The sequence below is a fragment of the Perna viridis genome, chromosome 7 (genome assembly GCF_037379345.1).
Source record: "Perna viridis isolate PV_CMFRI_1.1 ecotype Kerala chromosome 7, ASM3737934v1, whole genome shotgun sequence".
Taxonomy (NCBI): domain Eukaryota; kingdom Metazoa; phylum Mollusca; class Bivalvia; order Mytilida; family Mytilidae; genus Perna; species Perna viridis.
Genome location: NC_142451.1, coordinates 852,286 through 1,133,357, shown reverse-complemented (window position 1 = coordinate 1,133,357; position 281,072 = coordinate 852,286). Strand labels below are relative to the sequence as shown.

The 281,072-nt window shown below is 33.3% G+C and overlaps 8 protein-coding genes and 2 pseudogenes across 16 annotated transcripts; 7 read left to right on the top strand and 3 right to left on the bottom strand.

The window, feature by feature from the left end:
- The first annotated feature begins 5,592 nt into the window (after window positions 1-5,592).
- Window positions 5,593-49,967, top strand: LOC148610883 (uncharacterized). The gene is made up of 45 exons (XM_088590736.1): window positions 5,593-5,689; window positions 7,086-7,247; window positions 7,557-7,811; window positions 11,627-11,691; window positions 12,331-12,520; window positions 13,151-13,374; window positions 13,833-13,961; window positions 14,352-14,372; window positions 14,919-15,016; window positions 15,938-16,007; window positions 16,290-16,431; window positions 16,562-16,664; window positions 17,186-17,203; window positions 19,499-19,564; window positions 19,976-20,251; window positions 21,117-21,513; window positions 21,963-22,100; window positions 22,498-22,562; window positions 23,720-23,878; window positions 24,347-24,455; window positions 26,035-27,744; window positions 27,987-28,279; window positions 28,728-28,874; window positions 29,125-29,139; window positions 30,368-30,496; window positions 32,417-32,618; window positions 33,054-33,196; window positions 34,552-34,769; window positions 36,162-36,314; window positions 36,689-36,773; window positions 37,077-37,229; window positions 37,707-37,902; window positions 38,563-38,645; window positions 38,983-39,104; window positions 40,289-40,861; window positions 41,150-41,286; window positions 42,299-42,359; window positions 42,584-42,649; window positions 43,006-43,111; window positions 43,561-43,824; window positions 44,862-44,957; window positions 45,330-45,437; window positions 45,761-45,928; window positions 46,929-46,987; window positions 47,182-49,967. Exons 2-40 carry the CDS (start codon window positions 7,108-7,110, stop codon window positions 43,759-43,761), a joined length of 7,458 nt encoding a protein of 2,485 aa, XP_088446862.1. The 5' UTR covers window positions 5,593-5,689; window positions 7,086-7,107; the 3' UTR covers window positions 43,762-43,824; window positions 44,862-44,957; window positions 45,330-45,437; window positions 45,761-45,928; window positions 46,929-46,987; window positions 47,182-49,967.
- A 1,750-nt stretch (window positions 49,968-51,717) lies between these two features.
- Window positions 51,718-63,536, top strand: LOC148610882 (putative gamma-glutamylcyclotransferase CG2811). Of its 4 annotated transcripts, none has more exons than XM_088590734.1 (3): window positions 51,718-51,778; window positions 52,262-52,450; window positions 62,868-63,536. In XM_088590734.1, the coding sequence occupies exons 2-3, from the start codon at window positions 52,268-52,270 to the stop codon at window positions 63,204-63,206; spliced, it is 522 nt and encodes a 173-aa protein (XP_088446860.1). In that variant the 5' UTR covers window positions 51,718-51,778; window positions 52,262-52,267; the 3' UTR covers window positions 63,207-63,536. The 4 variants fall into 4 exon arrangements, with proteins under 4 accessions (XP_088446860.1, XP_088446858.1, XP_088446859.1 ...); XM_088590732.1 differs by having other exon boundaries at window positions 51,776-51,883; XM_088590733.1 differs by lacking the exon at window positions 51,718-51,778 and adding an exon at window positions 51,997-52,116.
- Window positions 63,537-79,427: 15,891 nt separating this feature from the next.
- On the bottom strand, window positions 79,428-79,964 carry LOC148610881 (uncharacterized). The gene has a single exon (XM_088595196.1). It carries the CDS (start codon window positions 79,962-79,964, stop codon window positions 79,428-79,430), a length of 537 nt encoding a protein of 178 aa, XP_088451322.1.
- A 4,934-nt stretch (window positions 79,965-84,898) lies between these two features.
- Window positions 84,899-90,573, top strand: LOC148610880 (heat shock cognate 71 kDa protein). Its single transcript, XM_088590730.1, has 7 exons — window positions 84,899-84,956; window positions 86,882-87,090; window positions 87,299-87,504; window positions 87,922-88,074; window positions 88,314-88,869; window positions 89,029-89,430; window positions 89,754-90,573. The coding sequence occupies exons 2-7, from the start codon at window positions 86,886-86,888 to the stop codon at window positions 90,197-90,199; spliced, it is 1,968 nt and encodes a 655-aa protein (XP_088446856.1). The 5' UTR covers window positions 84,899-84,956; window positions 86,882-86,885; the 3' UTR covers window positions 90,200-90,573.
- Window positions 90,574-108,242: 17,669 nt separating this feature from the next.
- On the bottom strand, window positions 108,243-167,523 carry LOC148610879 (vacuolar protein sorting-associated protein 16 homolog). 3 transcript variants are annotated; one of them, XM_088590728.1, is made up of 23 exons: window positions 147,987-148,141; window positions 135,884-135,975; window positions 132,513-132,613; window positions 132,072-132,200; window positions 131,275-131,419; window positions 128,231-128,349; window positions 127,383-127,502; window positions 126,552-126,607; window positions 125,161-125,235; window positions 124,397-124,491; window positions 122,259-122,335; window positions 120,484-120,609; window positions 118,992-119,119; window positions 118,633-118,777; window positions 118,252-118,386; window positions 117,206-117,314; window positions 115,899-115,996; window positions 114,111-114,191; window positions 112,915-112,938; window positions 110,875-111,122; window positions 110,429-110,525; window positions 109,710-109,813; window positions 108,243-108,548 (listed from the first exon to the last, which is right to left on the bottom strand). In XM_088590728.1, exons 1-23 carry the CDS (start codon window positions 148,028-148,030, stop codon window positions 108,404-108,406), a joined length of 2,493 nt encoding a protein of 830 aa, XP_088446854.1. In that variant the 5' UTR covers window positions 148,031-148,141; the 3' UTR covers window positions 108,243-108,403. The 3 variants fall into 3 exon arrangements, with proteins under 3 accessions (XP_088446854.1, XP_088446855.1, XP_088446853.1); XM_088590729.1 differs by lacking the exons at window positions 112,915-112,938; window positions 147,987-148,141 and adding an exon at window positions 167,354-167,523 and having other exon boundaries at window positions 114,087-114,191; XM_088590727.1 differs by lacking the exon at window positions 112,915-112,938 and having other exon boundaries at window positions 114,087-114,191.
- A 151-nt stretch (window positions 167,524-167,674) lies between these two features.
- Window positions 167,675-260,388, bottom strand: LOC148610875 (uncharacterized). Of its 3 annotated transcripts, none has more exons than XM_088590725.1 (22): window positions 260,108-260,388; window positions 237,372-237,446; window positions 236,915-237,086; window positions 234,643-234,948; window positions 230,531-230,585; window positions 229,136-229,200; window positions 228,573-228,626; window positions 228,056-228,133; window positions 218,613-218,882; window positions 217,014-217,286; window positions 214,645-214,842; window positions 210,994-211,041; window positions 208,687-208,907; window positions 203,723-203,816; window positions 203,303-203,348; window positions 200,420-200,616; window positions 191,521-191,690; window positions 181,910-181,991; window positions 178,441-178,466; window positions 177,524-177,692; window positions 174,338-174,492; window positions 167,675-170,410 (listed from the first exon to the last, which is right to left on the bottom strand). In XM_088590725.1, exons 2-22 carry the CDS (start codon window positions 237,411-237,413, stop codon window positions 170,351-170,353), a joined length of 2,781 nt encoding a protein of 926 aa, XP_088446851.1. In that variant the 5' UTR covers window positions 237,414-237,446; window positions 260,108-260,388; the 3' UTR covers window positions 167,675-170,350. The 3 variants fall into 3 exon arrangements, with proteins under 3 accessions (XP_088446851.1, XP_088446850.1, XP_088446852.1); XM_088590724.1 differs by lacking the exon at window positions 260,108-260,388 and adding an exon at window positions 243,915-244,049; XM_088590726.1 differs by lacking the exon at window positions 260,108-260,388 and adding an exon at window positions 243,915-244,049 and having other exon boundaries at window positions 177,524-177,690; window positions 178,448-178,466.
- LOC148610878 (uncharacterized) lies at window positions 184,055-188,873 on the top strand (annotated as a pseudogene).
- LOC148610877 (uncharacterized) lies at window positions 223,139-224,555 on the top strand (annotated as a pseudogene).
- LOC148610876 (uncharacterized) lies at window positions 247,141-253,554 on the top strand. The gene is made up of 7 exons (XM_088590723.1): window positions 247,141-247,371; window positions 248,386-248,435; window positions 248,897-249,005; window positions 249,338-249,402; window positions 249,981-250,037; window positions 251,111-251,167; window positions 251,614-253,554. Exons 1-7 carry the CDS (start codon window positions 247,271-247,273, stop codon window positions 252,141-252,143), a joined length of 969 nt encoding a protein of 322 aa, XP_088446849.1. The 5' UTR covers window positions 247,141-247,270; the 3' UTR covers window positions 252,144-253,554.
- A 5,056-nt stretch (window positions 260,389-265,444) lies between the features above and the next one.
- Window positions 265,445-278,517, top strand: LOC148610874 (uncharacterized). Of its 2 annotated transcripts, XM_088590721.1 has the most exons (9): window positions 265,445-265,574; window positions 268,553-268,656; window positions 269,098-269,263; window positions 269,944-270,237; window positions 270,868-270,922; window positions 271,598-271,656; window positions 273,207-273,263; window positions 275,610-275,669; window positions 276,999-278,517. In XM_088590721.1, the coding sequence occupies exons 2-9, from the start codon at window positions 268,618-268,620 to the stop codon at window positions 278,216-278,218; spliced, it is 1,950 nt and encodes a 649-aa protein (XP_088446847.1). In that variant the 5' UTR covers window positions 265,445-265,574; window positions 268,553-268,617; the 3' UTR covers window positions 278,219-278,517. The 2 variants fall into 2 exon arrangements, with proteins under 2 accessions (XP_088446847.1, XP_088446848.1); XM_088590722.1 differs by lacking the exon at window positions 275,610-275,669.
- Window positions 278,518-281,072: the final 2,555 nt, after the last annotated feature.

Below are 281,072 nucleotides of genomic sequence, written 5' to 3'. Positions count from 1 at the left end.
TATTAGTCATAATGTAACACGAACACATATGTCTTGAAATGTCTTAAAAAATTATTAATGTTTACATAAGAGTGGAAAATAATAAATCTTATATTTTACCCGAAAAAAATCTAGAATCCAAGTCCCCGTGATCTGCAAAAATTCGACCGACAAAATATATCAGATGTCTTTGTCCTCGAATGAAGATTGCTAAAATTACGAATGAAAAGGTGGAGCAAAATCGTTTACACCTGAGTTATTTTTGCAGTAAAATGGTAAGTCAGAAACCATTGGCGGTATAAATGAAAACTACGTATGACTAATAAATACACTTCCACTCTTTTTGCAATTATTAGTTTTTTTTAACTTAAACATTACTGAGGGTTTGCAGATCCGCGTCACAGAAGTAGAAATCGATGAATTTAATTGGTCTACTTACAAAACATGCAACGACGGAAACGTCAAAAGAACAAAATAAATAAATAAAATCGTACGTCACAAAAGAACCAAAGAGAACATGCAGGAAAACAAACAGCATGAGGCTCAATAAAAATCGGTGGATGAACTCAGTCCCCTAGAATGGTAAGCAGGTCTGCTTCTTGCCGTAAAACTTCTGAAATGATTTAAATTTCTGGACATTTCCTTGTCCAACAGCTTTTGTGAATACAGGTCAAGATAAGAAGTAGACTTCATCGTGTCTGTGATGTCCTTGACATTGAGATCAGCAATAAATTGTGCACAATTGGTGCCCATCTGAATGCCTACTTCTGTTGAAACACTCACTTACGAAGCTGTACAAATATCCTTACAACTAATAAGTTCAACGTATTATGATGTTCGCTGCGGGGCCAACTGCAGCCTGCCCTGTGGAATGAGGGTTTCCTCGTCGTTCATTGGAGACCAATGAGTGACCTTAGGCTGGCATTTTCATCCCGGTGTAGTTGTTGTCTCTTTGACATATACACTATGCCTATTCTCGTTATATAAATGATGTCACCATCAGTAAACATATACTCAGAAGGAAGATTTTCTTGGCTTATGACATGTTACGTTTCCGTCCTTTGTAACTTGAAACATGAAGCAGCTTTGACTTAAAAAAATGTTAATCATTCTTTTACCTGATGTGGAAAGCAATGTGAGATGTGGGAAGCAGTGTGAGATGTGGGAAGCAGTGTGAGATGTGGAAGATCGAAAGTTTTTATGTTAAAACACAGAGAAAGATATTTGATCCAAAGTTCTTAAGATTTTTTTTTGGTTGAAATTCACATCTGATGAACCTCACTTCCTTTAAACGTATAGCATGTACAACTTCGGGTTTTTTTTTCAGAGTTGTTAAGATGGAAGTACTTATCATGGAAGAGATTTGTTAATGCACTTATCATACCCAGCATGAAACAGTCTTTGTGTGAATACTTGAAAAGATTTGAGTACTAAGAGCAAAGAAGGGAGATCACACTCTTTACCTTTCGTGGAAAAAAAAAAACACGAAAGGAATAAGATGACACGGGTTTGTATGATTATAATTTTGTCTATCGAAAGTGTTGCATCTGTATACGTTGGTACCTTCATCGATCTATCAATGAAATGATTCAGGATTCAGACGCTTTGAAAAGGGGGGTGCCAGTCGGGGCTTCTCAGAAAAGGTGGGCGGGGTACTAGGACATTATTTGTCATTTTTCAATTATAAAAGGCTATTGCAGAACCTCGAGATTGAGGACTTCAAGGCTAAACCACCTGACTGTTCTTGCAAAACCTCTCCATTCAAATATGGTCCTTCTGATTACGTCGTTACGGGAGATTTAACCATCATCGAAAACGAATTTCTGCGTAATATCCTTTCTAAAGGTCCCAAGTACCGTGAACAACCCTCCATAAATTGGAATTATAACTTTAAAGTTCTTATGGATGCCGTCGAGGACTATGCAAGAAATGGATAAAACGAGAATAGGACGACATTGATTCTCTGTCAGAGTGGTTAAAGGCCGTGAGGTCTTTAATTATGAAACGAATGAAAGTTTTAAGTAGATCAATGAGTGCCAATGCTACATCAGTTGTTAAAGACTCCGATGTAGCAAAAACATTGTCTACTATACATGACAAATATGTTGTCGTACCAGCAGACAAAGCCCAAAACAACATTTTTTTTGTCTGCAAAACGTTTTACATCCAATGTTTATCATCAGAGGTAGACGTAGAAAATAATAGCAGTGATAAGATCTATACTGCTACCACACTCTCCAAAGAAGAGACTGTGGAAAACCATAAATCTGTGCTATCCTCTTTTGGTCTCTCTACCAAGGACGATGATTGTGATTTACCATCTATATACTGGATTCCTAAACTCCAAAAGAATCCATACAGACAACGTTTCATAGCTGGATCTGCAAAATGTACCACCAAACCTCTTTCAAAACTTTTAACTTCTATACTCGCAACTGTCAAAGAGGGTCTGCAGTCCTACCACAACACTTGTTACTCCCGTAGGGGTATTACTTCAATGTGAATCCTGAAAAAAATCGAAAGATCGTTTGGAAACAATTAGTTCAAGACTATTATCTGAATATAATAGAAGTAAAACCTATGAGTTTTCAACACTGTATACTCCTATTCCCCATACTCAGTTAAAATCCCGACTTAAAAACATTATACAAAGATGGTACACCTAGATACAAATATATAGTTCTTGGTAGAGATTCCTCATACTTTGTAAGAAATAATTCAAAATCATCTTCCAAATATACAGAGGAAGACGTTTACAAAATGCTGGAATTTTTAATCGACAACATATTTGTCCAGTGTGGTAAACGTGTTTTTCAACAAACGGTCGCATTCCAATGGGAACAAATTGTGCTCCTTTACTTGCTGACCTATTCCTTCACTCTTATGAGGCTGACTTTATAGCTGATCTGGTCAGAAAGGAAGAATATCGTTTGGCTAGATTCTTCAATCTAAGTTTCCGCTATATAGATGACGTATTATCTTTAAACAATCCTAATTTCGGGGATTTGATACATTGCATCTACCCAAAAGAACTTGAGATAAGGGATACTACAGACACTGTGAAGTCAGCCTCATATCTTGACCTAAATTTAGAAATCGATGGTAAAGGAAGACTATTGACCAAACTTTACGACAAACGTGGTGACTTTTCATTCAGAATTGTCAACTTTCCTTTCATATGTGGCAGCATCCCTTCAGCACCTGCGTATGGAGTGTTCATATCACAACTCATACGTTATGCCAGAGCTTGCCGAAACTACGCAGACTTTTCGCATCGCGCTAGAACTCTAACAAATAGGCTTCTGGAACAGGGTTATGTTGCTACAAGATTGAAGTCATCACTACATAAGTTTTATGGTCGTCATCATGAACTCGTGGATCGTTATGGTGTATCCATCTGCACCATGAAAACTGATTTATTGAACGGGTCATAGTTTTCCTTTTCTCGTTTGTCTACCCCGGACTTTTTATGAGCAACTCGGCGGGTGTTTCTAGAAAAGTAGAGGACGCTTACCCTACCGGTGACCTGGTCGATGCTCCCAGTTTTTAGTGGAGTCCGAGTTGCTCATTTGCTTTTGTTACTTTGTATGTATGATTTTAGTTACTTTATGTTCTTTGTTGTGTATGTCTGTTTTCCATGTCTGGTCTTTGTCCCTGGATTACATTCTTTTTATTACCGCTATAACCTTGGTTCCCTTGATTACCCTTTCTTTGTCCTTCTTCTTTTCTGGTATAGTTCTCTATTGCATCTATTAGAATTTCGAAGTTAAAATTCCAATAAATTTATGTATCGGTTCACAATATTTATGACCTTGGCTATTATACATTTCGATGACCGGTATTTTAGGATATTCAAATACTTAGTAAACCTTATAATGTGACGACAAGAATATACCAAAATGGAAATTTGTGGAAGGAGCAGTCAGTTTTGTTTTATAGCTCACCAGGCCCATGAGGCGTCCGTTAAGCCATGTTGGAGTTACTACCCTTTTTTTTTGACGTATTTTTGCTATATTTAACGTTATATATTACTTCCCAAATTTTCTGCTGTGAAACTACTGGCCAGAATACAATGAAAGTTGATAAATTAGTTCTTTAGGTGTGAATGTTGTGATTTTTTATTCATGAAAATCACCGTATCTTTATTCTGATATAACCCAAGTTGAAAAAAGATAGAATTTATACATGACTTGTTACGCACTGAGGGTCTATAAAACTAATCACCATGTGTTTTAACACGTTAAAAAGCTTTAATTAATAATCAACAGTATAAGGTTGCAGACCACCAATTCAACCAATGAGCATTTGGAACGTAGGCAAAAATAGTCCTACGCAGAAATTACCCTTGTTCCTCATAGTGCTGTGAAAAAAGTTCTCATCTTATTTAAAAATTTTAAACAGTTTATGAAAGGAAAAACATTTCTGTACATTTTATGGGTGCATTTTGCTTCTTGTGATGTGAAGCCTAATCTCCATAATGATTCCTAATTAAACCCCTATCTTGTGAAAACACTTCCGGTGACCAGTACTGCACTGCAAGTCTGTTAACCCCACATGCCATTCTTAGGACTGTGAGCTGATATATGTAGAATCATGCTGATATATAGTCCTCTGCAGGTTAAAGTTAAGATAAAGTCCAGAGAAGCCACTGAATATTGTGAAATTAGCATAGAAGCCTATGGGAAGTGGAATTAGTGGTTTCTAGCCTATAACAATGTCATTGACAGGGTGTGATTTTCCAAATCATCATCAAGTCACTAACTGTGTTACCTTTGAACATTGAATATCACTGTCGGGTATGATTTTCCAAATTTCAGGACCATGAACAGGTTTTGGTTTGACCACCATAACCAGCACATATATTAAGCCTCATCTTAATTGTATAAAATCCTTTCCTTAATGGAAATGTGTTACCAGGGAGTGTATATTAGAATGATATAAAGTCCCTGGTGTTAACCAACACAGAATAAGTTCACACAATCTAGGATTGAAGAAGATAGATATGAAAAGATTGATATAGAAAAAGGTATTGTAAATTGTGTAAAAATCAAAATGTTGAAGACAAAAATTACTTTCTATTTGTATGTCCGACATATACCAACGAGAGACTCGTATTATTTAACGAAGGCGAGAGACATTGTGTAAACTTTCAAAATCTCGATAAACAGCTAGGTCGATTAATATGATCACTTTCTTGTGAAGATGAACATATGTGCAAAACGTTATCATTATATTAAAAAATGTTTGGATTTAAGAGAAAAAAATGCTTTGTCCAATAGTCATCATCATTATTTTGTAAAATCATATTAAACGCTCGTCGTATGATCTTTGACAGCAAAGGAACGTTAGAAAACTGAAAGAAGAAATACATGTATAATGTATTTATTTATTTCATTTATTATTATTATTATAATTATTATTATTATTATTATTATTATTATTATTATTATTATTATATTCTTTATTAACATATGATTAATTTTGTGCATTGTTATAACATTGTACGCTCTTACAAGTGTCCATGATTTAGAGTAACCCCGGGGTCGGTTATCAATCCAACGCGCTCGTATACTATTTCATTAATTTAGCTTGTTGTAGCGACCTCTGTAGAAACTGTTATTTCCGGTTAAAAACTTGGCGGTCCAAAAGAAATATTTGAAAACTAAATTAAGGCAAATGATATTGTTAGAGACTACGATTCGCTTGTGTGGTAAGAATGATCAGTGATTAACCTTATTTCCTAATTAATGCATGGTGTGAATTGGCCAAACATAGCTCTTTTTGGTACATATGCACCACTGTGCGATGTGTTTTTACAGGCATTCTTTCCAATCTTGGTTGAATTAAAATTGTTGTTTTTGTTTCGATTTGCTCTCCTACCTGCAAATTGGTGTCAAACTGTGATTTCCCATAAACATGTCCATTGTTGGCACATGTTAGTCAAAACTAAAGCTCGCACAGCAAATGTATAAACAATATGAAGAGGGAATCAAGATTTAATTTAGCAGCGAAAACTTAGCTTGTAGGTCTGTATCGCAAACAAATTTAAGGGCCTATGAGCTAGATTTAATTTCATGAGCATCAGTCTTAACAGAATTCACAGAGTAATTTTAAGCTTGGATTAGTTGAATGCCTTGAACTGGCAATGAGTTTGTCTGGAGCCACATGGATGCTAACTTTTGAACAAAGATGTACATTAATGGGGCAGTGTTGCTGATTGGTTAAGGCACTGGACTTTTATTGACTTTTGAACTGACATGTGTCCAGGTTTCCAGGCACCTACCCTAGCCCTGGGATTTCATCAAATTTTATACCTGGAATAATGAGCATTACACCCCAACAAGCCTGACAACTATACCATAAGTTCATATAAGCCAAATAGTCACAAATCTTGCCATCAGTAAATAAGCTTTTCAGAGCTTGAAATCAGTATTTTAAAAGAGGGTCATATACAAATGTGCATTTTTATAATATTACTCATGGTTTTAACTGACCTGTTCTTAAACATTTGTCTTAAAATCTGGTAAATCAAAACTATGTAGTGCTGTGTATTTAAGTAACCTTACCTAAAAATTATTCTACACTGTGCATGTGCATCAAATTACTAAAATGTAAATATTTAAATATTTGATAATCTATTAAGACTTAAATTGGGCTTTTCTAATTGTCATTATTTATTAGCTAATTAACATCTGTGATCTTGATGGTAGTTTTGTCCTGGGGACATCTGTTAAAAATGCATTCAAATTTTTTTACATTACTTTTTATTCTGTCATTTAGTTTACACATTCTATTGTACAACTGGTCTTGGTTTCTTCTAATGTGCAAAGGTATACAGTATGCATGCAATTTGATTATCTATTTATCAGCAGTGCTTAGAGATTACTGCTACATGCTGATGTGAGGTATAAAGTAATTTAAAATAAAAAATAAATAAACATGCATATTTCTATTTACTGTTTTATGTTTCAGCCATTAATTTAAATTGGTGATCATGTTTATGGAAGTTTGCTGAAAATTAATTTTAGGCATTTGGTGTGAAGGAATGAACAAGAATAAGCAGAATATCATTGACATCACTGATAAATATGGTATTTGTCTTACAGTAAAAAGATGATTCCATAGAATATGATGGATAGTAGAGAGAGTATCGGGATAGAAGATTTATCTGCTGTGGCAGAGGAAGGGCAGACAACTAATATTGACAATGAATATTCATTTACAAGAAATAAGCCACTGGCCATGTCCACTGTAGCTAGGGAAAATAAGTATGTATTTAGTAACTTAAGGTGCTGTAGTAAGATAAGTGTAACAGTGTTAGTCTGAAGTTATATTTGTGCAAAGTGGATTGTAGTGTATTGACATGTAGCCTATGTCTTTCTTACCTTATAATTATATCTGCATCTGTTGAAATCTATGAACAATGTTTGAGTTTATTAACATTTGGAATTAAGAAACTTCAGACAGAATTTACCTGGTTATATATCTGTACTTAAGAAAAAGTCCTGATGTGCATGTCCATTTATATTCATACCATTTCTGATAACACTCAACCATGACATTCCAATAATCTGCAGGAGCCAGAAAAGAACTGATGAAGATGTTAAAAGTGGATCATTTCTAAGTAACAATTCTTTGTCAACACCTCCAGGAGGAGGGGGGATTGGCCAGGGGACACATCAGCTGAGGTTATCATTTAGTGCTATAGACCAATCTAACCTTCAGATAAAACCTAGAGATGTAACTGGAAGTAGATCTGATGAACTATTACAGAAAAGTGATGACAGTTTATTGTCCCAGAATCCCTGGGATCCACCCCCATATGGTATAGGGTAAGGATTACTTAGTTAATCTGGGACCCACTTCCCTATGGAAAAGGGTGAGCGGATCACTGTTTTTGTCCAAGACACCTTGGAATCCACCTTTTTATGGAATAGGGTAAACAGGGTTAGAAACTTGCTAAGTTGTAAAATCCCCCAAAGAAGAAAACATATGGTTTTTGATAGAAAATTGCAGTAATTTATGATAAAATGAAGTCATTTTGTTCAATATTAGGTTTTTGTATTAGGGTGACCCGAGTTCAGAACTACAAGGTAAGGGTTAATATACTTGAAAAAATTGGAGATATATAGTGATCAATCTATTCATCCCCAGTTATCAACCCAAAATCTTTAAACTGCTGAATGAAATTCAATCCCATGATGGCATTGTGAACATCCTATTGTGCATTTCTATCTGAATGACTTCAGGGATTTACAGGGCTCACGCTACTGGGCGATTCGGGGATTTGGACCAGAGTTATCTCTCTTCCAATAACCATTCAAACAAAAATGGAGCCCATTCGAGAAAATAAATTGTAAAAATTGTAAGAATTATCGATTACAAGCAAGTATTTTAATTAGCTTTTTGTTTCAAACATTTACTTAAGTAAAGATATGGAATGAACATTATTCACTTCAGCTTATAATAATTCATGTTTTACCGTTCACATTTCGTTACGAAACGTGCAAATTTGTTGTGTACTCCAGCAATGCTAGAGGTTGTCTGGCAAGCTATTTTCTGACCTGGTGCCATCCTGACGTTGGAGTATGGAGGAATGGAATTCCAACCTCTTATGTTGTAGGAGTAATTTGTTGTGCAGGTTCTGTGGACTTAAGTTAAATTTATCTCCATTGTTAATTTCGGTAGAAAACCTGAAGCATTTCTTTTGACCTTCATGTTTTATAACAGAACAATTAATGCTCCATTTCCATGGTTTTAGCTAGATTTTGAGGGCTTTAGTCACTTTTTCGTAGAGCACGAACGACATATTATGGGCAGCAGAATTTTGTAAATAGTCAATAGTATCATAAACTAAAGACATAAACACTCTTAATATATTCATTTTAAGTTTACAGATACAGGCATAACAATAATTATAATAAATGTTACAACAAAATAACTATTATTTTTTATAAGAAAACGTGTTACTTAATAAAATAAAATAGTTACTATTAGAAAAATAGTAAAATAGAAATTTCTTTTACATCATGACAAAGCTTTGATGCATTCAGTCTAAAAATAGCTACTATTTGACATTAGCTACTATTATGGTATGACCTGACACTCAACTAAGCCCTCTTCAACCTAAAACTCCTCGAATCAGAAGGATGGAGACAGATCTTTAGAAGAGAATGCTATTGACTGATGAAACCTTGAGCCTGTTCCTAAGATAGGTCTTGATCAGATAGTACCTACTAAATCCCCTCTCAGTCACCAGAAGATAACGCAGAAACTACACAGATAGAAAGGAGGTTGACCACATTGGCATAGTCAACTGTAGAATGTTGCACTTTGTAAGCGGTTGCTGCATGATATCTTACTGCTGGGTGGTAATGTTTTAGTGACCTTTGACCCCAGATCATGAGTAGAATTGAAGACGTTCATGATCATTGTGATTTTGTTTCAAGAAGAAAAGAGAATATTTATCTTTGATTAATACTTCCTAACTGTCCGCTATTGCGTTAAAATTAATTGAAATCCATGAGATGACCAGTCACACGTCGGAGACTTTGTTTTTGGGTGCATTTAAATTTCTAAAAATAGACAGCTATATATGTTGCAAGGTTCATGAAGGGTTTGTTTTTATATGGGAGTAAAATTGGTCGGTATCCATCTAAATATGTTTAACATCACCAGAAGATGGTAAAATTTAAATTGAATATTTCGGATAACAGATATCCTTCCTCAGCATAAAACTCATAAAACTATATGAGCATAAAACTCACAAAGTTCAAGATCAAAACAGATTCAGAAGCTGAATCGCGTACGCTGTGGGTGATTGTACCTTTATCAAAGGCTCACATAAGCAACTGATGAGGAGCCTGGATGAAAATAACAAAGAGGGTCTTTTTATCGAAGTTACAATTAACTGTGGAAAACAATTTAAAAAAATAAAAAGTCCAAATATAGTAGTACGGCGTATTGATGTATGGCAAGTAATGCTGTACCAGCCTTAAATCCAAGACCTAAAAATGAATTATTTTTTCTTGTTAATTCCATCTGGAGAAGTTGTTTGCAATTTCTTCATCCAAAAGCTTTCTTGAGATACTCTTTTACATTTTGACCAGTTTTTATTATGTTCTATGATGGTCACAACAATGTTGTGGAGATCCTCCGGGGTATATATATAAAAAAGTTTCATTTTAAACGTACTTAAAAGCAGAAATGTCTCAAGTCAACTCGAGGCTTTTTTTTGATGGTCGAAAACAACCGACTCGGCGACTGAAGTTGAGAGAGAATTGGATTACCTTTTGTGGTCCTAATGATCAAACAATTGATAAATTGTTGTTATTTTAAAGGATTATTAACGATGCACATATCAGGGATGCCAGGTTAACAACAATAGAATGTATTTCACACCTGGTTGACCAGGTAATTAGCAAGCATGGGGTCATGAACTTGTCAGAGCATAAGGCCAGGTGAAATTATGTAACTTTCGATTGACAGTTTTTAACAACATTTTTATTTAAGGTGACAAAAATTTATCTGAAATACTTTTTGAATGGATTTTTTTTTTTACACTTTTCAAATTAAGTGACAAAATGATGAGCGCTAGCTAAATCACTACATTTCAACAGAACATTTCGTAAGCTTGAGACGAGTTCATACCGACCGCTACAATATGTGTCAGTAAAGTTTCAGTCTTGATTTGTCAGTAATAAAATTTTTACGTGATTATTGATACTCTTGATCAACTTATATCAACAGACTGGATATTTTGAACAAAATCATTATGGATTAAATAGGATTAGGAAAGAAAAAACGGAACAAAATTCCAATAGAATGTCACTGCCTGAAAGTTTCTACTCCAGTGCTGCTAAAAAAGACTAAATCAAAAGGACAATGCAATGCAAAAACATTTGATTTGCTCAATCATATATTAATTTTGCTGTAATAAATTTGGTAAGGGGTAGAGGTATAGATTGGAAATTCAATTTCAAGAATAGATGATACAGTCAATCATTCAGTCAGTAGGCCAATTTCATTTTGTCCAAAATATTTAGATACTTACATATGTAGCTTAACGAAAAAGTAATATTTATCTCAATAAAAGAAAATGAATGTATGAAAATGCTTGCTGATATTATGTGCATGTAAGTAGCATAAACACATAATTTTAAAAAGCATTAGTAAATTATGCACGACCGTGTTCACTTCTCCCTGTTCATCCCCACTTCTCCCTGGTGTGTCTCTCAAAGAGAAGTCACTTCTCCCTGTTTTTCTCAAGTAGCTTGAGCCCTGGATTTAATGATTCATAATGCAAAACATTGACTTTCCTGAATGGGGGGTTGGGGGGGGGGGGCTTACTTCTAAAACTGTGAATGGAATTCAATGTGAAATTTTCACATAGTTTTTATCACATTATACAATTGTGTACCTCTTGTTTTGTATTTTTAATTGAATGACTTGTATGGTTTCATGATTCCTATTGGTATTGATAAGAATATGCCTTTCTCATTAGTTAACACAACTTTTTGTATTATTACTTGATGTGACTTAGTAAACTGCTCGATATTTGTAACAACCTATTATTTATTTGATACACATATTATTAGGTTAGCTATTTTAAGTGTACTGAATGTAGCTATGTTCTACTTATTTTTAGATCTGAGTATGCAGCCAGCACTAGAGACTCTTCCTTGGGATTGATACAAGTTGATGCTATGAGTGGTTAGTAGTACAAAAATAGTGTTGAGAGTTCTTTTTTCATAAAAGTTTATTTAATATGGCATAAAAAGTGAAAGGATTTTAATAAATTAGAAAAAAAAAATAGTTAGTTAAAATGAATGTATAAATAATATATAATACTAGTGGAATGTATACTCTTTGTGGTCTTTAACTAAGGGGAAATGATTCACTGTATGTATCGAATTCACTGTATTTTTGGTGATGCTTTAGTTCACTACCTTAGAGCCACTAATGATGTGATGCTATTTAAAAAAAAATTCTTAGTGTAAGTGTTAGGGCTAAAATTATTTTAATGGCTCGGAGAGAAAAAAATATATATTAAATGTTTTATCTCAAATGCATTGATACATGAAATCTTAACTTTCATTCATTTCTGTTATTTCCTTATGTACATAAGTGGGTTTGTAAAACATGAAGGACAACGACATGGAATTAGAGAAAAGCCTATAACATACATCTCTTAAAACATAGTGTGATATGTATTATCAAGCATACTAAAAAGTATCCAATATCACAATACATATGCTTTGTGAAAACAATGTGTCTTTATACCACTGTAAATACTTTTCATTGACATTTGTACATGAACCTTAAAAAATTCCATGTTCGTATGTATTGTAGATTTGAATGGCAGTGAATTTAATTTGTTCATGCCTGGTATGGACAAGACAAAGGGTGATACTAGATCTGTACAGGGCTCCAGTAGTAATGAGAGTAAGACTGGTACTCTTTTACAAAGTGCCTCCAATGCTAGCAGCTTACAAAGCTCATCTCAGGGTGGAATGGGAGACAGCCAGACAGCTTTCTTTAGGTAATGATAAATTGAATGGTATAACTTCACATGTTGTGAAACTTTTTTTTTGTAGGCTCACAATTTTCCTGGTTATAACAGGTCTTTCAAGTCACAATTTCAAATTCAAAATTTTCTGTTGTGTTCACAAATTCATAATCTACATTCATAGCTTTGTTCTTAACTACAAAGATACCAAATTCTTGAATTATTTTTTTAGTACTGTAAATGTATTTATCTTTTCATGGTGTACTAATTTTCGCTATATTTGGGGTGACCAGAACAGCATGAAAAATGGTATCAGTGAAATTGAGTTTTAAGGCTTATTAACTATAATAATTTTTTTATTTTTTTATACCACAAAAATAAATATGCACTGATATGTTCATTACAGAGCATGTGTGAATATTAGCCCTGCAAAAATTAATACTTTAACAAAGTTCCTCAGTTTAGCAATATAAGGAATCTATAAAGTGAAGGTTACAAATCTTAGTATTGGGTACACATGTAAGTAAATCTTGCATGTTTAATGGCTTTTACAGATGTTTTAACACTGGTATCTTTAATGATTGTAAATAATAAATATGTTTATCACTTACTGTTCAGCAATGTACATTTACTGATTCATAGTCATTTGCCTGTACCTTGTAGACATGATATTGACACAGTGAAGAAGAAACCGTCAGAGAAACCTGCACCTATCCCAGAAGGTCCTGTAAGGCAATCTCTTGTCTTCAAAGAAATGTTCAGTGGGCAGCAGGATGGTGATGTTACGCTACCTGAGGTCAATATTGATGACGAACTGAAGGAACTTGATGACGATTTTGGTGATTTTGATGACACAGGTGTTGAAGATTTGGAACCTGATCCAAAAGGTTGTTAATTGACAGGCCATTATAAACTACTGAGTTTTATTCCTTATTAATTGAAATTATACCAAGATTTTCACTTTATCTTATCATTAGAAGAGGCTTTGAATTGTTCATACAATTTGAATATGTCATAGAAGCAATTATTTTACCTTGGCTATAAAGCTGCGTTTTACTGGAAAAGCTCTCAAGAAAATGACAACACAGTCATTCTAATAATGATGCAACATTTTAACAATGTCATAAAATGAAATCTGTTTTAAACAATAAAATTTATTTTTCTTAAGAAAAGCCAACTGAATCTGATTAAAAATGTTTTATTTTTTTTGGTGTATCAGAGATCAGAGAGACAGTGAGACAACTAAAGGAGACAATCTATACAGTTGGTTTTTTTGAAATTCCTGGACCCCAACATTTGTTGTTAACACTTCAAATTTAATGTCATTTAATTATTTTTTCTCCAGGACTCACTCCAGACAATGATGTCTTAGATTCTATTTACCTGAAAATTATGTCTAAGAAAGGTGATGGGGCAGAGACGACACAATCAAACAAGATGTTTCCAAGTCTCAGTAAAGTAACACTGTTTGATGGTAGGTGATAATGAAGATACCATCTTCATATTTTCTCGTGATGTCAGGTGTAACTTGCCTATTCTACTGTATTTCATAGTATGAAAAATCAGTATTATAGTTAGTTTTTTTTTTTAATCAAATGAAAAAAGATTAACTACTGTGGTAAAACTCTAATAGCTTTGTCACTTTCTTCTGATATTTTATTTTTAGAAGTTGATTGAAATGATTCTCATTTACTTTAAAAATTTATCTTTATTTCTACAGAAACAAAACTAAATGGTTTACTCCTTATTTTGTCTAGAATAGTTTGTACAGTGTTATCTGATGTTAGCATAATAAAGTCAAAATAATGACAAATTGATATACAGTTAAAATTATATAACATGATTAACATATTTTATTACAAAGGAAGAGTAATGACTCCTACAGGTAAGTCTGAGGTTTACATGTTAATAGATTTTTAACATTGTTAGTAGCATGTTGTTATAACAAAAATTGTTCCAATAATTATTTTATGTCAAATATTGTTTTTGCTTGTTACATATGTCTAATGGATGTGAAATTATAGAATGATATTTAAATTTTCATTTGTGTTGTATGATTATGAATTAACATAATTTTAAATGACTTCAGAATATAGCATTTTGAAAAGAAATTATGTGACACAATAGTTCAGTAAGGGTTGTCATGGTAATGGGCAATAGCACTAAATAATTTGTGGGTTAGGGTTTTGTCACCAGTTTGCCAACTTTTGATCGGATTTTGTTACTTTCATTTATGAAAGTTAATTTATTGTGTATTTGTTGGCTGACTATTGGAGTTTTATATTTTGGTGCTATATTATCAAAAATGTTTATGAAGAAAATGTTGTTATTTGATGCAGTGAATCACAATTCATCAAACATCTAAAATTGGTGAAATATGTTACAGAATGAACACAACTATGTTTCAGTCCAAAGTTTAAATGTTTTACAGATGTGGGTAGCAGTGAAGATTTGAGAAACATGGATGGTAAACAGACAGGACAAAGCAGTGAGATAGATACTGAAGATGAACTAGAAATGGCCAGGAAGGTGAGTAGATAGAGAGGATTGGTCAACAAACAAGTAAGATGTAATTGGTCGAGGTGAGCCAAATGCTAGAAATCAGTTTTATTCATCAAATATGGCGACGTTGTTGAACTTTTTGTTTACAAAACTTGACTTAAAAAAACAGATGAATCCAGAAAACGAGGATGGCCCCAGCATTAGCAATAAAGGAAGCATGAAAGGCACATTGCTAAGAAGGACCATCAAGAACTGCTGGTTAAGTGAATATTCTTGGCTATCATTTGATGATACAATCAATTGATGAAATGTAAATTTTGAACCATCAGTAAATGGTGTAATCCTTTTGGACTTGATTGTTCTAATAAAATGACAATGATCAGTGTAAAATCCACATCATTCTAGTGGTAACCACAGACTGGATTTATAAAAATAAAGTCTGAGGTATTTACCAAAACTGTTCATGAAAAGTTTGACAAAATGAAACCAACAGCTAAAGCAATGATTGGTACTGTAACAAGGACATTGCTGACAGAAAGTTTGAAAAAACTGATTGATCAACAAGTAAATAAAAGATAAAATTTTAATTTGTTTATGAGATCAAAATTTTTTAACACAATTTATAAAAAATGTAACCCCCCCCATTTCCCCCCCCCCAAAAAAAAAGTATTTGACCTCAAATTCAGCACCAGAGAGTCATAATGACCCTTTCATCTCAAAAAGTTAAAAAAAAACATTGGTAGGATAAACTAGAAATGGCCAGAAGGTGAGTGTATACAGAGGATGAGCTAGAAATGGCCAGGAAGGTTAGTAGATATTTAGAATGAACTAGAAATGGCTAGGAGCGTGAGACAGATTTCAGATATCTGAAAATAATGTCATTTCGATTCTGTGGTATAGATTTTGTGAAGGGATTTACAATTGAATTGTTTTGTTCTTCTATTCCAGTCCATGGGCTTAGAGAGAGAAGTAGGAGCAGGCCAGTGTTCTGACAGTCAGGCTTCCATTCCTAGACCAGGTTTGTGTTACTTTTTACTGTTATCATGTGAAGCTGGTTTAGCACAGTTGAAAAGTAGTTGCTTGCACATGATTAATCTTGATAAATGAAATCTATGTCAAGTTAATGATGAATTATGTTTCATTGTTTCTACATTGGCTACATAAACTTGATTTATATACAGACATGTACTATATATGCTACTGATACTGGAATATTGAGATTTATAATTCAAGTTTCTTATGGTCAATATATTAGAACTCATCAATTTAGCATTTAGTAACAACTGTTTTTCTATGATAGGTGTGGAAGGGACCAGTCAGCAGGAGCCAACAGGGACCAAGTTATCTATCGGTATGAGACAATCAGCTGAAGGAGACGTAGTTACCTCCCCTATTCCTGGTGATGGTGGTGGTGGCGGTGATGGAAGCAGTGGGTCAGAAGAGTAAGATCATTTCCTCAGAATACTAGACTTATAAACTAGATAAAAAGAGCTACAATCTCGTATCAACTTATTTCAAATGTCAGTTAAAAACTTCACATATTACTTGTAAAATAGATACTTGTTTTTATAGAGGAGATGTGAGACAATCAACAGAAGCAAAGAGTTTCCTTGATGCCTTCAGATCAAACTTTAAACCAGTTATGCCACCACCTTCTAGAAGTTTGGATATTGAGGTAGAAATAACATTCATTTTGTTTTTATGGCTTACAAGAATTTGTTGCTGTTATAATGGAATTATGATGTATTTTTTTATTTTGTCGTCTTGAAATTGGATTTGTATGATAGTGTTTTTAATTCTGATTGTAACTAAAACAATATAATTTCCTAGCACAGATAATTTTTTAGCAAATTAAATCATTCAAATTAGCTTGGATACTTAAATTATGTAATTAAATACCGTGAAAGTACTTTAATTTGTGGATACCAATTTTAGCACGCAAGTTTCTGGATTCTTAAATTTGTGGTTTTGAGGTTTTCAGTATACACATCAATAGGATTCTCCTTTTGGATGGGAACCAAATTTTGTGAGTGGGCCTACCCATGAAAACCACAAGAATTGGTACCCCATGAATAATTGTACTATCACAGTAGATAACAAAATCTCGTAAACATTTAAGTCATTTGAATATTTGGTAGTTTTAAGTTATTGTTTATGTGAAATGCAGAATAATGATTTGTTAACATATTTTATCAGAAGTTCATTGTATCTTCAGTAAGTAGTTCTGTGTGTGTTAGTATTAGATATACTCCATGCTAGTTCTGTATTACAGTTACCATTACACATATAGGATATGGTTACACTAATATCCTCTTTCTTAGCCAGTCTGTTTTACAAACAGGGTAAATTGGTCTTTTTTGTCTATAACAAAACCAGAAGCATCTGTATAATAGCAGTTTAGACTGATATTAAGATAACTTATTGAATTTTGTACATGTGTATGTATTGCCAGCTGTAAATTAGTTCTTTAGTTAATTTCATTGAAATGTGATTATGATATGTGTACACTGTATTGATTAGGCCAAAACAATAAAGTTTTGTTTCCTGGTACTTAAAAGAACAAAATAGGGTAGGTAGAAAGGGAAATTACTTAAATTTTTTAAAAATATTTTACATTTATTTAATGGGGAGACAATTTAGACTTTAACTGTGCTTAAGCCAAAATGGTAATAAAATGTTTAGGTAGCCACCAAATAATAGGGTAGGTATGGCAGCAGGAAACAGACAATTTCCTCATTTTGGCCTTAAGGTACAGTCAAACCTCGGTAGCTTGAACTCCAAGGGACCATTGAAATGTGTTCGAGAAATTGAAGTTCAATTTTTCCTTATTTTTTTCGTTGTTGGTCCAAGTTCGACTTTATCGTTAAAAATTGCTTACTTCCTACGAAGTTGTGCTAGTTCATGGATCTTTTTCATTCACTGTCGGAAGATTATGTGGATTTGTGGACATGAAAAATGCTGTGTTTACTTTTAAAAAAACATTAAGAATTCGAGTTCCTTGGTCAATAATTTGTTTTCATCCGATTTTCTTTCATGCTTTCCATCATACTGACTTCAGAACATTCTCGAACTTTAATCAGTATTATGTTAAGATAAAAGCTTCCTAATTAGTGATGATTTAAATTATTACCTGTAATTAACTAAAATGACACTGATTAATGATAGGGTTTCAGTTTTTCACTCCTTTTATTACCCTCAGCTGACAAAATGGTTGACGAGTTCGAGTTATTGAGGGTTATTCTCTAAGATTTATTACAGAACGGACAGACTAATCAGTTTGAGTTTTCGAGAAATCCAAGGTTATTTGTATTGATTATATAGGAGAAAATTTTGGTACTTTGAATTGTGTTCAAGAAATCCTGGGTGTTTGAGCCATCCAAGTTTCAGCGAGCGAAGTTCGATTGTATTTTTTTACTCCCGTACCATATAAATGATACTAGTCTCTGGTGATGTGATCCTTTCTATTACCACCATTTTTCTGTACAGTTATATTTACTGGGTGGTTGAACATACAATAATAGGTGATTGGTACATATATACATTCAGTGAGGTTCACAATAGAATCAGGTAAATAAAGAAAATGGTTATAAGTCAAAAATCTTTGTCAACTTTCTAATAAACCAAATATTTTACAGGTCGCATTTATGGTGAAAATACCAATTACAGTTGTAAGATTGGTTGAGAAAGTAATAAAATTAGTCCAACAGTTAGTTGAGTTCTATTGAAAAATACACTACAGGTGTATCTTCTTTTGGTTTCAAAATCATTCTTTAGACATTAACATTTCATAACATTGTATTTACATCATTAAGAAAGTTGACCTTTGGACTCTTTGTGTGATTGTTTGGTGAGCCTTTACAGATTTAATGAATTATTCTTTACTCTATTCTGTTTTGTGTAAAAATCTTAGAATTTTCTCACAAATATCATAATAATTAAAAACTGTACAAGAAGAAATAATAATAAGATAATTGATTGGAAAGAGTGAATAACCAAAATATTATCATGAGTGCCGAAGAACGCCTAGATTTAACGAGTGTGTGGAACTTGTTCCGCTCACGAGTTAAATCTTAATGCGTTCTTGGCACGAGTGACCATATTTTGGTTAATCACGATTGATTTTCCTATTTATTATATAGATTTTTGCATTATTCATTTTTATTTTCAACATAAATTTAAAAATTTTGTTAATGGCAGATTGATATTCGTGTTGTGACGTTTTGGCGGGAAAAGGCGTGAGAGTGAAATTACCGAATTTTTTCACTATGTGAATTATCAAAATTTATTACACTGGGAATATTCGATAAAACACTGCTATCTATATAATAAGTGTTGTTCCACAAATTATTAATTGGCATGGTAGCTTTCTTGTTTATATTCTTTATTTACATGCCATATCCTACATTTGTATACCTAGCTTTCTGTTGCTTGGCACATATTTAATGAAAAAAATACATTAAAAAATATGTAACTATCATCAAAACCTATTCTATGTCTATTTTATTACAGGAGGAGAGAGTGAAACCAATGGGAGATGATTTACTCACAGAAAAAGGGATGGACAGATATTCACAGGTAACTTCATAGGCCATCAACTTGTCATAATAAATTAGAAATGAGTACACTTGTACATCATATGCCCTTTCTATTTCCCTTTCTTATTAACTAGATGTAGCTTATGATATTTATTAAAAACAAATATAAAGATGTTGTTTTGCCATAAAAATTTAAACATTAATTTAGTCAGCCACAATAACATGGATTTTACTGGATGTTCTTACATTGGATATTTTTATGTTAAAATTATTGGTATTATTGAAGTTTGACAAAATTCTAGAAAATTGAAAATTTTGCTATTTACATGTATTTACAAATCTTGTTTTTGTAATATAGATATTTAACTGCAGGGTAATGACGGAGAGAATATCTTGTATGGTAATGCTGGAGATAATGTCTTCTTTTTGTAATAAAGATATATAATTGCAGGGTAATGTTGGAGAGAATGAGTCTTTACTTCAGTCCAGGTACCTTGCTCCTACACCAATGTTTAATGCTAGTGATAATGGATCCCAATTACAGTGGACTGCAGATTTCCCTTCAGACCTTGGGAACAGACTTGAGGCTTCTGGACAGCAACAATGGAATAATGAATCTGACCATGGAAATAGGCTAGAGGCTTCTGGACAGCAAGAATGGAACAATGAATCTGACCCTGGAAACAGGCTGGAAGCTTCTGGCTTTAATGCAGAGGATGCTTTCTCTGTAAGTGCAGAAGTTTATAAGAAAAAAGTCAAATTTAATAAGTATCACTCTGGTTTGTATGCTTTTAGTTTTTTTTTAATTTTGTTTGCTCTAAAATATATACTAAGTCAATTTGTGGTTTTCTACATTTTTGTTTCAAGTCCTACTTATTATTTTCTCTGGTATCTTGTCAGTGAGATCAAGGAAATTTAATATTAGTGGGAAAAGATAATTTCACCATCAAAGAAACTTAGTATTTAGCAAAGAACAACTGAGACACAAATGCTGTACACCTGTATACTTATTTATTAAATTTGAGGGTGTCAGTTCAATTCGGGGCTTATTTATTTTACATTTAAAAGAACACTTTCTTAAACATGTATTTGACTTATTTATGAAGATTTACTTTCAAGGCTTTTTCTTACTTCTGAATGAAGCAAAAAATAATTGCTAGTGAAATAGGTTGTATTACAGTAATATCCATAAACCCAATGATTAACACATGAAAATAAAAGTAAAGAGCATCTCCATCAAAACACTTGTGAAATCACTTTTCATGACCGTAGCTGACATCCATGACAATTTGTTAGACTAGTGGTTAGATTATCTGTGATGCACTTTCAATGACCGTAGCTGACATCCATAACAATTTGTTAGTACTAGTGATTAGTTTATCTGTGATGTATCTCTTTGCAAATATGAAAGAAATGTAAAATTTGGTGTAAAAACAAAACAAAAACAAAAACATCAAAATTAAGAAGTCCCTTGCTTATATTATTTATTGTGAGGGTTTATACATTGATTTTTTTAAATGACATAATGAAGTCTCAAAGGTCATATTTTTAGGTAAATTTTACCTCATGCTTGGATATATCATTAAATTCAGGGTCAACTAGATGACAATCCATTTGGTGAGGTGAGGAATTCATTTGGATCATTTGGTGCAAGCCCTCCCCAAGTAAGGCAAAGTCAGGGTTTAGGAGCCAGCCCTAGTCCTCCATTTACTGACCATAGTTTTGGAATAGGAGCTAGTCAGAGCCCTCAGCTTCTTTCTCAAAGTCATGGAGCCAGTCCTGGACGTTCATGGCACAGTCAGGAGTCCACTACAGCTGGAGATGTAACAGTGGAACCACCAATTAGCCCTCGGACAAGTATTGGTAGTAGAGGTCAAGCCAGCACCAGTCCTCCCAACTACAACCAACCCAAGTTCTCACTGGCATCACCTCAGCCAAGTCAGTTCCTTAGAAACAGTCAGAAATCATTACCAGAAACAAAGCAGGAAGGTGATTTCACAGTCTTATTAGTATTAACATTTCTAGATCTACTTTCTCGGACTTATGTAGGATTAAATTTATAAATAATTGGCAAGCATGATTAACTAAGTGTGTCAATTTTGAATGTAAATGAATATTCCAGATTAAAAAATGTATTTACACAATTAGTATCAGAAAATAAGTGTAGAGTAAACCTACCGTGAAGAAAATAAAAGTTTTAGAGCAAGAGAAAACTGTAGAATAAGTCTTTTCATCAAGAAAACTGTTTTGGACTGAATATAAGCTGCAAGAAATTTAATTCATATCCCGAAACACGAAAGGAAGATGGTTATCATTATTTAAATTTCTTCCCTGCTACAAAAATAGATTGAACCTAAAAACTCCATTTTTATGAAAGAAATGATTATAAATACTGTGATTTAATGGCATTAAAGTGAAATTTGATTTTCATTAAACAGAAAAGACTGGTGCAGATCTTGCCTTTGTGAGCTCTTTATCTGTAGAAGCTGCTGAACAGAAGGCAATGGTTGATGAAATGGTGGCCCAGGGAAATCTAAGAGCTGATTTTACCATTAATGAAGATTTTGTTGCTGCAGGTACGATATACACAAATGTATAACATTTAGAAAAAGTAGTGCCTGAATAGCCCCCTCTTTGTAAAAAGAAGGCATTACTCTCCAACTTCACTAGTGGGTGGTTATTTGGAATCATCTTAACTTCAGATTATGTCACAATTATGACTCCCAATGAATGGATTTACAAATCAACGAATAGGTGGTATATTGGAATCATCTTGTGTATCTGTCGTTCCATCCGACTAAAATTTGTTGCAGTTATCTGAACTCTCAATTAATGGAGTGATTTCAAATTTGGTGTGTGGTTTTATTTTGATGGGGCATATATTTTTCGCTTATACTATTTAGGGTATTGATATAATTTGACATATTGTTGTGGTAATTGATCTTATACTGATTAGATTTAAATTGTTTACAGACAAAGCCAAGGACATGTTAGACATGGATGAACAGGAGTTTGAGAAAGAGAATGTATTCAGAGAGGTAATGTATTATGTTTACTTCAAAATATGGACATAATTACTGTATTGTATTTTTCGGACTATGAATTGATATTTATTTCAGCAAAATGTCAGCTTCGACTTATTGTCCACTTTGACTTATATAAGGATTTTTCAAGAAAGAAGTTCTTTGCAAATCAAACCAGTGATCGATTGAACTGAGAAAAAAAAAATAATCGATCAGTGTTGCTATCCATTTATGAATGAATACGACGATGTTATATTAAGTCATCCCTAAGTGTTATTCTTCAAAACGGTTAAAATATATTAACAAACTCTTGAAAATATGTTAATGAAATCTTCAATCAGATCATTCCATGCTATTCTTCTCTGTATCATCCCAATTTTAGTATATGTATTGCTGATGAGTACTGGATGTTTTCAGAGTTATCAGTCCTTTTATATGCAAATTTATACCCATTTAAGGTATGTCATAACACATTCGTATGTGGCGCAAATTATGATTAATAGTTATCTAATTGGCAAATTGCCACCAGATTTGAAGGTATAAATTTTTTGTAGTATTGAATACCTGATTATTTTGTTCATTAATTACCTGTCTTAATTATGACCGATTATCCAGACTAATTTTACACCGGGGTGCGCACCCTTGACATGTTTACGATCTTAGGGTTTGAATATCAGAGCAATTGACATGGAATTAAATTAAACTAATAAAACAAATTTACAAAATACACTTTATTAGAAATGCTAACAAACAACAATATCATTTAAAGTTACTTCGCTTGAATAATATGATTTGAAAAACTTCTGCTGACACCTACTATGGTATGTAAACATTGATGATCTAAGATGCATGTCTGACACTTGAATTATCTGGCAAAATTTGACTGTGTTTTTCGTCGTTTTAAGTCAAATTTCGGCAATTCAACTTATACATAGAAAAATACGGTATATTTCAAAATGCTTGCATTTTTCATTTCAACAACATCTATGCAAACATCTTGCTGTCTATTTAGATACATTATCCATGTCAATGAATAGGTAGAGTCTTATACATGTAGGATTCCCTATAGAAGCTCTATTTGTCATTGACATCATATATTAACATTGTAAAAGATTAAAATCTTTAGCAAAGTAAGCAATTTTACACTTTATTTTTTTATTTGGTTTATGTAGGATGAAAAAATGGAAGATGGTAATGTTTTTGGTGAGAGTGATTCTTGGTCATACCGTAGCAGGATGACTGTTGCTGACGATGACTGTAGAATATCTGTTGGGCAGTTCATGAAGAGTCGTTCAGGCCAACTTGGGTCGCTAGACGGTGATGGTCCTAGGGTAAGATTTCAGTATTGTCCAAAAAATTACTGTAGGAGATAATAAATATTAGCTTTAACAACTGTTTTTTTTTTGTTTTACTTTATTAGGTGTATGTTTAGTAGATGTGTTTGTGTAGACTACATGTATATACCTTTGACCTATAGAAAAAAAACTTTTATATGTAAAGATGTGGTCTTATTGCAACATTTTATATCTATTATAATCTGTCATTTTAACATTCAATTAATTCCATTATAAATTTTATGAGAACATTGAATACTTTTTTAAATACTGAACACAACAAGCCTTCAACAACAGAACTTAAAACCTTAAAAATTTGTTTTTTTTTGGGGGGGGGGGGGTTATTAAAGTTATTGTTATAAGATGCTTTTGTTGACTTCAGTAATTCATTATATGGATGTTTATATTTGTTTAAGGTTTTGGCACATTGTTAAGTAACTGAGAAGCTGTTTTTTTATTATTCAGCCTGACTTCGGAATGGAAGTAAAGACTCCCCCTAAAGACAGGAATCCATATCCTTTGATAGAGACAACAGTTGTCAATACTCCACAATCTGTCAGTATTGATGAAGATGGTAAGATTTTACAATTAATAATGAAAAAAAACCTATATAACTAAGATGTATGCTATGTAGGAATGGCAAAAGATATGAAGGTTAATACTCAGGTACTCAGTTATGATACTTGTGAGTACTTGAGTTCATGGACAAAACTTCAACATTTGATGAAAGATACTGACTTTTGTTGTGAGATGATATTTCTGCATTGCCTTTTTTATATAAGTTAAACTATGATGACATCAGCCTACATCTTAATTTAAGGCATATAAATTATCTGAGAACTCATATTCAGACCCATCGAAACCTGCCGGACCGTCGGACCTGTCCGGTAAAATTGTCCCGGGTCCGGTAAATACACGTTGCTTGTCGGCCCGGGTGTCCGATGTTTTTTTCTTACGTTAAAGAAGATTTTCTCAAAACTGAAGTGGTTTTTGTGAATAATAAAACTAGAACGTTTTAATAATTACGTGAATTAGTCTACAGTCTAGCGAGATAGTCAATCAATTTGATTGTAAACAATAATATGTAACTTCCGGTTCATGCGCTACACGTCATTTCGTCCTTTGATATATCGTCCCTTCCGTTGTCTCGCTACTCGTTTACATGTGAAACATGCGGTCATTATATTGTCAAAATAATAATGAAAAAAATAATAAAGTGTATTTCTTTTACATCGAAATTGATAAAGATTAATAATTGAACATCTAATAAAACAAATTTTCATTTGAAATTTTGTTGGGTCGAACTTATTTATGGGTCGAATTTCAATTAGACAGGAAGACTGATTTCCGATTTTTAGGAACCAGATTAATTTACATAAAATAAATAATGGTGACAAATTAACAAATTCAAGAGCCCATACCCAGTAGTTTTAAAATCAGCTTGATAATAAAATGTACTTGGAGATTCCCACCCCCCATCAAAAATGTTAGCGTGTCGATAAATTGTTCAGAGTTTTTTCGGTCAGACAAATTGTTGTTCGGTCAGACAAGTCATCACCTTGTGTCTGACCGAATGTCAGATGTGCTTAAAAAAATTTCGATGGGTCTGCATATTCAAAGACGGCAACCTTGGCATTTGCATCGCTTTACCTTGAACAATAAACGTCTGACCACTGCTTCTACAAATAGCCTTTCATAACAGTTGTTTATGTACCAAAAATGGAGACATGGACACAATCTGTATCATATGTTTCAGGATAATTAGCAGTTTTAATTATAAATTAGAGAATAATGAATGATGATAAACTTTAAGGCTTCTGATGTTCCATGTAAGCGTTGATCTGTGTACAAACACCTTTACAATAAGTATCTAATCTATTGAGTGAACTGTTTTTACTTTGTTTATTGATATTAATTAGTATTACATAGGGATATTTTGTACAATTGGAAGTTAATTGGTGAATTGCATCAAGATGTTTAAAATGCAGACAATGATATGAGTACTTAATTTGTACTTGAGTACTCTAGTATTCGTTGCCATCCCTAATTGATAGTCATGATAGCTTATTATACTTGTTTTATTTGCTACATTTACTTGTTTTTTCCCTCATTAAGGTTTTGTATTGGTAGTGAAACCTACTTGTATATTTCAGCAACTCTTCAAATGAGTGATCTTTCAAGGTTTATGGCCTCAGTCTCCATGTCAAAAGATCCCAAGGAAATTGCTAATATGGTGATGGCATGGTCCCAGAAACAGGCAACACTTAAACCATCAAAATTGCCTGTCAAAAGAGGAACAAATCTGAAGTTTAGAGAGAGAAATTTGTCATCAGAGGACATGAGTCTGTCTGAAATACCTGAGCACAAAGACTCTGTGGAAGTTGCTAAATTAAGTACTAATGATAATGGGAGAAATTATAGAGACTTTAAAGAGAATTCAGTAGAATCTTTTTCTATGGAGAGTAAAACTAAACCAGATGGAGAAGAATCAGACACAGAAGATAATGAACCTAAGTATACCAGCCATCAAACTCCTCCTAGGTCAAGGTCAGATAAACTTGATAAGATGACTCCACCAAGGACACAACTGGAGGACTTTGATGGATATTCACCTAGACTAAGTATTTCCAGAACTAAGTGTCAATCTCCAGGTAGTAACCATGACAGTATAAGGAGATCAATGGAGAAAATGAATAGTTATACTGATCAAATGTCTTCTTATCCTCAGAAAGATGAAAGAACACCAGTGACATCGACCAATCAAAATGCTATGTTCACTCTAGGTGGAGATGATATATTGTACGAGGCTAGAAGTCCAAGGACAAGTAATTCTGGATGGGCAGGGCACCATATTCCTGATGGGACTGAATATAGTAAGTCTTCAGAGCTTCACCATACAAGGTCACGTCAGGAGTTAGAGGGTACAGAGGATATACAGTTAGTAGATTCCAGAGGTTTTGATGCCATTTCTGAGAAACCCTCTCAACCTAAACCTCAACTGGACCAAAAACAGACCAGACATTCAGACTTTGATCCAAGAAAACACCATGCTATGCTAAAAGCTCAGGCAAATAAGCACAAACATAGTCGTTCTGCTGAGGGTATTACAATGAATGGCAGATTACAGAACTTAACTTCAACACCTGTGAAGGATTATCTAGGCCTTGACACTGAGCCTGAATTACAGAAAGGGAACAGTCATGACTTTAATATGAAAGCTTTGGAAAGTAGTGCCATTTCTAACATTAATCGCACTGATTTTTCCCACACTGTGCCTCAGTCTATTTATTCACAACAAGTTTTTTACAAACAACCTCCAGATTCTCAGACAATGAATGGCTATTCTAGTGATCCTGGTGATAAATGTTCTCAAAATAAAATGGACAGTCCTGGACGGGAACATTCAACAGCTACTAATCAAAATGATAAAACATCTGATGATGTCTTAATGCCCCCACCACAAATTCCAAGTTTTCGCCATAATTTGTTACCACAAAAGCAACAGCCAGACAAACCAACACTTCTGACATCTGAATCAATGTTATCTACTGACTTTGCTAAGGAGTATCTTGTTCGGGAGAATCCATCAAAACTTGTTGGCAGAAATGTTCATCCTAAACCACTAGAACATCCAATAGATTCTGATGGCATGATGCCTCATAGGGATTCAGATATACCATTACCTACGCATTACGACTGGACTGAAGATAATGCCAATATCTCAACACGTTTGCCGGTTTATCAGAGTACTCCTTATAACAATAGAGATACTACCATTATAACTCCCAGCAGTATGCACACCATGATGTCAACAGGAATGATGAATGAACTCCAGGCAGAGAACTTAACTGTTTTAGATGACGGTAAGAGATGATTTAAAGGGATGTTAAATTTCTAAGATATATATATATTTGTATGTTTTTCTATCAATTTTTGTGAATACTCTTGTGAAAACTTTGAACTTCTGTTATTTTTTTTTAAACATTTTGCATATTAGTGTGTGCTCTTTTTTAAGTTTGATGTGTCAGTATTTTGATGATGATATTATAAATTTTGATTTGATGTACATTGTTCAAACTTGTGATTTTTTTCAATTTAATTGTAGAGTGTAATGCCACCAAGTCTTCTCCCAAAAGGGATAACCAACATGTTAGAACCCCACCAAGGCTTACAGCAGTTACTGCCCCTAGAATCCTCCACTTTAGTGAAGTATGTTGTGTAGGAATATCAACAGAGAAGAAACTTGAGTTGACAAATCCTACCAATAGTTGGTTAGAATGTTATTTACAAGTCCAGGAATGGACAGTGGATGGACGAGAGATGAATGTGATGAATTATCTCCCCTTTGAGATGAAGAGAAAAGTCATTATTGAGCCAAGAACATCAGAGACTGTCACTGTAAGTCAGATGTGAGGAATGTTATTTTTATGTTATATTTGTATACCATATGTATAAAAAGTTTGTAATACTCTGCTTTCAGTGATATGTTGGATTTTTGTTTTTGTTTTAATAATTGGGTATGTTTTACAAGATTTGTATGTTTATTTTTCTTAGTTTTGCTGACATAAAAATTTTAAACAGCTTTTAAACTAATTATATTTAAGGCTATTACGTTAAAATTATAGGACACTGGGGGAGGCAATTTTCGCAAGGGGACTCACACAGCATTGTTATGCTTAGTCTATATTCATTTATTTGTCAAGAGTTCTGACAACCACCCTTGTATAAAATTTAAGAAGTGTGTTCCCTCCCTCTGTACCTCATGTGTTTTAATGGAAGATGTCTTATGTATTTATTTCAGCTGTTGTTTTACATAGACAAGATTTTGTTTGATATTATCTTGCAGGTTATCTTTATACCTAAAATGGCAGGAGCATATGTAGCCCAGTTAAATGTCACATCAAGTTTGTTTCTACAAGATAACAGTGTCCGTACTGAAAAGATACCTACAGTAGTTACACTTCAGGCCATTGCTGAAGATCCTCAAATACAGGTATTTATTTTGTTTTGTGTTACATGTAGGGGAAGGTGTACAAATGTTAGGCTATGGAAATGTTTTAGAAGCTTTTAAGCACTCTTTAAAATTTTTTAAATTTTTGCACAGTAAGGTTCAAGGTATCATTCGGATGCCTGTAAAGCATAGAAAGCTTTATTTTCACTTTTGTCGGATTTTTGTTACATATAGTTAAATGTTGAATACACTGATAGATTAGAAACAGCAACTTTTTGTTTTATGTGTCTAGTTTCTCATAAACAAGGTAAGATGTAAATATTTTCATTTAAGACATGACAGTTCATATGATTTTCATGTGAGCTGTCATGTCATGTGATCACAGAGTGTACTTTTTATATCACTTACCCCCCTTTTCTCTTAGATTTGTACCATGTCTAGAGGTGTGTGCTTTGTAGCTTTATATTTATATATGTATATAGACAGAAATGGTACATTTCTTATTTGGTCATTGTTGATCAGTTTTACTTTAGATTTCATATTAGATTTCATTTTAGGTTTCATATTGAAATAGTTGTACTCTGTTCAGAAATATAAACAAAATATTGTGTCCATTGTCTCCTTCATTAAATCTAATCTGCAATCTGATTCTGTTCCTTGCTTCCCTCAATAAACAACATTCAGTCTGTTTTGTACAAAATTTTCTGACATTCTAATTTTTTTTACCCAGCCTCACGAAGTTGTGCAGTATTATGTGATACCCTCTGAAAAGTGGTATGTCTCTCTGATGGTTTCCAGAAGATACTTAAGAATGGATTAATTAATTGTTTTGAAACTATGTTCATTTTTTTGTAACATAAAATACATGTTAAGTTTAATTTTCAGCAAAATCCAAAATATAGTTTTCGAGTTTGACCATTTTGAAAATTGTGCTGTCCCTTTTTTCACCATTACCTGGTGGAGTATCACTTAATGTTTCATTAATGCCCTGTTTTTCTTAAATCTCCTTCTGAGAATAACTGATTAATTTTAGATAATTTTTTTATATAGTTGACCACTGAAAATCTTTGTGATTAATTCACAGTCGGTTGGAGTGTAAACCACAATATAATTAACTATACTAGCATTAGGGATATTATTAATTTGATACAGTATTTATTTATGATTAGATACACTTATCTTGTATGTAGTTTTATTATACATGTAGGAGATTTCTTATTAGGTAACTGTATATCAAATTATCCACTAATATGGAAGGGAAAATAAATAGCTCTTTGTCAATTTTCTGGGCTCAATGGAAAGCTCAACCATAATAAAGCTACCACTTTGTTTAAAAATGTTAAATATTAATTGTTGTATTAAGGCATTCTTTATCATTATTATGTTATAATTATATTATAATTTTGATAATTCATGGAGAAAAAAAATCATGTAAAAAATTTTTAAAAAATATCAATAGTAAAATGTTACTATTCACCCATAGAATGACAATTTGAACCTTTAATTTGAATGACCTTTGAACTTGAATCCTGCAGGTTAGAACAGATAGTAACAATAAGTGTATGAACTTTGGAGAGGTCGCTTGGGGATCATGCCATGAGATGTCATTACAGATCATCAACAGAGGACAAGCTACAATACCATTACGTCTTTCTATTTTACTGGTATGTAGGATTGTTTTTATACTCCTATTCAACAAATTGATGGTAGATTGGAATCACTTTTCATCTGTCCATCATTTGTCACAATTATCTCATATATAGATGGGGCATTTGTTGTAAGCAGTTTTGGTCCAATATCAACTTCCTGTTTTGTGGGACTTTACAATTTTTTAATTTGTCACTAAATGGAATGACAAAGAAAATTTTAATCACAAAAATTTCAGCTCCACTTTTATGAATTGGTTTCAAATTTTGTTTGGTGCTTTATATAGATGGGGCACACATTGTAAGCAATTTTGAATACTGTCCAATATCACCTTTCTGTACCAGTGGAGGTTTGCTTAGCATGACAATTTGTGAAACTCAATTTTATCATGGTATTCAATGTTTTCTGTTGGTTTGGGTTGCCAGTTTGTCTGTCTGTCTGTGTTCCCACAGGATCTGGTTCGTGGGAAACTTTTTTACTGTGTGGCTAAGTATGAATTTACATCTTTTATGGTTATGCTGTATAAAATGATTGTCAGTGTTGTCATGTCTGTTGGTCTTGTCATGTCTGTTGGTTTTGTCATGTCTGTTGGTCTTGTCATGTCTGTTGGTTTTGTCATGTCTGTTGGTCTTGTCATGTCTGTTGGTTTTGTCATGTCTGTTGGTCTTGTCATGTCTGTTGGTTTTGTCATTTCTGTTGGTCTTGTCATGTCTGTTGGTCTTTTGTTGGTTTACTTTTTTCTTGATCTTGTTTTTCAATACCTATTATGGCAATTATGCAACTTAACATATTTGGTAATTTTCAGTTAAAACCATGACTTGAGTATATGTACATTACAGTAGGAATTTCTTCAATGGATTAATGACTGAATAAAACCAAGAAAAACAAAATAAGGAGTCTCTGATTGTTTTTATTACCCCTTTTCATACCTCAATTCTGCTTTATGAAATATGTATTTTACTTTAGAGTGATTTTTTAAATTTATATTTTGCTGATAAGGCCAGTTTTTGGAGCCCCTCATGATCCTTGAGATCATATTTATCTCTTGTCGCTTTAATTTTGCCAGTTTCCACTAATTTTTGTGGTGACCTTTGACAGAATTTCATACTGTGGTTATTTCAGGCTTCCATGTTGACACCAGATGTTTGTAGCATATATTATTCATTTATTGTTCACATATTTTATGAATTAAAGTTAAAATTCTTAATTTGATGTTGTGTACTTTGTGTTTTTTTTTAAATATGACACTGAAGAAACTTAGAGAACTATGAGGGTATAGTGTTCAGGTACATGTAATAAACTGAGAGAACTATGAGGGTACAGTGTTCAGGTAATAAACTGAGAGAACTATGAGGGTACAGTGTTCAGGTAATAAACTGAGAGAACTATGAGGGTATGGTGTTCAGGTAATAAACTGAGAGAACTATGAGGGTACAGTGTTCAGGTAATAAACTGAGAGAACTATGAGGGTACAGTGTTCAGGTAATAAACTGAGAGAACTATGAGGGTACGGTGTTCAGGTAATAAACTGAGAGAACTATGAGGGTACGGTGTTCAGGTAATAAACTGAGAGAACTATGAGGGTACGGTGTTCAGGTAATAAACTGAGAGAACTATGAGGGTACGGTGTTCAGGTAATAAACTTATAGAACTATGTGGGTACAGTGTTCAGGTAATAAACTTAGAGAACTATGAGGGTACAGTGTTCAGGTAATAAACTTATAGAACTATGAGGGTACAGTGTTCAGGTAATGTTAAAATGAATAATATGTATTTATGTCAAAAAAATATTTCATTTGATACTTGTTTTCATTTTGGTATATATTGTATGTAAACATTGATACTTTAATACTAATGAATAGGATAAAACTAAGTAAGTAGTTCCAGTATTTTAGAAATAGGACTTTGTTATAACTTTAGTTTTATGTTTCTGATAGAGTCAAGGATCTTGGCATGCCTTTTCCTTTGACACAAAGCTGGCTGATATCTCAGTGATTTCTCGTAGTAATAGACCACAGTCAGCATCTATCGGAAGGACAGTTATGCCACTATCAGTACCAGGGAGAAATGCTGACTCTGATCCAACAGTTTATGACATCAAAATTTACTGTAGGCCTCCAGAGAAGCAATACAATAGAGGTACAATCCAGACATATAATGTATTTTACTCTCAGGGACTTGTTAATTCTCTCTTGCTTGTATATTGTGATATGTACAATTATTATAACCAATGTTTTATATTCTTTTGTAATTGCATTGTTCAGTCATTGGGTGTCTTGTTAATAAAGCTATATGTATTTGTAAATGAGATGTGTATATTATTTTTGGGAGTATGTGTTCTAAGGTGTCATTGTTCATGGTTTTGCTAAGAAATTAAACCTGGCATAGAGGCTTTTTCATTGCTAAATTTTTTTGTGTGTGTCTACGATATCTTTAAAATAGTTCACTAAAACATTTTAAAAAAAATTAGATCTGTTGCTCATGGTGTGATGCAATCCATGAATTAAATACCTTCCCAGTAGTAACTGTTTAGATATTTATGCTTCAGGTTTTATTTGATTTTCTATTTATAAGCTATGTCTCAGTACCCTCCAACAGAAATGTTTGCCAGAGTGGAAGTTGAAGTAGACACACCCTCACACCTACCCCTAATCAGCTCTATAGATCTACATTCTGTAGTGGGTGTGGCCAAACTCCACCTCTCTAGACAGTTGGAGGTAAGTATTTCTTAATATAGGGTATGGCTTATATTGTGGGTGTGACCAAACTTTATCTCTCTAGGCAGTTTGAGGTAAGTATTTCTTATTGTAGGGTGTGGCTTATGTTGTGGGTTAGCTAAACTCCACCTGTCGAGGCAGTTAGAGGTAAGACTATCTTATTTAAAGGCGAGCTTGTGTAGTGGGCATGCCATACTGCATCAATTTAGACATTTAGACATTGGGATAACCTAAAGGATGTTGTTTATTTACTAAGCCACAGGAAAGGTAGATACTGATGGAATGGGTATTGGGAATGTCCTGCACTGAGTTATTTACTATTTTAGGTATTATAGCTCTGCCATACTTAGAATTAAATAACACCTCTTTGTGCTAAGTGCTGTACACTTGACGATAAGTTTACAGATAAAATAGGCTGGATACACTGGATATTTTTTTTATAAAAGAGAGTGGAGTGATGCACTGTGAACATTGAAGTAGTTACTATGGCTGTTGAGGTGGTTTTAAAAGACAAACTTAAATTCTTTAATGTTTCTTATATTTGTGAAAAAGGCTAATCACAATAATTAAGACTATATTTTGATGGATAGGAATTTACTTGATATCACCAAAAAATGACAACAATACATTAATCAAGTAGAAATGGTAGAGTGTACCCATATAATGTTGACTGTAAATCCATATATTGCGATGAATAACAACCTAAAATACCCAACCTGGCTAACTTTGAAACAGTTTAGTTTGTATGTTTAAAAAGTCTTATTTTTATCTGTAAGAATTTTAAGTTCCAGATTTTTAGGAGCTCAATTTACTGTATAAGTACATTTATTTGTGGACATAAATTGTCATGGTGTGTCAATATTTTGTGGACATAAATTGTCATGGTATGTCATCATTTTGTGGACATAAATTGTCATGTTTTGTGGACAAAAATTGTTATGTTGTGTCAACAATTTGTGGACATAAATTATCATGGTGTGTCAACATTTTGTGGACATAAATTGTCATGGTGTGTCATGTTTTGTGGACATAAATTGTCATGTTGTGTCAACAATTTGTGGACATAAATTGTCATGGTGTGTCAACATTTTGTGGACATAAATTATCATGTGTCAACAATTTGTGGACATGAATTGTCATGGTGTGTCAACTTTTTGTGGATTTATGGAGTGTAAAATTCATTGATTTCTTTTGTAAGTTTTCCATGAAAATTTCTCTTTTTTGGGGGGGGAATAGAATTTGTGGTTTGACTAAACTACGCATACCACAAATATTGAAACTATGAAAAAAAATATCATCAGCAGTATATCTTTAGATTGTTTTTGATCATTCTATCATCAGTGGTATCTTTACAGCAACTTCAGTTCAAGACCCATGTAAACCAGAAATCTGGTCAGACCTTTAATCTTAGGAATGCTGGAAACATCAACATGGAATGTTTGTTGGGTGTTATAGAGTACCAGGAATACTTCACTGTTAATCCAGCACAGTTTACCATACCACCAGGACAGGAGAGACCTGTTACTGTGTCATTCAATCCTGTCAGAGGGTTTACTGTTCCTTCATTTGAAACGTAAGTTTTCTTTTATTACCCCTGGGAAGTGATCAAGCTGGTTGTCAGCTGTGGACACAACTCCTCAGAAACCGCTGAACAGAATTTGACCAAATTTTGTAGGATTGTTTGTCACCATGTGTAGTCGATCATACGTAACCGCTATTTTGATTCGACAGTTTTTATGGGAGTTATGGGACTTTGTTTATTTTTCATGTTGCTTTTTTTTGCGGATTTTTTTGTTGTTGTATGAAGAATTATTAACCTAACTTAATTTGATTCATTAAGATACCTTAACGTTGAATCGCCACATGGACTTATGAAAACACATGAAGGGGACATATGGCTACTTGTAGCATTCTTGTTCCTTTTTAAAACATTTTTGTATTATATATAATATTGGATTCACCCTGTCTGTCCACATTTTTGGTAAGTACAACTCTTCCATAACTGCGTAAGGGATTTTGATGAAATTTTGTAGGAAGATTGGGCATCATATGTAGATGTGCATGAAGGAATATAATTACTATTGGAGCACTCAAAAGGGAGGAAATCCAACTTAAGTGTTTTAAATGCTAAAACCTTGTAAGTGCAACTTCTCCTTAACTGCTCAAGGGATTTTAATGAAATTTTATAGGAAGGTTGGTCATCTTATGAAGATGTGCACTAAGAAATTGAATAACTGTCTGAGGACTCCAAAAGGAGATGGTCCAACTTAAGATTCATGTGTGCAAGTCATCCTAACCTGCTCCAGGGATTTAGTTGAAATTTATAGAAAGGTGGAGCATCATATGTAGATGTGCACGAAGGAATATAATTACTATCTGTAATGGAGATAATTAAGAGAAGTACAGTAAACTACATTTGAAGCAGGGGTTTTCTCTTCGTCAGCTTGCTCACATTATTTCCAGTTTCCATCTAAAGTACTTCTGTGGTTTCTTATATGGTTTCTCAGAGTGTTGCAGGGGTATCACCTAGTGAGCTTTGGTGAAGGGTTTTCTACTTTAAGATAGTTAGGATTTAAATGTCATGAAAGAAGTTGAAAATTTTGCTTTTCTGGGATTAAAAGAAAGGCAAATATACTTAATGAATAGACTTAATAAGTAGACTTAATGAGTAGACTCAATGAACATATATGAATGAAATAATGATTGGAGTTAAGTGTTCAGTGATTATGTATTTGTATTTTATCTGTAAGATCCAACAGCAAGCGTATAGCAAAGAAAAGACTTTCCTCTGTTATTAGACTGCATTCTACCTGGAAAGTAGTTAACAAAATGTAGGTCGCTCAGATGCTTTACATATATATTTATTATACCATTCTTCTCAAATTTCCTCTCATTACTTTAAGGATAAACTTTTGAAGAAATATTTGGAACTACAATGATTATATTCAATTTTTTTTTCTTCCAGAATTTTGTTGATGAGAATTTTGCCACAAGGTCCAGATTATGATCTGCCAATCCGAGCTGAGGTCCAGAAAGAGGCTGTTGTTCATAGAGGGCCAGTGTTGCTAGGAGACAGACAGTTTATTGACTTTGGTGGTGTTGCTATGGGTAAATCTTTGTAAGTTAAGTAGAAAAATACCATATATATATGTGATTTCCTGTAAAATATAAAGAAGTAAAACAGTTTAATAAGTTTAAAAGATGTATTTTGTTACATGGTCTGACATTAAATGTGGTCCTATTGCCCAGTAAAACTGTCATTCAGAACCATACTTTTCCAAATGACAACCAACTTCAGATCCACCTAGTTTAAAAACTGGACAAGTAGAATTTCCATTCACTTACTTGCCATAGGGACAAGGTTATCAAAATCTTAACGTCATACCTGATATTAAATTTTAAAGTCATAATTTATATTAAATCTTTGATGAAAGTTTATTGACAATTAACTCAGAGTAGGAGTTGACTACAGATTTACTTGCTTTGTTTCAGGGTAAAGAGATATACACTGAAGAATGTAACCTCATCACAGCTGAAGTTATCATTGGAGATCAGATCTGATACTGACAGCTTCCAGGTATATAGAGGTTTAAATTAGACCATTCAAAATTATTAACTGATAAGGCAGACACTGCATCATAAAGTGTAGCAAAACATTCTTTGGGTTTACAATAAACATGAAAACTGAATTTTCTGATGCATTGCTTATTAGTTGTTACAAACAGACTGATTTCAGACATGTCTGTTCCTTGACTATTAATGGTAAATTTGTTTCTGACTCTTTCAGTAATTGATTATTGATGTTAAGTGATTTGAAACATGACTGTTTCGATGTTGAAGTGATTCCATGTAACTGTAACTAAATTACTATGTATTGTAGTTATTGTGGAATGACAGAAGATCATACACACGAGAGTTACTGGTAAATGGAGGAGATAAATTTCTTGTCAATGTAGAATATCGCCCGTCAGCTGTAAGGCAACATCATGGCAAGCTGGTGGTAAAACCTGTTGGCATGGCTGTTAAATACTCTGTAATTATTATATTTCTTAGTGTGTATGGTAGTTAATATAATGGTTCAAATCTTCTCCAGGAAGGAGTGATTTGTAACTTGTGAGCTTAAGGGAGCATATGAAAATCTGAATTTCACCTAAGAAAGTGGAGAAAGGATATAAGCCAAGCCTTATATAATGGAGAAATGGTTTCTCCTATGAAAAATATTTGGGGGGATGGCTCTCATGAAATTTCAGTAAACACTTGATGGTTAGAAAGTCATATGCATACATGTATTTAATCACTAAGTGTTATCAGTGTTAACCACATATCAGATTTTGTTGATGAAGTAGACTATCTTTGTGGTTGTCTATTGTTTAGGTGTCATTAGCTAGTATAATGTATTTGAATTGGCATTGAAATGTTCACTTATTTAACATCCCAAGAATGTAGCAAAAATTATCTTTTGAAATGGCTTGATGATAAAGTTGACAAGACCATATTGTTATTTTTATAGATTCCATTAGAAGGATATGGAGGTACCAATCTATTGGTTATGGAAGGTGCCAGTATAATTGAGGGCAACAGTGTTACAGATCAGAAATATTTACTGAATTTCTCTGGTATAGAGCCTAACAAATGTCAGATACAGAAAATCTCACTGAGAAACGTTGGTTCAAGAGCTGCTTATGTCAAAGGTTTATGCTTCACAGGTAGGAACTCAGAAACATTGCCTCTAGAGTTTATAAGTGTCAACAAGTTTGTATAATAGTTTTACTTAGCAAGTCTAAACTAATACTAATACTTGCATAGTAAGGTTCAACATTTTTGGGTTCAATCATTTTGCCTGATTCTTGCAAAGATTTGTACATAATTATACCCCATCTCAACAAGTGGGTGGTATATTGGAATCACCTTGTCTGTCATTCCATCCATCCGTCTGAATTTCATCGCTATTACTTCGGCTCTCTGTGGATGGATTGATTTCAAATTTTGTGTGTGACTTTATAAAGATGATGCATACAGTGTTAGTGATTTTGAGTGCTGTCTAAACATCAACTTCTCATTTTGTAGGACTTTGCCATTTTTCACTGTATGGAATGATAGATAAAATTTTTATCACAAAATTCTTGGCTCCTATTGATGGATTCGTTTCAAATTTGGTTTATTTCTTCATATGGAAGGGGTAATAATGGTTCTTTATATGGATGAGTTATACATGGTGATGTTCGATATCAACTTCCTGTATGAGTAGCACAACAACACATGCAATTTCCTGTTTTACTATGATATATGATATTATGTGTTGCATATTAATTATTTTGTATTGATTTCAATTGGGCAAAATATTCTATTCTATTTTTTATGTACAGATCCAAGCTGTAAACACCTAGTCAGACCTCCAAGGGTTCTTATAGAACCTAATGAAATGGTGATTAAAGCAAAAGGAGCCAGTGTAAGTAGCATTATAGATGTATTATATCTTGATCATGTAATGTGTCAGATGCTTGTTAGACTAAAACAGAAGTAATGTGGACATTAACATTGATAGGAGTAAAAATGTACTGTAAGAGAGAATTTTGTCAGTAGCTTGGCAGCTGAATATTAGTTAGTTGTCTGAGATTAAGAAATTAACTAAGTTCATAATGCAGGGAAATGTCACATCACAAATACAATGAAGCAACATCTGATGGTTAATATTTCATCCTGTCTGCTCCATTAAATTTAAGTACAACTCCAAAATGTGAATCAGCTTTTGTAAGACATTACTGGATCTTAACTACTTTTTTCAGTGTATAACAGTTGTGTTTAACCCAACAGAGAGAGAATGTGCCCTGTGTAGTGAGGGGAGAGAAATAGTAGCAGTTGTTGGGTTTCTCTGCGGTGATGAAGTTAGTCGACAGAGGATGAGAAGGTTTGTAGTACACATGGTCGGCTTTCTCTTTGGTGATGAAGTTAGTCGACAGAGGATTAGAAGGTTTGTAGTGCACATGGTCTGCTTTCTCTTTGGTGATGAAGTTAGTAGTCAGAGGATGAAAAGATTTGTAGTACACATGGTCGGCTTTCTCTTCACTGATGAAGTTAGTTGACTGACAATGAGAAGGTTTGTAGTACACATGATTGGCTTTCTCTTTGGTGATGAAGTTAGTCGACAGAGGATGAGAAGGTTTGTAGTGCACGTGGACGGCTTTCTTTTTGGTGATGAAGTTAGTTGACAGAGGATGAAACGGTTTGTAGTACACATTGTCGGCTTTCTCTTTGGTGATGAAGTTAGTCGACAGAGGATGAGAAGGTTTGTAGTACACGTGGTTGACTTTCTCTTTGGTGATGAAGTTAATCGACAGAGAATGAGAAGGTTTGTAGTACATATGGTTGACTTTCTCTTTGGTGATGAAGTTAGTCGACAGAGAATGAGAAGGTTTGTAGTGCCCATGGTCGGCTTTCTCTTTGGTGATGAAGTTAGTCGACAGAAGATGAGATGGTTTGTAGTACACATGGTTGGCTTTCTCTTCACTGATGAAGTTAGTCGACAGAGGATGAGAAGGTTTGTAGTACACATGGTTGGCTTTCTCTTTGGTGATGAAGTTAGTCGACAGAGAATGAGAAGGTTTGTAGTACACATGGTTGACTTTCTCATTGGTGATGAAGTTAGTCGACAGAGGATGAGAAGGTTTGTAGTGCCCATGGTCGGCTTTCTCTTTGGTGATGAAGTTAGTAGTCAGAGGATGAGAAGGTTTGTAGTACACATGGTTGGCTTTCTCTTTGGTTATGAAGTTAGTTGACAGAGGATGAGAAGGTTTGTAGTACACACGCTTGAATGGGAAAGATTCTTTTCAACTGAGGTTGTGTTTATTTTAACTTCTCTGGCTTCTTTGACAAATATCAAAGAAAAAAATATAAAAAATAAGGATAAAGCTACATGTATCACTGGTTTGATGTAAGAGTTGGGACAAGGAATGTGAATATGTACAGTCACATATATTATCCAGTTAGTACATGTAAAGATGTTTTATCAGTATGAAAAAGTAGCTGTTGTTAGCTTGCTTCTGTTATGTATAAATTCTTATGTAACCTTTAATTTATATAATCTCTTTTTAGGGTCATTCGTCAGAGTAAAGGTCATAAGAGTAAAATTCAAAGGTCCATATGTGACGAAAATATTTTACATTGTACGAACTTTAACCTGCCATTTATGGATGAAGACATGGTACCTGACCTGCCTTCTGTTATCTCAGATGTTGGTCCATCAAAAGACATTGATCTGTTCTATAGAAGCATGTCCAAGGTCAGTCTGACCTTGGTAGCCTCAGCTGCTCAATCTGGTGTCTATTCAAATCATGGAAGTAACTTTACAACAACCATTCAGAATGGTGGTGATTATGGAACTCCACAAAATAGTCGCTGTAATTTAGCATCTTCAGTTCCTGTAGACTATTTGTCTGACCATTTGTCATCTAAAAATACAAAAGGAATAGTGACACATGATCAACCTTATAATTTACCTCCTAGGATTCCTCAGTCTTCCATACCAAGTCAGGCAGCAGACAGACTTTACAATACTGCTGGGACCATTAGAATGTCTTCCATGCCATCTAGTCACCTAGCAACCAGCATGCCCTCTGGTTCCCATGTGAATGACATATCAGTAGTACCAGTAAAACATACAGACAAGTAATTGATAAATTAGCAATATTTGATTCCAGTAAACAGTTGTATACAAACTTAAGAACTTAAAAAAATAATTTAATGTTAATTAGAGTGTATAACATTTGGTAGTTAGTGAGATGAATGATCCAGTTGTGTTCTACATGGTTTACAACCATGAACCATTTACATTCTTAATAGCTCGGAAAAAAATTTTTAAGTACATTCAGCACTGCAGTAAAAAATATATATAATTTCATGCAAAATCAATTTTCTAAACACCATTTTTATTAACAATTATTTGATTTTTTATAGCGGCAGAGAATCTGTTTCCAACACAATGCCTGGGCCTTTGATAGGGCCTTTATTTACACAGTCCTTGATGCTAGACAAGGATAAATCAGACTGGGCTCTAAAACCCGAACAACTCATACTGCATGCTCCTTCTAAAGGTAAAGTATACTAATACTGTTTTGTTATACAATTTTTTATATGACTGCAAACAATTTGCTGATGTAGAATGTTATGGTGCAGTTGTAGTCTGGGGACGCTTCTTTTCTATGCGATAGTTGTGGTTGACCAATTGTTCTGAAATTTTAATATGATTTTACTGACCCTTAAAGGATGGTTCCTATTTAATTTGGACTTACTGTTATTACCTACTGTTTGAAAACAAGGGTTCAAAAAAGGTAAAAATAAGTGTTTTATTAAAACCCATGTAGAATGTTTGTTTTTTTTTTCCCCAATTTTAAATAATCTTTTTTTATTGTGTTCCTTATTTAATTCTGGTAAATAAATGTATTCAGCAGATTGTATGTGTTGACGACTGTTTTCAAGTTATAGTGGGTCAAAGTCAGGCTATGACAAGACTTTTTAATTTTTGGTCCAATTTCGAAATATGTTATCATTTGATTTATCATAAAAATCCCTGCTTGCATTTTTCAATCAGATTTCAGATGTCTATTAGTTATAAGGGGTCAAAGGGGCCACATTTTTTATTTTTGGCTTGATATTGAAAATTTTAAAATTATTTCAAAATTTTGTGCAATATAGTTTCCAAACCATTTGATTTGTCCATAATAAATTGTGCTTATGCTTATATGTGTCAAAAGATAATATTGTGTCCACACTTCCCAACTGTTCATAGTTTGACCACTGCAGTCGTATCATGCTGTGCTTGTCGACTTCTTAATAAGTTTGAATTGGTTCAGTAATATTGATCTACATGTATGAGTGGTCAACATCAAAGTTCAGATGAATACAGAATTTATTTGTTACAAGTACATACACATATTTGTTAAGTTGCCTTTTAAAATATTCTTCCTATGGGTATAAAAAGGCTTTAAAATTACTGAATAAGTGATACAGTATTCTTTCTCACAAGACACCAACTATGTGATGATATATTCATTGCTGGTATGCTGTATTCTTATCCCTTTATTTATATAAATTTACTTATTTTAGTTGATGACCGACCTGAAGTTTCAAAGTTCCAGATCATTAACTTCTTGAACAAGGAAATGAGGTTAGTTAATTTTCACATCAATGGTTTGTTTCTACCCTTGTAGTATTGTATAATTATTTTGAAGGCATGAGATGTTAGGGTAACACTAAAGGTTTTGCAATCAGATATAACGTGTTAAATGAAATGTTTAACAAAAATGGGGGCAACAGTTGAGCCTGAGCTGTGAATGATAACCATGCTTGAAGCTTCCTAAATAAATGTCTTATGGTTAACTGTTTTTACAGGTTTAAGATGTCATGGCTTGGACAATGGGTAAAAATTACACCTGAAACAGTAACTGTTCAACCAAAGTAAGTCTTATTTGTCTAAAGCTTGGTTTAAAAGTATTTCTTATTTGTTCCTTGACCTTTTGAATTGGCTTATTATTTTCAATGATGAAGAAGTTCGGTGTATTCATTTTACTAAATTAATCAACAGAGCAAACTGTTTATACTGAATATTGAAACTTGAATAGATGACTATACAAATTGAAATTTTGAATAGTTATTTTGTAGTTAATTGTTTAAAATTATGGTGCAACTAATCCATGGTTATTCTAGGAAATTGTTTTTGATAAAGTACCTGTATGAATCAGTTCTATCATAGTTTCCTAGTTATTCATTAGTTATACCATGTAACAGTTCTATATAATACTGTATCATTAAAGGAGTACAACATCAATATGTATCAGTCCCAGTGCAAGAGTTTTCCAGAATATGGAGACATTACCATGGCGAGGAACTGTTCATGTGTCATGTGGAGAGCAGTATAAGGTACAATGATCCTTTTAATCTTGAAATACAGAATCAACTGCACATAGCAAAACATTACAAGATAATATATGATATATTGACTCAGTCAGTTATCATAACTCAGTTTAGAAAACTAATATTATTGCAGGGGAGATAATATACTAGTTCAGTATTTGACTTCCACTTTTTGTGCTTTAATTCCTTTTAAGCAAATAAGGAAGCAATACCATTTTTAGTGGAGTCCGTGTTGCTCATTTGCTTTTGTTACTTTTTATGTATGATTTTAGTTACTTTATGTTCTTTGTTGTGTAAGTCTGTTTTCCATGTCTGGTCTTTGTCCCTGGATTGCATTCTTTTGATTACTGCTATAACCTTGGTTCCCTTGATTACTCTTTTAATGGATGATAATTTATTTTTTTGAAGTCTGTAAATTGGAAAGAAATGATATTTGTAGATTTTTTTACTGTTAGACTCTACAGGTTCAGATAAGAACTGATATACAAACAGAAGAAGATGCTGCAAACAGAAATCTGGCTCCATTGTACAAACAGGTGTCGTCTGCTACATCAATCTGTATCCCTGCTGAGAATCGAGGGGTTCAGGTCAACACATCACAGGTCAACTTTCCACCAACCAAAGTAGGAGACATGTCTGAGACCTATGTAGACTAAACTAATGTGGCCAGTGAAAACCTGAGGTGGACAATCTCCATATTTGCTCCTCCCTATGTGAAGGTACTCATTAAGATATGGCCTTTGTTACCATGAGGACATGTTATCACAGTGCTATAGTTAACCCAGATTTGACATCATATGAGCAATTCTATGGATGATTCTGGAAAAGTAGATGATGCTTACCCTATTGGTGCACCATGTTGCTCATTTGTTTCTTTTATTATTGGGTGTATTTTTTAGATAATTTGTTTTACTTTTTGTGTTTTTGTGTTTTATTTGTCTTGTCTTTGTCCCTGGATCAAGAATTTCCTGTTCCTGGTTCTTATAATGGTCTCCTTGCTGTTACTATACTTTAATATTCCTTGATTCTGAGGTAGGCATTTAAGTGTATTATCTTGTGTAAAGTTGTGATTGGTAAGAAATGGTGGTCAGCATTCAACCTTGATTTCACAATTCAAAAATAATTTTAAAAAATATAGGGTTAACCATGTGTAATTTAATTGAACAGAATTTTAAAAATTCTTCCAAACATTTTTTTAAACACATAGTCATTTAACCCTTACAATGCTGCACAGTAAATACAACATTGGGCTGCCACTGCTGCATTTTCTAATATTTTTATGCTCAAACTGTACACCTAATTTTAAGCTTTTATAACTTTTTTTATCATTGGGCAAACAAAAAAAGTTGTCTATAGATTGGAAGTTATAATAATTTTACTTTAATTTGGACTTATATTGAATCCATCAAATTCATTAAAATATATTTGGATAAAGTCTGCGTCTTTATTGTCCACTATTTTGCTTCACATTTCATTGATTCACCTTCAACTTTATGCTTTTTCTGCAAAATTTTCCCAAACATATTACCTAGATTTTAAACACAGAGATGATATTGATATGCTTTAATGATATCAGGTAAAATATAGAGGTCTCTAGAGTGATTTAAACTCTATGGCTGACTGTCAAAATTTAGTAGTGAAAAATTACTTATGTTGCGAGTAGTAGCGACAGCCAAACATTTCGTCAAGACATAAGGGTTAAAAGATGTAGGTCATTTTGTTATTAACATTTTTTTTTATAATTTTCTATTTGTAGGGGGCAGATAACTCCAAAGATGTATTTAGAGCTACCTATAAAGTGTTTTCATTTTCTGAGAAGTACGGACATCTTGAGGGGAACCAGTCAACCCAGGTAAACAACTATAAATAACTGTACATAGATACAACAATAACAATAACAATAACAGTAACAGATTATCACTGAAGTTGTTTATCAAAAATATTACATATTAAACATATGAACACAGTAATCACAATTTTGTGCGAGTTTTGCCATGAATTGAAAAGTCTTACATACATGTATTTCAGACATGACTTTCTTCCGCTTTTTCAAATCCTGATTTTTCCATTATGGTTCTTTTTCTTTTACTGTATATATACTTCTAATTTTGTCAATGTCCTCTTTGTTTGTTGACCTCGTATTAAAACCATGTCTGATTGTTTTATACCCCATACTGTGTATTTACTGTGTATTAGATTAGACATGTTTTGATTTATATTTCAGATTTGTGTTCAGTTCATGCCACGGTCACAAGGAGCATTTTCTCAGTATTGGGAGGTTCAGTCTAGAGGCAGTACCTCCAACAGTGTTAGAATAGAACTCAAGGGAGAGGTTTGCATGCTTTCTTAACATTTGTGTAATTTGTAGAAAAATACTTAAAATTATTTCTATACGTATAAGAATAATATTTCATCTTTAATTTAGTTTGATAAAAAGTTTTCTATTTCTTTCGAGAACATGGTCTGATTTCATAAAGAATCTGAAATTGAGTTTTCATAAATCCTTCCTCAACTCAAATTTCGACAAATCAAATTGCTTGAATTTGAAGATTTGAGGAAAAACTCAGAGATTTTTTTTATGAAACTGGCTCTTGATGATATAAATTCTTCATACTGTATTTTACCCTCTGTAATCACACAAGCATTCCTTTCCAGGGTTTTGATGAAGAGAAAAAAACAAAGGAATCAGAGACTAGGAAGAGAACTGATGCTTTGTTTACTCTGGAGAATGAGCAGGAAACACAAGAATTCCTTCCATGTGATATTGGACATGTTCAAATGATCAAAGTTCAGCTCAAAAATAGGTCAAGTGCTCCACAAATAGTAAGTGGTAATCTGCTACACTAATATTGTTATTGCATTGCCACCTTTATCATAAAAGTCTTATCAAGATAAGATATGTACCTATTCTTAGGTTCATTAAAATGTTGAATTAGATATGATAAGGTACTGTTCAGGTTAATGGTGTTTAGGGATTCAGTAGTGTTGACCCTCATTCTTAGTTTTTATGCTGGGCAAATTGTCAAAAAAATGAGTGAAGTGGAAAATATGAATGATACACTTTAGTTACAATTAATGTCACTTGGTATTTGAAAATTCTAAGTATTGATTGTAATCTATCATGGTCTTATCATATTAATATTTTGATTAAAAATTTCAAAGAAAATGGCTGTGTTAAAGTATCTTGGAAGTTTTATGTCTACTGAACTCTAAAAGTATACAACTCTGTTATTTTCCACATTTTAATTATTTTTGTACTGTATGGTCCAACTTGAAAAGTGTAAACAATCCAATGTATTGTTTGAAAAAGTGAGATGGATGCCAATGACTGATTTCTTTATATATATAATCAATTAACACCTGAGTACAGTACTTGTATGTTTTTATTAAATTTGTTCACCAAATAACTTCTAGAAGTACTAGACAGTGTGACAGTAACATATTATTTGTGCCATGAGGCAGAATGGAATATTTCAAATGATCATAATCATTATATCATTTTTTGTTTTTTGTTTTTTAATAACATGAAAACAAAAATCATAAATTGTACATTGATTGAGAGTTTCAAAAAGCATATTTAGAAAATTATTTTAGTAATGCTACTGCTGATATCTGATATTTCATTTTGTGTAGTTAATATTTTTGTCATTTTTTTAAGTCACTTTTATTTATTCTTTATGTTGTATACTATGTACATATATATATACAGGACCATAATGTAAACTGGTTCATGGTCTAAATATGCTGTTTAAATGAAGGAGATTGACATTACTGTAGAATGAACTATGGAATGGCTATGTTAACAATCCTGATTTATTTTTAGGTTGAAGTTGTTCCACCACAGCTTCCTTTTGTAGTTAAACACTCCAGTTTTACTCTGAAGTAAGTCCACAAATTCACTTTACATTGAAAGATTATATTTGCTAATTCTATTACTTAATTGATGAAAGGTAAAGTTAGGAGATGTAGAGTATATTTCTTTGTATTCACTTTTCCTTCCGTGAACTTAAATTTGTTACAACTGAAGTTCTAAATGTTTATTCATGTTACAATGGCTTGTTTCTTTTACCTTTTAGACCTCGAAGTTTCCTGAGATTTCCCATAGAGTTCAGACCTAGTGGATATGGCATTTATGATGGACTTGTAATATTTAAAGCCGATGTGGGGAGCAGTGTTAGCTGTAAAGTCAGAGGAGTCTGTCAGAAGCTGTAATGAAAACAATATTCAGCTTAAAAAGAACAACCCAGATTAAAATGAATGATTAAAACCTGATGATACACAACAAAGAAGCACTAGTTGTGTAACTAACAGCATGATTTCCTAGGATGAAAAACTTGTAAAATTGTAACCTGGAATGAATGGCCCGAAATGATTAATAAAACCAAGAATATGAATAACGAGTTCATAGTGAGAAACACGATTAAAGAAGTACATGGATGGTTGAAAATTAAAAAGGAATGAAAATTGATTGAAAAAAATACTGTTTGTAATTTTGGCTTCCAAGTGGTTTTGAGTTTTATTCAAAGACTCAGAAGACTTTTGTAGCAATATATAGAAATATGTGATTATTATCTCAAAAGATTGTGAAATAAATGGTTTAGGTTTTTTCCTGTTAGAGCGAGGAGTTTCAAGTAGTAAGGAATATTTTTTAAAAAGTGTCTCTGTGGAGATGACACTATTGTAAGATCTTGTTATTTTACCACAAAAATCAGTCTTCACGAATCATGAAATATATATTTACTACTACCACTCATCCCCTTCATGTTACTTCTATCTATTTCATCCATTATATTATAATGGAGTTATATTTTTGATGACTTAAGAGAAATGTGATATTTTTGTATGTAAAACTGTGATATGAAATTTGGTGCTGAAACAAAATGCCTTATTTCACATGTAATTGATTGTCTGACTATTTATTTTTAAGGTATTGTGTTGTGTATTATTGTGTTTCTTTCTGTAAACGTAAACAACAACTGTGTATTGACATTTGTTTATATTCATTTTGCGTGTTAACTATAAGTAATACATTACATTTGACAAGAATTGATTTTAGAAATTTTTTTTTTTTTTACTTTGATGAGGAGCGGTGAAATGAAATCATTATCAGGTTTTATTAAAATTAATTGAAATACAGTAGATCTGAATCATTTAGGATTAAGTATGAGATGAGCTGAGATTGAAGATTACAGATGATATATTTCTTTATTTTTTTTTTTGCAGTAGAGTTATTGGTTGATAGACCATCTATAGATAAATAAAAGAATGACAATTAATGACTGTTTTTTTTTGTTTTTGTTTTTTTAAATTCACATCCCCAGAGTCATTCAAAATCTGCCAGATGTGCAATTTATTGGTTTTATATAAATTATCTCCTAAAATATATGAATCATCATGTTCATGAATTCTGAGTTTTTTTGAAAGAGAAAAAGTCATTTATGATGTAGAAGACTTAAAATGTTTGTAATGCATTTTTTCTAACATGACGCTATATTGTACACACTGCCTTCAGTTTCAAACGGTTATCTGATATCTTTTCCTTCTCTGTCTTTTTGGATAATTTTCCAAGCTGTTGACTGGCTTTACTTGATCAATGAAACAGTTCAAGATGTGTCATCAATGCAAAATCTGAAGCAAGATTTTAACTTTGATAAAGAAAAACAGCTGTTAACTTTATTTTTTCAATGAAGGAAAACAATTACTGTAATTAACTGTGTATAAGTGACTGTATAGCATTTTTATTGTCTTGACATGCTTCAGTCATTACTGTTAACATTACGTGAAGGAATTACATAAAGCTCTTGACATGCCTCGATCATTACTGTTAACATTACGTGAAGGAATACATAAAGCTCTTGACATGCTTCAATCATTACTGTTAACATTACCTGAAAGAATTACATAAAGCACTTGACATGCTTCAATCATTACTGTTAACATTACCTGAAGCACTTGACATGCTTCAATCATTACTGTTAATATTATGTGAAGTAATTGCATAAAGCTTTTTTTTTAAACGGTGACCAATGACTGACAAAAGGAGTTAACATCAGTCTTGACCATTATGACAAAAGATATGGAATGTCATTAGATTACCGCATCACAGGACCATTACTTCAAACATACTCCCTCTGCATTGGGGATTCAGGCAGGGGCACACCCACTGTGACACCTCTAAAATGAGGAAACTAAATTTTTTTGCATGAAATCTCGATTTTTCATAAATTGTACCTTCAAAAATTTGTTTGCCTCACTTCGCTCAGCTTTTCATTCTATTTATGCCTCCCAAACCTGGAATCCTAGATCCGCCTCTGCTCTGCTTGCTGTTAATAAAATCTTGCTTGTCCAGAAATAAGTGGAATGAATGTTTCAGAAATTATATAACCAATCTAACCAATGTGTGTACTCTGTGATCATTTACAGGTTATTTTTAGTTTGTAATATCAGAGAGAACTCTTCAGGTTGTAAATTGTGGCCAAAAATCAGTAAGGAACTTATTATGTTTGTATGTATGTTGACTGGTAAACAGATTTGTATCTTACCAATCAGATCATTAGATTTCTGATGACTAATTGGATTGGTAGATTTCTGATGGCCAATCTGTAGATGGTATAGCTAAATAGTATGGATATGTCACTCATAATTTCTTATGCAAATCCTATCATTGGTATGTCACACATATGAAGATATCTTTTTATGTCTGTACATATATTATGATTTGTGCAGCTAATGATAAAGATCTGTAATTTAAAGGATCTGATTTGCTATGTTAGATTGTATGTAATGTTGTACATAGATTAATATTGCAATGTGGTTCAAGCTAGAAATATATATGTACTTGGTAATAAAATGCCAAAATGATTGATTGTGTTTATTTACTTACTGACATTTTGCCAATGTCCAGCTACTATTGATTTTCTCTGACCAAATGAACTATTGTTTATTTACTTACTGTGCAATGCCAATGTTCAGCCACTGTTGCCTTTCTCTGACCAAATGAATTAGTGTTTAGTTACTTACTGACCTTTTGCCAGCTACTACTGACTTCTCTGATGTCTCTTGTCTTTAATATTTAGCAGTAAGACAGAAGGGTATTCTGTATTTGAACAGAAGGGGTAGCTGTATTTATAATAAGTATACTCGTGTTTAAAAGTGGGTGAGTTGAATTTTGATCTTTTTTCAATCTTTTGTAATAAATAAGTATTATGTTCTGGATTTGGGAAAAAGACATTAATTTTCATCAGTGCTGTATAATTGGTAGAGTTCAATGTACTACACAATAACCTGAGTGTTACTAATGGTTTATGTCATTATTAGTGGTGTTATTACTTTCCATGAAGACGTCCACACAAAAACCAGGCAATGGGTGGCACATGACAAATTGTTTTTTAAAAAAATTAATTCATTTCAGAATCACAAATGAATTGTTTCTTAAAGTTGAATGTTGGTTTTTGATTAACTGCAACAGTTAGAGAAATTATGTAGAAAGCATTAAAGTTCATTGAAAAAGGGATATAACTCTTTCATTTTGTGTAAATTTTGGTTGCTTTCTTATGGAACATTAAAATCATTTTCGAAGCCATCCATTATTGATTTGAAATAATCTTTGTACTATTGGACAAACATATGGTATATACATTACATTAGAACAAAAAATTTAGTGGGATAAAATTTACCATGTGCCAACCATATCATAGGATCTGTCAGATTTCTCTTTTGGGTATTAATAAATATGTGTGCTTTACTGTGTAAAAAGTGATTTGAAAAAAAAAGGACTGAATTTAAATATTAAGATGACATGAATTAAAATTCAAATTTTTATTGGTCTAATCATGGTCCTACAGGGGGCATCTACATTCAACATTAATATCCATCAGATGACATAATAAGACAGTATAGAGACATAATGTGATATTCTCGCAGCAAAATAGATATATCTGTTGTATAGTTGTAGTCCAGACAAGATGAAATGTCTTACAATTGAGAAAATTAGGTGTTTTAAATTGAGAGAATGAAGTTTTTCCAACATTTAATTAGTCCAGTGACAAGGGGCAGAATACTAGCTCTCTGGGATAGTCATAATTATTTTCTTCTTTCTTTTCTTATTTAATTTAAAGGACCTTTGTGAACATAATGTAATATGTATTTGTATGCTTTAGTGGAAGATATTTTTTACAAAAAGAAAATCTGTGAAGGAATTTTATTAAGCTTCAAGACTAACTAAGCAACTTCAGTCTAATTTAAACCTCATTATATATCCAGTTAAGTATCTATTGAGGCTTTCTTAAAACTCTATATGACCTACTTAAGGAATAATTTGGAGTATCATGTATACCTTAGATACCAAAGAGCACATGACAAAGTTATAGAATCATACATTTGTTCACTCATATGGAGCTTTTAACATACATAGAGATATAACTTATCTATACCTGTGTTAGTTTAAACAGTATTTTATTCAGTATAAAGCAGAAATGGAATGGGCAGCAGGCTAAGCCTATATAAGCCCTCTCCATGATAAAAGGTACAAAATTACAATTATCAATATAACACAATATTTGATATATGAATTACAAATCAATAGACATTTGACAGCAGGTGTTTTAAATATACATAACAAGTAATTACATAACTTAAAGATAAATTTATTCATTTTTCTTGAGCAGTTATCTGGTATGTATATATTTATTCCGTAAAGCATAGTCTTCTCTGCTTCCACAACTCCCTGACTTGCAGGATATTTCAAGGATAATCCTGGGATTGGACCCCATTTCATTGGTATGTTATGTTAGATTTGTCAAAAATAGGACACAGATGAACAGAGAAGATCATGGAACTACTTCCCCTTTCCCTGACCCCTTACTCATTGATAATCGTATTTCTTTCTTGTATATTACGTTTTATTCCAGTTAAAGTGAAAAATGTTTATCTCGGTTTAATCAAGGTAGTGGTATCATGTTCATCGTTCAGGATAAACAGGATCGTTACCTGAATTGAAAACGAGTTAACGGGTAATTAGTATTCTAATAAATGAATGGTATTCGGTTGTGTATTGAATTATTGGTCATACTTGAGATCGATCCTATGCAATTTATGTATGAAATACTAGGTAACATCAATTTAACTGTTGTTTGTTCTAAATTTTGACCTTCATAGGGCACGATGACTTTAGTATTTGTGTATGGGACTTTGAAAAGAGGACAACCTAACCATTACTTAATAGCACATGGCGACAATGGGAAAGCAACATTTATTGGGGAGGGTAAAACCATCAGGAAGTACCCCCTAATCATCGCCAGCAGATGTAATATACCTTTCCTGTTACCCGTAGAAGGGACTGGTGAGGTAAGAGTATGTTTTTTTATTGCACGTGAATGCATTTTCTAAATTTAACCATGTATATACGAGATAAAGGTTTAAAACGTTGCACATCTGTTTATATAAATCAATAGACAATATGATCGACTAAAGAATAAGAATATTTTATTATTCCATAAATGTCCCAGCGAGGGCAATATAAATGCATACAAATCATACAATACACAAAATGAAACATCAGTATTAAATAAAGCCCCGGACCAGAAATGCATCAAATATACCAAGTACATGTATTAACTCCTAATATCCAACCTTGTCCACGTCTTAAATCCGAGCTACCAATCAGGCGCGTAGCTGCTGTTAGGCAAAAAAGCTTTTGCCTGCACTTAATTTTGCCATTTTTTTTTTTAGATAAAATGTATCCAGGAGAGGCATAAATGATGCTCTAAAACGCTATCTCCGCGAAGCTTCGGGGGGGGGGGGCCTGTCGTAATTTTTACCTACACTTCAATTTGGCCTCAGTTACGCGCCTGCCAATTATACATCTTCCCCAACTCTTAATATGTCAATATCTTCATTTGTGAGGAGCCATATAAATTTTGCATCCTGTGACAAACGATTTTAATTTGGACAGTGTGTTTATTTTTTTTTAATTTGTCGTTGTATTATGGAATCTCGTAATGAAATGAAATTCGTCTTAGTTACATTTAAATGGCATTTTTCACATTTACGATATGAACGCTTTTATCACGGTCTTTATCTATAATTCGTGTGCACTTATTATGCATAAAGCACCTCTCAATTGAAAGTTGCTAATAGATTGAGAAGGATTGCTTTAATTTATGATTATTAGGTACCTAACTTTCCTTCTGCCTCTTCACTTCGCTTGTTATTCCAATGACGTAAACAAAAAAAACAAAAAAACTCGGCTTCTTTTTCACTTAATTCAGAAGAATATTTCGCCTCAAGTCTGAATTTTTAATATCAAGTTTTTGTAGAAAAAAATATAATGGATGATAATCAACAATCAGTAATTTCAAATTACATGTTAACAATAAGTGCATCTTTTAATAAGTCTCAATTAATGATCATAAGAAACTTGCATATAGATTCTCCTTCAGTCTCTCGGGGATTACAAGATTTCTCCATTCGAGATACGAGCTAAAGTAAGTGGTTTAAATCGAAAGTTTAAGTATCGAGAGTGGAGAAATTTTGTAATCCCCGAGAGCACTGGAGGAGGATCTATTTCTCCGGTGAAATATGTAGAAAACTCGCAAATGTGAAATGTCGGGAAAACTCTCGCAGAAATTTAATCACCGCCCGGTGGTTATAAAGTCACGTGCAATTTTAATTACAGGCTTAGAAAGGGAGAAACTATATTAAATCTCAGTTTGATTTTGAAAAAAATACCTACTCAATTTAAAAACATTTGAGCAGAGAAGACAGTTCACGCGACTCAGCCCACAAACTACAAATTGAGATAGGAAGACATCGTGGTACTCTCCGACATGACAAACTCTGTCTTAGATGCAATTCCAATTACATTGATGATAAGAAACATTTCCTGTTATCATGCAGCAGTCTTAAAACTGATCATCATATATTTCTTCAGTTGATTAAACGCTCCTGTAAAAGTTTTGATGTTCTCAATACCAACGAGAAGCTTATGAATGTTGAAGATCCTCAGACCCTTTGTCAAATAAATAACATGATAAAAAGGAGTGGAATATGAGTGAAATTTCATTATTGGTACTATATTCGTTTGATTTGGTTTATTTCAAAATTTAGAATTTAATTGATTTTTTTTTACTCAAATCTGTGACTCGAATTTCTTACACGAGACACAGGAATAACTTTGTGATATATCAGTCTGTAATGTTGCATCATCACCTGATGTCTCTTTTACTGATACATCAGTCTGTAGTGTTGTCACCTGATGTCTCTTGTACTAATTTATCAGTCTGTAATGGTTTCACCTGATGTCTCTTGTACTGAATTCATGAAAATTTTATGTTTTGTCTCCTGTGCACCATGCACAGGCGGCCAGTCAACATTTTGTTTAGTACTTGTACTGGACCATTTGTTACCAGGGAAGATACTGCAGATGACGCTTTAGTTTGAATTAACTTCAGACCCAGATCTATGTTATTACTCACATGAATTGTAAACAAGAAAAAAGAACAAAGGACTTTGCATCTTAGGCTACGTCAGTCAAACCATTAAAGTTAATAGTCTTTATATATTCTCTATCTTCTTATTGTAAACGTCGTATTTTCATATTCACTCAGTACAATACCCCTAATGGGCAACTGATTTGTGAATAAAGTACGTGTATCCTTGTGTATTTGATCAAGGAGTGTATATTAGTATAAAAATTTCAAATTTCGAAATAGCCGTTTTCGAACTAATAGTTCTATTCACTGTGTATAATGAAGAATGGACAGATATTTCAACGTGCTCGCTACAACTCACAAGATCGGGACTACAAAATGTAGATCTAGAGCATACCTGCGTGGGCGGATGGAACCTCATACAAGGAAAGTCATCGACTTCTATGTAGATTACATTCAAGCACCAGTTTATAAGTGTTTTCTAAGTCGTTTTTTTTTTTGGGGGGGGCGGGGGTGTGAATCAACATGTAATTTTGTATGGGGCAACATTTTAAGTGGTTGGTGTCTTCCATATCAGGTTATGTGGCATAGGTTCAAAACTTATGAGGATACACGAAGTAGCGAGCTATTACTAGTATGTGATACCCTCGGAAAAGTTGTGTGTCTGTCTGTCCGTCTCTGATGGTACCCTGATGATAACTTAAGAAGATATTGAAGTCTTTTTAAGACTTCGTAAAAATATTGTGCATCATAAAATACAGAATACAGTTCGAATCAGTTTGATCGGATTATTTGCACAAGTCATGGCCATTTTAAGTTGTTTTACCCCCATTCTCTGAAACTACAGGACCTAAACCGTTAGGTTTAGCCAAATTCTGACACCGGGGTAAAATTGTTCAGCATGATGAGGTCTATCCGTGTCAAATTTTCATTTTGATATGTCAAGCCATGTTTGAGTTATTGCCTTTTTCGACGTTTTTTTTTTGCTATTTTGAATGTTATTTCTTTCAAAACACTTCTCCTCTGACACCAGTTGACCATTTGGAACCAAACTTACTTTGAATGTTCTTTGGGGTATTGTGCATAGAACTGATGTGGGGATTTTTTATCTGTCGGAAAACATGATCATCGTTACTAAAAATAGAACATAAGGGTCAGACAGTTTTTTGCATTTATCTCATAAACCGTTAGGTTTAACCAAATTCTGACACCGGGGTAAAAGTGTTCAGCATGATGAGATCTATCTGTGGTCAAAATTTTATTTTGATTTGTTAAGCCATGTTGGAGTTATTGCCCTTTTTCAACGTTTTTTGCTATTTTTAATGTTATTTCTTTCAAAACTCTTCTCCTCTGACACCACTTGACCAATTGGAACCAAACTTACTTTGAATGTTCCTTGGGGTATTGTGCATAGAACTGATGTAGGAATTTCTGATCCGTCGAAAAACATGGCCATCGTTACTAAAAATAGAACATAGGGGTCGGACAGTACTTTTTCGCATATATCTCCTAAACCGTTAGGTTTAGCCAAATTCTGACACCGGGGTTAAAGTGTTCAGCATGATGAGATCTATCCGCGTCAAATTTTCATTTTGATATGTCAAGCCATGTTTGAGTTATTGCCTTTTTCGACGTTTTTTTTGCTATTTTGAATGTTATTTCTTTCAAAAATCTTCTCCTCTGACACCACTTGACCAATTGGAACCAATCTTACTTTGAATGTTCCTTGGGGTATTATGCATAAAATATATGTAGGGATTTCTGATCCGTCGAAAAACATGGCCATCGTTACTAAAAATAGAACATATGGGTCAGACAGTACTTTTTCGTAATAATCTCCAAAAGCGTTAGGTTTAGCCAAATTTGACGTGGGATGAAAGTGTTCAGCATGATGAGATCTATCTGTGGTCAATATTTGGTGAAAATCTGTGGGTCCATGTTGAAGTTATTGCCCTTTTTGGACGTATTTTACTGTTTTTAATGTTATTATTTAAACAAAATTTTCTCCTCAAAAACTACTTTACAGAATTCAATGAAAGTTGGTATTTTTGTTTTAAAGGGTATCCTTAACGAAATGACAGATTTTTGATCGCTAAAAAAACATGGCTGCCGTTTCTAAAAATATAACAATGGGGTCAGACAGCAGATTTTTGCATACATCTCCAAATCTGTTAGGTTTAGCCAATAGCTTTCAATTGCTGAAATGATCCTTATTATAAGGCTTACAAATGTGTCCAATGAATCAAATGGAGTCAAATTGTCTGACAACTCCTTTTTAGAGTTATTGCCCTTAAAAGGCAAAAAATTAACCAGGTTATCCATTCAGGCTCCTGGGAGCCTCTTGTTTGTAATAGATATCCTATTTTTGTAATTGTTTCTGTTGTATTTATCTTTATTTAATTGTTTTCATTCCCTACTTGCGGAGCTCGGGATGCAGCCATATTTTATTTTGTTTTTGCAGAGTTAACTCCCGTAAGAGCAGGTATAATTTCGAAGTCTCTCTAATCGATGTTCGGATTTGGGTGCAGAAAAAAGAGGTAACTCGAATGAAAATGGAATCCCCAGCAGACAAACACAACGGTGTTTCTAAAATTTACAGGATGTTTCATTTTGTTGGTAGGTTACATAAGGATGAATTTCATTTGTATCCCGGGTAACGAAAATTTATGGCAGGGTCAGTAGAACGAGAAATTCCCATTTGACTTTCGAGATTTTTTAAAGTATCGTCGATATCGGATGGAAAACCTTACGTGTTCCGAATAGACACCTGCTCCAAAGGGAGATAAATGTTGACAAAATGTTGGTCCGCAAGTCGGGAATACCGTTGTACATCGAATTTTTAAATCTTGTTTTCTCGGTTACATAATATGCACAAAGTTCATAAGGTTATAATGATGCTAACTTCTGTCTGTCTGTCCGTCTGTTCGCCTTCAAACTTCTTGTATGAAAGAGCGTCGTGTATAACCCGTCGACACTCTGCCCAGTCTATTTTTGAAGGTGAACGATATTTAGGTGTTTTTTTTTCAAAAAGTTTATTACCTCTTGGTCTTCGAGGATGCTAAGTTCAACGGTAATAACATGAAACTGAATTCATTAATTGTAGAATATAAGAGGCGAGGTATACAAAGTAGACGATAAAATGCTGAGTTGTTTGGATATATGTGAGGATTATCCAAATCTTTATGATCGCAAGAAGATTACAGTTGTGATGAATGATGACACATCACTAGAGTGTCGGTGTTATTTCTTGGTGAACCATCAATCAAATTTGTTGAGTCAACCTTTCATAGCGGACTATCGATCCGATGGAGCCCACGGGAAGCCGTATGATCCTGAACTTGATGAGGAATATGATGACTATAGTGATGTTCAAACTCCGGTTCTGCGAGATTCTGTATAATACATGTTTATTATTGTTACCAGTTATTAGTTAGAGCAAACCTTTAAAAGGATGTTCCTCGTCAATATAGTAATGAATGCAATTGACAATCTTCAAATAGCAAAATTCTACTGTTTTACTCATTTGTTGGGGCGACATCCGGATACGTTTATGCAACGTCGCTTGATTGATATAGAAGTTTGTACACAACTTCAAAATCACACAGAACTGAAAAATTATCATTTTCCAAGAGGTGGCTTTATTTTGATACATATTTTTAATGTCAACTGAAAGAAAGCGATATCCCTTATTATAAGTGGTATTGGTTTTGTTTAATGCGTAGCGCTGGAACTCAACTTTCTGTCAAATGTGTAGTCATTAAACATGTTCTTAATAACTTATATCGTTGACCATATTTCAGAATACAAATGTTCAATACTTAAGTAGCAGTCTGTAAGAATCATGCAAAATCTGAATAATGTGATACACCCAAAAAAAAGGCTGCATATTTTTATTTTTGTAATTAAGTTGTTTTATGGGTGTATATTATAAAATATGTATTTATTCATTCCGATCTGTCTGCTCTTAGGGGATAATCAACATTGAAAATCCAGTAGATTCTATTGTAATTGAGTGTAATTTACATAGTTATCTCCCTTAATTTTGAAATCTACAGTGCATTCTATGATTTTTATCTCCTAAGAGCACGAGCTGTATGAAAAACCACATGTTATTTCTGTTTACTATGACATTTAAAACAAAATATCAAAAATAAAAATATGTAGGCTTTTTACCCATGAATCACATTTTTAATTTTGAAACGAATGAAAGTTTTAAGTAGGTCAATGAGTGCCAAGGCTACATCAGTTTTCAAAGACCCCGATGTAGCAAAAACATCGTCTACTATACATGACAAATATGTTGTCGCACCAGCAGACAAAGCCCAAAACAACATTGTTTTTGTCTGCAAAACGTTTTATGTCCAATGTTTATTATCAGAGGTAGACGTAGAAAATAATAGCAGTAATAAGACCTACACAGCTACCACTCTTTCCAAAGAAGAGATTGTGGAAAACCATAAATCTGTGCTATCCTCTTTTGGTCTCTCTACCAAGGACGATGATTGTGATTTACCGTCTATGTACTGGATTCCTAAACTTCACAAGAATCCACACAAACAACGTTTCATAGCTGGATCTGCAAAATGTACCACCAAACCTCTTTCAAAACTTTTAACTTCTATACTCACAACTGTCAAAGAGGGTCTACAGTCCTACCACAACACTTGTTACTCCCGTAGTGGTATTAATTCAATGTGGATCCTGAAAAATTCAAAAGATCTTTTGGAGGCAATCAGTTCAAGACTATTATCTGAATATAATAGCATTAAAACCTATGATTTTTCAACACTGTATACCTCTATTCCCCATACTCAGTTAAAATCCCGACTTAAAAACATTATACAAAGATGGTACACCTAGATACAAATATATAGTTCTTGGTAGAGATTCCTCATACTTTGTAAGAAATAATTCCAAATCATCTTCCAAATATACAGAGGAAGTTTACAAAATGCTGGAATTTTTAATCAACAACATATTTGTCCAGTGTGGTGGACGTGTTTTTCAACAAACAGTCGGCATTCCAATGGGAACAAATTGTGCTCCTTTACTAGCTGACCTATTCCTTCACTCTTATGAGACTGACTTTATAGCTGATCTGATCAGAAAGAATATTGTTTGGCTAGATCCTTCAATCTCAGTTTCCGCTATATAGATGACGTGTTATCTTTAAACAATCCTAATTTCGGGGATTTGATACATCGCATCTACCCAAAAGAACTTGAGATAAAAGATACTACAGACACTGTGAAGTCAGCCTCATATCTTGACCTACACTTAGAAATCGATGGTAAAGGAAAACTATTGACCAAACTTTACGACAAACGTGATGACTTTTCATTCAGAATTGTCAACTTTCCTTTCATCTGTGGCAACATCCTTTCGGCTCCTGCGTATGGAGTGTTCATATCACAACTCATACGTTATGCCAGAGCTTGCCGAAACTACGCAGACCTTTTGTATCGCGCTAGAACTCTAACAAATAGGCTTCTGGAACAGGGTTATGTTGCTACAAGATTGAAGTCATCACTACATAAGTTTTATGGTCGTCATCATGAACTCGTGGATCGTTATGGTGTATCCACCAGCACCATGAAAACTGATTTATTCAACGAGTCATAGTTTTCCTTTCCTCGTTTGTCTACCCCGGACTTGACTTTTTATGAGCAACTCGGCGGGTGTTTCTAGAAAAGCAGAGGACGCTTACCCTACCGGTGCACCTGGTCCATGCTCCCAGTTTTTAGTGGAGTCCGAGTTGCTCATTTACTTTTGTTACTTTGTATGTATGATTTTAGTTACTTTATGTTCTTTGTTGTGTATGTCTGTTTTCCATGTCTGGTCTTTGTCCCTGGATTACATTCTTTTGATTGCCGCTGTAACCTTGGTTCCCTTGATTACTCTTGCATGATCCTTAGCTGGAGTGCTACTTAATCTAAATCGGATCAAATGGTACTACGGACTTAACATTTAGAACTGGCAGGGCAGGGGTTCCCCTCTTTTCTGATTTAATGAATATGAGAAAAATGTATTCTCTTAAACTAACCCCCCTTAAAAAAACAAACAATTTTCCATGTCTGGTCTTTGTCCCTGGATTACATTCTTTTGATTGCCGCTATAACCTTGGTTCCCTTGATTACTCTTGCATGATCCTTAGCTGGAGTGCTACTTAATCTAAATCGGATCAAATGGTACTACGGACTTAACATTTAGAACTGGCAGGGCAGGGGTTCCCCTCTTTTCTGATTTAATGAATATGAGAAAAATGTATTCTCTTAAACTTACCCCCCTTAAAAAAACAAACAAACAAGAACCACTAAACAACAAAACAACATAAAATTCCGCGCTCTCATTGTATCCTTTGAATTCTATTCTGAATGTTTGGCACGACATTTTTGTTTTATTAATACGTACTTTTATACAACAATTCAGTCATTTTTTCATATAGATATTATAAGTGCGGAACAACGCATTGTCATGGGTTCATACTCTAGCAATACGACTGGTTACAGTCTGAGGTTAAGTAATTGTCTCTCTGTTGAGGGTCAGTAATATGTCTGTCTGTCGAGGTTAAGTAATATGTCTTTCTGTTGAGGTTAGGTAATATGCCTCTCTGTTGAGATTAAGTAATATGTCTCTCTGTCGAGGTTAGGTAATATGTCTTTCTGTCGAGGTTAAGTAATATGTCTCTCTGTTGAGGTTAAGTAAATATCTTTCTGTGGAGATTAAGTAATATGTCTCTCTGTCGAGGTTAGGTAATATGTCTTTCTGTCGAGGTTAAGTAATATGTCTCTCTGTTGAGGTTAAGTAAATGTCTTTCTGTGGAGATTAAGTAATATGTCTCTCTGTCGAGGTTAGGTAATATGTCTTTCTGTCGAGGTTAAGTAATATGTCTCTCTGTTGAGGTTAAGTAAATGTCTTTCTGTGGAGATTAAGTAAGATGTCTTTCTGTCGAGGTTAGGTAATATATCTCTGTTGAGGTTAAGTAATATGTCTCTCTGTTGAGGTTAAGTAATATATGTCTTTCTTTAAACTCTTGATTCACTGAGCACACATTATTATATAATTTACTAGTGTTGGTCTACTTAGATAAATCACAGTGCAATATGTTTGATAGACATACATTTATAGTACGAAATCGTTTCATTAAGTAGTATATAAATATTCCACTGCGCGTCCTCCAAAAGACACATAGAAATGTTTCCATTACTCTACTGCAAAACTGCTGAATTCTTAATGAAATTTCAAGAGCAAAAGAGTTTTCATTACACTGAAGTTTGTAAAGATGTCAACAACCTAGTTGCCGATCCGGGGAATGGTGCAGGGGGTTAGCACCCCTCCCTTTTATTGGATAATTTGTCATTTTCATTTGTAAATAATGTCCTAGTACCCCCTTTTTGGGGAAGAGTAATCAAGGGAACCAAGATTGCAGGGAAGTTAAAAGAATGTAATCCAGGGGCAAAGACTAGACATGGAAAATAGATACAAACAACAAAGAACATAAAAAACCAAAATAATACGTACAAAGCAACAAAATTAAATGAGCAGCTCAGACTCCACTGGGAGCAACAAATGTCTCGCATTTTGGCTCGTTAATGTTACATTTACATGAAGTAGGTACTGTAATTTCATGTCAGACCAACTGACCAGTCGAACATACCCAGCATTGTAGTAGTCCGTCTAGTTGAGTCGGATCTTTATTGTATTAGATCACAACAATTAGAAGCAACATGAAGTAGACCGAATAAAAAAATCCTTTGTAAGGTGCGTGTTTTTTTTATATTTTGCACCTTGCATCACCGGCAGTGTCTGAATCTAAAATAATTCAAAATGGATAGATACTTAAGAAGGATTATTCTATGTATTAGTATACTAAAGTACTATATACAAACGGTTTTTCCAAGTCGTTAGAGATAATTTGGACTTGAATCTTTTGTCTGATGACGAAAAATTTATTTATCTTTTTAAATCGGATGTTTTTTTAATACGTTGCCAAAACATGCTTCAACATTTTAAGTAGAAGGAAAACTTTTTTTATATTCTTAAATACTTAAACAATAATGTATTTTATAATGTGTGTAGTTTTAATATATGTTTTAAGGTCTCTCATAATTCTAATTATAGAATGACACTTGTGAATTAAAACTGTATATGTCATACAAGTGGTGAGACTATAATAAAATATCGAATCTACAATATCTTACATTGATTGTAAAATAAGGTTGTAGTCAAGGGAATGCTATGAAGCCAGAAAAAAAAATCTGTATTTCCTTAAATCTTGAAGTAGGTTTTGATCATAAGAAAAGCTGTAATTATGATATTTCTTTTCTCTATAGATCATCAAGGGAGAGGTTTATGAAGTAGACGATGCTATGTTAAGACGTTTAGATGCTCTGGAAGGTCACCCTGTCTGGTACAAACGTGAAGAAATCCCTATACATTGCAACAAGACAGTACTAAAATGTTGGTGCTATTTCTTAGATCATTATAGAGTGGACCTACTACACAGGAAATATCACGATAACTATGATTCACGATCTAATGAGTATATCACACCGGCTGAGAGAAAACGCATGGACACAGAGAACTTTTGGTTGGAGGTTAAAAGACCAGAGTTTTATATTTCACCGACAGAGTTCGAAAGAATGTACCCTTATGCAAAAGACAAGTATTAACCAGATGCTAATATTTTGTCAATCACCCTAAAAACAACAACAAGTAACACATATAGTACATGTATGTTAGAGGTTAACATAAAGTGAGATTATTAATGAGGACATACACCACCCGCTGTTATTATATCTTCCAAAGGACCCTTAAATGGGTAACATCTTGTTCAGGACATTTTTTTTAGAAACCCTTTCACAAACACACACACACACACACATGTATATATTTAGATATGATAGAAAGTTGTCAACTAAGACAATAATCTATTTCTTTACCTTTTATTTTCATTTTGCTTTATATAATCTGTTAATTTTGGTATAAATTTAGTCTTGCAATTTGACTCCTTATTGTTACATTTTTATGAAAGAGGGTTTGTACTGTTAGGATTATGTTCCAATCTTGAGAGTCCCAGGACATAGACAAAGTAAAGAAACTACAGTTACACCCCCCCCCCAAGAAAAAAAAACAAAACAAAACAAAAAACACACACACACATCTCTTGGTGATGTTTGCAGATGAAAGAAAAAAATAAGTGCACATCGAACCTCGAGCCTTGATGGAAGTTGGCGAGTTGTACCATTTATCACCGAGTATTGGATTGTGTCTTAATGTCTTTATAATTCTTGGATTGTGATCTTTGAATTTCGTTTTTAGAGAGTGGTTACTATCGATTGTGGAAAAAATGAATCATTAATTAAAAAAAACCCATTAAAAACCACCAGTAAAGAGAAGATTCAATATAAAACTTTTCTTTTGTTTGTTATATAAACATTTTAACGCATTTACACCTTTACAGTTTTCTAGATATTCTGTCACATAACCCAACCACTGCTTTGATACTATTCCATTCGCTTAAGGTTACAGACCACCAATTCAACCAATGAGCATTTGGAACATACGCAAAAATAGTCCTACGCAGAAATTACCCCTGTTCCTCATAGTGCTGTGAAAAAAGTTCTCATCTTATTTAAAAAATTTAAACAGTTTCTGAAAGGAAAAACATTTCTGTACATTTTATAGGTGCATTTTGCTTCTTGTGATGTGAAGCCTAATCTCCATAATGATTTTTAAATATACCCCTATCTTGTGAAAACACTGGGATTTCCCATGCTATTTATAGACCCTTCACTTCCGGTGACCAGTACTGCACTGCAAGTCTGCTAACCCCACATGCCATTCTGAGGATTGTGAGCTGACATATGTAGAATCATGCTGATATATAGTCCTCTGCAGGTTAAAGTTAAGGTAAAGTCCAGAGAAGCCATTGAATATTGTGAAATTAGCATAGAAGCCTATGGGAAGTGGAATTAGTGGTTTTTAGCCTTAAATGTAAACATTCGATAGTCTTTTGTTAAGTACAAAGGATGGCACTCATGACTTGCAACAAAATCCAGAAAAAAACCACAAAAAACCAAAACAAAACGAAACAAAAAAGCAAAAACAAACACACACCCTCCCCGCCCCCCCCCAAAAAAAATACAAAAAACAAAAGTACACCCACCCAAAAAATTAAAAACGGAAAAAAATGTTTATTTAACCTTTTCTCTGCCAAAGGGCCAATAATTTGGCCGACTACTCACAGGCAATACACTAATACGCTCCCGAAGGGAGCGTAAATGGCTGTATTATCAACTGGGTCATGCATACTTATGGGCAGAAAAGGCATCAATATCCGGTTTGTGCATGTAAATTCAGGAACTCAAAAAAACAGTATAAAGCCATCTTCATTTCCGTACACTCCGAAAAATGTGATTGAGAACAGAACCAGTCTCAGTAGCGTTTTTGGTTAAGTTCAAAACATATCATATTTTTCCCAAGATATTGATTGTCAAAACAGTCAACAGAAGGCGCTCCAATGTTTACGAAAGTACCATTACCCATCATTCCATGCGATTGCTAAAACGACCCAAAGACATTTCGAACCACGACTATCGCACCAATAACCGTGACTCTCGCAATAACGTATATATATACGTTTTTGAATTAGTTTATACGCTGCCGAAGGGAGCGTTTATGGGTGTATTATCAACTTGGTTCTGTATACTTGTGGCAAGAAAAAACATCAATATCCGGTTTGTACCTGCATTTTCAGTTGCAGAAAAACAGCATAATGGCAGCTTCATTTGCGTATACTTGCATGTGTGCGATTGAGAACCAAACCAGTCTTGGAAAATATTTGCTAGTTTCGATAATTAAATACAAATCGAATCATAGCTTTTCCAAGATAGGGTTGGCCTTATAGTCTGCAGTATGGCGCCCAGATGTTTACGAAAATTACGTAATCAATATTACCTATAATTCTCTGGTCATAAAAATTGCGAAACGAAAATGAAGAAAACGAAACGAATATAATCGATGAAAGAAAGAATCGAAACGAATCTTTTAAATAAAATGAATCATTGGAATCGTTATAAAAACATAATTTAACTGTACAAAATGAAACAGAATGAAGCGAAACTAAATGCAATAAAAGAAATCTTTTAAGACGTTTCGCAAATTTAAGAACCATAATGTTAACCAGTGCCGGACGATTCGACCAAAAGACATTTCGGACCATGACAACCAATAATTCCTTTTGAATGCCAGACATTTTGGCCAATAGACATATTAGACTATGACAATTAGTATAATGCGTTAGGACAAATATATATCATTACAAAATTAACCATACTTGAAGGTTATGGGTATAATATATCAAATCAGACCACGAGGAATGAAGCAAGCAATCTTAATTAACATTCGTTTCTTCATCACTTGACTGATAACCAAAACTGTCCGCACTGTAGGGACCACATTGAAGATAATCATCATTTCTTGTTATCTTGCAATTACTATGCTCACCACAGAGGTCAATGCAGTCTGTCTGCCTAGACCTTAACATTATATTGCTGACAGACATTTAATTTTTCATAAAATATTGATTTTATATATATAAAAAAAATACTAATTTATTGATCTCTTCATCAGCATTATAAATGATATATTTATCATGCACTTTAATTTAATTATTGCTAGATATTAAACATCATTTCAAATCAATTCCATCTTCCGTAATGAAGGGATCGGTGCATAATATCTAGTAAACATGACTTATGCTGAAAATACCTCTTTTGTCAAGATCGAGTTAATAATTTTCAATCTTTGAACTTTATCCATCAATGTTTACAACAAATGTATATTGATAATATTCTAAAATAAAAAAATAAAAATAGAGTTTAATTTGAAGATAATGGAAAAGTTATGCATTGTAATTTGAATTGCACAGAGAATTACTATTACAAATTTTTTTAGAGTAAAATGTTGATTTAAATACAAAAGTGTTTGAATATAATCAATATCAGTCAATGTACTCTTTTATATGTGTGTGTGTGTGTGTTTTCAAGTCATGTGAATATCTTCTATCTGCATGTGTATATGTTGCCTTGTATAGAGAGGATATATATAGGCCTTGCCAATCCTACTCAATTTATTTATTGAATAAAATATGTTTAAATCATCAAATCAGAGCTAACAAAAATTTTCAAACTAAGTTGTTTTTTTATTAATGTTTCTTCGGGAGCGTTAAAAGGTTTCACCTTCGATTATGGTTGTATTATCAACTTGGTTCTGTATACTTATGGCAAGAAAAAACATCAATATCCGGTTTGTACCTGCATTTTCAGTAGCTGAAAAACAGCATAATGGCAGCTTCATTTGCGTATACTTGCATGTGTGCGATTGAGAACCAAACCAGTCTCGGAAAATATTTGCTAGTTTCGATAATTAAATACAAATCGAATCATAGCTTTTCCAAGATAGGGTTGACCTTATAGTATGCAGTATGGCGCCCAGATGATTACGAAAATTATATAATCAATATTACCCATAATTCTCGGGTCATAAAAATTGCGAAACGAAAACGAACCAAAACGAAACGAAAGTAATCGATAAAAGAAAGAATCGAAACGAATCAATTCGATAAAATAAATGAAATCGTAATAAAAACATAATTACACGATATAAATCGAAACAGAATGAAGCGAAACTAAATTGAATAAAAGAAATATTTTAAATTACAAGAACCATAATGTTTATCCGTGCCGGACAATGCGACCCAAAGACATTTCGGACCATGAAAACCAATACTTCCTTATGAATGCCGGACATTTCGGCCAATAGACATATCAGATCATGACAATAAGTATAATGCGTTAGGACATATATAATTGCAAAAATTACCATATTTGAAGGTTATAAATATAATATATCAAATCTGAGGACAGAGCTGACAAAAAATATCTAAGTTGTTTTTAATTAATGTTTCTTCGGGAGCGTTAAAAGGTTTCACATTCATCATATCATGATTATGAAACTAAATATTATTGCTTACAATTGAGGTGGGGATTAAATTTTCGATAATTTCGTATGATAATTTTGTTTACAAACAAAACTTAAAGTAAAGGAAACCCACCATCATACATAGTTGTTTATTTGTTTTGACTTTGTCATTTATTAATGACGTAATTGTAAACGTGCTCGTTGTGGTTGAGTTAGCGTAAAAATGCCAGGAATTTGGCTGAGAGTGTTCCCACCAGTAGGAAGGAATGTGCGACGCCTGGATGCTAATCCTGAACCAAAACACAAGCCTCCAGTTCGGGCTATTAGTAAGCCAATCGTTTATTTTATGTTGATGTTCACACTTGATCTAATGAAGAAATGTGTTAAAGAAACAAATAGGTACGTTTACATATTGATGACCTTTTAGTAAATATATATTTTGGGAATTGATAGTCCCAAGTAGGCTTAAAATCTCATTCCAGTTCCAAGATGGACTAATGGACCTTGGTCCCAGCCACCGACTTTAAAGTTGGTAAAGAAATGACAGTTTTTTTTATAATTTTTGTAAGTATTTAAATCGGACTCGATCATTATTATTTCTTGTAGGTTTTCCGACTGAAATCACATTGTCGTCTATGGGTAAAAAGTACCGTTTTAACCAGCTACCAGTGCCCCTTGTTTTTTTCTATTTTTCTACAAATGCTTAGACGCATACATTTAACAAGCCATTTAATTGAAAAAAATTAAAAATAGTAATCAATTTGGTTACAAATTGCCTAATATCCACTTCACACACATACGTATTTTTCTTACGAATACTTATGAATATCGATTCGTAGTTATTCCCAAGCTTTCGTATTCAATTATCCGTATAAGCTGGGAACAAATCGTAACGATACGTACAATGTATTCCGGCCATAATAATCTTTCGAAAACTCTTATGCATTCGCAAATCGCAATGAAACGTAAACTAATTATCGAAAATAGGTTGCAATCATTCAAAAGTGATAGTTATATTCGTTACCAATTGTAAAACAGTCGCAAATCACTCTCACAAACCACTCACAAGAGTGGCTTTTTCGGAGAAATGCGTGTTCAACTAGTTTTACGAATCTTGTAAATTTTTTAGATTCATATATTTTGTGTATGATTGATTTCCTTACACATATTTTCCTTTAAAAGGTGGAGATTTAAGACAACATAAACAAGCATAAATACAATACAAATCACTTCAACACGCCCTTCATACAATCAAGTGAGTGAAATGATCGTGAACAGATCGATAATGTATGTCAAGTATTGCAACGTGATCGTGAATGGAGCAGGTTAAGGATCGTGAACACCCATTGATTTTTTCTTTTTCTATAGTTTTATAAAAGTCAAAAATGTATGTCAAAATGAAAATTAGTTGCAAACTCATTTAAAAAATCGAACATGCTATATATTACTTCGGAATGTTGGCTTTGCATTTTCTGAAAAGTGGTTTATAAAAAAAATAATGACGCATTACTCTATGCTTTGCAAATTGTAATAATTTGACAGATAGTAATTTCTTCTAATTTAATTTAATTTAATTTTTTTTTTGGGGGGGGGGGTGGTAATTCCGCGGTTTATGCTGAAATTATCGAAAATGCAACAACGTTTGTGTGCACGATCCTTGACTTGCTCCCATCAGCTACGACCTTGACACATATCATCGATTTATTCACGACAATTTCTCGCGTTTGAAGTGTGCCGATTTTCTTCATACCGTGTAGAAAATATAACATAAACTAGCATAAAAAGTATGTTATATTTAAGGATTTTTTGTTCAATAAGACAAAAACAAAATCGTTTACCAAACGTCTGGATTATTAATTATCCACGTACATGCACTTATTTTAGGTATGTTTCCTTTGATTACCGCTATAACCTTGGTTCCCTTGATTACTCTTTCACAACTCATCAAAAGTAAAATAGGACATATAGGTCAACACTCTAGACTCGTCTATGGACAAAAGAAGGCCCAGTCACAGTACGCGAGTTCAAGGGTTTCTTAGCTGTTATTTTGAATATGGGGTAAATTAAAAAGCCATCCATTGAACAATATTGGCGGGAAGGAATAAAGAGTCAATGTACACCTTGGTTTCGGTAAATGTTCACAAGAAACCGCTTTCAGCTGTTTTTTAATTTTTTTCATCCAGCTGAAAAAAAAAATCTAAAGGTCAAAATGGATGTAACCCGGCAGGAAAATTCCAACCATTAATAGAACATTTCAATATGCGTTCGAAATATTTGTACACACCCGATCAAAAGCTATCTATTGATGAATCTCTGGTTGCAACTAAAGCACGGTCTGTCATGACACAATACATTCCAACCAAGCACTCTAAATTTAGAATCAAACTATGGATGTTAGTTGAAGCGGTGACGGGGTACATTATAAGAATCATAGTGTATAGAGGAAACAATATGACCCTGTCCCTGCAGGGCATCATCAAGGAACAGATGTCGTAAATAATCTTTGGGCAGATTGTGATTTTTTTTTCGTCCCTAAATCTGGCCGGACATCTATTGTCCGTTGGCACCTATCTGACAGGCACACAGCGGAAAAACAGACCAGTGCCCGGTATAATAAAAAATCCGACTCTCAACGCTGACGAATCGGTATTCGCCAGAAGTGGCAAAGAAGGAAACAAGAAACCCGTGAGACTGATAAGCACATTTCATTCGGCTAAAATAAAAGATGGCAAACCAAAACTCATAACTAAGTACAACAAATACATGGGAGGATATGGAACGCCTAAACTGTCTGATGAGATACACATTTGTTTATGTGTTGTCAATTTTATATTACTTGCTGTGGTTTTATAATTACATGCGGCCATTTTGTATTTACGTTATGTAGGAACATCTTTACATGTGTCGTTTTGTATTTACGTTCTGCCATTTCATCTTTACGTCCCGTCATTTCGTCTTTACGTTCTGTAATTTTGTCTTTACGTTCTGCCATTTTATGATTACGTTATGTCAACATATATTTACGTTATGTGGATTTATCTTTACGTGCAGTGGTTTTCTTATAACGTGAGGTCGTTTCATCTTTACGTTATGTCGATCTCTAAATACTTTATGTGCATTTTCTTTTCTTTATGTGCAGTGATTTCTTCTTTACGTGCAATGATTTCTTCTTTACGTGATGTGGTTTCTTCTTTACGTGATGTGGACAAAAATTTCATGATGACGTGTGACCCCGGAACTTTTCGATCGTGTAAACTTAAAATCAGTCCGTAAAAGGCAAGATAGACGTCACAACGCCAATTAGAAAAATGCTGGACGAAATATACTTGGGTAGTCTATCCAGTCACCCCAGAGTATTTATTCTATAGTAAAAACAATTGCTTATTTGTTATTTACGTTCAATATTATCACAATTGATACACCTGGGACTCTGTTGATGACTTGTGGCGATTTTCGTAGTCAGAATATTTTTTTTAATTCCAAAAACATGGGAATTTCGACTCCCGCGAAAAGTTGCATAAATTCGACTCTACAAGTTATTACATGACTAAATTTAATTTTCTGCATTAATAAACCTCCAAAACTAATTTTCAAGAAAGAATTTTCAAAAATGTTAAAAATATTACCCCTACCCCTAGAAAACTGGTTTCAGTATCAAACATAATTCTCATTCACAGCATACCGACACTGTGAAACTCATATTTTAGGCATTCATAATTAAGATAATGATTTACGCAACATATCTGATCAATTCAAAACCAAACTTTTTTGTATTTTTTGCTACTTTTTATACCTCGTCGAGGCAACAATCATTTTTAGCTCAGCTGTCCGAAGACCATGTGAGCTATTGCCATCACTTGGCGTCCGTCGCCGTCCGTCGTCGTTAACAATTATACAAAACTCTTCTCCTCTGAAACTGCTTAGTCAATTAGAACCAAACTTGGTATGAATGTTTCATGTGGTATCCTACATGGAACTGAAACGGGGATTTTTGTTTCGGGGAAAACATGGCCGCCGTTACTAATAATAGAACATAGGGGTCATACCGTATTTTTTCGCATAGATCTCCATAACCGTTAGATTTAGCCACATTTTGTCAGGCTAAAAGTATTTTGCATCTATCTGTGGTCAAATTTTCGTTGTAATCTGTTAAGCCATGATGGAGTTATTGCCATTTTTCCGTATTTTTTTTGCTATTTTTAATGTATAAATTATTTTTTTTCAAAATTTTCTCCTCTGACACTACTTGACCAACTGCAACCAAACTTGGTATAAATGTTCCTTGTGGTGTCTTCCATAAAACTGGTGTAGGGAGTTTTGATTTGTTGAAAAACATGACCGCCGTTACTAAAAATAGAACATAGGGGTCAGACAATCGTTTTTTTTTTTTGCATATATCTATAAAACCGTTAGGTTTTGCCAAATTCTTTTCATTGCTGAAATGATCCTTATTATAAGGCTTACTAAAGTCTCCAGGGAGAAAAAGTTGTCAGACGTTTCCTTGTAAGAGTTATTGCACTTGAAAGGTGAAAAATGATTATTTTTTTTTACAGATTTTAGCCAATATCTTGAAAATTATGATAGATAGAATAAAACTTGTAGAAATGATCCTTATGATACGACCTACAAATGTTTGTGGGGTTCAAACTTTTTGGATGAACTCGTTACATTTTTTGCCCTTTAAAACAAAAAAAAATATTGTTTTAGCAGTTTTCAGCCGATATCTTGAAAACTATAATAGATAGAATGAAACTTTCAATTGATATAAGGATCCTTCTGATAAGTCCTACCAAAGTGTTCATTGAGTGAAAACTGTTGGACAGCTCCTTTTTAGAGTTGTTGTCCTTGAAAAAAATTTTTTTTTTAAATAACTAGGTGAGCTATTTGGGGTCCTTGGAGCATTTTGTTTACGTTTTTTATACTTCTAACTTCTTTTTTTTCTGCCATACGAAGTAAATTCACATACTTATGTATCCATATGCTGCCAAATGTCTCAGCTTTACAATGATACCAAGAAAGTTGCGGTAACACTTGGGTTTTGTATCAAAATGAATACAATGGAACTCTGTCTCATAGAAATCGCTTAAGTGGACATATTTCAATGTCAAAACCCCTAGAATATTTATTCTTCAGTAAAAATGGCTTACTAGTATTTGTTATTTATGTTCGGGATATTCACAACTGATACTTCTTGGATTCTGTTGGTGACTTGTGGCGATTGTCGTAGTCAGAATTTATAAAACAAGAAAAAAAAATAATAAAAATAAACAATTCAAAAATGGGAATTTCAATTTTACCATAAAAAGTCGCATAACTTCGACTCTACAAGATATTACTCGACTAAAAAGTCTCAAGTTTCGATAGAAATTAAATTTCCTGAATTAATAAACCACCATTAACTGATTTTCAAGAAAGATTTTTTTTTAATGTTTAAAAATTTAGCCCCTTCCCCGAGAAAACTGGTCTCGGTATCAAACGTATTTCTCATTCACAGCATACCGACACTGTGAAACTCATATTTTAGGCATTCATAATTTAAAAGATAATTATTTACCCAAAATATCTGAACAATTCAGGCGCGTGATTTTTTTATAGAGTTACAATTACTATAAAATCGTAAAAAGTGGAATTTACAGAATTTCGGAATTTCTTCTATGTCACCCGTTATTAACTTCAGAATACCGTAGTTTAAATAAGCTTTTGTGTGATACAGCAGATTTGTATATTGCCAAACTTTCAAATTGTCCAGGTAATTAATATTTGAACTTTTCCAAGTAAAGTTCGTGCAAAAATTACCACCCCCACCCATGAAAAAAATACCTAAAAAAGAACCAAAATGTTAATTTTTAACATATAAACGGCGTACACTGGGCATGTTGCGGGCGATTGCTTTCATTATCGATGCATCCAACGTATTTGCTAATTTCAGGAGCGTAGGCGACAATAATGTGTTTTTTCATAAAAAGGGAAAATTCCGGAATTTCATTTTTCTTCCATTTCACCGTTAATTGGCGTATTTTTTTCAAATACCGTAATTCAAAAGAGCTTTTGTATATTAAAATACAACTATACACTGTAGTAGCTTTGTAATGAGCCCAATATATATAAGTACTTGAACTTTTCCAAGTCAAGTCAGTGCAAAAATTGCCCCTACCCATGATAAAAAATATCTTAATACGGCCCATCTCCTATTGTATCTCCAAAGGCATGTTTGAAGTACGGTACTTAAAAAAATTGCACACAACAGGTTTTAAAATGAAAGAAAATATGAAATTAAAAAAAAAAATCCCCTCTTTACTATGAAAAACACAATATTTGCACATTGAAACTGGAAACAAAACGCCTTTGAAATGAGTAGAAATGTTGAATACGTCGATAATTAAAACACTAGTACCCATCATGTCTTTTTATCATCGATATTATGCTAAATAAAACATTTTGGTTCATGTTGAGGTAATTTTTTCATGGGTAGGGGGTACTAACTTGACTTGGAAAAGTTCAAATATTTATAACTTGGGCTCACAAGAATGCTACTAAACTATAAAGTAGTATTTATTTACAAAAGCTTTTTTGAAGTACGGTATTTTAAAAAATATGCCAATTAAAAGTGAAATGGAAGAAAAGTGAAATTCCGAAAATTCCTCTTTTTACGAAAACACATTATTGTCGCCTTGAAACTAAAATAATACGCTCATAAAATGAGCAGTAATGTTGGATATATCAATGATGAAAACAATAGCGCCAAGCATGCCTATTGCACACCGTTAATAAACTTAAAACTAACATTTTGGTTCTTGTTGAGGTATTTTTGTTCATGGGTAGGGGTAATAATTTCTGACCTTATTTGACTTGGAAAAGTTAAATTATTAATTACTTTGGCTCATTTGAAAGCTTAGGCACTATATACGTGCACTGTATCACACAAACACTTGTTTAAACTACAGTATTCTGTAGAAAGATAATAACGGGTGATAAAGAAATTCTGTAAATTCCCCTTTTCTTGATTTTATAGTAAATGCAATCCTATAAAGAAATTCAAACGCCTGAATTGATCAGATATGTTGAGTAAATCATTATCGTAATTATGAATGCCTAAAATGTGAGTTTCACAGTGTCAGTATGCTGTGAATGAGAATTATGTTTGATACTGAGACCAGTTTTCTAGGGGTAGGGGTAATATTTTTAACATTTTTAAAAATTCTTTCTTAAAAATTAGTTTTAGTGGTTTAAATTAATGTAGAAAATTAAATTTAGTCACGCAATAACTTGTAGAGTCGAATTTATGTAAATTTTCGCGGGAGTCGAAATTCCCATGTTTTTGGAATTAAAAAAAATATATTCTGACTACGAAAATCGTCATAAGTCATCAATAGACTCCCAGGTGTATCAATTCTGATAATATTGAACGTAAATAACAAATAAGCTATTTTTTACTATAGAATAAATACTCTGGGGTGTCTGGATAGACTACCCAAGTGTATTTCGTTCAGCATTTTTCTAATCGGCGTTTTTCACACGATCAAAGAGTTCCGGGGTCACACGTCATCATGAAATTTTTGTCCACATCACGTAAAGAAGAAACCACATCACGTAAAGAAGAAATCACTGCACGTAAAGAAAAGAAAATGCGCATAAAGTATTTAGAGATCGACATAACGTAAAGATGAAACGACCTCACGTTATAAGAAAACCACTGCACGTAAAGATAAATCTACATAACGTAAATATATGTTGACATAACGTAATCATAAAACGACATAACGTGAAGACAAAACGACATACTGTAAAGATGTTCCTATATAACGTAAATACAAAATGACCACATGTAATTATAAAACCACAGCAAGTAATATAAAATTGACAATACATAAACAAATGTGTATCACATCAGACAATTTAGGCGTTCCATAGGAGGAGTTGACTTGAACGATATGATGACAAGTTTTTATGGAGATAATGGAAAGAGTGTAAAGATGTGGAAAAAAGTTGTTTTTAATCTATTGCAACGTTTTCTCATAAACTTGTATATTCTTCATACCAAAAACACAACCGATACCCCTGTGACGTCAAGACTTCGATTCACCGAAAGTGTGATAGAAAGTTTATCGGAGGAACGTCTACAGCATCAAGGGAAAGTCGATCGAAATGTTCGTAGATTAAAACCAAATTTAGCCAGAGCAACCAAACCGAAGGAATGTATTGTGTGTTCAGACAGGAAACGAGATACACGCAAGAGAACAATTTACATTTGCTCACAATGTAGACATGGAGTGCACCCTTTATGTGCCAAAAACATAAATGCTATGGTTCCGAGGAATAAACAATCACTTGGGAAAATAATATGTTTTAAAACTTTTTGTAATTTGTAGTTGAATTAATTTGAAAATATAATTGTATATGTTCCAAACGCTTCGTTTTAGGTATCTGTGTAAGCGGAAACCAGAAAATTACCCAAGTTTACATAAAGGCGCGTTGCCGCTAACATGCTTTAAAAAACTAAGGTTTTTTTGTAGGTAGACATTTTTTTTTTACTTTTTCGAAAGTGTTTGACGAAAAAATTACCAAAAGCTTTAGGGTAGATACAAAAGTGGTCGGTAGTAACAATGGTATTCTTTTAGGCCTCATGTACAGTCTACGATATACACAGCAAGTGAAAATGACAAAATAAAAACGTTACAATTAAAAGTGAACTAGTTTTGACGTATGTAACTACTAACAAAATAAAGCTGGGTACAGTATTAGCGAAACCGAATCATACTGTTTACAGAGCAATATGATCTTACGTGGAAAACCATGCAAAACGTAATACACGCGGCACATTTTTAAATGTTCCTTTTCATAAATCTGTTCATCTTTCATAAATGTGTCTTTCCTAAACAAAGCGATTTTTTTTCTGAAGTTGGGTAGCATTCATTTGATCTCGACATTTTCGTTAATTTTTCGCTAAAAAGCGAGGATCGAATGAGAAGTAAAATTCCAGTAACAAAAGTATTTATTGAAAGCATGCATTAGTGTCGTACATTTTCTTAGATATTCTATTGAATTCAAGATAAATCTAACCTTTTGCTCTTAGAATGCTTACAGCAAACTGTCCGTAACCGGATTTAAATTGAAGATCGAGTGAATACCCAATTTTGCCAGATTAGTGGAGACACGGTAGGTGTATACAAGTTGAAACAAGTACTATCTTTAATAATAAAAAAAGACAGCCGACGCAGTAAAATTTTACTCTTTTTACTTCTAAGTTTCTACATTTATTTCAAGAAAATAACACATTGCATGTAATTCAAATTTTCGACACAGTTTTTTTTGAACACCGCCGCAGTATTTGGCCAATCGGGAAACAGAATTGCGATCGGGTGACCTGCGTTTCCATAGAAGAGCGTCCTTAAGGTCAAAGGGTAAAAGGGGAAACTATACCGACTGCGTCGTAAAAACAAGCGGGCACGGACTACATCTACGAATTCGGCGACGTATTGTAACGTTATTTTCTTTGTTAACGTCATAAAATACCCAATTGAAAACTTCTTAAAAACAACTCGGCCTGGCAGTGAAAGGTAGTGTATTCCAAAATATGCCATGGCAGTAAAAGGGTTAATAGCGTTGTAGAGAATTGTTTGATATAAAGTGTTCTATATGCTATTGGTCCTTACTTTGTAATGTATACTCCTTTTTATATACAATTTTTTGTTGGGATAAAAAATAGTATGGTCAAATAAACGGTTTAAATAGTATAGTAATGAAGAAAAAACTGATTGTTTTTTTAGTTTGAACATGCAGGGGTTCTTCTTCTTGTCGTTCGCCATTACACTTGAGTGCCAGCCTCCTCAACAAATCTGGCCGTCTTCTGTAGGTTTTCCGCAGGTCCATACAGTTTCTCTGTAATAGGGGTTGGTTTATCCCATATCTTCTCTCTCTCTGCCTGGTTCAACTTGCACGTCTGCAGAAGGTGTTCTGTATTCTGCTCTGCTTCTCCACAGGGACACATTGGTGATGGTATGACCTTCAAAACTCTGTACAGATGTTGGTTGAGTCTGATGTGTCCTGTCCTGAGCCTGAAGATTGTAGTTTGCTCAATTTTTTGTTGTTGATGGTAGCTATCTTGCTTCTGAGGGGTATTGTGTAGAAACTTGATGATGGTCTTCGTCTCTGTGTAGCAGACAGGATTTTCCTCTTGCTGATGTTGAGCGCCTTCCTTTGCTAGCTTATCTGCTTTTTCATTTCCATTGATTCCACAATGTGAAGGTATTTACTGTATGGCAGTTTTAAGGCTCTTGATGGAATAAATAGCTCTTTCAAGTTGAGGTAGTTTGTTGTTGGTCAGTGCTTGTATTACGGAGAGGGCATCTGTTAGGAATACTACTTGCATATTTTCTGCACTTTCCTTGATGTACTTTGCCGCATGGGTGAGTGCTTCTTCTTCTTCAGCCTTGTAGTTGGAGCAATGTAATCCTGTTGGTATTGCCATTGACTGTTGTACTCCATTTGTGTATTCTATGTAGATACCGGCCCCTCCCTTTGTTGTCGCATTTGTGGCTGAACCGTCTGTGTGAACTCTTGTCCACAATTCTGATGGATAATCTTCTTCCAACATGCTCATTGTTACGGTTTTTCTGACGATGTTTGATTGTTCATCTTTGGCACTGAGTAACGGAACTGTTGTCTGAATGGTTACATTGTCCTCCTTTTCTGCATATAGTTTGTCATTCATTTTAAAATCTATAGGTTTGACATGCTTAGGTAGATGTTCTTGGTGTTTTCCTTGCAATGCTCTTGTTTCTAGAGTGAAGCTGGGTCTTTTGAGTCGGCCTGATGATAGTTGTTTCAGTCTCTCATTCATGGGGTAGTTTGGTAAGCATTGATATTTGGTGGCCTGTATCATAGCTTTACATTCTCTTCTCTTACTTAATGGTTGTATGTTTGTAATTTCCTCCATACTAGCAATAGGTGTTGATTTCATGGCTCCTGTGATGATGCGGAGTGCCTGATTCTGGACTTTATCTAGAGTCTGATGGTGAGACTTAGCTGCTCTCATCCAAGCACTAGAGCCATATTCTAGATGTGGGCGTACATTTCCTTCGTAGACAGATTTCAAAACTTTCTCATTAGCACCCAGTTTGTACCAGCAAGTTTTCTCATGATGTTTAGTTTTCGTCTGGCTTTGGCTTCTGCTATCATTATATGCTGTTTCCATGTAAGTCTTTTATCGAAGGTTACACCAAGGTATGTTTGCTGTTCTTCCATTGTGATATCGATTTCATCCATGGTCAGTTTGACAGATTGGGTTTTAGGTGAGAGTGTAAAGAGGGTTGCTGTTGTTTTCTCTCTATTGATGGTAACACACCACTCATTGGCCCATTTGACTACCATATCTAATGCTGTTTGTATACTGTACCTTGCAGTAGTTACATACTCTTCAGAGCAGCAGAGGACAAGATCATCTGCGTAGAGTGCTGATTGTACACCATTTGGTAGCTCTGGAACTAGATCATTCATATAGAGTATGAAGAGAGTTGGTGGCAATACTCCTCCCTATGGTACACCCTGTTTTAGAAGTATTTTTCGGCCATGCTTCCCATCTACGAGTACCCTTGCCCTTCTATTGTACAGATATGAGTTGGTCCATTTGTACATTCTTCCACTTACTCCAAATGTAAGAAGTTTCACAAGAAGGCCATCTTTCCAAACTTTGTCAAATGATCTCTTAAGATCTACAAAGACTGCTAGCGTTACTTTCTTTGATTGAAATGCATCCTCGGCTACTTGAGATAGATGTGTTGTCTGATCTTCTGTGCTCTTGTACTGTCTAAAACCAGCTTGTTCATGACCAAGAATGTTCTCCGATTCCAAGTATGTCTGTAGGCGCTTGTTGATTGTACGCTTCATTATTTTTTTGCAGCAACTGCTTGTTAGGCTAATTGGGTGGTAGCTTGAGGCTTTCGACTTGTTTTTCCCCTCTTCAGTATTGGCATCATTATGGCTTCTTTCCGACATTGAGGGATTTGACCTTGTCTCCAGCTCAGGTTGAGAATTTCTAGCAAAGTTGTTAATGCTAAGGTGCCAAGGTGTTGAAGCATTTCATTGGTGATGTTATCTGGACCTAGTGCCTTTTTCATTTTCATTTTTCTGATTGCTGCCTTCATCTCAAACATGGTGATATCTCTCTGCATAACTTCATGTGTTGGCACCTTTGATCTTTCTCTCAATTGAGTTCTTACTTCTTTTTTCCGTGATGGTGGTATATCAGTGTTGCTTTCTTTCTCATAGCCTTTAGCAAATTCATTTGCTGCCCCTTTCCCTATGGTTGTTTCTCCTTCAACTTCTAGCGTGATCTTTTCACCGTTGCTTTCCTCATCACTCAGTGCTTTTGTCAAGTTCCAAAGCTTTTTGTATCTTTTTCCATATCCATAGATGATGTTTTCTCTCTCCACCCTTTCCTTTGACATTCAATCTTTGTTCTTAGATGTTTGTCCTTGCTCTTTTGGAGTTTGATGTTATATTCCTGACTGGGATTTAATTTTGCATCAACCCTTGCCCTTGTGAGTGTCTCGTGTGTTGCCTTTATCTCACTGGACCACCATGGCTTGTAGTCCTTTCTTACACCTCTTGGTATACTTTCCTTTGCTGCCTTTAATACAACAGTGTTAAATGCTTTCACCACATTGTTAATATTCTTTCCCTCTATTTCTATGTCCCTTGTAAGTTCATCTGTTCTAGCTTGAAACATACTCCAATTTGCCTTCTTGTAATTCCATCTTGGTAGCTGAGCATACTCAGATGTTGTTGTTTCTACAATGGATATCATGACAGGTCGATGATCACTGCCTCCTAGCTGGTCACATACCTTTCTACTGATTTATGGTGTATATTGTCAGTACAGAAAGCTAGATCTGGTGTGGTGGTTGTATGCCATCGACAAGAATAAAAAGTAGGCGCGTAAGTGTCGTCGTTGACAAGGGTTGACACGCAGGGGTGTCCCATGCCACAGCACATTTTTCATTATTTTCTCTTCAGTGCCATGGCTTGTTTTTTCACTTTCAAATGTCTGTTCAGTGACGTTGACAATGAACTAACGTCACAAAGCGATATCAGGGAAATGGCGTTTTCACCACAGGTGCTTACTCCCTTTCACATATTTAGCCCAAATATACGTGATATATTCTAGTCAGGCTACATATTTGAGAGTGGGAGCAAATATTTGCGTTTTCACACAGAACGCACTTATCGATTGTACAAGGCACTTGTAAAAAAAATGCAAGGTATGGTAGCAAAAAGATATTTTCATTGTTACTGGTTTCCGGTAATCGCATTTTATTGGTTGAAGTCCAAGAAAAGGAGCCATACACACGACTAGAATGATTAACATAAAACCGACAGACAAGAAAAAAAAGACGAAGAAGGTACACAGTTTTCCGCTAAAATGAACGTGGAGCCAGTGTAAATAAAATCCTCGGTTAGGAATTCCGTTTCTCCATACAGGCACTGAGTCTTGAAATAGCTTTCGAGACAGTTTTCAGCCTCCAGCACTGCTGGAGTAAGGTAGCCTGTAATACATGATTTTTATTTATTTTCAAAATTATACACATATTAGTAAAAAAAAACACACAATAAACAATACAAGAAGATAATATTATGTATCTAGATGTATAGGAGAACTCTTGACAGACATGGACTTCATTTCCGAAATCATATAGCTAACTTTACAAAGTCGCTTATTTCAGACAAAAGTTTGGGTTTAAACGTATTTTAGTTTATTGAATGGTTGGTCAGTACCAAATGAAATAACAATGCCACTTATCTTAGAAAAAAAGTAACATTTTGATTGCTTCTAATAACTGAGTCTTCAAAATCGCTAATCGTCAAATATTCTCTGCCACTGATTTTGGCTTACTTCCAACATCCGAAATGACACAAATGCGATATGCTATAAAATCGGATCCTCCGCTAAAATCATCGTTCCCTTGATATAATTGCGTACTCTCTCGTAATCGTGATGACCTGAATGTTTTCAATTAAAAACTTTTAACTGGTTACCCGGAACCAGATTAAACAACTGGCGCTATATACATGTATGTATATTGGGGTCCAGATGATGTATAATGTAATGACCTAAATTGCCCGAACCTACCCACATCTCCCTATTTCCAGTGGCAATCAAAATTTGTCGACCTCATCATCCTTGTGTCCCATAGTTCATCATCATCATCATCATTTCATGTTCATTTTATCATCCATTTCATGTTCATCGCCTGAATATAGCTGAAATATTGTGCTCGGGCGTTAAAACCCAACAATCACCTATATAGTCAATTTTAATGAGCCCCTGTGTTTGAATCGGAAAATGGGTAATATTACATAAATTCAATGCTAACCGATCATTTCAACTTTTAATGTAAGCCTCCCATCCTCATACAAGCAAAACAAAAACCCACATAGACATGTGTATGATATTATCTAAAAGAGGTACATTAATTTTAGCGAACTTCGGGTCGCTTATTGACCAGGAAACCAGATTAGGAACCAAATAAAAAAAAAACCGACAATGAATATTCATAGATATCGGGCCCTGCTAATATATGTGGCCTATAAAATACCATGAAAACTGATTTATTCAACGGGTGTTTTCCTTTCCCCGTTTGTCTACCTCGGACTTGACTTTTTATGAGCAACTCGGCGGTGCTTCTAGAAAAGCAGAAGACGCTTACCCTACCGGTGCACCTGTTCCATGCTTCCAGTTTTTAGTGGAGTTCGAGTTGCTCATTTACTTTTGTTACTTTGTTTTAATGATTTTAGTTACTTTATGTTCTTTGTTGTGTATGTCTGTTTTCCATGTCTGGTCTTTGTCCCTGAATTACATTCTTTTGATTACCGCTATAACCTTTGTTCCCTTGATTACTCTTTGTAACGAGACCCTGTGTCTGTTACACTGTCGAGCAAGAGATATGGACGTGAACAGTCGGGTACTTGATCGTGAATGGAGGATGTTAAGGATCGTGAATAACAAATAATCGATGAATCACACGTCAGATCAGTCATGTTTTACTAATATTGTATTTTAATTTATGTTATTGAAAAAAGAACGTCTGTCAAAATGATGTTATATACACATGTACACTATAATTCCAAGTAATAGCCAACGTCCAAAACCAAATAGTTTTCACATACTAGCTTTAGGCATGGGACACCCCTGCGTGTTCATACTCCAAAACAATGTAAACAAATCACGTATTTATTTTTAATGAAAACGAAACAAAGATTTATTTACTTGGTAATCAGCATGAATATATACATATTCACTTTGACTTGACCCTAGCTCTCGTTTCAGATTACAAGTTCCAAATGTCCATTTACCAAAATCATTTGTTCATTAATAAGACAAAAGAGCACTTTTGTGATCGTGAAGAAGGAGGCAAAGCAACGTCAAGTTCGTAAATGTGATCGTGAACAAATTTCAAAACCTTTTGTCAGTACTAACAGAATGTTTTACTTATCTACAACGACTGATTTCATTTCATAAATGAATATAAAAATGTCAGAATTTTTACTAACTACAATCAAATATATATATAAGCTAATTAAAAAAAACCTCCTACATTCTGAATACAATTTTGTCTGAGCATATACAAGGAAAATACCGAATGAAAGTAAAGAAAATCAAATGAAAATTGCGATTGAATGTTGTCATGGAAATGTTCTTGGGCAATGACGTCAGCTAGCGGACACCAAGCGTAAATGACCGGTTGACTATGAGTGATTCTGAAGGAGACGATTTGTCCGACACAAACAGAAATGGAGGGGACAATGATTTGAAGACCGAGGTTGACAGCAGCGACGAATTAAGACAAAGAATGATATTCCCGTTGTGGAACCTCTACAACCATAGTTCCGAGTTCTCCCACCAGTATTGGACATGAGAACTTCGCTGAAGAAACAGGACCAAAAAATAAATAAGTTCATTATGTTGCGGTCATATTATACTGCGCCCGGTGAAGCTCTTTTTGTTCTTTTTTTTCTGTTTTTAATAATATCCATTGTAGAATTGCATAATTGCGTTTTAAGCAGCTTCTTATAGGATTTACACATTTGACAATTTCACATTATTTGGTATAAGTAATTTACGCAAAAAATCAACTATAGATTTCTTTTCTACTTAAAATTTATTCCGAGCAATTAATATATTAAAGTGTGTTGCATCTATTAGAACGCCGCATCTACATGTACTATCTACAGAAACTATTTCTAACTCAAAATAAAACCCAGGCTATCGTAATCTGCTACATATTTTTTTTGAATATGGAAATTTATCATATTCATTCATTAAACATGTCATAATCTGCTTTCCTTTTACACTGATTCTCATAATTACGCTTCCTCTACATAAAATTCTGGATCCGCCCCTGCGATCGGTTAATAAGTTAGCCTGAAAATTATTTTTGGTATTGAGAAAAATATTTTATGGGGCTTGCACCTATTGTTAATCAAGTTGACACACCTATTGATTCCAAGAATTCAAGCAATCATTATTCGTTATAATTAAACTGTATCAAATAATCCATATACATAGTCTATTCCTTATTTGGCGCGATTTTCGTTCCACAAGGAAGCACTAACAATGACGTTACGTCACAATATATACTAAAACATCAAATAAAAAAAGCAAGTGGCACTGAACGCAGTATGAAAAAAGTGTCCCAAAAGTGGCCCATGTCACAGTGATGGTTAACTTCGTAAAGATTACCAAGCAGAAAATGTATTTCGTTTTCTACAAAATTTTTACAAAGGGGACATATTTATTTCAGGTTCAGGATTGTCTTCCTTTTTCAATTACCAGTTGATTTTTGCAAATCATGGATCTACAAGTATATCAGTCAATATTAAGTTTATTGGTTTATCCAGTACCGAAGTCAGAAATTATGAATTATGAAACGGGATGCACTTTTTCACGGTTTCATCTTTCAACGTCAGTGCACATCCAATTTTAGATGATTTTCTCTAGGAATTCAAAATATTTTAGGCAAAGGATGGTGCACTTGCACCCATGCCATGGCACCCATCTAGCTACGGCTATGTTATCCATGATCTACATATTTTTTTTGTAAACTCCCAAGAAAGCTATCTTATATTAAAATGTTCCATTCATGACATGTAAAACGAGACACATTATTGATAAGATAGAAAGTTCAATTTTATATCATCCTTTACTTCTGAGAATTTACTTTCACTTTCGATTTATTCTAGAATTTGTTCTTTGTGAGGTTGCTAATGACTCAGTCGAAAGAAGGAATGTCATTGGTCAAGATAGAAAGAATCTTTCTCGAATATTCTAAATTACGTCACTTCCTTTTCGGGTATAAAATTGCCGCAGCGTCACGCGGAATTTACTTGAAAGAAAAAAAGAGGGCGTACAAGAACAAGAAAGAGCAAAGCCCACAAAACAGGTAATTATACATTTTTTAAGTAACATTATACAATTCAATGTTAATTTATCTTAGCGAAGTAAATGAGTTTTCATAGAAACTTGATCTGTGTTCACCCGGCATTCATGGCCAGCAGTGATATCAGCGCGTTTTAGTAATAGATCTATAGCCTAACATTTCTGTAAAAAAATATCAACTGATTTTATGGGTTCTTGGTGATATTCATAGAACAATTCCTTCAATGGTTCTTAAGTATCCAAGCTGTTTTGTAAGATGTACCAGTTAGACAATTGATGATCCGTGATTGAGAGGGCACGGACCACGTGGAAAGGGAGTGACCGCACTGGGCTCCGGCATGCATACGCAGGTTGCTTTACGAATCCACCATGTCTTTAAAACTAAACCTATCTGAATCACAGCTTTCCTTAATAAGATAGCAAATTCTGTAGTTTCGTCACTAGCTGAAAATATGCCGGAGGGCTAGTAGTAGCACTGAATGAATTTTTTTACAAGCTTTTTTATCGAGTTGCCATGTGTTACTTAATGAAAAGGTTGGAGGTGGAGTTGTACACATGTATTGTTTGGTAAAGTTGAGTTCCTTGTTTCAATAAAGAAGATCTGTACACCTTAAATCCAGGGGATATTTCATAATAGTGAAATGTTTTCTATGACTAATATATCATTTCCATACTCAACCTTATGATTATTAAACATACAAATTGTTGAAATTCATTTATTAAGGGGTAATATAAAAAAAAGTGGGGCTTGGTTATTTTGTGGTGTAAATAAAGAGTTTATGGTGTTACAGTTCATGATTGGGATAGTTTTTGATAGGAGTCCAGGATTTGTTTATAGTCCAAGTCACCTCAGATTGTTTGCGGTTTTTTGCGTTTATTTTTGTAATTACTCGACGGTTCCTTTCAAAAACTTGCCATTTTATTCATGTTGTTCTGTACAACGATTCCCTTACAATTATTTTTCGTTCTTACCTCCGAGATTGAAAAAATTCAAAATTTATTTTTCCTACGAGAATTTTGCATTGAATGTATTGTTTATCCGCCATCTTGTTTCTATGGATATTTTGAAATGTTCCCTATTATCTCACAATTGAAGAGCTGAAATACCATGATTTCCCGCCATATTTCTGCTCTTTACCTTTAGTAAAAGACAAAACCAGAAGTTCCGAATGAAAATGTTACAACTGGTACTTAATTAGAGTCTTACCACATAAAGTAATAAATTAGCAGGGAACCAGAAATATGGCGGGAAATATCTTATTTCACCTCTTCAATTGTGAGATAATAGGGAACATTTCAAAATATCCATAGAAACAAGATGGCGGATATACAATACATTCAATGCAAAATTCTCGTAGGAAAAATAAATTTTGAATTTTTTCAATCTCGGAGGAAAGAACGAAAAATAATTGTAAGGGAATCGTAGTACAGAACGACATGAATAAAATGGCAAGTTTTTGAAAAGAACCGTCGAGTAATTACAAAAATAAACGCCAAAAACCGCAAACAATCTGAGGTGAATTGGACTATAGATAGTAATGTTCATCGGGGATGTTTTCAGGTATTAAGCATCCTGAATGATATTTCATGGGATGTTTTACACACAGTTTTTCGTTCAGGATATTATTTAATTGATAAATATCAATTTTATTAAGAGTGAATTCTGTCCACTCTTCATGTGTGAATTCTGTTTAGGATATTATTTAATACTGTAGTATGAAACAATATCGTGTACAATTAGGAATAACTCTTTCTTTTTCATAATAAAGTAAATATTGTTCAAGTAGTGGAAACAATATAATTGTTGTGGAAAAAAAGAGCAATAATTTTCACAGGTTAAGATTTTGTGCGGATAGAATTATATTTTGCAGAGTCCCTATTTGAATTAAAGGATAGGCCAATATTCCTTTTTCATTCAAATAATTGCAGGAACATGGCTAAAGCACCAGCAGTTGGAATTGATCTTGGAACCACATACTCCTGTGTTGGAGTATTTCAGCATGGTAAAGTTGAAATTATTGCCAATGACCAAGGAAACAGAACAACACCGTCATATGTTGCTTTCACAGACACAGAACGTCTTATTGGTGACGCTGCAAAGAATCAAGTGGCCATGAACCCAGTTAACACAGTTTTTGGTAAGATAATAAAGCAAGACTAATAGAGTAGACACTTGAAAAATCCAATTATAACATTCAATATGATATGGTGAACACAAATCTTGTGACAAGAATGAAAGTTTTAATTGCATGAAAATGAACATAACTTAAATCATGATGATAAGCCAGTGAAAGTAACCATACCAGTTTGATGATTAACTGATTTTTTTTGTATGTGTTCGTGTAGATGCCAAAAGATTAATAGGAAGAAAGTTTGATGATGCATCAGTACAGTCCGACATGAAACACTGGCCATTCACTGTTATCAATGATTCTTCAAAACCAAAAATCCGAGTTGAATATAAAGGTGAACAGAAGACCTTCTTCCCAGAAGAAATTTCCTCTATGGTGTTAGTTAAAATGAAAGAAACAGCTGAATCATACTTGGGAAAGGTAATTTACTGTTTCAGATTGGCCATGCAACCTGTAAAGAGTACATACCTGATGTATTCCTTCTGTTCAGATTTGAAACCTCAGACTATAGGTAATACAAATTTGATCTGTCTGGACAATGGCAGATTTGACTTTTATCCCTCCCCCCACCAAAAAAATGTGAAAAGTTGCGGTGGATTGAATGAAATTTGATTCAGTTTTAAGGTGAGACATTTGTTGGACCTTTAATACTTGCGTACAAATGTACTTCTAGAGGTAGTTACTGTGACATCAATGTAGATTTCAAGATAAAAATATTAGCAAGTCTTCTCAAAGAAATTAAATTGTTAACCATAGTCAATACCATGCCATTAACTTTTATCAAGTAAAAAAGTATATTTAGGAAATGATTTATTCCATTGAAAAAAATTTTTCTAGACAATCACCAACAGTGTAGTCACAGTACCAGCTTATTTCAATGACTCGCAAAGACAGGCAACAAAAGATGCTGGAACCATCTCTGGAATGAATGTGCTGCGTATCATCAATGAACCTACAGCTGCAGCTATTGCCTATGGTTTAGACAAAAAGGTATGATTTCTTAGCAGTGCGTTCATGTTACTTGATGATTGTAAAAAAAAAAATAGGTAGGATTTAAATTTACTTATGATTTTGTGAATTTTTTCTTCCCTGTATTTAGTATTCTGTCCCAGGAAGTAGTCTTATTTTCATTTTGAGCACAATTATTTTTTCTTGTTTCAATAAGATCACACTTTTGAATTTGTGTAATTTTCAACTGTCAGAATAATGTTTTTTTTTTCTGTTTTCAGGCTACAGGTGAAAGAAATGTTCTCATTTTTGATCTTGGAGGAGGAACTTTTGATGTATCCATTCTGACAATTGAAGATGGTATCTTTGAAGTCAAGTCCACCTCTGGAGACACTCACTTAGGTGGGGAAGATTTTGACAACAGAATGGTGAATCACTTCATCCAAGAATTCAAACGCAAACACAAGAAAGACATTAGTGAAAACAAGAGAGCTGTTCGTCGTCTGAGAACAGCCTGTGAAAGAGCAAAGAGAACACTTTCTTCAAGCACACAGGCCAGTGTAGAGATTGATTCTTTGTTTGAGGGTATAGATTTCTACACCAGCATTACAAGAGCCAGATTTGAAGAGTTGAATGCTGATCTCTTCAGAGGTACTTTGGAACCAGTAGAAAAGTCGTTGAGAGATGCCAAAATGGACAAAGCTTCAATTCATGACATTGTACTTGTTGGTGGTTCTACAAGAATTCCCAAAATCCAGAAACTTCTGCAAGACTTCTTCAATGGAAAGGATCTGAACAAATCCATTAACCCAGATGAAGCTGTTGCTTATGGAGCAGGTAAGAATTCTAAATAGATACTTATTGACTACACATGTGTCATAAGTTGCCTTAATACAATTTCCAAAACGAATGTTGCTATGGCTAGAAATGAAAGTGAATATGAGATGCATCAGTTGATTAAAATGTGATTTTCATGTACATTATATTTTATTTCAGCTGTGCAAGCCGCCATCTTGTCTGGAGACAAGTCAGAGGAAGTACAAGATTTGTTACTGTTAGATGTTGCACCACTTTCTCTTGGTATTGAGACCGCTGGTGGTGTGATGACCTCGCTTATCAAACGTAACACAACCATTCCAACTAAACAGACCCAAACTTTTACCACATACTCTGACAACCAGCCTGGTGTGTTGATTCAGGTTTATGAAGGAGAAAGAGCTATGACCAAGGATAACAACTTGCTTGGGAAGTTTGAGTTGACAGGAATTCCTCCAGCACCAAGAGGTGTACCACAAATTGAAGTCACCTTTGACATTGATGCCAATGGTATTCTCAATGTATCAGCTGTCGACAAGAGCACTGGCAAAGAAAACAAGATTACTATTACCAATGACAAAGGTAATTATAAATTAGAACGGAGTTCAGAAAATTTATGCAAGATGCAGACATTGGAAACAAATCTTAGTACAAATAGTTTTTCACAATTAAAAAAAAACAACTAAAAAACCCGAACTGACCATGTATGATAATGATGAAATATACTCCTTTCATTTGCGGTTTCCACCAGGAGACAAGGCATTTTGTCTAGGGATGGTTGTTAGTCCTTCCTTTAAATTCTGAGCTATCATGGTCGTCAGTTGTGAAAATAATAGAAAACAGAATATTCATTTTCAGTACATTACTTAAGGGATTTTTAAAAAAAATGTAATTCGATATTGTAGGACGATTGAGCAAAGAAGAAATTGAACGTATGGTCAATGATGCAGAGAAATACAAGGATGAAGATGAGAAACAGAAAGATAGAATAGGTGCAAAGAACTCGCTAGAGAGCTATGCTTTCAACATGAAATCAACTGTAGAAGATGAGAAACTGAAGGATAAAATCAGTGAAGACGACAAGAAAGTTATCATGGACAAATGTGATGAAATCATCAAATGGTTAGATGCTAACACACTGGCAGAAAAGGAGGAGTTCGAAGACAAACAAAAGGAGTTGGAAAAAACGTGCAATCCTATTATCACCAAACTCTACCAGGCTGCTGGTGGTGCACCAGGTGGGGCAGGAGGTATGCCGGGTGGTATGCCTAATTTCGGTGGAGCTGGTGGACCAACTGGTGGTGCTGGAAGTGGTGGTAGTGGTGGACCAACCATTGAGGAAGTTGACTAAATCACTCATCACTAAGAACTCTGATGTATCAGACTTAGTACATCTAATCTGTCAATTTGCTTGTTAGTTAATTTTGATTATCAGTGTTGCAGATGTTAATTTGTGATTATCATTGTTCCAGATACAAATTAAGATCTTGAATCAATATCTTACAAAATCAAGTCCTAGACTTACATAATTTCCCCATCAAATGAAAGCTTTTGTTTTGATAACATTATGAGATTAGTTGTTGGGAAACAATTTTAACTTTTTGTCTGTGATAAGACACCTCAGAACTTACATTTCACTTGTCATGCATTTTTTTGTAACATCATGTCTTCATATTTGTTACTTGTTTGGTACATCAGTGCTGTATAAAACATGGAAAAAACTTACTCTTGACTTAATTTTCACTAGACACAATTACTGTTATTGGAATAGTTTCATTAGCTAAAAATTTTTACTCAGTGGGGTAACATACTGAATAAAGAAATTCCTTCAGTATGCTGTACTGCATACCTTGGATTCTTGATATGCTGTTAAAAACATTTTAGACTATCACACTAGGAAAGTCTTGGAGAGCATTCGTGCATTGTTAATAATACAAAATTTTAGTGTTGCGAGATAATACCGTCCTAACTAGAACTAGATGATAGTATGCATCCTTTGCTACTGAAGGATCAGTTTCAATTAAACTCCATTTATTAGCTGTTGCCATCACTTGGTGTCCGTCGTTGTTGTCTTTAATAATTTTCAAAAAAACTTCTCTGAAACTACCTGAACAATTTGAACCGAACTTGGTATGAATGTTCCTTGAGGTATCCTGCATAGAACTGATGTGGGGATTTTTGATTGGTTGAAGAACAAGGCCACCGTTACTAAAAATAGAAGAGGGGTCAGACAGCAGATTTTTGCATATATCTCCAAAACCGTTAGGTTAAGCCGAATTTTGACGTCGAAAAAGTGTTCAGCAGGATGAGATCTATCTAGTGAAAATTTGTCGACCCATGTTGTGAGTTATTCCCCTTTTGAACGTTTTTTGCTGTTTTTAATGTTACTATTTTAAAAAATCTCAGAAACTACAGAATTAAATGAAAGTTGGAATCTTTGTTTTAAAGGGCATCCTTAACAACATGCTTATTTGGATTTTTGATCTGTTGTAAAGCATGGCTGCTGTTACTAAAAATTGTAGGGGTTGGACAGATTTTTGCATATATCTCCAAAACGGTTAGGTTTATCCAAAATCTGACATGGGCTTAAATTATTGAGCATGAAGAGATCTATCTGGTCAAATTGTAGTGAAAATTTGTTTACCCATGTTGGAGTTATTGCCCTTTTTTGGGCGTTTTTTTTTTTTCTGTTTATGTTATTACTTTAAAAAATCTCAAACTGCTCTACAGAATTAAATGAAAGTTAACATTTTTGTTTTATAGGGTGTCCTTAACGAAATGACAGGTTTTTTGTCGCGGAAAAAACACAGCTGCCGTTTCTAAAAATAGAACTATGGGGTCAGACAGCAGATATTGCATTCATCTCCAAATCTGTTAGGTTTAGCCAATAGCTTTCAATTGCTGAAATGATCTTGTAAGGCTTATAATGTGCCCAATGAATCAAATGGAGTCAAAATTGTCTGACAACTCCTTGTTAAGTTACTCCCCTTAAAAGGCAAAAATTTAACCATGTGAGCGATCCAGGCCCCTAGGTGCCTCTTGTTAAGTCTACTAATTCTTTCCTGATGATCATTGCCCTGGTCAACAGTTTCCATGTTGAGCATTTGCTCTTGGATATAGTGTACTAATCTGTTGTGAAAGAGTAATCAAGGGAACCAAGGTTGTAGCGGCATTCAAAAGAATAATCCAGGGACAAAAACCAGACATGCACATCAAAGAACAGAGTAACCGAAATCACATACAAAGCAACAAAAGCAATTGAGCAACTCGGACTCCACCAAAAATTGGGAGCATGGACCAAGTGCACCGGTAGAGTAAGCGTCCTCTGTTTTTCTAGAAACACCCGCCGAGTTGCTCATAAAAAGTCAAGTCCGGGGTATACGAAAGAGGAAAGGAAAACTGACAAGTTGAACAAATCAGTTTTTACAATGCGCAGATGGATACACCATAACGATCCACGAGTTCATGATGACGGCCATAAAACGTTTGTAGTGATGACTTCAATCTTGTAGCAACATAACCCTGTTCCAGAAGCCTATTTGAATTCTAGCGATACAATAAGTGTACGCTCAGGCATAACGTATGAGTTGTGATATGAACACTCCATTCGCAAATAAACCAATGAAGATGCTAACAGTAAAAGCATTTAAAATCCTTGTTGAGACTACCCTAGGAACAGCTATGCCTAAACTTGAAGAAAAAAGGCAAGTGCAAGCTTCAACTTCAATATTTCTCTGCTTATTTTGAACACAATTACGACTTTACTGACATGTTTTAACTTTCACTTTAGATGGCCATTTGAGGCTATAGAAGGTTTTGATTAGCCATTTCTGTGATCAAATCCTGAGGTTTTTGACCTCAATACCCTTGACAAATTATTTACATACAGTTGCGTGAATGCGGCCCTCAGTCCATTAAACTAAGGGATAATAAATTTTGGCCTACATCTTAATGAGCGAGAATGTATACACCAAATGTGGCCACATTCAAAATTTGATGGATGTAGGTGTAAGGCACCGACCATTTTTATATTGAGGGGGAACCTGGGATATTTTTGAAAAAAATATTAATTTCACTATGGCCAGCACTCCACAGTTTAGTTTAGTTTCCCACTTTTGGCTAGGGATGAAAAATGACATAAATGGAAACCGGTGGTTGCTATAGTGATTAAAAATGAAGAATCTATTGTTGATCAAACATTTTCTGAAAAAAGGGGACTTTTGGAAGTATTTTGCAATGTTTTATATATTTTCAATGTTGAAGGGGCTTTTTTTCAATGACAATTTGACTTCATTGTGAAAGTGAAAGTAAGTCAATTTTTCACCATGCTAAATTTAATAAGTGGATTACAAGGTGAAATAGCTCAAAATCTAACCGGCAATGCCCATATGAGGAAGGGGTTTTCGAAGGAAAATGTTTGAACAGTTTCAGGGGATGAAATAAAAATTGCAGATATTTTGCGGGAAATTTGATATTTTTAAACCTGATTTTATGAACTTTTTTGCAAATTTTCGCATATTTTTGCATGGTTTCTATGGTAACCCTATATGCTGTGGGTAATTTTTTTCCAGAACATTTTTACTGCATCCTGAAGGCCTTGGCTAGAGCTATTTCTAGATATATAGATTTACAGATGCTTGACATTTTTTTAAAGTGATAAATGTTACAAAGCATCAGATTACAAGACCAAAATTAGGCAGTTCTACAATACTGTGGAGTGCTGGCATGAAGAAAAATAAAAAAAATATTTTTGCTGTGGCAAGAAAAAAAAATGAAGTTCCTTAATGGTGAAAAAAAATAATGAATTCTGTTTTTCATAAAAAAAAGTTGAGGTGGAAAAAGAAAATTTAAAAAAAAGAAAAAGTAAGGAGAGGAGAGGAATGTAATGTACACATAGTGAATATACCATAAACTGCCATTCAACATGTTAAATTATGTATGAAGAAGTATGTAACAAATGTCTTTAATATTAACATTTTACGGTTTATAGTCGAAAAATTAATTATGTTATAATGAGCAACTAAATGGATATCAATATCCAGAGATATTTTGTGTTATATTAATCCAGTATGTTAAACAATTACTACCTATAGTTAAAGACAAAGGAACTTTTGCAGTTTCTAAATGATAACAAATTTTCTATGTACTTACGACATGACAAGCATGTATACAAGCATGTTCAGTAATGAACTAATTAAGGCGGCTGAAAATGTTCACTTTAAAACTGAAAAAGGAAGTCTATGCTATATTTTTGAGCATTGAGAACTTACTTCTAATATTATAATTTGTTCTATTAGAATTAGTTCTTAATGCGATGTGCAATGATGACAGTCCCTAGCCCTGTCATATGTGACATACAATAGTAAGAACGTATTAACTTTATTTTAAAAAGTTCCCAAACAATCACAACATAATCAGCTCCGAGATGATGGGTTTATGGTCTTTAATGGGTTTGATCAACTTTAAATGTTATTTAACATTGCTAATAAGAACCTGAACTACTCAAATTTACTTATACGTTATCTAAGTCCTCAGTAAATTTCTTAGAGAGAGTGCAATTAAATCCTAATGGAATAAGGTGAAACCTTACGACACTTAGGACTTAATAGTAGTCTAATGTGCCTAATGCACAATCTTAAAAGTTTTAATTCATTAAAAAGTTACTCGACTCAAAATATACAGCTTGTGCTGCCCACTAGCAGAGCGTATGCTCCAAGACTTAGTCAATAAAAAAAATAATAAAAAGTTATTAACATTTGTAACAAAATACTATCCAACAATACACATAATCTCGTATTTGTTACGAAAACGCTGGTCTTATATAATTAATGACCCTGAATTCTCTCAACTTTTAGAACCACCACTAAAGCAGACTCTGGTCAAACCTTTATAATGCACGTCTTTCATGAACAATTAAACTATAAATATTACTCCATATTACTTTTTTTATCTGTTGAAGATAAAATCATCACATGTATATACCATTTTTTCATATATGCATCCTTTACATAATACATATAATTACGAAACTAATTTTACACTGATCAAGTCAAAAGTTGATATGTTATTTGACCATGAGGTCAAGGGTCAAGTTCAAATGTCAACCAATCTAGTACGAGGGGCCTCGCCTTGAGAAAACATAACCCCATACAAATATCAGATGTCTAAGTGAAAAGACAAAAGAAAATTATAGCCCGGACAAAATTTTGTATGATATTTGGCCAAAATTTTGTATGTCATTTGACCTTGGAGTCAAAAGCCAAGGTCAAAAGTCATCCAATCTAGAACATTACACTATAACTTGATGTGATTTAATTAAATGTCAAACAAGTCAGATATCTAAGTAAAAGAACCAAAACGTAATGGCACAGACAAAATTGTGTGTCATATTTTGCCAAAATTTGTATGTATGTTATTTGACCTTGAGGTTAAATGTCAAGGTCAAAGGTAACCCACTCTGGTACGTAACACTCTGCCCCGAGAGGATATACCAACATACCAAATATTAGAAGTCTAGGTCAAAAGACAAAAAAGTTATGGTCTGGACAAAGTTTGTATGAAAAACGTTAAGAAGAAGAAAAGTCTTTATGGGGGTGATTTAAGGTCCAAATGAGCAAAAAACAAATATATGCTACTTATTTTTATTTTTGATATGTTTCAGTGGAGAGCATCTACTACACATCCATGCATACATTTAATTAATATCTTCTTGCTCTTGTTAGCAAAACAGGTCTGAACGTGGCCTATTTTTGTATATATCAAATTGTCAAAAATTAAGAATTTTGGTTGCTACGGTAACCAGAGCTAAACCAACCAGATTGCTTTGTACTTTATTGTAAATTGTTTTCTATAAGACACACTTCATTAATATTATTTAGTTTGGTAAATTTCCACCATTTGATATAAAAAAATACATTCAAATTGTGATATTTTTGTGATTATTAGGCCCTAAATTGGTGGTTGCTAAGGAGTGGTTGTTGCTATGGTAACGGTGAAAACATTTTCATTTTCTCATTTTATTCATTGTTTTTCTTATATATCCAACTGATTTACAGTCTATTTGGATAAAATATCTGACATCAATAAATCACTTTCATTGAAAATTGCATGATTCTTAGGCGGACTGGTACTTAATATTTTCACTTTATGATCTGAAGCCAATGCAACATTCGTGAAATTTACTTGTGATATGAGTATATGTATTACAAATTACATTCGATTTCACTGAACTATAATTTTTCATCCACCGATGAAACTCTCCTCCCTTAAGACTCAATGATTGCAAACTGGAGCGTGGAGACATTATACGAAACCGAAAACCTGTCAAGGCTGATAGAAATGGAGCGCTACAACCTTGATATTTTGGGACGAAGTTAGATGGGCATCTTCTGGGGCAGTCATGCTATCTTCAGGGCAAACTCTTTTTTATTTTTAATTTTTTATTTGTTTTCAAGAATAGTCAGGATTTTACAAATACCCTCTACAAAACCACCTGACTAAGGTTTATGAGGGTTTTACAAATATAAATACATAGGTAGTTTATGAAAGCTAACAGATTATATACACTATTTCTTATATTTTGGCTATATATACTGTTTTCATTTTATATAAAAAATATATTTATAATCTATTAGGGTACCTGTTGTCATACATCTATCACTCACACATTTATTCTTGTTTATCTTTGTGTCTTGATAAAACTATACCAGGCATAATAAAAAAATACCCGAAATTAAATTATTGTGGGTGGGGAAAAATATGATGTAGCGGGGTCCAGAAATCATTGAATTTATGTATAGTGTGTTTTTTTTCTCTATGTATTCCTCAAAGAAATGATATTTCTTAATTCTATTTATCAGTTCTCTGATAGTAGGCATTCTTAAATCAAATTTACATTTGTATATATGGTTTCTGGCTATGATGAACAATAAATTTAAAAATCTATCATCAGTATATTCAAGAATCACTTGTTCTTTCTTTAAAGTAAAATCTTCATAATACAATTGAAGATGACATGTAAAAGATACCCAATAAGAATGGATAATATGACAATCAAAAAATAAATGTTCAATGGTTTCTTCATTTGTTTTAAAAAAATCGCAAAACTTGCTATTGACAAGTTTAATTATGCATAACCATGAGTTTGTGGCAACAACTCTATGAAGAAGTTTAAACAGAAAGTTATTCAGATAAGGATATCTACATGATTTATGCAATACCTTGTAATATTGAGACCAGTCTATGATCTCAACTTCCAAAGTTCGCTCCCACTTCAAAAAAAATTTGTGAGGGCAAGTTTACTATATTTTGAACCTGTTTGTACAAAAAATTTAACTTTTTGTGTTTCTTGATATTTTCAAGAAAAACATCGCATGGTTCAAAAGTGTCAGAATTAAAACATGTCAATCCTTGCGATAGTCCTTTCATCCATGTTGGAATGTTGGATAGCAGACTCTAATAATATAAAAAGTTGTTTGTATGTGTTAAATGCTTGATTGCAGGATATGTAAGAAAACTCTTATCTTGGAAATTGAAGATACCCTTAATATGTTGAACACCATAGCTCTTCCAGTTAAGAAAATCTTTGAACTGATCTATAATAACAAAATTGAAAATATCTAATGAGAGTACATCTTTTGGGTTCTCTTTTACCAATGGTTTTACTTTTGACAAATTGTCAAGTACATCTCTCCAAAAAGGATTTTACACAGAATGCAACTTCTTTTAATTTATTTTTTTGGAAATGTAGAACACGGTCTCCTTCAAATGTTTTAAGTTCAAACAGTAAAATATATTTGCCAGTCTCCATTTGGATTTTCCATAAATTTTTTAATCCAACTTATCTTTAGATAAGTTATGAATGACTAGAGGTGAACCATCTTTAAACTACCTTGAGAGTATTCACCTATTAAATTATTTCGCTTAATTTTCTCAGCTTTACCACCCCACATGAAATTATAAAATAGAGTGTGAATCTTGTTGAGTTTTAACTCTGACAGATTTGGTAAAGCAGTGAATAAATGAATCAGTTTTGACAACGCCAAACTTTTGATTACTGTAATCTTTCCTAACATAGTGAGCTTCCTATGGTGCCAACTCTTAAGGATGGATGATACCTGTTTTATTTTTTTTAGTAAAATTTATGTCTAATATTTTGCTTAGATCAAGTGAAAAATCTATGCCTAATAGTTTATAGTTAGAATATGACCATTGAAGATTGAACTCTGGACATATTATTTGATCGGAATATTTTTTTATTACCTGTCCATACAGCTCTAGTCTTGGATGCATTCATTTTCAACCCAGAGACTTTATAGAAAGAATCAAAACATTGTAATGTAGATTTTAATGAATGTGAACCTCCATTCAAGATCAGAAATGTATCATCAGTGTACTGAACTCTTTTTGACTCTTTGTTATTGACCGTAATGCCTTTAATACTAGGGTCAGATTTCATCTTTATGGATAAAAGTTCTACAATAATAAATAAGTAGGGGGACAATGGATCCCCCTGTCTACAACCCCGCTGAAGCTTGAAGTAACTAGAAATATGTCCATTCTTTATAACACTGCTATATGCATTACGATAAAAAAGTCTCAAACCATTTACGAAAGGAGTTACCAAAATTAAAGCTGTTGAAAGCATTAAGCAAAAAATCCCATTCTATGGAATCAAAAGCTTTTTTCGAAGTCAACTAAAAGTAGTAAACCAGTTATATCATGTTGTTCTATATAATGCATTAAGTCATATAACAACCGAGTATTTTCATCCATAAATCTGCCTTTCATAAAACATTTCTGGGTATCACTAATAACGCTTGGTAAGACCAACTTCATTCAATTTGCAATTGCTGCTGATGCTGTTTTTGTATCTATATTAAGGAGACTTATTGGTCTCCAATTAGCTATAAATCTTCTATCTTTACCTTCTTTTGGAATACATGTAATGATACTTTGGTACTGGAATTGTGAAAGATTTCCAGTTTCATAGCAAAATGTAATGATCTATATACAAAAGATCCAATATTTTTCCCCCAAAAAAATATAAAAATCAACTGTATATCCATCCGAACCTGGACTTTTGCCATTGGTCATGTTTTTTAAAGCTTCAGCACACTCAGCATAAGTTATGTTTCCCTCACATAAATCCCGTTGATCATCAGTGAGTTTGACATTGTGATTAAAAAATGTTTCATCCTTAGCATTTATATTTTTCTTTTGATACAAAGTTTTATAAAAGTTTCGCTGCTGTTTCAAAATTTCATTCTGATCAGTTATCAGCTCTCCATTATCATTGATAATCTCTGAAATAGATTTTAACACAATTTTTCTTTTCTAATTTGCAAAAGTATTGTGAACATTTCTCTCCATGCTCGTGCCAAGTGGCTCTTTGATCTAAGTAATAACCCATCCACCATCTTTTCCCTTTTTCTCTCGTTTATTGTTCAACAACGTGCTAGTTTGCTCCGAGGGGTTAGAATTCATAATATTTTCTAAATTAAAAATATCTCTCTCAATTTGATTGTGCTCCAATTTTTCTTTTTTTTTTTTTGATTTTGATATACTGTAAGATATTGAAGAACTCCTTATCTTCATTTTTAAAACTTCAAAAAATGATTGGTCATTACAATTAAGCTTCACAGTAAGGTAGTCATCAATATTTCCAGACATAATATTCTGATACCGTATCAGTTATACAAGACTTTACTAATTGAACATATTCAGTAATTGAGAATTAAATTTCCAATACCCTCTACCCCTTTTTGAAAGACTTGCAGAGAAGGTGAAACAAATGGCAGAATGATCTGTTCGATAACCTGGTATTATTTTTGTATTTTTCATCAAAGCAAAAATATCCTCACTTATTAAAAAATAATCAAGTCTACTTTGCTTTATAGGATGTGTTTTGCCGCGTGTTTTGCCGCCAAGTGAACTTTTTCATCAAAATAACAAGTTCTCCATGGGTCAATCAATTCAAGAGATTCAGACAACTCTTCTATCTTTTCCTTCGAATTAGAATTAGGATTTCTGTTATGAAGTAAATTATAAGTATCTAAGCTATAATATTGGGCAGTATTCCAATCAACGCATACAATGATTGAAGTATTCATTATTGACAATATGTTTTGATGAATTTCAACAAAAAAGTCAGGCTTATCTATATTATAACCATATAAACAAACAAGTGTTGTATGTTGGTCATATAAACTAATATCAAGTAATAAAAGCCGACCATTACTATCAATTACAGATTTATGTACTTTAAAATCAAGACCCTATTTAAATAAGAGACAAATACCAGCACATCCACTATTAGGTACCAGTATCGTATTGCATATCCCTGAGCAGGTGTACGTCAAAACATGGATGCTATAAAAATATAGTGCATTTTCTTTTTGCCACTCTACAAACTAATATTTTGTCAAAAGATATGAACAATGACTTATAAAATAGAGCAAACATCACACTGTAAAATGAAGAACTTTTTTTAAAAGAAAATCTAACATAATATCATAAAAATGTTCCACTGAAAAGGTTGGTTTGGTGAGTGCAAAACGAAAGTGAAAGTAGGGAAAATGGCTATTTATAGTTCGAGACTACTTTTCTGTCCGATCTTCGTGGACTCACCCTATTTTCTTTGCGGGAAATTATTTTTTCACATGTCCTTAGAAATGCTACATAAGTGAAAGTTTTATTGAATCAATTTACATATTTTTTAAAAAATCCTAAAATTATGCACTTCACTATAGAAGTCTATGGGAAAATTAATACGATACTGAGACCATTACAGCGACTATAATAACAATTATCTCCCCATTCATCTCCCCATAATTTTTCAACTTCACTAGTGCTATGTGTCTCTTGTAAACAAGATATAGATGCATTTTTGCTTTTAACCCAGTTAAAAATATCTATTCTCTTTTTAGGGATTGACATTATACCCCTAACAGTCATAGATAAAATTGTAAAATTATCACCCATATTTATAGATTATAGGTAACAAAGTACACACATTTGCAAAAGCATTTTCTACAGTATTATATGTTAACAAAAAACCCAAACATATAACTTACAAAGACAAACACACATATTAACACACACACTAAAAAATCTTAAACTCACAAAAGATGGTCACATATGGTAACTCGCACAACTCTACCATATGACTGTTTGTTATATCGACTCAGTTTATTTACTTATGTAGGCATTTCACTTCTTGGATGAAGAATTAAAAGCGTTGTTTTCATTTTTCTTTAATTCAACCATTCAACCCTTGACCATGAGGTAAAGACCATTTCTCATTAAAATAAGAAAATAAATTGAACAGAAGGAAACACTGATATTGGTTGTTGAAAAAAATTAAGAAAACAGTTATCGATATGATTATCTCCCTTTGACTTAGACCTCCACAAATAAATGTGGCTTTATCACATATCAGTTGATTCTTAAAATATAGAAGATAATAATAGCAATTTTTTTTTTATCATAAATGTATTAACATAAATTACTTTCTTTGACAATAACCATTCACCTGTTATTTTAAATTCATCTGTAAAGCTGGTGTTAATTTAAGTTAATTTAAATAGAAACATTGAATAGTTAATGACTTATCCTAAAGGCATTTAAACATTTCACTTTCTAATATAAAGTAACTAAAAAGATAATATATTTAAAAAAAAACCAAAAAAACATTACTTACATTTGATTAAACACATAGTTAGAATTAATTTTTTATAAAGTTTTAAACTTTTCTCAACTTCTCCTCAATATTGTCTAACAAGTCATATCTTTTTCCTCTCCCTTCTTCAGTCTTAGCGTAAACACTGCAGTTATAAAATCATACATTTTCGAATTTTTCAGTGTTCTCTAGTCTTGTCATCAGTCCCAAGTTTTTTAGAGTTACATCATCATGGAATTGAACTCCCTTCTGAAGTCCTTTTTTAGCTCCCATTACTTTCACCATGACTTCGGTATTTCTCATCTTAACAAAGACAGGTCTATTGTCATTGTCTTTTCCTGGAATTCTATGTATTGCTAGTATATCCTGAGGTTCGATGTCGACTTTCAATCGCCCTACGAATAAGGACCGGAAAAGTCCCAGGACCGAACCAAATTTCCACCTTAGGTCTTGAAGATCAAAACGAAAAAAAAACTACAACATCTCGAATGATTGATTGATTGTTGGGGTTAAACACCCGAGCAGCAATATTTCACCTATTCTTTTGACACTCAGACCTGCACGTGGCCATACAGCACGTTGCATCAGCTGTTTGGAAGAATCAGGGAAACAGTAGAAATCCCTGAGGAGTTTAAGCTCCATCATTATGCTTCTAAAGAAGGGCGACCTGAGCTACTGCCAAAAACTGGAGAGGAATTCAGCTACTCTCCAGATTCCGATGCGGTCGATCATGTATTGATCTAAATTGCCACATTACGAGTCATCATCGAGGAGTAAATAGAATGGCAATCAGCCCTCCACATAAACTTCGTGGACTTCAAGAAGGTCTTAGCATAGAAATGCATTTTGAAAGGCACTAAGACACTGTGGAAACCCTATCAAATTGTAAAGATTATCCAAGGACTCTACAAAAAACACCGCCCTGTGCAGGTCCTGGTGTTAAAAGAATAGGCCTGAAGCAGAGCTTAGCTGGTCGTAAAAGGCGACTAAATAGTGCTCAGAACCCTAGCCGGGGGCTTGGGCGCTCTGCCCACAGAGCAACTGGATTGTGTGCCCCAGGTGGTGGAATGGGGTACCCCTGGCGTGTTACAGGCTGGGGTTGACAGGCTATAATGCGGAAAACCTGACCGCAAACCATTGTGGTGCACCGTGTTGGGAAAGATGCCACGTTCCTCGCACGTTAAAGAACCCTGTTGTGGTATTCGATAGGAGTAGGAACCTTTGCCCGACCCTACCCATCCCTCCGTATTTCTAGTAGTAATCAAAATTTGTTGACCCTGTTATCCTTGTGTCCCATCCCATTTTTCATTTCATTATCATCTTCATTTCATGTTCATCGCCTGAATATAGCTGAAATATCGCTGCTCGGGTGTTAAAACCCATCAATCAATCAATCATACAAAAACTCCAAACGCCAAGTCATCCACAATACGCCAAGGTTGTCTCCTGTCACCCCATATTTTCTGTATAAGTGTGCAAGAATTTTAATCCGATATTGTATACAATCATGAATTTACTCATAGATTGCTTCTTACCTAATTGATAAATTTTGGGGTGCTAAAGGGCCATAGACTCTAGATTGGCTATGCATAATTGATTGTGACCTGGGCTGCTTCCCTGCACAAGTCACAGACTTTCTCGTGCTATCGCAGGGAAAGCTAATCCCGGCCTGCATGAGTCCTAGACTTTCTCGTGCTCTGTAAGGTTTAGAAAAAAGAAGCAACTCCTCGTCAATTCCTGGCTACAGACAAAGCCATGTCTTGTTTAGGCCAAGTAAATTTCATCCAACCCTCACCAAAAACATGGGGTGGTTGGGAGGATTTTATTTTTTAATTTTGAACTCCTTACCAGATATTTGCTGGGCTAATTTCATCTTGTTGGTGTATAGACATGTTCTATATCCAAAGCCACTTCAGTTTCAGAGAAGAAACATTAATACAAGAAACTGAAGTGAAAAAAAAATCACGATTTTGAAATTCCCATCTCATTTTTAAAAACAAATTGTCATTTTTTAGAATATAATACAAGAATACAATATCTGATTAATATCTGAGTCTCTATTTTCATTTGTCCTCCCTTGATATTTGTATAATATTTTTCATTTATTGTTTATCGTAAATTTGATTAGCAAAAAGAAAAAATAATAATAAAAAAAAAAAAAAAAAAAAATAAGAAGAACAAAAAAGAAAAAAATATTAAGCAACATTGAAAATCCCAGCCCCCCACTTTTCAGTAAAAAAATGGTCGGAGCCTAATGGCCCTTGTCATCTTCAACTTGCAGAAGTTAAGAAAATACTGAATGCATTAAAATGTGTTAATGAAGCATTTTTCTTGTGCCCCCCCCCACTAGGTGATTCTCTGCAGCGCCGGATCCAAAGAGGGATGCAGGAGGTTGGCACCCTCTTTAGTTCACTTGGCTGAAGGCTATGTGCGCTATTGCCATCACTTGGCGTCCGTTGTCGTTAACAATTTTACAAAACTCTTCTCTGACACTACATAACCAAATGGAACCAAACTTGGTATGAATGTTCCTTGGGGTAATCCTGCATAGAACTGATGAAGGAATTTTGATCTGTCGAAAAACGTGGCCGCCGTTACTAAAAATAGAACAGGGGTCAGAAAGTAATTTTTTGCATATATCTCCAACATCATCAGGTTTAGCCAAATTCTGCCATGGGATAAAAGTATTCAGCATGATGAGATCTATCTGTGGTCATATTTTCATTTTAATTTGTTAAGCCATGTTGAAGTAATTGCAGTTTTTGACGTTTTTTTGTTATTTTTAATGTTACTGCTTTCAAAATTTTTCTCCTCCGACACCATTTGACCATTTGGAACCAAACTTGGTATGAATATTCCTTGGGGTCTCCTGCATAGAACTGATGTGTGTGATTTATGATCCGTCGAAAAACATGGCCGCCGTTACTAAAAATAGAACCAAGGGGTCAGACAGTAGTATTTTGCATATATCTCAAAAACCGTTAGGGTTAGCAAAATTATTTTCATGATGTAATGACCCTTATTATAAGGCCTTAAAAAGTCTTCAATGATCAAAGTTGTCAGTTGACTCCTTGTAAGAGTTGTTGCCCTTGAATGAGATGAAAAATGACTTTTTTTTACAGTTTTCAACTGTTTGCCAATATCTTGAAAACTATAATAGAAATTTTCAATCACTGAAATAATCCTTATGATAGTCCTACCAGTCTTCTTGAGTCAAAATTGTTGGACAACTTGTTAAATTTATTGCCCTTGAAAGAAAACTGTAACCAGGTGAGCGATTCAGACTTCTGGGAGCCTCTTGTTTATTGGAAAATTTGGCCTTTTTATGTGTACAATTGACAGAAAATGGCAAATTATTTCCTGGCACCCCATCTTTTTCTGAGGAACCTCAGCTGGCACCCCCCTTTTCATAGTTCCTGGATCCTCCACTTCTGAAACACGAAAATATGCTATTTTCATAAATTTTGTAAATTGATACTCACCCCCTTTTGGATCTGCCTGTGGGTTGGGGATTCCACAATATATTTTCATTTTCTGAATAAAATGCCGTGTTAAATATTTAATGGTTAACTTGTAGAGATGTGTCTGGCTTGTTTCACACAAGGACCTCCGTTGATGGTTGAACTGCTACAAATTTTATGTATAATGGATATAATACTATCAATAGAATTCAGGTATAATTGATTGTTTGCATATATGGAACTGTGACGAAGTGATGTTTCAGTTACCCAAAACTATCTTCGCTCAATGTTTGGTGTTGACAATAGTGGTCCTATCAAGCTGCATACCATAGAGCGATTTATTAAAACAAAGGAGAACTCCGAGCTCCTGTTAAAAGGCTTTATTCTGTCGCTTATTATTTCATCTTTCAACTACTAGAAAGGATCTTGATGAAATGGCCTTCCAATTAAAGTATTTGACACAGGAATGCAATATTTGAAGAAAAAATTGGTATTTTGGCTCTGTTTTGAAAAGTATAATAGGAAGTACAAATGTTCATTAAAATTAGGCCAATGTAAAACTAGACTCCCTGCAACCTGTTGAACCCATTACATTTGAGGACCATTCATATTGGAAGCAATTTTGAAGCACCATTTCCTGCCATTTCTGAAATGCCCAACTCCAAACAATCAGTATTATTTTTTTGTTGACAGCACAATAACAGCACAAGACTAATTCCCGTCATGCACATCTACATACAGTAATCTTACACACCTATTAACAGACCTGTTAGTGTTACTTAGTGACCAATCCATAGTGTGTGATTTGCAGATTTTGTAGAAATTATAGTAATGGTAAACACCTCTGCATTAAGTTTCATAACAATCCTGCAAATCATTGAGGACGAGTTGTGGATGAGGCATAAGACCAAGTTATGCTGAAAAAGGCTGAAGTCCAACAGCTATCATTTCTACTATTTTTGTTCTAATATACATTCCTGACAATATGCACATCTCCATGTGGTAGTCTAACACTCCATTGTATTGAACTTGAATTAGGGAACTACTCTTTTATTTTTATGGGAGGGGAAGGTAAGGATCAAATTTAAAATGAATTTTTCAGGAAATAAAAAGCCAGGACAGGCCATAAGAAAAAATAATAATAAAAAAGCAGAATCTATCATTGTCTTCATATCTTTTGGTAAATATTAAAAAATTTCGGCGCTTAGCACAGAAGAACAAAAAAGGCAGGACCTAAATTTTCTTTAAAAAAACTGATCCTAATTCCTCCTAAATATCAAATGGTTGCTCCTTTACAATCCTGCAACTCATAAAGTAGTTGTAGACAATTTTGCTGAAAGATGCCTTAGTTCAACAGACATCATTTGTACAATTTTTCCCAAACATGAATTCTTGACAATATGCACATCCCAATTTGGTAATTTTACACCCCATCAAGTTTCATAAAAATCCTGCAAATCTTTTAGGTTACAGACCACCAATTCGGAACGGCAAAATAGTCCTACGCAGAAATTACCCCCTGTTCCTCATAGTGCTGTGAAAAAAAGTTCTCATTTTATTTTAAAAATTTAAACAGTTTCTGAATGGAAAAACATTTCTGCACATTATATAGGTTCATTTTGATGCTTGTGATGTGAAGCCTAATCTCCATAATGATTTCTAAATATACCCTTATCTTGTGAAAACACTGGGATTTCCCATGGTATTTATAGACCCTTCACTTCCGGTGACCAGTACTGCTAACCCCACATGCCATTCTGAGGATTGTGAGCTGACATATGTAGAATCTTGCTGATATATATATAGTCCTCTGTAGGTTAAAGTTAAGGTGAAGTCCAGAGAAGCCATTGAATATAGTGAAATTAGCATAGAAGCCTATGGGAAGTGGAATTAGTGGTTTCTAGCCTTAAGTCCGACTTAAGGAAAAGTGGCGGACAAAGCATGTGACCATGTTTTGCTGAAAATGCAACAGCCATTAGTTCTACAATTTTGTCCAAATACAGATTCTGACAGTATGCACATCTCCATATGGTTATATTACATCCCATACAGTTTCATAACAATGCTGCAAGCAGCTTATAAAATAGTCCGGTCAGACGGTGAAGACTATATACCCCTAAAACTTTGGTTATATATATTAAACTTAAAGCTCCCCGAGTAGGCTTTAAAATTTGTTAAGTTTTGATTCTACCGAATTTTGCTGATATAATGAAAAAGGTTTGTAGTAATGCAATTGAAGCAATAAATGTCGATAAAATTGTGAAAATATGTTTTTTTTTCAAATCAGAGAATATCGATAGCTCTGATCTCATGATTTTTTGCCATTACTCCTGAAGATTGCCGACAGGACATTCACCTGGGTTAAAAATACTTTAACCTTGGTAAAAAAATAATAATGGATACACAGATAAGCACATGTCTTGTTTTCATTCATTTCATCTATTTCTTTATTAGTTTTCAAATAAATGAGGGGCATGATTTGGGGGGGGGGAGGGTGTGTGTGTCTCATCACGATTAACGAGTTGATTTTTTTGTCAATCACGATTCAAAGAAAACAAATTTCCATGATCATGGATCACGAAAATATGAAAAGAATATCCCCAATCAATCTCGATAATAGAGATTTAGAAGCTGGTTGTTTGTGTTGTAGATTGGTTCAATTAAGCTACAATCAAATACATTACTGGCTCATTACTTGTTTATGTGTTGAATTCTCCCAGGTTCTAAATTAAATTGTGCTGCTTCAACTTTTTAAGCCAAGAAAGACAACTCAATGGAACTCAATGGAACTCTTTATTTCCATAATGGAAAAAAATCACGAGAATGAAATATATGTCTCTATCACGGAGAATGAACATAAAACTCCAATGAAAACAATTCATGAACAATGCTTTCATCACGAATCAAGAAATATAAATCAGTAGAAAAACGGATCACGATAGCTAAAATGCACCGATTGCAAAGAACGAAAATAACCCATCAGGCCCCTCATAAATAATGACCATATTTGAGCCACATTATATCACAATAAGTAAATAATTACAAAATGATCCTTGCGTTATATTCTGACTTTTTTTTTTTACGATTTGAGTCCGTTGGTCTTCCTTGCCTTTGAATAACCACTTTCGCTTTGCAATTAGATTTGTTATTAGAGAAACGATCCCCACAGCACATGCGCTGATTAAGGTCACCAGAAGTCACATGCATACAAATTTATCTAGGTCGACTTTTTGTCTTGCAAGACAACAAATATATAGACACTTATTTCATGTATTTTCTGGTAAAGAAAGAAACTTATAATTAATGAACTCTTCCGGTCTATTTTATGCTAATTTATTTTTTTTAGGAATGCATATAATACATCAGTATAAATAAGTTTATTGCACATAAATATCATAAAACAAATTGTTTGATGTTATCTCCTAGCCCCAAGCTGTTGTTTCAAAGTTTTTACTGTCTCGGCTAGTTGTCTGTCAGAATGTCCACATTTGGACAGAACAAAATTTAACTCCTCTTCATTCTTATTTTCAAATGCTATCTCTGCAGCTGCCTTCTTGTTCCTTAAAATTAAAAAATAAACTGCAATTTACTGATGGAAAGAAAATTTGAAGTAATGTTTGCATTCTTTTTTCACTGTTCTTCGGCCAGAAAAAAAATTACTAGGAAGTGTTTTTTCATTATACATATGAGTAATGGCAATAATAATGGATAACGAGGTGGGACAAAGAAACAAAGAATTATTTTTGTTGGTCAGAAATGTAACTGTCGCAATTGTACTCTATGAGGGATATAAAGATAAACTGATCTGTAGCCTGTAGGTTTGATTACTTTAACATCTGATGCAAAAAATTAAGTACATATATAAACTCTGTGGGAGTGGATCCAAAATTTTATGTTTCTGTTAACCAACTTATTTTTGCTGGCAATTTTTCTTTTGTTGATTTTGTGGGCAAGAAAAATTGTGAAATCATTCCAAATAGCTTCACTTTCTATCAATTAGATGTTAGTCAGTATGTTAATAGTAGGAAAATTGAACTGATATCATTAAATGAGAAAAATAATTTAAAAAAAAAAAAAATAGATGTGGTATAATTGCCAATGAGACAGTCATCCACCAAAAGGCAAGCAATGATAAGTTATTTTAAAGTAAGGGAAACATTAAAACCACTGATTGCTAATTGGAGAAATTTTTGGGGGGTAATTTTTTTCCCGGAAAATCACAATTTCATGCAAAGAAAATATACATTTTTATAATATTAGGATTGGACAGCAGAGGGAATAATATGTTGTTCTAGTTTTCATGCAACATTTTAAGATTAATCCCCTGAATCTGGTATACTCTTCACATAGAGACTTGAAGTGAACCCTCCTGTGTGTAACTTGTATTTGCCATTGGCAGATTCTTAAAGCGCTATACTTGATATTTTATAGTGTCTTACCCAACTTTTAATAAACACTTGACTTTAAGGTCTGTGACAACTCTGGGCATATATTTCATAGTAGAGTCTTACCCAACTTTTACTAAACACTTGACTTTAAGGTCTGTGACAACTCTGGGCATATATTTCATAGTAGAGTCTTACCCAACTTTCACTAAACACTTGACTTTAAGGTCTGTGGCAACTCTGGGCATATATTTCATAGTGTCTTGCCCAACTTTCACTAAACACTTGACTTTAAGGTCTGTGGCAACTCTGGTTATATATTTCATAATGTCTTACCCAACTTTCACTAAACACTTCACTTTAAGGTCTGTAGCAACTCTGGGCATATATTTCATAGCTTCATGAATATTATTATATTTTGCACAAACTTCTACAAATGCCTACAAAATATCAACATTTCCTTAAAAAATAAAACAAAAATATAATTTAATCTTTTAATGTTGACATTAACAAAAAATTCCTTGACAAACAACACATAAAAGACTATTTCATATAATTTACACTGTTGAGGATAATTAGAAAATGGAATCAGCACACTCAAGTTTAAACTACATTTCATGTGTAACAACAGTGTCTGATGAACTACAAAAAAAGTTAATATGCATGAAATTAAAGAGAACTGCAGGACCCAAACTCTAGTAAAAATAAATGCATTTGTAGCTTGAATATAAAAAAAGCCTTCAAAAAGGGTAGCTTGTAATCAGCAAACTTAATAGTGTATATATCTGGTAACATAGCCATCAACAATTACAAAAAATGTTGAATAATTTTTTCCAACAACAATTCATTGTGAATAAACAGAATATCTCTCAAATGAAAACATTTTATCATCTTTAAGAATTAGCAGTAATGACAAATCCTGAAGATGTGGTGAATATCCAGAGTATACATCTTTTAACTCTTTTAAGTACATTTTAACTAGAGTTCAGTATGTGTTACAAGTTTATAATAAGAGCCATGATTCCCCTAACTTTGACAGAGAACTGTGAACCTACCTCTATGCCGACAGGAGGTTTCTTGGTGCGTGAAAATTTGTCAAGCTCTGCCCACTCTCCAGCTTCCGCCAAGGCCTGTATCTTTATCCACCAATACCTGTAATTTACATTTATTTCATTTTAGTCAATTATCCCCATAGTCTCATACATTTATTTCATTTTAGTAGTTGCCAATTATACTCATAGTCTGATAGTTCCTATACCATAGTCTGAATGAAATGGAAAAGATATTCAATACTTTTGGAAGTTAAAAATTTGAAATGTTTACATTTCTATCAGAAATCCTCCCCCCAAAATAGGAGAGATATCAATAGTATTTTCCAATATGAACTAGAAAAAAACTGTAAGCAATACTCAGTATATAACTCTTAACATGTAAATCATTAAATCAGTAATAATCAATATAACAACCAGACCACCTACTTCCTATCAACCAGACCACCTACCTCCTATCAGGAACTTTAAATTCTTTTCGTAGTTGTTCAGCTACTTTATTATTGTTCTCTAATGTTAATCTATAAATAGTTTGATGCAATGACAAGTCCATATATGGTCTGTTGAATTCTTCTTCTAGACGTCTTTGGTATTTTAATAACTTGATCTGTTCATCTGTCTGTTTGACATTGAAATCATTTTTTCCTCTTGCATAACAAGTCATAGCTAACTTCAGAGTTTCTGTTCTCTCATCAAGTCTCTATAAAGAAATTTTCACAGATTGTTATATTTAATGGATATTAAGTGTCTGTCCCTGTAAGAATCAGGCAGTAGGTGAAACATGGTATGAAAAAAAACACATTATTTTGATAGTGTAATTTGACTATTTGCACCATCAGAATCAAGGTAAACAGACAAGTTATTCCATATCATGCTGGATCATTGAGTTACTATTTCATTGAAATGCACTGAAAATGAAGATTTCCAGGGCAGATAACTCTGTCAAAAACCTAATTTTTCTAAGATTCTATTGAAAAATTTCTGAGCAAATCCAATGATGCAGAGATCAAATAATGGTCTTTTCAAATTGAGAAAGCATTCTTGAGTGATATTTTATTGTCAGAACATTGGATTTTGATATGCATGTTTCTGATTTTTCCCACTTTGCCTGATTCTTACTAACACTTACATGTGACCTTTTCAACACATACCTTTAATTAAAGAGATAAGCAAGACATTGAAATCTTGCTTTATCCCATGGCATGAAATGAGATTTGATTACTAACGAGATTTGTAATGAAAATTAATTACTTTTAACAAAGACATTAATATAAACCCTCTGAATTCAAAGGACATTGGTGACATTGATATAAAATTGTTGGTTTCCAATTTATTAATTTTGTAACTGTCATTTCAAACATAAATAATGAAGTTTCCTTCATAACAGAAAAGGTTTTATTGTAAAGAAGTTCTAGACATGGTGGTGCAGATGTAAAAATGATACCATTATTTCAACTAGTTCAAGGCACTTGTGATAAACATTCAAATAAATGTTTGTCTATGACATCTTGAAGCATTTATAATGTATGCTTCCATGAAAGGTCTCGTTTTACGATAAAAAAAAGTGGATACATGTACAAGTTACAAATCTCCAGTCTCCCTTATGTGGAAACGTTTTCCCTTTTTAATTTTCAATTAAATGCAATAAACAAACCATTCATTTAAATACATTATTTATCATTTCAACACTTGAATTTGTTCACAAATTATACATAAGTCGACAATTTCAAAGAATATTGTTTATAATCTACAGCTGACAATACATAATGATTTTGGTAGTTCTCAAACTCTGCTGCGATATTTTAAAAATCAATTGGTTGGTTAATTCTACAGTTGTGTATCTCTTTAATTACAGGCCTATGCTATTATAAATTCATTATTAGTAATTTTCTGTATTAATGTTTTTTTCTTAATATCTATCACCAATTGGCAATCATTCTATACTAATAATACTGCACATATATATTGTGTGTGGAGATCGTAGCCTTCACACAAAATACACTACCGGTAGTAATTTGAGTTTTCTTCTTTTCCCGTACAAAGAAGAATTCAAGAAATAGCATGTATTCTCAATATTATTCTCCCTTCTTAAGCTTATCAGTAGGCAAATTTTAACATAACATCTTCAGACATAAAACACCACCAATATGTATATACACAAAGTGCTATTTCATATAAATATTTTTACATCATAATTTTTTAAAGATGTAAGTTATTCAATAATGAACACTTTTCGTGTACAAAACATTTCTTTTAGTAAATACTTCATCCTCAAAGCATCTCATGACCAATTAGCTTCCATTTCATAAATTTTTAATACCGCATCCTCAAATCTCCTCATAACCTAACAATTAGCTTCTTCTACAAAGTTATAATACCTCATCATCAAATCTCCTCATGACCTTACAATTAGCCTCTTCTATAAAGTTATAAATACCTCATCATCAAATCTCCTCATGACCTAACAATTAGCTTCCATAAAGTTATAATACCTCATCATCAAATCTCCTCATGACCTTACAATTAGCCTCTTCTATAAAGTTATAAATACCTCATCATCAAATCTCCTCATGACCTAACAATTAGCTTCCAAAAAGTTATAATACCTCATCATCAAATCTCCTCATGACCTTACAATTAGTCTCTTCTATAAAGTTATAAATACCTCATCATCAAAGCTCCTCATGACCTTACGATTAGCTTCTTCAGTAAAGTTATAAATACCTCATCCTTGAAGCTCCTCATGACTTTACAATTAGCTTCTTCTATAAAGTTATAAATACCTCATCCTCAAAGCTCCTCATGACCTTACAATTAGTCTCTTCTATAAAGTTATAAATACCTCATCCTTGAAGCTCCTCATGACTTTACAATTAGCTTCTTCTATTAAGTTATAAATACCTCATCATCAAAGCTCCTCATGACCTTACAATTAGCTTCTTCAGTAAAGTTATAAATACCTCATCCTCAAAGCTCCTCATGACCTTACAATTAGCTTCTTCTATAAAGTTATAAATACCTCATCATCAAAGCTCCTCATGACCTTACAATTAGCCTCTTCTATAAAGATATAAATACCTCATCATCAAATCTCCTCATGACCTAACAATTAGCTTCCAAAAAGTTATAATACCTCATCATCAAATCTCCTCATGACCTTACAATTAGTCTCTTCTATAAAGTTATAAATACCTCATCCTTGAAGCTCCTCATGACGTTACAATTAGCTTCTTCTATTAAGTTATAAATACCTCATCATCAAAGCTCCTCATGACCTTACAATTAGCTTCTTCAGTAAAGTTATAAATACCTCATCCTCAAAGCTCCTCATGACCTTACAATTAGCTTCTTCTATAAAGTTATAAATACCTCATCATCAAAGCTCCTCGTGACCTTACAATTAGCCTCTTCTATAAAGTTATAAATACCTCATCATCAAATCTCCTCGTGACCTTACAATTAGTCTCTTCTATAAAGTTATAAATACCTCATCCTTGAAGCTCCTCATGACTTTACAATTAGTTTCTTCTATTAAGTTATAAATACCTCATCCTCAAAGCTCCTCATGACCTTACAATTAGCTTCTTCTATAAAGTTATAAATACCTCATCATCAAAGCTCCTCATGAGCTTACGATTAGCTTCTTCAGTAAAGTTATAAATACCTCATCCTCAAAGCTCCTCATGACCTTACAATTAGCCTCTTCTATAAAGTTATCTTCTTGGTAATATAGATCTTCAAGTAGCTTAGGATTCTGTTGTCTACAGTACTGTAAAAAAATTCAATTATTGAACAAAACAAACTGAAATGTCTAGTATTGAACCAAACAACCAGAAAAGTCTAGTATTGAACCAAACAACCAGAAATGTCTAGTATTGAACCTAACAACCAGAAATGTCTAGTATTGAACCTAACAACCAGAAAAGTCTAGTACTGAACGTAACAACCAGAAAAGTCTAGTATTGAACCTAACAACCAGAAAAGTCTAGTATTGAACCAAACAACCAGAAATGTCTAGTATTGAACCTAACAACCAGAAAAGTCTAGTATTGAACCTAACAACCAGAAACGTCTAATATTGAACCAAACAACCAGAAATGTCTAGTATTGAACCTAACAACCAGAAATGTTTAGTATTGAACAAAACAACCAGAAAAGTCTAGTACTGAACGTAACAACCAGAAAAGTCTAGTATTGAACCTAACAACCAGAAATGTTTAGTATTGAACAAAACAACCAGAAAAGTCTAGTACTGAACGTAACAACCAGAAATGTCTAGTATTGAACCTAACAACCAGAAATGTTTAGTATTGAACAAAACAACCAGAAAAGTCTAGTACTGAACGTAACAACCTGAAATGTCTAGTATTGAACGTAACAACCAGAAATGTTTAGTATTGAACAAAACAACCAGAAGTGTCTAGTATTGAACCAAACAACCAGAAAAGTCTAGTATTGAATCAAACATTCTGAAATGTCTAATATTGAACCTAACAACCTGAAATGTGGAGTTTTTTTCACTGATTCTAGTACATGTAATATCATTTCATCATATAGACCCATAAAGCAACATAATAGCAAGAATAAAAATATGTAGCCTTTTTGGGGATATATTACATAACTTGTAAGATTCTTACAAAGACTGCTAGGTATACATGGTGCTCCTGAAAAACTGTTGGTAATGTGACCTAAAGTACAACCAGAAATCATGAAGGGTAATAACAAAATTACTGAACTGATAAAATCTAGACAGTAGTCAAATAGAATAGTGTAAAAGGAAAGTCTGTATAACAAATGGCAATATCATTGCAAAAACCGGAAAGTTGGAAATCCACCGCAATGGTTCTGACTTGGTACAGGCATTTCAAAATGATAGTGGGTTAAACCAGTTTGTATAGAATGCTAAACCTCCCACTTCCATTATGGTTCATTATTTCCTGTTTATTTCAACACAAATGGGCAGCATCAAATATCAGTAAAACCAGTAGTCATGGCAATTTTCAGTGGTTTACATGACTACAGGACAACTCCCAATCTCGCAAACTATGCCTATAATTTGACTTTATTGTATGAGTGAAAAATTCTTTGGTTTTATTTCTCAAACCAAATAGTGTTGTTTTTTTTCTGAAAGTTTGAAAACATCATGTTTTGTTGTAAAATGGGTGATTTTATTTCCAGATAATGTTCTTTTTGCAATCCTGGAATAAAAAATATTTGCATTGAGAAGAAATAACTTATCTATGCATCACAATGCATACCAAAAATATAACAAAAATTAAACCAATGTGAAAAAATTGTTACCATGTACAAATGTACTACAATGGTTATGTATGATGTGTGATTGTAAAAATTGACTACTTGTTCATTAGTTTTACTGAACCTTTATATACTGATAGGCTCTCTATATAATTGTTCAAACCCATGTTTAACCATCATTAATATAAAGATAGATATACCTAAAGGATAACACACGTACCTGCAAAAACAATGAATAAGCAATGGGCATACTTCTAATGGCCATGAGGAACTCTCCCTGAGGCATGGACTCTTTTAATCTTAGTAAAACTGTATATACTGTAACATAGATATAATGTCATATCTAATAACTGATATCAAATTACTTTACACAAGAAAAAATGTAACACATGTTTAGGACCACCATGAACAACATATGTTTCTAACTAGCAAATTAACTCACAAAAAAATAAATAAATAAAAATCATTTAGTAATTATACGTTTTCAATAGGATTGCATAGAGAAATTAGAATGATTATCTTATTGTTTTCAAAAACCTATGATTTTAAGTATTTTCAAACACAAAAAAAAACATATATTTACCATACTGGTCCTAAACAAGTTTCCTTATGTCTTGAAACATACGAAAAAAATGTCTTAAATGTTTGCCCGTTTAGTGTATTGTGTCAAAGGCAACATACAGATGTCAACAATACAATTACAGTACTGAGTAAATAAAATAAAATATCTATATATAAATAAATATATGACAGAAAACTCATACATACAAGTATTTTTAAAAGTCGACTTTATATGGATTTAATGTCTCTCTTTACAGGCATCTGACAACAAATAACTTTTCTTAATGAACATTTCTATTTGATACCTTCCTTTCTTATAAAATTTCATCAAAATCCAATCAGTGCTTTAGACAGACAGACAGACAGATTCCTACATATCTCCAAACCTTGTAAGTGGGCTTTAGATAGGCAGACAGACAGATTCCTACATATCTCCAAACCTTGTAAGTGGGCTTTAGACAGGCAGACAGACAAATTCCTACATATCTCCAAACCTTGTAAGTGGGCTTTAGACTGGCAGACAGACAGATTCCTACATATATCCAAACCTTGTAAGTGGGCTTTAGACAGGCAGACAGACAGATTCCTACATATCTCCAAACCTTGTAAGTGGGCTTTAGACAGACAGATTCCTACATATCTACAAACCTTGTAAGTGGGCTTTAGACAGGCAGACAGACAGATTCCTACATATCTCCAAACCTTGTAAGTGGGCTTTAGACAGACAGATTCCTACATATCTACAAACCTTGTAAGTGGGCTTTAGACAGGCAGACAGACAGATTCCTACATATCTACAAACCTTGTAAGTGGTACATATAATAAATTTCCAGGTCAAATGAATATTTTGAAAATTATGCAAAGAAAATTTATGTTTAAAGATTCATCATAAAAAGTTAGGCAATAAGCAATAACAATACCTCAATATAAATAACACATTATTTTAAGAAGAATGATTATATATACCTAAATCTGTATCACCACTATCTATAGCCTTAGATAAAGCTATCTGGTCTTTGTGCATCTTCATCAACAGAGGGACCTGGTGGGCAGCTCTTGGCTCGTAATCCAGTAACTAAAAAATAAAGTTTCCATAATCTGATAGAGAGCTCTAAACTATAGTAACTAAATTAGTACAAGAAGGCAAAATGTAATAATACCGTGTTTATATTATTATGAGTATTTTCAGTTTTATTCTCAAAAAAAAAAAACCAACATCTAAGATAACGTAATTTATTTAAAAGACCTACTGAAAAACAAAATATCAGTATCTTTGCCTCTATAAATCAACTAATCTTGACCTTTGACCTATTGAGGTATCTTCCTTGCTACTAAAGCTTCCACCATAGACAACTTAGTGTCTTATAAAATGTACCTACAGGTAAAAATATTAACAATGACCTTGACTTGCCAACTGTTTACCTTTAAAAGGAAAGGTTAAAGCTTCTATCTGGGTAATATCAACAATCAAAATTGAAATATTATAATATGCTCTTCAAATTTTGTAAATGGATTGTGGAAGACCCATGATGGACCTAACTTTCTACTACCATACTACAAATCCTCAATGGCTACCTCATAGTAGGACATCTCAAGGGTGTGTCACACTCACTTACTCTGATGGCTAACTCCTCTCTACCACACTACAAAGCTTCATTAGCTACCTCAGAGTAGGATATGCCATACTCCAAATCCTAATTGTCCTTTTCAAAGTGGGACAAGCCAAGGTTATCACCATACACTTACCCTGATGTCTAACTCTTCCCTACTATACTCTAAATCCTAATTGTCCTTTTCAAAGTGGGACAAGCCAGGGGTGTCACCATACACTTACCCTGATGTCAAACTATTCTCGATCACACTACAAATCCTAATTGGTCATCACAGAGTGGGACAAGCCAGGGTTGTCACCATACACTTACACTGATGTCTAACTCTTTACTACCATACTCCAAATCCTCATTGTCTATCTCAGAGTAGGACACCTCAGAGGTGTGTCACCATACACTTACCCTGATGGCTAACTCCTCTCTACCACACTCCAAAGCTTCATTGGCCACCTCAGAGTAGGACACACCAGGGGTGTCACCAAGTTTCTGTGCAATAGCACGGGCAACACTTTCATCACTTTGGTCTTTTTGTTTTACCTTTTAAAAAAGAAATTTAAACTACAGTGGATATATCCTTAATGAGCTTTAAAAAAAGTAATGTCTCAATACAATTACTATACATAGTAACAGAAGAACAATTAAGTCATCTCCCCCAGGCAAGGATTTAACAAAATATCTTCCCTTCCAATCATCTAACTAATATAGTTTCTTAGAACCCACTGAATGGTTAATGAAGAGTTGCACAAACAAGATATATGTAGACCAAAACAGCACAATACCAACCTTATAACAGGCCCAATGTGCCAGTATTCTAGAACTGCCCTCTGCTTCTGGTATCTTAAGGTACTGACATACCTTAATAGCATAAGCAAAGAATTTTCTCAACACAAGTCGGTCTATTAGAACTGGCATTGTTAATTTCTCTAATCTGGGAATATTGTTAAGTTTAACAAACATGAAAGTAATTTCCTTCTACATACTCAAGTTTTTAGTAAAATCAAATTTATTTTGTTATTAAGTATACAGCAATCCTCGTGTCGTACTTGTAAAAATTATCACTGAGTTAACATTTAGAAACCATTGATTTTTTGGGCCACTGACAATAAGATCTAAGATCAATTGTTTACAATGACAAAGGATACTGTGTGTAAGTTAATGCCATTCCAATGGTGTAATTCCTGACCTGGTTCAGTACCCGTAACATCTGACACATGTTTACAAATGGCTCTGGATTATAATCTGTCAGGAAACACTTCCCAAATGATGCAGCCTATAGTCAACATGTAAATTAAATAAGGTTAAAATTGATGCAGAAACAAAGAAGAACATGTCACAACAAGTTCTTGATTTATCTCGTGACATAATTTTTTAAATCTCTTAAATACCAAATTCCATATAAAGTTCAGACACTGCAAATGGCAAAGTGATCCATGGTTAAGAAAAATCCACTGGACAAAAGATGCTTTTTGGGAATTTTTACATAGCTTATGTCCTTTGTGTATACAGAACTGTATTTTGGGGAAAATCATACAAGTATTTCCTGCATAGGGTAAATCAACCGAATCAGTAACTCTTCAAAAGAGCAAATTTCATGTAAAATCTATATATTTTTGTTCTCAAAAGAGCATCAACCAAATGACAAGCTAAGACAGGTTCTGTGGTCTGTAATTGTTTGTTATACATTTAGAAAGTTTTACAGGAACTTTCCTAGAATGAACCTAGGCTGTATCAAGGCTATAACTATATTGTATTTCTGCCTGTGATGCTCTATGTATTGACCAACACTCAGTTACTACTTCTGCCTTTGATGTTCTATATGTTGACCTACCCTTAGTAACATTTTTATGGTTCTAAATGTTGAAATACCCTTAGTAACTGTTGCTTTTATGGTTCTATATGTTGAAATACCCTTAGTAACTGTTTGCTTTTATGGTTCTAAATGTTGACCTACCCGTAGTAATTGTTTTTGTTTTGATGGTTCCATATATTGACCTACCCTCAGTAACTGATTTTGTTTTGATGGTTCTATATATATTGACCTACCCTCAGTAATGACTTCTACCTGTGATGGTTCTAAATATTGACCTACCCTCAGTAACTGTTCTTGTTTTGATGGTTCTATATGTTGACCTACCCGTAGTAACCGTTTTTGTTTTGATGGTTCTATATATTGACCTACCATCAGTAATGACTTCTACCTGTGATGGTTCTATATATTGACCTACCCTCAGTAACTGTTTTTGTTTTGATGGTTCTATATATATTGACTTACTCTCAGTAACTGTTCTTGTTTTGATGGTTCTATTTGTTGACCTACCCGTAGTAACTGTTTTTGTTTTGATGGTTCTATATATTGACCTACCCTCAGTAACTGTTTTTGTTTTGATGGTTCTATATATTGACCTACCCTCAGTAACTGTTTTTGTTTTGATGGTTCTATATATTGACCTACCCTCAGTAACTGTTTTTGTTTTTGATGGTTCTATATATTGACCTACCCTTAGTAACTGTTCTTGTTTTGATGGTTCTATATATTGACCTACCCTTAGTAACTGTTTTTGTTTTGATGGTTTTATATATTGATCTACCTTCAGTAATGATTTCTGCCTGTGATGGTTTTAGATATTGACCTACCCTTAGTAACTGTTTTTGTTTTGATGGTTCTATCTCATGCCCAGCAGCTTGTATGCATTGGTCTACAGCAATATCTAATTTGTCTCTGATCATTCTGACATACTCATCAGCTTTCTGGCTTCCTTTCTGAAAGGTTTAACAATACAAGGCAGGTGTATCTTGTAAGAGGATAAAGTATAATACACTGTAAACGTTTTTGTGGTGTACTAATTTTGCTATTTTCGCAGTGGACAGAAAACCATGAAAAATAGTACTTGCGAAATTTATTTTTAACATTATTTAATGCTTATCATATTTTTGAAACCACGAAGATTGATACCAGCAAATATGTTCACTTGACAGAATCCACAAAAGTTAGCCACTGCGAAAATTAATATGTTTATAGTATTATTTTTTTTTAAAATAATAATGCCTTTTACAGTTTTAATCAACTAGGATTTTTTTTCTCATAATTCAACAAACTTTAAGACATGAGCTATAAGCATTTAATGTTGTTAAAAATACAAAACTAAAAACGATCTTTGCTTTGTATTATCTTTGATTAAAAGCAGCTAAGATCAAAGGTTAAATTTGAATTGATTACCACTATGAGGACATATTCACACAGAAAACATTATAACTAAGCAAGCACCATAGTGTTTCATAAAGCAGAAGTTTCAGATTGGGAGTTCTGTTATACTATTATATGTAAAAGGTAACTAGAAATCATTGAGATGGAATCATCGCTGTGGGACCTGCTGTGGCAATTAAGCCACATATACAAAAAACCCAGGAATTTGACCTTATCAAAAGTAAAGTCATAGGCCATTTTCCATGGTATGCAACACATCATCTTTAGGTGATATACATACATGCCAAATATCATAAGCTCACAATGAAAGAGAAAAAAGTTACAGCCTGGACTTGAATTTGTCCCCCCACAAAAAAACCCAAAAAAACAGAAATTTGACCTTGAGGTCAAAGTGAAAGTTCATAGGCCACTATCCATGGTATGCAACACACTGTCTTTAGGTGATCTACCCGAATGCAAAATATCAAAAGCCTACATTGAAGACAAAAAAGTTACATCCCAGACACGAGTTTGTCACAGAAAAACAGGAAAATGACCTTGAGGTCAAAGTTCAAGGTCATAGGTCACTATCCATGGTATGCAACACACTGTCTTTAGGTGATCTACCCGAATGCAAAATATCAAAAGCCGACATCGAAGACAAAAAAGTTACATCCCAGACACGAGTTTGTCACAGAAAAACAGGAAAATGACCTTGAGGTCAAAGTTCAAGATCATAGGCCACTATCCGTGTATGGTGACACATTGACTTATGGTGATCTACCCAAATGCAAAATATCAAAAGCCTACATCAAAAGACGAAAAAGTTACAGCCCAGACACGACTTCGTAATGGATGAATGGACAGAGTAACACTTAAGGGTAATCGCCACTATTCATGGTGGGGCCCTAATAAAATATGACATTACTGCTTTAAAAAAGATTTTCTTCTTTTTCTGTTTGAAAAGTACCATACACTGTGAGCTAACTCACCATGAATTCTTTATGATTATTTATGCTAAAGCTGTGAGCTAATTCTCCATGTATTCTTCATGATTATTTGTTACACTGTGAGTTAACTCACCATGAATTTGTAAAGATTATTTTATGCTACACTGTGAGCTAACTCATCATGTATTCTTCATTAATTTTTTTGTGCTATACAATGAGCTAACTCACCATAAATTATTGAATATTATTTCATGCTCGAGTGTGACCTAACTCACCATAAATTCTTTATTGGCTTCAAACAACATGGCACCTGGCTCCATAGAACCAATTTTAAATATCTTCTCAGTAACATCTGAAAAAATGTTCAAATAAACATATGAAATCTAAAATACAATTTTAATATCAAAGTAGTGTCTAACTTCATTAAAAAAAAAACAAGGGAAATTTGATCAAGTGATCATAGATATCCTGGCATTCAAAATTTCAAAATGAAAAGGGACACAACTCCAGAGTTTTTAGTTCAACAGACACAATGACTTAACTGGAACTGTTTTTTTTATAGATCAATGCATTGTGTTAAAAGTTTCAAAAGATTTGGTTGATTAGCATTTAATGACCTAGGAAACAAACAGCACATAACAAACTGAGGATCACTATTAACCATTATTTGTCCAGCTAGGGTACTAATACGTCTCCACAGCTTAGACCAGTTATCTATTTTTCCTTATTACCAATTTTTATTGCCGTATTAAAGCACTTAAGTAATAATGACAAAACAACACCTTCCTTTATGGTCATAAACAATGTTAACAGCATCATGAGTATATGACATAAAATAATGTTAAAACATACTGTACCATAAAGACTAAGTCATTAATTTTGTTGAAAAGTCTAACAAAATACCAGTAGTACAATACCAGTTCAAGCATTTTTTCTTAAAATATGAATTATCAGGTACTAACTCAAGAGCACTGTAAGCCAGGGATGTTGAGCTTATTCCCGAACAAGAAGTCAAATCTTTCTTTAAATGGCCATTTTCAGTTATGATGAGTTTATATGTGTTTGCCTTCACTTATATACTTCTCTGTCTAAGAATCAGGCAAAATGTGCAGAAGATGTAGCACACGAATAAAAAGAGGCAAATTTGACAGTTCTAATATCGTTTCAGACCTTTATATACGTTTACATTATCTTCCCTGTATCAATTTGATCCGATGGAGCAGTATAGCGAATAGACTCATCCCATAGATAATGTAACCATATATATATATATATATGGGATGACGTATAGAAAGGTCTGAAAAATTCCCAATGATGTCAGAACTGTTAGAACTGTCAAATTTCCATTGCAAATTTTTGGTTGTTCCCTAGACCGCAGGACTTTGTGCATGTGGTGTTGCCATAAATGTAACAGCAGTACGAGTTCGAGTCCCGCGGAGAGAACGACCAAAAATTTGCGATGTAAATTCTAACATCATTGGGAATTTTTTTGTTGAAATGCAGTGTTGAAAAATTGCTGAAAAATTTTCCTGCACTCTTTCCCTATACAAGCAGTGAAAAAATATGTACATCACAGATGCTTCAGGATAAATTTAAACAACTTTTTGGTTGTTTTCTAGATGTACTGGAGATTAATGATGTGCTACTCATTGCCTGATTCTTACACAAAATGGTACTAAATACACCAGCAATGAGAACATGAATACATTTATTTATTGTGACTCTTGACTAATGTTCCTTTATATTTTCTGGTTATTTTATATAACCTGGCTTGGTACATTGACATCATTTATGTTGATTGTTCCACACTCCGCGATTCAAATAACCCCAAACAAAATAACGTTTCTAACATGACGTGACATGTTCCCTTTGTAAACAAAGGAGGTCTCTAAATAGCGTAAAACCCTGCTTGCACCTGCGCAATCATTGTAATGAATGGGTCACTTGTCATTGTTATTGGTATTGTTACTTATTATAATTATATACTGGTACATGTATTTAAAACATTATGGATGTAACAGTTGAAATACTTCTACTTCGTTGTAAAAAAATAATATGGGCAGGTAAATGGAAGTGCCAAATAATTTATTTTCCCAAGGAGCGTCTCACTGACAAAAATGACTTTTTTGTCAAGATTTTGGTGCCTACCCATGTTAAAATAAGCATAAAACCTGGCATCCAAGAATTATTTCTTAATTTGATTACAATTCAGTTCTCAATATTTGGACTAGCAGCTGTTGAAATTAAAATTTAAGGCTTGTTTCTAAACACATTACACTCAATAGCACCGTTTAGGCCCGTTTACACTTTCCATAAACAGCAAAGCTGTTTAAAAGTGTAAACTGCTGCAAGCAAGGCTATTTTGTATAACCTGTTAAAAAAAAAGAAACATTCCTAAACTAACTATACTAACCAGGAACTTTGTGTAAGAACTCATGTTGGTAGTTACCAATGATCCTAAGTCCATCTTCTTCCTCTGTCAGATGTACAGGTGTGTCAAAGGTAAATCTAAAATTAAATTATCCAAAGTTCTGAAATGGGAAAAATAATTAAAAAAAAAAAACCAAACAAACAAACAAACAAACAAACAAACAAAACAAAACAATCAAAGAATGGACTTATGTGGTTCATCATAAATTGTCACATTTTTTTTATTAAAAATCAGAAATTAAAGTGTCCATTTACATCCATAAACAAATAAAAACCTGTCCAGGTCAAGGTAGAAAAAAAGGATTAATACAGTGGAACACATTTTCAGATATTAGAAACCCATATCAAGCCTTGCTCGGGTTGGCTAAAATATTTTGAAACTGTGGTCAGTAGTGTAGACAAAATTCACATTATGAGGCAGTTGTAACTTCTAAGGTGACTAAGGTGTTAGCTAGAGAGGTCTTATCAATAGATGTGTGACTGATCTTCAGTTGGATGTTGTCCTAGGTCTTAGTAGACTTGTCTGTGGGGTAAGTTATCGGCAGATCTCTTTCTGTCAGAGTGAAATCAGGCCCTCAGGCATTCTAAGGTCACTGGTTAAATATGTACAGATTAACACTATAAGGATTTCATCCTTTATTATAGACTAACATAAGAATTAAGTTTTTTTTTTTTTTATAACTCTTTGATTGGCTTTTGTTTGTTCAAATGGCATCTGTTCTCAATATCCAGATTTGTGTAACATACCTTATCCAGTCTTTATCAGGACCAACTACAACCATTAGAGTATCCCATACAGCAACAACTGCTCCTGCACCACACCTATAGAATCCACAATTCATAGAAAAATTAAATTGAACTATGAAGATTTGTTTTGTTTCAAAATTATAGTAATACCTCAAGTTTTGTATTTTTTCATGGATATCATTTTTTTTATTCATAAGCAACAGTAAATGTAAAATTATTCAATACAAGTATGAAACCACAACACTATTACTTCATGGAATGTCGTTCAAAGGCATTGCTTAAGTTAATATTCACCATTTTTGTGTGTTCATTCTCATTTCTCATATGTTACTAAATATCTAACACATCAGATAAATGACATTGAAATTAATTATTCAGATTGAAAATCCCCCTTCACATATACATGTACAAGTTTTCTTCTGCACTTCTATCATTTTTTGTACTTAACAATTTATATCATGTTCATGTACTTTACACTAGTGGAAACCTTATTATCCTGAGAAAACAAACTAACAACCAGATTAACATACACAACAACCCCCACAAAAGAAAGAAAAAAATAACTCCAACGATCCAATATTTTTAGTTACAATGTCTGCCATCTTTGACCTCATAATCTGTATCTGTATTAACTATACTAAATTCATTATCTTATCAGTAAAAAACAATATATGAGACAGCTAGAAGGACACCAGAGTTTATTTTGTAAGTCATAATAAAACAGTTAAACAACAGAACACGCAATAGAATGATATAAGGCCTCATTACAATGAAACAATAGATATTAAAAAATATCAAAACACCACAATCATGTGTAATACCAAAAAGAAACTCGGAAGATCATCTCAAGAGCAAATCTTTGGACATTTTTTTTATTTAAATATGACATAAAAAGGAAGATAAATGTACAAAACATAGAACATAAATCAAATGAAACTTGACACTACGACTGTCAGGGAGAAAGCGACTAAATCCTCAAGTCACATGACAAATCAGACGCACCTTTAATACAAATATTTCTCACTATTTGATTAAATGCGGATAAATTTCATTCTTGTCACTCAAGCTTTTTTCTTTGCAAGATTCCTTTCTCTCATAGTAGACTTGAGTTATTAACAAAAACCATTATTATTTATATTTTTAATAAATATCAATAGTGGTGACCTTGACCTACTCACCTTCATATCAATACGTGATTTTCTTGTCATCCAAGGGTTAATGAATCAGAAACAAATTCATGAAGGAAGGATAGAAGGCAGAATTTTACATTTCCACAAAAGGTGAATGACTATAAGGGATAGTACCAATATAATTAGAACTAGCTCTTGTAATTTGTCCACTACATTCCTCTATTCAAGAGCTAGTTTTAATTAGATTGGGATAGTACTTACCAAGCCAGTTGTTGAGGACATTGCTGGGACTTGGTGTTAAACTCACAGTAACATTTCTGAAAAAAGGTGCACAAGGTGACTGAACAAAGAACAACAAAATCCACTTCAATTTAAAGTACCTTTTTTAAGGTCTGCATAGAAAGGTTTGTGTGACTTTCCTATTTTTTTTTATTTAAGCAACTAGTCTTCTCGCATGACTTTTTTAACTTTTATAGCAGCACATTTGACTAATGTTTAGGTACACATTTCCACACCTTCAACACAATCTCAATAGGCTGAAAATCTATGCTTTAGTTAAGCAAGATACATTGTGTTTGCATCCCTGGCTTTTTAAATTACTGTTGAGTATGTATTTAATGTCCTGTTGTACATTTGTTGTTTTCTGTATGTAATGTAACAGTACTGAACAGATGTTTACTATAATCAGGATGGTAGAATAGTAGATGGTAAAACTAGAATATTTTATGGTCATAATAAATTGTTATACTGAAGCACATGATATGTTCATTCCCCCTTTTTTCAGTGTTCAAAGTCAAATAATTAAGATAGGAAGTATCAGAAAACAATGAAAATGGAAAGGAAACCTTCCATGAAGACATCACTGAAGCAATAATTTGTAGAAATTCTCCAAAGTAATTCAGAATTATACATGTGAACAGACAGACACAGAACAAATAGCCTTACACCATAGTACATCTATTAGAAGACACACATATAAAGCAAAAATATATTTTGAAGTACCTAGTTGTAAAAGTGATAGCTTTAATGTACCATTTAAAATTAATTTAAAGTTGCAGAATTTTCTAGAGGTGTGTAAATGTAACTATTTACCTGTAAATCTGATGAGCCAATCCATATGACACCTGTATCTGTATACATAGCAAGGTATTTGTTGTTATATGAAACAGACATCTTCACATATTCATTAACCTCTACAGAACTTTCAGGACTCTAGAATAATGAATAACATTTGGACAAATTGTTACAAAAGTGAGAATTAATGAGAAATGCATAGAATGGTAAATAAAAGTGTTGAATTGATCAGATATAATTGTTTAAGACAAGACTGTTTTTGTTAGAAAAAGTTAATAGATTAAAATCTGTAACAACTTTAAATTTCATTGAGTTTCTTAAATTTATGGAACTCATGTGAACATCATTTTTATAAATGAACAAATAACATATCTGGAAAATAAAATTGAACAGCTTCATTTCACAACATGAAAATAGGGCATTATTGGAACATTAAGTGATATACCGCCATGTAATAGTGAAAAAAGGGGAATGGCAAAGTGTTTAAAGGCGTAACGTGATAAAAACATTTTGGATTTTGGTGAAAATTAAACTTTACCTGTATTCTATTTACCAAAGAATTGTGCAAAATTAAAAAAAAACATTAATTCGTTCTCAAATTATCATTTGGAAACTGTCAGGTGATGGACAGACAGAGGGACACACAACTTTTTGGAGGGTATTTCATAATACTTCGTGCCCTGAGATATAAATAGAACCAAACAAACACAGCCATTACAGTATAGTGATCCTTAACTTTTAATTCACATTCAAATACATGTCTTATGTTCTATATAAGTCCTCATGAATGATGAAAAACTTGAGTTTATCATATACATATTTAACAGATTCTACCTTTCACCATATAAACAATATACAGAACATACCTGTATTTGGAACTGCCCTCCATGATCAATAAGATAAAGTTCACTTCCTTTAGCTACCAGGGCTCTGGACTGTCTATCAAGATTTATGATGGTCCAACTACTAGGGGGCGACTGTAGACCTGAAATTAAGATGTGATAAGATTTATAATGGTCCAACTACTAGGGGCCAACTGTAGCCTTGAAATGAAGAAGTGGTCAGATTTATAATGGTCCCACAACTAGGGAGAGACTGTAGACCAAAAGAGTTATTAGAAAATACAGCAAAATATATGCCTATGACTGAATTCATACATCAGACAAGAATGTGAATAATAAATATCATAATGAGTGAAAGTTGAATATCACAAAATATAAACATTAGTTACATAAGAAATGAGCCTGGTCATATCTGTAACGTTGCTGAAACCTAATAAAGCAAGTTAATGTTTTGCAATATTCAAGTTTTCATGAGTTATAAAACCTTTTTCTTTATAATTCTTTTGGGTTACTAGACAACTTGACAATCTGCATCTGACACTGGGGAAGTTCTAGCTATCAATCACCTATGATGTCACCAGCTGTTACAGGATAACAAGACAAGAAACGTCACAACAACCCATTTGACCAATCAGATTTGATCAGGGGTATGTTATAATCACACAGCAACCAATTCCACCCACAAATTTTTATATCACTTTTCATTGTGTGATTGCAAAACATCAAGCCATCCAGAAAGTAGATAAAACTCATGAGAAGAGAAATGTCAACACTAAACATTAAAATCACTACAGAAATCTGCCTAAGACAGATCCGAAAACAATTGCTTGCATTGTACATATTTTAAGTTTTTATTAAAAAATCATGTTAAAAACTTTTTTCTCCAGGAAGGCAAGATCAAACATAATCAGGTCTTTCTCAGTTTCTTTATGTTGTAAAATACAGAGGAGCAAATTATAGTGATATGTTGTCAACATCTGGGCCTTGCTTCCTCTGTCTTTGATTTTCAGTAATCTGACTGGTAACAGTTTATTTGAGGAGGGCTTTCAGGAAAACCCACTTTGAATATAAAAAAAAAAATTGAATCCTGACCAGGAACTTTGGCATAAAATAGTCAACAACCTATAGGTCTAAAACAAACTTACACACTATATTTTTTAAATTAGTTTTCAGCATGACACAGGTTGTGTCCTTATTGTATGACTTATGATGTACTGTGGTTCTCTTAGATTGATTTTATACATGGTGAGGGTATAAATTTTTGCAGGTTTAAATTGGTCTGGAGCTGGCATGTCATTAAATTGTAGTAGTCCTTCATTTGTGCATTTGTGTAACATATAATCAGTTTCTTTATTTCTGTTTTAACAAGGAACTCGGAACTTTTGAACTTATGTTTAGATACTGTATTTTTTTTGTGTACAATGCACACATTTTTACATAGAAATCACTATCTGAGCATGGGGGTGCGTCTTATGCATAAATATATGAGAATTGGCAACAACATGAGAAGTTTTTGTATTCGAAAAAAAAAAGTCTAAGAGATTGCATAATGTAAACAAACAAACTAGAAGTGAAATGTTCAAGACAGAAAGTTCATCTAATCCTTAAATACACCTTTAAGTGTTGAATTTTAAATTATATATTTTTCAAATCATGCTTTAATGTCTTCATAACATGTTTCAGACAAGAGTTGTACAACATCTTTCTTACAAAACATGGTTAGAGATTAAAATGAAACAACTAAAACAGAAAAGAAGGAAACTTCATTTTAGTCAAACCCTCCTTATAAAGGTTACAGACCACCAATTCAACCAATGAGCATTTGGAACATACGCAAAAATAGTCCTACGCAGAAATTACCCCTGTTCCTCATAGTGCTGTGAAAAAAGTTCTCATCTTATTTAAAAAATTTAAACGGTTTCTGTACATTTTATAGGTGCATTTTGCTTCTTGTGATGCGAAGCCTAATCTCCATAATGATTTTTAAGTATACCCCTATCTTGTGAAAACACTGGGATTTCCCATGCTATTTATAGACCCTTCACTTCCGGTGACCAGTACTACACTGCAAGTCTGCTAACCCCACATGCCATTCTGAGGATTGTGAGCTGACATATGTAGAATCATGCTGATATATAGTCCTCTGCAGGTTAAAGTTAAGGTAAAGTCCAGAGAAGCCATTGAATATTGTGAAATTAGCATAGAAGCCTATGGAAAGTGGAATAGTGGTTTTTAGCCTATAAAATGCTTTTGCAGCTGAAAATTATGTATTTTGAAACTTATTTTGATTATTTCTAACAATTTTCTTCCTTAAAAGTATGTTATAAAATCCTGAATTCTGAGTGACAACCAAAACTAGAATTGTCTGATTTTCCGTACTTTTGATTTTGTTTTATAAGCCATTTCATACATTGTATGGTAATCTTGTGATGTTTCCAAATTATCCAATTTATATAGTACATGATATTTAAGTCTGAATATAAGTTTCTTTTCTTCACATTTTTGTTGGAAATATCTTATCAAGTTAAATAAATTGACTGATCAAATGCATAAAAATTATCTTTTGTCTTGCAAAATTATACTGCAATCTATATATGAAAATTTTTTTTCACACGATTTGACCTTAAAAATTGCACTGCATACAATACATAAATGCATATTATAGACACCAAAATATAGTATGTTTAATCATATAATATTTTTTTAAAAGATTTAAAAGGGGGACGATTGTAAACGCCAAAGTACTTTAACCAAGCTGCATTTTTTTGCACCTGTCCCAAGTCAGGAAATCCTTCCCTCCGTATGTACTATTTGGTTTTTACTATCAGTTTACTTTCATATTGCTGGGGTATATGAGAGCAACTATTTCGCTGTACCTGAGTATAGTGTGGTTTTGGGGCTGGCTGTAGCCTGCGCTGTGATGTGAAGGTTTCAACATCATTCACTGAAGGCCCTTCAGTGGCCTTGAGCTGACATTTTTCGTCCAAGTGGTATTGTTGTAACTTGTCTCTTTGACATATTCACTGTATCCATTCTTGCTATATATTACTACTGATATGTATACTGACCTGGAACTTCAGCTAATCTTCTTATCCTAGGGTCATCTACACTATTAATTATAAAGATCCTGAGTGTACTAGTCAGTATGGCTATCCCTGTTCCTTGGAAACTGTTAAATATCTCACAATCAATTACTTTAACATCCTTAGCTTCCTGTAAAGAGACATCTAAATTTATTACACTTATCTCCTCAAATACTGGTGGTGTACATAAGATGTACACAGCAAACAATTTCAGTTCTGCGGGATAAAAAATAAATATTACTCTATAACATAAGGCTAAAATAAAATCTGTTCATTTACATTATTCATAGTTTAGTTTTCAGAAGAAAAAAACCTCAATGATCATTTTACTTACACTAACATTTATTCAAATGAAGAATATCATAATTTTATTATACAGCTATGTTTATCAACCAATGAAAAACTGTCATTTAGGTAACATGACTATCCTGTACCTTTCTGAACTATTGGACTACTAAAAGTTTCATATTCTTCATGATCAGTAATTTACTGTCCTATAAGAGGGTCATACAAAATTGTGTGTCATCATCAAATACTATTCATAAATATATGTCAAGTAATTATTTTACTTATATTTGCTACCAATGGCAGCTGCATAATAAATTGGTTATAATACAGTATCAGATAAAGAAAATACTTTTCCATATTGTACTCACCCAATACAAGTTTCCAGAACAATAAGGACTAGAACAACATTTTTGTGTATTGTACATTAAACTGTATTATTACCTATTAATAAAATTGATATATACTGAACATGATTATTAAGTCACCAACATTACCTGCCCCATTCCAAAGGTTTTCTTAAAGTTCAAGAAAAAGTCATAAACTAGGACAACCCCATCATCTTGTACACAGAGAAGATCTTCAGTAACAGTCCATCCCATCTTTATTATCTGTCCACTGTTCCACTACAAATCAACACTCGCATTATACATCAGAACCATCATTCATTTATTCTCTGTGCTGACAATATACATATTGGATGGAAACCATAGAATATTATACTGTATCAAATATTATATGTTATTTCTACTACTCGATATGATTGACTTTCAAAAATTAAGTGCATGATGTCATGAAAACAGAGGCATTTTTTTAGTGATAATAACATTAATACTTCTACTTAAGTAATTCTAGAATATTTTTAATAATTTACAGCATTTATTATAGGTACAACTTGTACTAATAAGTGGTTAATGAAGATAAAAAGAATAAGCTACCCTCATCTGTCCTATCTGTTTACCAGCTGCTGTGTATGTTGTAATGATAGGCTTGGTACTAACTTGTACACGAGCTGTCTGGGCATCATCTCTTAGTAAGGCTACAAAAAATAATTAAAAAATTAATTTAAAAATATTAAATTCTTATAAAATAATTTAATTAAACTTTCAGTTATCTGTCTTCTGTATTTATTTCTTTGATCAATTATGAATAAGATGCATTTTCTTTTGAATCAAAATATCAGCAAAAGAATCTCTTATTTTCATTTCTAGATCAGCTAGTATAATTATGTTTTTCTAAACTAAATATTCAGCATTAAAGTATTTCAGTCGAATTTTGATGCACTTATAGCCATAACCCCAAAATCAGACCGATATTCAAGTTGTCATATGAAAACCAAGTGTCTACACAAGACATACACAATGTCAGCACAATACCATTGTTCAACTCAAATTTTGTTGTGGTCATATAAAAAATCAAAATAGTAAGGACAATTAAAATTGATTTATTGGTTTTCTTGCCCTTTCTTGTCTCATTACCCAAAATCAATAAAAAAATAAAATATAAACACTTTTCTGGGTGATCAGTGATTCTGTACAATTTACAAATAAGGCAGGGGTTAAAATTTACTGCCAGGAGTGGAAGATCATAGGCTTTTTAAATAAGTTTCAAATTACCCATATTTTGGTGTGTATTGTGCGCACTTTGTTTACCAGGAAACTAATTTCAGAACATCGAGATGCATGTAATACACCAATACATCATTTCAACACATTTTTACAGACCTTAGATCAGCCGAAAATTAGCGACCTCGAGGGAGTCAACATTGAATCAGAGACCACATATTTATGGATTTTTCATGAGTTTTTTTTTGTTGACTTGTTACCTTTGTAAGCATAGATAGTCAATAAAATCTTCTTGAACAGAATTTAGTTTTAATTTATTTCCTCCCAAAAGAACAAGTTTTTGTGTATCGATTAACTAATGTTGTCACGTGTTTATTGAGGCATTGCAAAGGGTATTTAGATGTCACTGATTATGGTTTCACCTGTTAATTTTATAAGAAGCAATTGATATGTTTATTGAGGGGATTAATTAATCATGACGAGGACACAAGACAACAAGTTTATAGTTGTGCTTGCAAGCTAGTCACATACAAGTCTCCTTATGTTCCCCATATGATCACAAAACCTAAAACTTTAAATTCAGTATACAATTTTAAGCCTATGTACCAAGTTTCATAAAATCTGAATTTTCCACTGTTTCCCAGTGGGGCACCTTATTTCAGATGGCGGCCATTTTGAATGGCAGCCATCTACAATAATCCAAATATGAAACTTATTCATACTTGGATGATATTATATATCCTTTAAGTTTGGGTAAGATATCTCTAGTAATTTTTCCTACATGAAAGAAAAGCATCTGGAAAATCACAAAAATCAACCAAAGTCTTCATTTTTTTCATTACCATGGCAACACATGAAAAATCAATTTACTTAGTTGTGATAGTATTATCCAGATCACAAACTCTACAACCACATCAATTTTCAAGTTGATAGCTACTTAGATTTATTAGAGATATTACAATGTCCTATATTATAACCTATACCCCTTTTCAACTGAAGCACTGCTCGTTTTATTTTTTTGTGAAGTGAACATCTATGGGTTAACATTCCCAAAATTTTGAATTTAAGCATTCAATTTTAAGCCTGTATAAAGTATCATAAAATTCTATTGACATTTACACACTTTTTCCAAGGGGGCACTGTACTTTGGATGGTGGCCATCTAAAAAAAAATCTGAAATAAGCATTCAATTATATTAGATTGTTTTATATAGCCATTGAGTTTGGTGTTATTTTGTTACCATGGCAACACAAAACATATCGATTCACTTTTTTTTTGCAAAATATTGTAGAGCTTATCAAACTCTACTACCACACCAATTTTCAAGTCACCTAGGTTTCTGAGATATCGCAATGTCCTAAATTATGACCTATCCCCCTTTTCCACCTAAGCGCCCCTCCTTTCAATTTTTTTTTTTCAGCGTGCATATCTATAGAGTGAGACCAAACTTCTAAGCATGTTTCGTTCCAATCCCACCATTAGTTTCCGTGAAAACTTGCGGACAAGTTCATCAGGTTAAAAAAACGTACAAAAACAATAAGTCACCGACACTTTGTGTTCAGGGACTTAATAAGTTACTAGTATTATCAAAGGAGATTATAAATTGTTTTGCGATGTGTATATAATTATGTCGTTACGATGTATACGACTTGTTAACAATTTGAAAGAAGTTATTAAAATACACACAAGTCTAACAAACAATTTAATTACTGAATAACAAATTCTTAGGTACACTGGTCATAGAGCCCTAACATATTTCCATTGGACATAGTAGTTTGTTTGAAAAAAATATTGTTATTTAAGCATTTTATTGAACTCTACTTCATAGTTATTGGATACTCTACTCTTTGATATTATTTGGCTTCCTTTTTTCAGTGAACTAATATCAAAATCCTTATCCAACATAAAAACTATGAATTTTAAACATAAACCCTTTATGTATCCCTGATACACATCAGAAAAAATTGTGCATCTCATTATCACGCTTGGCCTAATAAACACACATGCCCTATTTGATGACCGTCTGTATTGTTCGCTCAGACCCCTTAATTGATTGTAGTAAACACAGTCCTTCTAAAATTAGCAATCTTCAGAAAATAATTACTCTCAATAGACAACCTTTCAAAAATAATCAAAACATATGTTCAAGCTGACAATTTCAACTATTGTCTACATTACACATTTCTTACCTGAATAGTAAATGAATACACATAAACACTGACAAAACAGATAAATACAAGAAGTAACAAAAACAATATTCTTCATTGAAATAAATACACAAAACACACGAAATGGTCCCTTCTAATAAATAAAAGCCAGAAATGTTTGTGGTTTTAACAAGTTACGCTATTTTCACTGCGTACAATACATACATACATCAGTAAAAAGTTTTTTTACATCAACTTTTAAAGGAAAAAACACCCTGCGCATCATACACAACTACGCACTATACACACCAAAATATGGTACTGGTTCACTTGTCCATGAAGAAAACCAAAAGTCCTCAATAAAGTGCCAATCAAACAGGTTGATGGTCAAGGTCCAAGGTCAGAAAATGATGGTTCTGGGTCTTAGACCACACTAATATGAACCCCTGTATATAAGGGTAACTCAACTTATAGTTCAAAATTTAATTCTGTAATATGAATTTGCTTGGACTAGAACGTCCATTGACATAAAAAAAGAAAGTAAAGTTCTTCATATATCAACCTTGGGTTGTTACTATTATCATTATACAAGCATACCTAGTGGTCCACCATACTGACAGGAGGTAATGGATACAAACTTTTTCAAATCTACATTGTCAACCCATCCCATGGAATACAACTCTGTCTTTCTACAACCAGAAAAGAGCATTGTATAACATTAAAAAAAGCAACAATACTCTTCACAATATTATTTAGAAACAGTATGTTGTAATGATGCTGAATAGTTCAAATAATGGTCACTTACTAACAATTGACCTTTCTACATGTATAAACTATGATGGGTCTTGAGCTTCTTTGCATTGCTAACATGGCTTCAAGTGGTGAATACTCAACAAATCACTCAAATTAAAGTTTTAACCATTTTGCTCTTAATGCTGTCTCCAGATGCTCATACCTGATAGGAGTTTCAGCAAAATTCAAACGCATATTTACCGTAAACATCCCAGAAACATGTTTTCAGATATCAGGTTGAATGAACAGTGAGTGGAACTTGCATTAAGTTTTCAGAAACTACTGTTAGCATAATTCAGGGCTTTAAAATACTATAAGATCACACTGATCAAAACTTTGAATCTGGTTTAAAATAACCATTCAGGTTTACAGTAACATATATAGTTATCAATAAATCAATCAAATTTATTAAAGCAACATAATCAAAATTACAACAAAAAACAGTTATAAGCAATTTAAATAGCAATACCCGGTACACATTATCATACATAAAAGTATGTACATGTAAATATTCTTTAGTAACTCTTCAAAAGTACATTGGTTGCCTGGGATTACCCAAAATGCTATATAAGTTTAATTATAAAACAAGGTATTATTTGAATTTGGAATTATTTTAGATTTAAGAAAATAAGTGAAAAAAGCATATTTGTAAACTTACCCCTACTAAGGGGGTTAGTCATGCTGTCATGACTAAGGGGGGTTAGTAAGTTTCCTGGACTTATGTTATCCTACTAACCCTACCCCTTAGACATGGGGGCATGACTAACCCCCTTCGTAAATGTTACTTTTACAAATTTTATTTTTTGTCATTTTCTTAATTCCAAAATAATTCCAAATTCAAACAATATCTTGTTATATATAAAAATGTATGTTTCAATAATATTATCATAAAAATAGTAATTAAAAAGAACATGAATATAATTTACATTACACTGACCAATAATCAGTGAAAAAATTCCTCCTCCTCATTGTTACGTGCCATCAATTGCAAATGTTGTTTTACAGCTGTTTTGTATGAGGATTTCTCATGAATATTTTTAATAGAAATAAAAAGTTATTCCAATAAAATAAAAAAACTATTTTTGCCATAAATATTTGTGCTTGGAACACGAAAGTTCATATGCATTGTACTTCTTGTATTAATATGATTCACATGAAAACCTGATAAATAATTATGAGCATTGCCATAAAAAACATTGAAAACATAGTTAAGTCTATGCTGTTTCACTCTATTTTTTAACCCTGTCTAATACATCACAGTTTATGCTATTAGCTCTAGGTCCCAGACTAAGAACAAACCTCACAAACTTATTTTGTAATATTAGTAGTTTCTTTGCCATTCTCATTTCCAATACTACTATATGAAGACGAACAGGAATAATCAAAGTAGCACTGTATTAATCTAATATCATTTTGATATTCTTTGATGGACTGAACAGCATACATTCAGTTTTTCCTAAATGGAGTGTAAGTTTATTATTAGTTAACGAATCAGAATAATTTTCCAAAATACACCCTAATTTATTTAAGAATTGGCAATAAACAAAATAAGCACATGGAAAATTTGTTATTTTTCAATAGACAAAATTTTTATCATAGCCAATTCTCATAAATTAATTTTAAAACATATTTTTATCTTTAAACGTGTTAAGAGTAGCTATGAATTTAATTGAATAGGGGCGTGTCAATATTTTTTTAATCCATTGAGATATAACAAAATTATTTCAACCAATCAGATTACAGTACTTATCTCAAATTAATTTATTAGATATTGGATGAATTTAACCCAATCAATGGATTGAACACCCATTTTTTTTCAACTTACTACAAATTATATACAAGTAATGGTTGACTGTCAAAAGTTTATTGTAATCTACAGTTTACTGTAGCCATTCTGGTTTACAATAGCATCTACAATTGACCTTAACCTAAACCATTCAGGTATACAGTAACAATTCTAGCAAGTTCTTTATCCATAAATGGTAATATTACCTGTTCCCTGAACAGTTTAAACTCACATCAGCCTCATAACTCAACAGATAACATCAAAATCCTATATAAGGAAATGCAAAGCAATCTTTTTTCATTTTACTTCTGACAAAGGTCCCTCACAGTTTAAACAGCGCATAACAACTCTCATATTTGAGTGATGGAATCCTGTGAGTGTTTCTTCAGTCAGCTTGCCATATTTTTGTACTTGTACTCCTTTTTATTCTGCCAGTTGGAGGCCATTAGGGAAGCCTAGCTGCAAGCTGAATATGTGAAAATTCTCACATTATCAGGGGCGGTTTGTAGTTCAGACCAGCTTTGCCACTTCATCATAACCATAATTTGAAATGCAGAATATTTTGTCCAATCCGGTTTATTGTTTTTTGAAAAGATTGACAGATAAATTTTGGATACAAGACATCTACAAGTTCACTTCTAGTGAGGAATAAATTGCAATGTGAATTTGTTTTTTACCCAGCAATATACTAAACTTCTGCTGGTCATGAGAGATATGATTGATTAACTGATTGATTATTTAGGTTTAACGCCCAAGCAGCAATATTCCGGCGATGAACATGAAATAGATAATAAAATGATGGGACACAAGGATAATAGGGATGATCAATTTTGATTGTCACTAGAAAAGGGAAGGGATGGGTAGGGTCGGGCAATTTAGCCTCCTATGGCAGAGTGCAAAGGTTCCTACTCCTATCAAATACCACAGCAGGTTTGTTTAACGTGCGAGGGATGTGGCATCTTTCCCAACATGTGGCACTACTATGGTTTGCGGTCAGGTTTTCCGTATTTTTGCCTGACAACCCAAGCATGTAACATGCCAGGGGTACCCCATTCCACCACCTTGTGTACACAACCCAGTGGCTCTGTGGGCAGAGTGCCCTAGCCCCTGATTAGGGTTCTGAGCACTATTTAGTCACCTTTTATAACAAGCTTAGCACTGCTAAAGGCCTATTCTTTTGACATCTGGACCTACAGAGGGCCATGAGTGATAGGAAATTTGGATTTAGATGATTGATATTGGGTTTACAAAAGGTTTTTAAAACACCAGATTTTCTTCTTCATTAAAGAAGAGTTCTGCTTAATTTTTTTTTTTAATCAAATCCAGATTTTACTGTAATGATTCTTTTTTCATTATATATTTACTTCCAATTTCACCTGGTAAAATCTGGTCTGTTTTAAGGGATGCAATGTACATCTTTATAATTTCATTTAAAAAAATTTCAATGTGTTAAAGTGCTTAATTATAAAAACAGGAGATGTGGTATGGTTGCCAATGAGTCATCCATCAAAAGCAAAGCATTGCCTTATGTATGTGAAAAATACAATGTTTACAAAATACAAAATACAAAAAATTGTTTTGCAATCTCAAGCTTGTTATAGTGTTTATCATCCATTTTTATGAACTTTCTCTCATCATGAACTTACGTTCATTCGAAATTCCTCACAAATCTTATCACAATATCCCAGTTTACCTGCTGGTATTATAGCTTTGCTTTCCTGGATGCAAACATTTTCATAAGAGTGAGCACTATCTAGCCTCATTAAAAATCTGCAAAGCTCTTTCCAGTATACTCTACTGATTTAAGAAGAGGTAGAGTTCAGTGCTAAGTACTGAAAGTTTTATAGCACACAATGCAGATTAAGGCTGTTTTATTCAATACTGACATAAACACATGATGTACAAGTTAACAATTAACCTAAAATCTAGTTTTGCCGAAAAATGAAGAATAATCAAGGGAACCAAGATTCTAGTGGAAATCAAAAGAATGTAATCCAGGAACAAAAACCAGGCAAGGAAGATGTGATTTGACAAACAAGACATTAATTTGGTGTGGCCTCAATTATTAGTAAGTTTAATTTTCTGTATGTTTACAAATAAAATACATGAACAGACATGTAATAAAACAATTCTTGAACTCTTTATGATTGATTGACTGATTGTTGGGGTTTACATCCAAGCAGCAATATTTCAGCTATATTCAGATGACGAACATGAAATAATGATGAAATGAAAAAAGAGGGATGGGACACAAGGATAGTTGGGTCCAAAAATTTTGATTGCCACTAGAAAAAGGGAGGGATGGGTAAGGTCGGGCAATTTAGCGGAGCGCAAAGGTTCCTACTCCTATTGAATACCACAGCAGGGTTCTTTAACGTGCAAGGAACGTGACATCTTTCCCAACACGGTGCACCACCATGGTTTGCGGTCAGGTTTTCCGTATTATAGGCTGACAACCCTAGCATGTAACACGCCAGGGGTACCTGATACCACTGCCTGGGGTACACATCCCAGGTGCTCTGTGGGCAGAGCGCCTAGCCCCTGGCTAGGTTTTTGAGCACTATTTAGTCGCCTTTTAGGACAAGCTTAGCGCTGCTGCAGGCCTATTCTTTTAACACCCGGACCTGCACAGGGCTAGACTCTTATGTAGCATAAATGAACATCAAAAGTGTCGTAGGCTAAAGGTAAGGATGGCATTATGTCAGAAAAAAGCTTGCCAGCACTGCAACAAAACAAACAAATTCCACAATCATGTCTGGATATTGTCACCCTTGGTCAGGAAGTGTGTGGCTTCTTTTACTCGTAACATAAACATAAGTGTGTGATAATTGTTGAAAATGCAAGTAAACTAGGAAATTAAAGGCTTCCCTGTTGTTAGAAAAAAAAATAACTAAAACTTTTGATTTAAAAAAAAAAAAATTGCATCAAAATACAAATATTTTTAATAATCATTTAATATTAATTTACATGAACAAAAAATTAAATCATTAAAAATTTTTTACACATACTTTTAACAATATTTTATTAGGATACGTTAAATTAAAACCTGGACTTTGTGCAGGCAGTGTTGCCATAGATGTCACAGCGGTACGAGTTCAAGTCCCGCGGAGGGAACGACCAAAAATTTGCATCGCAAATTTGACAGTTCTAACATCGTTGGGAATTTTTCAGACCTTTCTATACGTTTATAATTATATATCTTCCCTGTATCAATTTGATCCGATGGAGCAGTGTAGCGAATAGGGTCGTCACATTCTGAGACATTTGTAAAATGTTGATCTGTTGTGACATTAATTTGATCCCCTATCCTAAAATGAACTGTCCCGTAATACCACACATCGTGTAATAAGTTACAGCCCTAGATTAATTCTGCGAAGAGGAATGACCCAGCCAGCGAAAGCAATATTTTTATATAGCCTAGCTGGCCGAGTGGTCTAGGGCGCTGGACTTTGTGCAGGCAGTGTTGCCATAGATGTCACAGCGGTACGAGTTTGAGTCCTGTGGAGGGAACGATAAAAAATTTGCATCAGTTCTAACATCGTTGGGAATTTTTTCCTATCAAAAGTGACAATTTTCTGGCATTTCATATTGTGACTTTTTGCATACATACAACTGACCATTACCTTACATTTTGTATGTAAATTGTACATTGTGACTTTATTTTACTGTGACTTTTTTTCGGTGACTTTTTTTCCTGCATTTAAAATTCTACAGCACAGTCACAGCATGATGGGGAAATACTTGAAGAACCTGAGGAACAATGGCTTTATTGTAGCTGGTTGTTGGGGTTGTTTAGTCACTTAATTATTCATCTGTAGCATGACTTTGGTATGTTGGTGGTCCCACTGCTGTACCTGAGTTCGACAAGATAAAATAATCCTGTTCATTTCAATAATTTATTTGTGTAATGTTTACAAAACAAGTTACTGCTATGTATGTAAGATAGAAAGTTAATTGTTGTGTTTGTAATAAAAAGTCTACCGTAACCAATTTGTAACGATTTAAGATTACGAATGTTGTGAATATTTTGTTCAAACAAGGATTGCTGTTGGTGCCTGCTAGCAGAAGGACCCTGGTCCCCGTAATGTGACATAATATTTATATTCCCAGTGATGTCATCAGTCCCTGCCAGGCTACTGGGTAGTAGAAGTTAACCAGCGGGAACATTTACAAATTTGGGATCAGGAAAATGTGCCAAAGGGTGGGAATATCAATGAAGAACAGAGACATTTAACCATAACCCCAAAATACCCAAGGGACACAAAACACAACAAAAGTACTCCCACTACACATCCATATGCATTTCACTAATAAGTATATGGTCATGTTTAACATGTTTCTTTCTTGCACACCCATGAGTTTGATGTAACATAACCCATGGTAAGTCTCATCACTGTCTGGCTAGGGAAATGGTAGGCTGTGTTCAATGCAATATATCCAGTGATACATTGAGCTAATGTTCCAATTATCTTGTAACCCATTTCGATTGGAGTTCTCCTGACAGAAGATGGACACACCTAGCATACCAGTCTACTAACACTGTAAGATGACAATTTTTTTTTTAATTCCACAAGACTTAGCATCAGAGGCTGTGTCTGTCAAACTATTTATAAATTACTGTTATACACTTAGAGAATAATTTAATTGTATACATAATACATTCTGTAAGTGCATTAATAGTCTGTATTCTTTCCATCATTAACTCTATCACCATATTGTAACCATTGTATATTCATGTTTACTCAGTACAATGCCCCCAGTGGGCCACTGATTTGTGAATAAAGTATTTGTATCTTTGTACCTGTGGAAAATAACACTAGCAGGAAAATCATCACAGATGGGACCATAGTCCTTTTGGCCACAGTTTTTAACATGCAATCAATTAATTAAATTTGTTAAAAAAAAATGCATTTGATTCATCACTTAATATATTAATCAACATCCTTCTTTTGTGGTACAATAGTTTCAATAGAGTAAAAAACTGTTGTTTTGCATTAAATATAGCTGTTTGAAGCAAACGAAAATACATGAATAACATTATAATATATAGTACCAAAGATATACAAACTGCAAATTTTTGCCTAAGAATAATTTGCATCATAATAATACCTACAGAAAAATATAGCAATTTACACAGGTATAATGCCAAAATGGATAAGACTTGGTTCTTGGGTCAAAAGTTATTTTCTAAATACATTTTGTATTTGAATGTACCTCCCTTAAATTTGATAAGAAGACAAAATTTCGTCCTTGAAAGTATAACAATGTCACCAACTAAAAAGACAACTTTTGCACTGGGTGATAGCTCCAAATAAGTTAAAACTATGCCTTATAACCCCTTTGAAAGATCTGAAAAAATCCTTTTGTTTGCTTGAGAGGTACTTGCTGCATCCCCACAGTTACATCATGTGCATTCTAGAAAGGTAGTTGTTGAAAGTAATAAAATTGGTTCTTACAAGCAGCTTTAGGCAAGATAATTGGAAGTCTCCTGAGTTAAGGAAGGTTGTCTTCTATTTTTTACATAAATTTATATGATTTTATTGTTTTCTAATAAACAGGTACAATTTCACAGGACATGATACAATGTAATTAAAAGGCTCCATCAAATTACCTACATGATTGATGAATAATTATCATTAAGTATTAGAGACATAAATCTGTAATTAAATCTAATTACAGTTCTATGCTAGAAACTACAAATAAAATATATATAATTCATAAAAAAAAAATAATTACGTTTTTACAGAAGTCACATTCTTAAAACTTGCATGGGAAATTTTTTAAATTTAGGTACAATGTATGAAATAATCAGGAAATAAACTATTCCTTTCATATATAAATTTATTCTGATAAATTGGTATACACTACAGAATAATAGTTGAACACAAATTTGGGGAAAATTTGTGCTGAACATTGCAGAATTGTTGAAAAGTACATCAGAGAGAATTCAGTTATCAATAATTTGATTATATTTAGTTAAAAGTTTTTACGAAAAAAAAATTGTTTTCCACTTTATTGATACAATTTTTGCAATTTCAATGCAGCAGAGGGGCATACTTTTTTTTATCTCACTCGAATTTTAGTACTTTCGTCTCTAGATGGGCAATTGATGGTTGATCATTCGAAACTTTGCGATGCCACTTTTCACAGTCATACTGCATCACAAGCTGTCTATCATTTGCATGTAAAACAACCAAATATGGTGAATAATATATTAGTATTTTGGGATACTTTTTATTTTACTTGAAAGAAACTTCAAAAATTTATTTCTAAGCCAGCTTATAAAGAAGAAGAAACTTGATTGCATCAGCATAAAACAGCTAACATATCAATTATAAGCAACATGACAAAATATTAAAAAAGAAAAGACTTGCATTTAAGAAATATTATACATAATCAATTATACAGTAACTGTAATTCAGATCAGGAACTTTATAATATACACTCCCTGCTCAGGTATATTGTAAATAGTTATGAAAGTCTACAAGTCCTTATAAAGTAATACATGTAGCAATATTCTGACCTTTTCTTGAGTACAAGCAGTGTTCTCCCAGGATTTTTGGATAGCGCTGTATTCAGTGAGTGTGACACGACACTAAAAGGTCCGGTGTCGAAACATCCCACTTTGTATTTAATGTATTATTTAAAAATTGAACTGTGTATTCAAAATGTACATTTGTACATGTACATTGCTGTTTATGTTTATATGAAATATTCATAGGTAAATATTTTACCTTTTTTCTTAATTGCAGTAGTTATAACTAAACTTTAATACCATATATTATTTTTGCTTTTCACATTGAACACAATTATGATAAGTAATTCTTCATAAACATTACTCTAATTCATACACAATCAGGGGTTCTTCATTAATGTTTTACTTGCAAATTTTTGCTGGCAGCAGACCCATTGGAAATTTCAATTTTTCAAATTTTTTGGGGGCCTCAACGGCTCATATGAATGTGATATTCAGTTGATTAAGAGCAATCTCTAGTAAACTATTTTTCTAGTCTTTGTAACTTTCAATATATTTATAGATTTAGAATTATCTAATCAGATGTAATGGACTATTCTGGTCTTGCAATTCATGCTGCCAAAATTTTTCAGGAAGTCAGTAGTGTGGAGCTATCCTAGTTACCAGGAAAAAAATATAAATCTTATTCTTGTTATTTAAAGTTGACACACTAGTTGTTTGGTTTGGTTTAGTTTTTTTTGTTTTTTTTTTATTATTATTATGTTAAAATGAAGTTTATTTGTGACGGAAACCCCATATCGTGACTTACGAAAAATGTAAATCCATAAATTTTCTCATCACACCTGTGGTACTATTTTTAGACATGTGGGGATTTTACAATCTATTACTTAACTGATTTTCTCACCAAAAACATGTGCTCTTGATACACAACATGGTACTGTAAACAAAAGACAGTCACTTCCTTTTTTTTTAGGAAGTATCCAAGAGAATAAATATTGTTTTGGAATTTAATACGTTCTTTTATAAGGTAAATCAGCTTCTAATGTTGAAAACATCTTGTGATGGTACAAATTGAACTTGGTCTTTCCATTTATAAATAGCCACATGCTTTTAGCCAGGGTTGAGTTACCTTTGACCATAGTCAGTTTTGATTGATTAATTGTAGGATATCTTATTTACACCTTCCTTAAAATTAATTTTTGGTCAGACACATGTGCAGTCATGTGGTGATCAACAGACCATAGCATGTTTACTGCTATCGGTTTCAACAGCTAAATACCTTGTAGGATCCTGTAAATGACCTCAGGGCACACACGTTACCTGTTGTAATTGTTTTTTAATCCTAATATCTAACTTTGTAGCAGTGCTGGTAGCAACATAGCACAGTACTGAGGTCAATAGCACAGCACTCAAACTAGATAGCTTTGTACAGCACAGTACCTTATAGGACTCGGGAGAACACTGTAGTACACGGCTTGGGTAATTGTTTAAGTTGATCCATAAATTATCTCTTAAATATAGACTGGTGTTTTCCCTAAGTAGTTTTTAACAATTAAGAAATTATTTGTTTATGTTCATTAATTAAGGTCAAGACCTTCTAGTATTTCTTCTGATTATCATTATTCCTTTTTTTTTCTGCCACCACATTTTCACGCTTCTGATTAAATTGTATCGCAACAAGATTTTGACCATTTTTTGCAATCTAAGATAAGAATTTGGAATTTTCCCTGTGAGACGTGATCATATGTTGTTCCAGAGTTATCTGCCCTGTAGCAGAAAAACTAATTTTGTAAAAAAATTTCTTAAACTGTTATAGGTACACATAAACAGAAAGTTCCAAATTGTTCAGAAATAGAGAAGATTTGAGGTTTCTCTGGTCATGTGATTTCACAACTTCAAAATGAAACAATTCAGTTGGTCACTACTACTTTAAAACCGTAAGTCATACTGTTATACTAAAATGCCAAATTGTTCCAACATTATTGTGTCAACTGACACAATGGAGGCAAATTACTTACACATGTAAACACTATTCATACACTTTTCTAATTAATTACAAATATGATTTTAAAGTATACATCCTGTGATTTATTTGGACTACATTCAATCATCACACACACACACACACAGATTGTCCATTTACAATAATCTATAGATCTATCATTGTCTATGTTCAGTGTCTTTTTAGTACTACATAGAGAAATGACCATTTGACCTGGAAGTGATAACTGAGACCTTTACTTTGGATACTTTATAATTACCTCCCTTTGACTTCTTCTATGTTAATGAAAACCACCACTTGGTATAGTCATCAATGACAGTTTTGATGGAATTAACAAGGAAAAATATTTCATTTCTATTGTTACTACTAAATTACTGTTTCTTATTAATACAATGTATAATTGAAAACGAAACATTCTTTCCAGGAAACCATGTGATGACATTCCTGTCATTTCAGGTTCTAGATGTTAACACATCATGCTGCATTTGAAAGAAAATTACATTTGTTTGTTCACCTGTTGTTATTTTAACCATTACATTGACCCTAATTACAAGTCAATAGAAAATCAATAATGTATGCGATCAAGAGAACATGAGTTTTAACTCAACAGGTAAGAGGCAGGTATTGTTCAATTGAATAGGAGCATACTGACCCTATTTACATGTATATATTTGATAATTTATATGTTTTGTTACTTTTGGAACGAAACAGTAGCTGACACAAAACTAATTTTTCACCGGAATTATGAAATTTTCTGTTAGATTCCAGTTTTCAAAATTGTGTCTGCTCCGTTCTGGGATTGAATTTCAGAATTTTTTCCACTAGCTTAATTTAGCAAGTACTGAAAATTTACAATTGCTAAATTACTTGCTAAATTTAAGTTTTTTGGGTTATTTGTGGAGTTTACCTATATGACAAATAAAATTCCACTAGCAAATTTTAGCTTGTGGAAATAATTTCTACCAGCAAAATTTAATTTCAACTTGCATTTGCAAGTATTTCCCCTAAAATTTGATCATTCCCAATGAAAAGTAACAAGCTCCGCCTACTCCTATCTCATGCCACTTCACATGTATTACAATTCAAAATGTCAACAAAGGACGGTGTCTTGTAAAAAATGGTCAAAACTTCAATAAAAATTGTAATTTTTGTAGCAAATATGGTATCAGCATACAGGAAAAAGATTCCAGAATTGAACTAGGGAGGTGTGATGTGCACGATTTCAATTTGAAAGTTGTTAGAAGCGGTTGAAGGGGGTACTCCCCAGTACTTTTTGTATTACAATCATTCTAACCCCAACAAGAAATATGAAAATCTAAATAAAAAAGAGATGGGTTGCAGGGTCTGAGGAAATTCAGACTACTTGCATTGTTAAGACTTAGGATTGAGGATACATATACACCTAGAGAATAAAAAAATAGTAGTCGCTCAAGATCATAAATCCTAATTGTAATCACAAGATCTTAAAGCATGAAAATATCTAGTTGAATGGTTCCAAATGGTTTCTGAAACATTAGGCCGTTTAGGCCAATTATTTTAGGGGGTGTCAAAGTCAGTGTCAGTTGATAACTTGACTGTAAAAGAGAGGAACATACTACAACTACTTTAGTATTTGTGACAGCTCAAATTAAAATTTTGCCTGTACCTGAAGTACACTTCTCCAAGAGGATTCCAATCCGCAGTAGCCATTTGAAACTGTTTTTTCTATTTTCTATTCAAGTCTTCTGTATTCATTACGTCGCTTAAGTAAATGAAAAATGATTTTACTACGTATACAATCCCGGTCGGCGATTGATATATCCGGAAAGAAAAATGTGCAGAAAATATTTTGTGTGTGAGTTATACTTCCCGCGTAAGAAAGTCTGAATATTGTCGGGTTGGTTTCAAATGTTTCGAAGTCATAGTAAAGAGCTTCACAGAGCGCAGCATAATATAACGGCAGCATGTTGAATTCTGTTCTGAGCACATTATTATTTTTTGGGTAGGGTTCTAAAATGTGTAACCCGTATCCGTACCCAAATCATGTTTTGCTAAAATATTCATTCTTACGACCCAAATAAAAGCAATAACTTTCTAAATCTGATAAGATTTTTTCGGGTGTGGACTCTTTGAGCCCTTATAACTCGAACTCGAAAACTGAATCTGAAATAAGCAGACAGCGATTTCCAAGAGGAATGTAAAAAAGGAAACATAATCAGAATTGGACCATAACATTAAACTAGAGCTTTAGATAGCCTAAATCACTCACGTACCTGGTCTAAGTTGGACATATAAATTTCGGGAAAATATCAACTAGACTAGGACCCATAACTCATTCACCCATCAATGGATCTTTCTGAAAATTTCGGCATAGGTCCATGTCAACATGCTTAACAATTTACTCCTGTCAGATTATAGTTAAATCCTACTGCTTTTGAGTTATTTACAACATTCTGCAATTTGACCTCTATGGTCTAGTGACGGTGGCCACATTTTTCACTAGATCAAAAATTCCCACACAAGTTTGTTGGAAAAATCCTAAGGAACATTCACGCAAAGTTTGATTACAATCTGTCCAGTATATTCAGACATAGACCTGTACTTAAATAAAAGGTCTCTGATTCAGAGGAGAAGATGTTGAAAAAGTTTATGTATGATGACGACGTACAACATACACATAGTATGTCCTTCGAGCCAGGTGAGCTAAAAGTTAATTCCGAAACTATTAAAGATAAGTCTATCATGAGGGAAGGAACACGTTAACTGCTGAACCATTAAAATCCGATTATCAATAACATTTTTCCTAACAATTCTAATGACAACACCTATTTCCCCCTTGCAGCCTCTTCTTTTCAAAGAGGACGGGACAAAAGCCGGTAGGATTTTCCCTCAGTGGCGAACCCAGGATTCACGTTAGGGTGGGGGTATTATAGAATATATGCCCGATCGAGCGAAGCGATGCAAGATTTTTGGAGGTAGAGTTAGTGAAAAATCAAGAAAAAATACACAAAAAAAATGTTTTTACAATTTTAAGGAAGCGTACGCCCGGCAAGCCCGTCCTTTTAACAGCGCCTGGCCATGACCATAGGAACAAATTGTTACATTGTTTAAAAGATCGGACAAGTTTTACTCAAGTTATTGTAAATAAATGAAATTTGACAGATGCAGACGCCAACGGCGATAGTGTGATACCATTATATAAATCTTCGAGCAGCGGCAGTAGTACGTTTCTCTAATTCTTTACTAACTGCTGCGGACAGGCCTTTCGAAATTCTCGGACATTATTCAAATCAAATTCGTTTGACAATCAGATAAAGACGTGCAAAATAGTTCACTTTTCGCGGACTCCTTTGCAAGGTTCATGCATTTTCTGATAGAGCTGATTGTAGCATCTAGAGTGTAGGCACTGTTTTGGAGATTGCCATCATACATCCGCAAATTTTTTGCGGTCGTATAAAAAGTCGATAAAAGGGTATATACTAGTTTATTATGGGTATTAATAAAATAAGGCAATCATAAACAAAACGATCCTAGATTTTTCAAAATTAGGGGCGAGCGGGCGGTCGGACGGTCAAGGAATTTTTATTTTTTATATTGATTATTGATATATTAATAAAAAATATCAGATTTTTATCCCCTGTACTTTAAAAATTGAAAAAAAAATTAAGTGAAGGGATAAAAATCTGATATATTTTATTTTGGCCTTACCGAACTGGTACACAATTAGAGACTAAAGATTATAAATCATCTGACTTGATAAGCAACATTCTGTTTTTGTAAAATAGGCCATGTTTTTTCTTAGATAAAAATTCCTAGCGCTCATACCCAAGAAACAATCCCACCAATTTTCATAAAATTCTGTCCAGTAGTTTCTGATGAGAAAATTTTAAAAGTATACGCAAAAAACTAAAAATAGCGAAAAACGTCGAAAAAGGCAATATAGCTCAACTGATTAACATGAACATTTGACCACATTAAATCTCATCGTGCTGAACATTAATTTTTACCACGTCAGAATTTGACCAAACCCAACGGTTTTGGAGATATACGGAAAAAAACTTGTGTCTGTCCCTATGTTCTATTTTTCGTAACGGCGGCCATGTTTTTCGACGGATTAAAAATTCCCAAATCCGTTCTATACAGAACATCCCAAGGAACATTCATAACAAGTTTGATTCTAATTGCCTAGTAGTGTCAGAGAACAAGAGTTTTGAAAAAATTGTTAACAACGACGACGACGATGGATGCCAAGTGATGGCAATAGCCCACATGGCCCTTTGGGTTTGAGCTAACCTGTTTTTCATTTTATTGACAACTCTAAGAAAAAAAAAACCACAAAGGGCATTTATTTTCGATTTTTTGTTAAAATCTGATCTTTTGAGAAATAATAATTCCTGTTGCAATTTTAATTAGTTATACATTTTTGTAAGGTAAGATGCGGTAGTCACCAACTGTTGAATTGGGAAGATGGTTATGGAATGTGACATATAGAAATTGAGAAAACGCTTTGCAATATCAGGTGACATTGTTCATGTACTGTACTGTAGGTCTGTAAATTCCTCCACTGTCTTGAGAACTATGGCAACAAGTGTACATATACTTATGGGCAGATATAAAAGGTCACTTAAAATGAAAAAATGGTTCCTAGAGATAGTTGGGTTCCCTCGTAGAACAATCTTATTGAGGATTGTTTATCCAACATGTGACGTTATAATATACTAAGTAACGGTACACCACAGTGACCATGCGACCATGTTGTTGTAGTAACGAAATCAGAGTGTCTATGTTCCTTCAAGTTTTTAACCAATATCTCATATAAATGTCTAAGACGCCTGATTTTTTTTTCAGAAACAGAAACCGTGTCTGTTGTAGGGTATATCTATAGCAGTCATCTTCCTAAATGTTCTAGAGTTGATATATACTCCGAGGTGAGTTTCTCAGCATTTGACCCATCTAGTATATTAATTGTCAATCATATGACTTCCCAATGTATTTTGGATATCGACAATAAATGGAGCTCTTACACTCTGAGGTACAGAAAACTTGAAATGAAATTAATTCGAACTTCCTCTAATCTATATTCTTCATCCTGAATGGGACATAAGGCTGCAACAAGTCCCCCACATTTAACTCTGTCCTTTGCCACATGCTGGGCTTGTCCCAAGGTGTAATTCTGACAGCTAAGACAGAACCGTTACCCTAAGAGGACCATCTTGCACTTACCGAAAATGGATTTTCAACGACTTTTGTTGATAATTTTTGTACTAAACTTTCATTTAATTTTTCAATAAACAATAAGGGTCTTTCCTTCAGATTCTAGTGAAAATTTTGGATATTTTAACATTTTTTTTAATTGGCCCTACTTGCGGTCAGAATCCTTGGAGGAAAATGAGCCAGTAGACATCATTTTATTTCACAGTAACTGAGTGTTAAATACTTATCGGTTGTAGAATTTTTGTTTGAAATAAAAGGAAAATTATTGCAATTGATTTTAAATATAGTCCTTGAAGGGCAAAAACTTAAGGGTCACATTTGATTTACCATTTCTTTCATCTGAGATATAAGGTGAAATTTGTAACATTACTTCTTTTAAAGCTGCATTAGCTGCCAGATTTGTTCAGTATGGCAAGCCAAAGTGGACAAAAATCAATATTTTGTAATATTAGAAAATGAATTTTTAATATTACAAAATCATTTTTTAATATTAGAAAATATTTTTTAATAATAGAAATTCATTTTGTAATATCAAAAATTAAAATATCACACATTTTTTAATATTACAAAATGATTTTCTAATATTAAAAAATGAATTTATAATATTAGAAAATCGTCATTGAATACGACAAATCCTTTTCTAATATTAGAAAATCAATTTCTAATATTCAAAAATAGTTGTTTAATATTAGAAACTCAATTGAATTTTTAATATTAAAAAATGATTTTTAATATTAAAGAGTAATCAAGGGAACCAAGGTTATAGCGGTAATCAAAAGAATGTGATCCAGGGACAAAGACCAGACATGGAAAACAGACATACACAACATTGAACATAAAGTAACTAAAATCATACATACAAAGTAACAAAAGCAAATGAGCAACTCGGACTCCACTAAAACTGGGAGCATGGACCAGGTGCACCGGAAAAGGTAAGCGTCCTCTGCTTTTCTAGAAACACCCGCCAAGTTGCTCATAAAAAGTCATGTCCGGATAGACAAACGAGGAAAGAAAAAACTATGACCCGTTGAATAAATCAGTATTCATGGTGCAGATGGATACACTATAACGATCCACAAGTTCATCATGACGACCATAAAACTTCTGTAGTGATGACTTCAATCTTGTAGCAACATAACCTTGTTCCAAAAGCTTATTTTTTTTAGAGTTCTAGCGCGATACAAAAGTCTGCGTAGTTTCGGCAAGCTCTGGCTTAACGTATGAGTTGTGATATGAACACTCCATACGCAGGCACTGAAGGGATGTTGCCACAGATGAAAGGAAAGTTGACAGTTCTGAATGAAAAGTCATCACGTTTGTCGTAAAGTTTGGTCAATAGTTTTCCTTTACCGTCGATTTCTAAGTGTAGGTCAAGATATGAGGCCGACTTCACAGTGTCTGTAGTATTCTTTATCTCAAGTTCTTCGGGGTAGATGCGATGTATCAAATGTATAAAAAAAAGTTTTTTGTGATAAAAGAAATCTAATTTGTAATATTAGAAAATGAATTTGTAATATCATTTTTTAATATTAGAAAATGCTCATTTTTGTCCACTTTGGTTTGCCATAGTTCAGTTTTGATTCTACTGAATTTTGCTGATCTAATGAAATAAGTTTGTAGCAATAGCTGTCGCTGTCACTAATACCTATACTGTGAAATCGTTGGCTCAGAACTAATTATTTTACGCCATTACTTCTGAAGATATTGCCGACAGGACATTAACCTTGGTTAAAAATACTTCAACCTTGGGAAAAAATAAAAATAACGGATACACAGGTAAGCACGTGTCTTGTTTACATTCCATTTCATCTCTTTCTTGATTTGTTTTGAAATAAATAAATAATGACAGTTTCTGACCATATTTGTGCCACGTTGTATCACAATACGTAAATTTCAAAAGGATCCGTATTGCTGCTCGGACGTTAACCCCCAACAAACAAACAAAACATCAAAAGGATCCTTGCATTATATTCGAACTTTTTTCTTTTACGGCTTGCGTGTATTAAGGTCACCAGAAGTCACATGCATACGAATTTATCTAGGTCAGTTTTTTGTCTTGCAAGACAATAAACATATAGACACATATTTCATGTATTTAACACATTTTATTTGTGGATATTAAATGACACTATATAATTTCGTAGAAATTATTCAAAGTTAAGGCATATTTCAACAGAAACAAAAAATTACGAAAATAACAGCTAATGCAGTTTTAAGAAATGCATGACGATAGATGCCTGGTTTTTCGACAGAAATCTATTTGAACAATAAAGTTTTTAGACTTATCCGTAGAATAATTGTGACCAATTCTGGTAACAACTTATTGAATGGTTTAAGGAAGGTTTATTTACACAAGATAATGAAAATATTTCACAATAAATAACTAGAGGTTCTAGAGCCTGAATCGCTCACCTTGTCAAAAATGGTCTTTATAGCTTTCTAAAATCTGGCCTCTTGACCGTACTGTACTATTGTCACAAGAATCATTTAATCAATACAGAGCATCTTAGTTATCCACCCGGTTTTCATATGATAAAATGAATCATTTTTTCTCTTCAAGGGCAATAACTCCAACATCGAGCAACAGATCTTAATGAAAATTTCAGCATAGAGCGGTCTCACCATGCTGATCAATCCCCCCTCTAGAAAATCAGGCTCAACCCTATGGTTTTTAAATTAATTATACCAACAAGTCGTCAATTTTTATAAGTGGTGGCCATGTTTTCGACAAATAAAAAATTGTTAAGGATATCTTAAACATCCATGCAATGTTTGGTTACAATCCATCCTACAAGTTGTTTAATTATAAGAGGAGATTTAAAAAAAAATTCATTTCAGGACCCATAACTCATTCATTTGTCAACAGATTTTTCTGAAAATTTCGGCATTCACGTAATCCCATGATACTGAACAACTTTAGTCCCTGCCACATTTAAGCTAAACCCAACTGTTTTGAATTATTTGCATAATTCTTCAATTTGACCCCTCTGATGTATTTTTGGGAAACGGTGGCCATGTCACAAGATCAAAAATCCACACCCACAGATTACTAAACGTATCATACATAATATTCATACAAAGTTTTGTTTTGATCCATCCAACGGTTTCAGAGAAGATTTTCAAAGTTGGATATGTAAAATTCAGGGGGAAATCCGTTTCAGGACCCACAATTCATTCATTCGTCAACGGATCTTTCTGAAAATTTCGGCATTCACGTACATGTAGGTAATCCCATCATGCTGAACAATTTTACCCCCTACCAGATTTTAGCTAAATCAAACAGTTTTTGAGTTATTTGCATAATTCTTCAATTTAACCCCTATGATATATTCTTAGTAACGGTGGCCATATTTTTTTCTAGATCAGAAATCCCAACACAGATTGTTAAACGGGTTCTATATAACATTCATGCAAAGCTTTGTTTCAATCTATCAAGTAGTTTTAGAGGAGATTTTCAAAGTTGGAGATGTAAAATTCGGGAAAAAAAATCCAAATTCATTTCAGGACCCATAACTCATTCATTAGACAACAGATCTTTCTGAAAATTTCGGCATAGGTCCATCCTATCATGCTAAACAATTTCCCCCTACCCGATTTGAGCTAAACCCAACTGTTTTTGAGTTATTTGCATAATTCTTTTATTTGACCCCTATGATCTATATTAATAACGCTGGCCATATTTTTCGCAAAATCAGAAATCCCAACACACAGATTGTTAAACCGGTTCTACATAACATTCATGCAAAGTTTTGTTTCAATCTATCAAGTAAATTTAGAGGAGAAGATTTTCAAATTTGGAGATGTAAAATTCGGGAAAAAATCCAAATCCATTTCAGAACCCATAACTCATTCATTAGACAACAGATCTTTCTGAAAATTTCGGCATAGGTCCATCCAATCATGTTAAACAATTTCCCTCTACCAGATTTTAGCTACACCCAACTGTTTTTTTTTTTAGTTATTTGCATGATTCTACAATTTGACCCCATGATCTGTTTTTAGTAACGGCGGCTATGTTTTTTGTCAGATCAAAAATTCCCACATAGGGATTGTTAAAAATACCCTAAGGAAAATTCATGCAAAGTTTGGTTAAAATCTATTAAGCAGTTTCAGGGGATATGTTTGAAAAAAGTTTACGGACGACGACGACGGAAACATAGTGATGGCAATAGCTAACATGGCCTTTCGGCCTGGTGAGCTTAAAAGCTTCACAGAGCGTAGTATGTTATGACTGAGGCAAGTGTGGACACAATATTAGTTTTTAACACACTAAACATAGGGACAAACAGTTCTTTATGGACACAACAACTCATTTGGATGCAATACTGCACAATATTTTAATATACAATTTAAGTATAAAGGTCTGCTTCAGGGTGCATTCATGAATCACTTTGCACCTCAATATCTCAAAAATATTTAATGACAGGATTAATTCGGTAAGCATTTCTTAAAGCTTTTGTTACGAGGCTAGGTTTTCATATGGAATTCAATAACTTTTTTTCTTCAAAATCGCACGAAAATAAAAGTCCGAATTTGAATGGTTATAGGGTGAGCCCCTTTGCCTCCTTATAACTCGAAAACCGCAAGAAATATCTGAAATCTGGTAAAAAAATGCAGGCAGGGATTTTCATGAGAAATCTAACAAAAAAATTCTTCAATTCGCACCAATAATAAACAAGAGGCTCCCAGAAGCCTGAATCGCTCACCTGGTTCATTTGTTGACTTTCAAAGGCAGTAACTCTTAAAAGGAGTTGTCCGACAATTTTGACTCCTGAAGACTTTCGTAGGACTTTTCATAAGGATCATTTCATCAATTGAAAGTTTCATTCTATCACAGTTTTCAAGATATTGGCTGAAACCTTTAAAAAAGTCATTTTACACATTTCAAGGGCGATAAATCTTACATGGAGTCGTCTGACAACTTTGATTCTTGGAGACTTTTGTAGGCCTTATAATAAGGATCATTTCAGCAATTGAAAGACATTGGCTAAACCCAACGGTCTTGGAGATATAAGCAAAAAACTACTGTCTGACCCCTATGTTCTATTTTCATTAAGTGTAGCCATTTTTTTCACCAATCTAAAATCTAAATGGTCATTTTGTTCAGGATAGTCTAAAATAATACCAACTTTCGTTGAATTCTGTACAGTAATTTCAGAAGAGAAGATTTATGAAAGTAATAACAGCAAAACAGCAAAAAAAAAAAAAGATTCATTCTCTGATAGTCACCTTTTTTGAAAAGTCTTTGCCCCAAAAATCAAGTCCGACCATTGTGGTAAAAAAATCATAGATATTCCTATGCTTTTATTGAAGTTATATACATGTAGTTAAATTCTAAGAAATGCTTGTTTTAGGCCGTTTTTTCCCTTTAATTCTTAAAACGATGGGGCCATAACTCCCAAAATCAATACCAACCTTTCTTTTGTGGTTTGGAACCTCGCTATAAAATTTTATAAAAACCAACAAACTGATACTAAAGTTATCGCACGAAAACCATGTGTCTACAAACGATGACGACGACGACGGCGCTATACCGATAAACGACTGCAATTTTTTGCGGCTGTACATTAACAGATCACAGTTGTTACTATAGCTAACAGTAATATATTTCCAGTCTTTCGGACTATGCGTACAATATTGAATTGTAGTAAATCTGAATGCCTGACAATATTTTATGTACAGTGAATAACTTTTTAAACAATTCTTAACAATTGTATATTCATTTCACTTACTGGCCACCCCGACTAAATACGGATAATTTGTCCTTTCTTCGAGGTTTACAAATGAAAAGAAAAAAAAATACCCCAAAGAACAAGATGTTTGAAGACTGCATGCATTCACTTTAAATTCTTAATCATATTCGCCTTCATTCGTACGTAATTACTTAGCTATAGTCCACTATGAGTGACCTTGACCTCTCTTTAAAGAAACCACATAATCTACACAATGTCATTCCCGTGACCTCTATTGACCCATATATAAACCACATGTGGAAAGTACCTCACACTCTACACGTTGACGTACTCCCAAACAGAGTGGGAAAACGCTCTCGGACCGACGTGGGGTCTGGGAATATGCCAGAGCGTCAACACAGCAGCCCAGCTGCTAGTAGGACATACTCTGATCGAGTTCTTCGGTCAGGTATCCCGAAAGCTGGGCTCCGCCACTAACACCAGTTGGTTCTACTAACCCACTAACATCGACCGTGAAAGGCCTGTAATGGTATTCAATGTCGTGAAAACCCCTCAATCATCAAAATACCTCACCTTTTCTACTGGAGTGACTATGACCATGTAGGATTTTGTAACATTTTTTTTTGGCTCACCTGGCCGTAGGCCATGTAAGTTATTGCCATCACTTGGCGTCCGTCGTCGTCGTAAACAATTTCTTCAAAAATCTTCTCCTCTGAAACTACTCAATAGATCTGCATGAAACTTATAATGACTGTTCCTTAGAGTATCCTGCACAAAATCACCGTTTGGGTTTTTGATCGGTTAAAAAACATGGCAGCCATTACTAAAAATAGATTATAGTGGTCAGCACATTTTTGCATTTTGCATATATCTACATAACCGTTAGGTTTAACTAAACTCTGACAAGGTAAAAGTATTCAGCATGATGAGATTTATCTGTGGTAAAATTATGGTGAAAATCTGTTGACCCATGTTTGAGATATTGCCCTTTTTGGACGTTATTTTTGCTGTTTTGCTGTTATTACTTTCAAAAATCTTCTCTCCTGAAACTACTGTACAGAATTCAATGAAAGTTGGTATTTTTTAGAGTATCCTGAACAAAATAACAGTTAAGATTTTAGATTGGTGAAAAAAGATGGCCACTGTTACTAAAAATAGAACATAGGGGTCAGACATCAGATTTTTGCATATATCTCAATAACCATTAGATTTAGCTAATTCTGACATGGCTAAAGTATTCAGCATGATGAGATCTATCTGTGGTCAAATTTTGGTGAAAATCCATGTTGGAGTTATTGCCCTTTTAGGGCATTATTTGCTGTTTTTGATGTTATTTCTTTCAAAAATATTCTCCTCAGAAACTACTATACAGAATTCAATGAAAGTTGGTATTGTTCTTTTTTAGGGTATCCTTAACAAAATGACCGTTTGGATTTTTGATCGGGTAAAAAACATTGCCACCTTTACTAAAAATAAAACATAGGGGTCGTGCAGTAGTTTTTTGCATATAACTCAAAAACCGTTAGGTTGGGCCAATATCTTTCAATTGCTGAAATATCCTTATTATAAGGCCTACAAAAGTTTCCAAGGGATCAAAGTTGTCAGACGACTCCATGAAAGGGTCATTACCCTTGAGAGGTGAAAAATGACTTTTCTTTTAGTTTTCAGCCTATATGTTGAAAACTTGGAATTATTGTCATTGAAAGGCAAAAAAAATACGTTTTTTGCAGTTTTCAATCCATATGTTGAAAACTATAATAGATAGAATGAATTTTTCGATTAATGAAATGATCCTCATTGTAAGTCCTACCAAAGTTTTTGAGTCAAAATTGTCGGACAACTTCTTGTTAGAGTTATTGACCTTGAAAGGCAAAAATTTAACAAGGTGAGCGATTCAGGCTCCTGGGAGCCTCTTGTTTGTAATCTTTTTCTAATTCATAAAGAGTTTTAAATTCTGAAATTCTTAGTAAAGTTTTATATTCAACTTTTTTGTAAGGGTTTTGGTTTGTTTTCATTCTGAAAACCGACAGAATTATTAATTTTACTATCGTAGTGTGTGTGATGGACTACACAGGTGTTTGTCAGCATGTGGTGCTTGACATTATTAAATTACTGTTAATTTTGTCTGCGTGTGGTGCATGACATGTACTGTAATTATGGCTGAAGATAACCCTGACATTTTATTGTTCAATGATGAAGGGGAATAGTGTCCCCAGGTGACGCTGTTTCCCCGAGTGAGGAGGTGAAACTTTTTGCGATGAAAATGTAAGGAAATGTTATTAAAGGGCCAGCTTGTGTCAAGGGTAAAGCCATTGAAGGAAAAGGTAATCTAAAACCTCTTGTGGTGTAAGCAAAAGTCAAATACAGAAGAAATCTAATTTCTCTCAAGATGATATTGTTTTTCTCAAAGACCAAATGGGAATTTCATCTATTTCAAGGTCAGTCGAGTCACTGTCCGATATGTTTAAGAAATTTGTTAAAGATTATTCTAATGATAATCGTTCTTGTGCAAAATAGGTGAGAACAAAACCGGCATCAGCTAAGTCTGGTACATCTCATACCCGGTCTTCTAACCAGGCTAAGGTTAATGCCAATAGTTTTGTCTTTAGACCCACAGTTAGACTACATGCAGTGAGGCTATTGATAATTACAATGTAGATTTTTTTTATCGACCAGCAAGACTCTGTAATGCAGGGGCGGATTCAGGATTTTAGATCATTTGCTTTTGTTACTTTGTATGTATGATTTTAGTTACTTTATGTTCTTTGTTGTGTATGTCTGTTTTCCATGTCTGGTCTTTGTCCCTGGATTACATTCGTTTGATTACCGCTATAACCTTGGTTCCCTTGATTACTCTTTCACACCACTGGGTCGATACCGCTGCTGGTGCATTTTGTCCCCGAGGGTATCATCAACCCAGCAATTCAATGTTACGGTTTTTCCCGCCGCAACGCGGAGCGAGGACATAGAAATGCTGGTATCCGTCCGTGCGTCCGAAGCTTGTGGACGCAACCCCTCAGAAACGGCTGAACGGAATTTGACCAAATTTTGTAGGATTGTTTGTCACCATACTTAACCGCTATTTTGATTCGACAATTTTTATGGGAGTTATGGGACTTTGTTAATTTTTCACATTATTCGCAGTAGGAACACCTTGTTGACGCAACTCCTCAGAAACCATTGAACGGAATTTGACCAAATTTTGTAGGATTGTTTGTCACCATATGTAGTTGATCATACTTAACTGCTATTTTTATTCGACAATTTTTGTGGGAGTTATGGGATTTTGTTCATTTTTCACATTATTCGCAATAGGAACACATTGTGGACGCAACTCCTCAGAAACCGCGAACGGAAATTGACCAAATTTTGTAGGATTGTATATCACCGTATGTAGTTCATTATACTTAACTGCCATTTTTATTCGTCAATTTTTATGGGAGTTATGGGACTTTGTTCATTTCACGTTCTTTTTTGCGGAATTATTTTGTTGTATGAAGAGGTGCCAGTAGAAGATTATATCTTTCACATAGTAGCTGAAGGTAAGTATATCATCTCTTGCATCCAAGTTGCTTTTATATGGATGGGACCCAGTTGTTCTTGGATAAGTCAAATCATTTTGTTGTCATCATTGTTGTTTTGGAATGCCTGCTTGAATCACCACATGGACTTATGAAAGCACATAAGTTTTGACTCTGCTATTTATACAAGTGTCAAACATTTGTAATTCAACTCTTTCTACAGCGGCGGGGGACATATGGCTACGCATGTGTAACAAGAGGAATGAAAGAAAAACTGGCTCGGACGTCGCTCAGTATAAAAAGGTCCGAACCTGACAGCAGATCGGACACACTGCTGTCTTGTAAGACTGAGGTGTTCCCAGATGGGAATCTTAGCACGCTCATATCTGGTATGGATAGTGCCCCGACCGTTCCAACAAAAAGTACCCAATCACACGTTCAGTCTGCAGACCATCTATTCCAGTACAAAAATTCGGACTGTTTCAAAATAATCAAACCATGTTCCATCACTTTAAGTGATATATTTGACTACAACGATGACGAACCACATTGTACTATATAGAACGTGGTATTAAAATTGCAAAAAAATGCAACATTCTTAAAACCGACTCTTACTTCTCTAGTTCCCTTACAAACAAAAACTTCCATACAAGAAGTCACGATGACTTAAGTTGCAAATCAACAAACTTAATACATCAATTAGAATGGAACTTATGTGGTCTGATATATGTCGGTGAAACACAACGATTAAACAAAAGAATGTGCGGTCATCGTTCGGGAATAAATACCACCAAATTCCCGACAGTTTATCAACATTTTAATCAACAAGATCATTCAATCTTCTCTATGAAAGTTCGTATTTTAGAAAAAATTACCGTCCTACAAACAGTCTCGTTCTAAGTAGACTATCGAGAATGACAACATCAAATGTATGGGAAACCTCTCAAGCCAATATAATAGCATAAATATGATGAATTTATTTGACAAAACTCCAAGACGGGAAAGGAGTCATGACCATCGCCACTATACGTCATACAAAAACCTCTTGGACTTCATCACATTAGAAACAAACTCTATTCTACACCTCTCACTCTACTACACTCCCTTTACAAAACAAGTCTTGACAGTCCTGTTTCTGACCCTACCTCATCATTATACAGACTTGTTGCAATCATTTTGGATATTGGTTTCCACAGACTCTTTAAACCAGTTTGTGTGAAAAGTCAAAATGAAGAAAAACGATCATTTCTTCCACTACCGTTTGTCAACAAAGGTATAGATGCAATTAATTTGGCTAACATCCTCCGTCACAAAAACGTTACCAACAAAATTCCCCAATGTTTCCAAGACAAATCCATACCAATTATTTCATATTCCTATACTTCACCCATTGCATCCAAACTTTTCAATACTAAAAGGCTATTGCAGAACCTCGAGATTGAGGACTTCAAGGCTAAACCACCTGACTGTTCTTGCAAAAAACTCTCCATTAAAATATGGTCCTTCCAGTCACGCCGTTACGGGATATTTGTCCATCATCGAAAACGAATCTCTGCGTAATATCCTTTCTAAAGGTCCCAAGTAACGTGAACCGCGCTCCATAAATTGGAATTATAACTTTAAAGTTCTCATGGATGCCGTGGAGAACTACGCAAGACAATAGATAAAACGAGAACAAGACATTAATTCTCTGTCCGAGAGGTTAAAGGCCGTGAGGTCTTTAATTTTGAGACGAATGGAAGTTTTAAGTAGGTCAATGAGTGCCAATGCTACATCAGTTTTCAAAGACCCCGGTGTAGCAAAAACATTGTCTACTATAGATGACAAATATGTTGTCGTACCAGCAGACAAAGCCCAAAACAACATTGTTTTTTGTCTACAAAACGTTTTACATTTAATATTTATTATCAGAAGTAGACGTAGAAAATAATAGCAGTGATAAGACCTACACTGCTACCACACTCTCCAAAGAAGAAATTGTGGAAAACCATTAATATGTGCTATCCTCTCTTGGTCTCTCTACCAAGGACAATGACTGTGATTTACCGTCTATGCACTGGATTCCTAAACTCCACAAGAATACATACAAACAACGTTACATAGCTGGATCTACAAAATGTACCACCAAACCTCTTTCAGAACTTTTAAATTCTATACTCACAGCTGTCAAAGAGGGTTTGCAGTCCTTTCTAAACACTTGTTACTCCCGTAGTGGTATTAATTCAATGTGGATCCTGAAAAATTTGAAAGATCTGAAAAGCATTAAAACGTTTGATTTTTCAACACTATACTTCTATTCCACATACTCGGTTAAAATCCCGACTTAAAAACATTATACATCGTTGTTTTTCCAAAAATGATGGTACACCTAGATACAAATGTATAGTTCTAGGTAGAGATTCCTCATACTTTGTAAGAAATAATTCCAAATCATCTTCCAAGTATACAGAAGATGTTTACAAAATGCTGGAATTTTTATTCGACAACATATTTGTCAGCGTGGTGGACGCAATTTTTCAACAAAAGGTCGGCATTCCAATGGGAACAAATTGTGCTCCTCTACTTGCTGACCTATTCCTCCACTCTTATGAGGCTGACTTTATAGCTGATCTGACCCGAAAGAAAGAATATTGTTTAACTAGATCCTTTAATCTGAGTTTCCGCTATATAGATGACGTATTATCTTTAAACAATCGCAATTTTGGGGATTCGATACATTGCATCTACCCCAAAGAACATGAGATAAAGGATACTACAGACACTGTGAAGTCAGCCTCATATCGTGACCTACACTTAGAAATTGATGGTAAAGGAAAACTTGATTAAACTTTACGAGAAACGTGATGACTTCAAAATTCAAAATTGTCAACTTTCCTTTCATCTGTGGCAACATCCCTTCAGCACCTGCATATGGAGTGTTCATATCACAACTCTTACGTTATGCCAGAGCTTGCCGAGACTACACAGACTTTTTGTATCACGCTAGAATTCTAACAAATAGGCTTCTAGAGCAGGGTTATGTTGCTACAAGATTGAAGTCATCACTACAAAAGTTTTATGGTTGTCATCATGAACTTGTGGATCATTACGGTGTATCCATCTGCACCATGAAAACCAATTTGTTCAGCGTGTCATAGTTTTCCTTTCCTCCATCGTCTACCCTGGATTTGACTTTTCATGAGCAACTCGGCAAGGTATTTCTAGAAAAGCAGAGGACGCTTACCCTACCGGTGCACCAGGTCCAGTTTTTAGTGGAGCCCGAGTTGCTCATTTGCTTTTGTTACTTTGTATGTATAATTTTAGTTACTTTATGTTCTTTGTTGTGTATGTCTGTTTTCCACGTCTTGTCTTTGTTCCTGGTATGCATTCTTTTGATTACTGCTGTAACCTTGGTTCCCTTGATTACTTTTAAATATGAGGGAAATTAAATTTTCAGAAGAAAAATCAAAAATTGTTTCTCTGGAAGTTGATAAGTTGTTAGAGAAAGGTGCCATTAAAAAAAGTGGACCATGTTGATCAATTTATTTTTAATATTTTTCTCGTACCAAAAACAAAGAATGGTTCCTTACGACCTGTCATAAATTTGAAGAATCTTAATTTGTTGAATATCAACATTTTAACCAAGAAAGGTTGTCTTTTGCTTCGGATTTAATAGAGAAAAATGACTATCAACATCTATTGATCTTACTGATGCTTACTTTAGTACTTCTAGAAATCAGAATTATAAGAAATTCTAGAATTTCACTTGAAAAAGAATTTATATGAGTTTCAAGTTCTTTGTTTTGGTTTGGCTTCAACACCTAGGGTTTTTCCAAGATAGGGTTATATTTAGAAATCATTATGGAGATTAGGCTTCGCATCACAAGAAGCAAAATGCACCAATAAAATGTACAAAAGTGTCTTTCCTTTCAGAAGCAGTTTCAATATTGTAAATAAAATAATAACTTTTTTCACAGCACTATCATGAGGAACAAGGGGTAATTTCTGTGTAGGACTATTTTTGCGTACGTTCCAAATGCTCATTGGTTGAATTGGTGGTCTGTAATCTTTACATGTTTATTTTTTTTTACATTCTGTCATAGACCTGTGATTTACTTCAATTATTTAATTATAAATTAAAGGTTTATGTTTCTGTTAACTTCTAAGTGTAAAAACAGTAACCAATATAACTTTCAGATATTTGGTAATGTAATTCTCACGAAGTTCAAGATTGACAAAGTACTTACTGAGTGAAAGCTACTTTTAAATAACATAAAGGTCACGAATCAGTCTATAAAATCTTAAAATTCACAATTTTAGCATTAAATGAGTGACTGATACCTAAATATTTTGGTTGAAATTCTTAAAAATGCCATTTTTAGCAAGGAATATGAGAGTGAGCACTTCCAATTTACCTACATGGTATCATACCTAGAAATCATAGAAATTAAATTCAAAATATTGACTGTGACACCTGTATTTAAGTAAAACTTTTTAAATTCTGAAAAAAGTATGAGTGCAAGCAGTTTTATTTTTCATAATGGTCTAAAACTATTGACTAAAATGCTAAATTTTTCAATAAAACTATCATGTATGTGGCTGGGACACATTAATTTGAGGCAAAATTCTTTAAAAGGGTCATATTCTTGCAAATTGTATGAGTGTGGGCACTTTTAATATTCATAACAGTCAAAAATTACTGTATAAAATGCAAAAATTGTAAATATAAGTATCATACGACATATATATTTCAATCAAAATACTTTAAGTTTATATATTTTGCAAGATGTGTGATTGTGCACACTTTTAATTTCCATGAGGGTCTAAAATTAATGACTTAAATGCTAAATTTTCCGATATAACTATCATGTGGATGGCTGCAACACATAAATTGGGGTCAAAATTCTTCAAAAAATGTCATATTTCAGCAAAATGTATGAGTGGCACACTTCTAATTTCCATTAGGGTCTAAAATTGTTGACTAAAATGCTAAATTTTTCGATATAACTATCATGTATGTGCCTGGGATACATTAATTTAGGTAAAAATTCTTTAAAAATATCATATTCTTGCAAAATGTATGAGTGCACACACTTTAAATTTCCATTAGGGTCTAAAGTTAATGACTAAAATGCTAAAATTTTTCCATATAACTATCATGTGGGTGGCTGCTACACATATTTTTCAATCAAAATTCTTAAAATTGACATATTTCTGCAAAGTGTATGAGTGCGCACACTTTTAATTTCCATGAGGATCTAAAATCAATGACTGAAATGCTTAATTCTTCAATATAACTATCATGTGGGTGGCTGCTACACATATATTTCAATCAAAATTCTTAAAATTGACATATTTCTGCAAAGTATATTAGTGCGCACACTTTTAATTTCCATGAGGGTCTGAAATCAATGACTGAAATGCTTAATTCTTCAATATAACTATCATGTGGGTGGCTGCTACAAATATATTTCAATCAAAATTCTTAAAATTGACATATTTCTGCAAAGTATATGAGTGCGCACACTTTTAATTTCCATGAGGGTCTAAAATTAATGACTAAAATGCTAAATTTTTCTATAATACTATCATATAATGGTTGTGACATAACAGTTTGAGATAAAATTCTTCAAAAATGTCTTATCCTCACAAAATATATGTGTGCGCACACTTTTCATTTCCATGAGGGTCTAAAGTTAATGACGAAAATGCTAAATATTTCCATATAACTGTCATGTGGGTGGCTGATACACATTTATTTGAATCAAAATTCTTTAAAAATGTCATATTCTTGCAAAATATATGAGTGCGAGCACCTTTAAGTTCCATGATTGTCTAAAATTATTAATGGAATGCTTGTTTTTGGTAAAATACCCGGTAACTATCATTTGGGTGACTGCAACTTAAATATTACATTTAAAATTCTTCAAAAATGTTGTATTCTTTCATAATGTATGAGTGTGAACACTTAAGTTTCATAAAGATCTAAAATTTCTGTATTAAATGTTTAAAATTGTCAATATAGGTACCGTACTCTGAATCATACTGGTGTCTGCAAAAAAAAACCATTCAGTCGAAATTCTTTAAAGTCAGGGGCGTAGCAGGTACGACAGGCAATAATTTTTGTTGGTACTGCATGCCATACTTAAATGTCAGGTCAAAAATTGAAGAAAAAAAAAAAATCAAGTTCAAACATAGCAAGACTTTCTTCCCATTGTACGAATCAGGATTTGGGTGCTACAATTTTTTTTCTGAATCATGTACATGTACTGTATGTAATTCAGTCAGAGAAGTATTCTCAAGCTAGTGACCATCAGAATCTGTCAGGAACTCTTCTAATGTACGTGTCTGTTCTACCTAGAACAGTTCCTGACAAAGGAGTGTCAGGACTCATGACAGATTATGACAGAGCTTGTCCAAAGCCCTGACAGACCCCGACAAGGTGTGTCGTGGGTCAGAACAGTTTCTGACAATTAAGAACTGTTCTATGACATCTAATCTTGACAGAATCAAAGAGAGGTTATTAGTGATTGCAACTGTAGCTAGATGTCACCACCATGGTCACCCAGAAAAGTTGGAACAACATCCAAACAATGCAAATAAAAATAATAAAAAAATTGACATACTTTGTATAATTAACACCAGATTCTGTGTCCTTGTTACGCTCTCTCCTGATTAAAACAGCTATCTGATCTCATAAATGCCACTCAACAAACTCCACATATAAATTTGTAGTTTTCAACAAGTGTCACTCTACGTAGAGCAATGCCATTAGAAATATCTATCGTACAAGACATCAAAACTTGTGATTGTAACAACTTTCCAGATGTCAGTAGAATCATGGCATGAATATGTGTTCATGTAGCTCTATATAACCAGACAAAAATGGTGGTGCTTTCCTTTTCTATGATATGCAAAAGTTTTGTTGTCGTGTAAAAACAATGAAGGAAATATACAAATGTTTTAATGAATAAAGCTGCTCAATATACAGCTGCCAAATATAAAATGTCATTTTCTACACTTATATGGTACCTTAAAGGAATATCAATTATCCATCATACATAAATATGTGTAATATTAACTAGATGACAAAGGCATGGACCATCTAAATTCTGGGGTGGGTTTGCTGGGACTTCCATGAAAAAATTTCCCCCACTTTGGGAGGCCAGTTGATATTTTTCATACATATTATCCATAAAATTATTCCAAAGGCCAGAATATTTTTTATCTAAAACAGCCCAGCTCCCTCACCCACTAAAAATGGAATGATCAAAGCCTAAATAACAAAAAGTCACATCATGGAATTGAACAAAGTTGGAAATGGAAGAAATTCACAGGTTACAATTATATTTGGGGTTGAAGTACTAGTAGATAGATCTCTTTCTCTTCCAGAGAGTTTTATGAATGCAAAAAGACCCTTTCATCTTTTAAAATTACTTCTTACATGAACCTGACATAAAAATACTTATAGTATAGCTCTTTAAAGAGTGGCTAATGTAACTGTATTAAAGAATTTTAGACTGAACATATAAATATTTGCTTTGTCTTGAAAAAAAGTACTTGTCAATCATGACTGACATGCATTTATATTTAATCAGTATACAAAGACTTTTAAAAAACAATAATTAGTTAATTACTTAATAAACACACTACAAATTCCCACATGGCCAACAAGTGAATTCCCACATAACCAACAAAAAATATCTTACCTGTATGTATATAAATATAAAATGTTGGGTAAGTGGGAAGACATCTTATCAATTATACTCTTAATGCATAATTCAAGCTATAGAACATTTCATTACATAGAGTTATTTTGAAACTTGTCAACACACCTCATAAACAAACGCCTAAAACTCCAAAAATGCTTCAAATCTAACTGGTCTAACAAATAAAAATAAATGTAGATATAGGTCTGGAACAAGACTTGTAACAATATGCAGAAAAAAAAATTATATAACTATGTAAAATTACAGTACATTAGTAAATGAAAGTATGAAACATGGCACAATTGTTTGGTTAGTTAGGTCAACCCTAAATATAGAAAAAGGTCACTTTCACAAAAAAGTTATAATTGTAAAATCTATTGTTCAACTTAAAATTGATTTTAAACTAATGACTTTTTGAAATCTACCATAGAGGCTTAACCAATGGAAAATGGAAAACTGGTGTCTATCTTTCAAACTTTCATAAAAGTAATGAAAGAGTAATCAAGGGAACCAAGGTTCATTTTGTTTAATCGCTTTTACTATTAGTAACTAATTAAACAAAAAAAAACAAGGATAGACCAAGATCTTGTTCTATTCATTTCTTCTAAATTTAAAGTTTACCATGATACACACCACACCACCATTAGGGGAGATGGCAAAAGTTTAAAACACAATAAAAGTAAAACTGAAAATGTTGTTCCAAAAATGCTTAATGTTACATAAAATTCTTTCTTAGATATCATCTGGAAATTCAAATGAAGGTGGTGCATACTTTTTGAAACAGCATAGCACAGACTACAAATGGGATTGTGCTGAAAATCAAACGATCTGTTTTTCTTTACAGAACTTAACAGTTCAGTTGTTAATTTAAAAACTGTAAGCAATGCTCACCAACTTGATACATCCACTCCACCATTTGATAACATGCATCTTTCGACCTCCATTTAATTCCATGCAGTGGTGAAAGAGAAATGACCATTTGGAGATGGGTCCCCTATGTTTCCCATATTCATAGATGAGAAAATTCATGTTTTGCTATATGAAACCCCCAAATTTATTTGGATCAAAATCTAAAAAAGAGAGGTGCAAAATGGGATCATATACTAGTAATAAAGATTCTGTGAAAGTTTCATGCAATTCCATTCAATGGTGTAGAAGGAGTAAGGGTGAAGAGAAGAGTACCCCTCAGCGAAATGGAAGAACGGATGGACACCTCTACTGATATACAAATGGGGGATAGGGGATAAAAAAAAACACCCTTTATCTGTTATCAAGTTATCAGCTAGAAACCACACAAGGTCAGATAGAAGGATAGACATTAAAATACAAGAAATCTGTGAGCAATGGGTCACTAGTGACACCTCCGCTTTCAATCATGATAAAACAAAAATGAACAGTCCTTGGTAAACAGGAAGTTGTTGAATTTTCCAGAAAATGTATCCCACAATATGGCATACCTACAGAAAGAAGGTATTAAAATTTCAAGCCACTGTGATGAGAAGTTGCTGCAAAAAAATGTGAGGAAAAAATTATTACAGGTGGAAACACGAACAAGGGTAAAACAGTATACTCTTTTTTGGAGTGGGGATATAATAATACTGTGCCACTACAGGGATGGAAAAAATGAGTATATGCCAAACACTATGTGTTACAGACTGAGTGGTCACTATATATAGAGCATCTTATTAATCTTTACTGGTACAAAGACAAAATATACTATCAATAGGTCATCTGATTTTTGTTTTTTTCAACGAAGTTATAAGAACAAAATAAATTAATTATATTTTATGTATCAAAGTTAAATTTGGTTGTACTTAATACACAAGCATTCATTTTCAGGTTTTCTGGCTTGATTGGATGTTCCTAATATTTATTTGACACTACTAATTTACAGAAACATCATTCACTTATGGACTAGGCAGCTTTGTCTTCATCTAATACTTGAGGTAATTCTCCACCAAGTTCATTTATTGTCTGTAAAAAAAGATAGACATCAGTGTTATAAAGAGTAATCAAGGGAACCAAGGTTATAGCAGTAATCAAAAGAATGTAATCCAGGGACAAAGACCAGACATGGAAAACAGACATGCACAACAAAGAACATAAAGTAACTAAAATCATACATACAAAGTGACAAAAGCAAATGAGCAACTCCAACTCCACTAAAAACTGGGAGCATGGACCAGGTGCACCAGTAGGGTGCATTAACATAAACAAAAGACCATAGGAAGCCAGAACTGAAAACCTGTGTCTCATGTGCTAAATATTATAAATGAAATAAATGGTTTCATTTTGATCAAAATGGAACAATTGTGGGTACAACAAGACTCAGCACAATTTCCCTGATTGTCATTCAGAGTGTAAGAATTGTCAAACTTGACATTAAATGACAATATCTCATACAAACTGTGAACTGTATTTAATGCTGGTGACCAAACTTAGTTACATTACAGTGAGCAGTTCAGGAGAAGACTGACCACAAGGGACACCAAGTGACAATAATAGCACAAATGACCTGAAGTTAAACAGATGATAAGAGTTCCACAGCAGTGACATAAGCTTGGTCTAGGTGAGTTACTCAGATACAACAAAGACTTTCCGCCAGAGATACATTAAATTGCTATACAAAGAAAAAAGGTCACATATAAAAAAATGATGTAATAGTGATGTGTTATATAAGTATTGGGTTTCAAACATAAATGGATAAAAATTGTTCAGTTGGAGTATGTAATTCAGAAGTGACTAAGTGTTCTTGGAAGTCTCGCATATCCTTATAGGTTGAGACATCACCTATGCATCCTTTACAAAGTTATCATTTGATTATAAATAAATAGCTGTGGTCCCTCATAGGCAAATCATTACATTTGTATAATAGTCAGCTGATCAAGTACTTAGCATAGGTAAGTCAAATTTTTCGAATGCATCTGATGCACTTTAGGATGCGCAAACAGCTCATAACTTAAATGATCAGGATACAAATTTGCATTATAGAAAATTAATATTATTTTTCTGAATTTATTTTTTATCATCCCACACACTTTTAATAAATTGTTATTGAAATGATTTTACATCATGATAAAAAATTCTCTAAGTAAAGATCACATTTTCATAAAAACTTAACCACCAGTAGCTCCTTTGCTTGTCACTTAAGTTCCACCTATAAACCAAGTAAAGTTGAGAGTAAGATTTTGAGAAGCTTTTTTTTACCATAAAATTGTCACATATCAGTTACTTGTATCTCAAGGCAGAGACAATTAAATTGTGCTGTTGCCACATGTCAGGACGGCAATTTTCTGAATATCTAAAAAGAGTTATGCAGAACTTGGTATTAAACTTTAAAGGGTATTCTCCCTTGTGTATTCATTTTCTTTACCTTTCTAATCAAGAAGAAAATTAGAAGTCCATTTTATAATTTACAATTTTCAGAAATGGAAAAATATATAGCCAGTTAGTTTAGTGGTCCTTTATTTAAACATTCAGAGATTTTAAGACATAAACTAATTCATAGATAAAATTTGTCAACATTTTATTTTCATATCTTCTATATTTTTTTAAATAATGGCCTGCAAATTTAGGAAAAATTAGCACTGCACAAAAATTTCCTGCTAGACAGTATCAGTATTTGATTTTTTCCAGGAATGAAAAAAAATGTTGGTAATCTAAAAAACTAGTAGAAACATGTAACTCCCTTCAAATCTGAATTACTAAGTCATTTTTCACTTTGTTATGAGCAATTCTTATGAAGCTTTTTTATCCTCTGTTAGTCTGTCAATTTGACTTCTAAATTTGATAAGGATAGCAGGTAATTTGAAAGGTGGAAACAATAATATGTCATATTTTCAAACTGACTGATTCTCAGTTTTCATATAAGCAAGTCTTAGATTAATAGACAGCGATATAAATAGATGTACAGGGATCTCCATTGATCAAAATGAACACACTGCTCACTTTCCAGTTGGACAAATTTTCATTGTGGCGTGTTTCCTTTCACACAGAAAATAAATTGCCAGAGAAAGTATGATAAGATTGAATGAGATCTAGCTACAACATAAAAATCAACAATCAATAATGTCTGTATTGTCTAACTCAATTATACCAAGGTCAAGTTTTCCCTGGCCGCTTGATCATACGTCCACAGCTCTAGTGAAATTAAAATCACTGGTAGGTGTGGTCATTTTGTTTATACCATTGAACAAGTTTTTTAATATTTTAATAATCTTAGATTAATGGACAGCGATATATATATATATATGTGTGTGTAAGACTTGGAAGTGCGATGGGGACGCCGAAGTGCGATGGGGACGCCGAAGTGCGATGGTCCTGCTGATCTGCAATGGGCAATGCTGAAGTATGTTTGATATTTAACGCAACGGCGGGGAAGTGCGTTGGTACACTAATGTCACCACGAAATTTTATGTGCATAAGGGCGTACAATGTTACTGAGAAAACTAACAAACTGAAAGGCAAGTCATGAAAGTAGCTAGTATATTGTTGCCTGTACAAACAAACGTAGCATACATCATTATAATTATTGAGTGTTAACAGTACATGTACTTATTGCAGTATCAAAACTTAAAAGATATGTTAGGACACCTCGAGGTTATTCGATAAACATAAACTGTAACTATAGGTTACAAAAGATAGTGGATACTGAAAATTTTATTCCATGAATCATGAAAACTATAACTGATATAATTAAAAGATTTACCAGGACAACTTTGTTACATGTATAATTGTATTAAAAATCAGAAAAAAATATTGCTTTTTTATAAATTTTATATCATGGAATTTTACTCTTTGAAAAAGTAGGACATGATTTCACAAGGAATCATGGAGCGTATTCTATAGTTGAAAGGCAAAATAAAAACTGCAGTTTACAAGTTAAAACTGTAACAGAATGTCAAAGTTCCGGTGGACCAGACAGGCACGTTTCTCTTCATATTACGTATAGTCCTTTAATCCATCAAATCTAGACCTCTGTAGCATTAATCATTCTTTGATAACCTTCACAGTAGTGTTTATAATGACACACATGCCGAAAAAAAAGCGCAGTCTCATACAACATTACATTTGTATTTGCAAATTCTACAGGTACTGTTGATCAGCTTTTTATTTAGTACATGTAGTTGATACACTAATACAGAAGTCTTAAAGCTATCCACAACCGTCCTATAGCTAAGTTAGTCAAGAAATATTTTCATACTAAGGAGTACTCGTCCTTCTAAGAGACTGCCAGTTTTATTCAATTTTCAACTGGGTGTAGGAAAAAAAAATGGAGAAAAATTAAATTTTTTATAATTTCCTTGATAGCTGGAAGTATGAATGAAATGAAAGCAGTTTTTTTCTGATTACATGTAGACTAATATCATATCGGTAAAATTTCAAGATAATCGTATATATTAACGGTATCAAAGGAAAAAATCTACATGATAGTCAAAACGTTTCAGCGAAGTACAAAACAAAACTGCACCTCCTCGTAGTGGCCAACCCATTTATGCGTTGCTATTGGCAGAAAACAATCACGTCTAACCATCGCAGTTCAGCGGGATCATAAACGCACTTCGGTGTACTACCATTGCACTTCCATGGCAACATCACCTGCAAGAAATCCAGCGCCCTAGACCACTCTGCCAGCTAGGGTCTCTCTCTTTATATATATCAAAACAAAACAAAAAATCTAATCTGTATCTAAATCTAAATTATAACTGGTCAGGCTGATTTACAAATATCAAAGCAACAGCTGACAGTGCTATACATAACAATGCCTGTGGGGTACTACTCTTTAAACAAGAAATCTAAGTTCTGACTTTTTTATCTTTGTAAGTAACCACAATGCTACACTTATATTATTTCTTACAATACAATCATGAATGTTTCCTTATACTATATATTGAATAGTACCTTAATGTAAGTATAAACATCTAATTGAATGTGTTCCCCTGGTTGTATGATGTCTTTGAGTGCAGTCAGTATTCCTTTATCTTCCTCTTTAACAAAATCATTCATTAGATCCCACATTTCTGCTACATTCAAGTCCACTGAAGGAGAGGACAAACCTATATAATAAATAATACCCAACCTTAAAAATTCCTTGATCTGATTAAGAAGAGTTGTCCTTACGAGGTTTCAACATGTAAAACTCTTAAATTGGATAATAATCTCGTTTAAAAGTATTCAACAGTAATTGTATTCCTTTAGGCACATCTACATATGATGCCCAACCTACCTATAAAATTTCAGCAAAACCTTATGCACAGCTAAGGAGGAGTTGCACTTGCAAGAGATGTGGACAGAACGATGAACAGGCAGACAGACAGACAGACAGAGTGATTCCTATATATACCCTGAACTCTGTTTGCAGGGAAAAATACTTGCAAACTGTGTATGTTCAGACACAACTTAATAGGTTGTAATGTTAACATAAACCACTTCTGTTTTTATTATTTGGTAATAAATATTTGCTGGTTAATTTAAATAGAAGTGCCCCAAAAAAGCCGACTGTGCAATATACCCTGTATTTGCATGGATACTATACAAAACATTTTGGAAAAGAACTTTAGTGTTCTGAAATTGACTCCAATAATATAGCACTGTTGACAAGTGTCAACCTTAAATTGTGGATGCCAGTCATTCCAAATGCATTTAATAAATTGTTGCCAGATGGATGTTAAAGAAATGAGATAAAAATCAAAGAACAATAATTTTAGAATTAATGACTGAGTAAATTTTAGAATTAATGACTGAGTAAGAAAAACAATCAATCTGTGAGCAATGGCTCACTATTGATACCCCTGCTTTCAATCACCATATAAGAAGCGTAAACAAAGTCCTTGGTAAACAAAAAGTTGAAGTCAAAATATGTCAAAAATAAACAGTCTTTGGTAAACAGGAAGTTGTTGTCAAATTATACTGAAAATGTATCTCACCATATGGCAGAAAGAATGTGTTAAAATTTCATACTGCTGTGATGAGTAGTTGCTGAGAAAAACAGTGTTACGGACACACACACTCACAAACAAGGGTAAAACAGTATAACCCCTATCATTTGCAGTTTTTCTTTGTAGACATATAGGCCACAGGCTTCAACTGACTAAATATTTTGCCAAAAATCGTCTTGATATAGAAGGCTTTTATGGTTGGAATTTTGGAGTTGTTAAAGCATGTGCCTAAAATATCCTGTGAAGAAAAATGTGATGAAATCAAGTATTTTTCACAGGCAATTTAATTAATTAAATTTAAGTTGATACAATAATAAGCCATGTACAGGATTATTGATTTCTTAACATATTGTCATATGTAATCTGTGACGTAGAGGTAGATGATTAGTGGTTATTTTTAGTCTTATATTACAATGTAATTGGTTAATGAAATTGGGTTTGTTTTAAACATGTAAATTAGAATTGTACAAGACTTAGTTTGGGTAGCCCCAAGAAGCCAAACTTTTAAGATGAACAGGTTTTGATGTTATATTTTATATACTAGTATGTACATGCATTTAGTTTTAAAGAAAACTAATGTATTAGTTTTAAATAAGATGGTTATTTTGTTAATGTAGAGACTTATAGTCTGTGTAGTTATTATTTTTATTTTGTTTATGTGTTCATTAAAATTGCCACATAATGATATTAGTTTTTAATTTGTTAGTTTCTCAACAACAATAAACTATATACTTTAATTTTAATAGTTAGCACAACATACATCATGTTTCAAGAGTTGTAGAGTAATTAGGGTTATTTGGTTGAGTCAGTTAGAGACAATGATATATACATGTATGAATACTTGTAGCACAAGTTGACATGATGAGGTTGAATATGGACTAGTCAAGTCTAGAAGGCTAGGGCAAACAACATTACACCTTGACACAAGTCAGTCCTAACAAGAGTTGTATAAACCAATACTTTAAGGTTCATTTTGCACTAAGGATTCCATATTATGTGTGCATCAACTGCAAAAAAAGTTTGTTGGGAAAGTAAGCCCACACTTTACTTATATTCAGTCCACACTGATTTGACAGGGCTATTTTCAGGGCCAAATTTTATATAAACTTCGTAATAGAATGCCCTGAATCTTTATACTGAAATTTTATCTTAAAAAAATTATAAAACTAGAAAAACTCTGAGCAATGCTTAGTAACTTAATACCACCTACTCCCCCATTTGATAACATGAACCTTTTGACCTCCATGTTGATTTGGAACAAAATCAAAAATAGGAGGTGCAAATTGGGAGAGTGTAAAAAAGATTCTGTGAAAGTTTCATTCAATTCCATTCAGTAGTATTGGAGAAGTATCTGATAAGAGGTAGGTCCCATATTCACCAATGACAAATTCAATGTTTTGCTATGTTTAACCCAAAAACTGATTCAGATTAAAACCTAAAATAAAAGGTACACAATGGGAACATGTTATAAAGATACTGTTAAAGTTTCATTAAATTCCCTTCAGTGGTATAGGAGGAATACTGGATAAGAGATGGGTCCCCTATGTCCCAATATTCAAGAATGATAAAGACCATGTTTTGCTATCTTAAGCCCCAAATTGATTTGGGTCAAAATGAAAAATAAGAGGTGCACAATGGGAACATATAATAAAGAGTCTGTGAAAGTTTTGTTGAATTCTTTTGAAAGGTGTAGGAGGAGTAAAGGATAAGAGATGGGTTCCTCTTGTGTAATGGAAGGAAAGTGGGTAGTATAAAAAAGCAACTGTGTTAGGTTTGAAGTAAGTTCAACAAAGCACTTTCAAGAAATAGTGCAACATGTAAAATCTTGATCATCCTCCTCATAAAGTCCCATGACACTGAAACTCAAAATCTTATTTTCTCCATAAAGTATACACACCATTAGACCTCAATAATTGTGTAAAGCTTGAAGTACATCAAATAAGGTACTATAAAATTAATGTGTGGAAAGACATTACTATACAGTTTGTGTCTGATGGCAAATAAAATCATTACTGGTACATGAATCAAGCAAAGAAGGAATATGTCCATAGGTCTTTATATATTTCCAAAAAAAAAAAGAAAAAATAAATATGAAAAAAAAAAAAAAAAAAAAAATTAATAACTTTACATATTTCCCTTATAATCTTACCAGAATAGGAGCTTTTGGACTTTTGTTTTAGTCTCCTCTTGTCTTTGTTTAACTCTTCCATAAAAACTTTCCTTGTCTCTTCCGGTAGCAGTCTGTCATATATGTTTCTCACTGTTTCGTGTAGATGTTTCCTAAGAACTTCTTTTGCTATTCTTTCAACAATTTTTCTGAAAAAATGTGAGGCATAGAACCTAATGGCACAAGTCCATAAGTCACTGGAAATTAATAATAACAAAATTAATATCTTCTTTCTGCTGTTAAAAATTTAAGATACAGGAAATATTAAGTTCTCCACGAATGGTGGAAATATTTCAAATATATCATGTGATGTAAACAGACGCAACAGACAGCTGCGTCTGTTCTAAAAAAGAAAAAAAAATTGCCTTTCCTGTCTTAGAAAAGCTATGCTTTGATTTAGAAAAAAAAACATTCTGAGTTATATTTTTTCTGAGGGGGGTTAGGTACATACATCCATGTTTTTCCCCGAACTTTTTAAGTTTAATAAATGAAAAAATTAAAAAAGATTAAAAAACTATCAGAAAAGAAGAATTTATTTCTTCTTAAACGTAATCTTAACCTATATATTTTTATTTGTTTGATTTAAGGAAACGATGAATTTTCTCCGTAAGGACAGTCACATTTTGTTACTTCTGGGACTTTTTTTTCATTAGTATATTGGGGAAACTTAAGGGAAATTAAAATAGTACATGTCATGTAATTATAAAAAGGCAAAGACAAAAAAAACCCCAAAAAACACTGGTATACATTCCTGAAAGTAGAAGCCATGTTAGGAGAGGACATTTATAAATTGATATAATTTTTGTGCAACCCCTTTGCTCTTTATGCAATAAAATATGATCAGTTCATGGATTGTTTGTTTTTTATTGGCTAAATTTGAGAGTATATTTTTCCTATCTTACAAACCTGTCTGTTGAAATTCTTCCTGTCAATAAAAAAAGAAATAAAATAAAGTGAAACTAGAAAAATTGTGATACTCGCTAAATATATAGCCCAGCTCCCCCCCAAAATGACCACATACATAGAAATCTTAATTGTATGTTTGGTAGAGAAACCAAAAAAAAAAAAAAAAATTGGGGGGGATTAAAAGTGACAATAAAATTCTGATACATTTTCTCCTAGTTGGGTCATTGTCTCTTTGACATATTATCAAAATCCATTCTTGTTATATTCAAAAGTATTATGTACATGTAACCTATGGAGTGTTGAGTAATCAAGAGAACCAAAGTTATAGCAGTAATCAAAAGAATGTAATCCAGGGACAAAGACCAGACATGGAAAACAGACACACACAACAAAGAACATAAAGTAACTAAAATCATACATACAAAGTAACAAAAGTAAATGAGCAACTCGGACTCCACTAAAAACTGGGAGCATGGACCAGGTGCACCGGTAGGGTAAGTGTCCTTTGCTTTTCTAGAAACACCCGCCAAGTTGCTCATAAAAAGTCAAGTCCGGGTAGACAAACGAGGAAAGGCAAACTATGACCCGTTGAATAAATCAGTTACATCATAACGATCCACGAGTTCAAGATGACGACCATAAAACTTCTGTAGTGATGACTTCAATCTTGTAGAAACATAACCCTGTTCCAGAAGCCTATTTGTTAGAGTTCTAGCGTGATACAAAAAGTCTGCGTAGTTTCAGCAAGCTCTGGTATAACGTATGAGTTGTGATATGAACACTCCATATGCAGGAGCCGAAGGGATGTTGCCACAGATGAAAGTTGACAATTCTGCATGAAAAGTCATCACGTTTGTCGTAATGTTTGGTCAATAGCTTTCCTTTACCATCAATTTCTAAAGTAGGTCAAGATATGAGGCTGCGTTCACAGTGTCTGTAGTATCCTTTATCTCAAGCTCTTTTGGGTAGATGCGATGTATCAAATCCATGAAATTAGGATTGTTTAAAGATAATACGTCATCTATATAGCGGAAACTGAGATTGAAGGATCTAGCCAAAGGATATTTTTTCTTTCTGATCAAATCAGCTATAAAGTCAGCCTCATAAGAATGAAGAAATAGGTCAGCAAGTAAAGGAGCACAATTTGTTCCCATTGGAATGCCGACCGTTTGTTGAAAAACACGTCCACCACACTGGACAAATATGTTGTCGATGAAAAATTCCAGGATTTTGTAAACATCTTCCTATGTATATTTGGAAGATGATAAGGAATTATTTCTTACAAAGTATGAGGAATCTCTACCAAGAACTATATATTTGTATCTAAGTATACCATCTTTTTTTTTAAAAACAATGATGTATAATGTTTTTAAGTCGGGATTTTAACTGAGTATGAGGAATAGAAGTATACAGTGTTGAAAAATCATAGGTTTCAATGCTATTATATTCAGATAATAGTTTTGAACTGATTGTCTCCAAAAGATCTTTCAAATTTTTCAGGATCCACATTGAATTAATACCACTATGGGAGTGACAAGTGTTGTAGTAGGACTGCAGACCCTCTTTGACAGTTGTGAGTATAGAAGTTAAAAGTTTTGAAAGAGGTTAGGTGGTACATTTTGCAGATCCAGCTATGAAATGTTGTTTGTATGGATTCTTGTGAAGTTTAGGAATCCAGTACATAGACGGTAAATCACAATCATCGTCCTTGGTAGAGAGACCAAAAGAGGATAGCACAGATTTATGGTTTTCCACAATCTCTTCTTTGGAGAGAGTGGTAGCAGTATAGGTCTTATAACTGATATTATTTTTACGTCTACCTCTGATAATAAACATTGGATATAAAACATTTTGCAGACAAAAACAATGTTGTTTTGGGATTTGTCTGCTGGTACAACAACATATTTGTCATGTATAGTAGACAAATGTAAATGAGTAAATGTCTACAGTGGCTTCATGCTTTCTAGTTAATAACAGAAATTTTAAATAAATTGAATAATATGTTATACAAAGCCGTAATCTGTACATAGTTCATCTAATCACTATATCACCAAACATCTAATCATTCCTTCCAATGGGTGCTGAGAAATATGTGGTGGAAAATTTACAGCACATGTAAATATCCTAAGAGTTGGGAATACAGGAAGCAGATGAACTCGACAGCTGGGGAGACACAAGTCATCATGCTTAAGCCATATACCAAAAATCTGATCATTCTTTCCAATGGATAAATCTACGACAGAAAATTTCCCAACACTACACATGTAAAAATTCTAAGTTGCTCAAACAGGATGATGATGATCTAGATAGCTGGAAAGGGGAGACAAGGTACAATGAGAATGCAATACACCAACTATTGAGCATTCCATTCAATAGAAGCTGAGACATACAAAAATTTCAATTATGCAGCACCTGAAAAAATGAGTCAATTGGTAAACAGGAAGTAGATGAGCAATCTACCATAAAAGGAAAGACATGGTACAGGTCAACACGAAAATGCTATATACAAAATATCTAACCATTTCCTCCAGTAAAAGCTAAGAAAATCTGTTACAAAAAAGTGTAAGAGATGGAAAAGGTGATTGCAATATATACCAGGTATATCTCAATGGCAGCTGAGATATCTGCTACAGAAAAGTGTAACAGACAGACAGACTAAACAAGAGGATTGCACTACAGTGGGGATGTAATAATATTTCAATCTCTAGTACATGACAAAAATTTTCAAAATCTTTGTGATTGTGATACCTTCAGAGTTTTAAATGGATATGAAGCCACATCCCAAAAATGCGCAGTCACATTTCTAGATTTTTTTTTTACAAAAGTAGTCCAAACAATAAAATGAAAATGTCAAAATTGGAATACAGATAAACAGAATAGTTGTTACTTTCTATCATGATACGGATAATATCATGTGAATATTACTCGCACTAGCATGTTCTTAAAAATTCAAAGTAACTATTATTCTATATTTAATACTTAAGTCCCCTTACTCCAGTAAAATTTAACAAAATTCATACATATATATTGAAAAATTCCAACCATGAGAGCAGTTGTGCAGGCATACATTTTTTCCTATGTACATCTGCATATTGTATCTACCATTCAAATAAAGATCAGTCACAAATCATTTAGAGGTTTAAGAGGAGCTGCACTTGCAAAATCTGATAATGTTAAACCCTTTAGTTGCATTATTTCCCCTTGAGCATTCAGTACAATAATCTTCTTCTATGAATACTACATATACTGTCTAACCTTACCTTGAAGTTTCACAAAAATCAATTGAGTGCTATAGCAGGAGTGCAAACAGGATACAAATAAGTGAAATTGTTATAACAGCAACTTATATGGATTATCTCCCCTAGGAGGCTTCCATCAATAACTAGAAATTCTGTGAGACAGAGTAACTCCTATATAACCAAAATTTTGTCTGCATGAGGTATAAATTTTTTAATTTCTTACCAGCAGTCTGAGTACTAGTTGTTCTAAAGATTTCAGTTATTTCCTCTAACACTTTTTTTTGATTCTCCAAACATTTAATTGCCTACAAAATAATTTTAAAATTATTTTATGAAGACAAATAACCATTTTGATAAGTTATGTAACTATCTTAATTTCATTTTAGGTCCCTCACCATTTAGGCAAAATGTGTTAAGATGATTGGTCCTTGAGATCACATGTTCCTGGTGAGGAAGATACTGCATCAGTAACTGATTTTAAAATTATTTATTATTTTAAACGCCCCGTGCAGGTCCGGGTGTTAAAAGAATAGGCCTGCAGCAGCGCTAAGCTTGTTGTATAAGGCGACTAAATAGTGCTCAGAAACGTAGCCGGGGGCTAGACGCTCTGCCCACAGAGCAACTGGGATGTGTGGTGGAATGGGGTACCCCTGGCGTGTTACATGCTGGGGTTGTCAGGCTATAATACGGAAAACCTGACCGCAAACCATAGTGGTGCACCGTGTTGGGAAAAATGCCACGTTCCTCGCACGTTAAAGAACCCTGCTGTGGTATTCGATAGGAGTAGGAACCTTTGCACTCCGCCACAGGAGGCTAAATTGCCCTACCTTACCCATCCCCCCTTTTTCCAGTGGCAATCAAAATTTGTCGACCCTATTATCCTTGTGACCCATCCTTTTTTTTTTTTTTTTTTCGTTTCATGTTCATTTTGTCATCCATTTCATGTTCATTGTCTGAATATAGCTGAAATATTGCTGCTCGGACGTTAAACCCCAACAAACAAACAAACAAACATTATTTTAAACAATTGACCAAAATTTATTTGATTTTCCCTCCCTCTTGGTTACAGTAGCGCAATTATGTCTCCTCGGTATTTTGCCAGATCTTTACCCCAACATGCAGCCCAGTGGAAAATACAGAAATGTTCACGATTGGTGGGTAATAAAAAAGATATTTTCAAGAAAAAATTGTACGGACAGAAAGGAACCAAAAGTATCGAATTTGAAAGCTAGCAGCCCATATATGTTTATTTTATGGAGCACTTAAGGCTTAGGGTGGCTACTGAAAAATTGATGTTTGAAAAAGTATCCCCCTTTTTGAACCTTAATTTACAGGCAGAAACGTCGCATAACATGGTGGTTTTTATTTCAAAATTCAAAAGCTATATGGGTGTATTTTAGCAACATTGCGTTAGATAAGAGAAATTTCACCCGAATCTATTTTTAGATTTTAGTGGAAAAGAGGACCCCCATACGGAAATTGCATTGTGAATAATTGCGCTCTTGCATCCTATAGCAAAACGCCATTTTTACATTATGACATATAAAAAAAATATTCTATTGCAACAATACTTAGCATTTAGTGTGAATTGAAAATTTATGTCATTGTAAGCCCCGTACATCGCACGGTTCAAATTATATAGTCTGTTTCTTCCTTCTATGCAATTTTCCCTTTCAAATAAGGGTTGGGCAGAGATTCGTTACACCACCAATAGTATACGTAATTACTTGACACCATGTTACATGTTTTCGCACGTCTGAATAACAAGCAAGAGAACTGATGTAAAAAAATAATATGAATGCTATAAAAATACAAGAAATAGCTGTTTTGCAATTTCATATTTTTACCGTAAAACGGTAAAAACAGTGCTCTATAAAGTAAGGATACTTTTCATTTAGCGTGATATGAACAAATTCTGTGCATTAAATATTGTACTATAAAGACAATAGTATTGTCCGATTTGCTTAAAGGTGTAGTTTTCAACTGATTTGGTTCGTTATAGTCTGTTTTAAAAAGCTGTTTTTATTCTGAAATCCATTATTTCGAGAAAAGGGTTAACAATTCGCCAAAATAACCACGAAATTGAATGGCTCACTACTCTGCATGTCAAGCACTTGTGATCCTGCCAAAACCCGTAGCAATATTGAGCTGCAAAAGTTAGGTCATAGAAAGCAGTACCGTGTTGTTCCTAAAAACCATGAGAATTTCAAGCAAATTTTCTGCTGAGGGTAGGGTGCAGAAATAAATCTTAAAATTCGACGATGATTCATAGAAGAATTTTATGCCGAATTTTGAAGTTCAAATAGGCTGACGTATATTTTGTTCCTGCAACAGTTTGATTTGTTCTGTAGGTTACAATAGCGCAATTATGTCTTCTCGGTATTCAGCCAGATCTTTACCCCAACATGCAGCCCAGTGGAAAATACAGAAACGTTCACGATTGGCAGGTAATAAATATGATATTTTCATGAAAAAAATGTACGAATAGAAAGGAACCAAAAGTATCAAATTTAAAAGCTAGAAGTCCATATATGTTTATTTTATGGAGCACTTAAGGCTTAGGGTGGCTACTGAAAAGTTGATGTTTGAAAAAATATCCCATTTTTTTAACCTTAATTTACAGGCAGAAACGCCGCATAACATGGTGGTTTTTATTTCAAAATTTAATAGCTATATGGGTGTATTTTAGTAACATTGCATTAGATTAGAGAAATTTCACCCGGATCTACTTTTAGATTTTAGTGGAAGTGGGGACCCCCCATAAGGAAATTGCATTGTGAATAATTGCACTCTTGTATCTTCTTCCCTTCAACTCCTTATCAAACGGTTTTATTAAATTGTAAATAATATTGAGTAAAGTTTGCTGAACTTGCATTGTTATTATACTTCTAGATTAAATTGCTCTTTACTTTGTAATGGATGAATTCTGGTTATTCCTTATGTTTTTATGTACTGTAATTTTGTTATTTATTTTTCACTGTGGTTTATAATTGCTCCTATATGTTTGTGTGGACAGTTAAGACCTTCTTAGGCAAAACTTTGTTATATGAAATAATTTTTATGTTTGCATTACTATGATATTGTTCTTATTATCATCATACATTTATGCCTTATGATCACTACTTCTTTCGATTAAATCATTTTTTTTCAAACTAAATTTTACTTCAAATTCTGAGTAAAATTTTTATAATTATCATTTGCGTTTTATCTTAAATCAGCCGAAGTCCCAGTCACAGTTTATAGGCAATAATTCTTTAGTAATGCTAACTTCTATTATTTAGCTAAACTGGAGACATTTTTTAATAGGAATACTGTGAAGAGGCTCACAAAGAAAATACTCCCTTCAGCCTCTGCTTCAAATGGTGTTAAAATGTTTTTAGACAATAGTTATGTTCTTTCATGCACATCTAAATATGAAGTCCAAACTTCTTAAAAAATTCAATCAAAATTCCATGCGTGATTTAGGAGGAATGGGTGCTTACATGATTATAACTTGTGAAACACTTACACTGGATTATATCCCTTTAGAGTCATCAGACAATATATATTAAACAATGTTATATCACATACAACTACACGATGCACAACATGCTTTTTCTACTGTGATGTCAATAAACTGTACACATTTTAAAGATTTTTTGTAAAATGGACCCATAGTCTATTCCTGAGACTTTGAAAGGAGCCTAAAAAATTAAATCTAGATTTGTCAAAATGCTTATTTTTCAAGTCCTATTCCTAAACATGTGTGACCATAACCTCCATTACCAACTGGGGGTAAAATAATGTCAGTAATTATATTTTATCAAGTTTATAGCGGTAATCAAAAGAATGTAATCCAGGGACAAAGACCAGATATGGAAAACAGACATACACAACAAAGAACACAAAGAAACTAAAATCATACATACAAAGTAATAAAAGCAAATGAGCAACTCACTCCACCAAAAACTGGGAGCATGGACCAGGTGCACCGGTTGGGTAAGCGTCCTCTGCTTTTCTAGAAACACTTGCCGAGTTGCTCCTAAAAAGTCAAGTCCAGGGTAGACAGACGAGGAAAGGAAAACTATGACCCATTGAATAAATCAGTTTTCATGGTGCAGATGGATACACCATAACAATCCACGAGTTCATCATGACGACCATAAAACTTCTATAGTGATGACTTCAATCTTGTAGCAACATAACCCTGTTCCAGAAGCCTATTTGTTGGAGTTCTAGCATGATACAAAAAGTCATGAGTTGTGATATGAACACTCCATACACAGCTGCTGAAAGGCTGTTGCCACAGATCAAAGGAAAGTCGACAATTTTGAATGCAAAGTCATCATGTTTGTCGTAAAGTTTGGTCAATAGTTTCTCTTTACCATTGATTTCTAAGTGTAGGTCAAGATACTAGGCTGACTCCACAGTGTCCTTTATCTCAAGTTCTTTGGGGTAGATGCGATGTATCAAATCCCCGAAATTAGGATTGTTTAAAGATAATAATCTATATAGCGGAAACTGAGATTAAAGGATCTAGCCAAACAATATTTTTTCTTTCGGAACAGATCAGCTATAAAGCCAGCCTCATAAGAGTGAAGGAATAGGTCATCAAGTAAAGGAGCACAATTTGTTCCCATTGGAATGCCGACAAATAGGTCTTATCACTGCTATTCTTTGCTATGTCTACTTTTGATAATAAACATTGGATGTAAAATGTTTTGCAGACAAAAATAATGTTGTTTTGGGCTTCGTCTGCTGGTACGACAACATACTTGTCATAGTAGACAATGCTTTTGCTTCATCGGGGTCTTTGAAAGCCGATGTAGTTTTAGCACTTATTGACTTACTTAAAACTTTCATTCATTTCAAAATTAAAGACCTCACGGCCTTTAACACTCTGATAGAGAATCAATGTCTTCATGTTCTCATTTTATCCATTTTCTTGAATAGTCCTCGACAGAATCCATAAGAACTTTAAAGTTACAATTCCAATTTATGGTGCATGATTGACAGTATTTGGGACCTTTAGAAAGGATATTATGCAGAGATTCGTTTTCGATGATGGTTAAATCTCCCGTAACGACGTCACCAGAAGGACCATATTTGAATGGAGAGTTTTTGCAAGAACAGTCAGGTGGTTTAGCCTTGAAGTCCTCAATCTCGAGGTTCTGCAATAGCCTTTTATAATTGAAAATTTTGGATGCAATGGGTGAAGTATAGGAATATGAAAATATTGGTATGGATTTGTCTTTGAATCAGGGGGAATTTTGTTGGTAACGTTTTTTGTGATGGAGGACGTTAGCCAAATCAATTGCATCTATACCTTTGTTGACAAAGTAGTGAAAGAAATGATCGTTTTTTTTCCATCTTGACTTTTTACACAAACTGGTTTAAACAGTCTGTAGAAACCAATATCTAAAAAAATGGCAACAAGTCTGTATAATGATGAGGTGGGATCAGAAACAGGAGTGTCAAGACTTGTATTGTAAAGGGAGTGCAGTAGAGTGAGAGGTATAGAATAAAGTTTGGTTCTAATGTGATAAAGTCCAAGAGGTTTTTGTATGAAAGAAGGAGACCATCTATGGAGACATCATGTAACTTAGGTGACATATAGTGGCGATGGCCATGACTCCTTTCCCATCTTGGATTTTTGACAAATACATTCATCACATTTATGCTATTGTTATATTGGCTCGAAAGGTTTCCTATACTTTTGATGTTGTCATTGCTTCCGTAAGGTATTGCAGTACCTAGTCTGTGTATCCAGTACTCCTCTCTTTCTCTACAATAGTTTTTACTTAGAACAGGACTGTTTGTAGGATGATAATTTTTTTCTAAAATATGAACTTTCATAGAGAGGATTGAATGATCTTGTTGATTAAAGTGTTGATAAACTGTTGGGAATTTGGTGGTGTTAATTCCAGAATGATGACCGCACATTCTTTTGTTTAATCGTTCTTGCGTTTCTCAGACATATAATAAACCACATAAGTTGCATTCTAATACATATATTAAGTTTGTTGATTTGCAACTTAAGTCATCGTGACTTCTTGTATGGCAGGTTTTGTTTGTAAGGGAACTGGAGAAGTAAGAGTCAGTTATAAGAATGTTGTATGTTTTGCAATTTTTAATACCACATTTTGATTTGGTACAATGTGGTCATCATTGTAGTCAAATATATCATTTAAAGTGATGGAACATGGTTTGATAATTTTGAAATAGTCAGACTTTGGCTAAACCTAACAGTTTTGAAGATACATGGGAAAAACTTCTGACTGACCCCAATGTTCTATTTTTAGTAAAAGCAACAATGTTTTTGATGGATCAAAAATCCTATTAGACTTTTATGCAGAATACCCTAAAGAACCATTGTACCAAGTTCAGTTCTAATTTGTCCAGTAGTATTAGAGATGAGTTTTGAAAAATTGTTAACAACAGAAGATGTTGATGATGATGATGATGACGAATGTCAAGTGAGCTGAAAAGTGGGAATTTATAAATATCAAAAGGGAGTTCACATTAATAAAAAGAAACAATTCACCAAAGTTATACAATAATTGGAGCAAGTGATATAGGCGCAACAGGTTTTATACAAAATTCAACATGTCATGTACAAATCCTGGACAGATTTAGAAAAACTTAAGAGCTACACATGCAAAGAGGTAAACACAATCGAGTTATGCTTACTGTCTTTTGTGCATTTATTCAGCAAGTGCAGTTGTTTTTTATACAGATAATCTAAATACAGTAAGTGAAATTAAAAAAAGAAAGCAAGATACTAGAACTACAAAACTTGACACTTTCTATTTTTAATACATGTATTGTTAATTGTATTTCAATAGATGTAAAATGGATAACACGAGAACTGTGCGAGCAAGTAGATTTTTTTAGGAGAATTGTCGATATAGATGATTGGGGGATTTCAGATGAGTTTTTTAATTTACAGATAGTTTATGGGGTCCTCACTCTATTGACAGGTTTGCCAATATGGAAAATAAAAAACTGCATAGATTCAATTCTTTATACTGGAATCCGGGTTACTGTTTGATAAAGGTTTTACTTATAAACCATTTGTTGAAGATGTTTTGGAGTTTTTCGAGACCAATAGAATATTTGTAGCTGGACATAATGTGAATTCTATTTTTGCTAGAGAAGATTTTAAGGGTACAGTTTTAGCAGTGAGATTGAATGCTTAAAATATGTAATATAACATTTATTTTACAGATTAGAGAGAATAGTCATTGGACAGCTGTTTTTCACTTAATTGTTGTAATGGTCACTGGACTGTTAGTATTTTGGCCTATAATTGTCACTGGACTAATGTTATTGGTATTTCTTGCTTTTATTGGACTTGTGATAGTTACTTGTATTTTGATGGTCACATGATATAGGATTTGTTATGGTCACTGGACTTGAAGTACTTTTAGTCACTGGACCGCCTGAAGGGATTAGAAATTTACAAGGTAAATTTAAATAAAATTACATTTATAACTGAAAAAAAAAAAAAAAAAAAAAAATTTTTCTTAATATTCTTTTTTACAATAAATTTTCACAGCAGGTTTCTGGAAGCAGAGTCATATTATTTCTCATCCACAGTTGAAAATACTCTTTCAAAAACTTTCATCTACAGTATTAGATTCGAGAGCTAAAACGACAGTGTCAAAGTACATCAGGTATTTTAAAAGATTTATACAATGGATAAGAAAATATTCAGAGATAACTTCAATACTACCCTGTAATGAGTAATATGTTAGCTTATATTTGCAACATCTATTAGATATGAGTAGTCATTTCAGTGTTGTTGAAGCAGGTGGGCGCATCATATTGCTGGTGTAAAGAATCCGCGCGATTCAGATATTGTAAAGAGTGTACTTGAAGCATCTGAACGTATACTATCTAGACTGATTCAGAAAAAGACACCAAGAGATCCAGATGTAATGACAAAACTTTTTAAGTTATATAATGGAAATACTAGGTCTATAAAAGATTTGTGTATGTTTTGTATGTGTGATTTAGCTTACACCGGGTTTCTCAGATATAATGAATTATGTAATATAAAGGCTAAAAATATTTCTTTCACTGATGAATATGCACAGTATCATTTTTATGGAAAAGAGTAAGACTGATTGTTATAGAAAAGGGAAAAATGTATTTCTAGATTAGATAGTCCTATGTGTCCCATAAACATTTTACAGTCTTATTTAGAAGAAGCAAAGATAGATACAAGTTCTGATATGTACATTTTTAGGTCTTTAACATTTCTAAGAAAATTAAATACAACACATGTAGATTTGAATTACGCTCTAAGAATGAAAAATTATCATGAACATGAGCCAGAGAAGTGATAAGAGAGGTTCTTCATAATATAGGATGTTCCGAAAAAGAGTTTGGCTTCTATAGCTTTCATTCAGGTGGAGTGAATATGGCTACTAGAAATGGTATATCAGACAGGCTTTTTAAGATACACAGTCGTTGGAAATCCGACCAGGCAAAAGATGGATATGTGTCTGAAGAGTTGAAAAAAACATTTATCTGTTACACAAAATCTTGGTATATAATCACTGCTTTCTTTGTGCATCGACATGGTCACCGTGCCTGACGAAATCAGAAATGGGTTTTATTATTTTATTGAAAAGTGATAGAGACTTAGCTTGGGTTTGGATAGTAGATTGCAGAAAATTAGCAGAGTTTTGCACATAAATAATTCATATTTGGTTGAACAAGTGGATTTAGAACATAAATATATTTATGTGCTTTACACATAGTAATTGTCAGTTACTTAGTTCATATTGTCTATATTGGGAAAGAACCAGTTTGAATTTTGCAGGTAGTATATAAAGGAGTTGATCACGTTTTTTCAGATATCGAGTTTGGGCAGTGACCACGCACATACATAGTGTAGACATATTTACAGTATTATGAATTATGTAATAAAGAGGTCAATTTCATTCTTATTTATCATGATATTTGTTTATTTTTTAGATATCCTGTAATGCAAGTGTATTTATTGGGCAGGACTTACTATTTTTTCTTTATTGGATAGATTCTGATTTTTAAGTGATGTAGTTATGGACAGTAATTCTATTTTGAATATGTTTTGTTTATGTAATTAAAATATTAAATTGACATGGTCAGAAATGTGTTTTATTTTATTGAAAAATGATAGGGGTAGCTTTGGTTTGGATAGTAGATTGCACATAAATAATTTATGTTTGGTTGAACAAGTGAATTTAGAACATAATGTGACATGTCATAGATGTTTCTATGCTTTTACTGGTGTTGTACATGTATAGTTATTTCTATGAAATGCTAGTTTTGACCCCCTTTGACCCCTTATTATGAAGCAGTTTGGATCATAACCCCCAAAATCAATGCCTTCCTTTTGTGGTTTAGAATCTTGCATCAACTAAATAATATTTAAGTTATCCCATAAATACCAAGTCTCAAGGAGAACTATGATGACAGTGCAATACCACTATACAACCACAACAATTTTTTGTCTTTTAATAGGGAATTAATGGAACATTAAGTAATACCCCACCGTGTAATGGTGAAAAATGGTGGATGGCAAAATGATCAAAATGGACTTACTCGAAACTACATTTTGGATTTTGCTTGGATTGAACTTAACCTGTATTTGATACCACTAAACAACTGTGCAATTTTTAAAATAAATTCACTGATCTATTTTAAAGTTATTATGTAGAAACTGTCAGGGGACAGATGCACACCCAACTTTTTGAAAGGTATCACATTAGAACTTGCCACTTCCTGTGGCGGGGTAGAAAAACAGTATTCATACTCTCAAATTTATCATCTTATAAGTACATCAATTCAAGATTCTAAACTTACCTCATTCATTCCTGCTACTGATGACTTTGAGATTTGACCATGCAGAATTTCAATGATTACAATATCAACAAGATTGTCTAATTTCCATGGAATGATTTTATCTTGCAGAGCAAAATTCAAAATTACTATTATCAGTTTGGTGTCAAGTCTTTTAATGAAGCCTTTTGGATCTGTGTAAAAGATAAACATAGGAACAATTATGACATGAAAATATTTTAGTAATACTTATAAACATATCCTTTGATATCTTCTAAAGTTATCATATGGAACCTTGGGGGAGGGAGAAACAGATAGATGAATCAACAGACAAACATGCAAATACATTATATTTGCTGGAGGAAATCACATTATACCTCACCATTCTGTGTGGCTTATTATGATGCAATTTCAATTTCATCGCATCTACCCCAAAGAACTTGAGATAAAGGACACTACAGCCACTATGAAGTCAGCCTCATATCTTGACCTAAACTTAGAAGTTGATGGTAAAGGAAAACTACTGACCAAACTTTACGACAAACATGATGTCTGGAACAGGGTTATGTCCCTACAAGATGAAGTCATCACAACAGAAGTTTAATAGTCATCATCATGAACCCATGGATCGTTACAGTGTATCCATCTGCACCATGAAAACTGATTTGTTCAACGGGTCATAGTTTTCCTTTCCTCTTTCATCTACCCTGGACTTGACTTTTTTATGAGCAGCTCAGCTGGTTTTTCCAGAAAAGCAGAGAATGCTTACCCAACCTGTGTACCTGGTCCATGCTCCCAGTTTTTTGAGGAGTTGGAGTTGGAGTTGCTCATTTGCTTTTGTTACTTTGTATGTATGATTTTAGTTACTTTATGTTCATTGTTGTGTATGTCTGTTTTCCATGTCTGGTCTTTGTCCCTGGATTACATTCTTTTGATTACCGCTATAACCTTGGTTCCCTTAATAAAGGTTTATTTCAATCAAGTAAATTATTTACCATCGGACTTTTTGAACTTTCAAACCCACTGTTTTCCAGACCTGAGCATGGGTTCTCACACAGTAAAATGATTGGATTACAATATACTGATAAAATTCATTTGTAATTTTGGGTAAAGATGTCTGTAAAACGAAAGCGGCATAGCCGTCAATCAATACAGCTTTAAAAATATTTGATCAGTACCACTAATCCATTTATGAATGAATATGACTGTGTTACATAAAATCATCCCTACGGGCTTTATCCCAATCCGAATACACAATTTTAACTGATAAATTTTATAATAAAACTCTAGAAGTCACATTTTAATATTCTTTATTGGATCCAGAATTTAAGTTATTTGTCTTTTTATATGCAAATTTATGCCCACTTATGGTATGTTGCTACACATATTATGCATGTGGCATTAAGTTAAATCTATAAAAAAGTGGGACCTAAATGGCTAACTTTTGATTATAATTAAAAATACCAGGTTATGATTTTAATTAATTGCCATTCATAGATATAACTGAATCATCAGACAAATTTCACACTTGTGGATCCATGCACAGGGTTGCTCCCATTATCAAAGTGATACGCTGGGGGAAAACGCTCATATATGTCGAAAAGTTACAGTTACAAGTTCCAGGTCAATGCATCCAAAAACAAGAATGTCTTGATCCCAAGTTAAGTTGACAAGAACATTCTTTCATTTACATAATATCAGAAAAGAAAGAAACCTAACATACATTGTATATTGTAATGAAATACAAGCACAATTACTCAAAAGATGATATCGAACCATTGATCAGTTTACTGCACTTGTAAATTATCTGCAAAGTCTACAATCAAGATTTATATTGGTCATTCAAAATAGTGTTTACTAAAACAAGGAACTAGAATGCCCACCACCAATATTTACCAAAATTAATTGATTTGAACATCATAGTTGTTACTCCTACAACGTAAGAGGTTGGAATTCCATTCCCCCATGGCCACAGATAGATCTCATCATGCTGAATACTTTTACCCTAGTTAGAATTTGGTTAAACCTAATGGTGTGAGAGATATATGCAAAAAAATCTGCTGTCTGACCCTATGTTCCACTTTTAGTAACAGCAGTCATGTTTTCAAATTGAAAAAAAATCCATATGGTCATTTTGTGCAGGATACTCTAAGGAACAAACGTTTTGAGATTCATCCAAATCCATTCCGTAGTTTCAGAGGAGAAGACGTTTGAAGAAATTGTTAACGATGATAATGGACGCCAAGTGATGGCAATAGCTCACATGGCCTACAGCCAGGTGAGCTAAAAAACTAAAAAAAAACCAAACAAACAAACAAAAAAATCTTTCATTCACACTCTCACCCAGTTTCCACACTATCTGCTTAACTAAATACTAGAGGCTCAAGAGAGCCTGCATCGCTCACCTGGTTCACCGTTTGCTTATTTGAAAAACTTGAGGCTAAGTTTAAATCAACTAAATTGTCAAATGCCAGAAATGCTTTTAATAGCATTTTCATGACCTGAACCAGAATTTTGCTAAAGGCAACAATTTTTGATTTATCTGAAAAAAAAAAAAAAAACTGTCTTCCAACCCCTAAGTTCCATTTTTAGTATAGGCAGCCATATCTATTCACGGATTAGAAATCACAAGTCATTTTGAGCACAATACACTAAAAAACTATTACGCTTTTTTACATTAAATGATCTTAAATAGTTTTAGAGAAGATAGAGAAGATTTTCAAAGTTGTTCATATGAAAAAAAAAAAAAAACCACAAAAACTGTTGAACTCTTACATCAGACAATGAATGGTTTTGAAAATTTTGCCATAGGTTCTTCTCATGATGCTAAACAATATTACCCATGCCAGAAATTTGCTAAAGGCAATGGTTTTTGAGTTATTTGCAAAAAACTGCCTTCTTGCCCCTATGTTCTATTTTTAGTAACAGCAGCCATGTTTTTTTCATAAATAAAAAATCCCAACATTTGTTTTGTGCAGAAAACCCTAAGGAATAATCAAGCCAAGTTTAAAACCTGTCAATCTTGTAGTTTCAGAGGGGAAGATTTTGGAAAATTTGTCCACGATGAGGATGAAGACGACGATTGCCAAGTGATGGCATAAGCTCAGTCGGCCATTGGCCAGGTGAGCTAAAAATGTACAAAAGAAAATGCCTGTGTATATATTTATATGACATGATAATTATGGAAATATATGTCTAAATGGGGTCCATCTTCTCTCAAATTTTTTTAATTTTATGGTTCTCTACTGCAATAAATTCTTCTAAATCATGTAAATATTGAAGTTTTGATTTTAGTTCTATATGTTTGAAAGTTTTTCTCTCAATTTACATTGGTAGCTATAATTTTTTATAACAATAACAATATAATTAAGAAATGGAGTCTTTCTCATCTGAATATAGCTGAAATATTGCTGCTTGGATGTTAAACCCCAGCAAACAAACAAACAAACTCATCAGTGTATCCTAAAATAATACTTGATTTGCTCAATTGAAAATCTTTACAAAATTTCTTTATATAATTTGACACTATATCCCAAAAGCTAAACTACATAAAACATCTCTTCAAAAAGAATTAGTAACCTTTTCACTTAAAACCTGAATTGCTCACCCGGTTGAATTTTGCCTTTCAAGGGCAATGAATTTAAGAAGTTGTCCAACAATTTTGAATCAGAAGACTTTGGGAGGACTTATCATAAGGATCATTTCTGCAATTGAAAGTTTCTATTTATCAAAGTTTTCAAGATATTGGCTGAAAACTGAAAAAAACCTGTCATTTTTCCCCTTTCATGGGCAATAACTCTTACAAGGAGTCATCTGACAACTTTTCTCCCAAAAGACTTTCGTAGTCTTAATAATAAGGATCATTTCAGCTATTGGAAGAATTTGGCTAAACCTAAAGGTTTTGCGAAAAACTACAGTCTGACCTCTATGTTTTATTTTTAGTAATGGCGGCCATGTTTTTTGACAGATAAAATATCCACACATCCAGTCTATGCAGGATACCCCTAGGAACATTCGTACCAAGTTTGGTTTCAATTGGTCAAGTAGTGTCAGAGGAGAAGAGTTTTGAAAAATTGTTCAAATAGCTCAAATGGCCTTTGGTCAGGTGAGCTTAAAAGGTGTGGAAAACTGTAAATTTAATGAAATTTTCCAAGTCCAAGGGCCATAACTTTCGTGAAAATCATTCAACCGTAACCAAAGTTGAACTCTATCTGTAACTCTTCATAATAAGGCCACATACCAAAAACAAATATATTTGGTAAAAGCATTCCAAAAAAATTGCAGAAAACATGTACGGATGGATGTCCGGCATTTGCATGTCCCCTCGCAATGTGTCGCAGGGGACAAAAATTACAACGGATGCTCAAGCTGATACTATGCATGAAATTGTACTTCATTGCTTAAATTCTTCTGGCGCATGATCCTGGAAATTACCTGAGTGTTTCTTACTTTTACGATAAGAGGTTGTGGTTGATCAGGTTTACCTGGAATTCTATGGATTGCAACAATCACTTCTGGTGTGACATTTACTTTCAGATGCTGCTTGAAAAGCTAAACAAAGTCACTTGCCAGATTTTCATCATGCTTTTCAGGATAATTTACAACCTAGATGTTGTGTTTACGGGAGTATTGTTCTTTATAATTGGCTTGCTTTAAAGCTTCCATGGATCTCCTATCTGCATCAACAACTTTCTCTTCTAACATCTCAATGACTCTATCCTTAGCTCTTAACCTTTTCCATTAAGTTCTCATTCTCTATTGCAAGTCCATCTATCTTGTTATTCAATCTCCCTGTTCTCTCCCTAACTTTATCATCAAAGTCTCTAACCAATGTAGCTTTGAAAGACACTAATAATTTATTTACAATGGAGGTGACAATGTCTTTTAGATCACTTTGTTTGACTAGACAGTTCATTGATTCTTCCAGATCATGTGTTGTCACTGCACTGAAAAGATTGTTTAATTTCATCAAGGTCATTAAGAATTGTGGTCACTTCAATATTTTCTATACTGGTCTCTGACAAATCAGATCTATTTCTTTTCTTTTTAAATGGTTTTTCTCCTGGCTTTTCCTTTGAAGAACTATAACACTGTTTTGTCCACTTTTCTTAGCAGCCAGCAAAGTTTGTACCAAGGGTCCGGAAACCAACAAATTTTGCAAATGACCAACTACCATTTTTCCAATATCAGACAAAAAATTGCTAACCCTTATAAATTACAGTATGCATGGTTTTATTAGTGTATAAACATCCTGTCTACCAGTCTCCTAATTGTTTATTGGAAATTTTAGCTGATGTGCAGTCACCTGTGACTGTGATTTGCCTGTAACTGATTAGTTGATTGCATAATTGAATTAATGGTACACATGCAGCCCCATTGTATATACGAACTAATTGAAGAAACTAAGAGAATTTTCCTACATTTATTAGTTGATTAATTAAGAAAAAAGATTGACAAGTCCACAATTTTCCCACTGATCTTTCAGAGGTAATGAAAGCACATGGAACAGAAACTTTTTACATGATGAGCATTTTTCCCAGACTTTTCAACAGACTTGTCAAGAGATTTGTCCACATTTCTGTCTAAAAGCATTTTAATTACAAAGTTGTGAGCACTTTTCACACAGATAATTACTGTATAATTGGATAATGCACTGGTTTCAAAGTCTAAAAAGAAACATAATCCAGTAATTTCACTTCAGATGATAGTCCAAAATTTTCTCCAAATGATTACTGGAGAGCTGATAATCAGCTGACTACTAGGTCAGTGGCCATCCTAATTCATGAATTTTTAGTTTTTTTAATGCTACTATCCAGCCTTTTCATCAAATTCAATTGTTTCATTTTAAGTCACGAAATCAGGTAAACAGAGGAAACATCAAATCTATTTGAAAAATTGTCAAATAGAATAATAAACGCTCTCCAAGGAAGCGTTAATGGTTGTATTATCAACTGGGCTTAGTATACTTATGGCCAGAAAACCATCAATATCTGGTTTGTACATGTAAAATTGGGAGCTTAAAAACAGCATCAAGGCAGCTTCATTCTCGTATACTTGGTAAATGCAATTGAGAACCACACGAGTCTAGGAAACATTACACAGCCAAATGTGCCACATGTGATAATCATGTGGTACTCGATTCATAAGATAATCATATGATGCTCAATTCATATGATAATCATATGACAATCATATGATATTTAACATATGATAGTCATATGATTATCATATGATTCTCATATGTTAATTTTGGCTTGAAAACATATGACAATCACATGTTTCTGAAAAACATATGATTATAGAGTAATCAAGGGAACCAAGGTTATAGCGGTAATCAAAAGAATGTAATCCAGGGACAAAGACCAGACATTGAAAACAGACAAACACAACAAAGAACACAAAGCAACTAAAATCATACATACAAAGTAACAAAAGAAAATGAGCAACTCGGACTCCACTAAAAACTGGGAGCATGGACCAGGTGCACTGGTAGGGTAAGCGTCCTCTGCTTTTCTAGAAACACCCGCTGAGTTGCTCATAAAAAGTCAAGTCCGGGGTAGACAAACGAGGAAAGGTAAACTATGACCCGTTGAATAAATCAGTTTTCATGGTGCTGATGGATACATCATAACGATCCACGAGTTCATGATGATGACCATAAAATTTCTGTAGTGATGACTTCAATCTTGTAGCAACATAACCCTGCTCCAGCAGCCTATTTGTTAGAGTTCTAGCGCAATACAAAAAGTCTGCGAAGTTTCGGCAATCTCTGGCATAACATATGAGTTTTGATATGAACACTCCATACGCAGGAGCCGAAGGGATTATCATATGTAAACTGAAACATATGATAATCATATGGTGCTCGGTTTATATGATAATCATATGATGCAAACCATATGATTCTCATGTGTGGCACATTTGCCTGCTAAAGCTAGCTTCAATGATTAAATACAAATTGAACCTTAGCTTTTTCCAAGATAAGGATGGTCAAAACATGGCACCTGAATGTTTGTCACCTGAAAATGACATAATTAGCATATCAATACCAAAATACTTGACCCAAAAACATTTCAGACCATGGCAACCCACAGTTTCTTACCAAAGCTAGACATTTTGGCATATACATATCTCAGACCAAGACAATAAGCGAATGCATTTATAGGACAATAAAAAGCCTATCATTACAAATTTTACCATTTTGGAAGTAGATAATAACAAGGCTGACAAAAATTATGAAAGAACTTAGGCATTTAAATTCATATGTTTCTTAAGAATCTGTTTAGGTTTCACCATTCTCATATTAATCAGAAAAAATACAAGGTCTGTCCATTGAAATGGGAAAGACCTTAGTAAAATTGGTTGAAAAGGCCTATAATGGTTGTTCAGATGATATTTTGGTATCCTGGAGTCAAAATTTTACAATTTTTTCAAATGTCGCAAACTGGTGATTTTCATAGAATTCTGAAAATTGTCAAATTTGACCGGAAGTATATGATGTGGAACATCACTGGATGTGGCACCAAGCTTCTAAATTGATTAGAAGTAATTTAAGTTGTCTATCTGGAACCATTTTTGCAAAAATGGCAAAAAACATTTTTCAACAGTTTTTGACCACTTAAACAAATGACCTTGACCTTTGACCTTAGCATTTTTAGGTAGCACTTATGCTACTGATCAAGAAAATATATGGTTCCTGGGTACTTTTCCTTAAAATGAATGCAAAACATTGACCAATCCCATTGAAATAGCATTAAAAATCAGTTTTTTGGCCCAGAACTCTAACAGTTTTGAAAATGCTGAATGGACATATATGCTCTTGTTGTAAAGTTGTTATTCTGAACATATCTGTCATTTACAGTACACCTCTATCTGTACAGTTTGCAACTAATTGGCAAAAATCTGTAAAAATCACTAAAAATACCTGTTTTGGGGCTTAAACGTCAAAAAAATTCATTAAAACTCTTCGTACTCTACATAACAAATGAAGATTTCATTGAGATACATATTTTTCATGTTCATCATTATCTATCTATTAACATTCTCAATTATATCCTCAAACAAGGCCAAGTTTAAATTTCAAAGTGACCTTTGACCTTGACATTTTAAAACACACAATATATAATCAAAGACCAATAGTGGAAGTCCCAAGTCTATATGACCTACAGTTTTAAAGTTGTAGTAACCAACCGAATGGTTTCATTTTAAGTTGTGAAATTTCATAACCAAGGAAACCTCAAATCTTTTCAAAACATTGCCAAATAGTACTGCCTCCTGTTTCTGAACAATTTTGAGCTTTTGACTTTTGCGTACCTATAACAGTTTAAGATATTTTTAAGAATTTGAGTTCCTGCTATTAGGCAGATAACTCTGGACCGACAAATGATTACGTCTCACAGGGTGAATTCCAAAGTTCTCTAAGATTGAGTCAATATCTTGTCGTGATTTGATTTAATCAGTATGTGCAAAGATGGAGGGCAAAAAAAAAAAAAAAAAAGAATAATAAAAATCAGCAGAAATACAAGAAGGTCTTCCCATTGAAATGGAAAAGACCTTAATTATTAATTATTGAAAACAATGCAGGAAATGCTTTGCACCATTTACCCAAGAGCTTCTGAGTATCCCCTAGACCCCTGCTGTATACAGTAATTGTATACTTTGTCTATGCTATATCTGGTAAATCAATATCGCCATTTATTACAGACTAAATTGCAATTTGTTTAGCTGCCAAGTCATCCTACATTTTGAATTTTTTACAGAGAATGACTCTTCAGCAGTAACCCTTTAACTTAATGATGACAATGATGGTTAAGGATGCCAAGATATGACAATAACTAAATTGGACTTAGGGTGCAAATCAATTAGATAATGAAGACTGCCATGAATGGACAAACATTATTTTGGGAAGGATGAAAATAATTACCTTTAAAGTCTGAGAGTGTTCCCATATCCAAGTGTGTGATCTTGTTGCTTTTTTCCCATTCTATGAAATGACTTTTTGCCTTTTCGTGGAATGATTTCCATGTTTCATCATCAATAAGATCTCTTAATTTTTTTCTAGCTGCTTTTATTGCTGATTTCTTTTTTGTTTCTTCAAAAACATTTTCTTCCTCGGTACCTCTTAAAAAACAACACAAAATACAGGATTTATTTATACTCTTTCTGAGAAAAACACACACACACACAATTATGATAAAAAAAGAACCTTTTAATATACTAGCCAATTACATAAATAAATCTAAAAATACTTAGTTTCAAGGCTTAAATATTTTTAAGTTTGGGGTTGAGTTTTTGACTCATGAATTTATTTCATAATCTGATAAAATGACATAAGTTATAATAAAGTTATTATCTTGATATTAGGAAACTGCTTGTTTCTGACCCTTTTTCGTACTTCATTCCTATTGTTCATATCTTAACCCCAAAAATCAATCCTAACCTGACCTTTGTGGTATAGAATATTGTGGAACAATATCATCAATATCCAATATCAAAACTGTCAAACAATATTTAACAACAAAATATAGAAAAAATTGTTTTTAACAGAGTTTCAAAGACCTTTCATGAATCTTAGAAAGTGCAAGTATGGACATATTCATGTAATGAAACAACAGTATTAGAGTATATCAGCAGATGTCTCTTGTGTCTAAAATTAAACAAGGTGCTTTAATCAGCAGATTTTAGGTTACAGTAGAGTACTTAAAAAATTAACTCCAACTAACTTAGCAAATAAAGAAAATGATTCAGTGACAATGCCATCAACAGAGAGACATTGTCATACAACAACTCAAAAAGTAATCAAAGGAACCGAGATTCGAGCAGAAATCAATATGAATATATTCCAACGAAGAAGACTAGACAAGGAAAACTAACATAAAATAAAGAACATCAATTAACCAAAACAATCGGTAAGAAGAAAAAATAGTCAATGAGCAACCAGGACTGCACTCAAAACTGGAAGCGTGGACCATGTGCACTGGTAGGGTAAGTGTCCTCTGCTTCTCTAGAAACATCTGCCAAATTGCTCATAAAATGTCATGTTTGAGTAAAAAAAGAGGAACGGAAAATTATGACATGGTGAACAAGTTGGATCTCATTGTCCAGACAGATACACCATAACAATCCAAGAGTTCATGATGACAATAACTAGAAATACTGTGAGCAAGCTCACAAAGAGAATACTACTTGCTTCAAATGGACCCAAATGTAAAACCTTTAATTTGCATTTATCTTCCTTTGGAGTAATACAACAGTAATTATATCCCTTCATGTAAATCTATATATCATATCCAACCTTCCTATAAAAATTTCAAAATCACTTGAGCAGTTTAGGAGTTGTGCTTACAAGGTTTTAACATGAAAAAGCCTTAATTTGGAGTATCCACCTTTGGAGTCCTCTGACAGCAATAATGTTTCTTCATGCACATCAACATATGATGGCCAACCTTCTGATAAATTTCATTAAAATCCCTTGAGCAGTTTTGCTTACAAAGAATGTGGACAGACGGACAGCGCGACAGACAGACAGGGTGATTCCTATATACCCCTTCAAACTTTGTTTGTTGGGCATAATAAAACTTTCAAAACAATTTGACCACAGATGTACTAGAATCCGGGATGGAGTATATTTCTAAAGAAGCAAAAAGTTGACTGCAACTTTTATTACGATGTTAAAAGCGAGGATCTAAGCAAGGATCTAAGAAATACACAACATTTTCATATATATACTATTCTATTATGTAAAACAATATTAGATCACAACATAGTGTACATGTGAATGTCCAGTTTACCCATATTGCGGCATGATTAATTGACCCATTCAATTGCTCATGTACAAGTATCTCTTGACAATCATAGAGGTATTTTTGTATACATTGCCATTTGACTTATACTTCAATTGTTTAGCCCAAGGCATTTTTGTTGTTGAATAGATATTTAAATTTTAATAATATGTTCTTTTGATTCCCTGTTTGCTTGTTTTATACCCTTAAGTACATACAATTCAATTTAATAATGAACATGAGCAATCATAATAACTCTAAAGTCATATAGTGTCCTAACACATTCCTCCCTTTCTCAAAACTAACAATTTTAATCTATAATGTCTAACCACTGTCCTATCACACAGATAGATCTTGTCATACTGAACACTTTCAGCCCTATCAGGATTTGGTTAAACCTAACGGTTTTGGAGATATATGCAAAGAACTGCAGTCTAACCCTACGTTATATTTTTAGTAACAGTGGCCATGTTTTTTTTACAGATAATAAATCAAAATGATTGTTTTGTGCAGAATACCCTAAGTAACAGTCATATGAACTTTCACTGAATTCTGTTCTGTAGTTTCTGAAGTAAAGATTTTTGGAAGTAAAACATCAAAAACAACAAAAATGTCCAGAAAGGGCAATAACTCCAATACGAATCGACAGATTTTCCCCAAAACTTGAAAACAGATAGATTTCATCATGCTGAACACTTTAACTCTGTGTCAGAATTTGGTTAAACTAATAGTTTTGAAAAAAATATTAGAAAAACTGCTGTCTGACCCCTATGTTAAATTTTTAGTCACTGCTACCATGATTTTCATTGGATAAAAAAACTGTCATATTGAGCAGAATACCCTAAACGACAACCATGAAATGTTTCAACTAAATTCTTTTAGTAGCTTCAGAGGAAAAGATATTTGAAAAATTGTTAACAAAAATGATGACAGAAAACAACAGACACCAAGTGATGTCAACAGCTCACATGGCCTATGGGCAGGTAAGCTAAAAAGTCAGAAAATTGAGCAAATAAACAGCATACCCATCTACTCCGCCCGATACTGGAGTTGCTTGATCTTGAAAATGTTCTGTAAAAACAAACAAAACAAGATGATTCTATATTTTATTTTAAACAGGGAGTTCATGCTTTCTGGAATTATCCTCTAAATTCTATAATACAATTTATCCATAGGAGCTATCTGTGACAAGACTGCTAAGAAAATTTAAAATTAAGCCAGCAAAAATGTGGCCAAAGGGTGTGAGTGATGTAATAGACAATCATATATAAATCTTGGGTTTTCTGCCTCATATGAACACATCTTTTTTTCTTTTGATTAGTAGGATCACTACATTGTTAAATTCTCCCAAGCTCATTATCATAAAATATCCCACACCACATATATATAGTCAAAGAATGTCACTTTGAACATTTCACAGAGACTCTACTATTTTTTTTACTTACTTTCCACTTCCTCTGGTGTTGGATTATACTTAACAAATCTTTTAAATTTATCTGCATACTTATCATACTCATTTTCTGCTAATCTTTTAGTTACCTGGAAGTTAAAAAGAAAAGATGTTCCTTTCCTTGGCTGATTGAACTATGAAAGTTAGTTTTCTGAAATATTTCATGTGATACATCAATCATAGTCTGACCTTTGCGTTATAGAACTTATTGAACAATATCTTTGACATCCACACAGATATATGCTTTTACTGCAGTTATTTAGTATAACGAAATAAGGATCCTTGCGTTATATTCAAAATTTTTTTCTTTTACTGCTTGAGTCTGTCTGTCTTCCTTGCCGCTGATTAACCACTTTTGCTTTGCAATCAGATTTTTTTTTAAAGAATCAACCCTTACAACACAGATTAAAATCACCAGAAGTTAAATGCATGTGAACTTATCTAGGTCGACTTTTATATATAAATGTATCAACACCTATTTCATGTATTTAATGCATTTTATTTGTGGATATCAAATGAAATTATACAGGAAAAGTACAATTTAGAAGAAATAATTCTAAGTTAAGGTATATTTCAACAGAAACAACAATTTACAAAAATGACAGTTAATGCAGCTTTAAATGCTTGTTTTAATCCCTTTTTCGAATCTACTTGCAATTCTGTCCAATGGTTTCAGAGGAGTAGATGTTTGAAAAAAGTAAACAGATGATAACAGTGGACATTAATTGATAGCAACAGCTCACACAGGCTTTGGTCAGGTAAGCTAAAAACTGTGGGGAAAGCTCACTGTAGAAGGACATCTCCCACCTATCCAAATAACATCAGTTGCCATACATGGTAAAAGTATGTTCACTATCATCAAACAGGCAATACCACCAATTTAATTTGGATTACTCTCTAAATAAGGGGATGGACAATTAGTATATATGTTAAAGATTTTTAAAAAGTTTCATTAAATTTGATTCAGTTGTGTAGGAGGAGTTGTAGATTAGAGATGGGTTACCTATATTCAGAAAAGTCCATGGTTTGCTATCAAAAGGATTAAACAGTAATAAAAAAGAACATAATCCCAGCATACCTCACTGACAAGTAAAATAGACACAACAATCACAACAAAGAACATGAAAAAGTATGATACTGTGAAAGTATTTTTATTCATGGATACCAACTTTTGTGGATTGGAAAAGAAGTTATATTTATAGCATAGTATTCCGAGTTAGACAAATAAACTTTCAAACACGCAGCGTGAGAAGTTTATTTGGCTAACGAGGAAGGCGTTGCTATAAATGATTTGTAACATGAATGACACGCCCATGACAGTCCATGCAGAAAAAAATAACGTTTGGCGGGAAAATCTAATAACCCGCACAGTAGGCAGTATGGCAGACGCATTCTCTCTACCAGATTGGCTTGACATTGAAAATGTAGAAAGCGATGATTTGGTTCTCTCTCAGGTGTGTATTTTTTAATTGAATTAGACTGATTTACGCTAATTGTCTTTTTGAAGGCTTTTAAACACAACTATTCGGGGCATGGACCCCCTTTTTTGGCCCAAATGTAAAAAAAATCTATTTATTTTTCCATATTTACAATTTTCTCCAATATGTAGGCATATAACAAGTCTCAAAACTCCATAACCAGTCGATTACAATACCTTTTCTACTATCCACACGATCCGCAAGTGAAAAGATTTTATTGTTTTACCTTGGGACCCAAAAAGGGGGGGGGGGGGTCCATGCCCAAAATACCTGTGCTTTTGATCGGAAATCGGTAAAATTTTTCTCCGATGTGATGTCATTTATATGCCCTATATTTAAAGATTTGTATTTTATTATATGAAACCTAATAAAATTGACATTTGTATGTGTGCTTTTTTGTAGGCGTAATCTTTTCCCAAAGAGGCGGAGCTTACCCATGCAATATTGGTTTTAGTGTTTTGGTTATTTCATGGCTGTTTCCTCATTGCATTATATAGGCCCATGTGACCTTTCATGCAATATTATTTGGTTGCTTCAATTTAGAGCATACATTTTGGTACATGCTTGTCGTCTCTATGTTATTCCATAAAAAGATCAAAGGAAAAAAGAAGATTCATGTTACAAACACAAATTAGTGGATATTTGAATTTTTGGTTTCGAGGTTTTCTGTGTACACAGCAATGGGAAATCCCTTTTTGTTAGATACCAAAATTCATGGTTTGGCCTACCCACAAAAACCATAAAAATTGGTATCCCATGAACAATAGTACTTTCATAGTACCTAACCTTCCTATAAAATTTCATCAAAATCTCTTGAGCATACCATAAATGAGGTTTTACAATGTAAAATCCATACCGGTAATTTGGATTATTTCCCTCTGAAGTGTTCCGACAAAAATTATATTCCTTCATTCACATCTACATATGATACCAAACCTTCCTCCATAATTTCATCAAAACTCCTGAAAGGTTGCACTATCAAAGTTTTAAAAAGTAAAACTCTAAATCTGGATTATCTCGCTTTGTAGTCCTCCGACAGAAATTATATTCCTTCACACACATCTACATGTGATATCCAACCTTCCTCCATAATTTCATCAAAATCCCTTGAGCAGTAAAAGAGGACTTGCACTTACAAAGTTTTTTAAAGTAGCACTCCAGCTAAGAATCATGCAAAATGTGATACATAGTTTGAAAGGCTACATATTTGTATTTTTGATATTTTGTTTAAAATGCTCAAGTAAACAGAAAATAACATGTAGCTTTTCATAGAACCCATGTTCATAAGAGATAAACATTGTATAAAATGCGCTGTGGAAATCAAAATTAAGGGAGACAACTCTATCAATGACACTAAAATTCAATAGAAACTGTTTGATTTTCAAAGTAAATTATCTCCTAAGACCTTGCAGATTGGAATGAATAATTATATATTTCACTATACAGACCTATAAAGCAACTTAATGACAAAAATAAAAATGTGTAGCCTTTCTTAAGCATACCACATTTTACAGAATTAGCATGATTCTTACAAAGACTACTTCTTAACATGTAAAACCCAGAATTTAGATTATCTTTGGAGTTCTCCAATAGTAATTATATTCCTTCAATCACATCTACATATCATACCCAATCTTCCTATAAAATTTTCTCAAAATCCATTGAGTGGTTTAGGAGTTGTTGTTCTTTCAAGAAATAGACAGATGGAAGGACAGACAGACACTGGCAGACAGGGTGATTCCTATATACCCCCAAACTTTGTGGGGTGTATAATGAGCAACCTGGATTCCACTAAAAACTGGGAGCATGGACTAGGTGCACTGGTATGGTAAGTGTCCTCTTCTGTTCTAGAAACACGTGCTGAGTTGCTAATGAAATTTCACATCTGAGGTAAATGAAAGAGGAAAGGAAAACTATGACAAATGAACAAATTTTTATCCTGATGCAGATGCGGAGGCACACTTACAATCTACAAGTTTATGATGATGTCCATAAAACTTTTGTTATGAAAACTTTAATCATTAATCATGTAGCACTATAACCCTGTTCCAGAAAACACCCCAAACCTTTTCCCAGCAAACTACTAAATTGGAGGTGTACCAAGGGAATATGTAACTATAAATACTGTGAATAAAGTTAATTTGTTGACTCCCATCTCCGGCTTCCCTCAACAGAAACCATATAAAAAACCCAAATGTCATTCAGATAGAATTAAAGAACCTTAGTGAGCACACTCACATACCCTACACGTTCCCATGTTGGATACTTATGTAAATTTGTTCGTAAGAGAAATACATGTAAAAGGACCCCATTAAAGAAGGAATTAGAGAGTTTTTTTCAAGCTTTAGACCTTTATCTTCTTAATAAATTCTGTTACTCAGAATGGTAGTTTCAAACTCCAGACTGTGATTTCTTTGAGTTTTAAGTAATCCAAAGTAAATATCATTGTGGACGAACAAAACATACACTTGAAATGTAAAGTCTGAAAAACGGTTATTCCTGTGAATTAAGCTAGGTTCAAGGCCCGTAATTTTGGTAATATTCATTGGAGCAGAACCAACTACACTCTTGTCCTGTAACTTATCATGGCGAATTTATATACCAAAAATCATATCAAAAATCATGCCAATATCTGCAAGTGTTTAAAAAAAAATCTGAAAAACTGAAGATGGACTGACAAATGGACGGACTGATAATGGTCAAAAACATTATACTCTCCGCAACTTTGTTGAGTGGGATATAAAAATATAATAAAAGGTGCACATTGCCATCAAGTAATAAATAAAAGAACAGCCTTCCAATGTCCCCCGCATAAAAAAAAGTGTAGAAAACTTCCAAGTCCAAGGGCAGTTACTTCTGTAAAAATCATTCAACTGTAACCAAAGTCGAACTTAATCTGTAACTCTTCATAGTAAGGCCACATCCCTGAAAACAAACTTATTTGGTTTTGGCATTACAAAAACAAGTGTGGAAAATGTGGAAAGACGGATGGATGCCTGGTATTTCCATGTCCTCTTGCGATAGTTCGCAAGGGACAAAAAGTATGTAAAAGTTTCATTGAATTCCACTCAGCTGTCTTAGAGAAATTGCTGATTAGAAGATGCCCCCCTTTTGTCAACTAATGACAAAGTTCTTATCATGCATCAGTAAACCCCAAAAGTCATTCTGGAGGAATAATAAAATAAGATATGCACAATAGTGTCAAATGACAAAAGATGTGTGAAAATTTCATTCAATTCCAATTAGTTAAGCAAACACAAAGGCCATGTTTGGTATCAGAAAACCTAAAATTTCATTATGATGGAAAACAAAATAGGCGGTAAATAATAGCATCATGTTATAAACAAATTGTAAAAGTTTCCTCAAAATCCATTCAAAAGTTTCAGAGGAAGTGAGGGTCAGAATTGGCTACTGATAGCATGACCACTATTTACCTCCTGCTTTGCAAAAGGTATTAAAATATATTAAATTTGTGACAAACCTCTCTTAAAATTTCACAATATCTTTTGAAATCTCCCTCTTGAATATCTTTATGTTTGCTAAGAACACTACGAATGTAATTTATTCTGGACAAATCATCTTCTGTGCTCTTATTGTCTTCGTAAGGTTGCCGATGAGATATATTCATCTTTGCTACACTTTTCAAAAGAGTAATCATAACTTTTAAGTCGAAATCAGTTGATGTCAGTGCTAAGTCATCTTCTAAAATAAAAATAACAAAATAATTGTGACAAATAACCTTTCAAAATACTGTTCATTATGAATACATGGTATACATTTAATAACTTAAAATATGCTTCACAGGGTGCAGCTTGAAACAACCCAAGATGTTGAGTGCATGGACACGAATTACAAACTTAATACAATTGACAAAATTCTGACAAGAATGAGAAAAGGTCAAAGAATTTTGCAGTAAAACATAAGAAATATTAATAAATACATTAGAATATTAATGTTTATTTCTGGCCCTTTATGGTAAAATTCCACAAAAGTAATGGCAAAAGTGCTTTAAATTCATCAAAACCTCCCTTTTCTGGATTGGAACTTAGTACTGGGTTCCAAAGAAATCTGTTTTAAGTCAAGTCATTGTTTGGAAACCATGCTGTGTAACAATGTCATAGAGATTCAAATCTCATACATCAGTAGAAAAATTAAATTTTATAAAAAATGGTTTTCTTGCCATTTTTCGTCCAATAATTTCAAAACAGTTGTTGTCATAAACCCTAAAATCAATACCAACCTTCTTTTTGTTGTTTGAAAACTTGTTTAAAAGTCTTATAGAACCAACCTATGCTCAAATTGTTGCAAGAAATCCAAGTGTCTATGTAGGACAATGTCATTGGTGACAGAGATGATGACAGCACAAACCCATTATAAAATTGATATGACAGAAAAAAAAATGTTGCTATCCTATAACAAGAAGTTCCAAGGAGCCTGAATCGCTCACCTTGTTAAAATGTTTTCCTTTAAAGGACAATAAATTTAATAAGGAGTTGTCCAACAATTTTGGCTCAAAAAGACTTTGGTAGGACTTATCATAAGGATCATTTCAACAATTGAAAGCTTCTTTCTATCTATCATAGTTTTCAAGATATTGACTGAAAACTGTTAAAAAAAAACAAAAATGAGAGGCTCCCATGAGCCTGAATCACTCACCTGTTGAATTTTGCCTTTCAAGGGCAATAAATTTAACAAGTTGTCCAACAATTTTGACTCATGAAGACTGCACACTAAATATCATTGGCCCAGCATGAATAATTCATGTTAAACTGACCTAGTCAGAAAACTGAATAATCAACCTTGAAAAGAAATTCCATAGCCAATATACTGTGACTGTGGAGGCATATACATAAAATGGATATACAATTGTGATGTAGTGGTGCTAATATAACTGCACACCAAATATAATTGATCAAATGGTTCATATTAAACTGACCTCATCAGAAAACTTAAGTTATTTGTATTACACTTTTTTCTATAGATAAGGTAGATTTTTATCTTTTATGAATAATTTCATTTCATTCATTTTGGGGCCATTTACAGCTTGCTTTATGGTATGGGTTTTGAGTCTTGAAACACATCTTTGAGCTATCTATATAGGCCACACCTATAAGTGGACAACTTTTATTGACCACTGTATTGCCTGCTTTCTATGTATATCTAAAATAAAATTGATATAAGATAAGAGAAACATATGACATGTAATGATAAGAATTAAATGCTTCATTTTTGATGTTTCATGGACAGGTAAAAACATTGGACGGTCCTACATTTTGGACATAAAGCACTCTACCACTTAACTGAAAATTGTCTACGATCAACACTTTTACAAGCCGATGAAACATCAAAATTGAAACATTCAATTCTTAATTGAAGATGATGTGGTGACCTGTAGAAGTTCAATAATTCATTGCTTGGCATTTGGTAGACGACTGTCTCATTAGCAGTCATAACACATCAATGACATAAAATCCTAATATGGTCTCGATTTCTACAATGAAAGTTGCAGGCAAGACAAATATCAAGAAAAAAAGAAAACTAATATTCAGACAGGACTATGAAAAAATACTAGTATACAACAAAAGAAACCAATATTAAGACAAGCTCTGATGAACAGGTGAAAAAAAAAACAACCCTGACAAATGTTGCACTCCTGAAAGAACATAATAATAACTTCAGATCATTAATGTGCACAAACCAACATATAAACCACTTAACATGGCCAAACTTTTCAAGCAGAAAATTTGATGAGATGACACAAAAACCAAGCAGAAGGAGTAAAACATACCTTTTTTCTTTTTTAATTCCCCATTTTCGCAGTTCCTATGGCGAGTTTCTGCAAAAAAAGTAATAAAAAATGTTCCGTTTTCATTTATATTGAGGTATACAAAAAAATCATGGTGGTAATGACAAAAACATTGATAAAAGAAAGTATCAATGAAAATAGAAATATTAATCTCTTGACACCATAAAAAACCACAATTTCAATAAAAATAAAATTTTGATAATAATAAAGTGTTATAACAGAGATGTGTCTTGCCTGTAACACATGGTCACTGTCATTCAATATTTGACAGTGACTGCCAGGGTATATACATAAAACAGACATGATATTATGTTGATGTTAATGTTACTACACACTAAATATCATAGGCCTAGGGTGAGTAGTTCATATTAAAGTAACCTAATAAGAAAACTTAACATTAAAACCTAAAAAAGAAACTTCAAAGTCAATAGATAATGAATGGTGAGGCATAGAACATTTAAATAACTGTGATGTAGTGATGTAAATGCAACTGCAAACCTGATACAATTGACCTAGTCAAGGTTATTTCTGTTAACTGACCTTACTTGAACAATAAAATATACAAACATTTCAAAGTCAATAGACTGTGATAGAGGGGGCATTTGCATAAAATTGGTGATGTAGTGATACTAGTGGTATCATATTATATTATTACCTTGGGTTGAAATATTATATGATATCTTAACCCTGGGGTCAATATATTGTATGAAATATTGACCCCAGGGGTTATTTTATGAAAATTTAACAATTCATCACAGAAGGGGGTTAAAATATCACACCAGAGAAGTTAAAATATCATAAGAGGGTCAACATTTCGCTATGATATTTTTATCTTTTATCTTGGTGTCTTATGACATTTTGGTCCTATGACATATTAACTACTTTAGGGGGTTAAAATATTGCAGCAGGGGGTTAAAATATCATAAACATTCACCAACTATAGTTAGTTCCTAGTTCCTTTTCCATATCAAACGATTCTAACTAATGTTAACCATGTGTCCTTGAGTCTGTTCTTATTTCTTATACACCTTAAATAATGCTTTTAAATTACTCAATTCAAAGTCAGGTCCTCATTAAATTCCTCTGGTGGTGCTCCTATGCAGGCAGAAAATATTGTATGATATTGTTAAATACAATAAACGTCAAATGACAGTATTTGTGTGGTGGAAGACTGCATAAATAATGATTTCTTACAATATTAAGTCCTTTCCATAGCTGTTTCCTTAGATTCCAAGTTGACAGCCCTACAGCCAAACACAATCTGCCATGTTTGGAAAACTTGTTCTGTATACCTTAGAAATTATTCATACGCTGGCTCATGATAATGATTACACCAATACAAACTAGGGAACTGTCCCTGATGTTATTACATAATTGTGTAATGATCCCTGTGGTTCTCTTCCATGAACTCGTTCTATTTCTATGAAACTAAAATTAATTGGCTAGCTTTTTCATTGATGCTCTGTTGCCATGTAAAGTGGTGAGATATGTCACTACAAACAGACCATGGCCCAAACATCTATGGGTTTAATTTATCACAATAAATATCGAAACTGCTATTATTCTAAGGGTCAGCATTTACATTTAACAAGATAAAGATCAACATATTACTTTAACTAATTTGAAAACATCAGAAATGCCATCCCCAAAACCTAGTCAAAACTGTGATATTGTGACGATAATGCAACTGCATACCAAATAGGATTGTCTTAGCAGAATTGATTCACATTTAATCGACCAAATCAGAAAACTTAACATTAAAATCTTAAAGAAAATTCCTAACACTCATACCTGAGGAACAATCATATCAATTTTCATTAAATTCTGTCCATTAGTTTCTGAGGAGATTTGTTTTCAAATAAAAGCATTAAAATAGCAAAAAGATGTCAAATCAAACCACTGATAGCACTGGATGTTTTTGACTCTTGTGAAAATTGTAACATGAACAAAATTTCAAGTATTATATGATGTTAAATAAAATTGTGATCATACATTTGCATTTTATTTATTATTAAGAAATGTCTTTCGTTTAATATGTATAAAGTAAAAGTCAATCCATACTACTGATCCAACTTCACACACATTTACAAACGTTCCATTTCACCTTTTTCACCAGTTTTAAACTTATTCAAAAGTTGATGTGCACTTACTTTCAAAAACTACATTAACAGAGTTACATATCCTACATAATAATTATACTTAAATAAAACCAATTTCAGCTTAAAAAAAAAAAAATTTCCTTAACACGCTTTTATCAATTTGAATTTTCAGTTCTATGTAGAACACCTTAAGAAACACTCATATAAAGGTTGGTTCTGATTGGAACAGTAGTTTCAAAGGAAAATATTTTTGAAAAAAAATAACATTAAAAGTAAGGAAAAAATGTAGAAAAAGGGCAAAAACTCCAACATGGCTTAACAGATTAAAATGAAAAATTTGACCAGAGATAGATCTTATCATATAAAAGACTTTTACCTATGTCAGAATATGGCCAAGCCTAATGGTGTTCCAGATATATGCAAAAAACTTCTGTCTGAACCAACAAGTTTTGGAGATATATGTGTAAAACTTCTGTTGGAGCCCTATGTTCTATTTTAAGTAACGGTAGCCATATTTTTCGATGGCTCAAAAATCTCCATATCAGTTCTATGCAGAACACCTTCAGGAACATTCATACCAATATTGGTTCTAATTGGTCTGGTAGTGCCAGAGGAGAAGATTTTTTAAAGAAAAAACATTGAAATAAAATAACATTAAAGATATTGGCTTTTTTTTCTCGCTGTTAGAGAAGGAAAATTGCCAGTTATATTATATTGTGTTTGAATTTCATGTTTTAACAAAAAATACCCAAAAATTATGATAAAACTTTCAAAACATTTATGAGACAGAATAACATAAGAATGGACAGCAGTAAAACTTAATGTTGCCGAGCATCTATCATGAACCATCTAAAAAGTCTTTTACATGATAAGATATGATTAAATATTTTTTTCTTGAGCATATAATACGTACATAGGTATACGATAAAATGCTCAACAGGGCACAGCTTGATACAACCACAAAGGTTAAAATTTTAACCATTAAGTTAAGTAATTTGATTGACATTTTTGATTGTGATTGGACATAGGATTAAAATTTGACCCTTTTTGGCTCCTGATTCCTAAATGGTTCTAGTCACAACCTGAAAAATCAATCCTAACCTTCCTTTGGGGAATGGTACTTTGTGGTAGAATTTCGAAGAGTCCCATTCTCTTTATTTTTTTCTGGTCCCTTAGTGGCACATAATAGTTCTTAATTGGCTCAAGTTGCAATCCCAAAAAATCAATATTAGTATCCATTTGAAGTATGGCACCTTGTATTGCTATATCATAGACATCCACAAGCTCTTACAGAAGTTATATAGTTCAATTCTATGAAATGTTTGTTGTTGGCCCCTACTTTCAAAATAGTTTAGGGCAATTACCCCAAAATTCAATAACAATCTTCCTTTTTGTGGTATGGAATTTTGTTATCAAATTTTATTAAGATCAATCAACTAATATCACCAAAGAAAACCAATGACAACAACACTGCTTTAATACGACCGTAAAATTATAGACAAACTGTTCAAAAATATTGCATAAAATCACTTACTTTTCCCATAGAGCAACATATTTTTTTCTGTAAAAGGTAACCGAAGACCACGTATAGTACTTCTATTTGTTGATATAACATCCTTTAGTTTCCTGGGATCAAATTCCTTGTCAAATATATACTTCCTGACAACTGGCTTCACTACTTCATTCATTAAATTATTTAATTTGAAATTGTAAATATCCGATCGAGAAAATTCTAAAAAAAGAGTAAAAACAAATCATTATTTAAAGCAAACATCCATGTCTTCAGGAGTTTCAAATCAATTAACAGAAGGCCACAGAGGCAAAATTATTCACCAGGAGATATTGGAAAACCTATGATACTAATTATACAATCTATCAAAAAGCAGCACCATATTTCTTAAGGATAAGGATCATTAATTGATTCTTGATTCTAACATGAAGTAATCTGAGTCTGATGGTTTTAAAATGTGAAATTCCTAATAGGTAATATATTTGTTGTGTTGACAATTTGGGTTACTGCCAGAACTCTTGGCTGATCTGTTTCTATAGGTTTTGCAAGGGTGACTAGTCTATATATAATCCTTTAATTTCCATTTTAGTTTCCATTACATACATGTAGATGTCTCTAAATAAGTATTCCTACAAGTGTTACCTACAATTGATATACCCAAATAAACTCAAAATTAAAGAAACAATTGTTACAACATCTGCTCCATGCCTAGACCTTAACCTTTAATTAGATGATATCTGAATTTTATGACAAACTTGATGGTTTTTAAAATTGTGAACTATTATCTGCAAACTTTTGAAAAAAAACTTGGGCATCTCTATTCATTAAATGCATATCATAAATGTATGCACAGTATATGATGAAATGTATTAAACATTAAATAATTTTGCTACCAAATTTAAAAAATCATCACCATATTGCAAACAAAACTTTTGAGAAATATACTGTACTGTTGAAATTGCAGAAAATATAGAAAAAAGTATTAAAGAATGTAGGGGAGGTAACTCATTTTGTATAAACAATGATAATTTTATACCTGGTTCTACAAATTATAGTTAAATTGACAGTATTTGTCAAATTAATTGTGCAGTAGAATTTAATCTTTAGAAAATGACTGACTGATCATGAAATAGTGGTAGATCTGGATTCATTTTCTAATTGTCTATTATTATAGGATAACCCTGATCAGATAATTATTTACCGGTCATTAAAGCTTCCCTTACCCTGTAGACAGTAATAAAGAACCTTTTGTTAGATTTATGGCCCTTCTAATCAATGAACACAAATTGTGGGATTTGAATTAAGAGTTTTCAGGTAATTTTTACAAAATCAGGTTTCAGGACAAATTTTACCTGGAAATTTGCGTTAGCGGGAAAAATAGTCAAAATAGTGAAAACACCCTTAAGTTGGCGGGTATGAACTTGATCAGTTCATCTGTTACTGTTAGTCATGCATGTAATTTGTCCACTTAATTCCTTTGCAGAGAAAATATGCTATCAAATAAACTTACCAGATTGACAACCCATAAACTTGATGCTTACTTAAAACTTTACTCACTTGCAATATGATGAGTGCTGTTTAACCTTCCAGAGCACCCAATGTCACTCCTGGGTATCTGTGTAATTTATTTTTTCAAAAGCTTTAGTTTTTGTGTGCTGTCTTGTTTTTCTTATCTCTAAATTTTCAATGTATTTTCTTTGTCTACACTGTTTATGTGGATCATCTCTATTTATTCTGATGTCTCTGAATAGTCCTTCTGTTTTGATGCTTCTGTATTTTTTTTTTGGTACTGAATGCTTACCATTTAAAGTTTTGCTTTTTAGAACAGCCTAAAACTGCAAAAGTAGCTAAAATTAAGATTTTTAAAACTGAAAACAAAGTTTTCAATAAACGTAGTATGATAAGTCTGCTGGACATTGAACAAACCTGGGGCAAGTGTGGATACAATATTAGTTTTTGACACACTTAAGGACTTACAGTTCATTATGGACTCAATCACAGGTTATACCCCTTTAATTGGAGTTAAAGAAAATTGTTAACAGATGATGAGATAGGGCAAAAGCTCACATGGCTTCTGGGAAAGGTGAGCTGAAATGAAATTACTTCCAATTAAAGTGGACATGTTTCAATATCCCTGTAGAAACATTTGATATGTGATATAAAAAAATAACATTTTGTGCAATCAAATAATAGGAATGAAAAAATGTTTTGCAAATATCTGCAGACAATGAAGAAGGGGACAGCAAAATCATAAATCTATAACACAACCACAGTTTGTGTGCGGTCATTTAAAAAGTAGATGATGTGTAATGGCAAAAAATCAGGGTCATCTTTAGGATGTCATGATCATAGCAATTTTCACAGATTTTCCTTATCATTACATTTTTACTTACCTAGAACAATTAATTCAGTGGCACAATTGTTGTTCTGAATGGAAAATTTGTAAGTTCCTTCATCCTCATCCATAACACTTACAATACTTAAAGTATGTCTATTTCCGGAAATTGTGTTTTCTATTTTGTATGGATGACAATCATCAATACTTAAATCCATGTCATCCTTCAACCATTTACCCATGACTTTTTCCGTGTTGACTAAACATGTTAACTCAACTCGATCACCAATAAAGCATTTGTAATGCTTTTTTAGTTCTTCAAAAATCTTCACTGAAATAAATGAATTTCATTACAAAAACCTTTAATTATGAAAGAACAAAGTAAAATTAGACAAAATATTACTTGTAATCCGAAAACAACCAGTATTTTGACCCCCGTAACAAAGCTAAGTACATTATTATTGTGTAATCAGATAGAAATGCACAGCAATTTCTATCAAAAACTAGAAACACTGAGAACAAGCTCACAAAGTGAATACCCCAACTTCAAATGCAGTTCAATGTATAATCTATAAACTCTATTTGGGTTCTTCCAACAGTAACTTCATTCTGTCTTGCACATCTACATATGATGCCAAACCTTTCTATAAAATTTCATTAAAATCCCTTGAGTGAATTAGGAGGAGTTAGGGTTACGAGATTTAACACATTAAACGCTTTAGTTTGATTATCTCCCTTTGGAATGCCTTGACAGAAACTGTGTTCTTTCAAGCACAACTAAATAAATGCATGATGCCCAACCTTCTTGTAGAATTTCAAAAAATCCCATAAGTACTTTAGTGGGAGTTGTACTGACTGTTTTAACATTCAAAACCCTAAAATTGGATTATCTCCCTTTTGAGTAATCCAACAGTGAATATATTCCTTCATGCACATCTGCATATAATATCTAACCTTCCTGTACTATTTCAAAATCCCTTCAGCAGTTTTGGAGAAGTTTAAATATGTAAAACACTTAAATTGGATTACCTCCCTTTGGAGCGCTATGACAAAACATATATTACAAAACATATCTTCCTTCATGCACATCTACATATGAAGGCCTACATTCCAATACAATTTCATCAATTGAATAATTTGGGCTGACAAGGTTTTAAGATGTAAAACCCCAAAATTGGATTATCTCCCTTTTGATTGCTCCAAACAGTAACTATATTCCTTTAAGTGCATCTACACATGATGTCAAACCTTCCTACAATATTTTATCAATATCTCTTAAGCGGGTTAGGGGAAGTTGAGCTGAAATAAATGTGAACAGACAGACAGACAGATAGTGGGACAAACTGACGGAGTGATTCCTATACACCCCCAAACATTGTTTGCACAGGAAATAATAAGAGAAGATTCTCAGAGAACTGTATATAGTAAAGGCAACCAAACCACAAGACTACCCTTTTAACACTGAACCAAATTAATGAACTTAAGTTTATCTAAGAAAATTGGGTATGCTTAACATCCATCCAAGTGAATGGCAATGTCTATGTAATGATAATGGACACCTAAAATTGATTAAGGTATAATATCAATGGCATTACATAATAATCATTCCTTGAAAGTCCCATAAAAACTTCAAAAATGAACCATAAATAGGATATACCTTCCTCAACTTTCAGTATGGCTACTTTCATGTTTTCTTTGTAAAATGAATAGCACCCAGCATCACCTTTGTTGACAGGATCTATCACCATACAGTACATGGTTCCATTTTCTACTTTAAATGTTTTGTAGGTGATTTCATCAGAACTAACAACTTTCCTATCTTTGAACCATTCATTTTTCAGTCCAGGTTTATTAACTTTACATTCCAAAGGAACTTTTTCACCTTCAAAATAACTGATTATTTCTCCATAGTTGCCTATAAATTTGACTGTAAAAGAAAGTAAAATAATGCAGCAACTTTCTCCTTACATCACAAATGTATATAAATTAACAGCAATATGTATACAGGATATCAGCAAAAAATTACATTAGTGTCAGTGGTCAAATACATCAAAATCTAAAAACATGGACTAAACAAAGACAATCTACAAACACAATGTTTATAGCTCTAGATTACACATTATAACTGAAGGAAAAACAAGATGACACACAAGAAACTAAAGCACCAGCAATATCAACTCCCACAAAAACAAAACAGGAAAATTATCCAAAAATAGACAAAATTAAATTGAGATAATAAAAAATCACCATAAAACATATAACATTATCAATTGTATATATAAAGAGCCGGGATTTGATTTTGAACTGGATATAACAATGATTTTGAACAATAGATAAAATTAGTTTTATTGAAAATAGTAATATTTAAATTAGCCACACCTGAGTAAATGATGGATATTTATTTTTCCCATTGTAAGATGTTGATTAAAAAAGCATATGACTTTTTAACCACTGGGCAGTGATAAAATTTCTATGAGTTTTCCCTCCATTTTACACAAATTTCATGAGGAAAACTAATTCTCCTTCCGCCTATTCTTGATGTAATCATAACTCCACTCTCAATGGTGAAATTAAGATTTTATCATGCTCGCTTAAGCTCACATGTAGAAAATTTTTATTTAAAATTTCACCTTCTCAAGTGGAGAAGTATTTTAAACCATTCATTACTGAAGGAGAGTCTGCATGTACCTAGAATATAGGACTTATTTTCGTATCTGTATAGACTAAAAATATACATATATGTTTTGAAAATGGCATTGTTAAAAAAGCACAAGTATTATCGTATTGAAGTCTAATATGATTTGAAAGAAAAAATCGATATAAAACATCCACTTCTGGTAAAGGATAAAATAAATCTTGTCACTCCAGACATAAGCATATAAAAACTCAACAAACATTCAATTCACAACATAGTGTAATTTATAATTGTAACTGAGAACCATTGTGAATCATGTGTCCTAGCCACATTGACTTATGTCAAAAGAGCTACATCACTGCAGTTAGTAAGTGTCAGGTTCAGCAGGTAGTCTGTCTGTTAAGACATTGAATAAAATTGAAGATATCCTGTCTGTGGGATTGAAATTTCATTTGGTTTTTTATATTGTGATGTTTACTGTAAAATTTGTATAGTGAAGATATTAACAAAGGCTGAGCATACCCTTCATGAATATGTTTACTTGACAATATCAACACTCTACAGAGAAAGTCCATGAACAGATCACAGGCTCTACAGTAACAGATCAACTGTGAAATGTATACTCCATAGGCTGAAAATGTTAGTATACTGCCACTAAGAATGGTTTGTCATACAGGTTTTTTTCAATTGTCCTGAATTTTTTATGTAAAAATTAAGGTCTAGGAACTAGGCTGACAAAGATGTATCAGTGGTATTTTAAGTTCATTTGGGTAGATTGGATGTAGATTATCCTAGAAACTAGGATTATCCAGAGACATGTATCCATAAATGTTGGCGACCAAAAATTCTTTGTTAGAATCATTGTGCTTTTTTAACGAAATAAGCCTCTTCAACCTAATACTAGATAAGAATATCTTTAAGTGCCCTACTTTGTATAAAAGCATTGGTGAATAAGATCAGGTAGAACTGTCTTTAGCTTGTCATGTGGCAGTGTGGTGTACAAGGTAGGAAAATTGAAAGTTTGTTTACTGCTACAAAAGATAAGGAATCCACATCTGATTCACGCCACTAGTAGTGTAGGCTTTATCATAGTAAGTCTAAAGTCTATCTTTTACCGCTGAGGGTGAAGTTGTGAGTTGTTATTGGGGTTAAGTCGTGCAATTGACAGACCCAGCAATATACCAATATAGTACTGAGCGAGTATTGTTGGGTTGTCAAGTGAACTGTCAACACTCATTTGCTTAAACAGACAGTCAATATAGTGACTTTTGCATACCAATACTATGTCATCAGGAGCTTTGTCTGTTGGAACCACGAAGGGCCAAAGGTAACAATGCGCCCAATCATATTTAAGTTGTGCAAATAGGGTCCAAGGTATTTCAAAACATCTACTGTCGAAAAACTTCAAAAAAAAAATATGTTTGTATGTTTTACATCATGATCTGGACAACTAAAATTAATAATAAGTCTAACAAAACAATTTTCCATTACCTTTTGAATAAAAAAAATCATACTCAAACTTCCAGAATATGCTAAAAACTGGATGTCGCAATACTAAAATTTCATAAAATAAGGTAACTGATGCCGTAAATCTTTTCATATATATGGACTTTTCTGGTCGATTTGCACCCAATTGTATCAGTACTATAAAAAATATGTTAAAAAAAAACAAATAACATTAGTAGGAAATGAATTTAGAAATGTTGGAGTGTCGCCAATTTCCTGATTCCTCCGTTACGAAGATTTGAGTGCAATGAAAAATAGCATACAATGGTGTTAGAAAACTAGAACACAGGTTACAATAATAAGGAGAAGGTATCTTAAAATAAATATTCAAAAAATGTGCTAGGAATATATGCAAGAGTAAGATAATTTATCAAAATCGACATTTTTGAAAATACCACTGATCAACTGATTCCTCTGTTACAGTAAACAAATATTGTTATTAATGATAGAAAATAAAAATATTGCTTTTACAACAATAACACTATGTTTGCTTATAAATTCAAACTATATAAACAATTTTTATTGTATACATTCTTTTGAATAAATTTTATTTTTTAAATGGGAATTCTTCCGTTATGATTCCTCCAATATGTGGAATTTTCTTAACTAGCATATTTTCTCTATGACACTATTTTCACATTTATCATGTGATCTCAAAAGTTAACAGGTGGGATTGCTTTGAAAATTACATGCCTTCCATCATGAAAAATGGAGTGAATTGAAGAAAAACATTCGATATTGTATCACAACAAAAGTTGATAAGTACATTAATTACCAATACTGAGAAAAAATAACTTTTTGGTGAATATTTTCATTTTGAAACACTCACAGACAAATAGACAACAAAATCTTAATGGCATGGAAAATTTAGAATCACAATGTACCCGTGCATATGGAAAAAAGTGCAAATGAAAAAGAGCCCACAATGTAACAGAGGAATCATAATTACACATTAAGAAAAAGTCAATTATGGATGTTTTTTTTTTGTTTCAGAACTTGAAATAGAAGGATAATATAAATAAACCTTTTTTCATATATGTTTTTGAAATTCCAGAAAAAAAATGTTGTAAAGATGGCATGTTTAGTCCAAGATCTAACTGATCATGTTGTTGAGTCGAAAAAGTTACGAATTCATAAAATTCATGTTGGTTGGTTGGTTGGAGCATGTTTGAGAACTGCATCATGGAGTATTTTTATTTATTTTTCTGTTTATTTAATTTTATAAACCTCGATATCTGTGATGGCTCTATATTTTTGTTTTGCTGTTCGTTTCAGACTCTTGAGACTCACATACTTTGTACTTAGGAATGGCTGTAATTTTCTGGTGTTGTCTTTGGCATAAAGATCATATTTCTATTAAAATAATATGATACATGTATCTAAATTAGATAAGTTATCGACACTAAAGTGTAGAAAGATAATATAATTATTCTTGTCTTCTTTCAGGAAACGATGGCACTTACAAATGCTGAAAGGCAAAAACAATACAGAGATAGACAAAAAGCTAATAATGAAAAGGAATATCTTCAGAAGGAAAGAGACAGGAAGAAGAAAGTTCCATCAAACGAGCTTAGTACGTCACAAATGAGAAAAAGAAATGCACAGAAGATAATCAGTAACCGGGCATATAGAAAACAAAAAGCAAATGTCAAGCAGGACGTGATGGTCCTCAAACTGAATTTTCAAAGGCAAATGGCAGCAAAGTCTGGAGGAAGAAACTTTTACTTGAAAAGAGCAATGCATTGAAACGATTAGAAGAGGAAAACTTAAAATTGAAAAGAAAATTTCAGGCACTTGCTAGGAAACAACAATGCATAAGGAAGAAACTAACATACACTGATTCTCCACAAAGCAAGGCAAATAGATATATGGAAGATGTCATTTTGAAGAAGAAAAGAGCAGAAAAGGTCAGGAGAAGGCTGGTGCTCTTCCATATGATGACAAATGAATAGAAAGAAAGACACAAAATGTACATGTTTAAATCAAAACCCCAAAGCCCAATATAATAAAGTGGTAGTGTTTGGCACCTGAAAAAGTATAGAATGTTAAGCAGTTCAGCTAAAGATTCAGGACTGACTAGGAACACTTTAGCAAGTCTGGCAAAGAAGAAGATCAAAGATGGATTTCAACGCAGGAGATCTTTAAAAGATCAAGGAAAATATAAAGAAGCAATTGTTGAATTCCTGGAACAAAGTGATAACAGCACTACTCTGCCATACCAGAAAGATGTGAAAAATGTAAACAACCAGGAAAAGCCTACATGTATCATAAATGATTACATTGACAATTGGTATGAGAAGTTTATTTTAGAGAATCAAGAGATGAAAGAAAGTAGAGCTACATTCTACAGGTGTCGTCCAAGCGATATTTTACCTGTATCGTTCACCACGAAAAGATCCTGTTTATGCATAAATCACCAGAACATGGCTCTAATGACAACAAAAGGATTGAATCAAAACCTAAGGAAAAGTGACAAGGCATGAGACAACTTCTACAGTAGAAACACAAATGATGATCTAGAAAGGATGGTTGATAAGATCAAAAATGAGAAAATATTGTTTAGTGAATGGCAGAGAATTGATATTGGAGATGTAAGAAAAAAGATAGGATTGGTTAATATCAAACTTGACATTCGAGAATTTAAGATAGAACTAGTCAATTGTGCAGAAATCTTTAGACGATATTTAGACATGGTCTCAAGCCAATATGATCAGATATGTAAACTGAAAGAAATTTGCCAAACTGACACATCACAGCACAACTTGACTTTGCAGAGAACTATACATGCACAACGTATGATGAGGTACAATCTGCTTACTCTGGAACAAAACAATGGTGACAATACATCCTGTAGAGGTTTATTTCTGAAATGAGGAGACAGGCAAAATTGAACACAAGTCCTACGCTATGATATCAGATGAGCTATCACACACAGCTGCAGCAGCATTGGCATTTCTCAGGTCACTTCTTCCGAAACTGTGGGAACTTGCTCCAAATATGACATTCTTTCATTACATTTCTGACAGTCAAACATCTCAATACTGCAACTGATACATTTTCAATGTGATTGCTGAACATGAATGTCTTTAATGTTCCTGCCAGCTGGCAATATTTTGAGGCAGGCCATGGTAAAGGTCCATGTGATGGGGTTTGAGCGGTTGCCAAGCAGATGGCAGATAACGCTGTTAAATGGGAAAAACATGTGATTCAAGATGCACAATCCTTCTACAGCTGGGCCTCACAATCAGTATCATCCATCACTTATGTATAGGTTGGTAAGGATGTAATCCGAAAGCAGACACTGATATCAAGACCACAGAGTTAAAGTTGTTCAAAGGGAAAATGACCATCCATTCTGTATTTGGCTATGATGGATCAAAAATAGTGACAAGGACAAAATCTTGTTTCTGTGAGAACTGCTTTGTTGATGGGAAGTTCTGTCATTTCACAGTACTTTGAATTTCAGTCAACTTTCAGCACTGTAAATTTCAGTCATTTTTCAGTACTGTAAATTTCAATTTTAATAAGATTATTCATATAAGGACAGGTTAATGCAAATGTGAGGTACTTTGAGATGTAAAATACACCTACATTTTCACTTTAAACAGAAAGTTAAACCCTTCTCCTTCTTGACAATATATTTGAGATTAGATATTGAAATATTTTTAGCACTTTACAATGGCTAATATATTTAGAGAGGTTGATTGTTATGGAGGAATCAGGGGACCAAAACAAAAGTAGAAAGGTCTATATCTCAAAAAGCAGTTGAGATCTGATCAAAATATTTTATATTTTGAAGGACAGATGTGTATAGAATTCATTAACTAATACATTGTCTGGAAATATTGTTACCCCATTTAATACATTTTCTAAATTCATATGCACTACTTAAATGAGATTGGGCGAATGGTGGTTTTTGGCACTAAAATTAATTGTAAACTGAATGTGAATCAAAATTATTTATTGTAATATTTCTTACAGTATTTCACATGCTGTTCTAAACAAGAGGCTCCCAGTGGCCTGAAAGGCTCACCTGGTTAAATTTTTGCCTTTCAAGGACAATAACTCTACAAGGAGTTCTACAACAATTTCGACTCAAAGAAGACTTTGGCAGTACTTACCATAAGGATCATTTTAATCAATTGAAAGCCTCAGTTTTCAAGATATTGAATGAAAACTTCTAAAAACATCATTTTTCACCCTTCAAGGGCAATAACTCAACTTTTGTGTATGTTCCTAATGCTCACTGGCTGAATTGATGGTCTGTAACATAAATATCTTTCAAACCAAAAAGGAGTCCCTCAAATCTTGAGTTGATATGAAGATTAGATCTTAATTTTATTTGCAGAAATGTTTTACTAGCTGAAATAATAGAATAATACTGAAATGATACATTGCAAGAAAAATATTTACTAGTTATAAAATTTCTTAAAAACACAAAGTTATGCTTCCCCAATATTCACATGTAATGACTTGTTATATGCTATCATATAGTGGGGGCTATTGTAATCTTGAATGAAGACCATCTACAATATCAGAAATCTGTTTTTATTTACATTTTTTGCATTAACTAGATGCTCCAAGGAGACTAAAACTCCCACCTAGTTTATTTTAAGCCTTTCAAGGGAAACTACTCTGACAAGGACTCTTCCTACAACTACAAACCAATCATGACTTATGCATGTCTTATCATCAGGATCATTTCATCAATTAAAAGTTATTTTCTACTTCAAAAGGTTTTCAAGATATTGGCTAAAAATGGTAAAAAAATATCCTTTTATACCTTTCAAGAACATAAACTTTAACAAGAAGTTGTCCAACAACTTAGACCCAAAACAACTTTTGTAGGCCTTATAATAAGGATTATTTCATCATCAGTTGAATTTTTTTTATCTATACTATAGTTTTCAAGATATCAGCTAAAAACTGCAAAAAAGTCATTTTTTGCCTTTCAAAGGCAATAATTTTTAACAAGTTATCCTACAACTTTGACCAACTGAAGACTTAGTAGAGCTTTCCATGCTGAAGAGGAAAATCACACTTATTTTCGAGTATAGTTTTTGAGATATATATAGAAATTGGTGACTTGACCCATGCGTTCTAAAAAAGCTACAGTGGCCATGTTTTAGCTTGATTTAAATAATATACACAATTTTCAAAGTACATACCCTATGGATGCTGGTGACTAAAATTTGTATAATATAATGAGTGGATTCAGAGGAAAAGATTTTAAAAGCAAAGTTAATGATGGACAGATGATGAAGGATGCCATGTGATGGCTATACATAGCTCACTTTGCCTTTGGTTAAAAACCAGACACATGAATATTTTTTAATCATTTTTCTTTCAAAACCAATCTGCATTGGAATAATACAATTTTCCCAAATGTAAATACTGGTTTCTAGGGCTCAATAGGTTACAAAGAATTTTGTCTCCATTTCATGTAAACAATGAATGTTAATTCAACGAAAGCATTGCATTAACTTTTTTCACTTAACCTTCAATAATTTCACTCTTTCTAATACATCATTGAACTAAAGCCAGATATACCTTTTCCTGATGGCATATACATGTATACATTTTTCTAACAGCATTATGTTGGTTGCTAAGGAATTCAATATTCTTCTCAAACAGGGATCCAATAAGTAATTGCTTTATTAAAATTCTTGAGTTTTCCCATCAAAGATTTATATACTTTGAAAGTACTTTAATTTGTGGATACTAATTTTCGTGGATTTGAAGTTTTCAGTATACACATCAATGGGAATCTACTATTCGTTGGAACCAAATTTTGTAGTTTGGCCTACCCACGAAAACCACGAAAATTGGTAGCCCATAAACAATAGTACTTTCACAGTAGTCAGTTCAATATTCAATTTTCTTTTTCTTTGTCTTCAAAAATGTCTTTTTTATTGATATCAAACAACATTGCTATTGTTAAATATCGGTAGCCATGATTACTTATAGCCTGTAATCAATATTTTCCTTCATAAAAGTAGTCGATGCAATTTATTATTTGATTTTCTTCATTATTGTATGTGTATTTTGCCTTTAAACACTTCTAATCACGCAAATTTGCAATTTTGTAATCATTTTACTGGTTGCTATGTTATGACCTTTAGCAAGGATATCTTGTAAACCAGCATTGTCAATGAAATTAAGGTCACCAGTGATGATATGTTCAGCAGGAATATAGTTAAAGGGTGAAAAGGAACATACACAGTCAGGTGGTGATTTAAAGCTGGCAAGTTGGAGATTAAGTAGTGCCTTCTCATGATTAAAAATTATGGCTTTAATTTGTTTGGTGTGGGTGTAGGACATTAGTGGAACTGAATAGTCCTTAAAATATGGAGGAACCTGTGATGTAACACTTTTATGGTGTAGGCTATTGACTATGCTTGTAGCATCTACACCTTTGTTAGCAAAATTGACTTTCAAGAATGAATGTCGTTCTTGCTCATTTTTGGCAACAGGTCTAGATAGTCTGTATTTGCCAATATCCAGTACATTGGCAATCATTTATATCTCTAAGCAAATTAGCGTCAGCTGTAGATGTGGCCTAACATTCCTTTTAAAATGAGTGTAATTTAGAAAGAGGTAAGTTTTGTGCGAATCTGCAATGACTACTTTAGCAAGGTTGACTTTTATCAGATATATTCATCACATTCACAGAACTACATGTACAACAGGGACTGGACAGATTGCCTACACAGCTAAACTCAGGAAAATGAGCTTTGCATTTTGGGGCAATTGTAACTTAATAGACAATAATAAACATGTCATGCAAATGATACCTCTAAAAAATGTAATTGATACAAATGATTTCTTCCCAGAACCAGTAACTTAAATATATACTTGGTATTATTGTACATAAATTTTGAGAGAAATAAAGACATTGCTGTACCATTCAGATATACAATAAATACAGTAATTGTAGCTGGTGTATCTCTATTACTTACTTTGCATACAATAACTGCTCACTATATCCAGTAAGGATTTAATCTTCTTTCTTCTTATATACAAACAGTACGATACAACTGAAAACATAAGAGGATTATATATTACTGATAGCAAATAATTCACTTGGAATACAAACATCATCTTTCTTGCCTGATATTTACTTTCAATAAATCAACATAAAAAGAAGACTTGCAGAGCTATCGTTGAAAAATAGCTAAATTTGATCCTTACAAACTGATGTACGGTGCTATACTATCACATTATCTATGCACAGTGAATCATGAAGTGTTTGACTGAGCCACAAAATGACCTACATTGTAATAAGTATATATTATGATGAATATGTGTACTAAGTTTTACAATCTAATGATGAGATATTATTATCATAAGAAAAAATTCAATACTACTAAAAAGTTTGAAGCATAATATAAAACATACAATACATTTATTAAACTGATCTGTAACGAAAACTGCCTGAGCTGTTGTTAAACCAAATTAGTAAACTATAAAATTTACCTGAATATAATATGAAGAAAATCATCACAATTACAGCAGGTGTATAATTTTTTTCTGAAAAATAAATGTCACAGGGGGTTATCACAGCCATGTACTACCACGCATACTACATGAGTTGTGGTTGTCACAAGTTGAAATAAAGAAATTAGGAGGCTCTTCAAACCCTTAATCACTTACCTGGAAAAAATAAGAAATCTGTGAGCCATTACCTCTAATGATACCCCTACACAAACTTCAGTAAATATATGTTTTAACACCACATACAGAAAAAGGTTCTTTATCAGCATTTGGACGAAAGTAATGACAGTATAATACCCATAACTGGAATGTGACAGAAGTCAAGTAAATTAATATGGCTTATGATACACTTGGTATGTGAAGTCCATACAAGACCATCATTTAACATCCCATACACTGTGTGTTTTTACTGATTTGAAAAGTTTAAACCACTTTGGTAGTGGAAGGTATCAAAATATTATATTAGTGGTATCTGATTCATTCATAATACTTGTACATTGACTCCTGATTTGTAAACAAAAACAGATCCCTTTAATGAGACTTACCTTGCTCAGGTTCTTTTATCTGGCTGACTTTTGGCATGACATGATTGGTTCTGATTTCAAATGTTCTAAAATCAAAATCAAATGCCCCAGGATAAATATTGTTTTGTTTACAGTTCAAATGATAAAGACAGAATACAAATATTAATAATCACTTCTTTATCAATTCATGTTCATCTTGATAAGTAGAGGCTACAGTAGTTTTATTTCTCCAATTTATATAGATAAAAAATCCCCACCTCAGTTCTATGCAGGATACCCTAAGGATAATTCATTATGCTGGACACTATTATCTTGTCAGAATTTAGCATTACCCAACGGTTTTGGAGACATATGTGAAAAACTACTGCCTGACCCCTACGTTCTATTTTTCATGTTTTTCGACAGATCAAAAATCCCCATGTTAGTTCTATGCAGGATACCCCAAGGAACATTCATATCAAGTTTGTTTTCAATTGGTCAAGTAGTGTCAAAGGAGAAGAGTTTTGAAAAATTTTTAACAACGATGACAGACACCAAGTGATGGCAATAGCTCACAAAAAAGGGTGGCAAATCTTTTTAAAGGAAACAAAATATCAAACCCAAGCTATATTTTATAGAAATGAACGTCTGAACATCTAAATAAATCCTTCAACTGTTCTCATGCTATTATCTAGAAACTTCGTTGCGCAGGGTATAAAAAACCTAATGATGAATTGACAGACAGACAGGTCAAAAACATTACACTCTCTGTAACTTGGTTGTGTGGCATACAAAAAAACTGTCCTTAAAGGACTATAATTATCAAAAGGAGTTATTTAACAACTTTAATCCAAAAGAGACTTTGTAGGCCTTATCATAAGTATCATGTTGCTAGTTGAAAGTTTTTTTTGTATGTATCATGGTTTTTTTATCCTTGCAAGGGCAATAACTTTAAAAATGAGTTGTCCTTTAATTTTGACCCTATAGCATGAGAAGAAAACCATGTATAGCCCTTTAGCTAAAGTAGTAAGTCTTCTTTATTTTATCTCATAAGGGTATCAAAGAAGATATCAATGGAAATGTTAATGACAATGATGACCACAACAGATGCAAAGTAATGAGATATTAGCTCACATGAATCTGTGGTCATATGGATTTCCCCCTCTTTGATAGATCCCCTTTTTATTGAAAATTTGGAATATTTAGCATTCTTACAGCTGAATAAGTCTATCAAACATAATTCAACAACATGATAAGTTTAAAAACAAAATGGCATTACCGGTATATAGTAATTACAAAACTACAACTTCTTCCAAACGGCTTTCATTCTACAACTCGTTTAAAACAGTTTGAATTCAAAGTACAGCTGAAGACTGACATGACCTTCCCAAATAAATCACCACAGTAATTAACATAACAGAGTGTATATTTACTTACATTTCTGAGCAGGGCTTTGTCTGTGAGGCTTTCTGTTGACTGATGCAGGTATAGTCTATCATAATGATGAAAAAACATTAAGTAACTTTTGTTAAACTTGCGGATTTCTGTGAATGATTAGCACAACCTGTCAATTACTTGTAATTAAATTTAAATGTTATTACATTTTATCAAATTATTGTCGCACCTTAGTTCATATACTTGAAAGAGTGGTCTGTTAATAGCAGCACTTAAGGCTACAATATGCCCCATTTTTTAGTATTATAGTTCCTCAGAAATATACATTATTAATAGGATTCTATTCCAAAAGCAGTGTACAAAAAAGTTATTGCAGTCAAATCCACCAAGGCATTTATGATTTAATGTACAAAAGCAGAAAATTTCATGAACTAACTCCAATAACAAAACAAGAGGCTCCCAGGAGCCTGAATTGCTCACCTGGTTAAATTTTGCCTTTTAGGGGCAATAATTCTAACAAGGAGTTGTCAGACAATTTTGACTCCATTTGATTCATAGGACACATTTGTAAGCCTTATAATAAGGATCATTTCAGTAATGGACAGCTATTGGCTAAACCTAACAGATTTGGAGATGTATGCAAAAATCTGCTGTCTGACCCCTTTGTTCTATTTTTAGATATGGCAGCCATGTTTTTTCAGCAAGCAAAAATCTGTCATTCCGTTAAGGATACCCCATAAAACAAAAATGTCAACTTCACTGAATTCTGTACAGTAGTTTCTGAGGAGAAGATTTTTAAAAGTAATGACATCATAAACAGAAAAAAAACGTTCAAAAAGGGCAATAACTCCAACATGGGTCAACAGATTTTCACCAAATTTTGTCCACAGATAGATCTCATCATGCTGAACACTTATACTCCATGTCAGAATACGGCTAAACCTAACGGTTTTGGAGATAAATACAAAAACTATTGTCTGAACCCTATGTTCTATTTTTACTAATGGTGGCCATGTTTTTCAATGAATCAAAAATCCCCACATCAGTTCTATTATTACGAAAAAGTACTGTCTGACCCATATGTTCTATTTTTAGTAACGATGGCCGAGTTTTTCGATGGATCAGAAATCCCTACATATGTTTTATGCATAATACCCCAAGGAACATTCAAAGTAAGTTTGGTTCCAATTGGTCAAGTGGTGTCAGAGGAGAAGATTTTTGAAAGAAATAACATTCAAAATAGCAAAAAAAAACGTCGAAAAAGGCAATAACTCAAACATGGCTTGACATATCAAAATGAAAATTTGACACGGATAGATCTCATCATGCTGAACACTTTAACCCCGGTGTCAGAATTTGGCTAAACCTAACGGTTTAGGAGATATATGTGAAAAAGTACTGTCCGACTCCTATGTTCTATTTTTAGTAACGATGGCCATGTTTTTCGACGGATCAGAAATCCCTACATATGTTTTATGCATAATACCCCAAGGAACATTCAAAGTAAGTTTGGTTCCAATTGGTCAAGTGGTGTCAGAGGAGAAGAGTTTTGAAAGAAATAACATTAAAAATAGCAAAGAACATCCAAAAAGGGCAATAACTCCAACATGGCTTAATAGATTAAAATGAAAATTAGACCACAGATAGATCTCATCATGCTGAACATTTTTACCCAATCAAAATTTGGCTTAACCTAACGATTTTTGAGATATATGTGAAAAACAACTGTCGGACCCCTTCGTTCTATTTTTAGTAATGGCACTTTGACCCATGACATTTGGCTTAACCTAACCATTCTGGAGGTATTGGCCAAAAATTACTGTCTGACCCCTACGCACTATTTTTAATAACAGCGACCATGTTTTTCAATGGATCAAAAATCCCCACCTCAGTTCTATGCAGGATACCCCAAGAAACATTCATACCAAGTTTGGTTCCAATAGGTCCAGTGGTGTCAAAGGAGAAGATTTTTGAAAGAAATAACATTCAAAATAGCAAAAAAACGTCGAAAAAGGGCAATAACTCCAACATGGCTTAGGTCTCACTAACCACTTCCGGGTCAAATGGCCACCCCACTATGTAGTACCAAAAACACACTGAACCTAGACATATGCATTGTAAGTGCATTATTTGTGTGTATTATGATTAAAAGTAGTCAAAATAAAGCTGAGAATGTGTACTTTAAAATCATATATGTAATTAACTACAAAAGTGTATGAATATTGTTTACATGTGTGAGTAATTTGCCTCCATGCTGTCAGTTAGCAGAACAGGTAAAAATGTGGATTTTCAGTATTATTTATTCAAGTAAATTTTGTGAAGAATTTCTACTATGATCGTACCATTAGCATAATGATTTTGGAAGCCTTATTTTCCAAGCTTTGCAACGGTATGCAGCTTTAAGATGTCATTTGTCCTGGGAATTCACAGTGAGACTTTGAAAATTACTTTTTTAACATGTAAAGTAATGGAAACATTAGAAGTGGTTAGTGAGACCTTAACAAATCAAAATGGAAATTAGACCACAGATAGATCTCATCATGCTGAACATTTTTACCCAATCAAAATTTGGCTTAACCTAACGATTTTGGAGATATATGTGAAAAACAACTGTCGGACCCCTTCGTTCTATTTTTAGTAATGGCGGCCATGTTTTTCGATGGATTAAAAATCCCCACAACAGTTCTATACAGGATACCCCAAGGATCATTCATACTAAGTTTGGTTCAAAATGGTCAAGTAGTTTCAGAGGAGAAGAGTTTTGAAAAACTGTTAATGACTATGATGGACAACGACAGATGCCAAGTGATGGCAATAGCTCACAAGGCATTTGGCCAGGTGAGCTAAAAATGTTGATTTTCAGTATTTTTTATTTAAGTAAATTTTGTGAAGAATTTCTACGGTCATCGTACTATTAGAATAATGATTTTGAAAGCCTATTTTTCCAAGTGTCGCAATGGTATGCAACTTTCAGGTGTCATTTGTCCTGGGAATTCACAGTGAAACATTGAAAATTACTTGTTTAACATGTAAAGTAATGGAAACTTTAGAAGTGGTTAGTGAAACCTCATCTGACAACTTTTATCCTTCAAAACTTTTGTAGTCCTAATAATGAGGATAATTTCAGCTATTGAAAGAATTTGGCTAAACCTAATGGTTTTGGAGTTATATGCGAAAAACTACTGTCTGACCCATACACTGTATGTTCTATTTTTAGTAACAGCAGTCATGTTTTTGAGGGATCAATAATCCCCACATCAGTTCTATGCAGGATACACCAAGAAACATTCATACCAAGTTTGGTTCCAATTGATCAAATAATGTATGAGGAGAAGATTTTTGAAAGAAATAACATTACAAATAGCAAAAATCGTTGAAAAGGGGCAATATCTCCAACATGACTCAACAGTTTAAAACCAAAATTTGACCATAGATAGATCTCATCATGCTGAACATTTTTACCCATGTCATAATTTAGCTAAACCTAACAATTTTGGAGATATATGTGAAAAACTACTGTCTGACCCCTATGTTCTATTTTTAGTAACAGCTGCCATGTTCTTCGACGAATCAAACATCCCCACATCAGTTCTATGCAGGATACCCCAAGGAACATTTATACCAAGTTTGGTTCTAATCAGTCCAGTAGTTTCAGAGGAGAAGAGTTTTGTATAATTGTTAACGACGACGACAACTACGGATGCCAAGTGACAGCAATAGCTCACATGGCCTTTGGCCAGGAGAGCTAAAAAGGTCAAACTGGAAATTTATGAAATTGGAAAAAGAGCTTATGCCAATATCTATCAACAGTTAACTAAAGTTTCATGAAAATTGCTAAAAGCATATTTAATTTATTGCCTAAAGAGTGAACAGCAGATGGACATACAATGCTACACTACAAAGACAGATGTATAAGAAGTCAAATAATTTGCTAATTTTGATGCTACTGACAATATTAAAACAAAATCATGCTTTTGATCATATTTCCTTTCAACACATTGAACAAAGACAATCATTTGACCTCTGAGGTGTTAGGAACAGGTTCATGAAGAACCTTATGAATTTTTTTTTTTCTATGACACTTATGTGTCATTATGTGACAATAATAATACACTGTAAAAATCCATGAATTAAAGAATTTTTTAAAAACTTACTTGATAACAAAACTTCACCAGTACCACATGACTTCTTATAACATGTACAATCCTCCAAAGCTGGGACGCAATAACACGGGTCCTTTGTCTGACTAACTGGAGCATAACCTCCGTTGTAATCACAGCGGCACTGTGTATCTTCTATGGTACTGTTAAATTTTACAGTGAGTTGACCTTCCTCTGTACATAATGATTTCTGGTAGATACACCCAGTATTTCCACTGGCATTAAATGTGAATGGTTGATAGTTAGTGGTGTTACATGGTATGCTGTTGAGATTCCTATTATTTAAAACAGTTCTCTTCCCTTAAATAACAAGATTCACATTCACTATTATGATGAAGAGGAGACATGTTAATGCTCCAGCAGAAACATTAATTAAAAACAACTTTGATAAGTTTTGTCAGCTCTGATTTGATATATTATACTTATAACCTTCAAGTATGGTTAATTTTGTAATGATATATATTTGTCCTAATGCATTATACTAATTGTCATAGTCTAATATGTCTATTGGCCAAAATGTCTGGCATTCATAAGAAATTATTGGTTGTCATGGTCCGAAATGTCTTTTGGTCGAATCGTCCGGCACTGGTTAACATTATGGTTCTTATAATTTGCGAAAAGTCTTCAAAGATTTCTTTCATTGTATTTAATTTCGCTTCATTCTGTTTCATTATGTTTTTATAATGATTTGTTTCATCTTATCGAATTGATTCGTTTATTTTTGTTTCATTTTGGTTCATTACCCTTTCGCAATTTTTATGACCTGAGAATTATGGGTAATATTGATTTTGTAATTTTTGTAAACATCTGGGCACCATACTGCAGACTATAAGGCCAACCCTACGTTGGAAAAGCTATGATTCGATTTGTATTTAATTACCGAAGTTAGCAAACATTTTCCAAGACTGGTTTGGCTCTTAATGGCACATATACAAGTATACATAAATGAAGCTGCCATTATGCTGTTTTGTCAGCTCCTGAAAATGCAGGTACAAACCAGATATTGATGCTTTTTCTTGCCATAAGTCTACAGAACCATGTTGATAATACAACCATAAACGCTCCCTTCGGAAGCGTATTATGCTGTTAAAGTACAAACTAGACCTTAAAAGGCAAAGAAAAGAGTCGACATGATTGTGGCATCCCAATATAAATTTGGTTCCTAGGGTACACGAACCCCACATAGACAAAATACTCATGTACATTAAGTTTGGTCCAAATCATTTTCAATGATGTTGCTTCTAGAGTGCTCAAAAGGATGATCAGAAATGTTAATTTGACACTGTGACCTTTGACCTTGAAAAATGGATCCAGATTTTCTTGATAACTAGAGGCTTTAGAGAGCCTGAATTGCTCACCTGGTCAAAAATAGTCATTTTAGCTTTCTAAAGCTGTACTCTTAACCTTTCCTAGAAATTTGTCAGGTTTCTACTTGCATAATAAATCTCTCATAGTCATTTAAGACTCTTCAAGGGCAATCACTCCGACACTGATCAACAAATCTTCATGAAAATTTCGGCATAGGTTCGTCTCACCATGCTAATCAATTTTATCCAGTGAAAAATTGGCTAAACCCACTGGCTTCAAATCCTCATTTTTTAATAATGGTGACCATGTTTTTCAACAGATCAAACATCACACAGATTGTTAAAGATATCCTAACAAACATTCATGCTATGTTTGGTTACAGTCCATCCTCCTACTAGATTTTCAAAGTTGGAAATGCAAAATTGGGAAAAAAAATCTAAATTCAGGACCCATGACTCATTCATCCGTCAACGAGACTTTCTGAAAATTTTGGCATAGGTCCATCCCATCATGCTGAACAATTTTACTTCTGCCAGATTTTAGCTAAACCAACTACTTTAGAGATATGTGCAAAATTCTGCCATTTGACCCCTATGGTCTATTTTTAGTAATGGTAGCCATGTTTTTTTCAAGGTAAAAAATCCCAACTCAAGTATTGTTAAAAGTACCCTAAGGTACATTCACCCAAAGTTTGGTTACATTCTGTCTAGTGTTTTCAGAGAAGATATTTGAAAAAGTTGATGAACGACAACGATGACAACAATGAATTTGTATATCCACTAACTGACTTTTGACAAACCATAAAAATTACAACTCACCCAAAAACAATGTACTTACATGTACATGTACAATACATTATTTCTATATTCTTATTGTGGTTTGTCTTAATCGATTGAAATTTTGTCCATCAAAAACTTGAAGAGAATATAGGCCAGTTTTACTACAGATAAATTCTCACCTTTCTGTTCTAGTCTTTCCTTTATGGAACATTCCTCTCCATAATTCTGCTCAACCTGATCCCAGAGACAGAAGTATTTCCTACCAGGACAGACATATCTCCCTATTCTGTCCCACAGGGCAGGATCAGGGCATTTCACTGCTGGAACATAGTCTGCCATCAAACAAGCAACCTTAAAAACATAGTTAAATGCCTAAAATCTGTACTTAACTTTAAGCAGGTGTAGAATTTCATCTGTTTTGCTACATTGGTGCAGTCAATTTAATGACTGTTCTTAGAAATCTTCATTCATCAATCTGAAAGTTCAATGATCCTTGACTATTTAGGTTTGTCCCAACACATTATACTCAATTTTTGTAAAACTGACTAACCTAGATAAGATAAGTGTAAAAGACAATCATGAAGAAATATTGTTAGGAACAGAGAGATGGACAGAATAGTTATATATTATATGTACCTGCAGCTGAAGTGTAACCATCCAGACCAGTGTCTGCGCCATCTTTAATTCATCATTTCACCATTACTTCAGCACCTACAGTAAAACATTCGATTTCTGCTAGAATCTTGGTTCCCTTGATTACTCTTTAAAATGGAAAGGTAGCAAACACATATTATCCCACCAGAATAATAAAAAAATTGATTGTATACCAATTTTAAACAATATCTACTACCTTTCCACTCCAAAAGCTACTAACTCTACCAAAACTTTACATGTAAATGGTTTGAAGTGTCAAAACAGGTTTTAATATGCAGTAGGCATTAGCCTTAAAGTGTAAGCTAAGCATAAAGCTTCTCTTTTAATTGAAAATTGAGATAGATTTCATTTCATTTACTATTTTTGTTGAGTTCGATGTAGGATATTTCATCTGTGGAATATCCTACATCATTCTCATCAAAAATAGTTTTTTTCAATATCAATTTTCAATTTCTGCAACAAAAAGTAGCTTTTTTGAAAATGTCTGAGTAATGCAGATCAAATTAAAAACACAACTTTGAAATGTTTTGTCTAGGCAGTATTTTTACTGTACCAGTATTTCAAACCTTCAACAGATACTTTGATCGCTCACTTATTATAAATAAATAAATAAATAAATAAATAAATAAATAAATACATAATAAATAAGTTTTATTTAGAGTCGGCATGAAATACATAATTACAAACATAAGCTCTATTGAGCTTTTGACCGACATCAATAATCAAAGTGCTGTTAGCACTGGGATTTTTTTAGTCTTGTGAAAATAGTAATATACACTCAATCTCAAAGATAACAAGATGTAAAACTGAAATCATAAATAATTTGCATTTCCCAAATTGTATTCACCTAAAAATGAATATAAATTGAAAGGTACATGTAGTGTCATATAAATGAAATAGTAAGTATAATAGGTATTTTTCTAATTGTTACATGTTATTTTACATTCAATTTTAAGTAAAAATATATGTTACAGGGCAAATTGGAATCCTGGACAATCCGGATTCCTCCTAGGGCAAATTCAAATTCCAATTTGTCCTAGTAAAATTGGAATTATGATTTGCACTGGTTTAAATCCCTTGCCCTAGGATTCCCAACTTACATGAGTGTACATTAAAGTTATAATACATGTAAATAAAAGAGAAAACTGAAGGTGTGTTGGTGTTATATAATGATAATGCTTATGAAAAACTTGTGGAACATGAGAGTAATTTGCCACAATGACTGTCAACTTTTATCCACATGCAAATGTAACACTTAGAGATGTTTGTGTCGGAAAGCAAAGATAATATGTTCAACTAAATGCCACAAACAGAATCTTACTAAGTGTTGCAATATAATAAGTAAAGTGCTCCTTAAGAAAAATTGAAAATTGTTCAAAATATTGAAAAAGTTGTGTTTTTCTTGTTTTAACTTGATCACATATTATACATGTAGCTCAATTGAAAAAAATATTATTAAATGTAGTTTGAATTCAGTGTTCAAACAAATTTTATAGTTTAAAATGCCAGGACGATCCAGAATCCTACTAACTTCAATTTCTAGTACGATTCTAGATCCTACTAGAAATACAGTAGGATTCAGAATCCCTTTAGTACAAATCGGGATATTTCAATTTGTCCTAGTGGAAATTGGAATTCTGATTTGTACTGGTTTTAACAAGTGCAAATCAGAATTCCAATTTCTACTAAGACAAATTGGAATTCTGATTTGCCTTAGGAGGATTCAAGATTGTCCTGGATTCCTATTTGCCCTGTAACATATACAATATACAAATGTAGCTATAATACTGTATAAAGGTAGAACAAATGACTCAATGGCATAGTGGAGTAGCCTTTAACAAACACAGTGAACAAAAGTTAGAAGTTGACCAATTTCATTAATTTTCCCTGTGGCAATTACTGATAAATAATAAGTAATTATTGATTTTTACAGGTAAATTTTGACATTTTTATTATATTTTAATGTTATGAGAACATACCCTTCTATCTATCTTCATATTTCTGCACTCTGTCATTATGCTGACTATTACGTGCTGTTTGCATGAGCGGCTACCCGATAAATTTAAAAGAACTTTTACTATAAGTGATGAAAGAGTAATCAAGGGAACCAATGGAAATCAAAAGAATGTAATCCGGGGACAAAGACTAGACATGGAAAACAGACAAACACAACAAAGAACAAAAAATAACTAAAATAATACATATAAAGTAACAAAAGTAAATGAGCAACTTGGACTCTACTAAAAAATGACAGCATGACCCAGGTGCACCAGTAGGGTAAGTGTCCTCTGCTTTTCTAAAAACAGTCGCCGAGTTGCTCATAAAAAGTTAAGTCCAGGGTAGACAAAAGAGGAAAGGAGAGATACGACATATTGAACAAATCAGTTTTCATGGTGCAGATGGATACACCGTAACCTTCCAAGAGTTCATGATGATGACCATAAAACTTCTGTAGTGATGACGTCAATCTTGTAGCAACATAACCTTATTCCAGAAGCCTAATTGTAAGAAGTCTAGCACTAAACAAAGTCTGAATAGTTATGGCAAGCTCTGGCATAACCTATGAGTTAAAATATGAAAACTCCATATGCAGGTGTTGATGGGACGTTTAATGATGAATAAAAAGTCGTCACGTTTGTCTTACAGTTTGGTCAATAGTTCTCCTTTACCATCGATTTCTAAGTGTAGGTCAATATATGAGGCTGACTTCACAGTGTCTGTAGGATACGTCATCTCAAGTTCTTTGGAGTAGATGCAATATATCAAATCCCCCAAACAAGGATTGTTTAATGATAGTACATCATCTATATAGCGGAAACTGAGATTAAAGGAACTAGCTAAACAATGTTCTTTCTTTCAGATCAGATCAGCTAAAAGTCAGCCTCATAACAGTAAAGGAATAGGTCAGCAAGTAGAGGAGCACAATTTGTTCCCATTGGAATGCCAACCATTTGTTAAAAAAAAAAAAAAAAAAAAATGTCCACTACACTGGACAAACATATTGTCGATAAAAATTTCCAGGATTGTGAAAACATCTCCTTTTGGAAGATGATTTGGAATTATTTTTTACAAAGTACGAGGATTCTCTACCAAGAACTATTTATTTGTATCTAGGTGTACCACCTTTTTTTTGAGAGACAAGGATGCATAATGTTTTTGAGTCGGGATTTTAACTGAGTTTGGAGAATAGAAGTATACAGTGTTGAAAAATAATAGGTTTTAAATCTATTACATTCTGATAATAATCTTGAAGTAAGGTTGTCCAAAACATCTTATGAATTTTCAGGATCCACATTGAATTAATAACACTATGTGAGTAACCAGTGTTGTGGTAAGAATGAAGACCCTCTTTAAAAGCTGTGAGTATACAGGTTAAAAGTTTTGAAAGAGGTTTGGTGGTATATATAAATAAAATATTATATACAGTGAAAATATTTTTTTTTAATCAAAATTGATTGCTTTTTTTTTTTTTAAACTATGTACATGTCTTGCTGTTTAGACAATATGTGAATGAGCAGATGTGATAATCTGATCTTTAAAACTGTTTACTGTAGTACAGAGAACTGCAGATGTTGGTAGCATGTTCCATTGTTTCAAATGTTATGGGAGATGTGTAGTGACCTGAACATACAATTCATTGACCATTATGATTACTTTCATGACAAAAATGGTAGTTTTGCATTATCTGTTCCAAGATGGGTTACACTTTTCTAGAAAGGGAACATCTGTTTTCCTACAATCGGTAAATAATTATGTCAATATCCTAGGTTATGATACGAAGAATGAGAATTTTTGTACTAAATGTGGGGAACCAAACCATAATAGTAGATCTTGCAAGCACAGTCACAAAGTTGTCTGTTATTCCTGTAATTATTATGGCCACAAACAGAAATTTTGTAATTTTTACCGCCAAGAATCTGGCAAAGAAGAAATGGCCATAGAAAATTTGACAAAAAACAATAACTATTTTACATTATTCTCATTGTGTCAAGATTGTAACAATACTACTTGCATATGTCCTAAATTATTAGATGGTTTCCTGCAAAGGAGTGTTAAATATTTTAATGATGATAAAAGCTATAAATTAGTTCTGTTTGTCATCCACTACAGGAAGGAATTTGTCTGCACTGTTTTTTTTTAATGTTCTATATTGTATTATCTTAAAGTGATTTGGTCTTGTCAAATCAGCTTTTGTTTTTGTTTTTGTGTTGTGTTGTTTATTTTTAATTTCTAGTAGATATAGTTTTTGTGTGTGAGGGCCTCAGGGAAGATTAGCTTGTAAACTAACTGTGTAACCCAATTGAAATAAAGATTTTATTATTATTATTATTATTTCATGGTATATGGATAATGTGAAAATTTATAAGTGTCTTTCTTTGACTGAATTTGTCATGTCTCAGACAAAACTGGTGTTATGATATCTGTTGCAAGTGAAACGAGCTGCTCTGTGTTGGACCATCTCTTGGACCATCTCTAATTGGTTAATTTGTTGTTTTTTATGTGGGTCCAAAAACGCAGGCACTGTATTCAAGCTTGGGTCGTACTAGTGAAATGTATGCTCTTTCTTTTACTGTTTTCAATGGTACTTTGAGGTCACATCTTAAGAAGCTCAATTGTCTGCTTGCATTTGATGTTATATTGTCTATAAGTTTATTCCATTTTAGGTCTGATTGTATAGTTATCCTAGGTATTTAGTAGATGTTTCTATTTTCAGTGTATGCCCATGAAGGATGTAGTCATGGTCAACTGGTTTCTTTTTTTTATGAGATTCTGATAATTGCTCATTTGTCAGGGTGGAACGACATTAACCAATCTTTTTTCCTTTTTGTTGCAGCATTTAGATCTTGTTGGAGCTTACATGCATTTTCTGCATTCTTGGTGTTTTTGTAGATGATGCTATTGTCTGCAAAGAGTCTTAATGTACTGTGTTATATTCTAGGAAATCATTAATATATATGAGAAATAGTGCAGGGACAAGCACAGTGCCCTGCAGTACTCCTGATGTTACTGAATTTTTTTCTGATTGTTCACCATCAAGCATAACTGTTTGTGTGCCATCATGTAGGAAATCATGAATCCATTTTGAAGTATTGTCTTCTGTACCATAATGTTTCAGCTTATATAATAGTCTTTTGTGAGGGACTTTGATGAATGTATTGGCAAAGTCCATCACAATGGTATCAATCTGTATGTTTTGGTCATTAACTCTTGCAAGAAATTGTAAGAATGATATTAATTGAGTCTCATAAGAGCATTTAGATCTAAAACCATCTTGTAAATCATTCTTTCAAGATGTTCCATTACCTGGCTAGCTATGGTATATTCCATTGCTTTACGGAGTATACATGTAAGGGATATTGGGTGGTAGTTAACAGCATCATGTTTACCTCCTTTTCTGAACGCTGGACAGATGTTTGCATGTTTCCAGTCTGTAGGTATGATGTGAGCGTCTATTGATTTTTGGAAAAGAAGAGTGACAGGTGTACAAATATATTCTTTTCAGTTTTGTCTCTTTAAGTATTCTGCCACATCTGATCTGGTGCAGTAGCCTTGTTTGGATTGATGTTGTGTAGTAGTTTCTTTACACCTTGTTCTGATAGTTTCATTCTTTCCATTTCAGTATGATGTGATGGTTTTTTAACAGGTATTAGGTCTGCAGTTGATTTGGTTGTGAATGCTTTCTGAAATTGCTCATTAAGGATGTTTGCTTTTTCTTTGGTGTTCAATGTAAGTATGCCATCTTTATTTCAGTGGTGCAACCCCTGAGTTATCATTTCTCATGCTTTTAATATAAGGAAACAGGTTTTTAGGTATTTGTTTTTTGTAAGTATTGTCAGGTTCATCAACATGGTTAGTCTAAAATCATTTGTTCAATATAATTCAAATATGCTGTTTGCACGCCTGACTGCATTGATATTATCATTTGCTTGTACCTGCTTTTCAATTTTGAATTAGTTTTGGATTTCCTATGTAAATGTCTTGTTTTATTGATCTTTATTCTTAATTGGTCTGTAACCAAATGCAATTTCTTTTTGGGGGTTATTATCTTTTTTTGGGGGGTATGTTAGTGTTCATAATTTTGATGAGATTTTCTTTTAAAATTGACCACAGTATTTTTATTATAACTTTGTCATTATCAATTTGTCAATTTTGTAACTTAAATAACTAAAATCCAGAATAATTTGTCTTCTATACAATACAATACAAATTTATGCTTTATTTAACGTCGATATTACAAAACAATACAACATAAGCTTCTTCCCGGTATGCATAATTCAAATGAAAAGCATATAGGCTTTGAATTTAACCAGTGTAAAGACCGCGGAGGCACAGATACATTATATAGACTTTGTTTGGAGTAGCCAGTCCCTGTAATATAAAGTCCTTATATACTATAGTCTTGTACAGTGTTGTCTGTTGAAAATGAAAGTAAAAAATCAAAACTTGGTTTTACACCGTGTTTTCCGTTAAGATAAAGCACAGCATTAAAGTATCTGTCCAGCTTATATATAACAAAGTAAAAACCTTTCAAACAGTCTCCACCCAATTCAAGTTCCTCCTCCACCGTTTGTACATGTAATTGTAATACAGTATGTTACTGCTCCTTAATACTTGACAACTCGTACCATAAACACATTCGGCCCATATCTTGAACAACAAATACATACACATGTATGGCAAGCCAAAGTGGACAAAAATGAGTGTTTTCTAATATTAAAAAAAATATTTTTTAATATTACAAAATCATTTTTAATATTACAAATTCATTTTCTAATATTACAAATTCATTTTCTAATATTACAGATTCAATTTGTAATATTACAAAATGTGTGATATTTTATTATATTACAAATCGGAATTTTGTAATATTAGAAAATGAATTTTTAATATTACAAAATAAATATTAATATTAAAAATATTTTCTTATATTACAAAATATTGATTTTTGTCCACTTGGCTTACCATACACATGTATTAAATGCGACCTTTAGACAGTAGAATGAATCATTATAAATTTAAGGAAATTGTGCAATAAATTGATATTATGCCGATTAAAGTTATTTCAAATGATTAAGTAGCTCTCCGTCTAAGAATCAAGCAAAATGAATGTAAAGTGTGGCACAAGATAAAAAAACAAAAACAAAAAAAAAACATAAAAAAAAACGCAGAGATTTTATTGCATTAACCTAGTATTTATACCCAATAACCCCCAGAAATAGCCATCAAAGTATTTGTAAAATTGCCTTTTTAAGAAATTGATAGGCCAAATTAAGTTGAAATGCACTACAGAAAGATGGCGGGAAAATTTTCTTGCACAACACATTCAGTTTTCATGGCGCATATGGATACACTGTAATATATATAGGAATGTTGTAAAAACCGGAAACTGGAGCCATTGACCTGCAATTATAGGTCTCTGCTGGCGCTAAACGGGTCGTTGTCGACCTGGGTATTCCTTTCCTCCATACCCAAAGGATGGTACCAATAAGAAAATAGCTTGCCAGACAATTAGCCTCTAGCAATGCTGGAGTAGGGCACTACCAGGTACATATAACAAGTTCGTATTTCCAAAAGAGTTTATTCCTATTATCATTAAAATATATCTTGGCAATATTTAATGTTATTTTTTTCTGAAGCAATTTGTTTAGATGTTATGGCAAGCCGTTGTGGAATTTATTATCTATGTATTAATATCAATAAGTCATTTATTGATATCAATAAATGAATTATTGATATTAAGGATTAATTATTGATATCAATAAATATATCAATAAATATAATATATAATATATTATATAAATATAATATATAATATATTCCCATGTTAATAAATAAATATCAATAAATGATTTTTCAACACGTTAATAAATATTTCTTAACATGTTATTAAATCATTTATCGATATCAATAAAACGTGTTAATAAAGAGGGTGTCACTATAGGTGGTTTAATAGTGGTCAGAAAAGTGTTTGTAATTGCGTATTTCATTGGTTATTGCCGGCATACATAATCTGGAATAAGATTAAATAACACGTAAATCAATATTTATTAGCATGTTAATAATTCGTTCAATTTATTTATATCAACAAATGATTTATGAACAAGTTACTAATTCATCTATTTATTGATATTAATAATTCATTTATACACATATTGATAAATATCTATTAACATGTTTTTAAACACTTATTAATATCAATAAATGGCGAATAAATTCCACAACGGCTTGCCGTAAGATTTAGTTACATGTGTATATCATGTGCTGATACGGTCGAGAAAGAGAAGATTTTACTCGTCCGAAGATTTTTACCTTTTTCAGCAAATTGTTTATAGATTTTACATGCATTCTTTAATAAATCATTTTTAGAAACTAGAAGTCTAAATATTGATTATGATACTAGTTAGGACATCAATCATATCTGCTTAATTCACTGGCCATATACTACTCAATTGGATGAGTACCTTTTTACTCCAAGTGAAAATCTACAAAATTTGTTTGAACTTTTTCACTACTAAGATCTTTACAGAGTAAGAATAATACCCAGATTCTTTATTGGATAATTTCTGTGAATTGAAAAAAAAACCCTTCAAATTTCAGATCCATGTATTCTGTGTGTCCGTTCGTCCTCCCCCTGTTCTTCTAAAACCGCTAAATGGAATTTGATGAAACTTACGCAGATTATTTATTACACGATCTCCTATTTTGTTTTCTTAATGGGTATCCAATATGATTTCTGGGAAAGCGGGGTTATCACCAATTGAGGTTTGCTCATAGTTTTTCTAGTTGAACCTATTTTGGATGTGTTTAATTGTGTATTTTTTTTCCACAGGGAAAGGAAGGGGGTTTATAAAGTATTTTAACCCTGCCGCTATTTATAAATTTGCGTCCGTTCCAAGTCAGGATTTTGCTGGCCTCTGTGTGTCTTGTTTCGTTTTTACTTTCAATTGCTTTTATGATGCTGGAGTGCAAAAGAGCAACCAATTCGCTGTACCTATGTATAATGTTGTTTTGGGGTAGGCTGCAGCTTGCCCTGTGGCGTGAGGGTTTCCTGATCGTTCATTGGCGACCTATAGGTGACCTTAATCTGATATTTGCCACCCCGACGGTGTTGTTATCTCTTTGACATATTCACCATATCTATTCTCGTCAAATCTAGAGTCTGTCAGCTCTTCCACAATTAGCCGGTGAAACCATCTTTTCCTTTCTTACAATTACGATTAAGAAAAACTGTCTATACACATACATTTATATTTTGTAATTTTAATCGGTTTAATTTTCATTTCTTATTTTAATGTTTGCCTGGATACTCCTTCCGGTGTCAACTATAATAGCGCTTTGCCGTTGACTCATGATTATTTTTCTCTTCATCGCCCGAGCATCGATCAACGTCCACACTGGTGATTTCAGTTAAAACTCTTCGCCAACATATTTATGCATATGGACGTCATATTCAATAATTTTTTTTTCTGATCAGAAATTCCAGTTTGAAAGCGGAAACTTTAAGGGCTCAATACTATTTTTTTTAAATAATCTGGTCCATTTTATAATTGTTTATTCCCATATTTTTTTCTTTTTGGAAACAAAATTTTTGGGCAATTTTCAATCTTGACCATCAACAATGCTATGAACGACCTTACCAAAGCAATCGCATCAAATTATACCAAACTATAACATTCTACCTTCATCTTCAATTTTTTCACTTATTATAATGTTTGTCTTTTTTTTCTATGATGACAGAACATGAAAAAAAACAACATCACATCAATTGACAGAACAATGAGAACGACATTGTACACATTTCCGGAGTAAACAAGCATCAATACATTGTTTCCTTGTATATCAATGAATAATAGGAATGAATAGTTAGATACCAGGAATTAATGATGGAGGTCATGATTTTAATCATATTATCTCATGTTTTTGTTCTAATTCTATGTCTGGAGGATGGCGACACTAATGTTTGTAAAAACGTTAAGCAGAGGTTTGTATTAACAAAGTCGTAGTTCTAAGTAGTTTCCATGCCTTAGATGTTCAAGTACATTTTATTAATTTAAGTAACAATAACAGTCAGTGTACGGACCAGAGAAGGATATTGTTAATTTGTATTGAAAATAAAATAGTAAAATATTATTTTCTGGTACAATACATGAATGTAACCTTTGCTCCATCATAGAATTTTACATAAAAGGCTCTGATACATACTGGCTGATACCATAGATTGTTCGATTGTATTGTTTTCCAATGGGTCACAGTTTCAGTTATGCCAACATTTGGGCAAGGAAAAGTATTTTGCAGCTTTGACACCATATTACTCCCCTATTACCGATTCACCATACGCAATACAAAGGTGATTCTACATTTTACATCCCTATTACCGATTCACCATACACAATACAATGGTGGTTCTACATTTTACATCCCTGTTACCGATTCACCATACATAATACAATGGTGATTCTACATTTTACACCCCTATTACCGATTCACCATACACAATACACTGATGATTCTACATTTTACATCCCTGTTACCGATTCACCATACATAATACAATGGTGATTCTACATTTTACACCACTTTTACAGATTCACCATACACAATACAATGGTGATTCTACATTTTACATCCCTCTTACCGATTCACCATACACAAGACAATGGTGATTCTACATTTTACATCCCTATTACCGATTCACCATATATAATACAATAAAGATTCTATGGAGAATGTGATTTTCCTATTGCATATTCATTACCATATTATGAAAATATATATTTCTTTGGGGATCTTATTTATGTTATTGTTTTTCATCAAATAAAGTTTCATTTTGATAGAAATAGACATATTTTTATTTTTTTCTTCCGATTCAAAATCCCCAACCCTAGTCTTATTTAGTGTTATAAAGCGTTTTTATACTTTCTTTTATCTTTTATCTACGGCTTTTATCATAATTAAAATTAAAAAAAATACTTAAACATTATGAATTTTATTCCAGTAAGTATGAATGCTGTGCGGACTTCGAAGAAATTGATAATAAATGTATAAGTAAGTATAAAAGGGTTGGAGATTACGATGAATAATAATAATAAAAAAATCATTGAAAACTTACGTTAAAGAAATCAAGGTAGTCAGTCATACTGAAACAAGCAGGAGTTATACCTAACAGAACGACTTAACGTTGTAAACTTATACTTACACTCGTAAGCAATCTTCAAAACAGAGATACAGTGTATCTCCTAGGAGTTATACCTAACAGAGCGATTTAACGTTGTAAACTTATACTTGCACTTGTAAGCAATCTTCGAACCAGAGATACAGTGTATCTCCTAGGAGTTATACCTAACAGAGCGACTTAACGTTGTAAACTTATACTTGCACTTGTAAGCAATGTTCGAATCAGAGATACAGTGTTCCTCCATTGTCAACTCATTGTGCGGCGTTATGCGGGAAATGAAGAGTTAACAAAGAGGTAACAAGAATGGAGTGAAAAGGTATATATTTTGTAGGTTGTAGACGAGGGTTCACGTCAGTACAAGGTCAACCCTGCTATCCATGTACGCACAACTACTATGGAACCAGATGTATTGATGAGTGTGAATGTAGTGCTAGAGAAAGGTAAGACATTTTTCATAACTAACTTGACATCGTCTTATTAACGGATAATAACAGAACCAAACACTTGTCATGTCTGTTTTCGATTCTATGGAGCGACTTCTTTATATATGAATTAAAATAACTTAAAAGTTGAAAAAAAAAATTACTGCAGAAATATACATCTAAATCTACACGTAATTGCAGATCCAGTACAAGTAATGATTTTAATGTATCGTAATGCAGCCTCACATATAAGATGCACCACCATCTTTATTAAATGCACCATGTAATTATATAGAATACTATTTGCTTTATTCACTGCTATCTTACATGCATTTTTTAATTCAATATAGATGTCATCACATCTATGGATGTATTGATGAAAAATTTACGACCCCGACATCAACTGCAATAACAGGTAACAACTATCTAACTGTTGTAAGCATTGTGGTCCACTTCTGTTAAATAGTTTTATAACTTCTTTCAGTACAAAACTATATTCCCAATTAGGATGTAATGGATTGAAATTAATGAGTAAAGACATGGACACTTAAAGAAAATCTGCTATATATATATACATAGTCAGTTTGATAGTATTGAAGGATCACGCAATGATTTCCATTGAAAGGTCATGTTATAATTATTTGTTAGAAAAAAAAAAGAATGACTTCTCCTAGATCCATGTTAACGCTTCTTTATCATGTTGAGAATGATGGAGTTTTGTATCATAGGGCATCCCGTATAAGAATTCCCATATATAGATGATATTCAATCTGAGTTTTGTACTGTTGCGTTTTGTTAAATTGCATTTCAATATGATTTTCATGGTAAAATTATCCATTTTGTAAATAAAGTATACTAGAAATATCTAAAAAGACCATTAGCATATAGTTATCATCAGGCCTGCCCAGATACAAAACCTAGATCAGTCCATTCCTTTCAGTAACATTTCAGTACAAGGACATTATCTTACTTTAATGTTAAATCATATTTCAGAAACACAAACGTTTATTACAAAGAGAAACCATAATTCTAGTGCACCTTTATCCCCAGGTAAGCAAATTTACTCATACGTTTATCAAAATGGAAATTCTAGTTATGTACTTTTCTCTACGAAAAAGCCCCCCACCCAATAAAAAAAAGAACAAACAAAAAAGAAATGATAATGACTAGAAAAGTGGTACGTATCGTTTAATATTGATCGGTGGTGAATATCATAAAGTAATAAATACCACATACAGATAAAGTTAATTTGATATAATATTTCCATTAATAATCCTAAATTTAGAGAATGGGTTCCCTTGTAAATGAAGTAGTAATAATAACGTATGAGTTGTGATATGAATACTCCATACGCAGGTGCTGAAGGGATGTTGCCAGAGATGAAAGGAAAGTTAACATTTCTGAATGAATGTTTGTCGTAAAGTTTGGTCAATAGTTTTCTTTTACTATAGATTTCTAAGTGTAGGTCAAGATATGACGCTGAAAACACGTAAAAATACGACTCATACGCTGTCTAAAAGTTTTGCTTCCGATATCCAGATCTTACTGAGGAATATTCTGTTTCTGACAAACAGATTGTAGATGATGGCGTGAGCACATTTATATTCTGTATTTTTTTACCCGTATCTTATCATTTTCATCTTGAACTTCACGCGTCTACCCACAAAGTTCAAGTCTTATTTTGAAGTTAGTATATACTTTGTTAAACTTGTATTTTGATTGTATCAAGTTCCTTTTAGTTTCAATCATTTATCGTTCATATCTTCTATGCTGTCTGTTGATTTTACCCATTTTGATCGGTGTCAATTTTATGCTGCCCGTTTGTATTGTAATACGGGGAATAATTAACCGTAATGGAAGCGGAAAGTTTAAATAGCGCTATAAAACATTGTTTTACCCACCCACTGTGAACCCACCACTTCCTTCGGAAAAATCAGTACCAAGTCAGGACCATTGTAGTTGTTTCAAAAATTCCGGTTTTTCCTTCATATTGCCATTTGTTATATAAACTGTTCTTTTTGACTATTGCTTTTATGTAGATCTATAGTTGATCAGTTCGTAATTTCGATATCACCCTTCATGACATAAATATGGAAGTAAATGGAGTTATATATCTATTTTAGGACAGGAGGGCACGAAAGTTACAACATTGAGCATGATGACAGAGTCAGCAGGGGGAGGTAACATATATCATTTACCGACTTGCTATAACTTACTTAAATCATTACAGTAGCAGCAAGTTAAACAGTTTAACATTAAGCGAACCTTAAATATGCGTATAATTCAGCGAAAATTATATGGTCTTTATAAATACCAAAAAAGCAAAGTTCTTGTTCCATAAGTTAACAAACTGATTTTAATTACCTCTTTCTCCCTCTGTTAATTCTAATGGTAAAAAAGTAGCACGGTGCGTTCAGTTGGTAGAGCACCCTGAATATAGTCTTCAATGGCTGAAAGGCTGATAAATGTTTGAGAAAAAACTTGCTAATGTGCTTCAAAAACTTCATTGAATCACAATACATGACGTAGACGTCTATCATATACAACCTGACAACACATTTCGTTATTGATACAGATAAAAACAGAAAACTTTCAATTGATGTAATGTATTCTTTTATCTTTGTAGGATTCAAACTAGAATTTTTGTTGTACTCAGCTCCGTCTACCGGTGTTGTTGTAATTATAGCGATTTGCTACTTTTGTAAGAAGTATCTAGAAGGAAGACAAGCACGTAGAAGACAGGAGATAACGAATGAGGAGAACAGAAACGCTCCCAATGAACCGGAAGACATAGTGATACACTATCACATAATAAATGATGACGATGTACACAGTAACAGAGAAATTGAGGAAAATCCATATTTGGAAGTTATAGATGGGTCATCAAGTTCAAATTCTAGTAGTATCAAAAGTAGACAACAAGGCTACATGCAAACAACCGAGGCGTCAGATGTCCATACGTATAGCGAGGGCTGCAACGTTCATTCTGACATGGAGGACAAGCCGACCAGGTGCAGAAACAAAGACAGAAAGAAAAACGATGACACTGATAGTTCAGAACAAAACAATGCAGAATATTTACATCCCTATAATTCTCTAGAGCGGGGATTAGAAGTAGACACATGCTATGAAATTCCAAATACTGAAAATTCATAGTTAAAGAATTAACAGTTTTTACAACTTTTTTTTAGCTCACCTGAGCGAAGGCCATGTGAGCTATTGTCATCACTTGGCGCCCGTCGTCGTCGTTTACTATCTTTCAAAAGCCTTCTCCTCAGAAACTACTGGACCAATTAGGGTCAAACTTGGTATGAATGTTTCAAAGGGTATTGTCCATATAATTGGTGTGGGGATTTTTGTTCTGTAGAAAAACGTTCTTAAAAATAGAACATATAGTCATAAAGAAGTTTTTCGCATATATCTCAAAACTTTAGGTTTAGCTAAATTCTGACATGAGTAAGTGTTCAGCATGATGAGATCTATCTGTGGTCAAATGTTCGTGTAAATTTATTGAGCCATGTTGGATTTATTGGCCCTTTTCGACTATTTTACGCTGTTTTTAACGTTATTAATTAAAAAAAATATTCTCCTCTGATACCGCTTGACCAATTTGAACCAAACTTGGTATTACTGTTCCTTAGGGTGTTTTGCATATAACTGATATGGGCATTTTTTATTCGTCGAAAAAACATGACCGCTGTTACTAAAATTAGAACAGGGGTCCGACAGAGTTTTTTTTGCATATTTCTCAAAAACCATGAGGTTTAGCCAAATTATTACATGGGGAGTGTTCAGTATGATGAGATCTATCCGTGGTCAAATTTTCGTGTTAATATATGGCGCAATGTTGGAGTTATTGCCCGTTTCAACATTTTTTCAATCTTTTTAATGTTATTTCTTTAAAACTCTTCTCCTCTGAAACTACTGGATCAATTAGAAACGAACCAAATTTGATATGAATGTTTCTTGGGGTATTATGCATAGAACTGATGTGGGGATGTTTGTTCTGTTACTAAACATAAAATACAGGGTCCAGTCAAAGAATAATATTAAAATATTATATTATTATAAAAAAAAGTTAGTTTTAGCCAAATTCTGACGTAGGCTAACAAGTGTTCAACATACTGGGAACTATCTTCCGTCAAATTTTCGTATTAATCTGTTCAGACATGCAGGAGTTGCTGTCTTTTTTCAACTTTTTTGTGCTGCTATTTTTAATTTTATACTTCCCAAAATCTCCTCTGATACTACGAAACAAATTAGAACCGAACTTAGTTTGAATGTTGCTGAGGGCGTTCTGCATAGAATTTGTGTTGGGATTTTTGATTCATCGAAAAACATGGCTGCCTTCCTAAAATAGAACACGGGGGTCAGTCAGAAGATTTTTGCATATATCTTCAAAACATTAGGTTCAGCCAAATTCTGACATGAGATAAAGTGTTAAGCATGGGATCTATATGTGGTCAAATGTTTATGTTACAATGTTGCGTCGTCGCAGCGTCCTCGTAAAGTATGATTTGACCAATGAGGAACTCCATTAACAATTGCAATCCCAGAATGCAGTACAGCTTGTTAACCCATGTTATTGACCCTTTTCCATGTTTATTCGCTATTATTAATGATATAACATTTAGAAAATTTCTCCTCAGAAACTAAAATCAATGAAAAAGGAAAACAATTGACCAAACGAAGTTTTTTTTATTCCGTATTGTCAACTATCTTGTCATCTGTGGAAACAGATATCACGTCAGCACTTGCGTACGGATTTACATATCACAACCAGAGCTTGCTGTAACTAAGCAGATTTTTGTACCGCACTGGACTTCTTAAAGTTGGGCTTCTGGGACAGGGTTATATTGCTACAAGATTGAAGTAATCACTTCAGAAGTTTTATGGTCGTCACCATGAACGTGTAGAACGTGTAGATCGTTACGATGTATCCATCTGCATCATGAGAACCGATTTGTTCACCGTGTCATAGTTTTCTCATCCTCTTACGTGTTCTCTGAATGTTTTTTTTTGTTGTGTGTGTGGGTTTTTCCTTTCTTGTCTTTGTCCTTGGATTACTTTCTTTTCATTCCGTACGAACAGTCCGGTTCTAAGTAAAAACTATCGTAGGGAGAAAGAGGAGTATTGGATACGAAGACTAGGTACTGCAATACCTTACAGATGCAATGACAACATCAAAAGTATAGAAAACTAAACTTTCAAGCCAATATAACAATAGCATAAATGTGATGAACTTATTTGACAGAAATCGAAGACGGGAAAGGAGTCATGGCCATCGCCACTAACAGTCACCTAAGTTACATGATGTCTCCGTAGATGGTCTCCTTCCTTTCATACAAAGTCTTCTTGAACTTCATCACATTAGAACCAAACTCTATTCTATACCTCTCACTCTACTACGCTCCTTTTACGAAACAAATCTTGACACTCATAATTCAGACTCTACTTCATCATTATACAGACTTGTTGCCATCATTTTGGATATTGGTTTCCAAAGACTCTTTAAACCAGTTTGTGTGAAAAGTCGAGGGGAAGAAAAACGATCATTTCTTCCACTACCGTTTGTCAAAAAAGGTATAGATGCAACTAATTTTGCTAACATCTGTCATCACAAAAACGTTACCAACAAAATCCCCCCATATTTCAAAGACAAATCCATACCAATTATTTCATATTCCTATACTTCACCCATTGCATCCAAAATTTTCAGCTACAAAAGGCTATTGCAGAACGTCGAGATTGAGAACTTCAAGGCAAAACCACTGACTGTTCTTGAAAAAAACTCTTGCCGTGGATGACTATGCAAAAAATGGATTAAACGAGAACAAGAAGACATTGATTCTCTCTCAGAGTGAAAGTTTTAAGTAGGTCAATGTGTGCCAAGGCTACCACACTCTCAAAAGAAAAGATTGTGGAAAACCATAAATCTGCTCTATCCTCTTCTGGTCTCTCTACCAAGGACGATGATTGTGATTTACCGTATATGTACTGGATTCCACAATAATCCATACAAACAACGTTTCATAGATGGATCTGCAAAATGTACCGAAAAACCTCTTTCAAAACTTTTAACTTCTTTACTCCGAACTGTCAAAGAGGTTCTGCATTCCTATCATAACACTTGTTACTCCTGTAGTGGTATTAATTCATTTTGTATGTTGAAAAATTCGAAAGATCTTTTGGAGACAATCAGTTCAAGACTATTATCAGAATATTATCAGAATATAATAGCATTAAAACCTATGATTTTTCAACACTGTATACTTCTATTCTCCATACTTAGTTAAAATCCCGACTTGAAAACGTTATACATCTCATACTTTGTGAGAAATAATTCCAAATCTTCTCCCAAATAAACAAAGGAAGATGTTTACAAAATGCTGGAATTTTTAATCGACAAAATATTTGTCCAGTGTGGTGGACGCGTTTTTCAACAAACGGTCGACATTCCAATGGGAACAAATTGTGCTCCTCTACTTGCTTGCATATTCCTTCACATGCACTCTTAAGAGGCTGACTTTATAACTGATTTGATCCAAAAGAAATAATATCGTTTGGCTAGACCCTTTAATCTCAGTTTCCGCTATATAGATGACGTATTATCTTTACACAATCCTAATTTCAGGGATTTGATACATACCCCGAAGAATTTGAGATAAAGGATACTACAAACAATGTGAACTCAGTCTTATATCTTGACCAAACTTTATGACAAACGTGCACCTGGTCCATGCTCCCAGTTTTTAGTGGAGTCCGAATTGCCCATTTGCTTTTGTTACTTCGTATGTAGATTTTAGTTACTTCATGTTCTTTGTTGTGTATGTCTGTTTTCCATATCTGGTTCTTTGTCCCTCGATTACATTCTTTTGATTACCGCTGGGATCGTGGTTCCCTTGATTACTCCTTGATATAGCGACTTCAATCTATTGGCAACATATCAATGTCCTGTCGAGAACACGTTTTACCGGCACTTTCATGGTATTTTTTGTGTTCTTATCGCCTGATAAAATATCGGCAATTAACAATGTTACATTAAACCGACTGTTCCCTCGTCGATAAACAGAATAACATAAGTTTTGAACATCTCGACATAATATGACAAACATTGCCCTGTCGTGCTTATAATGATATTTTCTGTCTCTACTTTAAAACTGTCGTTATTCTGTAATGGTCTCAATTTTTAGAAATGAGTTGAAGTTGGCCTGACTGACAGAGATTATCAGGTCATTCTCTAGGTAGTAGCAGATTTTTCTATTTTCAACATTGATACTACTTTTTCATTCCCACAACGAACATGGAGATGTTGCGATTTGTTCGCTAAAGACGGGAAACGCAGGTATATTGTACATTTTTATAGACTACTGGGAACCTTACTTTGGGAAAAATAATTTAAATTTATGGATGTTGAAACTATTACTATGTTACACTTTTTGACAGTAGGCATCTTAATAGTAATCTATTGTGCACTTATCCTTGTGGATCTTTACCACACTCCTATGAGATGTACTTTAGTCATAACTGATAATTGTGTTTGACACTGAAACCAGTTTTCTAGAGGTAGGAATAGCATTTGTGCGTTTTTGGAAAATTATTTCATAACAATTACTTTTTGGTGGTTTCATTATGTAAAGAGTAATCAAGGGAACCACGGTTATAGCGGTGATCAAAAGAATGTAATCCAGGGACAAAGACCAGACATGGAAAACAGACATACACAACATAGAACATAAAGTAACTAAAATCATACATACAAAGTAACAAAAGTAAATGAGCAACTCGGACTCCACTAAAAACTGGGAGCATGGACCAGGTACACCGGTAAGGTAAGCGTCCTCTGCTTTTCTAGAAACACCCGCCAAGTTGCTCATAAAAAGTCAAGTCCGGGGTAGACAAACGAGGAAAAGAAAACTATGACCCGTTGAATAAATCAGTTTTCATGGTGCTGATGGATACACCGTAACGATCCACGAGTTCATGATGACGACCATAAAACTTTCGTAGTGATGACTTCAATCTTGTAGCAACATAACCCTGTTCCAGAAGCCTATTTGTTAGAGTTCTAGCGCGCGATACAAAAAGTCTGCGTAGTTTCGGCAAGCTCTGGCATAACGTATGAGTTGTGATATGAACACTCCATACGCAGGAGCCGAAGGGATGTTGCCACAGATGAAAGGAAAGTTGACAATTCTGAATGAAAAATTAATAAGAAATTGAATTATCTAGTGAATGATACAAATTGTAGAAGTTTTTAGTAGAGTAATAACATGTAGATTTGAATATAGACGACATTTTATGAGACAATCGAAAACTGCTTTTTCATATTTTGATAAATTTCGGCTATGAAAATTACCACAAATCATCAAAAGAACCCAAAAAGTATTAATAGTGAAAGTACTAAACTGAACATAACAAAGAAACCACTTTTTTACTGAAGCATAAATACTCTAGGGTTTTTGACATTGAAACATTTGTCAATTTAAGCGGTGAGGTAAGGGTACACATTTTTCATATACTCCAAAGCCCTAAGTGTTATCCCATATATTTTGGTACCATTGGACAGTTTAGATATTTGGCTACCTGATAATATTTTGATGTCAATTTTTTTCATTTTGTAGAGGAAGAGTAATCAAGGGAACCAAGGTTATAGCGGTAATCAAAAGAATGTAATCCAGGGACAAAGACCAGACATGGAAAACAGACATACACAACAAAGAACATATAGTAACTAAAATCATACATGCAAAGTAACAAATGCAAATGAGCAACTCGGGACTCCAATAAAAACTGGGAACATGGACGGTTTGTATCTTAAAAAGAATAGAAGAATTTCTCGTTGCGTCAATATACTCTGTATACGAGAAACCTGATAATGAGTACAAGTTCTTTAACTAATAAATAAATAAACAAAGTAAGTAAAAACAATGCTAATGAAATAATGAAAATATAAGTAAAAACAAAACGAGCTTTAATGTTTTCTTTCAGATTATTCTCTGGCAAATTCCAATAATTATGTTTTTTTTCTAAAATATTGCTTTATTTCATATTTCAACATTTGCTATGATAATTTTCCTAATTTCTGATAAATTAAAGAATGTGGTTATTCTACGTACCATTAAGGTTTCAAAAATCTATCTTCCCTTTAACTATTGTTTGCAAATATCAACAATGCAAATTTCCGACGAGCCATATACCCTTACTGTAGTTTCATTGTAGGTTTTGTTTTAAGATAAAGAAAAATATATTCAAGTAAACAAACAATTTAAAAAGACATTTATTGACGACTTACCACCGTGAAGTTTTGTTTGGGGTGAATTATTTTTAATCTATTCCGAAAGCTATTAAATCATTTTACATTTATTGACTTGCCACTGTGGAGTCTAATTGTAACAATAAACATGGATTTTACCTTGACAGATTAATTAAGCTGTCTCATTGCAACATCTGTTTTTTATCAGTTCCAAACACGCAAAATTAAACGAGGATGTAACTTTAAACTGATATTTTTTTTATGAAAATATATCGTTTTTTTTTATGGTTACCAGGAAATCAACCACTTTTCCTCACACATATTTCTGGAGAATTTATTTTCTTCGTGCTATGGTGCTCCGAAATTCGAAAACAGTCGATGGTTAATTGGCGTTATAGAGGAAAAAGTGACGTTCGTTGTTGTAATTTTACCCTAAAGTGATGAATCCTTGATTAAAGTGGTTGGCGTAAGTCATTGAGGGTTACTTTCCAATCCCTAGGTGTTTGAATGTTCCTGAAGACGTAAAATGTACCCGGGATAACATTCTCATAACTCCTTTTAAACTAAAGTTAATAGAAAATTGAAAAATAGCTTCTCCAAATGGATGAACTATGTTATCAATGAGGAATTCAATTTGAAAACGCGAAAATCATCCATGGAATACCAAGCAACAAAAAATTAAATTTCTATAGGTCACCCTACGATCTTTAATGTTGGGCAAAGTCTGTACCATAAAACAAGCTGTAAAAAGTCTCGATATAAAGAGAGTGAAACTATTCATAAAACGGAAATCGAATTCTATATAGTAAAAATAACATAGAACATAATAAACGACGGCAAGCTCTGGATACCAGGTTCCTGACTTGGGACAGGCAAATAAAGTGTGTGATGGGGTAAAATATGTTTGCTGGGGTAAGGGTTAGCCTGCTAAAAAACTACATTTCTGTGTAGCACACTTTACCCTTCTGAGGTGTTTACGAAAAATATGTGGATTTGTAACTTAGAAAAATTTTATTTCTGGAACAATCAGTAAGTGTTTTTAAACAAGATTTCAATTTATCATGTAGCAACGTAGTGTAAAGTGTTGAAAATTAAAAACTTATTTTAAAAAAAAAACTACGGAATATTAGGTTTCAAATAAATCTTCAGAATTTTTAAGTATCCACATATCATTAATGCCACGACGAGTGTAGGTAGTATTGCAACAATATCCAATCCATTTTTCACTGCAGACAATATATTTATAAGGTGAATTGACAGTAAAAGTCTCGAATGAAAAAACTGCAGTTAAATAGTAACACAATATTGAAATTAAAGGAGAAGATTCAATCAGACGTTAAGGAGAAGGCGACGACGACTCTGAGAAGGATTGGCATATTTTTCAATATCAAAACCAAATACTCTTTTAGTAATATAGATGATTCAATTTTCTAAAAATAACAATAAAAAAAAAGAACAACTAATTTTCCTACGCAACATAAATATTACCCCTTTTCTAGAAAACTGGTTTCAGTTTGTGCAAAAAATTCCTATTAACGACATACCAATACTAGTAAACTTTCAATGAAGCATTTCATTTAGATTTAAGGTAACAACGAATACAACATATCTGCTTCATTCAGGTACTTTGGAACTAAATTTATGATATAATCGTAAAAAGGAAATTTTCAGAATTTCTGATTTTCTTCTAACTGACTCTCAAATTTTTGGTCGTTCTCTCCGCAGAATTAGAACTCATACCGCTATGACATCTATGGCAACACAAAACTATTCGAACGAAACCTAATTGCAAAATAGACACACACAACAAATACATAAAATAACAACCACAAGAATAGATCGTTCCTAAGAACTGAAAACTTACTGTCAAAATAAGAAGTCAGCAACTGAAACGATTTATCATTCTGTGAGATAACAGCTTGTTGTACCGGTACAGAGTGAGTTGGATTATGTTGTGCGATATCAGCTGGGTTTTCTAGTAGTCAGCTATCTTCATCCTCTATTTGTTCGCGACGTTCGGACATAATGTAACCGATGTGCTACTAGGCAAAGCTTCGAATGACGAACATCCTTCAAACATACTTATTTATACCCTTAAATAGAAGATCATGCTTTGCATGAACCCGCCAACACGGGTGTTAGTCGTAAAGAAATATTCATAAATAAAACATATACCCGTTTTACAGGTATACAAATCAGTACGTCACACTTAATTATAGTCATACCTGTAAACATGTTTATGATTTGTAACATTAACATGTGTTCACCTGTGTGCGTTAACCGTAACATTTATAAATAGATTTGTTATTAACTAATGACGAAATGTAAATTTCAATGATGAATATCATTGAAGTCCCGTTTAGCTGAGATGACATCTTTCAAGTGAAATGTGAAACAAATACTAAAATGGATCAAACCGAAAAAAAGCCGAATTTCAACCCTGAAGTATGGGTAAGACCCCCGGTAATTTTTAGGTTATGCACATGCAGACGACTTTTTCATCAACTTAAAGTTTATGAATAAAATAAGTGGTTGCGCTTTAATATAAGTTGCAACCAGAAATACTAGACTAACAATACAAGGCATTAAAGCTGCTTTAGTTGTCATTTTCTTAAATTTTCGTTTCTTTTGATTTTAATTGTGCCTTAATTTTGTACTATTTCTACTAAATTGTACTTTCCCTGTATAATTTCCATTGATATCCAGTAATAAAATCCATTACCTACATGCAATAGGTGTCGATAACGCTCCCGAAGGGAGCGTAAATGGTTGTATTATCAACTTAGTTCTGTATATTTATGGCAAAAAAAGCATCAATACCCGGTTTGTACCTTCATTTTCAGGAGATAAAACATCAACATGGCAGCTTCTTTTGCGTATACTTTGTAGATGCGATTGAAAACAAAACCAGTCTCGGTTAGCTAGATTCGCTGATTAAATACAAATCGAATCATAGCTTTTCCAAGATGGGCTTTGCCAAAATAGTCTGCAGCATGGCATCCAGATTTACAAAAAATACGTCATCAATATTACCAATAATTCTTGGGTTCTTAAAAATTGCGAAACGATGAAAAAAAACAAAACAAAACGAAATGAATACATAAAAAAGAATCGGAATGAAATGAAACAATACAAAATAATGAATCAAAACGTAATAAAACAAAATTAAACGACACAAATCGAAACAAAATGAAACGAAACTAAATAAAATAAATCTTCTAAGACTTTTGCAGTTTATAAGAATCTTATTTACCTATGCCAGACAATTCGACCCAAAAACATTTCAGACCATGACAAATCAGAGCTGACAAAAATAATCAAAGGTGTTTTATTTAGATATTTACGGTAGGTTTCATCTTCCTCATATTATTGTCTTTCAAGACAAAATGTCGACCTAGATAAAATTCGTGTGCATTTAACTTCTGGTGGCCTTAATCCGTGCATGCGTTGTCATGGTCGATTCTAAAAACAAATGTCTGATTGCAAAGCGAAAGTGGATAATCAACGACAAAGAAGATCCATTTCCTTGACGGACTCAAGCCGTTTAAAAGTAATCAAGGGAACCAAAGTTATCGCGGTAATCAAAAGAATGTAATCCGGGACAAAGACCAGACATGAAAAACAGACATACACAACAAAGAACATAGAGTAACTAAAATCATACATACAAAGTAACAAAAGCAAATGAGCAATTCGGACTCCACTAAAAACTGGGAGCATGGACCAGGATCAACAGTAGGGTAAGCGTCCTCTGCTTCTCTAGAAACACCCGCCAAGTTGCTCATAAAAAGTCAAGTCCGGGGTAGACAAACGAGGAAAGGAAAACTATGAAACGTTGAACAAATCAGTTTTCATGGCACAAAATGATACACCATAACGATCCACGAGTTCATGATGACGACCATAAAACTTCTGTAGTGATGACTTCAATCTTGTAGTAACATAACCCTGCTCCAGAAGCCAATTTGTTAGAATTCTAGCGCGATACTAAAAGTCTGCGTAGTCTCGACAAACTCTGGCATTACGTATGAGTTGTGATATGAACACTCCTTACGCAGGTGCTGAAGGGAAGTTGCCACAGATGAAAGGAAAGTTGACAATTTTGAATGAAAAGACATCACGTTTGTCGTAAATTTTGGTCAATAGTTTTCGTTTACCATCGATTTCTAAGTGTAGGTCAAGATATGAGGCTTACTTCACAGTGTCTGTAGTGTCTTTTATCTCAAGTTCTCTGGGCTAGATGTAAAAATCTAAATGTAACGCCAGAATCCTTTTATAATTTACGTGAAGTGATATGATTTGGTACAAATATGGTCATTAATTGTCATTATGTATTTGAAAACTAATCAAGAATTAGATGAAATGAAATGAAAACAAGACATATGCTTACCTGTGAATCCATTGTTCCTTTTTTTAAACAAAGTGAAAGTATTTTAACCCAGGATGAATGTCCTGTCGGCAGTCTTTGGAAGTGATCTCGAAAATTAAATAGATGAGAGCTATTCTGTAGGTATTATCGACATATATTGCTTCAAATGCATAAATATAGATTTATTTCATTAAAGCCAAATTCAGTAAAATCAAAACTGAACATATTTGGCAGCTAAAGCAGCTTTAAATAAATGCACTGCCACACAACGCATTATTTAAATGCATTGTATAAAATGCTTTCACCAAGTAATATTTAGTTCATTGGGCCATTGATGATTTTCAGCTTACAAAATTAACTAGGTCATTAATTTGCAACTGGATTTTGGCTTAGATGCAACTATTAATATAATAATGTACATAAACAAACACATGGTTGCTTGCGTAACGCTTATTTACAACCAGTACAATATCTTATAATATTAAACAAAAAGAACATGATATTATCTTACGATAAAAGCTAAAAACTGTGCATCTACAATATGAAAGAAACTGTACCATATTTTTATTGACAACATACATACTCTGTTTTCTCAAAATTCGACTCTAAGAAATCGCGACATAAACTAAGTCACTAATATGTCGTTAATTTGCAAATGGAGTTTAAAAAATAGACGGATTGGATGCAACTATTATATAATAGACCACTGTGAATAAATAAAGAGATGGCCGTTTTCGTAACGTTATTAACAATCAGTAAAACATCTTATTACATTTAAAATATAAAATAAAATTTTACGATAAAAGCTAAAACATGTACATCAACAATATGAGAGAAACTCTACCGTATTTTTATTGACAACATACGTACTACCGTTTTCTCAAATATTCCACTCGAAGAAATCACGACCAACCAATATACTTGTAAAAAATATTTTTCACGAATTCAACAAAAGCAACCATAACGAAAAAAGGACCCACATTAATATTAAGTGTTCAGCAAATAGTATTCTGTAACTTAATGCGAAAATGTTTGACAAATTACTAACTGTGGAAAAAGATATCGAACCAGGAGAGAAAGTGCAATGATAGTAATTTTAAAAAAGAAACTTTATAAACACAAAATTCACTGGTAGAATGCACCGGTAAGGATAATAAGATGGATGGTTCAGCCTTTTGTCAAGGAATAATCAAGAGGACCAAAGTTATAGCTGTAATCAAAAGAAAATAATCCAGTGACAAAGACCAGACATGGAAGGGTAATCAAGGGAACCAAGGTTATAGCGGTAATCAAAAGAATGTAATCCAGGGACAAAGACCAGACATGGAAAACAGACATTCATCACAAAGAACATAAAGTAACTAAAATCATACATACAAAGTAACAAAAGTAAATGAGCAACTCGGACTCCACTAAAAACTGGGAACATGGACCAGGTGCACCGGTAGGGTAAGCGTTTTCTAGAAACACCCGCCGAGTTGCTCATAAAAAGTCAAGTCCGGGGTAGACAAACGAGGAAAGGAAAACTATGGCCTGTTGAATACATCAGTTTTCATGGTGCTGATGGATACACCATAACGATCCACGAGTTCATGATGACGACCATAAAACCTCTGTAGTGATGACTTCAATCTTGTAGCAAAATAACCCTGTTCCAGAAGCCTATTTGTTAGAGTTCTAGCGCGATAAAAAAAGTCTGCGTAGTTTCGGCAAGCTCTGGCATAACGTATGAGTTGTGATATGAACACTCCTTACGCAGGAGCAGACATACGCAAAAAGGAACATGAAGTAACTAAAATTATACATACAAAGTAACAAAAGCAAATGAGCAACTCGGACTCCACTAAAAACTGGGAGCATGGACCAGGTGCACCAGATTTGAGCAAAAAACAATATTAGAAAAGGTAATTATAATAATAATGTATGAAAGAAAACTTTGTTTTATCTCCAAACTCGCTCCATATTGATAAAATGTGTAATCGTCGATTTCGACACACCTTGGATGTGATGTTTGTTGATTATATAAAGCCCATTTGTTTTTTTAAGTTCTATTTTATATTTTATAGTAAGGTTTAGTTTTCAATGCTACTTCAACCTTCTTTCATTCTATATATTCAATAATTTCATTCAAGAATTCATAAAAGTAAAATCCATCGTTAAAGCGAAATTCAATGTTAAATCCTAGGAAAAATACTAAACAACAATTAATTAAAAAAAATACATAAAGCAAGACACAATATGAAAGGGTAATAAAACCTATGAACATCCTCTTCTTTGTAAGAATATTATGTCGAGTTACAATTGTCCGAATGCTATGAAAGAGGAAAACCATAGCAAATTTTCTCATCTTCCACATCATATCGGTGACCTTAACTTTTTGTGACGTTACAACCAACTTTTAAACCACGTTTTCACAGTTATTATTCATACAGAGTGACATTGCATTTGACTGTATGAATTATTACTTTCTTTGGTCTTATACTCTTATTAATTGTAAATATTTTTATACATATACATATATATATATTCCATTTTCGCACTGGATATTTTTGTTTTATTAAAAAAAAGAACCTTATTTAATAAGCAGTCTTGTCCATTGAATATCAATTTGGGTTCATTTGACAGGGTTATGCATTTTTGTTTGGGGGACATCCATCGACTAAATCTTCTCTCAGTGTTTGCATTAATACTTCGATTTCATTTATACAAAATGTATAATAAATCGATGTAATATGTCTGATTTGATTTTCAGAACAGACAGAAATGCTAAAATCTCTTCAATGTAAAAATACAAAAAAATGTCAAAAAAGAAAAAAAAAACTATAAAAGTTAAAAATAACTTGTTTAATGCAAACGAAAATGAAACAGGCCGAAGTTGTCTTGTTCCATTTTTGAAAGCACGGTACTTCAGCGAAATTTACTTCCCGGTTACCTTTGGAATGACAAAGACTTCTGAATCCAGGTAAGTATTTCGGTATATATTATATATAGCAACATTGATGGATGTCTAAAATTTATCTTGCTATTGATGATCAAGTTATAAATATATTTTAGAGGTACATCAAAGATAGCCAAAGAGAAAGAAGATGGAAAACCCGAAATCAAAACAGAGGCGCGTTGCGTACACAAAGAGTAATCAAGGGAACCAAGGCCATAGCGGCAATCAAAAGAATGCAATCCAGGGACAAAGACCAGACATGGAAAACAGACATTCACAACAAAGAACATAAAGTAACTAAAATCATACATACAAAGTAACAAAAGTAAATGAGCAATTCGGACTCCACTAAAAACTGTGAGCATGGACCAGGTGCACCTGCAGGGCAAGCGTCCTCTGCTTTTCTAGAAACACCCGCCGAGTTGCTCAGAAAAAGTCAAGTCCGGGGTAGACAAACGAGGAAAGGAAAACTATGACCCGTTGAATAAATCAGTTTTCATGGTGCTGATGGATACACCATAACGATCCACGAGTTCATGATGACAACCATAAAACTTCTGTAGTGATGACTTCAATCTTGTAGCAAAATAACCCTGTTCCAGAAGCCTATTTGTTAGACTTCTAGCGCGATACAAAAAGTCTGCGTAGTGTCGGCAAGCTCTGGCATAACGTATGAGTTGTGATATGAACACTCCATACGCAGGAGCCGAAGGGATGTTTAAAAATAATTTCAATACACCTGATCGAAGTTTCTTCTTATAAGAATCGTGATTTAAAAATATCTCCAGCGCCAAATACCACAAAGGGATATGGTCCTCAATGTGAATTACAAGAGTAATTAAAAAAGATAATTAGCATGGTAACCTTTGTAATGTTTTCTTCAATCCTATACATTTCTAGCATAACTTTCTCCTAACAAAACACCATTCGCCAAAGAGTCAAACATTTATAATTCATATGTACCGAAATAATTTGTGTAGTCTTATCATGATAAACATAGATATATAACGGTCAATTATACAATTTATCCTGCAATGAGGTTACTTGTTAAACGAATAAAGGTATACGGTTATTTTTTGCTGTATCCGTACATTAGCAGATTATCGACTTTCTGGCTCCTCCCACTCACGTGATCAACGGAACTACTTTTTTCTGGTATGTGTAAATTAATCATGGCCGCCACCATAGATACGAAATAAACAAATTGCGATTGCGTATCCGGTTAATCTTTTTTTCCCTGTTTTCTTTCGTTTTCACCTGAATGAAATAAAAGATTTTATGTAAACCAAATAATGATTTTGTTTGTATTTTTATCACCGTCATATATATGGCAAATCCTAAATCTCGTTCAGATTTGATTCATTATCAGTTTGCAGACGACCTCCCCTGTCATTTCAGTCATGTCGGACTCGGAGCGAGAGTGTCCGTCACAATTTAACATAAACTGATCCCCACTTAAAGAAATTGAAGCATTACAATATGATAAAACTCCTGAAGAGAAAAATGACCAGGATATTGTTATGGTCTTGGATTTATTACTGCCTAAACCCCAAGATAATGAATCAGAGGAACACTACATTATAGATCTGCCCATACAACTGCCTCCTCTATTTCATGAATTTCAAACAAATATTTCAAATCCCAAAGAAACTAGTGCACAAATTGCACCCCTGAACTCTACTGCCATATACCAAACAGAAACAAGTCAGCTTCCACCTTCCTCGCGAAATTCAAAACTTTAATGTTCTTAAAATCGACTTTACAACATTCAAAATATTTGTATTTATTGTTCATTTTACTTATTTGTCTCTTGGAATTAAATAAATTTTGATACATTTCTTATTTTCTTCAAACAGCTTTGACGAGTTATATGGTGCGGATTGAATTTCAATGGTTACTGAGTCATGCGCCATGCGTATTAATTTTTTTCGGGTTCAACGATCGGGGCTTCTCAGGGGATATGCATTTTAAAATTTTATTTTAAAAATGTACACACGCACAAAACTATTAATATAACAGGATAAAAACAATATAGTTATATTGTCGAAAATTATTGAAGGTATGTGTATTCGGCTTGGAACGGGGAAATAGCTCAGCGGAGCCTCGCATTTCCTACCCGTACCGTCGCCTCATCACATATCTTCAATAATTTTCGACAATATACCTATATTGTATATATATACGATACACTAATATTGCTCAAAATGGGGGGGGGGGTCCTTTCTTGCAAAAAATCTCTGTATACTGTCAGTTGATTATCTCAAAATTTGAAGGGAGGGGATTATTTTTTTCATTTTGACTATAATTCTGTAATAAAAAATATAAGCCATATACTCATTAAAAAGCTTCAAAAGTAAACTTTCAATGGTCTTATATTTTTTTTTATTCTGTATTTGAGGTAGACATAGACAATAATAGCAGTGATAAGACCTATACTGCTATCACACCCTCTAAAAAAGCTGGATCTGCAAAATGTACCACCAAACCTCTTTCAAAACTTTTAACTTCTATACTCACAGCTGTCAAAGAGGTTCTGCAGTCCTACCACAACACTTGTTACTCCCACAGTGGTATAAATTCAATGTGGATTCTAAAAAGTTCTAGAAAGATCTTTTGGAGACAATCAGTTCAAGACTATTATCAGAATATAACAGCATTAAAACCTATGCTTTTTAAACACTGTATACTTCTATTCCACATACCCAGTTAAAGTCCCGATGGTACACCTAGATACAAATATATAGTTCTTGGTAGAGATTCCTCTTCAACAAAATTCCTTAACAATAATTCCAAATCATCTTCCAAATATACAGATGAAGATGTTTACAAAATGCTGGAATGTTTAATGTTTGTCTAGTGTGATGGACGCGTTTTTCAACAAACGGTCGGCATTCCAATAGGACAATAGGAACAAATTGTGCTCCTCTACTTACTGACCTATTCCTTCACTCTTATTAGGCTGACTTTATAGCTGATCTGTTTTTTTTTCTTTTCTATATAAGAAGAAACAGAAAATGTTCGTTTAACGGACTCTGTGGTGTTGATTCAAGCAGTTGAGGTCTGAAAAATGAAGAATTCGGTTCTTTATCAGTACACCTTCATAATAGTAAGTTGACCTAGATATTGTGCTCATAGTTGTCCCATAAAGACAACAATGCTAAACATATCAACTGCTTTAAAGTATTAACTTTACTCCTCTATTTAAAAAGGAGGAATTTGAAACTGATTTCAATTAAAGTTATCATAAGTTTTCTAAATTTTCTGTTATGCGAAAGCAATTTCTTAAACAATTCGTCCATAATACCTTGACTTATAACTTGTTTATTTCTTTCCTAGTTACATATAACTGCATACCATAAATACAGATAATATTTTAGGCACATTTATGCAGATAAGGATGTTATTTGATCTTAGCTCTCATTACGTCAAAAAGCAAACATTAAATGTCATAGTAAAGAATATTTAAATCAAAACAGCAATTCGTAAGAAACTGACGAGTTTCAGCGATGTGTGTTTTTCACAGATATTAATGGATGTGTAATTTCAGTATTGTTATACCTGTAAGGGATATGAGTTTATTTGTCCATCAGCCGGACACTGGCATCTAAAAGCCAAGACTTTGTGTCATATACCCAATCAGTATACTTGCTTATTTGATGTCTCTAGAGGGATATATGTGGACACGTGTGACGGACCTAGGAAAGAGATTAAGGGTAGGTATAAGAAATACATTACACTAAATTTTGTATTGTGTGTCAGCATTTGATTTTAAATGAAAGTTACGTAAATGTGAAATACAATCATTTCAAACTACCATTGATTTTTGTATTGTATTTTGCTACCTTAATGGTCATAGCTAATTTTGCTTTGGTACAAATGATGTTGGAAGGGATAGATTAAAATAATTTTCATAATGCTCAAATTATATACAATAGATTAAAATGGAAAGTAGACAAACGGAAAAGTCATCAGATTTGGTTTTCAAGAGATTCGCATGAAAAAGATGCGTTAAACTGCTGTTGATTTATCAATCGTTTTATACATAATGAATCTATACACCTCAGCTAGATAAATACATTTTGTAACATTGGATATGCAAGGCGTATGTGTTAATTAAAAGTACATATTGCTATGTCAATTTGAAAGTGCCCAAAACAGATTCTCGGTGTAATATATGTGATATTAATTTAAAACAAATTATTTTAAAGTTATAGTATCCGAAAAAAAGTTCAACACATTTATGTCCCAGTTACTTATTTCCTTTAACGTTTAATTAAGTTCACTAACTCCTTTTAAATGTACGATTTGAATAATCAACATAACCAAGTCTATTAAATGACATGGCGTCTCATCTCTTTTTGTAATTAGCTTTATTTAAAACTCAATTTTACAGGCCAGATGACAACCATCAACAACAATAATTTTAATACCGAAGATTGCCCTATGGACCGTTTCCAACCGTTTGATTTTTCCACGTTCAAGACCACATCTTGTATATACCAAAAGTCTCGTTGTGTTGAGGAGGGGCAATTGGCTATTGGACACGATATATCACGTTCAGCAATAAAGGACACACCATGTGGATGTGATATTAACCAGGGTTTTACTTTTGTCTCAGCACTAAACATTAACAAATATTCATGTACCCCTTCTGACAACGACTGTTCATGTATTAGACAAGACACAGGTATTTCAAATGGTTTCCCTACACATCATACAAAATGATCATTCTAACAATATCATGGGAATAATATACCAAATTTATTACGAAAATGGATGTCAAAGAGACAACAACCCAAACCGGATGTCAACTCAAAGTCACCCACTGCTCCTCAATAAAAGACGAGGAAACCCTCACACCATAGGGCAGGCTGCCCCCAAAACGTTATACACAGGTTCTGCGAAATAGTTGCCCCATATACTCCAGCAACATAAAAGTTAATTGAAAGTGAAACCGAAACAATACATTCAGAGGCCAGAAATTCCTGACTTGGGACAGGTGCAAAAAATGCGGCAGGGTTAGGTATTGAGGCATTATCACAACCCTCCTCCTTTTAAATCTCGCCACTGTTGAAAAAATATTACATATATGTAGAAATAAAATCATCTAAACAAAATGAGTGAGTTTACTTTACATGTATATAAAAATACACTTATAAAATACATGTAAGATAATTATTAAATTTTAAGAGAATATTTTTTTGTAAAAGAGTAATGGTTGTCATACACACATTTTTTTCTTAACCAAAAACAGTGAAAAAATTATGAAAAGATGAAAAAGTTTTTTTTAATCATATTTAGCCTCACATTATTGCAGGAACTTGGAACATATCTTACAAAAACTTCACAAGTAAATCTATAAAAGAACAAAGGTAAGATAGTTCAACGAAAACAAAATTGACTGAAAATATAAAACATGTATCTCCGCAAACTATTTCATGTTGATTTGAATAATATAAAACGATATATGTGATATGCATGAAGATAAAAGGGGTTTTAAGATCACCTTATGCCAAACCACTCTTTTGCGGTAACATTCTCAATATGCACTTCCGTGAGGTAGGGCTTGGGTAGAACAAAACAATTTCCTCGCGGGAGTGTATATCGAGAATGCGTCAGGCATGCTCATCAACTATTCAACAGTTAGCACAAAAGAGTCTATAGGTTCATATTTAAAAGCAGCTAGAAAGAACATACCTCATACTGGAATGACAAACAAGGAACATCCAACGCGTTGGACTCAAACCTAGGAGAAAATTGTTTTAATTGTTTCTTTCTGGACATACAAAGGTTAATTATGCCATTTCATATTTCAGAAAAACCTCTTAAAAGATTATAATAAAAACGAAAATAACAAACTTATCGAAATAGATCAGAAAAAAAAATCATCTATGTAAGAAGTGTATAACTTCACTTTGACCGAACATTATGCTCTTCAATCTTTAAACAAGTAAAAAAATAATAATAATTATAATAATAATGATAACAACAATAATATTAAAATATCGTTTGTTTTCTATGACAAGACACTTTTTATTCCGTTTCAGAGATCAAGAAAAGGGCACCTTCATAAAAGAGCAAGTTGGAAGTGGTTTTGATCAACCTGGTAAGTGATATAGTAATTCCTTAATTTGAAACATAATTTTTATCTAGATCGAGACTGTTGGCAATTAAAACACTTGCCAAATTAAGTTTGAAGTATTAGTAAATCTACTTTTAAGAGTAATCAAGGGAACCAAGGTTATAGCGGTTATCAAAAGAATGTAATCCAGGGACAAAGACCAGACATTGAAAACAGACATACACAACAAAGAACATAAAGTAACTAAAATCATACATACAAAGTAACAAAAGTAAATGAGCAACTGGGACTGCACTAAATACTTGGAGCATGGACCAGGTGCACCGGTAGGGTAAGCGTCCTCCGCTTTTCTAGAAACACCCGCCAAGTTGCTCATAAAAAGTCAAGTCCGGGGTAGACAAACGAGGAAAGGAAAACTATGACCCGTTGAATAAATCAGTTGTTATGATGTAGTGATGACTTCAATCTTGTAGCAACATAACCCTGTTCTAGAAGCCTATTTGTTAGAGTTCTAGTGCGAAACAAAGTCTGCGTAGTTTCGGCAAGCTCTGGCATAACGTATGAGTTGTGATATGAAAACTCCATACACAGGAGCCGAAGGGATGTTGCCACAGATGAAAGGAAAGTTGACAATTCTGAATGAAAAGTCATCACGATTGTCGTAAAGTTTGGTCAATAGTTTTCCTTATTCATCGATTTCTAAGTGTAGGTCAAGATATGAGGCTAACTTCAAAGTGCCTGTAGTATCCTTTATCTCAAATTCTTTTGGGTAGATGCGATGTATCAAATCCCCGAAATTAGGATTGTTTAAAGATAATACGTCATCTATATAGCGGAAACTGAGATTGAAGGATCTAGCTAAATGATATTCTTCCTTTCTGATCAGATTATCTATAAAGTTAGCCTCATAAGAGTGAAGGTATAGGTCAGCAAGTAAAGGAGCGCAATTTATTCCCATTGGAATGCCGACTGTTTGTTGAAAAACACGTCCACCACACTGGACTAATATGTTGTCGATTAAAAATTCCAGCATTTTGTAAATATCTTCCTCTGTATATTTGGAAGATGTTTTGGAATTATTTATTACAAAGTATGAGGAATCTCTACCAAGAATTATATATTTGTATCTATGTGTACCATCTTTTTTGGAAAACAACGATGTATAACGTTTTAAGTCGGGATTTTAACTGAGTATGGTGAATAGAAGTATACAGTGTTGGAAAATCATAGGTTTTAATGCTATTACGTTCAGATAATAATCTTGAACTGATTGTCTCCATAAGATCTTTCGAATTTTGCAGGATCTACATTGAATTAATACCACTACAGGAGTAACAAGTGTTGTGGTAGGACTGCAGACCCTCTTTGACAGTTGTGAGTATAGAAGTTAAAAGTTTTGAAAGAGGTTTGGTGGTACATTTTGCAGATCCAGCTATGAAACGTTGTTTGTATGGATTCTTGTGAAGTTTAGGAATCCAGTACATAGACGGTAAATCACAATCATCGTCCCTGGTAATTTTATGCGTCTGTATATGGAACGAAGAACAGTAATTGTCATGTATAAAATTTTTCAGAATCTTCAAATAAACTGGCAGGACTAACAGTTGTAGTGCTGATGCTAACCATGTTTGGTAAGTCAGAATTATTCATTGCATTTACATGATATGATTTATAACAATCAGGGAAAATTGGGGGGGGGGAGAATAATGCTCAGAAAAAAAAACGAGTTTGATAATGTGAGAACATAGTTTATGGCCAATTAAAGATAACTAGTAAAGGAAAATTAATGACCAAACTTTTCGACAAACACGATGACTTTTCATTCAGAGTTGTCAACTTTCCTTTCATCTGAGGCAACAACCCTACAGCACCTGCGTATGGAGTGTTCATATCACTACTCATACGTTATGACAGAGCTTGTCGTAACTTAGCAGACTTCTTGCATCGCGTTGGACTCTTACAGTTAAGATTCTGGAACAGGGTTATGTTTCTACAACATTGAAGGCATCACTACAGAAGTTTTATGATCGCCATCATGAACTCGTGGATCGTTAAGGCGTATCCATCCATCTTCACCATGAAAACTGATTTGTTCATTGTGTCATAGTTTTTCTTTCCTCTTTCGTCTACCCCGGATTTGACTTTTTATGAGCAACTCGGCAACTCGGCTTCCAGGAAAGTAGAGGACGCTTACCATACCAGTGCACCTGATCCATGCTCCCAGTTTTTAGTGGAATCCGAGTTGCTCATTTACTCCTGTTACTTTGTATATTATATTTCGATTATTTTATGTTCTTTGTTGCCTGTGTCTGTTTTCCATGTCTAGTCTTTGTACCTGAATTACGTTCTTTTGATTTCCGCTAAAGTCTTGGTTCCCTTAATTACTCTTTGACACTTTCTAGCTACACTGATGTAGCTAACTTGACATTCAGTATCGGAGAAAGCTAGGTTATATGAACTACTACGCTATTTTATGAATTACAGATTTTAATGTGTTGGCCTTAAAATCAAAACAGTGATACATTTCAATGCCTTTCAAATCTTTAAGTTCATTCTTGAAACAGTGTCAGTTTTTCGAATGTATTACAGTTAATTATGTATGTTATATCGAATTTACTACATTATTTACTTGATCTATTTACATCATAATACTTTGTTAAATTGAATGATATCGCCATTTGAGAATTTGTCCGTTATTTTTTATTAGACTCCTTTGTGAATTGTGTTGGGGGAGGTGCATAATTATTGCTAGACTATTAACGGGTAAAACTGAAATGCAGCAGCTGGCAAACCGGACATTAATAACCGTCCGACGCAACTGCTGTCACATTCTTTTTTTGTTGGAGTTATATTAACAGTGCTGAAGTTGTATTGTGGTACTTCCTTAATCTTTTATTCGTTTTTTATATTTAACATATTTAATTCGATTTGCTACATTGTGTATAGATAATGTTTGTTTCCTGTTTTCAGCCTCATATCTTGACATACACTTAGAAATTGATGAAAAAGGAAAACTACTGACCAAACTTTACGACAAACGTGATGCCTTTTCATTCGGAATTGTCGACTTTCTTTTCATATATGGCAACATCCCTTCAGCACCTGCGTAAGGAGTGTTCATTTCAGAGTTCATACTTTATGGCAGAGCTTGCCGAAACTACACAGTCTTTTTTGTATCGCGCTAGAATTTGACAAATAGGCTTTTGGAGCAGGGTTATGTTGCTACAAGATTAAAGTCATCACTACAGAAGTTTTATGATCGTCATCATGAATTTGTGAATTGCTACAGTGTATCCATCTGCGCCATGAGAACTAATTTGTTCAACGTGTTATAGGTTTTTTTTCTCTTTCGTCTACCCAAGACTTGACTTTTTATGAGCAATTGGGCTTCTAGAAAAGCAGAGGACGCTCTTCCTACCGATGCATATGGTCCATGCTCTCAGTTTTAAGTGGAGTCCGAGTTGCTCATTTGCTTTTGTTACTTAGTATGTATGATTTTAGTTACTTTATGTTCTTTGTTGTGTATGTCTGATTTCCATGTCTGGTCTTTGTCCCTGGGTTACATTCTTTTTGATTACCGCTATAACCGTGGTTCCCTTGATTAGTCTTTCACGTTCGGGATGTTCTTGGAATTTGATCTATCTGAATTGTCAAATTATTACCTTTTGTATTTTTTTACCGATATTTAATCGGTATTGAAACTAGAACATTTGGGATGTAATAAGCTCGTTTAAAACATTTCTTGTGTATAACAAAATCCACACTTTCCTTTTACTATTTTGTACAAATATTTTCGTAGGTGTTGAATGAGAATAATGGAAAGGGTTTCAGGTTATAATAGTTGTTTTATATTCATGGGCCGTTGCGAGCATTAGTTAAGATAGAAATACAAATCACATTTACTTATTTTAAAATAAGATAAGATAAACATAGTGATTAACTAGAATGTTTTAAACACACTTTTGTTTACATTTCAGGAGTCCTGTGTGTTCCGTTGGTCAAAAAAACAGATTTGCTTCAGAATAGTATCTTATTAAGTAATTAATCATTGAAATATGTTAGAAAGTAATCAATGAAGAAAAAAAAAAAAAAATAAAAAAAAATAAAAAAACGAAGCAAATAACTAAATACTGTTACTGTAACCAAAATACAAGAAAATATAATATGTGGTTGGATGGTGATATAAGCTCAAACTTTCTTAAAAAGATTTTAAAACTGTGATTTTGTGCATCAACGAGGAATATACATTTTGCATGTAACGGCCTGTAAAACCGAAAGCTAAACGTATCAACAGTTCGTTAGTGATGGCAATTAGTCGTTAAACACATTCATATTTTGACATATAAAGATCAATTTGTCAGTTTCCTTTCATGTTCTTTCTCTGTTTCGGTATTATATCTTCAAAGTGTTTACATCAATCATCCTTTGTGACAATTTTACATCTATTTTGTTCATTTGTTTGGAGATAACTTATCAAATTCGAAGAAGTCAATGCGTCTATCTCGAATTTTTCACAGATGTAAATCTAGATTGACGACACGACAACTAATCTTCATTCAGAATTGTCAACTTTCCTTTCATTTTTGGCAACATCCCTTCGGCACCTGCGTATGGAGTGTTCATATCACAACTCATACGTTATGCCAGAGCTTGCCGAAACTACGCAGAATTTTTGTTTCGCGCCAGAACTCTAACAATTAGGCTTCTGGAACAGGGTTATGTTGCTACAAGATTGATGTCATCACTACAGACGTTTTATGGTCGTCATCATGAACTCGTGGATCGTTATGGTGTATCCATCAGCACCATGAAAACTGATTTATTCAACGGGTCATAGTTTTCCTTTCCTCGTTTGTCTACCCCGGACTTGACTTTTTATGAGCAACTCGGCGGGTGTTTCTAGAAAAGCAGAGGACGCTTACCCTACCGGTGCACATGGTCCATGCTCCCAGTTTTTAGTGGAGTCCGAGTTGCTCATTTGCTTTTGTTACTTTGTATGTATGATTTTTGTTACTTTATATTCTTTGTTGTGTATGTCTGTTTTCCATGTCTGGTCCTTGTCCCTGGATTACATTTTTTTGATTACCGCTATTACCTTGTTTCCCTTGATTACTCCTTCAAATACTATACGGTTATCCCCGTTCTAATGAAACTGTGAATAACAATGAAAAATTTCTACGCATACGTGAACAATGAAGTTAATCGAGGAATTGACATCCTGAAATTAATAGTATTATTCAAAAAAATTTTACGTTGCATGTACAATGAATGTTGCAACTGTATTTAGAAAAAACTTTAAGTCATGTTAAACGAATATTTTACATAATTTGTTTACGAAGTTAATTATACTCGTTGATGTTTAATAGGAAGTAGAAACCAATGTCAAACAGATGTCCGTGTCGCACTATCAACAGTAGATCCCGAGAATTCTGAGAAGATTAACCACTCAAAGGTATCTTATATTAAAAAGGACCCAGACCATGAGCAAATTCAGGAAACCAAAAGTCATTTTAATTCATCAGGAATAAATGTATTAAATGCAAGTAATGATTGTGACGAATTAAAAAACTCAGTAACTGATATATATTTGAGTTGCGAAAATTTGCATAATGTTGATAATACCAAGAAAGAACAAGAAGTCAAAAACAAATCTAGAATAGAAGCTGATATGATTCAAGTAAAAAATTCAGATAAAAAAAAATTAGAAAATCAAGATTTCGAAGATAATCAAGATGATCTAGCTCCTAAAAAGCAATTAATAACAGAAAACTTTGGAACACATTCAAATAGTAGTGAAAGTAATTCGAGTTTAAAAAGTTCAGGAAATGATAAAAATGAAGAAGATGATAGTTTCTTTGATTGTTGTGAAGTAAACAGTAATAATGAAATTCATGACGATTCACATGAAACTGAACCAAATTGCAACCAAAGTAAAGATCAAGGAAAACAATCTGAAGTTCAAGAAAACGAAGAAAAATTTGAGGAGATGATACGCGAAATAGATGGGGGCTCTCAAGGAAATTTAATAAAAAATAAAGAAATTTCTACTAGAAAAGACCTCAAGAAAACTGCACATACAACAGATGACGACGTTACCATTATGACTAAAAAATGTCAAAATAGTTGTTCCGATCAAACACCACAGAATCCGTCCTCAGCATCAGATAGCCAAGTCATGAAGAATAACACTATGTGCCCCGCCGAAATTGCTACCGATGATGAAAGTTTTAACAGAAAATATTATTTTGAAGAATGTTCCAATGAATCATTGGAGGGACGGAACAATGACAATATTCTCGAGGCACAGAAAGTAAAAGATAGTTTAAAGTGGACCTACTCAAAGGAATACAAGGGACAGGATAACGATGATTTTCCGGAGGCACAGACCACAGATGTATGTTCTGACGGAACGAACACGGATGACATTTCAAAGGAACAGACGACTGATGAGTTTTTACAGGAAATAAACAAAGAGGAATGTTCCGGGAAACACAAAAATGAAAGTTCTGAGAACCAGGGCGAGGATTATCTAACGAAAAGAAACACCAATGAATATCCAGATGAACAAAATATTACCCGAACATAAAACACCTAATGGCAAATAACAGTCTGATAGTAACAATTCTAAACAAACAAATGTATTATTACTTTTTGACCACCACCCATTCCACTTCTAGAAAGTGAAGCAAAAATCGCCCAGTTTTGAAAGATATGAAGGCGATATGGCAAAAAAAACACTTTTGGTGTGGTCGACTTGATGAAATTCACAATTTTGTTAAATGAAATGAATAATACATAAGACTGTGACTTTGAAATAATTGTTTTAAACTGTTTAAAGTGTTCGAGCAAATGCAAAAGCGAGTAATAAAAAAATATTTTCTAAAACGTTTATGTGTATCATTTCTCATTGTTCAACAATGCATTATGAACGATATTTTGAGAAATGAATGTTTGTTTTTGATGTTTCATCGGCGTGAAAAAGCGTTGATTGCTTATATGTTTTCTTATTTTATTTCCATTTTATTTTAGATACAGTTACATTGAAAATAGGCAATACGCGGTGATCATTAAAAGTAGTCTTGGTTGTGGGCGTTGCACTATCGACACGCGTAAGGCCGATTATCCAATAAGATCGAAACTTTTAACCGTTTGTAACTTCCGTATCCGTTCCAATCCAATCAATCTACAGAATTAGCGGAATTTGGAATGAGAATCTCCCGACTGTTTTTCTAAAGTATTTCCAAAGGTTGAACGGTTGAATATTTAGCGTCAATATTGTGTTTTTTTTTACAATGCTGATAACTGAAAAACGAAACAGACCTGTACACCTAGGTGTTAGTGTGTACGTTTACATAGTATCGCCGATTTCACCCACATACTAAATGTTTAATCCCGTTTTGTTTGATGTAAGGAGGTAGATCAAATGGTGAGTCGTTCCAATGATATCAGAATCAAATTTAAAAGAAAAAAGTTCGACCATTAACATTGAAAATAACTGTATTATTCTAGGAAAGACGCTAACACGTTAATGATATGTTAGCATGAAACTAATGAATAAGATTTTAACAATTAAAATGATTGACTGTACGGTGATAATATCGAGCGCTATCCGTCATGAATTACCCAACTGAGTACATATATTGAACAAGAACCTGAGTATTACTAATACACATCAATATCATTATATATTGCAAAATTGCTTTGTACTTTGTTAGTTTTGAGTTGTTTTTATTTTTGTTTTAATTCTGTGCTATTTTTTCGATTGTATGTATGTTTATGACGATAATAGATATGGTGAATATGTCAAAGAGACAACAACCCTACCTGGATTAAAATGTCAGCCCAAGGTCACCCACTGGTCTTCAGTGAACGAAAAGGAAATCCTCACTTCACAGGGCAGGCTGCAGCTGCCCCAAAACATCATTGTACACAGGTACAGCGAAAGAGTTGCCCCTTTATACTCAAATAATATAAAAATAAACTAAAGATGAAAACGAAACAAGGCATACAGAGGCCAAAAATTTCTGATTGGAGACAGGCGCAAAAAATGCGGCGGGGTTAACAACATACAAGAAAACATGATTTGTCGTTGAATGGCGATATGAGCCCAATCTTTCTTAAAAAAATCAAAACTGTGAATTTGTGCATTAACAAGGAATATATATTCAACATTGGCGTTTGTTTTGTTGTTGTTGTTGTTGTTCCCCCGAGTTGGATTAAAATAGACACAGTTTGTCGAATTGAATGTATACATCATGTATAAAGTTTCCTTCGGAGAGCAGACTGGTTCATTGTTCTTGGTTTATGAGTTGGTATCAACATAATATATCATTGTGCATAGCGTACGAGGTCAACTATCAATTTTGAGGCAGCCATAGTGGGGCATTTACTTGATGTTTCTTTATTTGTTGCTTGTCGAGTAATAGATTTCATTGACCTTTTTCTTGCTAAAAAATACTTTATACCTTGTAGATTCAACTTAATATTAAAATTATGATTGATTAGAAACCTACTCGATTTCGCATATATGTGTAGACACTACATTTTAGTATTCCAACTTCATACAGAATCAATACGATTCAGTGTGTTTTTTTCATAGAAAGTATTTAGGTTAGCAAGCTTTAAGGCAAGTTAAGTGAAGACAAATCGAATGGAATGCAGTTCATTAACATATCATCGCGTCTCATTTATGAGGGAACTGTTTTGTTTTTGTTTATTTTTTTAATGATAAATTGATAAACGTGGCTTAAAAGCACCTTGTAAATAGACGAAGACAGACAGCCTTGTGCACACAAAATAAAAAAAAAATAAGAAATAAAAAAATAAAACGGTTTAGGTCAAACATATATTACACAGAGTGCTGTCACTCAGATTATTTGAAAAATAAAACTCCTCTTCTACGAATTCTACAAATTCTACTGTCATTGTCTAAGAATAAGGTGTATACCGACTTCGAATGTATATGAATCCGATATATCATATATAATTGTATAAAAATCATACACAATTGAAAAGCATAATGATATGATGTTATACAGTCTAATCATAAAAAAATATATTTTTTTTCTTGTTGAAGGAGTTTGTCACATGATGCAAAAGCTTTCTCTCAGATTTGAACTAGTTGGCGCATATAAATATATAATGTTTACAATAAAATTTAAATTGAGTTTAATCAGATGCTCTACCTGAACCTTGGTTCCTTCGATTACACTTTCACACCAATCGGTCGATACCTCTGCTGGTTGATTTTGTCCCCGAGGGTGTCATCAGCCAAGAAATATAATTTATGGCTTTAACAAGAGGAATGAATGAAAAACTTGAAAACAGATAGGACTCTGTTGTTTTATAAGATTGTGGTGTCCCCAGATGGGAATTCTAGCACGCTCGCATCTTGTATGTCTTGTTGCCTGACAATTCCAATGATTACCCATTGGATGTCC

Bases quoted from the DNA above. Each gene is read 5' to 3' on its own strand.
- LOC148610883 (XM_088590736.1), top strand. From the start codon at position 7,108: ATGATGGATAGTAGAGAGAGTATCGGGATAGAAGATTTATCTGCTGTG. The intron at 32,619-33,053 runs GTACAATCCAGA...TCTATTTATAAG, and splicing joins AGAGAAGCAATACAATAGAG to CTATGTCTCAGTACCCTCCA. The intron at 42,650-43,005 runs GTAAGTCTTATT...GTATCATTAAAG, and splicing joins ACAGTAACTGTTCAACCAAA to GAGTACAACATCAATATGTA.
- LOC148610882 (XM_088590734.1), top strand. From the start codon at position 52,268: ATGACTTTAGTATTTGTGTATGGGACTTTGAAAAGAGGACAACCTAAC. The intron at 52,451-62,867 runs GTAAGAGTATGT...TTTTCTCTATAG, and splicing joins CCGTAGAAGGGACTGGTGAG to ATCATCAAGGGAGAGGTTTA.
- LOC148610881 (XM_088595196.1), bottom strand. From the start codon at position 79,964: ATGTCAAAGGAAAGGGTGGAGAGAGAAAACATCATCTATGGATATGGA.
- LOC148610880 (XM_088590730.1), top strand. From the start codon at position 86,886: ATGGCTAAAGCACCAGCAGTTGGAATTGATCTTGGAACCACATACTCC. The intron at 87,091-87,298 runs GTAAGATAATAA...GTGTTCGTGTAG, and splicing joins CCCAGTTAACACAGTTTTTG to ATGCCAAAAGATTAATAGGA. The intron at 89,431-89,753 runs GTAATTATAAAT...TCGATATTGTAG, and splicing joins TACTATTACCAATGACAAAG to GACGATTGAGCAAAGAAGAA.
- LOC148610879 (XM_088590727.1), bottom strand. From the start codon at position 148,030: ATGGCTACTGCGGATTGGAATCCTCTTGGAGAAGTGTACTTCAG. The intron at 135,976-147,986 runs GTACAGGCAAAA...TTCTGGTTGTAG, and splicing joins CTTGGAGAAGTGTACTTCAG to AAAGACAGAGTTGTATTCCA. The intron at 128,350-131,274 runs GTCAGTATACAT...TCTTAATTTCAG, and splicing joins AAGATTAGCTGAAGTTCCAG to GTCTACAGTCGCCCCCTAGT.
- LOC148610875 (XM_088590725.1), bottom strand. From the start codon at position 237,413: ATGGCGCAGACACTGGTCTGGATGGTTACACTTCAGCTGCAG. The intron at 203,349-203,722 runs GTAAGTAAAAAA...TTGTTTTTACAG, and splicing joins AACACCAGAGGAAGTGGAAA to AACATTTTCAAGATCAAGCA. The intron at 174,493-177,523 runs GTAAGATTATAA...TTTATTATATAG, and splicing joins GTCCAAAAGCTCCTATTCTG to GTTTGTCCTCTCCTTCAGTG.
- LOC148610876 (XM_088590723.1), top strand. From the start codon at position 247,271: ATGATGGAGGTCATGATTTTAATCATATTATCTCATGTTTTTGTTCTA. The intron at 247,372-248,385 runs GTTTGTATTAAC...ATTTTATTCCAG, and splicing joins TGTAAAAACGTTAAGCAGAG to TAAGTATGAATGCTGTGCGG. The intron at 251,168-251,613 runs GTAACATATATC...TTATCTTTGTAG, and splicing joins GACAGAGTCAGCAGGGGGAG to GATTCAAACTAGAATTTTTG.
- LOC148610874 (XM_088590721.1), top strand. From the start codon at position 268,618: ATGAAGAATTCGGTTCTTTATCAGTACACCTTCATAATA. The intron at 269,264-269,943 runs GTAGGTATAAGA...TCAATTTTACAG, and splicing joins ACCTAGGAAAGAGATTAAGG to GCCAGATGACAACCATCAAC. The intron at 275,670-276,998 runs GTAATTAATCAT...GATGTTTAATAG, and splicing joins TCAGAATAGTATCTTATTAA to GAAGTAGAAACCAATGTCAA.